The 243,793-nt window shown below is 39.8% G+C and overlaps 2 protein-coding genes and 1 long non-coding RNA gene across 6 annotated transcripts; 1 reads left to right on the forward strand and 2 right to left on the reverse strand.

The window, feature by feature from the left end:
- The first annotated feature begins 122,525 nt into the window (after positions 1 to 122,525).
- Positions 122,526 to 243,159, forward strand: ALCAM (activated leukocyte cell adhesion molecule). Of its 4 annotated transcripts, none has more exons than XM_053935200.1 (16): positions 122,527 to 122,707; positions 199,809 to 199,909; positions 202,612 to 202,831; positions 206,813 to 206,877; positions 207,257 to 207,344; positions 208,159 to 208,341; positions 213,062 to 213,189; positions 214,796 to 214,925; positions 228,434 to 228,546; positions 229,390 to 229,525; positions 229,601 to 229,738; positions 231,180 to 231,308; positions 232,002 to 232,040; positions 232,152 to 232,269; positions 239,114 to 239,228; positions 240,596 to 240,802. In XM_053935200.1, the coding sequence occupies exons 1-15, from the start codon at positions 122,608 to 122,610 to the stop codon at positions 239,199 to 239,201; spliced, it is 1,776 nt and encodes a 591-aa protein (XP_053791175.1). In that variant the 5' UTR covers positions 122,527 to 122,607; the 3' UTR covers positions 239,202 to 239,228; positions 240,596 to 240,802. The 4 variants fall into 4 exon arrangements, with proteins under 4 accessions (XP_053791177.1, XP_053791176.1, XP_053791175.1 ...); XM_053935199.1 differs by lacking the exon at positions 240,596 to 240,802 and adding an exon at positions 240,836 to 243,159 and having other exon boundaries at positions 122,528 to 122,707; XM_053935202.1 differs by lacking the exons at positions 239,114 to 239,228; positions 240,596 to 240,802 and adding an exon at positions 234,182 to 234,301 and having other exon boundaries at positions 122,526 to 122,707.
- Positions 155,876 to 158,072, reverse strand: LOC128783989 (uncharacterized). Its single transcript, XR_008429319.1, has 3 exons — positions 157,990 to 158,072; positions 157,441 to 157,526; positions 155,876 to 156,303 (listed from the first exon to the last, which is right to left on the reverse strand). It is a non-coding gene; the product is annotated as an uncharacterized LOC128783989 (long non-coding RNA).
- On the reverse strand, positions 222,014 to 225,773 carry LOC128783988 (uncharacterized). The gene is made up of 2 exons (XM_053935203.1): positions 225,639 to 225,773; positions 222,014 to 224,171 (listed from the first exon to the last, which is right to left on the reverse strand). The coding sequence occupies exon 2, from the start codon at positions 223,991 to 223,993 to the stop codon at positions 223,037 to 223,039; it is 957 nt and encodes a 318-aa protein (XP_053791178.1). The 5' UTR covers positions 223,994 to 224,171; positions 225,639 to 225,773; the 3' UTR covers positions 222,014 to 223,036.
- Positions 243,160 to 243,793: the final 634 nt, after the last annotated feature.

Below are 243,793 nucleotides of genomic sequence, written 5' to 3' on the forward strand. Positions count from 1 at the left end.
CACAATCAAATCAGTGAAGAGTTCTCCCTAAAAATCAGAGGTAGTTAATGGCCAAAAGAATTTTAAAAATTTAAAAAAATAAGTGGAACCATACAACTTGAGGAATTAGTCATGACGCAAGGAATCTTTTACCTATAAATCAGTGTGAAACCATCTCAGTTTCAGTAAGTAGCCACACTAGTTAGGGACTGATGGTCTATAGGGATCAACATTAAAAGGCAATAGCTACCACATTGTGGTATACAAGATATTAAAGCTATTTCCCATACCCAACAGAGGAAATCAAAAAAGCATTCAGATATTAATGTCAGCCAGCATTTGTGAAATGAATAGGCTTGACCTCAGTCCCCCCTCTTTTCCAGCAAAAATTAGAAGCTGCAAAAAAGTGTCTCCTTATTTGTGACCTTGAAATCACCAGTTCTGTGAATGATTAACTTGTACAGAAGGAGAAGGAGGACAAGAGCACTGGTAAAAGGAATAAATACAGAGTTGTGCAAAACTGGCCCCTCATAACAACACCCCTTCCATAGATAAACAGTTTTTTCAAGCTCTTAGGCTGCCAATCCAGCTTTTTTATCACCTGTAAATATAGTAATGGCATGTAAGAAAACTTCCTGTAATAATTCAGGGAGAAAACATGAACTGACACTCTGGGCATTAATCACAGTATTTTATATTACCCTAGTATGAAAGTCACCACTTTTAGATACTTTCATACATCATGCTTCCCTGTTTAAGCCATTCAAAGAGGATTTGCAACAGCTCCCTCATTCCAAATCTCAGAAATTGCTACAAATGAAGTAATCAACATTGGAAACCCCCAACAGCACAATTTTAAAAGCAAGAACTCTACACTGCTGCAGGAGATTTTAGTGTGGTTTAATGTTGACAGACACCAGCCTCTCACTGAGCAACACATGCAAGAGCCAGGGAACACAAGTTTACTCTGGGAAGAGATGGGGATCACATGTTTTTAAATCTGGCCACACTGATAATTGAACACCTCCAAAATAAAATACAGCAAACTATGCTGCATTAACACCTCATTTGCATAGGGATCCTAAAGGCTGAATGCAAAGAGCACTTAGCTGAAGGCATGACTTCCCCACTGCAAGCAGTCACCCGATGCAGCAACAATCCTAATGACTCCAGGAAAATTAAATTGATGTCCATCCTTGAACAGCAAAGGCCCTAAGGCATCTCTCAGGATGCTTCAGCTGTGGCTTGGGGGCATGGAATGGCCTGAAGGTGCATCTTTCAGGCTGATGGTCAGATGAGATGCTGGGCTACATCTTAGCAGAACCCCTCTAACCCAGCCTCAGAATGACCCTTCTCAGCCCTAAAAGCTTCTTTATTGGTCAACAGTGCTTCTGAGGACACCACCCAAATGCTGAAACAGAGTTTGTCCGGCATGGAAGATGTCTGGGCATCAGAGAGCAGTATGTGTGGTGCCTATGAGCCAGTTCCAAACCATCATGCCTAAATGCTGCCTACTGGATGGCTCTAAAACCAGACTGTATTTCCCTGGGACTAAGGGAGGCGCTGTTCCTCCTGCCACTGTGCTCTCCATCCAGCTGCCTCTCCAGGGTGATGGAAGAAGTTGGGTGGCAGCTTCTGCATAGTCAGTCTCACACAGTGCTGGCCTTTCTTAGGTGCCACACATTTTGGGGAGGCAAAGGGTTATCTGCACAAAGGGTTACACCTTGCAAGCCCTGCTTGCATGCAATGCAATTGCTGACCTGCAGTGTCTTTTCTTTCCTCCCTTACTTTAACTTTGTTAGCTAAACATAGCAAGACCACACCCCCCAACGTAACCAGGGGCTGCTTACTGCATCTTGCAAGCATCTATTCAAATTCAATACCTGCATCACTTCTGACAGCTTTTCTGCAAAGACCTCTGTCTTTGCAGCCTTTTTGTCCCATTTAAGACCTGTCAGTCCCTTGTTTCTGTCTAGCCCTTCCTGGCCCTGAGTTGAAGTACATTATTAAAAATTCCTTGCAGACCTACATTAATATAAATTAAGAGGTAGAGGACATTATCCTGTGTACTATGTGAATTTTTATTCAAATAATTCTATTAGCATAATTACCTTTTTCAGAAATTAAATTAATATTATTACACTTCATGTGCTACAAATTATAAAAGCAAAATTTCACTTGCAAGGTTGCACAGTTCTCAAGCAATTAGCCACATTGCACCCAGCAAACCAAAATTAAACACATAAATTAAACCAGCGGGGGGGATAATAATGTTAGAAAGGGCATATAGACTTTTTGTGGTTTGTTCATTCTGAAGCTCCAACTAAAGATAGTTTTGACAGGAGCAGGTCAGACAAGTGGGGTTAACAGGTTTCCCCACACTTTTCTAACTTGCAGTGTAAAAATCTTACTTGACAGAACAATTATGTGGACTACTTTCACTAGGAATAATAACATAATCTAAACAAGTCATTTCCTTGTGTGCTCCATGTATAATCTTACAATCTGTCCCTAATTTTTAAATACACAGCTGTTATTGGCATTTTAATCAATAGGCACATTTGATCTGAACTCAGCATTCACACTTTTTTATGATTATTGAATGCCTGTGGTTGCATTCATGTGCAGCTACCTACACAAAAATATACAGCAATTTATAGACACACCTTTTATTCTGCAGACATTAATTTTACAGCTTCCAAAATTTATCAGCATAAAGAAATATTTCCAAGATTGCTAAAGCATTTAGATGACAGCAGTAAATTAAATAGCTTGGAGAGACATGTGAATGCTACTGAATGGTCTCTAAAGGTGTCTCGCACTCACAGAGTTTGCTGAAATTCTTCTAGACCAGCTTCAACATAGGAAATGTCCTGTGTTTGAAAAATATACATTTGTTTAACCAAACTTAGAGTTATGTCAGTCCCTCAGCTGAGGGACCCATTCTGTCCTTTGCTGTGCAAGTGCTCACCATGATGATGTGGAGGAGCACTCCTCCTCTGCTATCTGGCAGATCATGGTCGACAGGGATCAAGAGCGTTATAGCATGCTCTGCTCTCTCCATCAAAAGACAATTTTCTTTGAGGCCAGTCTTGGAGAGTGCAATGGATGGCTATAAAGTCTTCAGGAGGGACAGTTGTTTAGCCTGGAGAAGACTGAGGCAGGACCTCATCAATGTCTCTATGTATCTGAAGGCAGGGTGTCAGGAAGATGGATGCAGTGGTGCCAAGCAATGGGACAAGAGGCAAAGGGCAGAAACTGATACACAGGAGTGCACGGGAATGCACCTCCACCTGAACATGTGGATGAGCTGTTTCACTGTGCAGGTGACTGTGCATTGGAACATCTTGCCCAGAGAGGCTGTGGAGTCTCCCTCACTGGAGATACTCAAAAGTTGTCTGGACACATTTCTGAGTAGTGTGTTCTAGAGAACCCTGCTTGAGCAGGGAGGGTGGACTAGATGACATTCCGTGACCCCTTCCAACCGTAACCATTCCATGATAGGCAAGGAAAGAGTGGTGGTGGGGTAGCCCTGTGTTTTGATTGGTCAGAGATGAGTCATGGTGGCTGAATGTTTATGTGCAGGAATCAGAGGGAAGGCCAAGAAGGCAGAAATCAGGTTGGGAGTCTGTTATAGATCACCTAACCAGGATGAAGAGGCAGGAAAAATGTTCTATATGCAGCTGACACATCTGGTGAGTGAGCCAACTAAGGAAGGCATCCCACTGGACCTGCTGTTTGTGAATGGGGAAGGGCTGGTTCTTGGGGCTTCTCTTGGGCATAGTAATCACAATTTTGATTCTCTGAGAAGTAAGGAGATTGGATTTCTGAAGGGCAGCCTTTGGCCTCTCTAGAAAACACTAGTTTGCAGAGTCCCTTGGGAAGCAGTCCTGAAGGGGGAAGGGGTCCAGGAAGGCAGGACAGTCTTCAAGAAGGAAATCTTAAAGGTACAGGAGCAGGCTGTCCTCAAATGGCAAGGCTGGCTAAACAGGAAGTTTTGTCTGGAACTCAGGAAAAAAATGCATTTTAAAAGAAGGGACTCGTGCATTTTAAAAGAAATGGCAGAGAACATGGGTGGACTACAAGGATGCTATGAGATTATACCAGGAGAAAATTAGAAGGATAAAATCCCAAGTAGAACTTAATCTGGCTAGTGTTGGAGAAGACAATTTTCAAATTTCTATAAATACATTAAGAACAAAAGGAGGATGAAGGATAAGCACCATCCTTTATTGGCTGCCGGGGAAACATAGGGACAAAAGCTGAGGAACATGCTGGGGTGCTTCATGTCTCCTTTGCTTCAGTCCTACTATTAAAGACCAGTTGTTCTTCAGGAACCCAGCCCGGGCAAGCTGGGAGAGAGGGAAAGAGAACAGAATGAAGACTCCTTAATCCAAGAGGAAATGGTCAGCAATTTAACATGCCACTTAGGCACACACAAATCTATGAGACCAGGCGGCATCCACCCAAAAGTACTGAGGGTGCTGGCTGAAAAGACACTTTCTGTCATTTACCAGCAGTCCTGGCTAACTGGGGAGGTCCCAGTTCACCAGAAGTTAGTAAATGTAGTATTCATCTACAAGAAGGACTGGAAGGAAAATCTGAGGAACTACAGGGTTGTCCATATGACCTCAGTGCTGGGGAAGATCATGAAGTAGATCATCTTGACTGGCATCACATACATGTATGAGAAAATCAGGGGATAAGGCCCAGCCAGCACAGGGTTATGAAAGGAAGGTGCTCCTTGACTAATCTGATCTCCTTTTATGACAGGCTGACCCACCTGATGGGTAAGGGAAAGACTGTGGATGTTGTGTGCCTGAGCTCCAGCAAAGCCTTTGACACCAATTTGCATAGCATTCTCCTGGAGAAGCTGGCCGCTCAGGGCTTGGATGGGTGTGCTCTTCTCTGGATAAAAATTTGAAGTATTTGTCTGGCTGGGCTCAGAGAGGGGCATGAATGTGCTGCCTTCAGCTGGCAGATAGTCACAAGGATCAGTACTGGGGTCAGTCTTGTTTAATATCTTTATCAATGATCTGGACTAGGGGATTGAGCGTACCCTCAGTCAGTTTGCAGATGACACCCAGCTGGGTGGGAATGTTGACGTGCTGGAGGGCAGGAAGGCTCTGCAGAAGGATCTGGACAGGCTGGAACCATGGGCTGAGACCAATTGTATGAGGTGCAACAAGGCCGAGTGCTGCATTCTGCACTTGGGTTGCAGCAACTCCGGGCAGGGCTACAGGAGAAAGACCTGGGCATGCTGGTCAACAGCAGCTGAACATGAGCCAGTGTGTGCTCAGGTGGCCAAGAAGGCCAGAAGGCACCCTGACGTTTATCAAAAATAATGCGGCCAGCAGGACCAGGGCAATGGAGCTGGTGAAGGGTCTGGAGCACAAATCTGATGAGGAGCAGCTAAGGGAACTGTGGCTGTTTAGCCTGGAGAAAAGGAGGCTCAGGGGAGACTTTGTTGTTGTCTACAAGTACCAGAAAGGAGGTTGTAGTGAGGTGGGGGATTAATCTTTTCTCCCAGGTAACAAGTGACAACATAAGAGGAAACAGACGCAGGTTGCACCAGAAGAGATTTAGATTTGAACAAATTTTGCAGAAAGGGTTTCCAAGCACTGGAAAAGGCTGCCCAGGGAAGTGGTGGAGTCACCATGCCTGTAAATATTTTAAAGATGTGCAGAAATGGTTCTCAGGGACATAGTTTAGTGGTGGAGTTGGCAGTGTCTGGTTAATGATTGTACTTGATGATCTGAAAGGTCTTTTTTAATGTAAAAGATCCAATTATTATTATCATATACATTTTATACTGTTTTTCCCTGAAAAAAAATGGTAAAAATCCACTCTTTTTCCTGCCTGTTTCATAGTGCTTTGAAGAGGGAGCAGATGACATGCTTACCAGGAAATGTTCTGGGGTTTAGGTAGCTTTCTAACAGAAGCCAGGTTATTTGCTTTGGCCTGAAATATAGTGAATTGTTTGGAGGCAGGTTGCTTTAGGGAGCATCTGTCTCCTCATGGTGCTGCAATACCATGGTGATAGAGAAGTGATTTGCCAGTTAGGAGAGATTTCAAGAGAGAGGCCTTTGACTTGTTTTCTCCCCACTCTTCCGACTTTTAACATGCCAGAGTTTTTGTTTATTCAGGTTCTTAAGTCACACACTCTCCTTATTTTCCTTTCTCTTTGTTGGAGTGCCTGTTCTAATATCCAAGAAGGATTTGATTTAGAGGGAATCTTTTACACATTAAGTTTATTGTGAGTATTTGTCTAATCCATATTAAATGGATGGAGTTTTGTATGTATTTGCAAATGCACCTGGAAGAAGAGGAACTCCTGATAAAATAAATGCAAGTGTGTTTAAAATAGGTTAAGTATTTTTGCTAGAATTGTTTGGTGAAAGAGACAAAATTAGTTCTTTCCAGTGTCAAAACTGAGTGTAGGGAGGAAGAAAAAGGAAAAATAATCCAGAGTTTCTTTTAAGTTTCTTTAAATGACATTAAATCCAAGATTACACAAAATAATTGAAACAAATTGATCCAATCTCTTTTGCATTGCTTCTGTTTCCCAGCTTAAGAAGGTATGTCATTTAGTCATACAGGTGTAAAGCCTTCTGGGCAAAGAGAAGTAAGATTAGTGAGTAAGACTGGCCTCAGTCAGGCCACAGGGCCTGTGCAAGAGAAATGCTCAGGGAGCTCAGAATATGCCATAATTTCAAATCCCACTGAATGACTGTCACAACAAATATGAGCATTTGCAGCAACTGCACTGACTGAGTTTAGTGTTTAATCAATAATCTGCTTCTGTTTCAGGAGTGTGCCAGCAGGAAGAAGTGTGAAGAGATAATAAATTTGGCCTAAAAAGGGACTTTTGTAAAGCCAGGAGGAAAATGTTGAGTCTCATTAGTGTGGTGATTCCTGAAGTGCTGTATAAAGAGAATGGCAATAGGGCTGTAATTTGGTTCTGAGTACCCCAATTTGTTCATATCCTGAGTACATCAGCTTCCAAAAGAATTAATTTAGTCCTTTTCCCTTGTATTGGTGTACAAGGGGAATGATGTAGTTGTTGTGTCTACAGCAGTTTATCATCTACAACACTGTATTCTTCTACCCTCCATCTACCCAGTATCAGAGATGGTGATGTATTCACTTACATCTACCAGTCCCTCTCTTCAGCAGTGACACATATTTCACCTTCTCAGCAGCAGTAATACCCCCCCGACTAATACCTCCCATCAGTGTCCTTCCATGCCTGCCTTATGAAATAATAAAAAAAGAAAGAAAAGAAAGAAAGAAAGAAAATAGAAAGAACAAAGACAATAACAGTAATGTGAAATCAGAGGTGGTGCAATTTTGCTAGAAATGAATTTTTTCCAGAAAAAATGACCAGAAACACTCAAATCAGCCCTACAATTTTCACTTTTTCACAGTGTTTTATGCAGATGAAACTTGGAGACTTTTACACATGTTTACAAAGAATCCAGCAAAATACTGTGGTTTGATCTATGCATTGAAGAACATCAGTTTGAATGTACAAGGGTTTCTATTCCTCTCATTATTTGGAGAAGACCTCTTTAAAATCAGTCTGAAAACTATATATCCACTATGTTTTTTTATGATTAAAGCATTAATGGACTAGGTACCACTAGTTCAATGCAGCAGGATTTCTGTTTTCCTTTAATGTTTTTTATTTATTGGGTACAATGGAGAAAGAAAAACAGTTAATGACGGGTTATTTTCTTCTGAAATCATGCAAGGAGTCTCACCAAAACAATGAGTTCAACAATGTAACTAGTATTCAGCAGCCATAATAAGGAAATTAAGAGGGGCAAAATAATGCATACCATATACAGATGTTTCACAACACCTAGGTTTCAGGTATAAATCTTACCTTACATATAAAGAAGCTGTGATATAGGGCTTATATGATTTTCTGAGGGAATTTTTGTCAGGTGCACATATTCCTGCCTTCTATTATATTGCTTTAACCACTAGACTGTGCTAAGTTAAAGAAGATCATAGTCTACAGAGATTTAACTGGGCTTTTTCATTTTTTTTTCTTTTAATAAATAAGTGGAGGGTACATTAATGGAGTTGTTGCCCACGGCAGCTAGAACTGGAACGGGAATCAAGAGAGACTTTCAGAGTAAAGAGAGAGGTGAAATGAAAATGAAAATATTAAAACCAAAAGCCTTAGATAATCATATAGTTTTTAAAATATTGGGAGAGTTGGGGAGAAGGGGAAGGTTTTCTAAACGGTCGTCTCTAGTGGCTCCATCATCCAATGGTGGGTTATTGTCCTCAGCTTGACCCTGTTGGGGGAAGCCAGGCACACTGGGTGGGACTTGCAAATGCCTCTTGGGGTGTGACAATGTTTTTTGGACCCATAAGGATCTGCATCTTTTCTCAGAATTTTTCAAACTTGGGAATGTGACTAAGCTATAAAGATCTAAGAAGTTGGACTGAAGGTCCTGAGAAGAAAGTACAAGGTATACAAAATATAAGGAACCAACTGGCACAATCTTGTTTTAAAAAGTGCCTTCACTACGCATTCTCCTTCAGATGCTAATTTTAGAGTGGAGAATTATGATATCCTATAGTATTGCATCTGTAATTTCAAAGTAATTTGTGCTTTTATAGGAATGAAATACAATGTCTTTGACATACCCATCTTTCTTTGCCAGTTTTTGGCATCAGTTTAGATTTGGACGGGAGTGAAGTGATTAAAAGCAGCAAGTGGTCTAATCATCCTTCACTCAACCTTCTTAATGTAATTCACTACTAAGACTACATTTGAAGATCATTTGATTATTTTTCAACACTGCTGAGAAGATGGCAGAAGCATAAGTTTGTCTGAAAGAACTAGAAGAGAGTAAAACACTGCCTGTGACCTGAAAAAAAGTTGTTTTAAAAGAATTTTTGGGTGTTTTCTCAATATATAGATTCAAAGGACTTTTAAAATTAGTGTCTCCAAAACAATGAAAATCCATATTATATAAATGATGGTACTCCTTTATTAGCTACTTATTGTTCCTGTAATTAACTAAGAGCAACTAATCACACTGGTGCATCTTTTGAATAATTGACTGATTGAGGTAATGACTAGCTTTCAAATATATTTGTCACCAATTTGTAATTCACATAGGTAGAAATGTGCAGTCAAGTTGATGGCTGCTTGGAATCTGAAGTAAGAGAACAATCCTCTGTTCATGTCCGTGTCACACTGCTGCGATGAAGCAGCTTTTTAAGTGCTCCTCTAGGGAGTTTGCACATTTGCCACTTTGTCATTAGTACACTCAACAATCTTCCCTCACAGGAGATTGACTAAGGTGTGGTTGGCATCCTAAAAGGGGGAAGATACTCCTCTGTTTATCTGGCGTTTTATTCATATGCTCTCTGAATTCCCCTCTGGTAAAAGATACCAAGTTAACAGCCTGAGAAACTAGAGTTTGTGTTTGTCCAAAGATGATGGGAAAAACAGAAGTTATCTGTTGTATTCTATAGTTGGCTTTAACCTTGAATATTTGACAGCAGACTGCTAACTTTGCTAGAAAACAGAGTTCCAAGGCAAAAAACCCTTCACAAATTTTATCAAATAATTTTAGCCAGAAAAATAGAGAGAAATGCAGCCAAATTAAATACTGTTTACAATATTGCTTGACTATCAGAGTTTGCTTTTTCTTTTTATCAAAATGTTAGAAGAGAATGAGAAAAGAAAAAAATAACTGGCATGAAAGACATAGAAGCATATTCATGTTCAGGTGAAATTAGGGTCCTCACCAGCACTGAGTGTTCATAAGCCTCAACATAACTAACCCAGAAAGACAACTCCTCCAGGAGCTGACTCAAATTTCAGGTGCCCCAGCAAAGGCATCGCTGCTTCCACTGATTGTTCAGAAGGCCCATGTAGACAGGCCAGCTAAATTAGACATGTCTCAACTGTCTGAAATTCAATGGTGTCACCCCTAAAACCATGCCACTCTGCTCAAATTAATTATTGTAGGCTAATAGAAAAAAAAAGGGGGGGAGGGAGGGCAGTCTCACTAAAATTGAAAAAGTATCTCTATTCAGATCCTTTTTTTTTGGAAGAGGGTGGGGGAGGAAGGCAGGAAGGAAGACAGGAGGCAGGAAGGCAAGGAAGGCAAGGAAGGCAGGAAGGCAGGGAGGCAGGAAGGAAGGAAGGAAGGCAGGCAGGAAGGCAGGAAGGAAGGCAGGAAGGCAGGAAGGAAAGAAGTTGCGGAAGGAAGGAAGTTGCGGAAGGAAGGAAGGAAGTTGCGGAAGGAAGTTGCGGATGGAAGTTGCGGAAGTTGCGGAAGGAAGTTGCGGAAGTTGCGGAAGGAAGTTGCGGAAGGAAGTTGCGGAAGGAAGTTGCGGAAGGAAGTTGCGGAAGTTGCGGAAGGAAAAGGAAGGATGGAAGGAAGTTGCGGAAGGAAGTTGCGGAAGGAAGGAAGGAAGGAAGTTGCGGAAGGAAGGAAGGAAGGAAGTTGCGGAAGGAAGGAAGATGCAGAAGGAAGGAAGTTGCGGAAGGAAGTTGCGGAAGGAAGTTGCGGAAGGAAGGAAGGAAGTTGCGGAAGGAAGTTGCGGAAGGAAGTTGCGGAAGTTGCAGAAGGAAGGAAGGAAGGAAGGAAGTTGCGGAAGGAAGGAAGGAAGTTGCGGAAGGAAGGAAGTTGCGAAAGGAAGGAAGGAAGTTGCGGAAGGAAGGAAGGAAGTTGCAGAAGGAAGGAAGTTGCGGAAGGAAGGAAGGAAGTTGCGGAAGGAAGGAAGGAAGTTGCGGAAGGAAGGAAGTTGCGGAAGGAAGTTCGGAAGGAAGTTCGGAAGGAAGTTCGGAAGGAAGGAAGTTCGGAAGGAAGTTCGGAAGGAAGTTCGGAAGGAAGGAAGTTCGGAAGGAAGGAAGGAAGTTCGGAAGGAAGTTCGGAAGGAAGTTCGGAAGGAAGGAAGTTCGGAAGTTCGGAAGGAAGTTCGGAAGGAAGTTTGGAAGGAAGTTCGGAAGGAAGGAAGTTCGGAAGGAAGGAAGTTCGGAAGGAAGTTCGGAAGGAAGGAAGTTCGGAAGGAAGGAAGGAAGTTCGGAAGGAAGTTCGGAAGGAAGTTCGGAAGGAAGTTTGGAAGGAAGGAAGTTCGGGAGGGAGGGAGGGAGGGAGGGAGGGAGGGAGGGAGGGAGGGAGGGAGGGAGGGAGGACGGAAGGAAGGACGGAAGGACGGAAGGACGGGAGGGAGGGAGGGAGGGAGGGAGGGAGGGAGGGAGGAAGGAAGGAAGGAAGGAAGGAAGGAAGGAAGGAAGTTGCGGAAGGAAGGAAGTTGCGGAAGGAAGTTGCGGAAGGAAGTTGCGGAAGGAAGGAAGTTGCGGAAGGAAGTTGCGGAAGGAAGTTGCGGAAGGAAGTTGCGGAAGGAAGTTGCGGAAGGAAGGAAGGAAGTTGCGGAAGGAAGTTGCGGAAGGAAGTTGCGGAAGGAAGGAAGGAAGTTGCGGAAGGAAGTTGCGGAAGGAAGTTGCGGAAGGAAGTTGCGGAAGGAAGTTGCGGAAGGAAGTTGCGGAAGGAAGTTGCGGAAGGAAGTTGCGGAAGGAAGGAAGGAAGTTGCGGAAGGAAGGAAGGAAGTTGCGGAAGGAAGGAAGGAAGTTGCGGAAGGAAGGAAGGAAGTTGCGGAAGGAAGTTGCGGAAGGAAGTTGCGGAAGGAAGTTGCGGAAGGAAGTTGCGGAAGGAAGTTGCGGAAGGAAGGAAGTTGCGGAAGGAAGGAAGTTGCGGAAGGAAGGAAGTTGCGGAAGGAAGGAAGTTGCGGAAGGAAGGAAGTTGCGGAAGGAAGGAAGGAAGTTGCGGAAGGAAGGAAGGAAGGAAGGAAGGAAGGAAGGAAGGAAGGAAGGAAGGAAGGAAGGAAGGAAGGAAGGAAGGAAGGAAGGAAGGAAGGAAGGAAGGAAGGAAGGAAGGAAGGAAGGAAGGAAGGAAGGAAGGAAGGAAGGAAGGAAGGAAGGAAGGAAGGAAGGAAGGAAGGAAGGAAGGAAGGAAGGAAGGAAGGAAGGAAGGAAGGAAGGAAGGAAGGAAGGAAGGAAGGAAGGAAGGAAGGAAGGAAGGAAGGAAGGAAGGAAGGAAGGAAGGAAGGAAGGAAGGAAGGAAGGAAGGAAGGAAGTTGCGGAAGGAAGTTGCGGAAGGAAGTTGCGGAAGGAAGTTGCGGAAGGAAGTTGCGGAAGGAAGGAAGGAAGGAAGGAAGGAAGGAAGGAAGGAAGGAAGGAAGGAAGGAAGTTGCGGAAGGAAGGAAGGAAGTTGCGGAAGGAAGGAAGGAAGTTGCGGAAGTTGCGGAAGTTGCGGAAGTTGCGGAAGTTGCGGAAGTTGCGGAAGTTGCGGAAGTAAGGAAGGAAGGAAGGAAGGAAGGAAGGAAGGAAGGAAGGAAGGAAGGAAGGAAGGAAGGAAGGAAGTAAGTTGCGGAAGGAAGGAAGTTGCGGAAGGAAGGAAGTTGCGGAAGGAAGGAAGTTGCGGAAGGAAGGAAGGAAGGAAGTTGCGGAAGGAAGGAAGTTGCGGAAGGAAGGAAGGAAGGAAGGAAGGAAGTTGCGGAAGGAAGGAAGGAAGGAAGGAAGGAAGGAAGTTGCGGAAGGAAGGAAGTTGCGGAAGGAAGGAAGTTGCGGAAGGAAGGAAGTTGCGGAAGGAAGGAAGTTGCGGAAGGAAGGAAGTTGCGGAAGGAAGGAAGGAAGTTGCGGAAGGAAGTTGCGGAAGGAAGGAAGTTGCGGAAGGAAGTTGCGGAAGGAAGTTGCGGAAGGAAGTTGCGGAAGGAAGGAAGGAAGGAAGTTGCGGAAGGAAGGAAGTTGCGGAAGGAAGGAAGTTGCGGAAGGAAGTTGCGGAAGGAAGGAAGGAAGGAAGGAAGGAAGGAAGGAAGGAAGGAAGGAAGGAAGTTGCGGAAGGAAGGAAGTTGCGGAAGGAAGTTGCGGAAGGAAGTTGCGGAAGGAAGTTGCGGAAGGAAGTTGCGGAAGGAAGGAAGGAAGTTGCGGAAGGAAGGAAGTTGCGGAAGGAAGGAAGTTGCGGAAGGAAGTTGCGGAAGGAAGTTGCGGAAGGAAGTTGCGGAAGGAAGTTGCGGAAGGAAGTTGCGGAAGGAAGTTGCGGAAGGAAGTTGCGGAAGGAAGGAAGGAAGTTGCGGAAGGAAGGAAGGAAGTTGCGGAAGGAAGGAAGTTGCGGAAGGAAGTTGCGGAAGGAAGTTGCGGAAGGAAGTTGCGGAAGGAAGGAAGTTGCGGAAGGAAGGAAGTTGCGGAAGGAAGGAAGTTGCGGAAGGAAGGAAGTTGCGGAAGGAAGTTGCGGAAGGAAGTTGCGGAAGGAAGTTGCGGAAGGAAGTTGCGGAAGGAAGTTGCGGAAGGAAGTTGCGGAAGGAAGGAAGGAAGTTGCGGAAGGAAGTTGCGGAAGGAAGGAAGGAAGTTGCGGAAGGAAGGAAGTTGCGGAAGGAAGGAAGGAAGTTGCGGAAGGAAGGAAGGAAGGAAGGAAGTTGCGGAAGGAAGGAAGTTGCGGAAGGAAGGAAGTTGCGGAAGGAAGGAAGTTGCGGAAGGAAGGAAGGAAGTTGCGGAAGGAAGGAAGGAAGGAAGGAAGTTGCGGAAGGAAGTTGCGGAAGGAAGTTGCGGAAGGAAGGAAGGAAGGAAGGAAGGAAGGAAGGAAGGAAGGAAGGAAGGAAGGAAGGAAGGAAGGAAGGAAGGAAGGAAGGAAGGAAGGAAGGAAGGAAGGAAGGAAGGAAGGAAGGAAGGAAGGAAGGAAGGAAGGAAGGAAGGAAGGAAGGAAGGAAGGAAGGAAGGAAGGAAGGAAGGAAGGAAGGAAGGAAGGAAGGAAGGAAGGAAGGAAGGAAGGAAGGAAGGAAGGAAGGAAGGAAGGAAGGAAGGAAGGAAGGAAGGAAGGAAGGAAGGAAGGAAGGAAGGAAGGAAGGAAGGAAGGAAGGAAGGAAGGAAGGAAGGAAGGAAGGAAGGAAGGAAGGAAGGAAGGAAGGAAGGAAGGAAGGAAGGAAGGAAGGAAGGAAGGAAGGAAGGAAGGAAGGAAGGAAGGAAGGAAGGAAGGAAGGAAGGAAGGAAGGAAGGAAGGAAGGAAGGAAGGAAGGAAGGAAGGAAGGAAGGAAGGAAGGCCATGGATATCTTCAGGCCATTAAACCTCATGGATGAAAGAATATTTTATTGTTCAAATCATGCAACATGAAACTTCACTACAGGGCCTACCAGTGTCTGGTGGGGAAAGGATCTTGTCATAGATTTCATTTTTGGATTTGCAACTACAAAATTAGAGACTTCTCTTCTGTGGGAACAGGGAAGGGAAAGTGGGATAAATATGGGGTTATTTTTAGTCTAGAGAGAAAACCAAGCATTAACCAGGAATAACTTAAGAGGTGGTTTCCTCATTTTGGGCTATCACTCCAAATTCACAACAGAAACACTACTTGAGAAACAACTTCCAAAGCTGGATGAAGAAAAAAGGCAGTTACATCTGAGACGCAGCTAATTCTCACCACTCTTCTGACTTGAATGGTATGATTGTGAACAACTAAGAGTTGACCTTGAAACAGTATTTATATTTGCATGGAATGCTCTCATTTGGCACTGCAGATGCACAACTTGGCCAGATGTCAGGTTGGGTGGTGTGAATGTTGATTTGCTCTTCCCTGCCTACAGTTACCAGGGTGGTTCCTGTGCACAGTCTCAGGGTCATGGTCAGCACTGCAGCATGGCAGGGCTGCAGGCACAGGGCTCCTGATGAAGGCAAAAGCCAATAACCCAAAAGCTAACACAGAGGCCTGATCACCGCTGACTGGTGGGACTTGCCATCAAGAGACAGATAACTCTAACTATTCACTCACCCAGACAGGACATACTAAGCTTAGGCTTTGTATGGTCTAGACTTTGTGTGCCATTTGGCACTCCTCGAGGCAAGTGCAGTTTAGCCCTCACCACTCTTGTGCATTTTGCCTGCCTTTGTAACACTGAAATAGTACCTCTCTCAAGCCCCTGGTTTGAGCAGTCTGACTAGGTGTCAATTCTGTTTTCAAAACAGAATATCCAACTTTAAAGGATCAGAGAAAAATAATAAAACCCCATATGTCTAACCAGACAGCAATCACTGTGTTATCTGAGTGCCTCACAAATAAAGCCTGTCATACAGAACATTTGTTGCCATTTATCTCAGGAATGGTGTTTGCATATCCGTCTTGATCTCCAGATTTTGCAAATTACCTAAAGGCATTTGAGTCAAGGTACAGAGAACAAGGTGAGTAGTAATTGCAGTCATTCAGACCTCATAACACTTTTCACAACTGTCAAATAACAAAGTTAACTAATGAGATAGTCCATACCTTTGGAAAGATTCATAAAGGAAAAGGACCCTATCTTCTCTTCCTGCACTAACTGCTCAGGTAACTGCCAAAAGGCTGCAGCTGACCATCACAGAAAGTTAATTCTGTGCACGTAAGAGTACCTAAAGCAAAAAAAAACCTAATCTGCCATGGAGATAATGTATAAACTCATGAGAGAGTTTAAGAGCATGGCTGTTGGTCTAACCCAAAGTAGGATTCAACAATAACAGACCATCCTCAGTCCTGTGACAACCCTGTACCCAGAGAAAAATAATTCCACTTTTTCCTCCACATCTCTACATTGAAAATGGAGATAACAGCATTTGTTTTACTTCTTTTGACATTGTGAAGATTTTGGTTTTTAATTGCTTTCAGAAACTTGATAGAAGACACTTCTGAATTTTAATTGATCAGAAGCACTTTTTTTCAGATAATAGGACAAAAAATAATGCAAAAGCAATAGGTGGCAGAAAAGGTTTCAAGTTTGGATTAGAACTATTTAATTTGGATTAGAAGTCCGTAGGATGTAGACCACTGGGATGAGCCTTCCTGCGGGAGGTATTGCAGAAACACTTCCACTTCCAGGGTACATGCTGTCCTTGCTCAAACACTGACCTTTTTTTGTCTTTCTCCAACTCAGTTGCACCCCAAGGGGCCAGAAGTCTAAGTGTTTTTTCAAGCAATTATATGTGATTACATAGTGATGCAGAGTGCCATAAAATGAATGAGTGAAGACATTTGCAAAGAAGTGCTCTTATAATCCTTGTGATGGTGCACAATGGAACATTTTATCCACACTCAATCTTCCTATTTCCTAAATTTACATAATACATCATAGTTGTATTATAGGCAATACAATCTATTGAAGTGTGCATTAATTAGCTTGGCTTTTCTTCTAAACAGAGGTCATATAATTAATTATTAAGCAGTCAAAGGAGTCAGAGAAGTGCTTTTTATCATGTTCTGTAATCTTGATAGTGCAATATCTTCTGGGGAGGGTGCAAGGACCAGTCTTAGAGGAAGTCAACAGGCATATTACTATTCTCCAGAAGCTGCCATCGAGGTAGCTCTGGCAGCTGTGAGCCAAGGTCTAAATTAAACAAGGCCTGTATCTTCAGGGACTCTGAAAGTGTCCCATCTATTTAAAAGGGACAAGCTTCTATGATATTGATGACACTTTATATGGCAATATTGTTGAGCTCTACAAAGCAAGGACAAAGGATTGGAGGTATCATATGCAAAGGAGATACATTACATATCCTGTTGGCTTGGCTACTCAGTGAAGTAGGAAGGATAAGAAAGGAGATTAATTTATATTGCCTGATCTATCTCATATTAACTGCACAGCCACATTTTCTTGTTTGTGGTAAATGCAAGGTAATATTTTCCTGCTAATAAATTTATATTCCATCATGACCAGTGGAATCTTGTTTGTAACAATTCCCCAGATGCCTGTTCCTTAGAGGCATCCTCTCACCCCTCATGGTAAACTGCCAGGGGTTGAGACTCTTTCTGGGGATTCTTCTACACACCAAAGATACACAGGTTTCAATACATTAGCAAAAAAAAAAGTCCCACTACAAAGAGAAAATTTATGTTTTGTTCAGAAAATAAAAGAAGCAAAAAAGGACAAATCAACAACTGATTCACAATTTATGACTTGCTAAACATTTTGCTTCATACCCATAATCTGTTTACATGAATTGCTTTAGTGTAAAAGTCAGAAAGTTAATTGCTCAATTGCAGGAACCTTAGATAAAAGCTGGTTCAGTAACTATAATTCACTGCAGCCTACCAGAAGTCTGGAAATAAATAACTTTATACCAAAGTAATTCTACTGCTCTCTGATGCTTCACAAGGAGCAGAAGGGTTTTGAACCAAAAATAGCTTGTTTTATGAAAGATAATGTTCCTGATCATAATTTATTCCAATCAAAGCTTCCAAGTAGCATAATTTCTGAGCTCTTTATTTCTCTGAGTGTCCATTTCAAGAACATCCTAAAGCTTACATCAGGGTTTTCAGAAAAAAAGTGCCTGTGATGGTCTGCTCCCCAGCCAGATTCAGCAGTGATATCCTTTAAATGCCACTACTTCACTCCTGACAGTCTATGTTTTTCTACATTCCACTAGAGTCCAGGAGTCTTTAAGATAATATCCAGAAGTGATTACATCATGTCCTTCCTTTTGCTTCCCATAAAATGAAATATCATCTCTATAAACCTCTACTCCCTTTTAGGCCCTCTGGGCAGCATCTCACTCACTTCCCTTCAGATCAAGGGTCTGCAGAAGCAGTAACTCCCAACAGCCCTCTGCCCTTTGTTAGCTGCCATTGCCAAACTGAATAAGGGCTTTGTGGAAGCTGCAGAATGCATCCCACAAAAGCTATATTGCTGCATGAGGCAGCATGGAGATAGAGCCCAAGCCCAAGCAAGCTTTTTGCTCTCCCTGTTGCATGGTTAGGACCTTTTTTCTTCTCTGCCAAGAACAGCCTTTTGTGGGGACCTGTGGGATTGCTGACTGCACAGGGTGGTTTCCAGATTCCACAGCAGCCCCTCCTTGAAGCACACACTTCTCACAAAGCAAAGGCCCAAGGCCCTCTCTGTACCTGCAAGAGCTGGTAGAGGGGCCTTGGGTTACCACATTACAAAGATGTCACTCATATCCTCTTTGCCCTTGTAGCATGTTTGAATGGATTTAGACAATTGAATTGTCACCTTGAGCTGGTGCATTTTTGTCCCTTTACAAATCCCAGTCACCTCTCCCCTGGCATCAATGTGATGTGCAATAACTGTATTGCAGACCTTAAAAATAACAGTCTAGGCTTGTTCATTAATGCCTTTTATGGATATTGAACTCAGAAAATAGGTAACTCTCACTTGTACCTGGCCTTTCTCTGTGGCTTCTTTGCTTTGACAGACATGTTTCCAATATCCTATTATTTTGTATGTTTGTACTACAGTAAGTAGGCATAACTTTTCTCTATTACCTTTTCTCTAGCATTCACTGCTTTCTATACTACCATCCTGCCCCTTATTCCTCTTTTCTTCTGAGCAAACAAAGACGTTTGTTTAAAAAACAAAGAACAAGATTACTACTGAAAACTGCTGTGAATCTTTCTTCCCTTCACTGCACAGCCTCTACCTACAAACCTCAGCTATCTACCTCCCATTTGAAGAAACCTTTCAAGCCTGGATATTTTCCTTTCTCTTCCCCAACATCAGCTCTCTGGGAGCACAGAGCCACATGACTTTCCAGCACCTTCATCTTCCAGCATCCCACACCAGCCCTGTGGGTGGGATGGTTTGATGGCCTTAGACCAAGTGGAATCCACAAACAGCAAGAAGCATTGGAACAAATAATTGTCCATTAAATGCTTTCATCTTTTTAATGGACTTTGACAAGCAAAAACCCTGAAAAATGTCCCTACCAAGTCACCAGCAAGGTCTGACAAACTGTATGTGCCCCACTCAAAATCGTAAACTGACTATGAAGCCAAAGGTTTAAGAGCCAAGTCTCACCTGTCAGTGAGACTCTCACGATGCACATGATCCTTTCTTCTTGTGAAAAAGAGGTCTTTTTCTTGGACTTCTCTGAAGATGCAAAATTATCAAACAGGAAGTGAAGAGGCTTAAGAGATAGAGAGGGTTATAATTATAGAATTAGTACCGTCACCAATGTCTCCAAGAGCAATTGTACTTAGGAAAAAAGTTACTCAATGCACATATGAATCCTTGCTAACTCAAGAATATAATTTATTAGGTACCAACTGTCAATGACTACTGTCTGTTTGTTCTCAATTTTTATTTATTTCTTCTAACTCAGATAAATAAATCTTGCTTTGACCCTAATGCATGACTCAGTGTTCAGTACAAAAAGCAGGTTAGCTGCAGCAGTTGCCTTAGCTGGGAAGTATTCCCCTTTTGGAGCAGTAACTACTTGGTGTGGTGAAGATAAGAGAAATGCTATTCAAGAGTTCAAATGCTCCCAGTGAAAGTAAAATTAGTGCCGAAAACAGCCCCAAATTGAAGACCAGATGTCAAAAAGTCCCCTTCAAACCATATGAGGGGTTAGAAAAGAAGCAGAGGAAATGAGAGATAAGTGGATGACCTCTTCTTTCTGTGCTTTTTCACTGAATGATTCCAATAAACCTAAAGCTTTCTTTTTTTGAAAGTAAATAAAAAGTTACTTCAATGAAGGCCATCCCCTACAGCCACAGGATTCATTCCTTTTTAAAATTTTTTAAAAGTTACATCTTCCTTTTGCTAGACTATAAAGGTAAAGGAAATTAAAGTTACAGGGATTAAGCCTGCTGTGACATCTAGGCATTCATTCATTCGTCTCCCGGCTGAACTTCAGACATGTTGCAGGGCATGGCTCAGCATGAAATTGTGAACCCATCTGAGAAAGGGACAAACTCGTCTGCCAACTTATTTCCTGTGGGCTAGAAAGGGCATCATCAGTGCTCACAGTGACCAGAGCTGTAAATGTTAAAACCTGAGGATGTTATATTGCCCACACTTGAATGCCTTGATTGTTTGCTGAGCAGCTGAGGTTTAGCAGCCCCATCTAGATCCCATCAATCTCATTGGACTCCCATGTACATTCACTTTGAGAGTGCTGCTCATGTTAAAAATGTTAGGAAAGGAGTGGAGAAGGGATGTACAGGTTCTTGGTAGTACAGGAGGATTTCAGCTTCCCAGCAGTGACACTGGTTCTGTAGCTGAGGTGACTGGGTGGCTTTTGAGCCACCTCTTGACCACCACATGTGCTATATGTTGCCGTGAATCAAAGCAGATTAAAATCTCCTTTAATAAGCCTGGCAGTTAAATGCATGGATTTAGGAGAAGCCCCACAGTCCATATTGTGGGGACAGACATTTCCCAGAAAAGGGCAAGGCAGAAGCTAGAGAGGGAAACTGCCTGCCACAGTTCAATCTGCTTCTGAATGCACATCAAAGTCTTCAGTGGCATATGATGGAAACATAAAAAAAAGATGAGGAACCTACACTGAATAATAAGATACATGTGATAACCCAAGACTAATATAACCTAACCTACAAGATCTCATCCCTCCCAAGAATTATGTCACTTTTCCCAGTGACACGAATCACATAAGAAACCATTGCTTTTGTGAACAAGGAAATGTCATTTAAATCTAAGCATTTAGCCTGTTGAGGGGAGCTTCCTAGGGACTGGTAGAAATTAAAACGAGGGTAAAAACATTGAAAGATTTTGTTTTCATTAAAACTACAGTTGATACTGGATAGTATAAATATTCATTTCTAATTTAAAAAAATAGAAGTTTAAACAACAAACAGGACACAAAACAAGGAAGCGAACCAACCCCAGATAACATCTTTACTCATTCCCTTGTCTTTTGTCTGGGTCAAAGTGCAGAAAAGAAGGAGAAATATTTAAGCTAATAGGAGACAATTATAGCAGTCAAGCTTTTTCACACCCACCTTTCATTCCCTTCCTGATGTGTATTTGCCACCCCGACAATAGCAAGCAAGATATGCCATCCATTGTTTCATTAATGATAAAGGTGGGTGGAACAGGGGCTGCTGCCTGATCCCATGACAGAAAAATTCTCTGTCACTACAGTGTGCTGGAAACCTTATGTCTGACAACCTGTGTGGTGCCATCCCTTCCCGCAGCCTCTCCTAGATGGGGGAAGTAGGCTCCCACTAGGGCAGCACTGCAATTTGGAGAGAGAGCGAGGCTCTCTCTGGGGCTTGTGGATGTGTTTCTAAGGCCAAATCCCATCCTGCTGCCAGGCCCAAACTGCTCTCCTCCATGATGGTTTGAAGCTTTCAGCATGAGACCATTCTCTCCCAGACATAATCCAGAGTTATGAAAATACTTTAAACTCTGCAGTTCTTTGCACGATCCAGGATCCCCTGGGCTCAGCTGAACAAAATGGATGGGGATTTCCCAACTGGAACTTGCACATGCTCCAAATACAACAGGGTTTGCTGTCATTTGTAACCGTCACTAGCACACCAGTGCAATGCCTGAGCCCTGTCAACCCTTTAGCCACATCCCACTGCCTGGCCTGCAGCAAGAAGCACCTATGTGCACTGCAAGGACAGCTTTGGAGGTCTGGGAACCACTGATAGGCAGCCACATCCTCTGGTGCTGGGGCACCCAACCATTTGGGGAAGCTGTGTGCTGACCAGGCTGTACTACCGCTCAGAGCTGCCCACCTGCCAGGAACAGTCCTGCATGGCTGAGCAGAGGTTATTGAGATATATGCCATGGGAAACCTCTTGGTATTGTAAGGAAAGGCAGCAAAAATCCGTACAATAATGAATAGATGGTTTCGGCTTTGTTTTCTCAAGCTGTACATTCTCCTGCCCTATGAGCTAGAGGCAATGGAAAGTAATTGGTGACTACTAGACAGAGATTTTTAGAAATGCATATAGCTTAGAAAAGCCTAAGTACTATTGATATCTTACTCTAAAAACCCACACCCTTTGTCCCCTTGCACTGTAGAGGATTCAGACAAGCAATCCTCTTATCAGATATATTAATTCTAAAATAAGGAACACATATAGCTGTAGAATTTAATAGGGTTATTGGAATGGAAAATGGCACTTCTAGAAAATACATATCTTTGTTGTTGCCAGTCTGTAATACAAAACTGCATCTGGAACCCCTGTTTTTGTGGCAATGTCTGAAAGGAAGTTTATTTCTGCAATGATGAGAGACAAAACCATGTAGTTTTCAAGCTTCTTCATATTTTGCATGCCCTGTGCAGAGGTTGCTTTTAGAAGGCACTTCACCCATACCAGATGCTGCCACAGAACAACAGCATAATGGAAATTTTACATTCTCTGCCCCTTGCTGGACCTTTCTGGCTTCTCAGCACACAGTTCAGTAAGCAAAGATACAAACTAATAACAAAAGAGAAAATGTTTTTATTTATTTTTCCCTGATCTCTAAAGTGTCGGTGACACTCAGATCATACTTCCCAAATGAATAGTTTCAGTCTTTATGACTCATTCAATTTCAGTTTGCACACTGCATTTTATCCAGCTCGGACTCTGTCAGTATAATGCAATTCAAGATACTGGGTTTCTATTCTCCATATATGTAACATTGGCCAGAATTCAAGCCCAGAGACATAACAGAGGCTTTTGTGCAGATATTTTTGGCTGATATTAGGAACTGCTACAATAAAGAGGGATGGAAGCCATCTGCAGAAAACACACACACAGACAAAAGCAGTTTTACTGGTCAAGGAATCCAGGATCAATGCTTTGCTTCAGCTCTGGATATTATCAGAGCTATGCAGGAGCTAGAATTTCTGTCTCAGAGACAGTCCGGGATTTTTAATCTTGCCATATTAAATCAGAACAGAATGTTTATTTTCAGAATCTTCCCTATAAATGTTTCTAATAAAATTGTTACTTTTTATTTTGACATTTGTTAGTTATAATTTTTCAAAAAAAAACACTCTAAAATGGAGCCAAGAGGTGCAGTCTGATCAGCTTGTCTTTTCAAAACATTAGAGAAATAATGCTTTACAGAAAGTGAGAAGGTGGCTTCATTACTTTCCATTTTGTTCAAAGTGAAATATCATTATAATCAATATTTCCTGCAAAATGTCCCAGTTATAACAAGCTGATATTATCAAACATAAAGCCACTTCCACCAAACGTTTTTGGCCATTTTTGCTAAGAAGTACTTTTCTACACAGGAGAAATTCAGATACCTGATATCCTTTCTGTGCAATTTCTGCCTCTCTCAACCTCATTTCTTATTAAAGCCTCAGGAGGAAGCAAACTAGAAACGCTGTATGGGAGGGGAAAAAGACCTAGCAGGAGAAGCAACAGCTGACACAAAAGAAGGAAATGCCTTATTAGGGACACCACTAAAGCTAGTGAGCTGTCTCTTGCATATTCCTCACTCCCAATGAGCTGGGGTGGCAACTGCTCTCATGGAGGCATGAGCTGAGCTGATCTGGAAAGCATGAGCTAAGACAATCTAATCTGAGCTGAGTTTGTCATTTCATTCGTGGGCAGGCTATGTTCCTGGGCTCTGGAGCCAGTCTGGCTGAGCCTTGAACTTAGTTCAAATGAAATATTTAGTAGGAGAGCCAAGAGGATCATCTCTGCACCAGGCACAGACTCTGGCATTTTGCTCATCCCTGTGCTCACTGTGCTCTGCCAGCGGTGGAAACAGAGGCTATGCTGATAACACATCCTGCAGGACCTGCCCAGCCAGGATCCCAGAGACTGCCAGGGAGACCCTTCCCTGGCAAGAGGCATCAGCAGAGCTTCAAGCTCAACAAGGGCTCACTCAGCTGTCCCACAGTAATTCTGGATGGGTGAGTCCCTGCTTCTCTCTGCCCAGCATCACCAGCAGCAACGTTGAAAGGGTCAGATGTTGAGAAAATGCCGCTTAAAATTGAAATGCAGGCTCAAGTCCTCATAACAAGCATGGGAAAAATAGGCACTACGAAATGCCCTACAAAAAAGACAACATGCTGAAATGGTCCACCTACATATTTAGAACTGGAAAACTAATATAGGAAAAAAATTCAAAACATTCATTTTAGAAACAATTATTTACAGAATTATTTATGTCCTAGTGAAGCAAAAGACTTAGTCCACACTTCATGAAGGTTTATGCAGGGCTTTTCTTCTGCCACTTTGTCACCTGGGCATTTCAATGCCTCTTTTCTGCCCCAGTCTGCACAGGACAAAGTCCAGCACTTCTTTCCTTGCGCATGGTGCAAGCTCTGCCTGCCTCTGTGTCCAATCATATACATCTGGATGGAGGCTTAAGTCACAGCTGGATGGCAGTGAGTTTGTAGCTGCTTCCAGGCTTCTTTCCCCTCCCCTCTTTAAATCACACTGCATGAGGACTCCATAGTGTGGTAATGCAGTAATATTTTTACATCAGCTGCAGTGAGGTGATGCCAGCTCTGTGATGCCTCTTGCTGCAGCAGCGCTCGTCTACAGCAGCACAGCAGTGACAGTTTCATTCAGACCCTTACCATGTAATTGCTGTTTGTGTTTTGCAACTCTAGGAGTTGGTGCTGCTCTAGAGTGAACTTTGAAAAATTTAGGGCATACTTACAATTTTTTTCAACTGAAGATCCCATAATCAGGATTCCAAGGTTTGGCATTGCACTTCACAAGGGCAGTCTGACCTTAACTCTCAATTCATGCCACAAGTGTGTCAGCCTTTCAAAGCAGGGTCTCTCTGCTGCTTATTCAGCGTATGCTTTGTGCTTCTTGGTAGAACAAGAGGAGTAAGGGGTCAGCAAAATGGACAATCCAGTGCAATATTGTCTTTGGCTTTCTTTACTTTTAAATTGAACACTTCTGGTTTCTTTTAAAACAAAACATGAGGACTGTTTTCTTCCCTGTCTTGGTTTGTTTTGCAGTGTTTCAGCTCAGACTGGGACTTGGATGGTATAGTACTAATACAATTTATTAATAGGAGTTAATAATGGAAGCACAGATACTTTAGGGAATAAGATCACTACAATTAAGAATATGAGAAGCCTATACAAGAAAATGAAACCTTACATTGCCTAAACAGTTTTAATAATAACTAGTGAGTTTCCACTCATTAAGATTAAGTAATCTGCATCAGAGAGATGGTCAAAGAAAATATATTCAGAGATAAACTGAAGAAAAAACAGAGCAATGAATGGAGAATGAGGTCACACTTATTTCCAAATATACAAATAGATAAATATCAGAACAATAGATTTTCTTCTGTTCTGTTCACAAAGGTGCAGTTTCCTTATCTGAGATCATTGTGAGGCTAGTAAGAGCACAAGACAATACAAAATCTCCCAGAGAAGACAAACAGTTTGGCCAGGCTGGCTTTATTTTAGTAGAACCCTTTGTATACATACACATACACGCAATATATGTGTGTGTGGACATGTAAAACCAACGACACTTAATTTTCACTCTACTTGCTGTTCCCTTTATACAAAAATATAATTGCACAGTTAGAATAGTGGAAAACAGTAATTTTTTGCCTTCAGCCTAATGGGATATATTATGTGTGTGTGTGTATGTGTAAGGATGTTGTCTGTGTAACATGCAGAATTACTTCTTCAGCCTTGAAGTAGATTTCATGTGTCATCTTACCTGTAGTGGTGATAAGCAAGTCTATTATTTCTTTGCAAATTTAACAGTACTTACTGCTGTCAGTAATTAAACCCTAGACAGAAAGAACATCCATCTCCTGCAGGACTGAACACTCATTTCCCCCCTCTAATATATTTGCCTCTCTTACCAGCCCCAGACAAAACAAGCCTACAAGTAGGAAAAGAAATGATCCCCTTCCAAACATGCCAATCATCTACTGTGGTATGGCAAGGAGGCCTAAAACCATGTTGTTGTGGGAGATCTTTGGCAGAAAATTGTATTCCCAGGCTTTTCTTTTGGCTGACAATATTTCAGAACCTGAACCATGAGCTGGCTGGTTGGAGCTTTCGCTTTCCTTCCCATCTACTCTCCACTCCATGGTCCACCTATTCAGAATAGAAAACTCCTTGCAAGCTTTGTCCAAGTTCACTGCAGTCCTGGGTCTCCTTCCTCTTGGTTTGGAGGTCATGGTTTAGATATTGAACCTGGAATGGAAAAAAACTCCAGCAACATCACATAAGAAAGTTGCTGGTGGTGGCAGAAGGTTTTACAGCCAAGGTATTTCCATGATCTTGGGTGACTCTGCCAAGGGAGCAGAACCTTCTGCCCCAAGTAAAAAGCATGGAATTGCATAAGCATGCATGCTCAGCACTTCTAACAACTGAAGTCTAAGGTGTCTTGTTTTTGTTAAAACCTGCCCAGGCAGAAGCAGAGCCTTCTTTGCATGACATGCACTTCAGGATAGCATCATTCACTGCCTCTGAGTATGGGGGGAGAAAAAGAACACTGGGAATGGCCTAGTCATTTGGAAATCCTGTCTTCTATTCATGGCTAGTTACAGCTTCTCCTCCATGTGTAATTACCTGAAGTACCCAAGCAGTGAAGACAAGGTGACACAAGCTTTGCTATGAACTGGATAAAGTTTCCAGGACCCATGTAGTGCTGAGGTCTGGACTACCACATGTCCACTGTATTTCCTCCTGTGCCAGCTAGACCTAGTCTGTGCAAGTGCACCTGCCTGTTCTGGGGTCATTCCTTAAGTTACAACATATAAAATTCACAGAATTATGATCCCAAGTTTCCCATTTGGTTTAATGAGATGGGACAAATCATTATACCCCTTCCATGCAAAGTTTACTTTAGACATTTTTCATAGTGCATACCAAATTCATTCAAAGCCTGAAAAAGCATAACAACCACAAAGCAAACTTGTGGTACCCTTTTAAAATTATGTTTAAATCTACGCTACCATCCAGATGCTAAAGGCAGGATTATTATCCACCCTTCTGCCTCCCTCATTACACTAGCTTCCCTAACAAGAGCAGGGAAGCAAAGGAAGCTACAATACAAAACAGCATGTCAAGTTTAAAAAAAAAAAAAAAAAACAGTTATCAGGCCTTTCAGATTTTCATTATCTTTTACCACTATTAACTAAACCTCTTTCTGTGACAGATGTATTTTATCATTCAATTTCTTTAATGAAGAGTTCAAATTCACAGATTGTGCTAGTGTCAGGGACTGAAATGAGAACTTATGACTGCGTCTGTTTGACAAAAGCTAATTCATAGGAGTCATCTGTGTGGAAAAATAACTGCAATAATATTCATAAAACATATTGTCCATTAAGATACTCATGGCAAATGTAGCCTGAACAAGTTTTCACCACTGCTGTTTCCTTAGAAAGACACATCATTCTTTGAGAGGTACGTGTGGTAAGCGATGCTGAGAGCGGCAGTGCAAATGCACAGTGACTGGGTGCCAACAGTTCTACCAAAATACATTCCCCAGATAAAAGAGAAGCTGTCATCCAGAAACACACTGTCAGTATAGATACAAAAAAAACTGGTTTAATGAGGAAATCAGTGTCAATAGAAAACAGTGATAAAAAATTAGCAAAAACATAGATACAAATGTGGAAAACGTGTATTACATCATTCTGTGTTACTGAAGTAATGATATAGTCACAAGGGGAATAAAATGGTCAGAACGACCAAGAGAGGAGAATTGTGTTCAAATTTAAAATGTCAGTAGTGAAAAAGAGGCATAAAAATCTGAGCCTGAAGAGACCTACATAAATGAGTGTCTGATATTTCACACATATGCTTTTTTTCTGTAGATATCTTTATTCTTTGTGCTAATTAAAATCTTTGTTTGCATGTACTTTGTCTCCCTCTTTCTCTTTGCTACTTCATTCTATTCTGTTCTTTCTTTTCTCATCTTTTATCTTTGCAGATATCTTCTAATTAATTTTTTTCTTAAGGTCATTTTTTTCCTATCTAATACAGTAATTGCCATTTGTTCTTTTTTTCTTTCCTATCTTACCTTTTCTCTTTCTGTCTTCTCCCCCCCCCCAGTGTTTTCCAACACTTCTTTCTTCTTTTAGAGAACTCTTTTTCTGCTCTCATGTTCCCATTTTGTGGCTCCCTGCACTTACTACCTTTCTACCACACTTCACTCTCTTTCTTACCCTATCTCCTTTATTATCAAAATTCTCACATAATTCTTTTCCATAGCCCCAGAAATGCTGACCCTTGCCTCCTCTCAGACACACTCCCCTTTCTTGGCAGCCTTTTCTTCACTAAACATGTAAAATTCTCTCCAAGGCATTACTGCTTTGTCCCAGAACCTAGTCACAATTGCGAATTCCCTTTTCACCAAATTTACTCATGCTCAGACTCATGTACTTTTCCCTACTGGCTAGAGAGAGAAAAAGGTATTAAATACCCTATCTTCTCCTATTTTAATTGCAGAAATCCAGAGCCAGGTTTGGTCCTCAGAACTGAAGATTTCCATTCTGATCATCTCAGCATCTGCTACCTGGGCTACAAGCTCCAGATCTGTTAGCCAGGACATGAGGGCAATAGGCCTCTGTCTTGTCCTCAGAGACAGGTACTCATCTGATGCCACAGGAGCTGTGGATAGACAGGACTTACCCATGCTGCTGTTGCTGTTGCATCCAAGCCCTTTGAAGGCTTCATAATCTTTCACGTGCACTTCTTGGCCCAACAACTTCACAAAATAAGGATATCAGAAGTGGCAAAGTAATGAGAAGACTAAGCAATGTGTCTTGGTCCACACCAAGGGCCTATAAAAGAGCCAGGAACTGAGTGTACCTCTGCTGCTTTGCCCTGTTCTCTTTTCTCAGCCTCCCATCCTAGGCCATTCAAAACTTCCCAGCTCTCACCATGCACTCCTGACCTTTGAACACATATAATGTTTCCTGGTTTTCTCAGAAAGACATGTAGCTCTACAATCCTGAAACACACACAGACTTCTCTGCTTGTTCCTATACACCCCTCTCTTACAGTAACTCTTCCCTACCTCTTAACCTTTTTCATATTCCTCTACATTTTTTCAGTGCCACCCCAAAATCACTCACCATTTCTAGACTCCTTTTCTCATCTCCAGGTTTCTTGGACTAACTCTAACATATCGAAACAGCTCTGCCTAGTGAAGGGAGCTCAGTGTTGGGCCAAACAGAAAAACATAGCTTGTCCTAATTCTGTGAGCACTGTGACCTCAGTAAAACTGGGAGGCTTGCTGGTAATTGCCACTAACAAGGAGAAGTGACCAGACTGGATTCAAAGGACGAAGTGGAAAAAACTCACAAAAGTGGAGGTGTAGCAGCGTGAACTACTACAAGCAAAGTCCAGGGTAAAGAAGCAGAAAGGGCCTTTGCATGGTATCCGCAGATGTTTAATTCAGCCACACGGTGAGATGTTCAGAGTTCCCCCAGCACACACAGGTCTCAGCTCTCACTGCCTCTCCCTAAGGGTGCCAGGGGGTGAACCTGGTCTCTGGGCAGTACAAAGATGAGGGCCAATCAGAGAATAGGGAGGGAGTGGCTCAGGGACATGAAAACAGACATAGGAACAGCGCAGGAGCCAATGGGGTTTTAACAGTTTGAGGGAAGCTTCTTGTGTCTCCTTAACTTAGGGGATGCCCCCCAGGGTCCCCACATGGAGGAAATTTGGTTTTGAGGTTTTTTTCTACTGACTTGGGTAGGGCTCAAAGCAGCAATATCACCAGGTGCAGGAAAAATGCAATGAAATGCATCGCTGTGTAGATATCAGTAAGTGCTCTGTGTGCAGGCACCATGTGCTGAGGTCAGACCAGCTCTCCCTGGCACCAGTATGCTCTCAGAGGGACCTGTTCTTTTCAGCATGGCTTTCTGCACCATTTAAATATTCATTCTTATGTAGCACAGCACCGAGTGTGTTTTCAACCAGCTGTTTTGTAATCTAGAAGCAGCCTGTTGAATAGTCAGTGTGCAATATTTTTGTGGTTTTTTGGGACCCACCTCCTCTCACTTACTTTACACAGATATCAGGAAGTGCTCAGCTGCTGAAAATGTGTCTGAATACCAAAGACCTGGAAATTCCAAGGGAGCGATTAAGAAAATCCATGTTAGTTTCTAACACACCTTTATTACCTTGGTAATGAATTTTGATTGATTTGATGCAAGCAGGTCATTATGAGTGTTTTTAAATCAATTTACAGCTCAGAAGTACTCGTGGAGTTGGCACGATTACAGAGCATCATGGGACCAGGTGAAGCAGCTGTGCCTGATGCACCACATGGTCATGCTGATGTCTCACACTACATTTTTGGGTGGTGTCTGCTCCCTACCAGCTGGCTGCAGGAACAGTAGCATACAATCAGAAAGACCTATGTCTATTTTAAATGTGAAACTAATCATATTCTGTCGCCTTCTGATGAGAAGGCGGGCAACCTGGTATCAAGACACAGCACGGTGACCCAGCCTTGCCCGGGTCACTCGGTCCACTGACATGCTCAGACACCAATGTGGTGGATGGTCAAATGGCGTTTATTACCTTATCTCATGAGGTTAAATAGTCAAGGGGGTTTTACTACGTCAAAGGGGGACAGTGGGTCCGGCTAGGGTTAGTAAGGAGTGGAAAACTACTGGAGTTAGGAGGGGCTGCATGCTTCACAGGTGATTGATCACTTATAGCAGGATGAGGGGGGAAGGGTCTTGCTTTCCGTCACATCCCGAGATTTTCCGTTCGCCTGTCCCTATCTACGACATCTCTCCCCCCCTTTTTTACTAATGAATGAGGTAGTTATAAACATAGGCACTAAGGTGAGGTACAAAGTTATAATCTGATAAGGGAAAAGGGGTTTTGGTAAACCTGAGTAATCTTCGCAAGGGAAGTTTAGAGAACCTTTGCAACTGGCAGTGTCCTCAGTTTTTGGTTCACAGCATTTGTTGCTGGCCTATAAACAGGATGTTGGCCCGTTCTAGGCGAGCTTGAACAAATGAGACCAGCTTGTTTAGCAGGCATGGTCCGAATGTGAGGGTTAAAAGTAGTACCGCTAGCGGACCTATCAGGGTGGAAATTAGAGTGGTGAGCCATGGCGATTGATTGAACCAGGACTCGAACCAGCTCTGTTGGGTTTCCCTGTCTTTCTTTCTTTGAGCCAGTCTATCTCAGAGTTCTGCCATGGAGTCTTTAACAACTCCTGTGTGGCCCGCATAGAAGCAGCATTCCTCCTTCAAGGCGGCACACAGTCCTCCTTGCATGAACAGGAGGTCCAGTCCTCGCCTGTTCTGTACGACCACTCCCGAAAGCGAGGAGACTGATTTCTCTAGAAAGGAGATGGACTTCTCGATCCTCTGCAGGTCCTCATCAATGGTCATCTGCAGCTGAGCAAGCCCTTGGTGTCGGGTCGCGAGGGCTGAGACACCCGTGCCTGTGCCAGCTGCTCCCAGGCTGAGCAGCATTGCGATAGTCACTCCCGTTATTATTTCCCTTTTGTGGAGTCGGCCGGGCTCCTCATAGAGGTGGTATACCTCTTCGTCTGAGTGGTACAGGACCCTAGGAACAATCAGAACTTGGACACAGAAGTCAATAGCGTCATTGAACTTGGCAAGGAACACGCAAGGACTCACCCCAGATCTCTGACAAACCCACATCCCCGATGCAGATGGGACCGCCCACTTGTTGATCTTTCTGTTGGGCTTGACGACTTCGGTGCAGAAGTTGCCTTTCTGCTTTGCCAAGGCTGCATTGCCAAAGCATTTGCCCTGGCCTGTGACTTGACTCAGGGTGATTCCTCTATGGGGAGTGTCCCATCTGCACTGGTGGGGGGCATCGGCTGTGGAGTAACTGAAGAGGGTGTTTAGAGCAACTCCTTCGTAGAAAGGAGGTTTAACATCGTAGCAAAGCCAGCAGGAATTGGTTAGGTTTGGGTTGGATTCGTTCAAGTGTTATGAACAGTTTCCAGGTGTTCCCCAGAGATGCGGGGAGGGCCTTCCTAGTTCCCATGGCAACACTAAAAGAAAACTACTAACTCTAGCTAAGTACCGATATTGAAATGCTAATTAGCTAATTGCTCTGTTTGTTTTCTCTAAACTACCTGGGGACAACCGGCCTCCCACCCCTCCACGCTGCCACTCTGAGACTAACATGCAAATAGAAACCCCTTAGGATCATGGGAGTATTTTTAGGAGGAAAAAATGAATATAAATCAAAAACTGAACACAGTAGAGGAGTCTAGGCAAATGCCCTAGCTGAGGAAGAGGGAAACACATCCTCTGATTGACTTTTAACTGTCGCCATCACCTAAGAAGGAACAGACTATATTAGGCTCTGAGAAGCAGGGCGATAGAGAGACAAAGAGCGCTGGTGCTGCCACCACGGAAGGAGCGGGGACAGCTGTTGTTCTGGACTTCAGCAACAGACTCTGCACGCCACGCCTCCTCATCCTCGGGCCACCGGTGTGCCACAAGGAAAGGAGAAAGGACAGCTGCTGCTCGGGACTTCAGTGACAGACTCTGCACGCCTCCTTCCTTTCGGCTGCCTGGGGAAGCTACGACCGCGGGGGCGAGCTCTGCGTCGAGCCCCCTGCCCAGCTGATCTTTTTAATAAAGAGCTGAACATTTATAAAGGCATTAGCCCTGTTCATTTCACAAGGATAGAAAGGTAGCCTCTAGCATGCGGAAGATTAGGTCTGAGTCTGACTCGGCTAAGTGGCCTATTTGGAAGGCATCTGCATGGCCGGTTGGGATATCAGTGGCCTTTGTGGGTAAGGTTTTGGGATGGGTTATGTTTCTCCCTTTCAGCACGTCCTTAATAACCTTATTGGGTCCTACTGGTCGGGGTGCCAGTGGTTGGAGCCTGATAATTCACACATTCACCCACTCTTTTGGCCCTTTGAGGACTACAGTCCATGTTCTGCCTGTGGCCCAACTAGGGTGTTCTGGCTGCAGAACCGTCATGTTATAGTCTGTGCACTTCCGATATTCGGGCTGTGTATAATGGTTGCTATAGACCCCCTCCGTGATGGCGGGCTTTTTACAGAAGGTAGGTGCCCTGGTGAACTGTAAAAATCTATCGGGCTCCTGCGGTTCCCACCCTTCTCCTGATGGTCTGGCATCTGTGACAATGGTTTCACAGCCCCAGTGTCCGCAATATCCCCACCCCGGGTAGTTACAGTACTTCTTCCCCGGGTTGGAGGCTGGACACCAGTAGGATAGGTACATGTACATGACGTGTGGGTGCGGGGGTCGTATTTTTGGTCGTCCTGGAAACAGGTCGGCGATGTGGAACACGAAGGATAGGGTGCCTGCCGTGGTGATTTCTTTGAATACCTTGTCACTCAAAAGATGTTGCATGACCCACCTGAATGGCTGATGGGGGTAATAGTCTGGGTTAGCTCGCCCCCCGGCGATGAGCCCTAATAGCAAGATCACACAAAGCCACCATTGCTGTCTGGGTCTCACCGGTGTAGGACTCTTGGGTGCTGTCTGGCGTTTTGGTGGTTCGTAGTTTTCCTCTGGAACCGGGGTGTACGCGTTACGGGGACGGCCCACGAGCATGTCCTGTAAACAGAAACTCGCAATTCTCGTTAGTCTCATTCTGAAGGTCTGGCTTGATTGACTTAAGTGGGCACCACTTGATCTTGCCCTCTTTTTTAACCGCCGCATACCCCCGTCCCATGAGCACCAGTCTCCAGCCCCGTTCCCATTCGCCCAGCTCGTTTTTGATTACGCCTGCGGGCCCTCCTCTAGTGCTCGGGTGACCCAGTGTTTTCGAATAGGACTGTCTGCCTCATCTCCCCTAGGGAACTGATTCAGTGCTAGCAAAGCTGTTGCCAGTATACGCACTTGGTCCCCTGGGGGAACGGAATTGGCAAAGCCCTCTGCCTTTGCCAATACTTCTAGCTTAGCTTTCAGGGTCTGGTTTGCTCGCTCAACTATGGCTTGCCCAGTGCTGTTATTCGGGATACCTTGTACTAAGGTGATGCCCCATTTCAAGGCAAATTCTTGCACTGGTTTGGAGATGAAATTGGGACCGTTGTCAGTTTTAATTTGCTTGGGGATACCAAGCCATGCCATAGCTGTCAGCCAGTGCTGAATTGTGGCCTTAGAGTTAGCTTTGGGGTGCTGTGTGGCTATGATCGCTCCACTGTAAGTGTCCACTGTCACTGCAAGCCATGCTCGGGGCTTTAGCAGTTGACATAAGGTGAAGTCCGACTGCCAGATTTCCGAGGCCTTGAGACCTCTTGGGTTGACCCCACTGGTCCATAGGGGCGACTTCTGGCAGTGAGGGCAAGTGGCCACTACATGTTTTGCGTCCACTGTTGAGATCCCGCATCTCTTCGCCAGTGCTTTGGCTCCGATGTGGAGCGACTCGTGCAGCTGCCGAGCTTCCTGCAGTGTCCACACTCCCTTTGCTGCAGCATCCGCTTTGTCATTGCCGGTCTGGAAGAAGCCTTTGACTGGGTTGTGGCTGTTGACGTGAATGACAGACACGGTGCCCCATTGCAAGGAGAGCGCCTCTTCCAGCATTGAGGCCGCTGCTGACGTTGACACGCCTGGTCCTGACATGGCCAGGAAAAGCCTTGCCACGAATATAGAGTCCGTTACGATGTTGAGGTGTTCATCTTGGAAGAGTCCGCACGCCAAGACCACTGCTGCTACTTCCAGTTGTTGCACTGACAGTGTGGGGTCACATGTTTTGACTCAATGCCATTGCTCTCCTGCCTGCCACACTGCCGCTGCAGTAGAAGTTGTGGAGGAAGCGTCTGTGAAGACCGTCGGTCCCAGCTGCAGTCGGTCCATTACCTTTGGCGGTATGTCTATATCGACAATGGTCAGCAGCTGAGTCCAAGGTGGTCTGGTGGCATAGGAGATTTCTCCTCCGAAGCTGGTGAGAGCAAGGGCCAGGTGCTCCAATATCGCGGTTGACTCCGTGGTCGGCCGCTTGCAAAAGGGGAGGTGGATTCTTGTCGGCTCGGTTCCCAGGTGTCTCAGGGCGAGTCTCCTGCCTTTCATGATGAGGTTGGCGACGCATTCAACTCCCAGGGAAAATGCACGAGTTGGTCTTCCGAGGGCCACCCATTGGATTGGCCAGGACTTTTCGGAAGGCCCTTGGGCCAGTGCTCCCACTTCTCCCTTCTGTGTGAAGTGGATGTATAGATCGAGCGGCGCATCTGGGTTCCACCTGGCAAGCGTGCCAGTAGACATCTGATGCTCGATGAAGTCGAGGGAGCTCGCTGCTTGTGGCATCAGCCCCTTGGGATCCCAGGGGTGCTTTCCTTTCAGGAGGTCATATAGGGGGTCCATGACCTCGGGGGGAATCAGGATGATGTTGCGGAGCCACTGCAGAGATCCCACAAGGCGCTGCATGTCATGGAGCGTCTTGATGTCTCGGCGGACCTTCACTTTGGGGGGTGTCACGTAGGAGTTCGTGATCTCCACTCCCAGGAAGGTCACGCAGGGTCCTCTCTTGATCTTCGTGTCCGCAATCTCAAAGCCATTGGCCTGGAGAGTTTCCGTGATCGTGGTCACCAAGTGATCCACTTGGCTCGCTGATGGTGCAGCGACGAGGATGTCATCCATGTATTGAATGATGGTCGTAGCGGGGTAGGATTGTTGGACTGGCATCAGTGCTCTGTCCACGGTGATCTGGCATATGGTCGGGCGGTCCATGAGACCTTGCGGTAACACCTTCCATTGGAAGCGGAGGTTAGGTCGCTCGCCGTTTGGGAACACGACGGAAAAGGCGAATCGTTCCTTGTCCTCAGCGTGCAGGGGTATTGAAAAGAAGCAGTCCTTGATGTCCAGCACTGCGCATGGCTGCCCTTTGGGGATGGCTGAGTTCGTGGGCAGCAGTGTCTGAACTGGACCCATGGGTTGGATCGTCCTGTTCACTTCCCTCAGGTCGTGGATGAGGCGGTAACCCTCTCCGGACCTTTCGGGGATTACAAATACAGGGGTGTTCCACGGGCTGGTGGAGGGTTCTATGTGACCCTTCTGCAGCTCGCAGCTGACTAGTTCCAGCAAGGCTGCCATTTGAGGCTTTGACAGGGGCCACTGCTCTACCCATATGGGGTCTGACGATTTCCAGGTCAGTCTGATTGGCAGCGGTGGGTGTACGGCAGTGGCCCTCAGGATAAATTTGTGATCCTGACTCCTAACATAGCGAGGACATCCCTTCCTATCAAGGGTGGAGAGCTTTGTAGAATGTAGGGGTAGATTGCCACCATCTGTTCCAGTCCCTTTTTCGTGTGGAGTGTTATAGCCACCAACTGGGTGCTTTTCCACGCCCGGGATGGCCCTCCCACTCCGTTCACTGGGGGGACCTCTTACATTGCCAATGCTGAGGCCAAAGCGCTTGGGGAAAAACCAAGCAGTCTGATCCCGTGTCCGCCCAGAACTGAAGCCCTATGATGTGGGGATCCTGACTGCCATAAAGGCGGCATGTCCCCCACACGCTCCTTCCCTATTTTCATGGCCAAGGCCACCCAGGGGTCCCGCTCTGGGGCATCTCCTGCTGGCCATGTGGCACAGGCGCAGCTTGTGGCGGTGGTGGATACGAAGGTGCCACTGGCGGTGCTGGAAAACTCTGCAATTGTGTCGCTGGTGGGGGTGCGAAGCTGGCTGCCTCCTGTGGGGGCATGGGGTATGAGGGCCCCCCGCCCCACTGGGGGTTGACATAAATGGGCCGCTTTGCATTCGCAGCGGGAGGAGGCTGAGTGCGGCCTGTGCGCCCCCTCCCTTTCCCGTTTCCCTGAGGCTGGGACCTGCAGTCCCTAGCGAAGTGCCCCTTCTTCCCACAGCTCCAGCAGGGCCCTCTTGGGCGTGCTTGGGGTGGGGGCACCGCCGCAGACTGCTGTGCCGGCTGGGGACAGCTCACTGCGATGTGGCCTGCCTGACCACATTTGAAGCACGCCATTGCACTGGTTAGGGTGCGGACGGCCGCTTGAATGGGTGTTAGGTGTTCTTCTCTTACGACGTGCCTGATCATGTCGGCTAGGCTGGCTCCGGCTGGCAGGGAGCGCAGGATGTCCTTGGTGACGGAGTTGCATTGCTGGCACAAGCAGTCTGCCACCACAGGGCCCTTTGCCTCCGCAGGCAGGGTAGAGGAGTCTACTGCCGCCTGCAGGCGGTCTACGAACTGCGTGAAGCTTTCGCTCTCTGCCTGTCTTATGGTGGACCACAGTGGTGGCTTGGCCACAACCAGAGAGGCAGCCCGAATAGCCTCCCTAGCAGCTCGAGTGGTGGCCCTGACTTCCTCGGCCCGCATCTGTGCGGCTTGTTGCTGAGGTGTAACCATCTCGTCATGTTTCCCCAGCAGCCTGGATAGGCTCGACCCGTGCAGTGGCTGCCCCGCCCCAGAAGCCTGGGCTAGGGCTTTTGTACAATTATCTTCCCATTCCTGCTTAAACATGATAATTCCCGCGCCGCCGAGTATCATGAGACCTATTTGTTTGATATCAAAGGGGAGCAAGTCGTCATTGCCAAAAAGGCCGTCCACGAAGGTGGAGACCATTGCTGAGTTGATCCCTTTCTCTGAGATCGCTTTGACAATTGCCTGTATGTCTTTGGGGTTTACCAGATTATATATCCTTTGCTGGTTTCCCTCTGGTCCGGTGATCCTCACTGGGAAGGCTTGGACCGCGGCTGAAGGGGTCCATTCTGCACAGGCTAATTTTATTCTTCCCCAGTTGGTAAACTGGGCTGTTTCACATTGCGATTGCCTTTCGATGTGGCTTAAGGCTTTATTAGTTTTTGTTTTAAATCGCGTTAGCTCCGCTTTTTCCGTTTCTGAGTCCCAGTCGGCTTCCGTCAGCTCTCCCGAGCTGGTGGAGCTGGTGTCGCCAGACTCAGAGCCGGAAGTCGAATGCCAGTGCACTTCCGGGCTTCGGTACCTTTTTGTGCGGCTCCGGCCCCGCCCCTCCCCTCGGGGGTGGTGCCGCTCCCGCCCCCTGGGCTTGCCCTGTCGCCCGCAGGGGGAGGTCTCTCCCTTAAATGATAGCAGCGCTGAGCGCGGCTCCCAATTGGGCATGCGCTCTCTGCCGCTCTCCTCCTCCTCTTTTCCTCGCGGATGCGCACTAGCAAGAACTCGGGACCCCAGGATCTTCCCGCCGAGAGCTTCTGCACCCCGCCCATCACCTTGGTCGCCAGCACCATGTTCGGCTGGGTAGGGCGGCAGCGCCGCCCGCGTCTCCTTCTGAGCCTTGTTCTCCGTGTCTCTGGCTTCCCTCTCCAGTTCCTCCCAAAAGGACTGCGCGCGCTGCCGCGCTCCCGGCACCGGATCGCTGATCGGCGGTGAAGGGATGGATGGGGATTTCGCTGGTTTTTCGGGAGGTTCCGTGGGGGGGTTTGGGCTCGGGGAGGGGGGGAACGCGCCCGGCCCCCCCAGGTCCTCGCTCCCGGGTAAATCGCTTTCGGGGGCGGTTTGCGTTGCCACTCCTACCCCCAGCTTGGGTGTAGCTAATAAACATGTGCGTGCGGCGCCCTGTGTTTCCTGCTCCTCTAGCGCCCTGCGTAGAGCTTGTTCAACTTTTCCCCACGCCTTGAGGCTTTTGCCGCTGCCTGAGGACTTTGTATCCTCGGCTAGCGCAGCTGTGCATTTCTCCCACACCTCCGGGTGTAATATTTCCACGGGACGTTCAATCGCCCCAAGCTCTAAGAGTCTCGCAATAGCGAGATAAAAATCCTTGAACCTACATTTAATTCCCCACTGCTTATAAACTGAACTCACGACCTTCGCGATGGCTTCCATGTCCGTCGCTGGTCCGGGGACATCTCCCCCGCCGAGAATCAGTCCAGCCATTCCGGCCGCTGCTCTTGTCCAGACGATACCCGCTACCCGAGAGTTTTTCTTTTCCCTTTCCCGGGTTTCGGCAGCACTATGTCGCCTTCTGCTGAGAAGGCGGGCGACCTGGTATCAAGACACAGCACGGCGACCCGGCCTCGCCCGGGTCACTCGGTCCACTGACATGCACAGGCACCAATGTGGTGGATGGTCAAATGGCGTTTATTACCTTATCTCATGAGGTTAAATAGTCAAGGGGGTTTTACTATGTCAAAGGGGGATGGTGGGTCCAGCTAGGGTTAGTAAGGAGTGGAAAACTACTGGAGTTAGGAGGGGCTGCATGCTTCAGGGGTGATTGATCACTTATAGCAGGATGAGGGGGGAAGGGTCTTGCTTTGCGTCACATCCCGAGATTTTCCGTTCGCCTGTCCCTATCTACCACAATATTCCCACTTTTGTAATGCTGCTAGTTTCAAGCTTTGGGTAGATGCTAAGGCAGACATTTTAACTGGCTAGATAATAACAACATTTGCTTTCCTTGCTGCTTTTCTCTCCTTGGTGCTTTGATCTGTAGAGGACTAGTTTGTTTCATTTCAAATACTAACAGCTAAATAATAACCATTTTTTCTGGCTAATAAAAACCTGAGTCAACCAATTGACTTAGAATGTTGTTTCACTTGTCTTTTTTGCATTGTCTCTCTCTTTTATCTTTTTCCTGTTTTTTTTTTTTTGTTTTGTTTTGTTTTTTTGGGTTTTTTTTTTTTGTGGTTTTTTTTGGTTTTTTTTTTGTTTTGTTTTGTTTTGTTTTGTTTTTCTTTGTCGGGGGGGGAGGGGGTTTGCTTAATTCATGGGCACAAGGTTAATTACAGCTGCTCATGTCCTCTATAGAAATCTTCTTCATCTACAGTAATAGATCTGGAAAGATGAGGGTAAACAAAAAGAGAGCCCTGATGCAGTACATAAATCAGGACATTGGCAAACCAAGCAGGATTTGTTTGTTCTTTCTCGTTAGCATTCTTTCCCCACTAGTTCAGTAGGGAATTTTAGCTGACTCTTCCTTTTGAGAGGAGGCCCTCAAAGCCTTCTCTGCTGCCAAGTGTCACATTACTGTTCTAGCTTTTTCAACTCTACTTATCTAAGCTAGTTTTTAAAATGTCTCGAAGGGCTCAGCAGCCCTCAAAGTCACACCTTTCACAGGTGCTATTTTCATGTTCATTTACACCTAAATGTCATCATTAAGGAGAAGAGGAAATATTTGTTAGCTCAGGAAAAACATATGTATGTATGAAAGCAGTCTAAGTGCTAAATGGAACCTGGCCATGGGGGAATTGAAAGTGTGGAGGCATGCTGCAGCCTACACTAAAGCAAATGCATACTTTCCTTGTTTCTTTCTTACTCTTTTGTTTATGGTTATTTTACTTTGTTACTATTCCTTACTTACACTCTGGCAGCATCTAAAATCCAGATCAGGATGGAGGCAACTTCTGTGCAAGACTTTTGCAGTCAAAATAGTAGACCTACTAGTCTTCAGAAAATAACTGAAGGGAACACATGATGGTCTCTTAAACTTGTTCTGAAGAAGAGCTTTGAGTTTGAAAAAAAAAAATCTTTTTCTGACATGGTAAAATTAGAGGGTTTAATTTTGTCCAGAAATAAATGCTTTGAGGCTGGGTTTCAAAATAAGTTCATGTTGTGTAACACAACATAAAATAAAAGGGCTCAAATTCCTCTACAGTGCTTCAGTTTTAGAAAAAAGAATAGTGTCATGCCTAACTTAACAAGAAACTTTGTGTAAGTGCCCCTTTTCACTGGGGATTTTGAATTTTCAGCTCTTTAGTGCAGCATTATAAAATTAAAGATTTCAGATATAGGGATGTAAAGTTTCTGTGGTTTAGGAAGTAGAAAATACTTTGGGCTCCTGAGTGACATTTATGGGTCAGGAAAAGACTATTGCAGAGTTTTAAAGGAGTCTGATGTGTTAGAGTTACAAACAGACTGATGTGCTATCTCGTGTCTTGTTTGTGGTATTAATATTTTTCTCTGATGCATATATTTGATTGGAAGAATTTGCTGCCTTGGAGATTTCATAATTACTCAGATACAAAAATTCAGCTGAAAAAAAAAAAAAAGACATTTCTAATGTTCACTCACGTCTAGCCAGAGCTTCTCACCCGCCACAGGAATCACAGCCTCAAGAAATGTTTCACTTTTCAGTAGATAAGAGCAGAAACTCACAGTTACTGCATTTTCTTTTCAATATTTTGATTTTCTTGCTGTATTTCAGTGACTTTGAGAGTAACAGTCAGGACAAAACAAACATAAGCCACAGTTCCTTGCCATTGCTCCCTAATAAAAGGAAATGTACTACTTGCTATTGCTTGGACCTTTTGCAGTGAGATGTAATGAAGTGATATGAAGAGAAGGGGACATGCAGCTACTGAATTTACACTTGAAAGACTTTACCAAAATGCTCAATTGACATCTCTAACTTCTTTCTAAACAACATGTTTGCTGAGGCCAGTGTAGGATGTTCTCTTGACTTCAATAAGTTCTGGTGAGGGTCTTCAAAATTATTGCCTTATTATAATTCAAAATTATTGACTATCTGAGTACACCCTGTATCTAAATGCTAATAAATACAGAAATCTAATGCTGAATAAGTACAGAAAATGGATGATTGCAGTGGCTATGTGAAAACAATGAGTGAGACACTTGCAAAGATATGAAATTAAAAAGACAGAAGCCAAAAAGCAAAAGCTATGTATGATGTAGATTTTTCTTTTAAAAAAGGTCCTGTTTAAGTCTACAAAATGCTATTGTATTTTAGCTGAATTTAACAAGCAATGTGACCAAAATACTTGTTAATCTGTGTTGCTCATTTTGTCTACTGTTAACAACACCCAGAGTCTAGATCTATTTAACAGCAGACAGAATTATTGATTGGGTTTGTTCTGCATTTAACACTAATAAAAAGAAAAAAACAGCATTTAGAGTTCTTTAGCAAAATATGCAACTATTAATGAGCAAATAAAAGGTAAAAAAAAAGAAAGTGAAAACCTAGCCTAGACACATTAGAAATAAAGACACCTCCCTGTCTAAACAACTTTTGGCAGATAACACTTCTGCTTCTTGTCTTTGATGCTTTTTCTGCTGCTGCTCTTGACAGTTTAATGACAATTTGTAGTGAATCAAACAGTTCAAAAAGTACAAAAAAAATCACTTAATATAATATTTCATTTTATCCAAATTAGGATTTTTAAATTCCAATTTGAGACCTTTATAAAAGATTGGTATTCCTTCTACATAAATCAGAAAAATATTTCCAAATTAATATTTAATAGAAATTAACATTTTAAAATATTTTTAAAGGGAAAGGTTTATTTTAAATGTCAGAAATAACTGTTTAGTTTTTTTCAGTATGCTTTTTTTTTGTTATTGAAATGAAAAAAATACTTTCATATATTTTTGATGTCATAAAATGAGCCTCCCCTGTTACAAAGAAAAAAAAAAGGAAAATATTACATACCTCAGCAAAGTAGTCAAGTCAGCAATCAGCTGAGAAAAATTACAGTACTGATGGGTGTCTTCATATTCTCACGTGTAGCATGGATGTAGAGGTCATCCTTAATTACCTTCATATTCACGGCCCTGTTATCTGCAAGTTTCCTGTAGAAATTTTCAGCTGCCATTCATAGGGATTACTCCTTCTCTTCTGTCTTTACAGCTGAGATGCCTGTAGTGGTCAGATAACTGGGGGTGTGTTGGGCAAGCAAGTGGAAATATGCTCAAGTGTGAAAGACTATCAGCATTACTAAGTCCTTACAGAAAAGTCTTTAAAATTACACAGAAATCCTACATGATCAGAGGACATGTACATGCTAAATGAGGATTCATACAGAGAAACCTAAGCCTTTTTTAAAGGGCACAGCTCTGGGACCTTCAGGTTCTAAATGAGACTCTGTGGCCTTTAGGTTCTTCATGTTCCAAATGACCTGGAGTAACTGGGATGACTCTGGAGGTCAGGGTCATTGCTGCCATGCACTAGTGTAAATAAATCAAGGTCATAGTTGAATTTAAGACAAGGCAGAAAAACAGAAAAATGGTACAAAGATGCTCATTTCTATAAGCTTCCCTATTTCCTTCCTTTGCGATGGATGTGCAGTGAATACCTGTGCTGATGTCTTTACTGAATATTTAAATATGAGATTACCTATAGTGGCTAAAATGGCTGTAAGAAATAAGCAACTTTGTACCATAGAAAAGGAGTTTTCCCTTGGAGCCTCAGCAATTGCAAATAGGTTCCAGTAAGAATTCTAAATTATCTCCAAATTTTATATGTAGTGTTTTAATAGGTTTTCAAACAATTTGAATAGATGGTAATTTAAAAATAGTTCCTCTATTCTGCTGTGGCTTGGCAAGACTGAAGGAGAGATCTGGCTGCTAAAAGATGGACTTCTGGAAAAATTTGAGATAAAACACCAGGAAACAATATGTATACAAACAGCAGAATATTTGCCAGAGTTTTGTCATTCTTTCCCTACTGAGCTTGCAGTTTCTTGAAAGAAAGGAGATTATTTTCCCAGCTTATGCTTGGAGTGGATTTCTCATTGAAGTCACACTCCAGGATCTACAATCACAGAGATCAATTACACATGATGAACACCATAAGCCAAATCTCTCCTCCTGCAGAAAAAAACCTTGGGAGATAGAGAAGGTGTAAAATAATAAACGGAAAGTGAGAAAAAATACATGGTCAAGGAATAATTTCTTTTAACAATGCAGAAGCTGCCTTCACAATTCCACATAAAGGCAAACAAGGCTTCTAGGAATGAAAAAAAAAGCCTGTTTTCATCTGAAATCTTCAGTGGAAGGCAGTGTGTATTTGTTTGCATAAGAGGATGTGCCATAGGCTCTTACCAGCAACACTAGAACAAGATTGAGAATTTCTCTTTGAGTAAAATATTTATCTAAAGCATTCTATCTCAGAAGAAACTTCTTTTGTGGATCTTTTTATGTGCATTATGCATAAAATAATAATCTCCCTTCTTCTATTGTGACCTCCCCCATTTTTTCCAACATGCCAGATCAAAACTTGAGAAAATTCAGATCTCCAGTGTCCACTTGTCCCAGCTAAGCAAACTCCTCTCCCTCACATCCTGCCCATCATTCCTCTCTAGGCAGAACTGAACTGAGGCTTTCTGGTGGCTATGGCACAAATTTCAAATCAGTGGAGGGTACTTAGGAAAGGAATATCATTCAGCCTGGGGGAAAAGATGTGGCAAAGGCTGAGGTGTCTGGCCTGGCCCAGGAATTTATGCAGAAGCCCTGGATCAAACCAGCCATGTGATGGTAAGGAAGGTGTTTAGACAAACACAAGGTGGCTCCTTCTGGAAAAAATAGCATGTTAATATTATATGAAGAACACTTTCTCTTTCATAGAATTCTCTTTTTTTTTTTTTTTTTTTTTTTTTCTCTTTTCATATCCCACATGCTGCTGGCAGTAGAAGTCCCCTAAGCCTTTTGGAGATGGATAGCTTCTCACCTCAACCACTCACAGCTTCAGGGAACTTGCTCAGGGAAGTACCTGAGCTCACCTCAGTGTAAACTGAATCCACATCAGATAAATAAGTTTCTCTGCATCTTTCTTAGGGTTGCCCTTTGGAGGCTGGTATATTGGGAGGAAAAATTAAAATGAAACATTTAATATTCTCTAAAAAGTTACTAGATCACTGTTTCCACCTCGGTGCCTTATTAAAGGAAGGTTGCTTCTCTTCATCAGCATCAAGAAGCAGAGCACACTTAGACAGTAATGTTCAGAAATCTCAGGGAAGTGGATAAATTTACAGGGAGAAAATGCCAAGGGAAAGTGGTCAATTCATAACACTGGCATTCAGTGTTAGTTGGTTTAATTAACTGAATGTTCAATTACCAAAACACTTTGCCTTCTATGCTAATGCTGTTTCAAATAATAGGTAAAAAAACAACAACAAAAAAATAGTCCATCTGAGGCTAAGAAGCAAACAGAGCATAAAAATTTGTGATAGGAGATAGTAAAAAATCAGATATTTCTTAAGGAAATATTTCACACAATAACATTCATTTTCCCATAATATTATTCATAGAAGGCATAGGTGGCAGTTAAGTGTGCACCTTGTTTTTCATCATTGGTTTGGATAAACTTTGTGCTGTCATTAAACTATAATGGACTTTATCTGAGGGGTGTCTCTACATTAAATTCTAGCAAATCTCTGTCAGCCCAGTGTTAAAAGGAGATTCCTGACTTTCAACTTTAATGTGAGGCAGTTCTTCTTAGCATTTTAAAATAATACCCACTCTTTTTTTCTTCATAATATTTAAGCAGGTTGAATAATTTAACAAAGAGCATAATCCTCTAAATTCACTGAAATGAGGGTTTTGCAAAGACAAACCCTGAAGAGGTTTCAAAACTGTGTCACTAACCACATGGGCATTAAAACCAGGGTATGGGCATTAAAACCAGTGTATGGGCATGAAGTACAGCAGTGATGTGGCTGCCAAGGCACCTCACCTGTGGTTCACTGACCACAGACAAGCCACAGCAGAAGCCTCAGTGAAACCCAGCCCCAGAGTTGGTGGGACCTGTGTAAGATTAGGCCTGAGGAGTGAAACTGCAGAGACCCTAAAGCACTCCTGCCAGACTCCGAAGACCAGCACTCACTCCATGACAGCTCCTGGGGCAGTTCACTTGAGGCAGCCTGAGCTGTGCTGAGGCTTTTGGTGCTGGTACAAGCCAGGTGTAACCACAGACATCACCATGAGCACCTGAATAAAGGTCAGAAACTCCAACTTGAACATCAAGCACACACCAAAATGCTGCACTGAATGAGTACCTCCGAGCTCATATTCTGCCAGCTAATAAAATAACTAAGGGACATATGTAATTTCCTAACCATGACCCAAGCAAAAAATAAATAAATAAAAATTCCCCAAAGCCAACCCACATCCCCCAGCCTGCTTACCCAGACAGTATAATGACATGCATTCCAGCATAGCTCTGCAAATCTGTTACGCAAGGACCATGTTCCCAAAAACAGCCTCTGGCTATAGCAGTCCTGAAAATATGTTGCTGACTTTTTTATTAAAAAAAAAATAGGGAAAAAAACCTTATTTTTGTAAAAAAAAAAAAAAAAAAGTCCAGGTTTTCATTTATACAGGAATGACTTTGTTGTGTGGTATGCCCTTCAATAAAATTATAGCTTAGGTCCAGAAGTGTGTGCATGTTTTGAGGTCTTATATTGAATCTTATCTTTTCTTTATTTTAAAGGTATTCAATATTGTTAACAACCAGGAATGTAAATTACAGACATACACACTCATGTACATTGCCTACCTAATTTTACAACTCTTGTTAAATGCTTTAATTACACACAATGGGTTATAAATAATAAGATAGAAATGCATCTAAATATTTTGCAGCAACACCAGAAGCTATAAAACTCCATAGAATGTGAAAGGTCCTCACTGAAAAAATAGGTTTCAAAATTTACAAATTAAAAGTCTTTGAGCATTCAAACCCTTAGGTAGCATTGTATATTTTCCCAACTTTTAATCTACTTTGTACCACATTAACAGAATTTTAAAGGGTCTATGGTTTAAAGTCCTTGCTGTTATGCTACTGTACTCACATATTAAAAAACACAGTAGAAAGCTATTTCTTTTACCTAATTATGAAGAGAATTAAATTCTTGTACTTCCTCGTAATAACTCAGAACTTCCCCAAATGCACATATTTTTATTATTTGCTTGCACATTATTTATTTCTATCCTTGTGACCTTACTTTTTTAATAAATACATTCTAAACTTCTTCAAGAGCATGGAAAGAATATTTAACACCAAGCAAAGTAATTATACTCCGAAGGTTCTGAAATATAACTGAAGTGTATCCCTGGGGCTATTTCCTGATAATTAGGTATGGCATAAATAATAATGATTAATTATGTTTCTGCATAGTCATCTGCCTCCAATGAAATATTGTTATCCCTGATAATGCTCAATATAAAAAAAACCCCACAACTAAGTGTGTTTAAACAGAATATTTTCCTGAAACTCATGTGCAACTCAGTACACAAGCTATAAATGTCTTTGATGTTGCTCTGATACATTGTGCCACTGGAATACCAATTCTTCATTTCTGAGTGCGTTAAATAATATAGTCTGGCAACAAGTCAAAATCCAGGAGACCACAATTACACTAAATAATTTGATGAGTTTTTCTTAAATGGGTTTGGAATATCATCTTGATTTTTCTTTTGTCCAGTTTATTAAAGATGTGACAAATTTTTCACCCATTTGTTGCATCCATCTGATTACAGATCTACCAAGAAATAGTACAGGAATGTAAATGGATCAGAGCTTGAGCAACTTTTTTCATGATGATTTTGTAAGTACCAACTGTGGGTTTGGATCAAAACTGAATTTTTGTTCTTTGAAAGAAAGCCAAGGCCTTTCCTGATTATGTCCAGCACATTCCTGTAGTATTATTAATACCTTCTTGAGGCTCATCTTAAAATGCACAAGGCAGTGCCCTGCAAATGGAGTTTGGAAGTAAAAATGAAAGCTGAAGAGCAAAATTAGTAGCACTTAGCAAGTGAAAAGCCAAGGGGTAGGGGTTGCTCAGAGCTTGACCTTAAGGACCAGACTTCCAGGTGAGCACTGACCCTTCCCAGTGCAGCTTGGTCAGGCTCATCTCTGCCCAGCACCACACCTGGGCTGACCCCAGGCAGAGCACCAGCAAAGCCAGCCCTCAGAAGCCATCAGGCATCCTTGTCTGTCCTTGGAAGGGCAGTGTGGGAATTAGACAGTGACATGCTGCCTTGGATATGTTCAGTGACCCCTCCTTTGGAGAAGAGAGGTCTCCACCAGAAAGACAATGAGTGTCTTTGCTGGGAAGAACTGGTCACTGCCTGAGCTGGGCTTCTTCTGGGTCATCCAGATTGGTTGTGCTCACAAAAACACAGAAAGACCTCCAACAAGCCCAGAAAAAGAAGCAAGGGTCAATTCCACACTGGTGGCCAGTCCTCCTTTCCTTCTTTGTGTTTGCTCTTTCAGCTGTGACTAAGTTCCCACCCTTTTTGGCAGGAAGATGGGGGCAGAGTCTCATTCCAGCTGAAACCAGCACAGTTGCCATGAGCAAACGTGAAGATGACTGCTAATGCAGCGGGGTGATCCCTGGAGATCCACAGCTTCATCAGGCTGGCTGCTGATAAACAGATTCCCAAAGTTAGTGCACAGGAGGTGGGGGAGGAATGAGGAGTGCTCACTTTTAAAGCAGCAATCGTAACAAGCCACAAGGTGGAAGCAGAAAAGCCAGAGGGGATGGCATCTGTCATGGTGAGAAACAAAATGAGTGAACAGAATGCTCTGTTGCAAGAAAACAGCAGGAAATAGGGGAGCATATTCTTTAAATACTTCCATCTAAGAGGGCCTAAAGAGGGGAGATGAGGACTAAAAGTAAGTAAAATAATAAAATGGTCATAAAAGCCCCACCTGCCAAGAGTGTCAATAAAATGATGGGAGCAAAGGCAAAGGACATTTTCTTGGCAGCAAGAAGCACAGATGGTCAAATATAAAAACCATGGTTCTATATGGGATTTTCATCTTTGTTACATTTTCGATGAATGAATGCACAGGAAAAAATTGTACCTGGATTATGCTGTGTGAGCAAGCTATAGATTTGTATTCATGAATATTCTTGCCATAAAGCCATGCTAAAGTTTTTTTAAATCCTGTTCAGTTCAGTCTGAAAGATATATCGTAGAGTAGCAACGTCTTTGGTGAGATGTCTTCATGCCAGTGGAAATGGAAGCATAAAGAATTCTGAAGGGATGTATTTATTTTAAACATATTTGCATTTACCACGTGTTCATGTCAGGAGTTGGGTAAGATAATACCTAAGTTTGAAGCAAATCACAGAGTTGGAAGGCATTACTAGTCACTCTGTCATTTGCTAGGAGGCATTCCTGTATTTAATTTACAAATTTGTGCTATTGTTACAGATATAATCCCGGCTTGTGCAAATAGTCTGTGAACATGGCACAAAGTTTCTGCCAGCATTCGGTTACCAAACTTCAGCTGAACTCTGTCCACATTGTCAGTGACCAAGAACATGCTATTTTTAATCCTGCTTGAAAAATAATTTACATGGCAGATGTAACCAAGATGTATAACTGTAGCTGACTTCTGGAACTCTGCTTCTTTTTTAAGGAGCATCTTTCAGGGAGACAAGATTCCAAAGATAACGAAATAACAGCAGAATAAAGACTGGCAAAGGGACCACTGCTGCATCCTCTAAAAGTGAGGAAGAATTGGGAAATCTCTGCTGTCTTTGGGAAGTGCAGAAGGGAGTAAACCCCAGCCCCTGGGTCAGTTGGTGAGCCTAGACTTGTATCCTTACTAACTCTTTAAAAAGCATCCTGGCCAAAAGCCCATTGCATATCCTAATACTGATGCTGAATAAAACATTTGCTCAGTTTTCCTCAGATTCCTTCTCAGGAGGAAGGAGATGTTTTGAGGCTGCAAAGGCAACCATGTAAAGCACATTTCAGGACTGAGCATAGAGTGAATTAAAGTGACATATAAATACAGGAATATGAACTCAAACTATATATATATATATATATATATATATATATAGTTTCCACCATGGGCTGAATATATTTAAGCATTGTACATTAATTAAAAAGTTATGCACCTATGATCCGAAGCTGTCCCTTGAAGGCAGCTTGAGCTTTTTATTTTCAGTGCAGAAGTTTCCTAGATACATTTTTCCTTTGTTGTAGCTCTACCCAGTGGCTTGGTCAGCACATACCTCCTTCCTTCTTTGTTGTGTTGTTTTGCAACTCACTCCTATTTCAGCATGGGGCTGCTTCTCATTCTGCCTTACAACACAGGCATGTGGTAATTGGCTCCAGGAAGAAGCCAAAACATATGTTTCCCCATGGTACTAATTAATTAGTCATATGCACACTCAATACTTAATTGCTATTGTACACTCTGGCCTGTTTGACTTCTGGGAAAAAAAGTGACTTTGCACCTATCTTGATTGGAAACCTGCAAAAGTGAAAAGTGGTCGTATTTTTTTACAAATGAAAGAAACAAAATTTCACTAGTCACACTATTTATTCCTAGCATACCTCTTACTTAAAAAAAGTCCTCTGCACTCTGCTCGGTACATCTTCTAATGTAACCAAGCCTAGAAGCATAAAGTATCTGTGCTCTACTTAAAACTGCTGATATGACAAAGAAAAACCTCTTCCTCAGGACTACTACTCCTCTCCTGTAGCATAACAAGTGCTAGTCAACCACAAGTGCTCCTAAGAATGGCTACTTTTAGTGCTTCTTACCAACAACAGGCAGAGGTTTTGCCCATTAAGGGTTTTATTTTCCATCTTACAACAGTGACAACCATTTGGAGCTTTGCCCATACTTCTCTGTATGTATTTTTAGGTATTTATAACATTTCTATTGTACTTACCGCCATATTACCAAAGTCCCTTGCACTCATTAATCTCCCATATAAGTTGTTCCTTTGTTCATTTCTTAAATGACTTAGGACAAGACCACAGCCTCTTAAGCAACTCTAGCAGGAAAAAAGAAATTGAAGGTAAATTAGATATTCTTATTTTCTCATTACTTTTCCACTTTAAGTGTTCCTGAAATAGCCAGAATTATTAAAATAAACAAATAAACAAAAAAGCCACAGGACTAAATTTTACTCTAAAAATGTATAGGTGACTCAGTTAGGAGCTGCTGGAGGCAGTCCAGTGAAGTGCCATAAACAGGATTTAAGGGACTGGAGCACCCCTGCTATGAGAAAGGTTGAGAGAACTGGGACTGTCTAGCCCTGAAAAAAGAAGGTTCAGGAGAATCTCATCAGTGTCTACAAATACCTGAAAGGAGGGTGCAAAAAGGATAGAGCCAGGATCTTCTCTGCGGTGCCTAGAGACAGGACAAGAGATGTTGGGCACAAATGGAGACACATGAGGTTCTCTCTGAACATCAGGGAATACTTTTTCCCTGTGAGGGTGACTGAGCAATGGCACAGGTCACCCAGAGGAGTGATGTAGTCTCTCTCCTTGAATGGGAAGCACAGTCCTGGGCAGCAGCTTCTGGATGACTCTGTTTGAGCAGGGAGGTGGAAGCAGGGGAGCTCCAGGGGCCCCTGCCAACCACAAGCATTGTGTGATGGCATGAACTTCATAGAACCCAGGTCTGAGTGTGTCTCCAAAGACAGAATGCAGATAAATTTCCAGGACAAAACATTTGCATATCATTCTGGTCACTGTGTAAGTTTAGTCTGAGAGCAAAGTTCTCAACATTTTTTAAGTGATTCAGTGTAATAACTTTGTTAATAAACCAGCATCAAACCAAGACTTTGAAGTGCACTGGATTTGCAAATAGAAGCTTGGATAAATGGACAGAATAGCACATGAATTCAAAATAGCAAATGATCTCAAAATATGAGGATCTGGTAGCACAGCAAGATGGTTTACCAGCCAAGAGTTGTGGTGATTACCTTCCTCAGCTGTCCATTTTCTTCTCTCTCAGGTTCCAATCTTCCATGTCCACACAAACCTCAGGTGCTCTCAAGGCAGTTGCTGGGTGATCCCAGTTTCTAAACCATCATGGTGAATGGGGCTCACACTTTTCTATCAAGTTGCTATTTATACAGCTCAGAAATTGGTAGGGGGGGCAAATGAATGCCCTTGTAATGAGGGAAGAATGGCCACTGAGGTGACTTTTTTTCATACCAACAGTACTGACCTATGCCTGGGGGTCTACAGAAGACTGAATTGCTTTACAGAGTAGCATGGATTGTTTGCAGCAAAACCTGGTATCTCAAAGACCATATATTGCCCAATTCAGGGTTTACAAACTTGCATTTAATTTCACATTTGCTCAGAGTTTGCTACAGCACAGAAATAAGTAGTGACTGTGGATCAAGGTAAGATTTTATACTATTCCATACCATTGCACAACTGCATAATATGAAAATTGACGGTTTCCATGTTTTCTAAACCTCAAATTGCAAGCATAACTCAATGCCTGAGTAGCTTGAGCCAGACCTAATTCCTGTCAATCTCATATATTGTCTTTTACACCTGTGCAATGAGATGAGCAAATGGGGCACTGAAGGATGTTATTTCTCTCTCATTCCTTACAGAGATATAAATGGGTTCAACAAAGTGAAGGGCAGTGAAGGAAGGAAATGCAGAAGGAAAAGTGTTGAAGAGAAGCAAATCAATAGGTAAATGTACAGAAATTGTATTGGGAAAAGAAGGAAAAGGACTGCAATTTGAAAACAACTATGTCAAAAGCTCCTTATGAGTCAGAGGGCCAAATGAAGGCCAGCAGTGAGTGGAACACCCCAGTCTCTCCTTCACAACATGTCACAACTGTTGGTACTGGGATATACCTGAAATGAATTTTTCCATAGAAAGTTGATTACAACATTTCTGAAGCTAAGGAAAAAGAAACTGGAAACATGTTTTGTGAAATATAATCAGAAATGTTAATATCTAAAGAAGCTGTATCACAGAGAAAAATTTGTAGGAAACCTGAATGTCCAAAGTAATGGGAGAGAGAGAGTTAATAATAGGCTTAAGTGATACTGACTTAGTACAAAAATCCATCATCATCACGTTGGCCATGCTGCCCCCCTTAGTGAGCCAAGTCATAAAATCAAAGTTAAATTTTAGAAGGTGATGTGTCCTAAGAAAGTGATCTGATGAGAATTGGAAAAGCTCTGATTTCACTACACTGAAAAACTTCACTGTCTCGAATTTCATTTTATGTCTCTGGCATCAGTAGGCCAATGCATGAGATAATCAGATTGGTGACTGATGAAAGTCTGACTAATCCCATATGACCACCAATTCCTGTGGAATTTGACAGGCTTCTTTCTGGTTCAACCACTTATTGCAGATTCAGAGCTTAAACACCTTTCACACTGCAAGATGACAGCAGGACACCTATTGGCTTCAAAGGGGCCAAAATTTCATGAATGACAAATGTGCTGCTCTTAACTTGATGGAAAGAACTTGCCTGATGCCAACAAATCTCTCAGCTGGACTATGCCTGGGGTATGACTGTCCTGTGAGCACAGTCTGTGCAAACTTCTCTCTGAGAAAGCCACCAAAATGAAATGCCTGCTGGAAGACCACCACCACCATCCCAAATTTCAGTGTTGCTAAAATGGCTCATATTGCAACACTTTCCAAGGGGCTAAGGATCTGCTCAGTTTGTGAATGTCTCCTTGAGATGCTTATTATCCCAGTGCAATATAATAATGTTTTGAGGGCACTTCAGCACTGACATGAACAATAAAAATATACTCATATTCACGGAGCAAAAGATTGTAGCTGCTTATGACAGTGATGATTCAGCGCAGAATGAAAAGAGCCAGTCACCTTCCTGAGTCCATTTGCCTTGGGAGTTAATTAAGAGTCCTCAGCAGAACAAATACATGAGGAGAAATTGATATTGAGTTTAGGATTAGGAAGATATAAGTCTTTCTTACGCCCTTGCTGCATTTCTTTATTCAGGTGTCCATATCAGCAGTTAAGTGCTTGGAGGCTGCAGGTGATGGATGCTTAATACATGATTCCTTACTCTGCTGCAGGAGAGATCACAGAGGCCAAACGTTTGGTGTCTTTTACACTTACACCTCACTTTACAGAAATATAGCTCCAAATACTGCAAGGGTAACAAAGGACCAAAAAATGACTGCCTGAAGTCCTGGTTTTGGTATTTTGCAGTGTTTATTGTTTTAGTCATTCAAACTTTCAAGTTTCATTAAAATAATACTGTCTGATGTTCAGGCAGAACCCTGTCTTTATTGTTCCCCTGTTGAATCAGTCTCACAATAATTATGTGCAGAGATGCAAAGTGAAATTACTGTAGCAAAGGTGCAAATTCAACCCAGACTGAAAAGGGGCATCAATTTCAAAGTCTATAACTGAGTATATTTCGATATCAAATGCTCAGTAGGAGGTCAAGAACTTCAATATTTTGAGCACTTTATGCTTTCTCATCTTATAACTACAGTCCCGTGGTACAATACAGAAATATTGTTTTTACAAAAGCCTTCAAATTATGGTATTTGAAATGTTGCATTAACATTGAGTTAAGATTTAATAACCAGAACAAATGCATTAACTCATGAACCCTGAGGTCACAGGTTCTTCTAGAAAACACTCACATAAACTACAACTTTTTCATATATATTTGTAACAAAAAAAAATCATATTGATATTTCAAGAACGGATAAATTGGCAAAATAAACATTCCCAAATTATCTGCTAACCTCTGATGATTGTGCCAATTACCTTTTGCAGAAGTAATTAAAATAATTTACAATGGAGAAAGAATATGAAATTAATTTCCATTGCATGTTCATTGAACAGAGGCAAAGTAGTTGCCCTAGAAAAGGATATTATAAAAATGGCAAAAATGAGAATTTGTTATCATATGGAGCAATTTAAAATTTCTGGTATGTTAAAATGATCAATTAATGTTACACTTAGCATTTTTACACTTGCCTAGACTTGACAAGCAATTTGTGGTAAACTGGCACATCATTTGCTTTTGGCAGATGTCGATTGCTCTCATCATTATTTCAAAACAGAAATTATAATAATTGAAAGGAAAAAAAAGAGGAAAATTACCTTATTTCCAGTCCAAATAAAAATATATTCTTATTAACTTTATGACACTGTTGGCTGCTCTTCTCCTATGTTTATATTATTTAATCAGAAAGTTTGTCTTGCTGTTTTGGTAACTTCTGGAGGTAAAAAGTAGAACAGATACAATATTTTCTTTTGTGTTTCTGAATAAAGTATGAGCTATTTTAATGTATATTTCCCTGACTTCTTAAACATCTGATGGAATATAAACATTCCCACTGATCCTGGTAAGCCAGGCCACTATAATCACAGTGCCAAGTTGAACCAACTCAGTAAAGAATTCATAATAACCGTGGGGATTTGTCATATCACCATGGGCAGACAAATTTGACTCTTCCCATGAATGGGGATAGCAGCCAAGATATGAACCAGCTCAGAATTAGAAGCCATTTAATTAAAGGTAGCACAGTGCTGAACTCAAATTAGCAATGTTTACTAAGAGGCAGCATATATTAACTTGGGCTCAGCGTGGTGATAGAGTGCTCTGCTTCCAGCCAAGTTTACACAGGCAGTAATCTCCTAAAGCGCAATGCCATCCAGAGAAGCGAGCCAGAACAGACAAGGCTGAAAGAGTTAAAAAGAAGTTCTACTACCTCTTTGCTGATGTATCATCCTTATGGAACAAAAAAAAAACCCCCAAAACAAAAACCCCAGAAATGCAGGCTAGTGGTTACGTACAGTATTTAATATTCCATTATGGCTCCAGGTACAGCTCTTCCAAAGCAGAGCAAAGAGAATGGGTTATGGAAAGCTGAAGAAAACATCCTTTCTTTGCCCAGATGAAGTATGAAAAAATTGTGGTCTTATGCTGCTTTGATATGCATGTCTGACTATTGCCATTAAAATACCACGTATGGCTGAAATACTTAGCAAGTAGACAATTTTAATTATCTGTTAAGTGTTGTGTAAACATCAGAAACAGCCATGATATTCCCAATTTACAAAGCTGCAAATCAAAGCAACAAAAGTTATTGCCACTCTAATGCAACAGGGAACTATTTAGCTCTTCATTGCTCTTCTTGATCATTCTCTTGGTTTTATTTCCTTTCATCTTCATTGCAATTTGGTTAGGGAACAACTCTATCTAGATGACACCTCTAAGGTCCTTTAAATTTCATTCAAATAAGGAATCCAAATTTGAAGTTTTATCCAAAATTTATAACTGTTTTTTTTTCTAAGGGTCCATCTATTTCTTTCATCTAGGTAACTTTAAATATTGGGACCTCTCCAGCTGGATACTCAGGTTTTGGCACACAAGAGGTTCTCTTTAGGTGAAATGGAAAACAGTAGGAAAATACAATATGAATAAGATTACATCTGTGAAGATAATCCCATAAAAAAGAATTGTGAATATAAAAGGTGGAAGTAGAAATTACAATTTCTACTAAGGACTAAGGTAAATCAACCCAATAAAAACATTTTTATTTGGAACAATCTTGTAGCTGTGCTTTTTTAAAAATTAAAGTCAAAATTGTCCTTGGAAAATGTCCAAAAAAATAAAAATAAAAAACCTTAGCTTCCTTTATAAATTGGATACTAATTTTTTTACTATGACCTCTTACTATGAGTAAAGATGAGTAAATATAGGAGTCTTCTGTACCAGCAGAAAGGAGCTGATCAGCAGTCCCAGTAAATGTTTTTCATAATTAATTTTTATCAAAAAATGAAATAAATGGTTCAAAATAAAACTCAGGTAAATACTACTATACTATGGAATAATGAAGGGAAAGTTTGACAATTCAGGGTTTGAAGTACCACATTAAAGTTTCCCTTGCACAGAGGATGGACTGGCTTAAGGAGTGGAGTTCTGTATGCTGTCAGTAAGAATGTCTTCACTGACTTCAAATCATGTAAGATAAGCTCCTGGGAGAGAGTCTTGAGAATTTTTTAGGTTTAAAATACTGCATCTTTAAAAATATAAAGCTGCACGTGGATGCATTATTTGAGAAGTAATGCATGATCACCCTGCTAAAGACTGCCATAGGCAAAAACCATAGTTATGAGTGCATGATGTACCTCAGCTTCTGAAATGTTTAATTTCTGACTGAATAATAGTGAAGCCATAGTATTCTAAAACATGGTTCTCTACTTAATGGGTATATAAATTGTATATATAGGGAGCATATGTAGATGGGTACCTTCCTATATATATATATATATATATATATATATGGACCTACACACATAAAAATTTCTGTGTAATACAGTCTTATACTGTAATAAAACAAAAAGGTCAGGCTAGGGAAGTACTTCTAAAGTGTTCGGCAGGAGATAACATTTAATCTTCAAGTTTTCTTTAGTATTTTATCATTCAGATTTCTGGAGTGAAATGGAAAATATGCATCAAACTTGGACCTTTAAAAATAAACCTCATCATAGAGAATTTCAGCTGTGGAATCAAATGCCTGATATTTGAACTTCCAAGGAAAAGAAAAGCAAGGATTTCACACACAGCTAGTTGCACCAAAGGAGAGCTTATAATCATTTTTATAATAATGACACAAAGGATTCAATTTTCCTATTTCAAAAACAATAGAAAGTTATTGAAATAGTAGGAAATTCAAAATTGCAGCTTCTTAGAAATGTAGAGTACAGCTGAGTATCCAAGACATAGAAAAGTCTAGCTGAGGAAGGTCAAGGTTTGGTGAGATGTAAATTCCCCTGAATTTCACCATTCAGTACTGCAAACATTATATTTTCTGCAGGACCATGATGCACATTAAAAAAAGGTAACTAATTATCAGCAGTAATAATTACAAATTTAACAAGTAACCATTATACTTCAAAAAGTTCACACTAATGTGTGAATAATTTTTGGCCTAATTAAGTATCTGATACTGCATTTATACACAAAAATGAAACATTAGTTAAGAGTGTGACAATGTTTTTGCATTAGATAAAAGGAAAAGGTAATTTGGATAACTAATTATCTGGACTGAATTTGTTGCACAGAGCTCATTAAAAAAGGAGGTAATTTTTATCCTTCCAAACATTGAGAAGCATATTTTTCCCCCACAACTCTCCCTTTCCAGTGCAGTATTCAACTGTACATCTTTTTTTCCCCACCAGAGATGAAATCAAGAAGAAACATCAGGAACTCCAGAAGCCCTGAGGGCTTTCAGGGTAGGTGTCTTTTGGGAGATGGAAGGAGTCTTGTGCAATGCCCCTGCATGGAGAATATGTCTGCTTTTGCTGGCAGAGTTCAGAGTGCCTTGTGGTGCTTCAGGCAACAGGAGTTGACAAAATCATACAGTAGACATGAATGCCTCTCAGTGATACACAAGTGGTACTTAACTGAAAACATTTAGCAAAAATCAGCTTAGGATGTAGCACGCCACAAAGAATGTCTGTTGCTACAGTGGCTTTCACCTGGTTGCTGTTTCTGTATTAATTTTCCTCCTACCTTTTCACAGGAAAAATAAAGCCAGGTGCTGTAATAATAGTAATTTATTCATGTATCCATATATCCATTTATGGTCATTTGAGCCTCAACAATGTTAGACAGTAAATTGTGGGAAGGAAAAAAAAGCCTCCCTACTCATCTGCAAATGCCTTGATTTCACAGTTTTCCATTTTTATTAATATTTGAGTGAATTTCCTTAGTCAAGATTACTACATTTTATCAAGCACAGCACTAAGTCATCTTTGCTTGAATGTCCCCCAATTACTGGCCAGTGACAGAAAATTACACCAGCCCAAAGGACAGACAATTTCTGTGATATTTTCCCATTCTTTCTTGACAATTCATTACAGAATTCCCTACACACTACACAGGCTGCATAGCTGGTTCTCCCATAGATCCATGTAGCCTGTGGAAAACATACCATCACTTTTGCTGTAGGTTTGCTGGAATGCCTAAAACTTCAGGAGAACTTATTTGAACAGAAATACAAAGTATTGTGTAAACACAGTCCTGAGGCTGCCAGACCATAGCTAACTCACGTAGCTTTGAATCAGACTGCACCTCATAGCTTCTCTGTGTGCAAGGCCTTGAGACAAACAACAGGATTTGCAACATTCCAGTGTGAAATTACTGTAAGTGTGCCACTGCTGTTTAACTCCTTGTACTCTGGTCCAAAAAACCCTTTAGCTATGCCATAGCCCTGAACCCCTGAATTTCATGTTGTTTTGTTGCTTCAATATGTGCATGTTCAAAAGTCTGCTTTAAAGCCTCTTCAAAAAGCAGACTGGAAGCTTTATATTGTTTTCAATAGGAGTTTGCAGGACCAATACTGAGAACATGTACAGGCTTAGGTACATATATTGCACAAATCCCTGAATACACACATCCCTCTTGAACCCTTGGACCAATGTCCAGTGGGAATTGTTTCTCACCTGCTTCTCAAAGGAAAGGGCACTGGAGAGCCATACTCTTCAATGCACTCAGGGCAACTCTGCTATGTAATAAATAAGTGAAAAAACCATCATTAACAACTGAAATTGAACCTTTCCATACTTGTATATGCAGATTATATCCTTTTACAAAAGTAGAAATTTTAAACTAACTTGCTCTTCCTACACCCTCCTTCCATCTCCTGATTATTCAGTACATGTCATGGGACCCAATGATGATCCTGAAATTTCTCCCTTAAACCCACATGTGGGGTTGGTTGGTGGTAGCAGTTAAGGCTGCCTGGAAACAGTCTTTAGAAATGCAGAGAACCTGGAGAGAAACAAGACTGTCCATAATATAGGACCAAGAATCTGGAGGGGGAATGACAGATGCTTCTCCTGATGGAAGGGGCTTCAAAAGCTTTTTCCATTCCCTGTAAGAAATCTAAGGTCAGGTAGGGCATAGACTGCATCCCCTATATTTTTTTTTTCACCTGAATACTGCCCTGCCCTTGTTTAGGAATATATTAGAGAGCTGTGGAATGAACAAATGAATTATCCCATTTTGGCAAATGCTCTAAATACATCCCTTTGGGTATAAGTGAGCTTTGCATCAGCCCGTATTTGCTTTCATTCTGATGCATTTGGATACACCTTTTCTATTCATATCAGTGCAACTTGACCAGAGCTTTCAAGATAAGCATAAGCTTAAATGCTTTCCATAGGGATAGGCTTTATTAAAAAACACAGTTGAACTTTTAGTGTAGATTTTTAAATGCTTTTCTCAATAATGAAATAAGCAATGTTGGAGGCATGTTACCCAATCCACTATATTTTCTTGTGCCTACATTTTAAACATATATTCCTCCACCTTTTGAACTCATCATGTCACATCTCTGTAGTTTTAAGCCAGGCTAGAGGTAATGATAGAAATGTGTTAATTGCAGTTATACTTTCTATAGCATCAAAAATATAACATCAGAATACTTTTTTTTTTTTCCCCAAATAAATGCTTCAGATCGGTATGCCTTAAAATATCCATCTGTAGCAGTGACTCCTGGTTAAGGAACTTTTCACTTGTCTTTCAAAATTAAATAAATTACTGGAAGAATCATCCTCTGAATTGTAGAATGAGTCAGCAATACCTTCAGTATTTTTGGGGCCTATTTTACAGAGGTTGCTTTTGCTTAAGCCATTAGCAACTATTACATTTATTCTCTTCATTTCACGTTGTATACAGCTGATGGGAAATGTGGGCAAAAGGCAGCCTTCAAGGCATTAACCCCTTCACTCCACAGGATGTTTTTTCTGCTTGAAAGGAATTTGATGATTTCAGCTTTCTTCTCCTTCTTGACTTTGCCTCCGTTAGGATTGCCTGCATGAACAAGGGGCTGCAGAAACTGGCCCTTATATTGTAATGTAATCACAGATTTATTCACCTCTGCAATCAGCCACTCGTCTGTGATGATCATCTCAGGGTCCTGCCAAGAGTTTCTGGAAGGCTCTGTGCTAGCTCTCTACTGATCACATAAACCACAAAAAATTACCTATATATTACTTTCCACTAATTCAGATCTGTGTTCTGAGGGAAGAGAGAATCAATCATAAGGAATCATAAAAAAACACTGCTTCTGAACATTAATAAAATAACCATGCATACCATGCTCAACAAAAACAAACACACTGAAAAACTGCAGATAGAAATAAAATTTTCTGTTAAGTTAAAAAAAAAAAAAACAAGAAAAAATAGAAAACAAGGGGGTGAAAAAGGCTGAAAAAGCAAGATTTAAAGAAGGGAAGTTGTATGTGGTTTGAAATGTGCATTTGGAAAGAAAAAAGATATCCAAAGATCAGCATCTCTGAGAACAGCCCATTTACCAATGTCTAAATAGCTAATAACTGAATGTAAAAGTGTCTCCTCAATCTAATAAAAATGTACTATTGTATTATTTACTACAGTATAAACTTTAAAACATTAACATGGAGAAGGCAAACAGAAAACCGAATGTTTACTATGTCAAAGACTAACATTCCTTCTAAAGTTTGAGTCAAATATTGCTACTAATAATACTGACAGGAATATTTCCCTGGGTGTGAGTGAAATTATTCTGAGTCAGAGTCTACAGAAGAGCCAAGTTTGGCCTTTTGTCTCTTGCTTTGTGATATCCCTTTCCACTGACTCCCTTTTGCTTTGGACAGCTGGAAAGAGCCATGGACTCTGGCATTAGCTAATGGCCAGGACCCTCAGTTCTTTGTATGAGATGCCACAAAATCTTTTTATTTCTGGTGTGTCTACCCCCCTTCAAGTGCCACTGCTGTTTTCTTGTTCAATGGCTTGTATCTGGCACTTTTAACAAATATTGCCCTCACTCTCTACACTTTAAAATGATAAATGCATCACCTGGAGGCTGTATCCACCAGTCCTGTGTAATACTTCTCTCTTAAAATGCGACATAACATTTTATAAATGGAAAATGAACATCCCACAAGGAATTCTCAAGAGGGAAGGACATGTGCAAGTGCAACCATGCAGTGAACTAATCTTTAACCACAAAATGCCAATGTACTCTTGAAAATACTGATAAACGCTGCAATGAGGCACCAGTTAAGCAACTAAATATAAATCACACAAAGCCACCAGTGGCAGACACTCCTTGTATCTGCTCAATTGTTAATAGTTTTTCTCCAAACTGGAGCAGTTTTCCATGGTGCTAATGAGAACTTTTGCTAGCACACCTTGCATACACTTGAAATCCAGCATCAGGGGAAGTATCAAAAGCTGCACCCACCCTGCTAAAGGTACCCCCTCAGACAGCAGTGCCAAGTAATGCAATGTCTGCAAGTAAGACAATGTCTGCTACAGCAGTTTTCTCCAGGTCCAAAATGTAGGACAGGCATACTCTGAGACACTGACCCTCACCAGTCTTGACTTTGACATGAGAGGATCCTTTTCCTCTGCAGTGCTGGTTTTCCATCAGCTTGTGTACCCAGAAGAAATTTTTTACCATGGTGGGCCACTGGTACAGGTTGCCTGGAGAAGCTGTGGATGCCTCATCCCTGGAAGTGTTCAAGGCCAGAATGGACAGGACTTGGAGCAACCTGGTCTGGTGTCCCCGCCCATGGCAGGGGGTTTGAAATTGAACGATCCCTTCCAACCCAAACCATTCTACAATTGTAAGTTTTTACCCTGAAAGGTAAGATGTGGTTGAGGAATGGTGCAGTGCCAGACATTGTCCTGCAAAACACTTCCTGGGTAATCAGGATACACCTCCTCAGAATTCCCCTGGCTGTAGCACAGGTGATGAAGTCTGGCTGCAACACTGGGAAGGGATGTTCCCACAGCAGCACCATGTGTTCTCTACCACACCTGAGTATAATTTGGTTCTTTCCTGAGGAGAAAACTTGCTGCAGCTGAGTACAGATTTGCTACTCAACCTATGTTTCTAACTTCACTGAAGGACAAATGTCTTGTTAGTGTGAACTAGAAACACGACAATATAATTTTCATAGATTAAGCTATGATTTTCTGCCTTAGGAGCAATTTTGGTACCAAAGAATCTAGACTGGCACTCATCCTGGAACTCCAGAAATTCCCTGCATAACAGGCTGGGCCTTCCATGCCTAGAAAAGGCCACAAAAACTCCCTTAGAAGAATTTTATAATTGCATTCACTTCTTACACTGCTAACTATGCCAGCTGGAAACTGAATTTCACATCAGTGGTCAGCAGTGCACCTCCTGAAGTGAGAAGATCTGTTTTACAGCCAGGGGCACAATATGACCTATCATTATTAAAGGCCAGAAGAGGATTCAGTTCCCCTTTGTGAGCAGTATCACTGACTATTCTTGTGAATTACTGCTTCTCAGAAAGGGAGGTAGAATACTTCCAATCATTTTTAACATCCAAAGTAAATAGCAAGCTCTCATATCCAACAAAAGTTACAACAATATTTTCATTATGAATAATTCAACCTAGTTTTCCTCAAAATAGGGGATATTAATAATTCTTAAATTCTATAAAGCCTTTCAAATTAACCCATTTTATTGCTATAAGTCCGGACTTTGAAAACCTAAGTTGTATTTTACTGTACAAGTAAGCCCTATGAGACTGCTCTTAGCATATATTATCATTTGGTGTGAGTAAATTAATATCCACTGGGCCATAATTTGTAGTAATAAATCAGATTTTACTGTGTAAGTTCAGAGGTGAATTGTATAGGGAAGTTCACACAGATTTGAAAAGTGAAGAAAGATATAAATGTATTAAAATGTAGGGCTCCTTCTTATCACTTTAAAAAAGGTCTGAAATTTGGAAAACTTGCAATAATTTCTCATTATTTCTGCAGATTGCTCATAATTGGATCCAAGAATAAAGAGGAAAAAAAGTCAAGCCAGTACTTAACTTGAAGTATTAACTACACATTGTTCTCCTGTAAGCACTCAACAGATCTTTTTGCTAAAATTATGGCAAATTAGAGCAGCAGTTCCCTTCTGAATGAACCTTCATTTCTCTGTCCTTCCCTGCTGAAGACTGTTACATTTTGAAGGCACAAATGGTTATTTATTTATTCCCCTATAAAATGCATGCATGGTCCCAAAAGCCATAATATAAACAACCTGCAGTACACACAGATGCAGTACTCATTATTACAAATTATTAGATCACTTAATCTTCTTTGCCAGTTCCTTCAACAAAAAAAAAAAAAAAAAAAAAAAAAAAAAAAAAAAAAAAAAAAAAAAAATCACAGTCCCCCTATACAAGCCTAAAATACAAGACAATAAAACTAATAGTAATAATAATGATATGTTTCCTTGGTCTTTTATTACACAGGAAACAAATGCCTCTTGAGTTGTATTGCAAGGATATACACATTGCAAGTTGATACATGGCTGAGTCAGTCAGTTCCTTACCCTGCGGATGCTGAGCTTGGGTAGAAAACGTTCACTTGCTTTTTAGGATCAGGAAAGAACTATAGGAATGAAAAGGGGGCACATTGCTCCTGTTTTGAGTCCCTCCCTTTAAGGTGAGAGAACTATCTCTTGGACCTTTGACTCAAAAGTCCTCTCTACCAACAGCAGGATTTGGTGGGATTTCTTTCCTTTGCCCAAATAATTGAGCCTTGTCTGGAAATTGAAACAGGGCAGCATCAACCTACAGGCTGATGCCAGATCCCACTTGGGATGCTCACCTTGTCCTGGCTTTGTATCTTGCTTTATCCTGTTCCTCAAACTCAGCTTCTGCTCCAGAGATCTGTTCATTCACCTGATATTTCCCATTGTTTTTTTCTGTGTCAAGGACTGTTTTCCTTCCATTTCAGTCAATGAGAGTAAGCAGCTGATTACAAAGGGAATTTCTGAGCAAGAAAAGGCAAAAGTAAAGGCATGCTCTGCATTCATAATCATTCAAACCATGATATAAGTAACATAGTAAAATAAAAAATCTCATTCTCCTCGAAAGCAATTATGATCAGAGGTGGTGTAAAAAGAATATGAATTCTGCATGCCCTCAGAAATCCTTACATTGGTGATGAAATTAGATCTTCTAAGATCTCTTGAAGTGAAATTACATTATTTACTTAGGCTACCAGTCAGCTGGACCTGAGTCAGGTGAGCTCTCCTTAATTTTTCAGGTCTTAACACTGACTGGAAGTAACAAATTCCTGGTAGGTGTAGATAGTATACCCCAACCCTTTTTCTCAGTCTGGATGTCTGAGAATTGCTTGCATAAAAGGGACAACTGTTCAAAATAAAAAGAAAGTACACATCTTCATGTCTCAGAAAACTCTACTGCAGCATTATGTGGTGACATTAGAACCTATATCAGCTAAAACCCAATTGATTCTTGGGTTGGGTATCTTTAGGAAGAAAAAAGAGATATGAAAATAGAAAACTGTGCCGTCCTTCATTGGTAAAAACTCTGTGGGGCCCTGAGTTTTTCCCAGTATTAACACCAAGTATAACTAGATTAGAGTCATAAAGTTGGCTGTGATTTGTTTTGGTTGTAGCAATAAGAGTACACACATGCACAGCACTCCAGAGCAGCAGTAACCATGATTTCATTATTTTATTGTTTCATAGCATTATTTATTACCATATCTGAGGGAGTCCAAGTGAAGACCAGTGTCTAGTATGGCAACACAAACCTTCAGGTTCTTACAGTATGAGAAATGTGGGTGGTGTCTCTGAGTCTTTGGACTTAAATTCTATGAGACGATCCTGTGCAACAGTGACATCCGTGGCACCTTCAACAAACATTCTTAGAAAGTGTCTCTAATTAGTCACCTTCTCTTATCTTTATTTTACTTTGAAATGGAGTAAACTTCAGGATTGAGCACAATCTATTTTCTGTCCCCATTGTGGTGCAAAATCACATGAAAGAAAAGGTAAAACAATTTTTGGAAGCCAGAAATGGAGACGTTGGATCAGACTAATCAAACCACAGTAAGGTAGGTGGCTTGATCTTCAGGAAAGAGTTGTGATATAGGCTCTCCTTCTACCTCCTTTGTCAGGCAAAGGTAAAACCAGCTCATCAAATAAGCTGAAATTCTTAACCTGTTCTTTCACTCCCACTCTTCCAGTACTTGCATCAAGCAATTATACAGAGATTCTAACACAGGCTATGTAACATATTCTGGGAACATACAGTAAAAGAACCTTATTAGCTATCTCCATTAGCTGAAATGAGCAGGAGCAAAATAGCTAGTAAGCTGAATTTTAGGTGTAGGGCATTACACATCCCACAGAGATAACAGAGAAAATTCACGCCTCTTTTAAAAGCTGTCAGAGTGTAGGCTGGGAAAGATAATACTGCCCTGGGTTGCATTAAGATCAGGTACTGTGCAAACAGAAAAGGTGGAAACTCAAGCAAAACTACAAAAGCTCAATTTATGATGCTAAATTTTGCCACAGGGTCAGATTCCCATGTTCCTGGGTAGCTGAAGAATCCCAGAAGACAGACAGACAGGCATAGAACAGTTCATTGCAGGCGTCTGCAAACTTCCCACAGAAATCTGCACTGAACAGGGAGATCTTGGCCCTTGCATGCCTCTTGATTTCTTGCACCTGTTCCTCATTTCTAGGAACAAGCAGTTACAGTCACGAAGGACCAATCACATGGAAGCCATTCATCCCTTCTCCATTTACCTTCTAAGAGTCACACTGAAATCCACAGGTGCCACCAGTTTCTCTCTGGATTTGAAAACAATGGAAATAAGGAATTAAAAGTGGAGACAGCAGAGTGAAACTTTCCTGAACATAAGAGCTGAAAATGAAATGTTGAAAACTGCAAGATTTCAAGAACAGACATTTTGGTTTCTGTGTTTGACTGAGAAACGGAGACAAAGCAGAGAGAAGGATGCATTGGACTGATGGTCCTAGAGACAAACCTTGGCAAGGAGAGAAGTCCTTTGCCGAGTTTGGTCTGTAACTATTGTTTATCTAGCCATTGATGGGAAAAATCATGGAATTATTTGGGTTGAAAGGATGTTTTAAATATTACCTAGTTCCGATTCCCCTGTAATGAGCAGGGACAGGTTTCACTAGAGTAGGTTGCTCAAAATGTCAGCCAACCTGGCCTTGAACATTCCCAGTGATAGGGCATCCCAGACTTCTCTGGATAACCTGTGCCAGTACCCTCATCACCCTCATAGTAAAGAATTTCTTCTGAATATCTAATCTACACCAACCCTCTTTTAGTTTAAATCAAGTGCTATGCTTCACACATGGGCATCTCATTCCCCATGAGTAAGCAAAAGGAATTTGGCAATCTGGACAGGACTGCCACCCCTGACAAGCCTACTGAACCACAAAACAACTTCCCCCAGGGATTCTCAGGTATTTTAAATTTGTCTAAATTGAATTGACAATGCCAGCTGCACCATTCAAAACTGCAAAAAAAAAGCCTTACAGTGTCCAGCCTTCTACCAGCATTGCAGACATGGCTTGTTCAGAAATGAATTTGAGTTGAGAGTGAATTTCAGAACAGATTTTTCCTACATGGGAAATCTAAAACTTAATTAGTTAATAAGATGCCAGTACTTTATTGCTAAAGGAAAACAAGGAGGGAAGGGGTGCTGTCCATATTCCTTCTTGCATAGGGGGAACTGGTAGTCTAGAGACACGAGACAAGCATGGGTACTTTTGATTTTTTGCTACAGCAGCAAGTCCTTGCATACTCCTTCAAGAAACAGCTTGTCTAAAATTCTATTTGACAAACGTATTCTCAAAAGTGGTCTCAGAGATTTGTTTCATCTTCATTAGGAGTTCAACCATTTTTAATAACAGATTTTGAGGGCGGGTGAAAAAGGAGGGATTCTCTTGCTGACAACTATTGTTGAAAATGAATTTTAATTTGTGTTTGTGTGTGTGGAGCCAACTCAACATGGACCAAACAGCATCTGAAACAGTTAGGAAGAAATTAAATCTCTCCATTAAGAGACCTGTACTTGTGATTTAGAAAAATACCCATTTTGACCACCTAGTATATAAAGACAGGTACCACATGGCAGCTACTAGTGTCACATTCTTGACCTAACAACTCAGGTGGAGAAAAAAACAGAACATGTTTTTTTCCCTAGACACAAATTGGCTGTAGTCTTACATACTTCTGGTTATATAAAATAGAGGCATTTTATTCTTATCTTGTTTGTAGGACCAGATCCTCATCCCTAGCACACTTTACAGTTGCTAGGAGATTTTTTGACTGTATAAAGCCAGGGCTGATGACCTGACACTGTGTGTCCCTGAATTCTCTTTCCCAAGATACAGAGAGAACTCTGACGCTCTGGGACAGCAAGTCATGAATCTGGGATCCAGCTATTCCTGGCCTTTAGGCCTTTAAAGCAGACCACAGATTAGACAAATTTGTTCCAGGAGTCAAAATATAGAAGGTATAGAAAGGTGACAGAAATTTACTCTTGTCTGCCTAACTGAAAGAGTAAGAACACTCCACAAACATGTGAAAAAAAATATGTATATGGCAAATATGGATTTATTTTAGACTGCAAAGTCTACTGGCACTTTTATTATGTCTGTGGAAGACTTTGACATATCTCAATGGAGATGGTGACTATACAAACATTGAGGACAATTTTGGTCTAGATTAGTTTTCACATATCTTGGAAGAGCACCATACAAAGGATGCAGAGACAGGGTTGACCTAACTCCAGAACCAAGTTGCATTCAGTCTTTTGGGTGGTTAGGCTTATTTTCTCATGTACAGCACAAGATCTCACTTTTGAAGGGAAGTTACTGTATGTTCAGCTGACTCTCTGACAACCCTTGCCAGAAGGACCAGTTTTACTGATACCAGTTCCTAAAGGCATGGTACTGGTCTTTCACTTCATTAAATTGAAGGCATTGTTTGAAGAAATTGAGCTTAATTAACTTTTGATAAAGCACTACAACACACTACTAAATCAGAATCTGGTATCTATTATTTGGAAATAAATAGAATTTCTCCTTGTTTTCAGGGAGAGGAAAATACTTTATTTTCCTTAGCTGATAATTCCAATTAAAAAGTCTACAAATCACATCAGATTAATTAAGTTTTATGTGGAAGTACAAGTGTATATATTTTACTTATTAATGTATTTCATTTGCACAACTCCAGTTATAAATATTGATCTGTTTGGACCATTAACTGAAGTGCAGCTTTAAAAATGGAATGATCAAATTCAATAAAACCTAAATTTAAGAATAGCAATTTTTGTCTTTTAATACAGCAACCATCAGCTTAGCAGAACCCAGCTGGATTGAAGAAGAAACAGCTATGAGGCTGTCTCCCACAGCAGCCTCTGAAATAGGGATCACAATTGTATTCTTCAGCTGTTAAGAAGAATCATGGCTTCTTCTGCTAGTTTACTAGTGGCAAATTGGCTTAAAAGAGTCACCATAAATATATAACGTAGGGTAGCTAGTGCCAAATGTGTTTATTAGGCTAAATGAGAGTATTAACCTTAAATGCAATGGGATTTCCTGTCCACATCCAAAGTCACTGGTGTGAATGGTACTTGCTGTTACGACTCTGCATTCTGTGTCATCTGAGACTTGCAGGCACTGCACTAAGGCCATGGTCAATCAAACCCTTAAAGATCACAAGGGCACTGAAAGATTAATCATTATCTCTCTGTTATTCTTTTGCAAGGAAGGTAGGAATCTCAGGGGTAAGAGAAGCATGCACAATGAGAAGGGGAAGGAATAAATAAATTATAGTTTTCTAGCCAAAGGTAAATCCATCTGTGCATGTTGGATTTATCACCATCAGAGAACAGTGCCTACATGATCTAGAACACACAGAATGCAGAGCAATAGCAGAGCTAAAGGTGAAACTAAGAAAGAAATAGGAGTTTGTCCAAGCTCTGGCTGCAGAAGAGGTGATATTGATGGTAATGGTTGCCAAAGAAGACTCAAGAGCTTTGTTTGTGTTTATGGATGACTCTCATAGAGCACTTTCCAGCTCACATGTGACTGGGTGAAGAAATAAGGTAGGGCTGAAAACAACCCACACTGTCCCTACTACGTCTGGTACATAAGGGGTACTGGGGAGCACCCTCCAGTTAGGACTCACACGTCAGGCTGGTTCCAACTCTGCTTCTGAAATAGCTGAACATTCTATTTTACTCAGGCTGGGATGAGAAAACCAGATGAGTTTCAGCTCAGTTTGACCTAGCATTCAGCAGATACCAAGTGGAGGCTCACAAAGTTTCCTCCTTGCTGAGCTACTGTCCTCTTAAAACAATCCAATGCAAGTAAATGCTATTTAAATCGATTGTGTGCATTTACAGACAAATTTGGTTTAAAATTTATTATGTGTAGTGGCTCACCATGTCGAGAGAGAACAGAACATACATTTTAAAAAACAAGCAGGCTTTCTTAAAATAATCAAACATTCAATAAAAGAGGTTTGTTGCTGCCATCTTTATTTGTTAGGATGGGGAATGGACTATTTTACTCTTCTTCTTGCAAGCTAAGCAATGTTGAATAACCATGGGAATGATACAGGGATTTGCTTTATTAAGTTTAATAATAATTTCAATTGTCTTTGAATTTATTTTAATCTTGATTTAAATGGATAATGCAGTGTATTCATCTCTGCAGTTCTTGAATTGCCCACTTGAATAAGAAAATACACTTCAGAATATGCTTATTAAAGAGCATAATGGCTTTGAGGGATTTTCAAAAGCAAAGAGACATTATAATCTTCTCTCACTGTAGTAGTTGCATATTTCAGATGTAGACAACGTTTCCTTTACAATTATTGATTATTATGGCTGCCAGATGCAATTAAAGATCAGTTTGTGCTCTTCCTATGGCTCCCTTCAAGCACTCACCCTGTAAGTCATTACTGAAATAGCTAGATTAGAAAATACTAATGGCTAGCACATGTATGATCTTTACTCCCCAAAACCCTAAAATAACTTGCAAAAGAGAGGCATTATTGACCTGTTGTTCTGAGGAGGAGAAGTGAAGGGTGGAGGCATTCAGGCAAATGCATTTGCCTGTTTGAGGTAATTTCACTTGTAGGAATTGTGCATGGAGAGTACAAAGCCTTTTCAAAGGCATTTCACCACATAGTGAAAGGACTTTCTAAAAGTTTTCAACAAGCTTCCTCTTAAAGGGCTTTTAATAAATATTTTCAAAAATGCTCAAAAAAGAAAAGGAGGGAAGAGTGAGAGGACAAATTTGTCAATTATCCAGCAGAGTGGAAAGGAAAGGATGCTGTAAAAGCACACAGAAATATGGCACCGTAGTGGGGAATAACATGAAAGCCAAAATGCAGTGTCAGTAAATATGCAGTGATGCTCCAGAGACACAATTTAACCTGATATGTGCAAGGACAGGCTCTGAACTATCTGTCCTGCATCCAGAGAGCTCCCAGTCACAGCAGCTGATTCCATAAAAACATCAGTTGGCCCAAGAAAAACACAAGGGGATGCTTGGAAATACCAGGAAACAAATAGAGATTCAGGCTGCAAATGTAATTATTTCTTTTTATAAACCCATGGTGTGCCCATACCTCAATACTGCCTGCAGTTCTGACTTTCTGGCCAGAAAAGCTGTACAAGGGTGAGAGAACATTCTGATAAGGTATCACATAGACAAGAAAAATGTCCAAAGTAGAAATAACTAGATTAAGACTCTTTTGCAGAGAAAAGAGAGAACCAAGGGTAGATGTGACGCAAATTAATAGAAATGTCAATAACATTGAGAAGATCATTAGGAAATTATTTGATTTTTCACAGCTCAAGAAATAGGGGCAAAAAATGACATTATCAGGTGACAGGCTGAAAACAAACAAACAAAAGAAGGCATTTTTACAAGCAGCAAAATTAAATGGAAAAAACTTCTTGCCCAAGATTATTCCAAATAATGTTTATTCTTTCCAATAATGTTTATTCATTTCAAACAGCAACAGGGTCAATTCATGGAAATTATTCCACCAAGGATGGTAAATCCACAAACAATGTTTCTAACCAAAGATTTCTGGAAGCAGGGAGAAGATGCCAAGGAAGCATTGATGTATACTTGCCCTGTTATTGTGACTTTTTCAATCATTCAGTACTTGACTATAGTTGAAAACCAGCTACAGGCTAGATGAATCTTACCACCCCTTAAAAAAATGCCTCAGTGGTCTGAAGAGGGCCACCACAAATCGAAAAACTTTTGCTGATACAGATAATTCTGTTGTTTATTGTGGTCAGTGGGCTTTCCCAAAGAAACCAAATGGATCCCAGAGTTTGACGCCACAGATGATACCAACATCTATTATTTCCTCTTGGGTGGAAGGATGAAATATTGGCTATGTTGAAATCAGCAGAAATTTTGGCAACTCCTGCAGTAGAAGCAGGATTTCACCCCATTCTACCTGACTCCCAAGACTCAAGTCCTCCCAATATATCAGGTTTTCTCCTAGTGACTGCCAGAATAGTCAACTTGAAAGGATAAGAAGATTTCCAAAGTGCAGAACTTTGCAGCATGCTGTGCTGGTTTTGGCTGGGGTAGGGTTAATTTTCTCCACAGTAACTGGTATAGGGCTGTGCTTTGGATTTGTGCTGAAAACAGTGTTGACTATGCAGAGATGTTATTGCTGCTTGCACAGAGTGAAGGCTTTTTCTGCTGCTTGTACCACCTCACCAGTGAGTAGGCTGGGGCTGCACAAGAGGCACACAGCCAGGACAGCTGATCCCAGCTGACCCAAGGGATATTCCATACCATATGGCACCATGATCAGCATGGAAAGCTGGGAGAAGGCAGAAAGGAGAACATTTAGAGTGTTTGCAAGTCACCACTACACGAGATGGAGCCCAGCTTTCCTGGGGATGGTTGCATGCCTGCCTGCCCATGGGAAGTGCTGAATGAATCCCTTGCTTTGCTTTGCTCGCGCACAGCTTTGCTTTTGCTATGAAGCTGTCTTTATCCCAAGCCATGGGTTTTTTCACTTTTGCTCTTCCAGTTCTCTCCTGACCCTGTGAGTGGGGCAGTGAGAGAGTGGTTGTGTGATACTCAGTTTCTGGCTGGGCTTAAACCACAACACATCTCTTCACCACAATCTGAGAGGAAGTGTTACTAAACAGGACTTTATACTAAAACAGCATACAAAAATGAATGAGCACCGTGACTCTGGAATTGGTCTGCTACAGTCAGTCTCATCAACACACTAATTCTGTTTTAACATTCAGATAGCTGACGTTGAAAGCAAGCCTGATTTTGCATCTTTAAGAGAAGCATGTAAAATGTTTTATAGGCTTTCACACTTTATTTGAAGATTATCATAAAGTGAGATTTTTTCATACCACAAAGAGTATAAACCATAAACCTTTTAAGACAGTTATCACATTTTTTTTCAGAGAATGATCTGGTCTATATTTTTATCAGAGTTGAAAGCATCAGAACTTAAGTTAGAAGTCCACAGGTTGAAATGAACTGTCCTTAATTGAACAAAGCCTCCCTTAAAAAAAAAAAAAAATTGTAGTTATATGGATTCTGCCAGCACATTTTCTTTGGCCTTTTAAAAAACATTTGAATCAAAAGATTATTTGATTTTTAAAAATGAACATGTTAGTGCATTTCAAGAAACACTTGATAAAGTATTACTCAGGGGATGAAAGATGGTGTTATGAACTAGAGAATGAGTAAACAACCTCGCGTAGCAATATACATTTACCATATTAACATTTTCTTGATTCATACAAAAACAATAAAGGTACGAAAACAGAATCACTACTAGTGAGGAAAACCTCTCTGTAAGGCAGAGCTTTTTGCACATGCCTGACACGGCCCCATTTATTAGTGAGAGCTATTTCAATACTTCTTCAGGAGCAGCAATTTGCTTAATTGTGGCTAAGCAAGGTGGCTGAAACTGCTGAGATACAGAGAGATTTTTAGCCATGACAATTCATGAGGTAAACTAATCTCGTCTTGACCAATGAATCAAATTTTTGGATTTTAAGTCTAAATCCAACAGATGAAGCTAATCAATTGAGGGTTTTAATAATAAGAAAGGGGAAATGAGATGAACCATATTATAAATATAAATTATAACTATATAGCTAAATTATTGTAACTACACAGTTGGAAAAGCAGAGACAGTTTGCACTTGTAACAAGTTAGATCTCATGAAACCATGTAATGGAATAAAAACCTTAACAAAGAATTAAAACAAAGATGGAGGACTTTAATTGAAAACTTGATCAATTAGCACAGAGGCCATAAGAAGGAGGCAACAGAGCATGAAATTTGATTAAACTGAACCATACGCCCTACTTCATTTTCAGTGATGTCGCAAAACTGATGACCTTGAAAAGAGAAGACATTAGAAGAGTATAAAATAGCAGTTATCTCAATGTTGGCTAAAATAGAGAACTGATAATAAATATTGTACAGCAAGGAAGCCTTAAATTAAAATCACATACATATTCAGAATGGAGAGATGGGTAGTCATAAATTGCAATAATTGACATGAAATCCAAATTTATTACAATGGATCTAAGCAGAGGGAAAGCAAGAAAGTGCCCTAACTCCACAAATTTGACAAACAGATCAGATCATACTCCATCTCACTGACTGCTCAGATTATTGTTTGATAGCTGGCATGATTCTATTGCATTAGGTGATCTTTTTGTAGTAGGTAAAGTAGATTAATTTCTAAAGATGCAATGAGCATCTACAGTAACACAGCACAGGAGTCACCAGTGTGATTCTTCTGTTTTGACCCAAAATAAAATCAGAAAAAAGCCACTCCTTCACCCACGTCACACTACCATAAAGCTATGAAGAGCTCCTTTTTTTTTTTAATAGGTGAAATAATAGGTGAACCTGCTATACTTTGAATACAAGATGTCTTTGTTCTTGCTGCAGATGGGTAAAGCTCTCCATTGCTCTTACAGACCCCTACAGCACAGGCCCACACAGCTATGATCCCATATTCTCATAGGATTAAATGCAAGGACTCTGACATGTTCTTATTGCCATACAGAAGCACCAACATCAGCCCCAACAACATGGGGCTTACATCTTGATCTGCATTTCAGCTTTATCCCAGCTATAAACAAACAAATGATGCCTTTCTGACCTAAATCCTGCTAAAACAAAGGTTCTCCTTTAGTATTTTTTAACAACTTGTACTGACAGGGAGACATTGTACAGCTTCAGGGCTTTATGTCATATGGCTGTGGTGTTTTGTTTCTCTACAGTGATCCTTAAAATTAGATTTACTGTCATGTGGCAGCTTAAGTGATTTTGAGGTGGATTTTTTCCAAAGTGTCATGCACTTGCAGACGTGCTATGCCAGTAAGATTTGAATGAGATCATCCCAGATAGCTTTTGAGCGTCCCACTTATTGGGAAAACAATATCAAACATATATGTATCATGTGATGGATTTGCTATCAGTGTTCTGAGAAAAAAATGCTATGAGTAGAAATTCCTTATAAGAAATTTGAAAAAGGTCTTTCTAGGTCAAAGAGGTTTTATAGCTTCCTTTACCTGTTTGTGCATACTCATAGAATATGTAGAATAAACTGATTGCAGGAGAATAATATTAGTATAATGTAATTTTCTGTTAAGATGTCAAAAAGCAAAAAAAAAAAAAACAGAACTTAATTTTATGATGGCTGAAAGTAAAAGGAATTTTTGCATGGCCTGTATCAGAAGGTACTGCACTGTACTGTCTTGGAAATAAGTAAGTCAGATAAATACAATTAAATAGGTTGTCCACATGGGTGCTTCTTGCTTTACTGACCTACCTCCCTCTGCAAAAAAAAGAAAGGGACAAGCACTGGTGTAAGACTGATTTGCAGTGGTCAGGGCTCTGGCACATCCTGTCCTGGGGGATCAGAGCAAAGCACAGAGAATGTTCACAGCTGTGATGAACATTTCATTTTTTTCCAAATAATTTGTGAGTAGTTTTGTTTTTAATCTATTCCCTTATTTTCAGCTTCCTTTTGAATGGTCCACCAATACTATTTGTGATATCTGACACCAAATGTTTTAGCCTACAAATTTCACAATCTGAACTTTTTAGATATTTCCTAACCCACTCTTCTCTATTTCTATGGGAAGTGGAGAAAAAGGTCTGCAAACACTGGGCATTTTTTTTCATACATTTACTTAAATTTTCCTTGGGCTGAGAGAGTACTAGCAGAGACCCTCATTTTCCTACAAGGCTGCTGTATTTTTTTATCTTCTTTTTCAACATGTGTACAAACTTCCCTTTCCAAAGCAATGAAAGACACCAGTAACCAGTCAAATAGTCATATAAACACTCATCTAAACAATATCAACGTGCAAGGAGAAGGAGTATTATTTATGAAAACTGATTTTTCCCCTTTTTTTTTTTTTTTTCCAATGAAGCTTACAACAATTTGCATCAGTCTGGCTTCTGGATCTCCATGACTTTTCTTTCTTCTCTCTTTTTTTTTTTTTTCCTTTCTTTCATTTCTTTCTAGTGTCTGATTCCTTTCTAAATTTTATATCATGCATGAGAGGCATAATGTATTTATTCTGAGACAGTACTAGTTTCATACATTGCACTAAATGAAGTGTACTGCTAAATACTACTTTTTTGACAGTCAAGTGACATATGAGAATAAACATGAAAATATCAGTATTAATGGGCTTCTAAGAAAGAAGTAAAATCTGTTAATGCAACCATCTTACAAAAGAAAAAAAGCCAAGGAGACCAAGACTTAATTTTCTAAAAGAAACAAAATGACCAAAACAGTTCAGTAGTTCACATTCTTGAGAATTCACAGGCGCCAGGAAGAGACCACCACTGTGTTTTAAATATCCACTGCTGCTGCATGGGCTGTAAGAACACAAATAGTCCAACAGTCAATTTTTAAAAGGCACTTTTCTCATCAAGCCCACACAACATCTGCACTGGTCAGCAATGGCTCATAGATACAGTAGATCCCAGAAAGATACAATAACAGCATATAAGAAAAACCTATAGTGAAATCTCTTTGCTATCAGGAATCACAAAATGGATAGGACATATTCAAGGCAGTTCAGCAGATGCACTGTGTCAGCACACAATGGCCACAATCATTGCCTCCACTGGCCAGGTACCTATAGAAGTTTTGCACACTCCTAGCACCAGAGTATGGAGTGTGAAGCTCCTTCTTCCCTGTGTCAGGCATGAGAAGTACCTTCCTCTGCCTTCAGACAGAACCCAGAGAGGAGGAATCACCAGTATTTCCCTCCACAGGACCATACAGCCAATTATATTATTTGTTTCTTTATGGGGAACTTGATGCATTTTTAAGGAGTGGATGGATGCCTGCTGTGGATTACACATGCTGATTCTGATATAGAAATACCATATGGATTTTTTTAAGATGCCATATGGATATTTATTAGCAGTGGTAAGCTTTGACAAATAAATTAATGTTTTTATTAAAAGCAAATAGAATTCTCTAGCCTTTTTGGGACAATAAAACTTCATGAGTCAATGGAAAACTCTTTTTCTGAGAAGTCAGAAAAAGAAGCTGAGATGATAATTCTGGGAAGGCCCATTTTAACCCAAATGATTAATTGCAAAAAGTCTTCCCACCCCGTAGTCCATGTTATTGTGCATACTGTAAAAAACACACACAATGAACACCATATTATGTTTTTTACATCTTTTGGGATATGCACCAGCCAACCAGTGATCACTATCACTGGTTGATCACTGCTTGCTCCAGCTCCAGTGGACTTGTGGGTCCTAAAAACTCAGTGCAGGATCACATGGAGCCTGATCAAAGATTCTCAGTCTCAAGTCTACGCCCTTTTTGGACCCCAGCTTGCCTTACTCAGGGGAAGGCTGTTGTAAACTCATTTTATTCTCTGCAAAACCCATAGAAGCAAACAAGTCTTAGAAGGGTTTTGATGCTGCAGCCAGAACACAGGAGTTGTAGGCAGCCTGGCCCATGGGCAGTGTCCAGGCAGCAATGCAGATGGACAGACAAACCATGTCTGCTTTACCAAGTAATGCAGGCCAGCAAGAGAAGATTTTCAGACATAAACAGCTGATGGCCAGGAACTGGTATCTGCACGAGCTGCACTTCAGAGAGCTTCAAATTACTTCTGGTCTGGCCCCATGCACTGAGCCCATTGCATCTGAAGCATGACTGGAGCATGTGTCCTGGCTTAGTTTCATCCAAAAGAAATCCACTGTGAATACTCTGAGATTTGTTCATGATGTGAAAGTTTGCTAGGTGTGGAGAATGGATAGATTAAGCCCAAAACCAGCCCAAAGTAACCCACAAATATGGATCCATCCATGAAGTCTTTAGCAGAAGGATCAGAGATCTTTCAGACAGCTCCGTGACATGAACAGATTTGGGTATTATCTCACTGACTCCAGCAGCTTGAGGACTTCCTATTTATCAAATCTGATTAGAGGAAAGAGGGTTTCCTAGACCTGGACATGTTGTTTTACAATTTGTATGGCATGGTTTGTGATATGCAATATGATTCTAGCAATACTATTTGTGATATCTGACACCAAATTAAGAACCAATATAAATTTAGAAATGGGGCTATGTTTCACTCTTTGTTTAAACTGTGTTATTGAATAGAATGGTATATTTTTGCTGTAAAATGTGATAAGCATGTAGGATCTCAGGTAAGAAACTAAAATGAAATATGGTAAATGAGGCATTTCAACTCTTAGTTTTCTGCATTTTTTTTTTCAGGTATTTCAATCCCAATTTAACTTCTACTGATGTTCAGCTTTTCTTGCCAAGTCCCCAGCAGGTTTATCAACCAACTGTTCATTGTTTTAACCAACAAATTTGTTCATTTTGCGGTTTAGTGTGGTACCACACTAACTGTTGACCTTGCAGTGTGGCTTCACTTTAACAGATAATTTACTAATCTTTTTTATTATTTCAAAATTATCAAAAATGTTTTTAAGATGCTACTTGAAACAATTAGAGTGAGTATCATTCAGGTAGATTCTCCTTTTCAAGTGGGTACAGCAAGTCTTTTGATCTTTCTCACTTATTTTTATCCTCTGTAAGGCTTTAATCCTAGTAATTATTATGAAAAATTCAAGAACTAGAGTTATGTTTGCAACTGCAGCTTTTAATTTATGATTCACCACTTTTGGAATACTAGACTTAAGATACCCTGCAGCTAATTTTCAGAGGTGCTTAATGTCCACAGCTGCTGGTGGCAGCTGCTTGATGCTAGTCTGTCTTGAGACTGGCAGAGGGATGGCATGTTAAACCACGAGATAAAATTGCCAGTGGCCCTGTGTCAACTCTGAGGTGAGGGAATTAGAGCTAAAGAGAGGGCTGCACAAGTTAGGAAATTATTATTGGTTTGTACACATGCCATTCCACAATCCCTCTCTGTGAGCAGTTCATTAATGCCACAAATATGAATGAAGCACTTCAACCTATCTTCAAAGACATCAAGCTTTCAAAATAGCTTTGGGAACCAAACAGCTTAGAAAGCACATTTCTAAGTAAGCTACGTCTCTCATTGCTCATAAAAATGTCTACACAAGGAGGTAGTTTGGAGTACCCAGCTTAAGGCTGGATTTACTGACAAGAAAATGTATCTGTGCTCTTACTCATTATTCCATACTCTCATTCTACTAATAGCACTCTTTGTGGTACTTGTGTTTTCAAAACAAATGACCAGACAAGGCCACACAAACATTTCCTTTTTCTTTCTTAGCACAGAGTTGTGTACAACACCACACCAACTGTAATTCCATACTCTAGCTTTGCATAGCAGTAACTCTGTATAGGTGAAGATCTAAGGATAAGAAAACAGCTTAATTGCTACATCCCTTTAGACCTGCATCTGAGCCAAGCAGAGTTTCTGATCCTGGCACATAGCCTGGAGGAATTTCATGAAGAGATGTCTCCTCTACTGCAATTAAGACCTGACAACAGAAATGCTTTGCAGGCAGTCATCCACTGTTACTTGGAATGAGAGAACCAAGCAAAGACTTATTGTGATGTTGTCTTAAGAATTCATACATGGTCAAAAGCTGTTTTACATTCAGAAATGTTGAATTAAAATAAGACAGTGCAAGTTTTCATTCTCACCTTGAGAGAAAAGTATAAAATTGAATCTTGTTTCACCTTTTGCTTTCATTAGGTCATATTAACACCTTATGTTTTGAAAAGTGAGAAGCATTAAGTATAATTTTTTAATTTATCAATTTTGTTATTAATTTATAAGGTTTCATATTCTTTACATAATATTCTTCAGACATTTGATTCAATATAATAATCTGCTTCAGCATTATTAAAATAAAATTGTTCAGCATTCCAAAATAAAATAGATTAGCATTTCTACTCTAACTGAGACTTTCATTGTAATTGAGAAAAAAAACACTCTTTGAAACTCCAGAATATCTTGTGGGATACTACCTTCTCACTTGCTGTGCTTCTTAACAATAAATGTAAATAAGAAATACAAGCTAGTACCTCTAGAGGATGAAAAAGAAATCTTCTAAATCTGAAGTCAGGTATTATTTCAGTACCTTCACACTTGAGAAAGAAACTGCTAGTTAGCAAAAGTCAACACATCACATATTCATGTCAGTAATCATTATATAGCTTTTCTTTCTTCTTCATTCTGTTCCAATAACATCTAAGTGCTGGATGACAATCATAACTGCAGTTTACAATTGCTTTTCATCCCAAAAGATCCTAATGTGCTTTAAAAGCCTTTATAGAAATGTAGTTTGCAGAGATTATTTAATCTACCACTACAGTTCAGACATCTAGCATGAAATTTGGCATCTGTTCAACATCCTTATCATACAGAAAACTAGAAGTGAATAGGTGAATCACAGGTCAAAACATAATCATCTACCAAAGATGAGACCAAAGTTTCAAGATTAATAATAATAATAATAATAAAATAACCAGAACACAGCAAGTTAACATCTATGTCTGAGGGAATGGTCTCTATGGAGAATGATGTGGATCTTACCAGGCTCTGGGAAATACATTACTTTCTTTGAAATGAGTCTTTATCTTTCTCCACACCCTGCCAATGATTCTGGGAAAAGTGGAAAAGTGACCAGGCTCTGGGATGCCTCTTCTCTATCATACTAGAAGAAGGACATGTAAGGACCTGTCTCACTTCACTCTTGTGAATCACCTCTATATGATCCAGAAATTAGAGGCTTCCCCACACAGTCTGACCTTTAATGAACAACAGCTATCAAGACAGTCTCTTTTTAGTATCATTCCCTTTCATTAATGCTTCGTGCTCTACCCATCATCTAACACCTGCAGTGTCCTTTCAAAGGAATCTTAAAATCCCCTGAAACTAATTCCTAAAATTTCCAGGCTGTGATCCCTGGAAGTGGTCTTATGTGTCTAGAAATGGAAGTTGGTCATTCCATTACTTCAGAACGTGGATCCAGATGCAGGACTTTGGGATCTAAGGCCTTGCTGCGTTCTCTCGCCTCTCACCCTTTTGCATTCTGCCTTTGCTGGAGTAGAATCGAAGGTGTTTAGTACAAAGGCAAATGGCTGCAGCCTGTGCATTGCACCCTCCCCTACAGCAGAGCATGAAGGCTTTACAAAGATCTTGGCAGGGTTGATAATGGTGTTACTCTTGCTACTGTGAGTCAAGAGACTGAGCTGCACTTGTGGCACACAAAATGCAGGTGGGGCCTTTCATCTCCTCTTGACAATATTAGGTTCTGGCAATTTGCATACTTGAGGCTAAATCATTATCAGATACTCCAGTCCCACCTGCATTGCCCAGGATCTTGGCTCCAGGCCACGTCTGCTGAAAGGATTCAGAGCTCAGTGCTGCTCTCACTGCATGTATGAACTGAGTCTGCACTGAGAGCAGGCTGAGCTGCGCTTAGCTCATTGCTCACTGACATACTCATACAACATAAATAGAAGAATTATTTTTAAAATTTTGTTAAAAATCACATCCACCTCAGTTCCTTTATTTGGTGATTTAATTATTTAAAGTGCCAAGACTTAAATGAACTACTGAGAAATGAGGTATAATTCTAGCTAGAACACCATTACTACACTGAAACTTAATTGCCCACATGCATTGTCATTCTGACACCTTGTTTTCATGCACACATAAATTTCCAAGGATACATGTTTTGAACTGGGTTCTTTTTCAGATTTGGTGGCTTTTCACATGCTCATTTTGATTTTCTATTTTATTTTTTGAAAACACAACCAGGAATGTTTCAGCATTGCTTTACTACAGGGAGAGGGGGCACAAAGAGAAAATGATCTCCTATGGCTTATTTTAAAAAAATAGTGTACCATTTTATGAGTTCTGGCACCATTAAGACATAAAGGTAGAAAAATTACAAGTGTCTTCATTATGTGTTTTTGTGAATGAAAGTCTTGATGTATGTAGGACCTGGCTGTAAACAGTGCTCTTTAAACATTCATTGAATAAATAAAGTTTTACATAGGAATAAAGTTTTCAACACATTTGGTTGAAAAGCCTACCAAATCAATATCAGTCTTTTCAATTATGATAAAGGTTTTAGGTTGAAGAGAAAATATACATTAAACTATAAGGATATCTGAGTTTTTCAGAAGAAAAATGTTTTCATTCTGCAGAGACTCCAGGCCGCATACTTGTCCCTCATGTTGTTTTAGAAAATCCTTTTTCTCTACCTTTCATTAATTTTTCAACAATAAGGTCCCCACATACATATTAGAAATTTAATTAAAACTTTCAGTTCAGATTCTATGAACTTTGATAATTACTGGATGCTTTTTCCATTATTAGGCTTAAGACTTTCATTTTTTTTTTCTTTTTACTTACTTTTTCTCAAAGGTGATCTGGTAATATGTTGTATATTCAAAAATATTATTTATTACACTTAACAGTGCACTTTGCTATGTCACATCTATTGTTGCAATGGATTATGTAGATTACCACCATTCTTAGTGTGCCAGTTGATAAGGCATCTAATTTAACACGTTACAACTCCTGTGTTTGCATGCAACCACTGGGATACATGTATCTTTCCCTGAAGTGATTGATTGAAAGTTGATGAAAGTTTATTGGAAATCCTGAGACTCCAGAGGCTGTTCAACTGATATCTCTGAGTCCTGAATATGGATTTAAAAATACATTATTTCTTTCAATTTGAAAAACAGGCACAGAGAATCAGATCTCCTTTTAAAATGACACAGTAAAAATGAGATACAAACTTAAGAGTTGTTGATTATAAGAAATAATTCAATTTGAGACTTTGCATATGATTGACATAGTCGATGCTTTGAAAATATTAAAAAAATCTCAAGAGACAATCTCATAATGAATCATTTATTATGTATATCTCTTAATTCTAGACAGGTTGAGTGAGCATGAAAGCCAGGGACAGAGCTTCATGCATCCCATAAACACTCCTTGCAGATATTTATACGTGTCTTCAAGCACCTCTGCATGAAATGCAGGAGCAAGGACACTTACCACATTTCCTAAAAAACTTCTGCTGCCTAGAAAGTGTTGTCTCTCTTGCATCTGAATCCTGCCATGACCCCAGAAGTTGAGCAGGCAAGAGCACAGAGAAGACCAGTAGCACACTTGCAGAGAGCAAAGGTAAAGCCAACCTTTCTTTGTGCCAGGTAGTAACAGGCATGGGGTGGGGTACAGAGCAGCCAGGCTGTAGCCCATGCACTAATTTACCTTAGGGCCAAAAGGCAAGAATATTGTACAGGGGGCTGGAACAACCACAAGTGGTGGTATGCCAGGGAATGCATATCTTTGGCTTTCTGCATCACCTGCTCTCACTAGATGTACACTTGGAGAAGTATTTCTGTTTAGCAGGGTTTTTTGGGGGTCAAAGCACCAAAAGGCAGTTTGCATATAAATACAGAATGACCTTTTCAAGAATATTTGCCCTAAAATTTCTGTCCTTGGACCAGTTATGCATTGAGCAAAGGTTTTCTTTTTCTTCTGTACATCCTTAAAAGAATTCTTTAACTATTTTTTTCAGGGTCACAGAACAAAGTTCAAATGGGTTTCATTAAACATAAAAGGGAGATTTTGTAGCCAAGTTGTCCGCACACCTCTATTTATAAGCTGGCATATGAAAAGTAAGCAGGTGCCTTTCCAGAGTGACAGGCATGATATATAGCTCTTAGAGCCATCTAATACCATCATAAACACCATGTTTTACAGGCTGCTAGATGACTTAGACAAAGAGCCACCATAATGACTCCCCTGGCTCTGTAATAGCTCCATTTACAATTAGTGTCAGGAGGTAGCAGAGTTCAGTTTTGTGTTCAGAGCAGGCACAGTTTAAGCATGACATTGGTGTACTAAACATGCCTGAGACACTTGTCTGCAGGAATTCATGCTCTCATTTTACAGTGGTGGCTACTTGGATTGTTGAAGAAGACCTGCTTGAGTAGTTTTGTTGTACCCATGTATTTTGTTTGTAAAACACAGCTTAAAATTCCAGACTGTGGCTGTCAATTTGAATATTCACCTTTTGCTATCTAAGCTGGATTGATGAGATTTAAGAGTGGATTGTTTCACCCTTATGAGTGGTAAAAGTGCCAGATCTTAGGGAAGGAATTAGATACATTTGGAGCAAAGGTCTGCAGGGAACTTGGCAGGTTTTGATACAGGGAGATGACACATTCACAGCCCACTCCTGGGGTTTTATTATTTCAGGTAGAAAAAGTATCCTGGATGATGGCAAGAACTTCTATTAAAAATGTGGTAAAATAAAGATCATAATCAATAGTAATTTTCTGCTGATAGCACCATTTTGCTTGGGTTTGGTCACAGGTACGGGATCACTGAGGACACATCACAGCAGTTTCCCTGATGGTGGGGGACACATTACCCAGCAGTACTTCCTAGTTCAGACCTGGATTTGCTGCAAACATCCAAACATAAAAAACTTTCAACAGCAGCAGTGTTCCAAACACATCTGACACAAGTGGTGCTCAAGACAGGCAAATATTTTAATGCCCCCAATCTTCAAAAGATCTAATTTTAAGAATTGCATTTTTTTTCCTGCTGTCTAGCATTGCAATGCTTGTTACTACTGTTTGTTCTTTAATTTAAGCAAGATACACTGCCCCTCTTATCTTACTTCTTCCACCTCAGAATCAGGAGAAACTCGTTTCCCAAACAAGCAGAAGCCCTTGCTGAAATACACAAAAAAGCATAAAATATTTCAGCTCACCATAAATTGCTAAAAGGAAAAGAGGAAATTGATCCTGTTTATCTTTTTTTTTTCCTTTTTATTTATTTTTTTTACCTGCTTGCTTTACCAATGGCAAAAAATTATCTAAAAATCATCTTGTCAATGTCCTTATTGTCTAAAATAAACCACAGTCACTATGAATGTCATTTAAAATAGAGGAGTATGTTGAAATATTCTAATTTGGTGGCTAAAAGATATTATCTACTGTGAAAAAAGAATGGAAAGACATGTTGAATATAATAGGCAGATCATCAAACTAAAAGAAATCTTTTTTTCACCTAAAAATCAAAATAAATAAACAAACTCAAACATTTAAAAAATAAATACAATAAGCACACAAGTGTTAGTAAAAATCTGGATCTTTCCTAGTAACACAATGGAAGACATTAAAAATAGATAGAAACAATAATGAGAACATTTCTATGTGTGTTACATGAGATTACCATCTCTGTGTGTGTACAGACTACAAGATATTTCAGGTACCTTAAGCCAAGCATTTAATCATGTGAAAGTACAAACAGCATAATTCAAAATACCATCCAGGAAGAGAGGACACCTACATTTTTAAATCACTTTTTCTCACAATTGAAGAATGGAAAGCATTACACAGAATGGGAGCAAATTGTGCCGAATTGACATTAAAATATGGTAACTGGTTATTTCACAATTCCAGAAAGCCACAGTTTGGTACTTTCTGTGACCTTGGGTTAGATTTTCTATGTACACTGCTTTAGTGACTTACAGGGGTACTTAGGCAGAGGTCAGGAAAGAAATGAGCTTCCTTTTTCCTGAGCAAACATTCACCCTGATCTTCCCTACCGGGAAGGTCCTCTCCTGTGACCTTTAGGTACACTGACTCCTGGTCTACTCATGTGCATGAGGCTACAAAGAGTTTGAGACTCTAGAACTGAGAGCACTTGTGTAAGAGGGGAAAATACAGCCACACACAAACACTGCCACTGAAGATTTGCATAAAATTATTCAGGTGCAGAAACCCTAGATCCTTTACCTAAAATAGCTCTCAGCATACTTATCTTTAGGGACTTTTCACCTTGTGGATGTAATTCCTTAATTATGTAATTCCTTAATTAATTACTTCATCTTCTGTCTGCAATCCTCCAAACCTCTTTGCAGATCTGTTACAATACAGTTACATATTCATGTGATTCAAGCTTTGTCTCAGTCAAATGTGGTTTTTATTCATGGTATGGATTATAATCACAGTTCTTTTGAAGTACGAACTCATGAACACACCTAGCCAACACAGGTAGCTGCTTAATTAAAAAAGATAAGTAGCAATAAGCTTGACGTTTCAAAGAAAGACACATTTAAATGTATACCCCTTTAAAAGTAATTCTGCCTAGCTGTGCAGATGCTGCACTACATTCAAAATTAAGGTAAGCTTTTACCTCCTTAATGGAGGTAAAAGTATTTATGCTTTTCTGCACTGACTAAGATAGAGGCAGTCCCTACATCAGTGATGAAGTCTGTATCTCAAGATTTGGGTGTGCAGTCCATGGCACACGGGAAGTATATGTCCAGTAAACAAGTTACTGAACAGGCACTCAGTGCCTGTAGAGTAAAGCTTTGACATCCAAGTCTGTGGCAACTAAGAGGCTGATCTCCCAGGTCTTCTGGAAGCACAGTTGCAAAACAAGTTGTGTATGTACCCATTTAGCTAGGAACCTTTGTGCAAAAGGAGGCCTCTGAGCAGCCATCAGCCTACATGGGCATGCAGGTGCAGATATGGAGGCATCCCGCAAGTACAAACACCAGGTGTGAAACCAAGAACTGCACAGCAATCTTTTCAGCCTGAAGTTTCAGTATGGAGAAGATGGAATGAGAAAGAGTCTTAAGATGACCAAATGAGACATCGTAGGAGCAAGAACTAATATTTAACAATATTAAATGTTCCCTTCTAGTAACCTAGTTGTGCATATTACCTTCAGCCCTGTGCTGTCCAGATGCTGGATGACTTTTAAGGAAATAATTATTTCCCCTGCATCTTTTCTTCTGCTTCTTGGTTTTGAGATTTGGAAAGATGTGATGTTGCTAGAAAGCTTAATCAAAGGAACATGTCCAACAGATATCATTGGGCTGATATTCTAATTGCTTGCTAAAGTAAATTTTTCAAGTGACATAAAAGAGTATCCTGTTTCATGTCTTGAGACTAGAAACTTCACTATTGTGACAGAAATTCTTATAAAAAATGATGCTTGTAGAGAAAGATGTGCTTACTTGAGTAGCTTTGGCAGCCAGTGTGATTTGGCTGCTATGAATCTAGTGCGAATGTCACAGATTTGGCTCCATTCCCAGCTCTTTTGTGAATTTGTCCAAAAGTTATCACTCAATTTAGTACTCTTGTTTTGTTTCCTCAGTAGTGCCATGGTTTGGACTGTCCACACATGACTTTGCAAGCTACCTAATACAGTGGGTCCCTATTACAGCTAAGAGGGAAAAAAAAAGGTAAATCCTCAGTAGGCTTTTGAACATAAGGCAGAAATCTTTAAGTTAATTCTGTATTCAGTGGGGAACCAATGGAGAACAGAGCACTAGGGAAATGAGTTTCCTATGTTTCTGAATAGACAAGTTGCTGCATTCTATCATCTTGGGCTGTTTTCAGTCTGGGTAGCTGTATTTCCAGATAATGAGGTGCAATTTCTCCAAAGCAGTTTTAAATCCTGCCGTATATGATGAAAGGTTTCAATGTTTTTCATTTACTTGCTTGTGTTCTGCAACAAAAAAAAAAAAAAAAAAACAAAAAAAAAAAACAAAAAAAAAAAAAACAGAAGCACAATAACAGGGAGTTGATTGGAAAGATATTGGGATATTGGGGACTATCAGGGGGTTCAGAAAAAAGTTACAATTCCTAAATATGGTAATACCTACAGTTTGCTAAAAGCAGCAATTTTGTAGCATTTACTTAACTGCACCTTTTTCATTAAAGAAAAAAATAGGACAGTTAAACTTTAATGCATTTTTGTCTGTGTTGACAATTCAGATGGGTCTTGGGATTTCTGTGTGTGTTTGTTTATTTATTTCTTCTTAATTGGATTATAAATGGTCACAGAGCCAATTCAGTCTCTAGAGCCTATAATTTAATGATGTTCTGAACCTCTTTCTGAAAGTTACCCACAGAGGAGCTGTACTGAGGAAGATGACACCTTCTCTTTTCATAGTGTAATTAAACTTTACCTGGCTACCAATAAATTAATTTAGAAGATCTTCCTACAATTTAAATGAAATGCGAAAATATACATCCTTTGACTAATTTTCAGGAAGCTGCATCAATATAATTTAGGAAATTAAATGTTGTCTTCAGACAGCTGATCTTAAAACCAGCCCCCTTTGCTTTATCTCTTTTTCTACCAAAATTTTTATACTTTGCATAACTCAGAAACAACCCATATTTTGCCAGTGTCTTGTAGCTAATATACCATGACACTATACTGGGCATGTCTTCACAAATGCAACAAATGCAGAGCAACATTTCTTTATTGGTGTGTTCTTATTCTTTCTTATGTTTATTCAAATACAGCCAGATTGGCACATATCAAAAATAAAAATTAATCCATCATTAAGTGCAGATAAGGTCCATGGCAAAGCAGCACAGCTGCAGCCTTGTCAGTGTTACCTCATTTTTTGAGTCCAGAGAGATATTCATGTGCTATGTCATGTGGACTAGGAGACAGAAAACAGGCCCTGGACCGTTAGTAAGAATGAAGCCTTTGGGGCTTTCACCTCTGAAGAAAGGATAATACCCCTGGAGAATACCAGCATAGAAGGAATTTCTGGTACAGTAAGTCGTACCAGATGTGACAGCACCCAAAGAAAGTGCTTTCTCCTATGAAGCCCTGCTGACACAGTCATGGTTTGGACTGCTCCTGTAAGAACATTTTCAGGGGCGGGTGTACTTTAAAAGCAAACTGTCAAAGACGGAAGGCTGTGCTACAGTAATTCAACTGAATTTAAATATGAGAGAGGAAACTTCAAAATGCCAAAAGATTTACAGCCTCATTACACTGAAAATAGCTGCAATTTTTATGTTCTTGAGTTTTGAGGAGCTTTAAAAAGTTTTCTCCTATAACTTGAGGCTTCTATGCAGTATGAGGAAAACCACATCAAAAGAATGAGTGTCTGGGTCAAGACAAAGCCATAATTCCCAAGCTGTTGGAAGGAAAAGAGATGAAGACAGAACCAGGTCAGAGACCCAACATTACAGCTCTGCAGATTTGCTTCTGGTGCTCTTTTTGGTATCCAGGGAACAGGGAGAAGAAGCCTTGTACCCACCTCCAGCAACAGGTGCTGCCCCAGCCTATCAACCACCAATCTTCAGTTCATTTAAAGCTGCAGCTGGCCTGATTTTGCAGCGTTCTGGTACAAGCAAAGCTATCAGAAGGTCATCACCACAGGACTGCTCAGAGCAGTCTGCTATTTCAGGCAACTGTTTTTGCCTATACATACATACACTCCAGAATTCACATGTTAGTGAGAAATAGTTTCCAAATACAGAAATGACAAACTGGTGGCCACCAAAACTACTGGAATGAATAACTGTTTGCTGGATGTGTTAATGCACTACCTTGCTATTCTTAACTGGTCTTATTTTTTTAATTCAACTCTAGGCAGCTTTGAAACAGAATAAAAATGAAGACAGAACATGGCTGGAAGAAAATGATCAGCATAAACTAAGTAAATAGTCAAATCAAATTGCAATCATAGGGTACAAAATAAGAGTTTTACATGAGACCAAGAAGGAAGAGAACAAGGGAGTGAAGATTCTAATTGTATTGGTTATTAAGGGTATCTGAAACCATGACAAAGGCAGAGGACAGAAAGATTAGTTTATACCTCAGAGAACATACATTTCAAACTGTACTGAAAACCCTTAAAGGTTTTCAAAAAGAAGAAGCAAGTTCTTTATTTAAAAATAATGCAGGTGACACTAAATAATTGCATGACTATAAAAGATGGGCATCCAAAGTTGTTTGCAGAGTTCAAAACTTTGCCATATGTGTCAGCTGCTTGTAACAACTGTTTAGGAGTTTTAAAATTGAGCAAATGGAAAAGCCCACGGAATATTACAGATGATGTAGATTTAGCATTTCAGAACTTCTGGATAAAACTATGATTTGTCTAGGAACCCTTCATATTTTTAATTACCCTTTTGGTCTCGTGGATGAGATCAGTATCAGTAGAATTATGGAAGTACTTATAGAGGTACAGTCACTGTGAACCAGACTTGAAGTGATTGGGAGTGACAGAAGTTAAGCCATAAACAGTCACTCCTTTATATTCAGAATATGTATTTCATGAATCACCATCTATGCTTTATTTCTAAGTCACAAAACACTGCCATATGCTTTATGTTACTTTGCAAAGCAAGCAGAATAATACTAAGTCCTGCTCCATTCCCCTTGTCCATCTCTCGCTACAGTAACGTGCAGTGATTCTTTGTCTGCTCTGTCAACCCCACATATTGCCTCTGCCTGAGACTGAAGTTTCCCCAGCCCCTTAGGAATAGCAGATGAATCTGCAGCATTAATATGACACACAGTACATCTAGATGTAAATGAAATACCAGCCTGACATGTTCCTCCAATCTCCAGATCACCTCCTAAAAAGTTCTTATATAACCTTGTGAAGTCATTTCAAAGCACTGTTAAAAATTAAAGGATGTTGGCATCCAAGCTGAAAGTAAGTGCCCTCAGAAATACACACATTTTAGAAGAAGGCCTGCTTGATTAGACCCAACCTGAGGACATTATGTTTAATCCAATGAGGGCATTTTTGCCAATTTACTTTTATAGGTGATTTGTCCTTTACCATTTAAGTTAGCAACAGTACCCACAAGTAGAAACAAATCCATTTTCATTCTGTACCTGTGGAAAGACTAAGCAGAATTTTGCAAAGGTTATGTGTTTACAGAAGACCAAACTAATGCAAGAGCCATACACACCATAACAAAGAAGACCTAAAAGGATAGATGGCTGAACTGAACAAAATGACAATGGGACAATGAAATCTCCAGCAACCAAAAGCAATACTTGAGAGAAATTTTAAAATTAGGTGCCTGAAGTTAAGCACTCACATTCATATGTAGGCAGTGATGTGAATGATTTGAGCTATGAAGGATTCAGGCAACCACTGCTTACACTGGAATCACTCATCAAAAATCAGGTCATACACTTCTCAGCCTACATATAGATTTAATGCCTAAATTAGGAAGGAAATTTTGGAAGTCTTGAGTTCTGAATCTTAAAAACACTAGAAAACTTTAACATAAACATGATATTAAGTCCTCATATATGGTAAATCAGCATAGCCCTATTGGTATAATGAAAAAGCATTGATATTTTAATGAGCTGAAGATCTGGCTTCACAGTCTGCTGTGGCATTTGTGTATCCATGTATGGATAATATCTCTATATTGGCAGGGAGAGCTGGACAGAAACAAGGGAACAGTCCCAGAAAGCAGGAGTTACGAGTTCAAGCCAAGATCTACATCCAAACTGCTGTGCTATCTTGCACACATCACTTTGTAATTCTGAGCATTTTCCCAAACAAAACTTCACTTCTACATACCTGTTTAGACTGTAAAAGTCCTATTGCTGTGTGTCACACAATGCTGAGCAGAAACAAGATTATTAGCTCAGTTTGTGCCCTCACCTGTTATTCCAAACACTATCAATATTAAATATATTTGAATTTATAAAACCAGCCCAGACTCTCTGACTTGGCTGTGTAAAATCTGGCCCTGACTCAGCAAAGAAAAAATACACTTAACAAGCCTTGAATCTGTATCTGTCTGTGTTTGCACAGACTCCATGTAATGGATGTAACTGCACATGAAATTTTACAATGACAATAAATACACATAAATCTACTAAACTGATGAGAATTCATTCAGACCTGATTAATGATGTCCTCAAGAGCAGCACCATCCTTAAAGGTGAAAAGCAACGGTTTTAAAGGACATGAAGCAACACAGAGGACCATTTCTCTTCCAAGCCCTTGAGAAATATTTCCAGCATGATTCTGCCCATCAATACAAAAGCATTGCATGGCAGCCAGAGCACCAGGAGGTAAAAAATACCTTCAGCTCCACCACAGGAGGGACAGGAACATAAACTCTGCACCATGGTAGTAAAGGTGCTATCCAGTACCTGAGCGGAGACTTACAGGAGAACCCCACACCCCTCACAGCTGACCTGGAGCACCCCCACAGTAAAGTGAGCAGCTCTGCCCTTCAGCCTCATACAGCCAGGCAGGAAATCTCCAAAGGTTCTGAACCAGACCTGGCTTTCATCCAGACAATGCAAAGGAACACAAGTTCTGATCTGCCTGTGCCCATTCATGCAGGCATGGCTAAAAAATGCCATGCACCCACAGTCAGTTTGGGAATCAGGCCTTATGGACTCCTGTACCCCATACTGTTCCTACACCAGCAGCTCTCTCTGCTAATCACATGCAAGTTCATGCTGCCAGGGTTATTTAAATGGGATGAATTGGTTCTCTGAGTATTCAATAAATATTGCCTGCTGGTATAAAAGGGATTGAAGAGCTGGAGTTCTGAAAGAGCCAAACATCCCTTTTGGCACCTTTGCTCTAATGATGCAACTGTGTCTGTCAGTCTCTGCCAGTCTCAGCTGACTGGCATTAAAGTGACGCTTTGCGCAGGAAAAAGGAAATAAACAGATTATACTCTATCTGATGCATAAAAAGTGGGATTTTATTAAAAGCCACCAAATGCAACTTCAAACAGCAGTGCATTGTATTCTGTGATTCATTTGCAAACCATTGGCCAAGCAATAAAATCTGTTGTTGTGAAGTATTTTTATTTTAAATAATATGTGAAAAAAGATTTATAATTGTGTTCTTCTGGGAGGAAAAAGGATTTCTGATAATTAGGCTACCTAGTTAATTACTAATTCTCTTCAAATATGGCTAATAGTCTGGTTTGTCAACATAGCTTAATAGAGATGGAAATTAAGTGTGTCTGATTTTGTTAGCCACAGTACTTTCAGAAATGGTAGAGGTGTTTTTCCTCCCTTTTCCCACAGAGAAACAGATGTACCATAGGTCATGGCAAGATCCTGGGCACAAGCACAGCTAAGTTTTGATGTTGAGCACTGTTAGCCTTCCTGGCTTCTCCCTGCCCTGGTCCATACCCTTGTGAGGTAATTGTAATACTAACTCCAGCAATAAATATTAATTAAGTTCAGTTTTAATATTTCTCATTATTACATAATCTCATAAAATAAAAACAAGCACAAGTAACCACTAAATTTTGACTACTTGCTATAAAAGCGACTTTATAACATGGCAGATTTTTAGCCTTTGTTCAAAAGACAGCTTTGGAGATTTTCAACATAATAAATAACTCAATTTTTTCAGTGCACAGTGTTTTTTATAGAAGACTGACCCTCAGTCAGGTCTCTTTTCTGGTTTAAAGGACAGTGCAATGGGCTAGGACCCAGGAGATTTTTGCCCTACTTTCCCCATTTTAATGTCATCCTTGAGGTGTATCACTTCTGCATGCTGTGGTCACCATCTGCAAGATTCAGGTAGAGCTAAAATATTCCTTTGTGAAGGAATGAAATTACCCCCAAATTGTCCCCTTCAAATTCCTGCAGAGAAGTTAGGTCCTATTACCTACATTGAAAAAAAAATTGAGTCAATATTTTTGTTCTAATATAATGGAAAGACTAATTACTCTCCAACATGCACATATGCATTCATTTTACCAAAAAATTAAATATAATATAAAGACCTCTTAGGTACCTTTAAGGAATCAGACAGAAGATAAAATTAAATACTGTCTAATGAATAGACTTCTTTTGTCGTTATTAGATTCCCAGAAATATCATCCTAAGCTAGTTTTCTCTTTTTATGTTCTTCTAACTCTGCACATTTAATAGGCATTAAGGATAAAATTTCACAGACCCAACTTGCAGTCCTTTGCTGAGTACCTTTATTACAGTTTAATAACTTGTTAATATTCAAGATAAATAATGGAATAACTACTGTCATGTAACCCCCTACTAACCATTACACAATTATGCTTTCTGACAAAATTTCAACTTATTACTAAAATATATAGCCCCTATGCAGGCAAAGGTAATATTTCTGACGTTACTATTTCTAATAATAATTTTAAGATAAAACCTTTTTTTTTCACTAAGAAATATTATCTTTCATTTGAACAAAACACTCTGAAGCTGCATCCACTTGTTTTGCACTGTTTTCCGTTTGTTAATGAAGAGAGTAGAGAAGTATTACACGCTTACTCTGAGGCAACTAAGTTTTGGACAGTGCTTTACGCAAAGACATAGAGAAACCAACCAAAACCCATTAGCATGGTTATGGACAGCTGGGACAGGCCTTCAGAATTCTCCATCAAAGTTAGCACTTTCATGCCAAAGACTTATTCTGCAGCAGCTTTTTGGTGGGAGATGTGTAATTCCACACTGAGTACAGTGCATGAGTTTTGTTCAAATATTACATTTGAACCTGCACGTCTAACTTCCCTTCAAATTAACACTTGAAACGTCCATCAAAACATGCTACAATTTTATGAAACTCCAGTGCAGTCCCATTACTCACTGGCATGTTTCATCTCACTCTCCATCTCCTATTTTTAATATTTCATTTTGGCAAACAAATGCAGACATTTATACATTGTGTAGTCCCATGACTGCAGTATTGCTATTGATTTCTTATGTGACAAACCAAATACATAACTCAGCAGGATCTGGGCTGGTGTAATGATTCCTGAAGAAATCCACTTTTCACTTTATTAAGAATGTTAGGGGAAATAGCCTGGTAGTTTTATACAGGATACATTAAAACTGGAAAACAAGGCTCTCTCAGCTACAGCTTTTTCTATTGTTAGGTTGTCTTCTCTTCAGGCAGAACCTGATTTGGAATTCCTTTTGGGGGGCTGCAAGAGCCCAGCTAGAATCTGGGGAATCCTCACTATTCAATTTTATCATTTTCTCTGGAGGTAAGCAGAAACTACTGAGATGCCATATCAAAACCAACCAACCAACCAACCAATCAACCAGCACATCACCATCAACAAACCAACAAAAAACCAAAAAAAACTCCAAGCCACCAAAACCTAGCATTATCACCTGCTTTCTTTCCTCCTGTCTCTGTCCTGACACATTTTTTAATATACCAGGATGCTTCTTACTTTTTCATGAGGGCAGTTATTGTTTCATTATAATCTTGCTGCTCTCCCAGCAACTTGCTTAATGTAAGCACATTTTTACTTTAGGTTCTTTGTGTTCAAGACGAAGCAAACTGTTACAGATGCTCTAAAAATGGTTAAATAAATAATTTTTAGAGTATTTTCATTATTTGTCCTGAGGCATTGTAACATCTCAGACTGCCAAAACACGAGCCAGGTCTCAAGGTTCCATTCATATCAATGAGAAATAAAATGGGATTTAACAAAGGTAAAAAGATGAGCTTGAAACCTTTCTAGTAGAACAATCATTTGGATGATAAAGAGATGTGAACTGGGAATTCCTACAAGAGATAACTGAAGAAAGGAATGCTTTATCAAAGGCAATTTTTCTTCTCCTTTATAAGAGGCTTGCAAAAACAAACTCGAGTATGCTTTAAAGTGAACATCCTATGACCAGTGATGTGAGTTTTACTGTGTTCTCATTCAATCGAAATGTCCTTCAGAAATGGCAAGATCTGGATTTTTTTAAATGTAAAGCAAGCAAGCAAACAAACAGAGCATTGGACCCAGAGTTCTTTATACAAGGACAAGAGGGTGATGTTCATCTTTAAGCAAAGAACAAAGGACAAAGGGATGGGAAGCAAACATTTACCTGTATTCCAATGAACATCGAACATGTGACACATCAAAAGCCTGAGATTTTTAAAGGAATTGTAGAATTCAGTGAGAGCTTTTAATTGGATATACTGAGAGCATTACACATTTCTTGAGAATACAATTGCGCATAAGTAATTGTTCTGAAGTGCATTGCCATGAGGGCATGACCTCTGCATGTCCAGACAGAAGGCAAGAAATACTGGCCAGGGCACCCTTTAGGATGGTGGTTTGGAAACCACACTGTGCACCTGGTGATCAGTAAAGCTCAGGGTCTGAATGGAAATACATTGCTCCACTTTCAAGAGCTTCCAGTATCATAGGACATAACACAGTACACACTAAGGAAAAAGCAAACTGAGCTCTCATGCCTCTTTCATAACTTCCAGGTGGAAAAAGGCCAGAGCCTCTTTCCTAGGGCTTTTCTTGGAACAAACACAGATGTCTGGCACAAAATGTACATTTGTGTTTGTAGTGGATGCCAAGCTGAAGCTCAGCTTTTCTTCATTTCTCTTCAGCCATTCATCATACGGTTGGTGAAGTAATTTCTCTCTCAAGAGCTCCTTTATCAGTTTAAGAACACCTGACCTCCATTCAGCCCACAGATCCAGGAGGGGACCAAAGTGCAGACAGAGATGCCTGCAGTTTACAGGCTGAGCCCCACAAAGCCCTCATGCACAATGGGCAGCTGAGCCTCCAACACCTTGGGCACAGAGCTTGGCCCCTGGCCCACAGAGCCCCAGTTTGAGTCATGCTGAGTGCAGCAGCAATGAAATCAGCACTCGAGTGGCTCCTGCTGCCTTCACAAGTGGGCGCACCCATGGTCACCTAAGTCATATGCCAAACGCTTTTGTTGTCTGAGCTGAAAACTGCAGCGGGAGAAGAAATATTTAGGGGATGACAGCACCTGAAAAAAAAAAAATGTGTGGCAGCAGCACCTACCAAAACATTTTGTTCTGCTACTTGCAGTCCTGCTGTTAAAAGACATAATTTTAACTTTCAGCAAATAATGTGAATAGAACTAAGAATTCCTGAAGCATTTCTACATTCCCAAGTGAAAGCTGCTATATTTAATTTCTTTTGACAAATTTTGCAAACAATTACAATTGCAAACAATTACCAGATCCTGAAGTCCTAAGCAAAATGCCCAAAAAATTGCATCTGCATTTTCAAAATAATTCAAAGGCTACATGATGTATTTCAATATAGCTGCAAAAAAATTACTGTATGTCTGTATCAGGCTTAACTAGAAGTTACTGTCAATCACTAAGGATTGAAATAAAAGCCTACAGACCATTTACTTGCAATAAAATGTAACAAAAAATATAATAATGCTACCTTTTACTTATCTATATTATTCACAGAACAAGAGCTGTGTTAACAATGTCAAAGAAGTAATTTGAAGAAATCTTTAATTAAAAATTCCTAAACATATAGAAAATAGTAAAATAACTGTCCTAACATTTTATTAAAACCTCCAAGTGAATTGATAGATTGAAATCCAGATAAATATCTAAGCAGACTGTAAAAACCACTGCACATTTTAATAAAGGTGTCACCAAAATAGTGTAATACTCTGCAATATTTCAACATAATACCTTGATTGCAAAATGTCTGAGCGCTTCCCACAACTCTGTGGAGAGTCAAAAGCTCACACTTCCATCCCTTCCTTCATATTAAAAATCCACCCAGATAATTTGATTTTGAATAAAATCCCAGAAATTCTTCTGAAAAGGATTGAATCATTATGTGGAATTGCAGACAGAATTGAAGAGAATTGATTTTTATGCATGGAAATTTAAATTAAGGCAGTTCATGTTTAGAGTCACAGAATAGAAGTGTGCCTTTTGAATTAACACATTGCAAAATTCAACTCTGATTAAACTCTTTCAGATTTATATAAAAGACTAGCCTAAGATGGCCTTTTGGGGGATAAAGCAAAACTGAATTTCGTCACAACATTTCACATCCTCTCATATACCAAAACCTGTGCTGGCAATTACAAAAGCAAGAATTTTGCTTGAAGATTGTTTCCTGCTTCCTATTCCTTCTGATTTTTGTGTGAGTCTTAATATTATATATACAAGAATAAAAAAATAGATGGAAATATTTTTCCTCAAAAAGCTCAGACTCTGTTTCATCATTTCAAATTCCATTTTTCAGCCTTTACTGGGTGAAAATAAAGAATTTCAGGTAAAAATATAAAACTGTGGACTACAGCAGAGGGTGACTGAATCCTTAAAACACCGCTCTATTTGGACTATGGGAAAAAAATATAAATTATCAGAGCAGAAACATCACAGAGTAGGGAAGCACTAGACTAGAGATGGCCAAGTTACATCTATCTCCCAGTCACGTTACCATTAAATAAAATATTGTCATGTTTTTATATTGCTATACTTTTCTAGAACATTGTGCTGGTTTGCAATGTAAAGTCTTGGTCAGTGAGAAAAGGGCAGGAATTTTATGGAGAATTCAATGGAATGAGGTAAATCTAAAATAGTCTCCAAGAGCTGTGTGTCAGGATGTGCTGGTGTACTTCTAGCCCATGAGAAATGGCACCATGATTATTTCTCTTGTTGTACCTTCAGACTGAAGGATAACAATTTGGGCTTTTTTCGCCTACCAAAAAAAAAAAAAAAAAAAAAGTAAAAGATAATAATACATATAATACATTAATGGAACAGTAGCACGAGCTTACCAAAACATTTAATTTATTCAAGTTTTTATTAAATACACACACAAAATAATATAGAAGTTAACACAAAGCAATGTAGAATCAGAATGTTAATATTAAAGGAAAATACAGCAAAAATATTTCCAAAGGAAAAACACAGAATGTGTTTTTCATTCAGAACATTGATTAAACTGTTTTCCCCAACAAAATATTTTTATTCATTCCCATAAATATTTGAAATAGTCCATCTCAAACTATTTTAACTATTGCTAAGAGTAAATGTACATTTGAAAGCTAAAGCAATATGCTGGCTTGCTATACTTATTTTATATAAAAGAAAGCATCCTTGCCAGCAACTTATTTCTTACTCTAACTCTTTCTGGAATGTGACTTGTCCAGCAAAACATAACAGCAGAGCTTTGAAGCAGAAGGAAAGAGAGGAGCAAAAATTACTAAAATAGCTCAAAGGCACAGAAAATATGATACAAAAGCCAATGGCACAATATGTGCACAATCCACAGGATCAACAAGGCACAGAAATATTTTCTTGTGGTGCAGGGGTGAGCTGGAAGCAATTAGGGAAAAACAGCCCCTCAGTGCTACGTACAAACGTGAAGCAACAGTCAGGACTAAAGCACAGTGAATCGACGCCTGCCACACTGCCATTTCCAAAGTGCTGCTCCAACAGTGGTTTGTGGAAGGAAGCCTAAGAGGGATGAATGTCTGCAGGAGCCTCAGGGACATGCAACTGCTCTACAGACATTAAAAATAGCAGTGAGAATTCCTGCTCTGACAACGCAGCTAGCGGAAAGGTCCTTGGCCCCAAGTAAGTTACAAACGGATACTAAAAACCTGGGAAGCCCCTTAAAGTCTCACCCTGGGCCAGCCAGGCAGATCCCACAGGCTCTTTGGCTAGAAGCTGAATGCTGTTGAGCAAAACCATGAAGAGGGATATAGTTTGGGGATAAAGCAGAAAATTAAATTGCTGAATAGAAAGCTGTGCCTGGCTTCCTTAATCCTTGCAGGTTGGGAGTAATTGCAGTGATTCCATAAAGCTCAGTCACAGAGAGTACAGTGGTTAGATGGTCAGTTCTTGGCAGGCAGTGGTTCATATTAATAATGTTCCAGGCTTTCAAAAGCAGCCTGTATGTCTAAATCAATTACTTCCTGCAGCCCTTGTGTGCGGTAAGCAAGCAATACGATCTCTTTTCTGATATAAGGAAACCAGAAGGAACTGAAATCGTTACAACAGGAATGTGAAGCGGACAGGACAAGGGTCCCATATTTCTTTTGTTTAGAGTTGTGCTTTGAATAATTTCTCCAGACTGTTTCTCTCTCTCCTTTTATGTTACTCATTGTTATCTCTTCAGATTTCAAAAAGTGAGTTAAGCACCAGAAAACGTGCAGGGTGCTGAAAAGCCACTAAAAAGGGCTCTGTAAGCCTTAAGAGTCCTACAAGGGCTTCCCTACAAGAGAACTGTTTCATGCTTTGGCCTTGCCATTTAAAAAGGTCATCAGATGATATTTGCAAAGAAAAACATGAAAACCATGCAAAATGCAAGCTTTTATTTAGAATGAAGGTTGATACTCAAACAGGTACCTAGAATAGCTGCAATGTTGAATAAAACATTCAACACTGACAGTGATTTGATAATTGACATCATTTTATCCACGAAAAATATTAAACTTGTTCTATTCATCCTCAAAATTACTTAAAGGGAGGCAATTTAATAATGAGACAGTCTCTGTGGCTAGCCCAGGACAAGACTTCCCAGGGGGTTTCCCAGGTTTTTAGGATCTGTTTGCAACTTGGGGCCAAAGATCTTTCCACTAGTCTTCTAGAAGGAAGCAAGATGTGTGCTCTCTGGGGGGTCTAAGAAGACCTATTCTTTCATTTCTGAGCAGCATATTTGCTCACCATTCCCACTGGACACACCCATGCTTGCAGTTTATCCAAGGGTATCTTTACTAAAAAGCACAGTGGATGAAATTCCAGCTCTACTGATGCTAATGGCAAAAATTCTCAAGTATTTTGATGAAACTCATCTGATATTGATTTCCTGAGTCACACTACAATTTTGGTCATTATTTGGGGAAAAAAATCAAAATCTGCATATATAATCTGCATATATAATCTGCATATATAATCTTTGTGACCAGATGGGAAAACTATTACACTACAGGAAATACATCTGTTATGGGGTGTCTATGCATGCAGTCTATAACTCAGGGCATTATAGCATAATCCTATATACTGTACAGATATATGAATTAGTACCGAAGTAATACAACTGTGGTAGCACAGGCATCTACTCAGTCGAGAGAGTTTAAAAGTAGCTCAGATTTCTGTGTGCTTTGTACAGTATGCAGTGAAACCATTTCCTCGCTGACAAAAAATATTTAAATTAAACCCCTTTTATGATATGTAAGCTTAATTATATTGCAAACATAATCTTATTTTACAGCAAAGACTCCTAATTGGATAAGAAAGACTTCTTATACTGGTTTACTTCACTCCATCTCTTCTTAGTATCTGTTCAGTACTGGCATGAGATAACCAGTTTTTTTTTAAAGCAATAGGATTTACTAAAAGTGTCTCTCAGCCCAGCATTATTTCTACTTTAAGTCAGAGACCTACAGAAAGAATTGAAAGATGAGGACATATTCCATACTTTGACAAAAAGCCATGCTAAAAGTATTGATAAAACAATAGGAGAAAAATAAATCAAGAAATATCTCCAAAGTCTAGCATATAGGGTGTTTCACTGTTCCAATACAAAATAAAAGAGAGAGTTGGTACAGAGCCCAATTATTGCCTTGAGTGCAGTATCAGTATTGCTCATGACTTCAAAGAATTTTGTGATTTTTCCGGTAAGTTCATAAAGCTCTTGTAGGCTACCTAAGAACTGATAAAGAACTTCACTTTCTGAGGCAAAAAGTGATGTCTGCATCAAAAACAGCTGTGTTAGGAGGTTCTGACAGATTCCTGTTTTCCCAAGGGTCATTTCTTGGTGAGGTACATTTGTTCCTATCACTAAAATGCTGCAGGCAGAATCCTCAGCTGGCACAGATGCTTTGTGCAGACTTGTCATGGAGCAGCCTGGGCATCCTAACCAAAATTTATGTCCTAATTTCAGGGGAACTATGCCATAAGCAGCCACTTCCCCACAGTGTGGCTCTGGAATCTTCTAGCCCAGAAGAGTGCTTAAGCTTCAGAAAGTGTCTATAAATTCAAGCAACCAGCTTGAGTGTGTGTGTTATGTAGGAGAACCCCAAAGGAGTTAGTGTCAGAGGGATCCTTTCTTGGTGTCCTGATTTTGTACCTAATCTTCTAATCTTTGATGGCACTAACTGCTGAAAATAGGAAGGACTGCTCCTTGGAGCTGCTGCTGACAAAGGACAAAATGTGGCCGTGGCACATCACAGAAACAGGGCCACCAGTGCTGACAGGAATTACAGACTCTGTAGACTCAGTAGGCAGCATTTGAACCACAAATACAAGCACTGAGCATTAAAAATGGAGTGAGGTACAAAGGGGAGGAGTTCAAAGAGGAACAGGAAAGGTGTGTAGGTTGAGGCTCAAAGATTTCTGAATATCTCTCTATGAATTGACTTATATAAAACCTCTGGAAGAGCTAAATAAGCATTCAACATCAATTTTTCTGCAGCTATGTGGTAGTGTGTTTTGTTTAAAGTTAATGTCTGCCCCCTGTTTTCCTCCTTAATCCCCTCCTCTCCCGAGCTGCCAATCTTCCCAAGGTCCTTCCTAACCCCCTCCATTTCAAGTTGTCAGTCCTCCCTTTCCCCACCCCTTTTCTCCAGAATGTTCCTTGTCAATCTTCCCTATCCCTACCCTTCCTTCCAGAGTGTTCCTTGTCTATTTTGTTATACTGGGCACCCTATTTGTTACTTTGTGTTATTCCACTCCCCTACTTCTCCTGATAGGTTTATAATAGTCCCACCTTAGACCACTCCCCAGCTTTACCCTCATTGGTTAATGTTCCTGCACCCCTCCTCCTGAGTTACTGTATAAAACTTCTGTTCACCCCCCCCACAAGTCTGGTCTTGGGGCTCCATCTTGTCCATCCAATAAATACACTCTGGTTTACCCCAAGACCCGTGTCTTCGTTATCTGTCCCTGCGCCGAACCTGCCGATAACTGGGATTGCAGAACTCACAGGGGGACGGTCGCACCCCTGCATTCGCCGCCCAGCACGCCCCACGACGGCGCGCTGCGACACAGCTATCGCCTGGAATGTCTGCATTCCCATTTTGGTTCTGACATTGATTCCCTTTGTGCCCTTGCCAAGACAATTAGCAGTACCAAGTTACACCACCTGGATTCATGCCACAGAGGTCCTTATTCTGAAACATAGAAGGGTTGCAACCTGCTTTAATATTTTCACTCATAAAAGCAAGAGATTATAAAAATAATATATATCCTTTCTGCTCTCACTTGGGTTATGAGATTTAAGGTTTTTCCAGTTCTTTGAAAACGTAGATTGACACTGAAATCAAGTATTTTTTGATAAGTTGTTTAAATGCCAAAAAGGCAGCATGATTATCAGAGATGTTCTGCAAGATGATCTACTGCCTCATCTTAATGTAGTTTTTCTTAACGAGGGGTAGATTATTGTGTATAACTGAGTGTTGGAGGAGGAAACATGGTGGGAATACTTTGGGTACATCTATATCCAGTAGATCATAAGCCAAGACAGATATTCTTCTAGAAAGCAGAGTCTTCCTCCTCGTACTGGTCCCACCACTTTGGTACCTGTCATTCCAACAACCCTGCACTTAGACCATCACCTCTACCTTTACCTCACTAATGCACTACTGTACCTGAAACAATAAGAAGGAGATACAGATTTTAGGAGATTTGAATAACATCACTTAAATTGCAATGATTCTCATGAATACCTGAGGCAGTGTAGCCTTTCTGGAGCAACATTCTCTGCTGGGGATGATGCGTACATGCAAGCAAACAAGAGAAAATGTTTCTTTTTTTCCATATAATGTACATTTGGACAGTCTAGTTACACCTAGCTTGTGTGCTTCTGAAATATTATTTTCAGATATCCACATTCAGGATAAGCCCCTGAAGTGTTAGATCAGATGGTTATTAACAAAACCCTGTGATCCCTCACACAAACTCACAACTTCTAGCACTGAGAGATGCTCAGAGAGCACCTAAATCACAGCTTTGTGAAGAAAAGCAGGAATAATGGTTTCAACAACAGCTAGATAAGTTGGCTGCCAAATGTCCTTGCCATCCCCAACCAATCCCATTGCCCAAGTTCCTCTGTCAAGGGCCTCCTCACCCATCCTTAGTACACTCAGGGAACCTTTTCGCGTGATTTTGCATGTACTTGCACTTTCATATGCACTTTAGGTTCTTTTAAAAATAGTCAGAAATTCTTTCAAGTCACAGGTCTGTGCCAAATTCAGCATGGTTGAAGACCAGAGACATAATGTAGGAGACTGGGTAAATTGATATTAAAGGATTTCAGTATTTACTACTAACTGTACAACAAGTGCATGTAACCAAAATAAGAAAGGGAAGAGCACGCCATGGTGAACGTATAGGAGATTAAGTTCTAGGCTGCAAAATCTGACTCTTAGCAGTTTTCTTCTGAAATACTTACAATTTTATGGTTTCTGTTCTCTACTTTCCCTTCTACATCTTTGCTTTTCTCACCTCAATAGTGAATTTATCAAATTTCTAGTCTGGAATAGGCCCTGCAGTACAACTTGCAAACCAAAAGGGTTTGTTTGCTTTGTCCATATGCATGAAATGCTCCATATGTAGAAATAGAGCTTGGAAGAGTCTCTGTCAATCTGACTTCAGTATTGCTCAAACTCTCTTAATATAATGTTTTAGAACTTTTTATTATTTTTGTAAAAAGAGCCTTGCTTCCCTTGTGCAATTGCCATGAGATTGCGAGACAGAGCTGCTATTACAACAGGTATCAGATTTAAAGAGCTGAACATCAATGTTATAAAGGAAAGCATTATCTCTGTGCGCAAATGTATGCATACATAGGGATATGTGGTGAGGTGTAAGTGTGTGTACATATATTTATCAGTATAGATTTCTAATTTTGCATACATGCCTCCCTCATCCTGCCGTCACAATGGCAGAATGCAATTTTGAGGCTTATTTCAAAACAAAATAAATTGCCTCCTGGCAATTCCATTTGTAAAATGTTTCAGTAAATTGTTTTGTTAAGAGTAACATTATTTTCATCTCACCTAATCATTATTTGTCTAAATAGTGTTTTCCTTTTAAAAATACATTGCTTTATACTACTAAGTTTTGCTGATTTATAAACTTCACTGCCTCTAACCGAACAATATTGCAGAGCATGCTGATTACGTGACTAGATTGGATAAGACTATGCCTGAACTTCTTTCTGAAAAAGAAGTCTGAGCTACAAGGCTGTATTGTCCTCACCATGAGTGAAAACAAGGACACAAATAGCACAGATATTACATATTTATGTAAATTTTAAAAATCTTGCTCACTTAAAATTTGTGTAAAATGGATGGATTGCTTAAAATTACCTCTCCAGTAAGACTTCTAATTTAATTTTTAAATTTATGTTTTTTTGCCTCCAAGATACCAGGAAAGCAAGACTTAGAGAAAGGGAACACTGCTCTTGAACACTTTCTGTGTTAACTGACAGGTGTTAACACCTGTTAACAGGTGTTCACTGACTATGGCACATTGCTTTCAATCCAGCAAAGGCAAACATAGTTACCATTACTTCCCTGAGTCAAACAAACATCCACGGAAGTGATCGGGACTCCATGCCCCCACTTCCCCAGAACAAGAACTAGGGCTGGATATGTGCATTACATAAATTGTGCAGGATGGGGCACTAACCCTTATTCCAAAGGCCCTTCTTTCATCCTGCAGCTACATCAAAAGTAGAATTACAAGAGAGCACAGAAAAGCACAATTCAGAAACACATGGACTCTCTTCTCAAATTCAAAGGCAGATGCAAATTACAAGCAGTGAAAAATAAGAAGTGCTGCATTCAGCTTTTTGCCCTGGAACACCATGGAGTAAACTCCTAACCACAGCAAGTGTAGCACGTAGGACTATGGTTTCATGAAAGGCTGGCTCCAGCCTTCTGCAATAATTTGTACTGAGCTCTTAGTCAGATGTGATATCTGCAGACTCTGTAAATTCCATGGATGAGGTAATCTGGGTCAAACTCTGAAGAAAAAAATCCATATTAATTTTTCTTTTCCTCTGCTGCTATTCCGTCTGTTTTACAAGATTTAGTCCCCCCATACAATTGTAAAGTATTTAAATTCCTAACAAACAGGATGTCTTGGTAAATATAGTAGAGTAATATACCTACTATGAACCTTAAAGATTATTATAATTAATGTGCTAATAGTTACATAAATAAAATTAATAATGACAATGCATATACATTTATTTAACCCAAACTGGCAGCTCTGGACTCAGTCAAGCACAAAGCAGAGCCTTCATCTCTTCTCCTGATTTTCAAAGATCATTTCATTGTACTTCATCACAAAATTTTTGGAAGCACTTTTCTTTCCTGCTCATGTTAAAAAAAAGTTTTAGTAGAACATCTGAGGGATTCATCCAAATCCTTGACTATAATATTCCTAAAAAAGCCAGATATTTCACCTAAGTCAAAGATTACATAATGCCAATCACAGTCTTTGCCTATCTAGGGTCTACTGAGGAAGCAGCAATGGAATACAGCATTTTCAGTAAATACCTTCCACATACTATCCCATTCTGCCAGTTATTCTGTGGTACACCTTTCAGCTGAACAGTGGGTGTGAGGTACCTTCCACATGAATTTACAGGCATAGTCAGAATGTTCTAAGTGTTTCTGACATGGTATGTAAGCATTTCCTTTTTTCTTTCTCTTTTTTTTTCCCCTGGGATAGCTGGAGCTGTCGTTGTCATTCATAGCATCTAGCAGCTTCCAATCTGACATAAAATCATTCTTTGCCAATACAAAATATCTGCTGGTCATGATGCATGCTGTTTCTTATCTCTGAAGATGTGAACGTATGTTTCAGATATACACAGCCATACCCTGCTAAGAATAAAGTAGTAGTAAAGAGAAGATGCATTCAGGCACTTAATACACACAGATATGAACAGTACATTGTATTATGAAATCTTTCCCACTTATGTGCTATTAACATTAACCAGAAACATAAGATATTAAAGGCTTTTATGCAAAAGGAAGATGTTGCTGCAAACGACACACTAGACACCCACACAGTTCTAGAAACATCAGTGTGATAAACAAACAGCATTGACACAGGAACAAGTATTGCACTGTATTCAGGAGTATCTGTTTTGTCAGGATGCTATTCATGTAAATATTTTATAAAAACAAGAAATACTTATATCAAAATATATGGAAAAAACATAAACACATAGTTTACAGTAAAATGTCATCCATGTGTTAAGGTGGTTCTGGGATGCCTGCTGCTGCTTATCAGACCTTTTTCAATATGACTAGGCAACTCAGGGAAGTTTTTTACATAAGATGAGTGGTAGAAGAGTGAAAGATGGAAAATCAGGGTGATAATGATGGCTAGCAGGGCAGAGGATGAAACAGCTGACAATGGAAAACCAATACAGTAGGCAGACCAGTGCAGATAGCAAATTCTTACATTGTGTGCATATATTTAATGCCTATGTGTGGTGCATGCATATATCTACAGGTGAAAGGAATAATCTCAGATTTAAGGCATCATAAGCATTAATGCTAAAATATATGTTCTTTATTTATGTAGATAGATATAGATATAGATAAAGATATTCACATTTATAAGCCTTCTATGAGCCTTCTAAGATGCATATAATTGTTTCTACCCTGGAATGCTTAAAAATAAATGAATGGCAATTGCATTTCAGTAATGTATTCTACCAGAGAAATTAAAACTGAACTTGTCCATCAGGGGAAAAAGCAAGTGTGACATTATTTACATAATGCCTCAAGTGGAAATCACCTAAACAACTTCCAAAAGTCAGAAAATTTCTCAGTGATCTACTCGCTAATACTATGTATTTGAGTTAAAATCTATTTTGTTGTTGGTAATCTGAAATTTTATTCTACCTTGTTTGGAATACCGATACAGTAACAAAGAGTTTGGAATAACAGAATGTGCAATAATTTAACTTTGAGATTATAAGTGCTATTTGGAAGTCTTGAAAAAATTGTTAACTTCTCTCAATTAGAATAAAACATAGCAACTTCTTCTTCCAGAGATTTCAGCTACAGATGCAGAAGTGATAGAGAGGTATCATCATTTCTGTCCTAAAACGTTTTTGCTGTCCTCCCTTAAAAGTGTATGTTGATTTAAAGTTCTTTTCCCTCACAAAATCTTTATGGTAGCTAGCTAGCATAGCTTTCAGATTTTATCTTGCCATATGTTTCAAGTTGTGTGCTTCAGTCTGCATCTGCTGAGTATCTGCAATGGTAGGGCTACAACATCAACTCAAAACAATTAGGACTACAGTCTTTATAATAATTACCCTCTGCAGCTGTTGAAATCAGAATCTCTAAAAAAAGGAATTTAAAAACTGTAGCTTCTCTCCCCCTCTCTCTCTCTTTCTTTATTTTTATCTAAGGCAAAAACAAGCACATCTTGATGGGACTTTCTGAATTAAAAGATAGAAGCAGATTTTTTTCAAGGTATAATATAAAGACACTCTGCTTTACAGTATGGAATAAAGTTACATCTATCTTTAACTGTGATAGGTGATTTAGAGAAAATCTCGTGGAAAAAAAGTTGTAGTACAATACGTCTTAGGCATTAGAATTCTCATTTGAAAGTGACATTGACTAAGTTCTGCTTTTCAAAAAAAATTTGCTGGTTGTCATAAACTGAAGAATTTATTAACATCTATAACCCTAACAATCCTAAGCTTGCTTCTCTTATGGTTTATGAAGGCATTGCCAACCTCTTTATCTTAATAGCTAGACAGCCAAAACAAAATCAACCTGTCTTTCCAGTAAATATATTCAAGCACCTGCATGCCGTTAGATGTGGCGTCACTACAACGATTCAGAAGCTATAAAGAAATGTATTTACAGTATCAAGGAAGAGTTTGGTCCTCTAGTTAAGGTAGAACTGCTTGTTTAGAGTAATTCATTCACAATCTGAGCACAGTAGGCATTTTTATCTGTTCTAGTAGTGTTATTTTAAAACTTCTGTAATTAAAATAGTATGCTCATAGGATTATAAGAAGGTAAGTGGCCTCAGGAAGTCAAACACAGGATCTCTGTTGAGGGCAGACCATGTTGATCACAACTTAGTCTAGCCAGGTTTTGAAATCCTTCAAAGACAAAGACAGAACATCCTTGTTTAGCAACCTCTTCCACTGCCTGACTGTTCTCTTGGGGAAGAAGTTTTTTCTTGTATCCAACTTGAACCTCTCTTGTTTAGGCTTCTGTCCACTACCTCAGTGTTCCACAAGGAACCTGGCTCCAACATCTTGATCATCTCCTCGCTTCTCCATATAAAGCTGCTATTATGTTTTCCCAGATGCTCTTTTCTCCAGATGGAACAAGTCATTGTGTAATAATGTAAAAGCAAAAAGGTTTTATATACGTATGACAATAGCAGCAGTGAGTGCATGTAGTGTTATTACTGCTGCTAAAACACAACCAAAAGTTGTTCCTTTATTAAATAGGAAAAATAATGTTTCTGCCCCAAATGATTGAAAGTGCAGATTTTCAAAGGTGTTTAAGGATTTCTTTTTCTCTTAGATTTGGAGGAAGCCAAATACCTAGATAGCTTCAGATATTCTGCCATAACACTGTAAACAAAACCACTTTATGGTCACCACAACTGGAGCCCTTAAAGGTTCAGTAAACACAGGAACTTACTGCAAGCATTTGAGCAGCCACATCTGGTCTGCTTTCAAACCTACAATGAGCATATGCAAAAATATTTTCAGATTATTAGCTAAAGAAAAATAGTGCAAGGAAAAAAAAAAAGGGAAGGCAGCAAATACAGGGACAAAGGGTGAATATGTGATGCTCAGAAGTACATTTTTACAATAAACCCAGCTATTTTCTTTTCTAATGTGTTAACAAGTTGCCAAAAAAAATCTCACTACTGTGATGGTGAGAAACTTCACTTCAAAATTTCAACTAAATCAAAAAGCAATGTCAACACTTCTGTGGCTGCACTGTGCTAAAAAAATACACAAGGTAAATTGCTCTGGAGGAGTCTTCATCCATCCATGAGAACTGAATCTCAGTTCTTCTGTTTGTCTGGAGTTCAGGAAATTAATTCTGTCCTTTGGCAATACATTAGCAATGGCTCTAAGGTTCTCTTTTCAATGAGTTCCTCAACACTGCTGAAATCCACCCCTTTCCTTTGTACCTCACAAGGTTCAAATTATTACAACAGTTGCTATAGCAACATTGGAAAACTTCTTCAAATAAAAAATAAGCTTTTTCGTTTATTTTTTTGATCTACCCAATGATTTGCTCTCATTTTACAATGATGCTGTTTTTGGTGGGGATTTATTCTATTCTCAGATATGCATCAGAAGAATCTAGAATGATCAGACAGGTATCTTCCTGCTACTTTTGTGCTATAAATTTAAGAATTAATAACTAGAAAATAATTGCAAATTATTTCCAGGTAATAAAATGCTATATCCTCATTTTATGAGCATTAATGACAATTTTAAAAATAGTGAGGTTCAATCTGCCTAGACAGACTCTAACATAACAATTCTGATACCTTATTACATAATGATTACCTCCAAATTCAGCCACCCTACACATCTGTATGTGGATAAAGTTACTAATTTTCTGCAGAACTTGCAGATTATTAAGTTATTAAACTACTTAAATTATTAAACTACTACTTGTTTAAAATTTTGGAGTATGAAAGACATGCTGAAGAGAAGCAGATGTGCTGCTACTATAAGGACTAAAAGGTAGACCATTAAACAATGTATTCTGATAGAAAAGTTTACCTGAACTGAGTTTAAAAGAAATTACAGACATTTTATTTCTCCTCTTTTAAGAAGTGCTGTGCAATTTTCTCTTTCTCTAAATACATACATCTGTATCAGTGTGAAAAATGTACTAGGATGTAATAAGCAAAAGTGTATCTATCAAACTAGTGGTTTTTCTTCTTAGCCAATTTCAGAAAAGCAATTGGAAGTGCACTAGGTCTGACCTGTGCACTAAATCCAAGGAGCATCAGCTATGACAAATGTGTACAAATACTTGCAAGAATAGAAGAACTTTATTCTACTATGCTGGTAGTCTTTCCAGGGCTCATTGTTGCTTTTTCCAGTCTTCCAAATCTTCCACAGGAGCCCATGGTTAAGGCACAGAAGTTGTGCAAGAGGTCTGCTGCACATTTCCTGTTTTAATGAATAGGTCTCCAATTCTTAAAGCAATATAGCAATCAAGTATATAAATAACTATAAGATTCTGCATTTGTTTTCAGGGACAGGATGAAGGTGATGATTATATTAAGTAAGTCTTACACTTTCAAGGTTACTCCTCCCTATTCTGCCTATGTTTTCTCTCTAACTGAATGTAGACTGGAAGCACATGGAGAATCATAAATTATGGATAACAACTTTAATTCATTGCCCTCATAACTGAGAGCCCTCAGTAATCTGCACTTACTCTCCTATGCACCAGCAAACAAGCTATAAATCTTCTGAAGGTTGTTACTAATATGCCTCTCTTTTCCAGCAATCACAAGCAATGTCTCAAAAAAAATAGTTGCCTTATTCACTCCCACAGTATTGTGAAACAGTTTGATAACCGTGGATTTAGCATTAGTGGAGAGTTCAAACACAGTTTCAATCTCAATGAAAATAGGAGGGTTTAGTTGGTTACTAGGGCACAGACTCATCTAAATCCTTTGCTTTGCTTAAACTCAAACTAATTTTTTTTCAAATAGAAATTAATAGCATATGAAAATTGGCAGGAAAATGAAACTAAAAATATTAACAAAATGAATACTAGATCAAATTCTTTGCATCCTAATTAAGCCATAATCTTGTTTAACAAGAAATTTACTTGGTTAAAACCCAGCAAAATACAGCCATTATCTGGGGAGTATGGGAGGCATGCTGAACAACCTGCACAACAAGAAAACTCCGTTGAAAGTTGCTTGTGACCTGCCAACAGCACTGCGTAAAGGAGCTCTCTCGAAAGGAAGTGAATTCCACTTGGACTGCTAGAAACAGCAACTTGCAACCAAGAGGAACATGGCTGAAGGAAACCAATTTTGGTATGCCATGTGTGTGCAGCAGCAATGGCTGCCACTAGCTGGGATACTGAGTGAAACATAACAGGAACTAAGAGTAGACTAACTCACCCATACTTACAGGATTCCATGAAGAACGTTTGCAGCCTATGGTAGGTGCATGTAGGCTAAAAGGCAATGAAGATATACTACACATTCTACAAAAAAGCGATTGTCCTGAATCAGCTAAGACTTTCTTTCACTTTGAAGACAAATGATGGACTTAACTAAGTGCATAAACAATTTTTCAGGTCAGCGGTAATTCATGCAAAAATAATGGTGTCTTTTGACAATACAGGAAAGTTTTAATATAAATAAATGACAAGTAAAAATCTCAATTTCCTATTGAGATATAAACTCCACAATAGTCTGTTTATTATGATCAGCTTGCATATGTTGCACAAGAGTGTTAAGACCCCCAAACAGGACATTGGAGTAAATTTGAATAAGAAAAATAAATTAGCTCTGAACAGAAATTATGCAAAAATTAGCTTAATAAGCAAAGTATTATGCTTAACAATTTTTTTTCCTCAAACCTACTATACTAAAATAAAATAGTTTAAATTTAGGAATAAAAAGGACCAAAAACAAGAATGTGAGTTAGCAGGCATACAATATGTGTCTGCAACTGTTTCTCACTACTCTTCAACCTCCTACCAATGATTCAGCAACTGAATCCTTTTTCCAACTTGTTAAAGTGGATTAGTTCTGAAGCTAATGTACTATTGTTCAGAAGGCAAAGGTATTTCCAAACTTATTTCCAGTCTACTAATTCCCTTATATACATATACATACAATCATGTGTAGCCACTGCTGCTGTGTTCCATGTGTTCAAACAGTAGGAGTCATCAGTAACAGCAGCTGCTCTGCATGGGGAACATGACATCCTTCTGAAAAACCAAGACCCAATTCCTTCAGCCACGAACAGCCTCAACACTCTGAACCACAATGAGTCACATAATTCCATCCATGTTTTCCCATGAATGTTCCATAACGATGACGGTACTGCCCATCTACTGATCAGAACTCAGGGCCTCCTGATGAAAAGTTCATAAAAACAAGTAATTATAATGCCTATTACATTAACTGTAGTAGTCACCCAACTACCAGTACAAGAAAAGTACCTCTGCCCCCCATGGTTTCCACATAGCTTTGTCTAGCTTCAGTTTATTTACAGTTAAATAACACATCCTATGGAATGCATAGGTAAGATCCCAAGGATATTTTCATTATTAAAAAAAAAAAAAAGACCTAATAGTAATTTATTTCATTGCACACACATGCAAATCACATTTAAGCAACATTATCTAAAACTTCAGATTTCAGCAGGACTGAGCTTCAGTAATGTCTTTGAACAAATACCTTGAGAAGGCAATCTGCTTTCACAGGAGGATAATGCACCCTAATAATACCATTTTCCAGATTATCCATGGCTTCCACAGAGGCTCCATATATACTTTGGGAAGGACATGAAGGATTCAATACCAAGAGGCACTGTATTATAAAAATTCTCAAATTCAGACTTCTTAACATTTCTCAAAGAACTGAAGTGGCCCACTTGAAGAGTTTCTCTCAAGGATAGCTTATTCTAAAGCAACACTCAGAGGAAAAACCAAGATGTTATAGATTACAGGGCACTACTAGCATTCATGGGACATTGTAGCAGTTTCTGAGTCTTTTACAGATTATTTGTTGATTCAGGAATTCAATCCCCTTCATCCCCTTCCTCAGTTTCCCAATCAAACACAATATAAATAATGATACTGACATTCTTTCTTAAAGTGCTGTTGGAACTGTGCATGATGGACTTCACAGAAGCCGCCTCTAAGTCCTATTATTCTCTCTTTTTTTTTCTTTTTTTTTAATTTAAGAGCCACTTAGCTATAAGTGAGATAGATGCCATCTCTAAGAACCTCTTAAGACCTCAGAATTTGGTTCATACAATATAAGAATTACAAGGCTGTACCATTCTCCATGTCATCAAGTAGCATTTGACAATGCAACATTAATTTAGTAGGAGCTCAATTATAGGCTCAAATCCTCCTGGTTGCCTTTTAGAGCGGGTTCATCTTTTCAAGGGGTTCATCTCTCTCAAAAGAGATATGATTTGCAAAAAAAAAGCTCACAATGCATGCAAAATTAGTTGCAGTGGTTCAAAAGAAAGTGGAAACCTGTCTGCCTAACAGCAGTGTTCACTTCAGTAATCTTCATTTATCCCTCTCTAAAACCTCAACCCCATTCTCAGAAACCTGAAATGTCATACACTGCTGCGCTGTTTCATTGAAGCAAATTTTAATTTCCTTCCCCATCTTACCCACAAAAGGACTTACAAAATGTCTACACTCTCTTCCCATTTCCAACTACTCTTTCTTTTGTTTTGACCTTTTATCTATGTGAGAAAGAAACAAGGCTGAAAGATTTATACTTAAAGAATGGGTGAGTGAATGTGGGCAAGGTGCAGAGAACTGTGATTAATGCATCCAATTTTTTTTTTGTTTTGTTTTTTTTTTTTTTTTTGTTTTTGTTTTTTTTTTTTTGTTGTTTTTTGTTTAAATAGATTTTACAACAGTCTTACAAAAGAACAGCAGGGGAAAAGTTTAGTTTGAGGATCAAATGGTTCTTCAGCATACACTTAACAAACACCCTTATACAGATGCATCTTCTTATCTTGAACTAGATATTGAATATACAATTTTGTGGTGAACAAGTGGCACAACCACTATTTTGTGTGTGTCATTATCTATTAATAAAGTGACACAAAGCCTGTTTACTTGTAGTGACTATGTAACATCTTTAGCATAGAGTGAATTTTAAAAAGTACAAAACAGAAGATAAATTCAAAAAATGGGTCAGAAGCAATTCTGTAAGGAACAAGTCCTGTTGTAGGTTAACCCTGAAAGGCAGCTCAGACCCACCCAGCCATTTGCTCATTCCCCATAATGGGGTGGGTGAGAGAATCAGAAGGGTAAGAGCAAAACAACTTTTAGGCTGAGATAAAGACAGTTTAACAGGGAAAGTAAAAGCTATGCATGCAAGCAAAGCAAGACAAGGAATTAATTCACTACATCCCATGGACAGGCAGATGTTCAGCCATCCCTAGGAAATCAGGGACCCATCATTTGTAATGGTGATTTGAGAATACAAACACTATCATTCTGAACATGGGATGAAGCAGAAACATCTTGTCTGTGAGACATGGGAGACTGTTTGACAATGAGAGAATAGGGTGAACAGCAATCTGCAAATAAAACTCTGGGTAGCAGAGTCAAGGGAATAAATTGACCTCTGAAAAAAGTTATGGACTTAAAAAGTTAGATCAAATGAAATCCAGAAAAGTAGAGAGATCTTGATAAGTCTGCCCTAAGCAAAACAGGTAGATTGTCCTTCTTGTTACTAACTGCAAGCTTTCAGAACAATAATTCCAGGAAGTTTGAACCATTTTGACTGTCATTTCTAACTAGGAACCATTACACACATCCTGACAGAATGAAAATCTGACCTTGCAATCTACAATGTGCTTGCGAATCCACCTCTTGCAGAGTGTGATCCTGAGACAGCTGATAACAATTGTCATCCAGCCTTTGAGTTGAAGACTGCTACTAAATAGATTACCAAAATATTAGTTATCCATCCTTATCAGAAATTCTCAGCACTCTGTATGAAAAAAAAAAGACCTTACAGCACTGCTTCTATAATTGCACTGATTATTTTAGCCAGTGGAAACATATGGGGCAGCTACTACAGTGAGCCTCTCTCACAAGGATGCACCAGTAATTGATATTACCTTCTAAACTGTGACTCATCACTGGTGTCTAATCCAACAACCTGTAGTTACATCTTTGCCAACATAAAACGACATAAATCACCTTCCTAAAGACATTTCTGTGGTTTATTGAAGGTAAGTACAAGTTCATTTTTATGAAAATACATCTTCTACTATAATTTCTGCAAATCAAAAGTTTTTTCAAGTTTGATTTGGTTTTTTTCTACAATTTTTTTGCTTTGACATAAAAAAAGAAATTAATACAACAGTGTAATGTATTCAACTGAGCCAGAATAATATACAAGAATAACATTTTCTTTTCCTTCAAAGCACACTTTACTCATCCTATCTAATTCATCTGTAAACTACCTGTAACAGGAGCTCTTCCTTGTTCCAGAGCAGCAAAGCTTTTTGAGAAGAGTCCAAGCACTTCAGAGATTTTGCTCTAATGCAACATACATATTATATAATGATCATAATTCATACATGGATAATTCTCTAAATCCATGTGCTAACTCTCCACATCTTCAAGTATGTTGGAAATTTTCTGCTGATTTAATTAAACTGTTTTCAATAGTTCCAATCACTGTGTTCTTTTCAAGGGCACACCTTGAAAAGGTATCACTTTCTGAGGAATGAGCATTACATACATAAAGGAGATATTCCAATAATTTTCACCTGAGTAGTGCTGCAATCCAAAGAATCTGATCTTGAAAACCTTTCAATCTTCAAGTATTTAAAAATATAATTTACAAATCTAACCTTGAAACAGGTATCCAGTTAAATGAGAGATGATCAAATACATTTTTTCCAGGGATCTGACAACACATGGCTCTGAGGAACACACCATCAACTGGTGGCCTTTTTACCCCTTGAAGCAGGCCTATTCCTGCCTTGGGTAACTAGCAGATTGGGAAAAAGCAATTCCTTTCATTTACTTAGGAATTGCTCTTCGTAATCTACAAGTGCTGATGTAGCACAACTGGGGCAGACACACTGCAATAAAGGTTGCAAGGAAGAAATTGCAATGTTGGAACACAGACAGTGGATTCATTTTAATGGTTCTGCATATGGCTACATTAAAAAAAAAAAAGCATAATTGATTTCCTGTTGACCCTCTCTTCCAAGTTAATGAATGAAAGCTGCATATGTTAAAAGTCATGCAGCATGAGAAAGTCTGCTACTACCATGAAGAGTGTAAAGAAAAACTGGTTAGTAGGGTCTGAGGCAATATCTGTCACAGAAGAAAACTGCACAGCTTTGGGATGTGCAGAATCTAGTGTCCTAGCATTGAAAACCAGTGTGAACCTGGTACTAACTCTCTATTTTAATCCTCCCTTCCCAATTCTCATTTTATTGCTGTCTCTCATTTTCTCATTTGTCATTTATTATTTGCATCTCTCAAAGAAGCAGTATTTCAAAGGATCTGAACTCTGAAGTATGGCGCACCTGCTCTACTCAACACTAACTCACCATTCTTCAACACTTGATCAAGGTTCTTTGGTTCACTCAAGACAAAAAGAGAAGAAAATTGCTCCTGCAGAAGAGGTAACAAATTTACTTTGGTCCAAGTAAGTTCTGAGCAGGCATGAAAGGTTCTGAGCTTTGTCCTCTCCATCTTCCACAGAGACCTACAGGTTTGCTCAATTTTCACTGATTTTCATCAGCCACAAGAAGATCTGAAACCAAGTGGTCTCCAGGTGGATAAGGAGCAAACTCTATTCCATATCTTGCACTCAAACTTTCTATAAAATATCCCTCACTTCTTTCCATCCTTACTTTCACTGCTGTTCTCATAATGCAAAGGAGAAAATCCCCAACATGCTCTGAATGAGTTACGTCCACTTTTCTCCCCTTGGCTAACTTTGAAAATTAAACATGAGCACACTAACTAGTACAGGCAGGAGCATTGCACTGAATTGACTACTAGTCATGCTTCTGATCTTTACATCTGTTTTTATTACCTTTCTCTAACCAACAGAAATATAAACAGAGTAGTTTCAGTTTGGGAGATTGAGGATGAAATCTCAGGAACTCTGAATCCTTTATTTTAATCACCATTGGTTTTTCAAACAGATTAGGAAACCTGTTCTTATCTCTAGAGTTCAGTATCTTGTCCAATGTCACAGGCTGCCAAGCACTTAATGATCAAATTAAGCACGAAATCCTCAAATGAAAGGCATCACAAAGTTGAAAGCTATTTGAGTGCCTACCTTATAAAATGCCATGATTTAATGTTGTGATAATGAGTGGCATCATGCAGCAGGGATAAGGAGGCTGTGGCCAGAGCAGGCCTCCATTCCTCTTGGTTGCTCTGCCAGGATGCTGTCTGCATTTGCTTTGGCAACGTGAGTAGAACTGGGTAACACAGGCCCAGATTTGGATGCTGGGGCAGATTATGACAGAGCTGACCTTGCAAGAACCCAGCCAGTCCAAGTCCCAGCCACAAGTGATATCAAGAAAACAGATGGGGAACTGCTTCCAGGTGAGGCTGGTGCCAACGCCAACTGCACTGCACTCCTTACTGAATAGCCCTGTGGAAAGGCTCCTCAGCCCAAGAAGCAACTTCACAGACCAAGACTTGGCTGAGGCCCTCTGAGAACTATGTTCTGCACCGCTTGAGACTCAGGAAAGTCCATCCTGCACACAGGCAGGCCAGCTGTGGGTAAGTGTAAGGAGTTCATCCAGCAGGGCAGAGAAGCTCAGTGACATCCTAATAAATCACACAACACTCTGCTCTTTCTTGCTCCTTCACAGCACACCAACATTGCAAACCAGGTGTTGCAGAACTGCTTGCAGGATGTTTCTGGCAGAATGCAACGTGTCTTGTCAAGGATGCTGCTTAGTACAGGAGGCCCATCAGATCCTATATTATTAAGGTATTTTCCTGTTACAGTCAGGGACTGTCAAGGACTAGAAAGCACAAAAAGTCAAAGAATTTGATTTCATGGACACTGAGAAAAGGGGAAACAGTCTAACCATTTAGCAATGCTAATAATCTCATTCTTTGTATTATAGCTATTTTACTTCAATATATGATCAGTGCTATTCTTCGCAATTGTATATTCCACTGGATACCAGAAAAAATAATTCTTTGCCCTCATAAGTGGCTTTTGTAATGAAAAAAAAACAGAGTCCTGAAATCTGAAAACTGCTTACTTTTACCTACCTCAAATCTTTATGAAAAAGGCAGAGGAAAAGGTCATTGAGCCTTCACAAAACGTGAGTAGGTGGCCAGGAAAGTTGATATATACTGGTCCAGCCTAAAGAACTGGATTGCTTTTTCTCTTTATGCACTTCTCAATCACCGTCATCTAATGTGAATCTTGTCTATTTTGTGCATAAAACCTGCTTATAATCTAAAAATTTTATTTTCTTCATATTTGTTTTTAAGGCAGATCACAAACTTTTAAAGACAACCAGCTATTCTACAAACTCTGTATTCTCATGTTCCATTTGTATTTTATGAAAATTTCATCTCAGCTGAAAGCATTCTGGGTATTTTGTATATATTACAAATGTAATGTTATTTTAATGAATGTTTGTACAGTGCTGTTCCTTTATTTATTTATGTTCACTGGACATGGGTAATAGGAAAATAAGTTTTTTTCAGGAGCCCAATTGCTATGCTGATGACTGTAATAACAACACTGGCAGGCACTTGCTAATGTTCTTCAATAGTATGATTTTTGCAGTGAGGAAATACTGAAAACGTTGATTTAAGGTATTCTTATTGTAATTTGTTGAGTTTTTTTTATTTATTCCAAATATATGGGTCTTGTTTACTTAGGTCAAAGACAGACAAATTTGCAGATACCTGCAGAAACCCCAATTAAGTAGGCTACCTTCTTTGCTACTATCTGTCACAGTTCACTTTTGTGCCAGCTCTGGTTTTTGACCATTTTCTATGTGTCCTGCATGTTCTGTTTGAAATACTTTACAACCTAGAGTTGTACTTGACCATGTACAGCTGATCCACTTCAAAAAGACTTTGCTGCCAGTTATCCTCACGTGCTGATGCTGAGCAATGCAAAATGATTCCTGACAGACATTAGTATTCATCTACCACAGCTTCTAGTGCAATCAAGCAAAATCAGTGAAAGACTCTGCTTGAATTCAACATGCTTTGGCTGACATGATTTGCAGAGTCTGGTGTTTAAAGGTATTCAAGGCACCTGAAGGGGCTAGAAGCACCTTGTGGATTTCTCAAGAGTCATAAAACATGAGCCAAGTCCCAGCTGATTCACCAAAAATTCCTGTGTCTGTAACCAGCAGTATGGTTACATATATGCTTAAGCCTTGGTGTTAGATAATGTTGAATCACATTTTAACACAAATGACAATAATCTAAACCCATGCAAGTCTCTTCTGAATTGACACCTTTACCCCAGCAGTGCCCAGCCAAACAAACAGAATCAGATTTGCAGAAATGCAAGGCTGGACATTGCATTCAATGCTTGTCTTACAAATCAAGGGCAGTTTAAACAACAGGTCTCCACTTTGCAGATTGTATTTTGAGTGCTGAGCCAAACCAGCCCTCAAACTGATTAACAGTCATCCACTCACTATTAACAACAGATTAAATTATCAGGAACATTGTGCTCTATTAAACACTATTCTCTACTATTCCTGCTAGAAATTGAATTCCAAAGTGTTTTATGTACCTGTTGTAAAAGGGAAATGATGTTTCAGATTAACAAAAACTCTTTGTTTTTTATGCACAACCATTATTAATGCACTTTCAATCCACTTTGTCACATAAATAGAAAATCTATGGTTTGATAGGATTAAGCATTTAACAATGTATTATTATTGTTATTGCTTTTCAAAAACCAGTTATTTTCTACAGATTTTTTGTACTAGTAAGTGTTTTAGCTTCTTCAAAATAAATGTTTATTTTGTACTTTAAAGCCAGGCAGTTGCTGCTTTTCCAACAGATCAGTGCCTCACTCATGTTTCCATTAACTTCCATAGGAAGAGGAGCATGGCCCAAGAAAATAATCAGTAGAAAAACAAATCTATGTTCTATCAACCTAATAGACATTAAAAGAATTAATTACAAGTCTTAGAACTGAGGATAGCCGAAATGACATAGCATATAAAGATATCTTTAATAATTATCTTAACAATTTCTAATCACATTTAAAATCCTGTAAAGTTATTAAAACACTTAGGCAATCTGAGCTTGAGATATTTTCTATTTACTCAGAATTCAAAGAGCTCCTTTCATGTGAAATGTAGAAACAGCTTTGAAGATAAGTGACAAAGGAGTGAGAGAAACCCTAAACAAATCACACTTCTGATTAAAGTATTATGTCCTTAATGTAATCTCGCACATTTCTCATATTCCTTCCAGACTTTAGGCAACACATTCAGAGCAAAACAGTCCTCAAATAATTTTTCACAATACTATCTTGAGCATAAATTGTAAAATTACCCTGTATGTTTTGTCTGCCTGAAATGTATAGTTCTATAGCTTGCCTTTTAGTTTCTGTACCAGGCCATTGGAAATTATTTACTATACTCAGAAAGACTTCCTTATCCCTCCTCCCAGTGAGAGAACATATACTATTCATTATGCTCATGCAAATGAGGCAGGAGTTAATCATCTGCTTTGAAAACAAGGTACTTGGGCATTATTTAATTCCCTAAACAAGCAAACCATGTGTTTGCATTTATACAAATTGATCTCACTATTGCCATGTTGAAAAAAAACCAAACAAACAGGTACTAAATGCAGAGTGAATTCTGGCCAATAAGCCTTTTCTTATGTTTATTCTCACTCAAAGCATTTTTAGAGTTGGCTTTTTCTGGTTTTTTTTTTTTTTTTTTTTGCCAGACACAATTTTACTCACTTCAACAAGATTGCCCATACCAATGTAGGAGATAGGATTAGGCCCTTAATTTTTAATGGAGCCCAAGTTGTTGCAAAATGAGCACATACTATTAAAAGCTCTAGAAATGGAACAAAAACAAAGTAGGAATAAAAGTTTGAACTCCGGTAAATGGTCATCTCAGTGCAATTCTATAGAGAGCCTCTCCCAAGATTTTTGAGGAAGTCTCCAGGTCTGACAGCAAGAGAAATATTAAATTTCCCTACTAATGATTACCCTACGACTTCTAAACATGCAAGAAAAAAAAACCAACCCAATAAAACAAAAAACCAACAAAAACCCAAAACACTGAATGGGAAACACTAATTTGCTTCAACAAGAAAACAAAAATATTATTGATCTTAAAAGTAGGATTGTTTTAATCTGCTTAGTAATATGCCCATAAAGAGAAATCTGCTGAGAAACTAAAGGACAACAGACCTCTGCTGAGCAGTAAGCCTAGAAAGAAAAGTATTTTAAAAACAGATTGCATGACATGCCTTACACAATATGAAAGATAATAATGTAGAAGAACAGAAGGACTTTTTGAAGTGAAGACAATAATTTAGACTTAAAGCTCTAAAAGCCAAATATTCCTTACCCCGCTTTAGAAAAAACAAGCACGATATGCAAAAAAAGTACATGGGCTGTGTTTTTCTAAATGTACTCTGTATCACTGTAATGTTTAAGTATTTTTAGTTGTTAGCCATCAAGAAAATTGTTTTGGGAACGGCACAACAGACTGGCTAAGTTTGTCTTTCATTTTCTGGAGTTTTGTGGAAGTTCCCGTCCAAGAATTCAAATCATCACATGGTAAAGTGAGATAGAGCATTTGACACTTCAGATTTCACTACTAGAAAGTCCCTCTGGAGAGACTAAACTATGTGCATTATTCATATTTCAGATTTTGGACATCAGGTTTACTTCACATGACTGTGTGGGCTACGTGTTGGTCATGCAGAACTGTTAGCTGAGAAACTTGCTGTGTGGCTTCAGCGTGCTTATTTCCCTCTCAGTGAAACAGCACTACTTACTCTGACTGAAACTGGAGGAGAATAGAGCACTGTGCATGAAAGCGCTGCTTCTGGATTACATTACTTTGATGAGGAATCTTTTTGACCTTTAGGGCAGCCGTCTTCCACAAGTGACGAAAGATCCCTCTTCACCCTGCAGTGCATTTCTTCATACAACCAGTGTTGTGAGCTTCCCTCCTTTTATCCAATCCTCTGCTTTATCAAATAAATCAGATTAAGCTGATTGTTATTGTCTTTGCTTTTTTTTTTTTTCCCCTTTTTTTCATTTTGGCTCAGAGGAGGCACCATCACGTTTCTATACACACAACAAAACGGGTATTGTCATTATTATTTCATTATTTTTTAGCTTTGGATTTGCAGTACTCGTAACCAACACGCTTCCTGAACACAGCACCAGAAAACAGCCCATGCACCGAGCGGAGGCAAAGCAGGAGTAGGTGAAGGAGGGATCGGCTTGTCCCGCATGCCCGTCAGCCCCGGCCCCTTCGCCTTCACAGCGCCGCCCCAGAGGCAGCGGCACATCCCGGGCGCCAGGGGAGGCTGCACGGGGCGGGGCGGCGGCGGGGCTGTCCGCGGGGCTCCCCCGGCCTGCGCTCCGTGTTCCGGGAGGGGCGGGGGTTCGGGGGCCGGGCCAGCCCCGCCACCGCCCGACTCCGCCTCTCCCGCCGCAGAGCTCAGTCCTGGAGCGCCGCTCGGCTGCCAGAAGGGAGCCGCCACCTGCTCCGGTGCGGAGTCGTTCCTCGCTGCGCGCCGAGAGGGAGAGCAGCCGCCCCGCCGCCCGCGCCCGGGAAGTTACCGGTGCTCCCGCCGCCGGGGGAAAGCCGCCACTGCTTCTTCCAGGCCTCGGCAAAGAGGGAAGAGCTCCCGCGGGCGCGCCGCCCCGCCCCGCTCCGCCGCCGCCTCCCGGTCCCGCCGCGGGCAGGCAGGATGATGGAGTCCCCCGCCGCTGCCGCCTGCGCCTCCTGCCGCCGCCGCCCGCTGCCGCCCCTGCTCTGCCTCCTGCTCGCAGCTCTTTGCCTGCCCCCAGGTGAGCTCCCGCCCGCAGGAAGCGGTGGCCACGGCCGCGCCGTCCCGGCCGCGTGTAACTTGGCGGAGGTGAGGCCGGAGCGCAGGTGGCGGTGCCCGCCCGCCGCTCCCCGGAGCGCCACAGCACCTACCGCGGGCTCCCTGCTCTCCGGGGGTGGCTCCCGACCGGTGGTGCCCGCCACATCCCGCTGCGCTTCTGGAAGAGAGCGGTCCTCTCCTGCCCTCCGAGGGTGCGCCGGCTGCTGCCGTCTCTCCTGTGGAAAGGCAGGAGCTGCCCGAGCGGTGAGGGGGATCGAGAGACGCTGGTCTCATCTTTTCCCGTTGGAAGCGGCCGTGGGGTCCCTCCAGGGCGTTGTCGGCGGCCGCCGGGCAGCGCTGCCCCCGCGGGAGCGACAGCCGAACCCCGGTGCGCTGCCGCTTTCACTTCCAGGCTGAGCGGCACGTCTGCGAGGCAAGCCGCCTGCATCTTCGGCGCTACAGCCGCTTCTCCCCTCCTCGCCCGTGGCCGTGCCGGCATCCCGCGGGACCGGCGGCCTCCCGCCGCTTTCCGCTGCCGGTGGGAGCTCGGGGAGCGCGGCGGGCGCGGTGCCGCCCTCAGGCAGCCTCGCTGTCGGTGCCCCCTGCTCAGGCAACCCGCTGGGGCAGCGCGAGTGTCGTTCCCGGGGGCAGCGCTGCGTGCCTGAGGCTGCTCCGACGGATCAGGGCCGCGTGGGTAACTTCGCTTCCCCTCCCCGCCCGTGAAAGCACTCCTGAGCGAGGCGCTAGGGAAGTAGGAAGGCGCAGAGAGTACTAAATATCCTAATTGTTCTGGGAATATTTTGGCTATGAGGTGTTTGTAGGCTTTGTTTTGTTAACATTGAGCGTGAAAGTGAAGTCTGAGGGAAAAGCTGTGAAGTGAGGAGTTCTGCATTCAGCGCGGGGACCGTCTCATTATTTTTGTAGAAAGAGCGTCAGCCTGTGGTAAAATTTTGTATTGCTTTAAGAAATGGCTTTGCTTCTATGCGCCTTTGCAACAACGGAGGGTTTGCAGAAGTGTTGGAACTGGTGGTGGTTTTTCATTCCTGGCCTCTGCCTGGTTGTTACGTGCTCTCTAGTTAACCGTTTACAGCCAGTATGCTTTTGGCGAAATGGAAGAGAGGAGCAGACCTCTTTCACTAGGTGCATTTATACTTGTGTTTTACAAGCTCCAAGTAGAAAACTGAAAACTAGCTGCAACACTAAAGGAAGCCTGCTGAATCTGTAATTTCAAATAGAATAGTAAAAAAGCACCAGACAGAATCAACAGCAATATTGGAACCATAAGCAGTGTGTCAGACTGTGCTGCTTGGCTTTTGCTTTGGCAAATACAGGGTATAATCACTGTTGGACATAATAAATACTAGTCCCAGTGGCAGAGCTTACAAAGAATACCGGTTGCTGTGATGCAGAGAAAGTCTTCAGGAAAGATTGTTCATTTTAGGAAATCTTGAAGGCATGTGGATTATCAGAGGGATAAGCACCTCAGCTTCTAAGAAGCAAGACTTGGCTCCTGTGGAGAGATTTAGCCAACTAAATACAAAACTATCTTGGTCATTGTGTGACTGGTTACATTTTCCATTTGAAGAAAATGTGAAACCGTAAAATATTTTATCTCAAAGGTTGTGTTGATGGAGCTCTATAAAAAAATGTCACTTGACTATCTATGATCTTAATAGGCCATCAGCAAAGCCATTTAACTTGTTCTTTCTGCTTTTCATTCCTTCTTTGCCCCATCAAGGAGAAGCTCAGGCTAACTGTAAGGAAATATGTGTGGGGAGAAACCAGCTCCACCTCAGCTTAGAAACTTTCCCTGCAGTGAAAATGCTTGGAAAGCCCAGTAGTAGATTTAAGCCTCTAGTTCTCTGTTTATTCTGAGGAATATAAAAGATACTTACATGCAAAAATACCTCTAAAAAGGTCTTGATATTGCTGTAGTTTTACTGGTTCTCCCCCCTTGCTATCTCAGCTATTTTAGATGATAGCTAGTTTGCTATCATCTAAACAAATTATAGATTACTCTATCATGGTGCTTGGCTTTTGGGAGTTCCATTTGAGCTTTGGGTATGGAAAGCAATAGATGAGCTATTAAAAGTTGATGTGCCTCAATTGTAAATATTTCTGTCAATATTTAAGATGGACTGGAGGTCCTTATGAGAAAACTTGGTTTTGTTTCTTTAAAACTTTAAAACTTTATTTTGTTTCAGAATAAACTGCCTAGGAAGATACCCATCTTAAAAAGAGAGAGGGGGTCCAAGTACACATTTGGCACTAAGAAACTGACTCTAGGTCAGACTAAGTGAGAAAATGGATTATTATCTCATACATCACTAGAGGAATGTCTGTGTGTGAAAAGAAAGTAAACTCTTAATCAAGACCTCATTATGACCTTCCCCCTCCCCCTGCTTTCTGGTGGATTATAACAACAAAGAAGCTCTTAGTCTCTCCTTTTATTGCTAGACTTGTTACATATTGCCAATATTGCCTAAGCCTAGTGAGACTGAAACATGTAATCTTATTTGTGACACTCATTGTGTTCTCACTTCTGACTGTGTTTTTTTTCCCTGGTATATATGGTGTGACTTTGAGCTAGGGAAACTGGATTTCTATATTAAGATCTGGAGTTCACATGAGTTTTCTGAAACTGAAGTCAGAAAGCATCTGCACCATGTGTGTATGCTTCAGTGTGCCATGTATTTGTGGCCTAATATACAGGTAACCAGATTCATTCCTAAGTGAGTTTTAATTGTTAGATTGATTGCTTTGGGAAGCATTTGATATATTTAGGGTTTGTTTTGTTTTGTTTTTTTTTTTTTTTTTGATGTGAAAGTCTTCCAACATAAACTATTTTTCTTGTGCTCTCCCCTCTACTGTTGTGTTTGTAGCACTGAGAAGACATAGGCCAACAACAGAAATCATCCAGGTCTGTAAATCCTTGAAATTTCAGCCAGGTGATTTTTATTGAAGAAAATATATGTTGTTATATTCATGAAATAAATATATTTGTCACAAGTCATATTTAATTTCAGGATATTTTATTTTCACTTTCTAACCTGTGTAAGAATAATCCCCTTTCTTGCAGTACCATCCATTCTCCTTCCTGAAAGTAACCTGGGTTGTTAAAATTATTTTCCCTGGGTTTATATATTATCTTCTTTGTAGTAGAATTCATTTGTTGACTTACTTCCAGCAGAATTTTTGGGGAACAGAATCTCTAAATATTTATGCAAGAAGATACATAAAGGGGAAAATAAACCAGGAGAAGTGTTTTACATAATGCAAATTACATACGCATGATCAGGCTAAAACTGTGTTCACTATTTTCTTGCAAGTATCTTACTTCTACAGTGGAGTTTATTGTCTTAAGATGTAAGAGTGCTCACTGCAGATTTCCATGGTATCATACCTGATTCCTTATGAGATCCTTCTGAGCCATATGAAAACAAGCATTTCTGTAGCAGCAATAGCTTTAATATAGCTGCTCATACGTAACACACCATTGTGGTCTTTTTTAGGTTCCTACCAGAGGATTTTCTGGAGAGTATTTTTTCGTGAAAGTGGTTTTGGACTTCTTGGGTGAAAAAAGAGCAGGTTGCTAGTAGGGAACTGATTACAGAGGAGCCCCACCTCTCTGTGTGCGTTTTGAACCTAATAACACTGGGGAGACTGAATGGGCTTATTTTCTAGGCTGTAATTTGTAATTGGATCTCCTAACACTAGATGATCAATATTCAGTCTTCCCTTCTAGTGATCGGTACTCTGTGACCATAACATGATGATCACAGATAAACTGGCCCAAGGTCTGATCTCCACTGGTTATTCCACTGCTGTTTCACACACGGGAGTTTTGTGGCTTTTTAATACTACCATGATGATTGTTGAAACTGTTTTTCCACATCTCTAATAGTTTGGTGTCATAGTATGGTCTTGGTTAGTTCTGCTAGCTCTGATAGGAGGCTAGACTATATTTTGTTTTCACCATATCTAAAACCCTATAATCTTTACACTTTCTCTTCAGTGCTATTCAAGGTTCCTCTGGGGTGGCTGGTGTGCAGCTTTTTCATCTGGTAATAGTCATTTTATTAAAAAATGTGTGTAAACTGCAAGGTCACATTTGTAAGAGAATTGAGGACCTGTTGCAATATTCTGATTTCTCTCAAGTTTCTCTGTCTTCAAGAAAAATAGTTATGCTTCCATTCACTGATGCTCAGATGAGAGACTATTAAAGAACTGTAAATGCTGTAGGGTGATAATTAGAAATTACTTAAGCAGAATGTGATTTTTTCCAGGAAAACCTGCATATTAACAACTCCCCTTGATATGAAATGGTTGAGTGTTATCTTCCAAGAAGAAATGAATCTCATCATTTAGAGAGGAGATTGCAATGCACCTTGTATTCTGACAATCCACTACTGGCAGTAATCAGATCAAGTTTCTTCCTTTTTTTTTTTTTTTTTTTTTTTCTTCTCTGGTTTTGTTTCCTTTGTCTTTCCCAGTGTTTTATTGAGGATGGCTTGAATCACAATCATTCCTACACCAGTGGATGTTAATCTACTGCTCCACAGTGTTGGCTCTTTTGAGGAATTTCTGCCTAGCTTAAGATCAAATTGCTTTTTTTTATAATGGATATAGGTCTCCAGAATGGCAAATAAATACTTGCTTATTAAAACACTGCTGCTTCTTCTGAAGTAGTATTTTTATTGTTGATGATAAATGTGCTTCTTTTGGGAGGTAAAAAATGGGAGAAAGTGATAAAAGAGCGTAGAGAGCAAGACAGAGCACCTGCAGGGTATAATTTTTAGAGGTTATCAAGGGTTAGAACAGTTCTGTAATGTTTGGGTAGAAAGCATTCAAAGTGCTTTCAACAGCAATGGAAATACTAAGCTGTTCCCTTGGTAAGAAGTAAAAAATGCAGTTGGTGATTTAATAAGTGTTTCAGCAGTTTGAATATCCATATATTTTGTTTAGGTTGTACTCTGTACAGTTAACCCCTGTTGTGAAGAAAAACTTCAAAAGCTCGAACTGCACTCATGTGTTGTGGTTTGTGCTGTGGTAGCACCATCTGTAGTATGCCCTGGCATCGTTAATCATGGGCGTTGGGCACAGCAGTTTGGGACCTGATGGAAAGCTCTCAAACAGCAGCCAAGGACAGCAGACGTCCCCAGGGCTGTAGCCCTGGCAGGCAGTGACATTTTGGCATATGTCACGGGCTCTGTGTGGTGGTTGTCCCCTTCCCTTAGCTGTCTCTTGCATACAGTGTACATGATGGGTCCCAGCTGCCCAGGCTGGAAGGTTTTAAGTTTTTATTAGAACATTGATTCTGACCACATCGGCATCTTTAAAGCTTTGAAGAGATATTGGCAGCTAATTCAATAGAGGGAGCTCCGCTACCTTACTGTTAGAAGCAGCATGTCTCAGCTTTTCCCAAACCTCTGGCTTCAGCCAGAAAGTTATATTAAAAGTCTTTGTTTCTTCACAGTGTTTTGTGGTGCTAGGCTTCGTTACTGAAAGCATCTGACTTTCATCATAGGCTTCCTGTTGCATGAAGTGGAAGGAAGGACAAATCCAAATCATGTAATAGGCAAACCCCAAAAGATGGCTCAATTAGAGATAGTTCTCTTTTGCTGCAAGGCTTTGGGTGTTTCAGATGGATACACTACAGAATCCGGTTTTTAAGTGACACTTTCTTGTCTAGGGAAGCAGCTGGTGAGATTCATGGAGAAGCCAAAAAGAATTAGAATAAATATTTCCAGGGTATTTCTAGGGATCAAATGACCAAGAGTGGTGTAGCATGGAATAGGCTACAAACAGGATAAGGAAATGGTTGTACCAGACTTACTGCTGGGGTGAGAGAAAGTTAGAACTTCCAGTAAAATGTTAGGTAGGGCATTTGTTTAAAAAAGTCTGGGTTTTTGTTCTTCCAGGATTTTTTTCTAAAGGAAAAGTGGAATATGTATGTCATTCTGTAAATGTGGTGATTGTGAAAGAAGCCAGCTTAGGTGTATGCTTTTAAATCCTTCCATGTCTCTAACACAGAAAAGCATACATACAGAAAGCTGATAACTGCTCTGTAAACTTAGGGCTTTATATTTTTCTTGAATATTTTCATTTTTTTAAATAGTATTTCTGATCAGATGATTTTGAAACTAATTATGAAGTCCCAATAAATAGCAGGACTTCTAAAAAGTATTCTTAGAGTGACCTTCAAGTAAGCTTGTAATGAACTCAGCATTATTCTTCAATGAATAATGGTGAATCCTGGACATATGCCATTTATCATTTTGCTTGCTGCAAATATTGCATTTCTTTAAACCATTTTTCTCAATTTAATTAAAGAAAATATCCATAGACATTGGAGAACAAAATAGATGTAGCTTGGGTACAGCTTGATTTAAGTGTGATGTTTTATATACAACTGATTTATTTCACTGTTTTATTGGTTTGGCTTTTTAATGTGAATTTTTGGTGGGGTGGGTTTTGGGTTTGTTTGGTTTTTTGGGTTTTTTTTTGTTTTTTTGGGGTTTTTTGGGGGGTTTGTTTGTTTGTTTGCTTGTTATTGTTAGAAAATGTAACCATTTATTTTTTGAGAACTCACGGTTGAGCTGAATAAATTTTTCATGCTAACCAGGAAGAATTCCTAAGGCTCCTGTTTTAGAGGGTTGGCACAGTTTATCTCTGGGGTGGAATGGTAAGTGTTCACTTAAGAGTCTGTAACTGGATACCTTACAGAGAATACATGGGTTGAAATACACTTAAAAATGGGCAATTGAAGGCAACTATGAGATCTCAAAATTATTTGTGAGATGCTGTTTCTTTTAATTGCAGCTTCTGAATTATTTTTCAGTTGATGAGATAGCTAGAGTATTAATCTATGCATTTATCCCTTTTGGCATGGAATTTTATTTCATGAAATGTACAAAGCAGCATGTGTTTAGCAAAGTGGATTCTGTGAGTCATCCAGATAAAATCATGGTTTGTGATTTATTCTAGTTGTTCTGGAGAGTAAAGATGAGCTCAGTGGCTTTTACCTACAAAACCACATGTGGAACAGGGAAAGGACAAATTGAATATTCAGGCAGGATTTGGGAAACTGCAGTGTAGCCATGTAACTTCAGAAGAAAGAAGAATGCCGAATCAATTTCTTCATTCTTGATAAAGCACATCAAATGTTTGCATATGGAGAGGATGATAGGGCGTATATTATTTTAAAATCCACACAGGGATACCCCAGTATGCGATTTGCTTTCTAAAACTGGGGAAGGTGGAAATTTCTGGCACTTGACAGCAAAGTAGTGCCCTGACAACTGGTGATGTAAATCCAGAAAACATTTGCATCTTACATTTGACAGCTTTAAAGGTTAGCGAGGGGTTAATTTTTCTAAATATAATTAATGACTAAGATTTTTTTGTCAAGTATCTTTAATATTACTCTTCAGTTTTCAAACTGCTGCACAACTTGCTGCTAATCTTGCACCTGGCCTACACACAGAAGCAGTAAGAAAATCAGTGTTATGAGTGTCCCAGCAGCTTCCAGTTTGAGTGAATTATATTTCTTACTGTTATTTTTCTGCAAGAACTCAGTAATGCAGAGCTTTACAGTCAGTAAAGTAATTCTAGCAATTATGGTTAATAATGGAGCCCTGTGGTTTGAAACAGTCACCAATGTATGAGTAAATAATGACAGCTGCTTTGCATTGCATAAGTTTATATTTTGCACTTTTTCCTCACGATATTTTTTGTTTTGTTAAATATTTAAAACTTTCAGAAAATTGTTTGCTCCAGTAATTTAGCTATTGACATGGTTTCTGTAACTGGACTTTTGGAGGTTGACTGTTCCGTAGTTCAGTTTGACCTGGAACATCACACTGCTGTTGAATGATGCAACATGTTCTGTTTCAGCTTTGAAGTTTAAGTCCTTGAACTTCAAGATTTAACCCCACTTAATGTGAGGTGCCTCACAGCAGCAAATTCCAAAGTGTCTATGTGAATCTTGGAGTGCACTTTCTGAAAGTTCACCTGCAGACTTGGTAAGGGTCAGATTCTGGTATTTCATCCAGACTCCCTTGTGGCTGTGGGTCATTTCTTGTCACTTTAAATACCCTGGGATGTTAAATCCAAAACTTCTGCACAGCTTCTCAGGGCAGCAGGGGGAGTAGTCTAAAACTTTTGAGATGTTGGGAAATAAGTAGTATGTTGCAAAGGTGACTACATGGATATAGAGGCAGGTTAACCATTTTTTAGTAGATTCCCAGAATATTTTGGCATCTTCTATGCATCCTAACATAATGTATTGCCTGCTCTCTAAGAAAGTTCTTTCCTTATTTCAAAAGAGCTTTAAGCCCTTGGTATCTGCAGCCAGAAGGAAGGTAAGCTTTCTGGCCTGTGTATAAAACTGTTGGTGTATCAGAGGGGCAAAAGAGATGCCTTGTGTCTGCCTGAGAGCCAAAGGGACAGGAACAGGAAAATGAGAATTGTGGTTTTTTTGGAAGTCTTGTGGGAATGGGAATGTAGCTGGGTATTGGGGCATGCTGGCAGCACTAGGCTCTGCAGAGACTGCTGGCTGTCATCACCCTGCAAAGGGGGCCTTGGAGGCCTGCTGCAACCACCAGAGCAGCACAACTCAGCCTGGGGAGCTTGGGGGTTCCTCTTGGACAGCATACAGCTGAAGAGCCAGCTGGCAGGAACTCTCCTGTAGTGGTGGTCACCTGTAGGTCCATCGTGGCTGTTAATTTCTGCTATGTAAGAGGGGAAAGATGTCTATTCCTCCCAAGCATGAGAAGTTCCCACCTTTTGCTGGGGGCATGCTTACTGTCTGACCTATTGCAAAGATGTGTCTGCTTAGTTTAGAAACACTTTTCGTCTGCTCTGAATGGTGCATGAAGCCCTCTGTGGGTCAATTTTTAATCATTATGTCCATCTGCAAGTACAGCAGTGATAAGGAAAGATGGGCTTCAGCACACCCAGTACGCTCACAATCTTTGTCTCTCCCTTGCATCAGTGGCACAGGGCATAGAGGAATGAATAAGTGTGTTTCTGTAGTGAATGCTGAATGGCTGAGTGTGAGCTGCCAGCAGCTTTATCCAGAAGGAAGGGGGTGTTGGGAGGAGTGATACTTGTATCCAGAGGAGGAGAGGCAGGTGAATAGTTTCTAGCTAGAATGCTCAGTCCATTTTTTTTTAAATGTGGGAGTAGTTTTGAAGACTGATGTTGATGGCTCAGTCCAAGAGGATGTTAATTTTTCTGGGCAGAAGTAATGCATTCAGACTGTTTTTCAAAATGATTTATTCTTATAGTTTTAATTATGGTTACTCCTGAAGGCCACATATGAGGTTCACATTGGAAGTTTTGTGTGAATATGTATAAAAATTTAGCTCTTGGTATGGTAGGATGCCTTGTTTTAGGTGTGGATTCTAATTCACAAAAGTAACATCCATAGCTTGCTTATACTTGTGTTTCAACTGTTTTCTAGTCTTCCTGTGAGGTGTCATCATCTGTAAGCAGCAACAATTGTTCTGGAAGGCTTTTCATCTAAGTGTGAGAGAGCAGAGTGCTGAGCATGTGGGGACCTTGACTCCTTTTGAGGAGACTCTCTTCATGCAATAGAGAATTCATGCTTTTTTTTTTTTTTTTGGACATACTGTACAGTACAGATTTTTTTTTCATAACCACAGAAGGAAGTTGGTGGTTCACAGACTGCAAGTTCTGTGACAGTGTGATAAACTCTACATAAAACTTGAGGGACCTTGTTATTTAAAAATAGAAACTTAAAAGGGAATATTTCAATGAAACCTTTATTTTTTTGCTAAAACTTTTCATAATGTTTGAAAGATTTTTTTAGCTGGCTTTTAAGTCACTTCTAGTTATGTTTTTTGCATTTTCTTTTCCTTCTTTAGAGCTGAACTATTACTCTGTCTTTAGGGAGGGATAGCTACTACAAAACCAGAAGTTTTATTGGGGCTTAATTCCAGGTGTGAGGTACCTAAATCTTCCATCTACTAATAAAATGCTAAGCTCTGCAGTTTTCCATTATCTTCCTCAATAGTAAATTGAAAGTTAAAAAAAAAAAAAAAAAAAAAAAAAACCAAAGTCCAGAGTTTCTTTAATTCCCTGTGGGCACGGAACATTGAGGACTGAATGTGGATTCAGGGTTGGATGTTTCTTTTTTTGTTTTTGTTTTTTGTTTTTTTTTTTTTTTTGTGTTTTTGTTTGTTGGTTGTTTTGTTGTGTTAGGTGGTTTTGGTTTTTGTTTGTTAGCGTTTTTTCTTTTTAAAAGAAGAGGAAATTGATGAGTGTTCTCTGAAAAAAGTGGCACCATATGCCAGGCTTTCAAACAATGATAGTTGTAGAAGCTGTTGTGAACTAGGACTGACAGTGGCTTAGGAGAACCACTTTCCCCTTGGACATATCAGCCCTCTGGGGTTGTTAAGTTAGGGTGGAAGTACTACAGCATGCATTTCATCTGAAAGGATTTGAATGATCTCTGTACTTTAGTGGTGAAACAATTATTTATGTTTCTTATGGCATTTGCTTGTGCTGTACTTCAAACATAATGGACACTTCACGGCCTTTGGCTGCTTGGTAATGCTTTAGTTGCAACTGCAAGGCTGGATAATTTTCTATGGTCTAATTCTGCAATGGATGCACATCATTGGTAATTTCTATTGCCCACAAGCTGTTGGTGAGTCTGGAATGCTTAATCTTGTGCAGATTATATTTGCAGATATACCAGGTGAATTGCAGGTTGAAGTGCTCTCCCAGTGTCAGGGTGGCCGAACTTTGTCATGCAAGGCTTGGAACAGGGAGATTGTCTTGAGATCAGATCTGGAATAGCACATGTCCAGGTCAGAAAGCTCAGGGAGGTCCCATTTTCATCAGGAGTAGCAATTCCTGTGAGACAGTTTCTTCCCTCTGTTGCAGAAGGGACTAGGCTGAGTGTTTTGTGACTCTGGAGGGAGCTTGACAGTGTCAGCCTGTACCACCAGCTACTGCTGCAGCTGAGGAGCATCCGTGTCTGTGATTTAGCCTTGGATTGGACCCTTGTGTGGCTCTAACTATGCCTTCTAGGTGCTGTATATTGCCACATGTGATCTCTTCTACTCATGACACACGAGTGGAGGTTTAAAATTCCATATAGTGAGTTGGAAGATAAAGCTGTTCTTTACTGCCATTTTATTTGGAGGGGAGTCTGAACCTGACTTCTCAAAATCATAGGAAAGGGAAAAAATGCAAAGTTTACTTAAATTCTTACCCACCAATTTTTATTCTTTTGGCAGCTGAAATGTAAGAGAAAATGTCTGGATTTCTGGTTTAAAGAAAGCAAAATAATATAATAGAGGTGGTTTTGATTTATAAATACCATTTGAACATCAAAAGATATTTGATAACATTTCAGGCTGAGAAATAGAAAATACTTTTTTTGCTAGCATATTGTTTGCTTAACTTCACTCTGTTATTGACATAGTATGCCTCTATGTTTTGTAGGCTTTGGAGAGTGAAGACTTTAGACGTGAAAACAATTAAAGCTGGAGTGTCTAGGATTGCAACAGCAGCACTTTGGATCTTTGACAGGGTATATTAATGTGCATACTTAAAAGTTCACTTTTCTGCCACTGTTCTGTAAGCAAATATTTATGACTGGAGCCTTTACAGATGGGAGAGAGAAATTTGCAGTCAGTAATGGTGATCGGGCCAAGGACACAGATCAGCATCTCTGTAGAGTGACAGACCCAAATTAAAGGCAAAGAACTTACTTCCAGCATGTACAACACGGTATACCCCTACAGCCTGTGTAAAGAAATACTATAGGAAAATCATGGAAAGAGGTCTGCAACAGAGACTGGGACAGGAAAGCTGGGACAGAGAGCATGGGGACAGGAGGATCTGTAGCTGGCGTGTGTGAGGCTAGCGTGTTGTGTGGGTGGGTTTTTGGAGGACAGTCGTCTGAGTCTGAGGGGAGCCCACATGCCCTGCTGCTGCAGAGACAGTGGGAAGGGATGTTGGTTGGAGAGCCTGGGGTGGGAGAGAAGGTAGGCCATGTCAGGAGGAAGGAAGCAGAGGGCCCTGGCACAGCCAATGTGTGCTGCCTCTTCCCCTTGTGTGGGTGGGGGAGGAAGCCCTCTGCACAGAAAGGGCAGCTGGATTTGGGCTTGCGAGTGAAACAAGTTGTGACAGGAGAGCAGAAAGCATTCTGGAAAGTGGTGGGGTTGAGGAAGAACCCTCGATCAGAGTATTTTGAGGGAGAGGAGCAGGGGAGAACCCAATTTCAAGATAGGCAGTGCCTGGCTGCCCCTGTCTGTATCTCCATGTATTCCCCTGGCGTTGACAATCACACCCTTTCCTTTCACCTGCGGTAATTCAGTAGGATGTCCCTCTTGGTAAAGATCCTGTTACTGCCATGTCACCCTGTTCCTCTTTTGTCAGCCACACAGTTCAGTGTTATTTCCTGTCTCAGGACTCCATCTCTGCTTCCCACAGGGACTTGGCAAAGCTGACACATTCTTGCCCTGGGCAGATGTGGCCTGTGCTCATAGGGCAACCACCTGGACTAACATAGCCTTTCTAGACAGCCTCCCTTCTCCATCTAGGGGTCAGAACAGATAAACTGAAAAGCTCTTCATACTGACAGTCTTTTTGAGGGGAGGAAAAAACCCTGAATGTTTTCTTCTAGGCATCGTAAGAGACTTGGTGCATAAGGTAATGTGCCAGGGAAAGGTGTCATGTGCTGAGCATAATCTCTGGATGACATAAATGTCTGTGTCTGTCCTGTTGGGCCATCAGATGTTCTGTGGAGTGGCTATTTAAATCTATTTAAATACTCAAATAATTTCAAAGCTGAGTGTTCTCACAGTGCATTTTTACCAATTCTGAAGAAATGTAGCATTAGTTGTTTAATAAGGGTATTGTAATAAATATAGTGTATGACCCACTGCTGCTGAAATTGCAACAGTCAGCCTTTTTCCTGGTCTAAGCCTGTTCATGATGTATCTGGAATGAGGTGGGGAGAAGCAGCCTGTGGTAGTTGACAGGTGCTGTAAGCCTAAAACAGCAGCTTTGCTTGGTGACTAAATACAGAAATTAAGCTAACACAATAGTTTTGAGTCATCATCCAGCATGTGTTTGAACACCCAGCTTTGAAATTATTTGAGTATTTAAATAGTTTCTTAAGGACCTAATTTTTAGAATAGAAATATCAGGGCCCATGCAGAGAGGGGACATGGGAGGATATAGTAAACCAAAAGAGATGGTGTAGAGACTGTTAAGATGCTGGATACTGTCTGTGAGTCACAGAATCTTTCTGCTCCTTGCAGAGCACTTTGAGCTATCATGACTTGCAGAGAAATAGTTCAGGTAGGGGATTGATCTAGTTCAGTCTTCCCAAGTCTGAAGTAAGTTTACCTCTTTGACTGACTTTTTAAAGCCTCCATTTTAAAATTGCACACACGTGATTTTCCCATCTACAAAATAGAATATATAAGAATGGATACATTTTTTTGTGCCTGTCAGCAGGGAATAGGCAGCTTACTAAGCTTTCTTGAGCAAAATTTTAAATGGATAAAATACTTCTATATAAACTGAGATTATCTCATCACAATATTTTTATGATAGTTAATTAAAATGTGAGAAAATCCTTTACAGCAGATTTGCAGTTTTGTGACTTTTATGAGACTTAACATGAGAGATCTATTTTTATAGTTATGCCTTTTTATTAGTTTCAGGATTAGGATATGTTTAAATGCATGGCTACCAAATCCTGTTATAATTACTTGTTTATTTTGCAGTGCAGACTAATTTAGTTATGGTCCCATTCATGTGTTGTTTGTGTCCCACTTTTCAATGAGGTACTGTAGTGCTTTATTGTTATTGCTATTTAAAATAAACTCCCAGAGCAGTTTTAATTTCAGCTTGTATGTTTTTAAATATTAAGTTTCAGTGAAGCATATTTTATTAGCTTGTTGTGAATAATGATCATTTAGGTTGTTCCGGCTCCTGGACATCCATTTTCATTATGCTGGAAGATTGTAAAATGTGAGCGAAGGATCACTGTGACTAACTGTAAGAGACTTAAATACTTAAAAAGTTGTCTAGACATAAATAAAATCCTGTAAAATCTTGGCTCTCACTGCATACAACTGTGATAGGAAGCAAGACCTATAGAAAATTTACTGAGATAAAGTGGGAGTTACTGAAGACCAGCATGTGCTCTGTTCCCTTTGCAGTGGACAGGCACATCAGTGGAAGATTGATCTCTAGACATGGTGCTTTCTACTTGAACTTGTGCTCAGTCTAAAGAAAGAATGGACTTCAACAATTTTTTTTTTGTCTTTCTTTAACCATGCCTACGATAGCATGATACCATGACTCTTTTAATCACAGGCTCATCTGCCATCTCAAATAACACCTAGGAGTTCTACACAGAATTTCTCAATCTAGGACCAATTCAGGCAGAAGTGAATGTGATGAGGATTCGAAGTCCTTTGCCTTGACCTATTTGTGTGAGTGACCATGGGGAGAGACTTGTGCTCTAGGCCAGCAGGTGATTATGCAGAGGAGTAAAGAAGGCTGCTCTTTTCTCCCTCTGGGTCATTAAACACAAGCTTGTGGGGTTTTGGAACAATCTAGAGAGGAAACACATCAGATAAGTATTAGATAGAATTCTCAGGGCTAACTGTCCAACAGACTTTGCTCAAAGAATATCATGCATGTTTCCCCAGTGCTTCTACAGCAGCCCAGGTGTGAGCATAGATGTGCTTAGCGAGCAGACTGCACTGTCAAAAGCGGAGCAAGGGAGGGGAGAAAGGGAGAATTGTCATCCTGCCAGGAATGCACATGCTGATGAGAGCTATGTTTATGTTAGCAAACTATTCTGATACAGCTAATTAATTAGAAGTTTTCTACCAAACTATGCCTTGGAGATACAGAAACACAGTATTATGAGATTTGCCAGATTTCTGTGATGGATCTTTTTGGGAGACTTGTGGAACAATGACTAATGATTGCTTCTGACTCCTAGATTTCCTCCCAGAAAAGTAGTAACTTAAGATAACCTTGTATCTCATTTTGTCTCAGGCCATTTACCCAGTAATAACACTAAATACACTGAAGTAGTCCACATCATTTTTTTTTTATGGCAATTTGAGTTCAGTCTTTATTCAACAGAGGGGAAAGTCGGCAGTGAGACAAACCGTTGAATAAAATACCAGTGTTTCACATACAGGCTTTCATACCAGTGCAATTGGTTGCATACTGAAAGGGAGAATCAATTATATAGCTGCTGCTTATCAGAAGTTAGCAAATAGTAAATGCAGTTTCATTTTTATAAGCAATTACCTAGCTCTGAAACTTGTTAGTAAAGGTTAGGAGCTGTAATAATTTTCATTGAATGCCTACACATTATCTCAATGTGTTTCTACATGCTGCATTTTAGGGAGATGAGGGAGAAATGTTTTTTTCTTGAAGTCTTTTAAACTGGCTTCCAAAAGATGAGGGTCAAGCCCGTCAATTTCTAAGCTCAATTTACATTCATCCCACAACAAAGATGATGGTGTGTACTTTCTCATTAGTCAAACACCTTTTTTTTCACCTGTAAGCGTAGGTTACTTTACTTTCAGCTTTGTGAGTTTAAAGAATGCGTGCATTCCTGTGTGGTTAGTTCAGCCACATCATTGTTCAGAATTTACAGATAAGTGGGAGAGTATCAAAGGATAACTTTCTTTTTTTTTGTGATTTTATTTTCCTCCAACATTCTCAACAAGGATCTGAAATTCTTTGTGTGAAGAAGTTATTTGTGCTGGTGACACGCTGTAAGTGCATTATGCCATAAAATTGACAGTCTTCCAGACCTGCTAACCGAGTGTTTGCTGTTTATATGCAGCCTTTGATGTTCTTATTTTTGGGGTACCTCCTTTATTTTTGTTCACATGTTCTATAATTGATGTTTGATTATTGATTCTTCTATGGTGGTTTTTCTGGAGGCTCATGCAGGCTTTGGTTCTGCTTTTTTGCTGGGTGGCAACATATCCTGTTAGAGTTGCATACCTCTGCATCACTTACTTCACTGAAATTTTTTTTTTTAATATTTTGTCCAATATAATCCTTGGATGTTTCTTTTCTTTTCTTTTTGTTTAAAGTTCCTAGTATCTGAAACTACAGCTATCAAAAATGGCTCAATCAAATTGCTCTCCCAGCCAGATTATGCCCAGTAGGATATTTGATTTATTTGTATTTCTTGGTTACTTTGCTCAAGATAAAATTAATTTTGGTGAAACTGGGTGTCTTGTACATTTTCTTTGTTTATTTCCCCATGAGCATGGTGAAATCTACTGAAATTGCTAAGCATTATCAGTTGAGTTTTTGCTCATTTTTAATTTAAGAAAAAACATTATTGGTCTGTGTTAATTTTATAGTTATTTAACGCAACCATTTGTTATTTCTTGTTCAAGGCTAGCTTTTGCAGACCAGTTAGTTTCTGAATAATAATGCATCACAGGCATCCTCTTTTTTCAAAGAACATTTTATTGGCATTAGTCAGGCTCTCATTAACTGCATTTTCTGTTTCAGTATTATCTTTTTATTAATTGACTTAGTTTCCTGACTGCACCTCTGTTTTTAAAAGTGGTAGATAATGTTTGAATCTCTGGCAGTGTGCAGTCATTTTAAGTTTGTAGAATTTTCTTCTTCTCTTCTTCCCAGGACCTCACTGAGAAACTCAACTGCCAGCTGCAAATTACAGCAGCAGTGAAAATGAAAGAATTTCTTAGGTACACTTGATATCTTTATTTAACTCAGAAATCTTTATTTAACTGGAAGCAATGCTAAGAATAGCACCCTCCTCTGGCCTGAGTGGCACAATTCTCCTTCAGGCCTTGATATCTATGTTTAGTGGGGCTATTCTTCTGTTGTCCAGTATCATGCATCTTCTCAAGTTGCCCCAAATTCTGCACAAATTAGGGAATCCAGATCACACGGATGATTTAACCAACTCTTTCCTGAGCCAGGTGTTGATTGCAGGGCAGGTGTCTACTGGAAGTGATTTTCTGGGGTGCTAAGTATACCTAGGGCTGTGCAAGGATCCTGGAATGAGCAGAGAACCCTAGTGTGGAAGGATGTAGCTGTGGTGATGTGCTAGGAGTTGATATATGGTGGTGCTGCTCAGCTGCATTGTCAACAAGGCAATTTTCCTTCTAGTTTTGTTGCTACCTTGTGGAACATCAGCTCAGAGGTATGTGAGCTATTCAAAAGGGGTTGGAGAGCTGCAGGACTCTTTCTCAAAGTCCTGTGTGGACAGGAGAGGGACATAAGAGTGAACTCTGCCCTTTGCATAGATGGGAGGAGAGTGAAACTGTGGTTTGTTGCCATCACCAGCTTGTCCTGGCCAGGTGGGTTTGTCCCTCTAACAAATGCTGCTGCACCTGAGGCAGTGCTGCTGCAGGGTGCCTGGGCAGTGGCTGCCTGGCTTGCTTCTGGCCAGGAATGGTCAGTGGAACTCATTCCTGTCATCCTCTAAAATGGCAGATTGAAAGAATTTAGGAGCCTGGAAGGACTCTGTTACTGCATGAAAGGAGAAATGGGATGGAGATGGAAAAGCTAAGTGAAAGGTAAAGGAAAAGAAAAGCAGAGGGAATGAGGACTGTTGCAGAATCCTTTTTGTAAATTAAAAAACCCCAGCAACAACAAAGACAAAACAAAACAAAAAAAAAAAAAAAAAAAAAAAAAGCCCTCTTACTGACATGAAATAATAAAGCCCAGGAATGGTTTCTTTGCTTTTTATTTTATATTTTGCACAGCTTATAAAAATGATATAACTATACTTCATTTATGTCTATCAATAATTGAGTCTGTAATTAAGGCTTTTATTACCAATAAACCCTTGTGATTCTGTGTGTAGTGAATATTATTAAAGCCCATTTTTCATTATAAATTACTCCTGTTGATCAGTTATTAAAGTGGTATTTTTTAATTTTAAAATAAGGACATAAAGCATTCAGTTGGCAATTTTTTTTCCTTGGGAACACAGAGTAGAAGAGACCAATACAACTAAGATGATGATCCAAACACTGCCATCTCAACTTATTTTGTCTCAATAAGAAAGCATAGAATTATTTTATTTTTCAACCTTTAATATGGGCCTTGGGCAGGGCTGACTGAATGTGTTTTAAATTCTCTGTTGCTCTATTCCAGTTCTTTGTTTTGCTTTATTCCTCAAAAGTTGTGTGAATTCAAATGCCAGGAAAATAAACTGTAGCAGAGGTATTCATAAGCTGGTGCCTGCAGATTAACATGTACTTCTGCAGATGCCTTTTTTCTTTGTGCTTTGTGTCCAGTTACTGCACTGTAGAAACATCCTACAGAAGGAATTGATAGTGGTGTGAGTGGATCACTGTATTTTCATGTAATGTGACATTTCCTTAAAATAAGGAAATAAAGATACTGCTTACTTACTTGATGTTACTGACTGCATTTTAATATTGGGAATACATGTTAGATAATGTTTTGAATTGAAACTTGATGAAGGAGAGCATACTGTGCTGTACAGCAATGGTTTTTGCACCAGCATGGGCTGTTTCTCAACATCCTGAACATTTTTCCTCCTGCCAAGTGACTTGTTTCTGAACCTGGAACTGCTGCTTTGAAAACTCTTGTCTTTAACAGCAGTTCTGTACTACAGACTTTTTGCTCTTTTCCACAGTTTGAGGAAACTGGTACCTGATTGTTTTTTTCATTTTCCTCTCCTTTCTTCTTTTTCTCCTGTCCCAGTCCCTGACAGTCTTGGCTGTTTAATTCCCACTTCAGTACACCTCTCATATTCCCCTGCCTCATCAGCCAAGGTAATGAAGAGGCACACCAGACTACTCTCAGGGTGCAGTTTCCAGCTAATTGTGTGCTCTTGAATTGTCCTCTTAAGAGAATTATTTCCAAGATGGACTATATGTCCCTTTGTAGCTGGTTTCAAAAACACCTTTGGGTGTTGAAGCACTAAGACAGCTGTCCAGTACCTTCTCTGGCTTTAATTCATTTACATGCTGTGAAAGTGGAGCATCCTGATTCACCTTCATCCTGATTCACACCTCATCACTGGGAAGGTCACTTTAGCAGCTCTTCCAATCAAGTTGTCTGTATGAGTAAAACAGATTTTTTTTTTTTCCTCAAAACAGAAATTTTTGACTAATGCTGAAGTCTCTCATGTCCCTTGGGTAGTTGCTGTAAAATGTCAGGAAGTGAAGAAAAACAGTGATTTCAGCATGTAATGTACTATTCTTTCAAAACTCCTTTAATGTCAAATTGCAGGGCTTGTTTAGTGTAGCAGTGATGTCCTTAGTGGAAGCTAGGTGATGTGTAGGTTCTGTCAACTGAAATCAAATCACCTATCCTGCTAGAGGTTTTGCTTGCTTTGTTTTAATTTCTTTTGCTCATCTTAGAAAGCATTTAAATTTTTTCAGCAGTGTGAATTTTCAAGGTGGAATAACTCATACATAGGGGTTGGTTAAGTTTCGCTATTGTGAATAGCCAGATTTCTTTGTTTTTACTATTATTAAATGTGCTAAATAAACAGGGAAGACTGATTATTCCTAATGCTGACAAACTAATTCTGTGCTGTTACAAGGTGGCAGTTCTGCCACTGACATCCCTGTGGCCCAATATCCGCTGCATTTGTATGTAACTTCTTTATTGAAACATTAAACTTGTGAAGTTTTGTACTGGTATATTTTAAACACAAAATTACCTTAAATTATACATTTTTACTCTCTTCTAGTCTGGTGTGAAATCTCCCCTCTAGGATTTTTAGTGCTTAGAGGAGAAAGCAGAATAGCCTGCCTGCTCTAATACATGCAAGAACATGTCTTGGTGGCTGTGAAAGCTTGGTGTGTTTGTGTAAGATTGATTGCTGTACTTCACTTTTGAGTTCCTGTTTTAGTTTTGCCCTTCAGAAGTTTTACTAGGATAGTTTGTAAGTGCAGTATTGTGCCTTAAGTAGGTGTGTTAGATAGTCTTAGGTGCTGTGTTCTTTATTGATGTTTGCAAATTGCACTAAATATTGTTGGGGAAAAAAAATAAAACTAAGCACAAGAGACCTTTATGAATCATTGTATGCTTTCAGAAGTGTTATGCTTAGCTTAATGCACACTTTAATTCTCCAGAAAGCACCCCAGCAAAAGACACAGTGCAACAAACTAAATCTCTTTCTCCTCTCCCCTTCAAATCTCATCTGTCACAGCACTGCAATTGTTTCTGCTGCTTTTTTAATGCCAAAAAGGTGTGAGCAGATCATGGAGCTATGGGAAAATTGCCAATTATTTTACAGGAAGTTTTGTGTTAAAAGGACAGAAGGAAGGAGGAGGATGTTGATGCAAAAAAAATGAAGTATGGAGGACAGGAGAAGATACCTAAAAAGAAAGTACATTCTTGAAACTGCTACTTACATAAATAAAAAATTATAGGCTAAAGTATATCTAAGTGTTCAACAGGAAATCTGGACCGTATAAAACTCTTCCATCAGAGTACAATTTATTAAAACTTGTATTTAGTAGGGAGTTGAGTTTATTTGTATTCTGTTTGGAGTTGATGGTGATGGGCTAAGTGGAAGGCTGTGCTTACCTGTTTAATCTTTACCTAGTTCTATGGATAGATTTTTAGATTATGTAAAGCTAAACTTAGGCTCATGGTGGATCATCAGATATGATCCACTTCAATTCTGTAATGAACTCTATCTTTGCTTTTCTATTTTAGCTCTAACCTTTGACCCTGAAATTCTGCCAAACTGTAACATTAGGCTACAGGTCATCTGAGACTACAAAGTCCTTTAAATTCAGTGTCTGAGTAACACTGTAAACAGGAGTGAGATGAGTATGTGTGTGTGATGGGAGGGAAGAAGTTTATCTATTTTGTTTTTTTGATTTGAGTGCCCTTTCTGAAACAAAATGACCTGATGCCTGTATGCTTCCAACACAAGATCAAAGCATCTTTTTGGGGATCTAGTGAAACATACTGACCTCTGAGCACTTGGCCCTGGACAAGATTCACAGATTTTTATGAGGGCAAGAATGGATTACTTAAGCTACTGCATTAGCAATGCTTGTTTGTATCAAGGCGCACAATCCTGGCTCTGCTGTCAGTCACTGGGTTTACAGTGTATCAGTAGTGCTGATGCACACACCTGTGAAATGTGGTTTGAGGAGGATGAGAAGTATTCCCTGCAGAAGGCTGGCTTTCTCTGAACCAGCATGTTGGATTTGCAGAGCTAGGTTTTGGTATTGGTGGAGTTAAAGAGGTGGCTTCTGTGAGAAGATGCAGGAACCGCGCCCCGCCCCCCCCCCCCCCCCCCCGCCTCATGTCCCATATAACCATGGAGCACATCAGTGATGGTGGCAGTACCTCTAGAATACTGTATTTAAGGAAGGGGAAGAATCTGCACAGTGAAGATTCAGCAGGAGCAAGGAGTGAGAATATGTGACAGAAACAGCTCTGCAGACACTAAAGGCAGAGAAAGAGGTGCAGGAGGTGCTCCAGGCATTGGAGCTGAGGTTCCCCTGCAGCCTGTGGTGTGACAGCTGTGCCTCTGCAGCCCACGGAGGTCCATGGTGAAGCAAAGATCCACCTGCAGTCTGTGGAGATCCCCATAGCAGAGCAGAGCCCAGAGGAGGCTGGGACCCTGTGGGAGGCCCACACTGGAGCAGGTTTGCTGGCAGGACTTGTTACCCTGTGGGGTACAGGAGCAATCTGCTCCTACAGGAACAGGAGCAATCTGTTCCTGAAGGACTGCATCCCATGGAAGGGACCCACCCTGGAGGAGTTTGTGAAGAGCCTGTGTGAAGGTCTCACATACAGAAGTTCATGAAGAACTGTCTCCTGTGGGATGGAGCAAGGGAAGAGTGTGCAGAGTCCCTTCCCTAAGGAGGAAGGAGCAACAGGAGCAACACGTGATGAGCTAGCCATTTCCCATCCCCCTGTGCCACTGTGGGGATAAGTAGAGAATTCAGAAGTAAAGTTAAGGCCAAAAAGAAGGGAAGGGCAGGGGTAAGGTGTTTTAAGATTTGTTCTTATTTTCTTATTATCCTACTCAGATTTGATTTGTAATACATTAGATTAATTTTCCTCAAATCAAGACTATTTTGCCTGTGGAGTCAACTGTTGAGTGATTTCTCCCTGTCCTCATCTCAACCCTTAACACTTCAGTTGTATTTTCTCTCTCCAGCTGGGTTGGGAAGTGACCTGCTATGCAGGGAAGGTGAGCCCACCACAACCAGCCACATAACCTGTGGGAAGGAACTGCCTGGTCTTGAGCTGTGGGCATCTGCCACAAAAACTGGGAGATGTGGGTTGCACTTCTGAGTGGTTGGAGCCCTTGAGCATGGTGTTTACCTTCCAGGGTGGGTCAGTGTGTAGAATTGCTGGAAGCTGCTCAGTCCTGTGCATGGAACAAGCCTTCCAAAGTTTTTTGACTTGAGTATCTGCAGGAGTAATTATTCAAGGAGCCTCAAGTCTTAATGAGTTGAAATTTGTAAGGTTTATAGAAGCTAAAGGCATGAACTGCTTTAAATCAAGTAACAGGTATTATGGTTCAGATGAACAATTTCTTCTATCCTTTAATCTATCTGTGGTCATGCCAGGAATACCAGTCTGAGATGATATCTCTGGGTTGATGTCTGTGGTTACGGTTCTTTCACTCAGAGGAAAAGTCTTCACAAAAAGTGATAAAAATTGTCATCTCTGTCTCTTAAAGTTGAAAAAAAAAAAAATCCCAGGGCTCCTATTAGTCGATTTTATTTGGCTTGTTTTAATTTGTCATATACCTAACCATGAAGTTTAATCTGCATGTACCTCACCAGGGTCATTGTTCTGTCTAGATTAAAATGTAAATATAAATACAGAAAAGCATCTATATTAAGAATTCAGTGACTGACTTGTTATAATTGAATTTGTATCTCAGACTGGGCATTTGTGCTTTAGCTAGTTTAATTTGCATTTGAATGAGTAAGTAGAATCTTTGAATAGGATGCTCAATTACAAAATGGTATGCAGGTACAGTCTTCCTGTCCAAGTTCTAGGTTTCTTATTAAAAAATAAGGTTTGAATTTAAAAAAAATATTGTTGGGGTTTGTTAGTTCATTTCTGTACCAAAATCAAATCTAGAATTACCAGTCTTTAATTAGGACTTTGTTTCAGGAGTGATGGAGAGTGTTCAGTACTCTTTGCACTGAACAGTAACAGTTTTGATATGCTGGTGGTCTTTTAAATCACATCTGGTAAGAGATGTGATTTAAACAGAGTTGATGCACTGACAAGCCCAAATCTGCCGAATCAAATTAGTTTAAATTTACTCCAACTGAGCAAAAGAATTATTCCTGTATATATTTCGAACATGTAGGAGAAGATCTGTAATTTAGAAGTTCATTTAATACCACTTTTATGGGGAGGAACCTTAGAGCTTGGCAACACCAGCATTAGTGCTAAGAAGTTGCAGGTGGGAGATGCAGGCAAATAAGTACTTGCTATTAAACCAGCTTATTAAATGCTGAAAAAGCTGTGGTGTGTCACTCCTAAAACATCACTTCAGAAACATTTCTGAAAGAAAGGGAGGACGAAGGACAGGAGTGGGGCGGGAGAAGGCAGAGTGTGAATTATGACCAAAGGTGCATCTGCATGTTCCCAGGCTGGTGGTGCATCCCCAGTGCTGAATGGAGAAGTGTGAGGCTATCAGGCACATCTGGTGCTCCTGGAGCCTTCTAAGGCTTCTGCCTCAAGTGCTGGGCTTACAACATGTTGTTTATAGGTCCAGTAACCTCAGCAGGGACAAGTCAGTATTTTAAGCAAGAAAATGGTAAAAACACAAGGAGGGCAGTGAGGATGCAGAGGATAAGAGGAAATCTTTGGGAGATCTATATTAAACGTATAAGAGGTTAGGGAGCTAGAAGCTCATTACAGGGGAATTTGTTTAAAAATTCAGCAGACTGGAAAATTAAGGTAGGCTCAGAGGAGTCTTGCATTTCCAGTTCAGGTGTTAACTGCTGATTTCGGGCTAAAGGGCATGACACGTTTGGGCGAAGAAAGTGCTTTATGCCCATGCTGGAATTTCCTTTGGGAAGATTTATAGTGATGTTACTAAGACAGAGATGTACATTTAAGACTGGAAGGGGCATCTTGGATCACAGAGTCCATGCCCATATAGTTGCAGATGATAATGTAAATTCCACTTATTAATTGACTGACTCCCTTTAAAAACTGTTTTCTATCATTGCTTCTTCCACTTAGAAGGGAAGAAAGCCTCACTTTGTCAGAAAGCAGTAATAATATATGTGGCAGTATTTGAACTGTAGCTTAAACACTTCAATCTCTAGTATGTTTAGATAATAGTCTCTCTTAGTCTTTCCTCATGTGATAGACTCTTTCTTCTTGCAAGTGTACAATCTTTTTACTTGTTCAAGTTAAATCAGGTCTTGAAAATACTTTTAACAGCAATGAGCTGTTGAGGTGAGGCTTCACTGTGGTTGCTGTACAGTGACATAAATACTTTATCCTCAGATATAATTTAGGTTTTTGTTTCTGTTGAGCTGTCAGACCATAGTTACTGTGTCATTATCTGTTATACCTGGGCTGGTGTACTTGAGCAGCACTCGTGAGATGTTCAGGAGAGCTTGGATTTTTATAACTTTTGTCCCATTTCTATTATTCTAATCCTAAGGCAATCCCAGATCTTCCCATGTGGTGTTCTCCTTTGTTCTAATGGCAGCATTGTAGCATCTCTCCACTCTGCTCAGCCTGCCAGTGTTCATCCTTGTCAAAATTTGCTTTGCAAATGAACACAGTGATAGAGGGAGCAGAGCTGTTGACTTGGTTATGAGCTGCAATGTGTCATTGTCTTGACTGAAGCTGTGATAATTGACATAGTGCTTTCTCCACCTCTTAATTTTAGAAGGTTAGTTTATTCATCTGGTATCAGATTCGAAGTACAGATATGGTGGGGGTTTTGGAACAAAATATTATATTAGTGGAGAAAATTACTGAACTGTCAAAATGTAGTGAATAAAGCAAGATGGATATGGATATTTGTTAAGGCATATGAAAGTGTTGGACTTTCATTCTAAAGGCTTAGTCATATCTGTTTATACATTACTTCTCTTATAGCTGTGCAGAACTGAACTAGTCCAAATGATGATGTTTATACTCTATTCATCATCAGAATTTTCTTTTTCTGTTAGTTTGTATGCATACAAGAACAGATCTGTCATCTACACCTGATTGAGAGGAGCAATCCAAACAAGGATGTCTTGGATCTTAGAATCAATACCTGACAAGTTAGGACACAGTTTATCTCACTGTCCTTGATGTTGCAGTGTCCAATGTGACCTAGACCCCTCATTGGTTTTTTTGTTTTTTTTCCCTGTTGCCTCCTGTTCATTGAAAATAGAAGAATTCACATAGATGGAGGTACAAAGTTCGGGGATGTTTTTTGAGACATAGAACATAAAGGAACTTTGAAGGTAAATGTGTAACCACCTTTTATTGCATTTCAAAAGTAGGCCATAATTTAATTGCTCTGACTGTATTATTAAAAGTAATTTTTTGTTTTAAATTACCAGTTGCATTAAGAGATGAAATTAACTGTTTTATGGAGTGTAAACTCAGTAGAAAAAGTAATGTAGTGGGAGACAAAAGAGGTAGATGAGAAAGAAAGGCATGTGAGAATAGTGAAAAATACCACAAGAAAAGTCAGCATGATGTGGTTTCCTATGTTCTCTTATCAGTGTCAGAGCTCCTGATTTCAAGCATAGATCACACCATTTTTGTCAGACAGGTAGACAGGATCTAAGTAATCTGGAAGTTTGATTCCTTGCAAACTTCTGAATTGAGTGAAGAAACCAAAACTGGTATTTCCAGTGTGTCAGTAACTGTTCGGAGAGAAGACATGGGCTTCTTTTCTCACACATCCAACTTTCCCCACCACACACTTAATAAATTGTTGCTTTGCTGATGAGTAACTAGACCCTAAGGGAGCAGAGCAGTGAAGTACTAGTGAGAGAGAGGGTGGCTGCATGACTGACAGGAAGGAGGCTGGACTGGGAGATGCCCAGTATCTGAGAGGCTGCATACTCTCTTTTTTGTTGTTGTTGGGTTTTTCCTTGGGTTTTTCAAGCATTGCAGTACCTGCTTATCTTTTAAGGAGGGGAAATATTTGAGATGGTGAAAAGACAAAAAAAGACACTGGAAGAATACAGATTCCCAACCAGCATCTTGTGAGTAGAATGATCCTTAAAGGTTTTGCTCTGATATTCTGTATATTCACCAGTAACTTTGTCCTCAGTATTACTGAAAGCAAGCAGTCATTTTTCAGAGTGCCAGTAAAGCAATGCCCTGCTATTTCTCACTTAGCTGCAGGAAAGGTTGCTCATTTAATGCAATGTGAACCAAAACAAAGAGATAGTTCAAAACAGCGTGGGTCTGCTCCATTGTAATTAGGAAATCAGAATGAATGGTTTTCTGTTTCTTAACATGCATCATCTCTTGGCACTGCCTACACAGTGTAAATGCAGTAACGAAATGAAAATGAAGGAGGGAAAAGAAATATCCTGTCCACTAATTGATTTTAATAAGGAATATACATAATTCTTTGGAATGACTCACAGCTGGACTTAGCTTCCAAAAATGGCATTGTAATGAGACTCATGCTAGCTTCAGGTTTGCCTGCCTGTAACTTAGGGCAAAATATTTGTTATCATGTATTATTTCTACTAATGGTTAGCTGACTCTGGCTGTTTTAGTGACATAATAAATTAGTGAGGAGGTTATTTCTTTGGGATTTACAACAAAAAAAAACCCAAAACACAAACCCTCAAGAAATAAAAAACCCTAACAACTAACCTAAGCCCAAGCAATGCTATAACAAGGTGGCTGTAAGGCTTCCTGCTCTGGAGTTTAATATTTGACTTTGGAGTTAGCAATCAAAACTCTTGTTTTTTCATACACTATTGTAATGTGGAAGATAAAAAAGATACGTAGAATGTCTTGCTTTTGTATTCATCTCTCCCCAGCTGAAGGAAATTGGTGGCACGATACAAAGCAGCCAAAGATGATTGGTCCTGCTGTAATCTCATCCTCTTTGCTTATGAAAGGTAGTTTCCTGCAATGGTAGACAGTGACACCCTATGCATGAAGTATTTCTCTTAAGGCAGAGGACATGTGGTCTTGAAGTGCAAAACTGGTTTATTGTGGTTTGTTTATTCAATTTAGTGGGTTTTGCTGGCTTGGTATGGTTTTCTGTTTTTTTACATAATAAAGACAAATCCAAAGATAAATCTGAAAAAATGTAAAAGTATTTTTAAAATTGATATATTGACTTTCCTGGGAAGTGGTAAATATCACTCTTTATGAGTAAAAATTATACAGCGGGATGGATGTTTTTGTTTTTCCCACTACTAGTTTAAGAAAAGTATCAGATTAGGCTATCAAGAAAAAATCCTAAATCTCTATATTTTACGTTCGGACATCAGTCTATAATATGAGCTATAATATGAAGCTAGCTGATAAATTTATTTACAATATATTTTCTTACACTGTAGTAAATATTCAAGGGATAATGGAAAGGCAGGATATATAGTGAGATCACATCTGGTTGTAAAACAAGTGTAAAATCATAGAATTGTTTGGCTTTGAAAGGACCTTAAAGGTCATCTAACCCCAACCCCTTTGCCATGGGCAGGACATCTTCCAATAGATCAGGTTACTCAGACCTCCATCCAGCCTAGCCTGGAGCACTTCCAGGGATGGGGCATCCACAGCTTCTCCAGGCAACCTGTGCCAGGACCTCAGTAAAGAACCATCACAGTAAAGAACCCAAATATTTCAGTTTGAAGCCATTCCCCCATGTCCCATCACTGCATGTCCTTGTGAAAGGTCCCTCACAGCTCTCTTGTAGAGTACTGTGAGGCTGCTGTAAGGTTTCCCCAGAGCCTTCTCTCCTCCAAGCTGAACAGGCCCAGCTCTCTCAGCCTGTCTTGGTAGGAGATTTGCTCCAGCCCTCTGATCACAGGGCTTAAAATAATCTCTGAAGTGGAGCTTAAAACACGAAGGGCTAAAACTAGACATCTTTCGTGTTTAATATGATTGCAAGATTTTTTTGAGAAGTCTTACTCGAATACTGAGATTATTAATTGTGTTGTTATGGTTGTGTGGGCAGAGACTGTTACAAGTATAAGGAGCTGTCTTACTGCCTTTCTCCTACTCCCATCTTGTGTGGGAGGAACATGGAAGGAGAGGACAGAGATACAGTGGTCAAAATGGCAGAGACCATATGTAACACTAATGGCTTAGAGATTAGCCTGCTAAAAGGAATATATCTGTGTGGTATCTATGTAGATGAAGACTTTTGGACTTCAGCTGCCTAACCCAGAAACTCAAAAAAAGTAGACTCTTCCATGAAAATGAAAGCTAATGTACTACAAATGAGACATAAAATGTGAGCAAATACGAACTAAGTGACTAAGGCGCTCAGCTCAGAATTAGCATGATTGCTGTTTTCAGTGATGTGGTTCTTTTGAGGAGTTGGAGATGTGACTCTAAATCTCCTTTGCCAGTACCTGACTTGCAGGTTAGGGAGGAAGATCTGTACAGCCATTGCATGTATATTCAGAAGGGTTCACTGCAGGGGAAGAGGAGCTTGCTTGTGTCAACTCCTAGGAAGTATCTCAGCCCCCAAAAGAAATCATTTTCATGTTGAAGAAGCATTGTCAACAAGAAAGACTGAGGAGGTCATGGCTCTCTGTGGTTTTCTGGTCTCACAGCTGGGCTTGCTATTGTGATGTGCTGACACTGCTGCAGTCAGCCAAAGAAGCTGAACCCAAGAGTTGAGGGAGAAATAAAAAGTGTATGCTTGTACCTGTACTCTGGTTGGTGGTATTTATAATGAGCCTGTAAAAAAATTGGTGAGTGTTGTTTTGGGGTTTGTTTTGTTGTGTTTTTTTTTTTGGTGGTGGTTGTTTTCTTTAGTTTGGTTTGTTTTGTTGTTGTTTTCTTTTGTGTGTGTGTTTTTGTTTTGTTTTGTTTTCTTTCATTTAGTAAATTTTGTTGAAGGGGTCTTTACTCCTAGAACTGGCTGCTGTGTGAAGAATTATTAAAGCATGAAGCAGTTACTGCCGAGCCGTAGCTCCTCTTTCAAACCTTCTGTTTGTGCCAATACACATTGTGTTCTTGTTGCTGAAATGTGGATTATGGCGGTGGTGTGCAGCATGCTTGCATGAATATGGCATGAGAAAGGAGATTTCTGCTGGGACAATGAGCCCTTTGCCTTATTTTTTTTTTTTTAAGTTGCTTTTCTCTTTGAAGAGAAAAGGGTGATCACTTACTACGCTGACGATAAATTGTGGAGGCTTTATTGCTCCTGAGTGAGCCCAAGGACCCTGTATGTTCCCATAAAGAAATGTGTTTTGACCTAAAGAATGAACATTTCATTGTAGCCAGTGTTAGATTAACAGATTGCTGTGGATTTCTGATCTATTGGTTCGGTGTCAGTGAGTATTTTTGGCTTTGCTTTATAAACAGAGCTTTTGGAAGTCTAGCCCACAGTTGTATCAGAAGAAATGCCTGTTAATGTCTTCTGTTCTCTTCTCAGTGGTTATTCAAAAGCTAATTTTTGGATGCTGTTACAAACAAATGAAGTAATGGGAGGATATTTCTTTCTCTACCATCTGAAAATTGCAAAAAACCATTTTCATAAAATCAGAAACCCCACTAAGATCTTTTTGCAGACTTCAAATTCAGGAATTTTTTAGATCACTTTTTGAAGGTCCAAAGGGGTAATCTTCAGAATATAGGTTGGATTTCTTTCACACAGTTGAGTAGCAGAAGAAATATGTTGTATAAAGGTGATGTCAGGATCAAGAGCATTAGACTGTTTTTTATCAGAAGTGTGAAGTTTTAATAGCCCTTTTAAAAGCTATTGTGAAGCACTATACATATTCTACAAAGGTTAAGTTTTATAGCTTGCTAAAAATGGTGTATGCTTAGGTTATAAATGCATTTTGAATTCTCTAATACCATCCTAGCATGATAAAATCAGAATGGATCTTTTCTGACCAATAAACAAAACAGCAGAATCTATTTCTCAGTAGGGAGTTTCTCCTCTTTTATTACAAAAGGAGACTTTTTTTTTTTTTTTAATAGAGGAAATGGCCACTGGTTTGTGGATATGTCAAGTATACTGTGTGCTATGAATTAAATCACTCCAAGCCTTAAAAATCAGTCAGTGAAAAATCATGTGGGAGGAGAAGGTTACAGGCATCCCCTGGCAGCCTTCTGGCAGACTTGTGGTGTGATCCCTCAGCATCTGTATCAGACTGGACAGGGATTGCAGTGGCCAGTTCTGTCTGATGAATGACTTTAAAATTATCTAGGCATGAAAAAAGTCACATAACATCTTGCTAACAAGGAGATGCTTGTGTATCTCTGCAGTTCCTTGAGTGTTTTCAGTCTGAGGATGTCATATCTTTGTGTGTTCTTGCAGGGGGATTCACCTAAGCATGAACTTAGGACCTTGGACAAAGAAAAGGAATTCTGACTTTTCACCAAAGCTTCTTATTTAAGTAATGAACATAAGGACTTGGTTTGTTTTTTTAACTACACACCAGTGAAACATCAGTCTGATTATAGTTACTTTTGCCATTATTTCCAGTATTTTTCTTAGCACGTATTTATACAAGATATACAAGTGAAACTGAGACTTACAAAAGAGCCTGCTGGCTTTCTTGGACAGAATGTGCTGAAAGCCAAAACAATTCCGTTGTATTTCTTTGAGGTTTTGTTTTTTCATTGGGCCTTTTTGTTTGGTTTTGGGTTTTGTTGGGTTTTTTTTTGACTTTTTTTTGTTTTGTTTTGTGGTTTTTTGTTTGTTTGTTTGTTTTCAAAAAAAGAGAGAGGTAATGCAAATAGTGGTTCTGACAGCCCTGAAGAGCATTTGTGACCTAACATGCTTTGTCCCTATTCTTCTAGTGTATCCACGTAACTACAAGTTGCTCTACTTCTCTAAGGCTATGCAGCAATATGAGGTTTAGAGTGTAAACAGTTATGAGTGATTAAAAATAAAATCTCATTTATGTGCACAATGTTTAATTTGATTAGGGAAATTTTCATTGGATATGTTCCCCTCAGAATGTCATCAGTCTTCATTTAGTAGTCATTGTTGTTGCCTGCCTTGCAGCATGTACAGCTGTGTGGCTGATGGTGACTGCAGAACTCATCTAGCCTTTCTGAAGGGCAGGATAGCAGTAAATAACAGGGATTTTTTTTTTTTTTTTTTTTTTTTTTTTTTATCTCTGAACACAGGTGTGTCTAGAATCTGGCAAATTCTGTGGCAGAGACCAAGAGATGAACATTTTCTCTTACTTTGAAGCAGCTTTTCTGGCACAAAAACCTGGCAGCTTTCATGTCCTCTATTGTCTCAAATCAGGAGGGCTGGAGCAAAATATGCCTAGTGGGGGATGTCACTTGTAACACAGAAATAGGGAAGCAAACTCTCAAATACTGCTACTGGGCTTCCAACACAGTAAAATGTTACAAAAGCTAGAGGGAAAAAGAGTATCCTAAGCAGTTTTTCAAATTAATTTTGTGAGCTGTAAATAAATTTAGGATCCTGCCACATGTTGAGAACCCTCCACAAAAACAGAAGAAAAACCACCATTTAAACAGGGTCAGACTTTCTGAAAAGGAACTCTGAATTTTTACTGTAGCTACAAATGGCTGTGAGTAACCATCTATTTGAATTGGTTGTGTGTTTCTAGCAATAGATCTTTTCTCTTTCATGGTAACCATAGTGAAATGCCATTCAACTTTACTTGACTTCACAAGAAGCTTGGCACAGAACTTTAAATGGCTAAGCCATTTTTTTAATATAATCTTAAGACTGGATAAAAATTAAAATTCCTATTTAGCAGTATGTTTTGTGATGCAGAACTTGCTCAGGAAATTCTTGTCAGCTTCTTAATGATTTGAGTTCATGCAAGTTAGCATGATGAAACTTTAAATATATCTTCATATTACTGCTTTGAACAGAGTCTGAGTTCTTTTCTATGTAATATTAGAAATGAGAATTGTTGCATAATGGGCTATTCCAAGCTGGAAGTGGGAGGGAACTTTGCTAGTTTGGAATTTTCACACGTCTGTGTTTAGTTACTATAATATTGTGTGATAGCAGTTGGCTATGCACAAGTATATAAAAGTGTATGATTTGTTAAGAAAGACAGGTAAGAAGATTTGGGTTTTTTTTTCCCCATATTATTCAAATTAAAGTAGGCTTGAAAGTTCTTACAGTTTGATAAAGCTGTGAATCTGTTTTTGTGATTCCCTTGTTAAAAAGTGTACAGTAATTAGTAGAGCTACCAAGAGAAGCACTCAAGCAAGAAAACATTAAACTGGAAGCATTAAACAGGTAAAGGCAGTAATACATGAGCTGAGTGTGGGAACATGCTAACAATTTTATATAATTCTAAAAATGAGGGGTCACAGATTAAGTTTTGGGTTGCTTAGCTCTTTTGATACTTAGGAGTTTTCAGTCTCAGCCCAGAGAAGATTTTGCATTTCCTTTTTTTTTTTTTTTAATTATGATGTAAAAACCCTATAAAATTGTCATGTACTAAAAAGTGTAGTACAGTTATTATCAATTATCTAAAAATTGGGGGGAAAAAGTCTCTTAAGCCTGTAAATCTACTCCATATTAATTTATGCCAAGTCTAGAAGTTTGATAAACCAGATTTATGGGAATACACAAAGGATAAAGTGGTCCTGCTAAGATGTTCACTGCTGCACTGACAAAGCAGCAATTTAAATTGCAAGTAAATTGTGCAGGTTTAGTTTATGGTTTATTACCAGAAAAAAAAAAAAAGTTCAGTGGGTCTACAATTCCCAATTTTTTTCTTTATTAACTCTTCCCATCCCAAGTCTGAACCAACCAGAGCTGGAGCTAATTCTTGTTCATATAAAACTCAAAGACCCAGATGGATCATACTTTTATGAGTAAAAAATCTATAAGATCATAATCTCATAATATTTTCTTTTTTTTCTGCAAATGGGATTAAAGCATTCATGTAAAGACATGGGGAAGGGGGGAAGGCTTTTAATGATTTTTAGTCTCAAAGACTAAATATTTAAGCTCTGTCATGCAGCATTTCCTCATCTTTTTTATTCACCTCATTTTGTTAGGGATTTGGTGTCTCCTACTGTGTTCCTGCTTTTCCCACCTGATCCCCATTAGGGTTATTGCTGTAATCTGTAGTCCCCCTGCCTCCCTTCTATGTCCATATCCATATTAGCCAAGGAAAAGGGCAGGGGGTAGAGCATGGAGTGTACATCCACCAGCCAAACATCCTGCTAGGAGCAAAGCCAGGGCTGGTGGAGCTGTGCCTGAATTGTGCCTGTGCTTTGCTGGAGCAAGTGTGAAGCTGCCCAAGGGTGTGTGGGAATCGGGAGCCTCTGGTCCTGTCCTGCTTTGCTCCCTGGGGCAGACATTTGAATACAAAAATATGAGCTTGTGTGTTTGCAGTGGTGACATTCAGCTTTTTTGTTGGGTTTTTTTGGCTTGTACAAACCCATCTGTATACAGTCCTATGAACATTAAAAAAAAAAAAAAGAAAAGGAAAAAGGAATAAGACAAAGTTTAAATTTCTAAAGGTGTAAACAACACAGTTTGCTCACAAACGTGCCTCTTATCTAGGGCACTTAGGAGGTTTGCAAAAGTCTCCTTGATCAACAGAATTTTCTCACTCACTAATACTTGGTTCAAAATTGAAATGAAATAAATTCTATTGGCAGCAGGAGGATTTTTGTCATGATTTCAGTCCTCCATTGCAGAAGATGCCATGTTGTTTGGATTTTTCTGCACTTCTTGTTTGTTTACAAGTTATTTTACAAATTGCAAATGCCTTCTAGCTTGTAGTGGGAGTCTAGTACCAGCATTAGAAGAATGGGAGGGGAGCAAAAAAGCTGAAGAAGCTTGATGATTTTCTGTTTTCCCTGACAGTAGCCCCACTGCTTGGACAGAAGACAACTGAAACAGTGCACTTAAATGCTGTGTGGTTTTAGCATTGTGTTAAAAGCTTTTGCACAAGAATAATTGTCCTGATCACCTATCTGGAGTTCAGGTGGTTACTTTCTGAGGCATACATCCTATTAAGCTGTAATTAGAGCACTCGAGCACTTGCACAAGTACGATGTAGTGATGACTCAGTAAGTATAACTCTGAAGTTAATTTTGTGTTCAAAGGGTATTTTAACTAAATTTCATAGCAAGGTGTATAATTAGATCTTTTGTTGGAGGAGGAAGGTTATGGTGTTAGTTCTAGGTTTACAGTACACTGAATTCAATAATTTTACATTTCAGGTAATTTTTGGTTAATGAAAAACAAAAATCTTTCGCTAGCCAGTATCTTTTTCCTTAATAACTCTCTTGTCTTTATGATACATAATTTATCAAAAACACCCACAGATATGCTCTTTTGAAATTTCAGCATGGAAATGTCAAAACTTAAATACTTTAGCATAAACAGTCTTCCATAAAATTCTTCCTCCTGATCCATGTAAATGTCATCATGAATGTTTCTCAGATGTAGTATTTGGGCTTTGCCATTGGAGGCTGTTAAGAAGTTATGGCTTTGTTGGAGAACAGTGACAACTTCATTGCTGTTCCTCGAGTGAGGATTGTGAGGAGCCTGTGTGTACTGTTAAGATTGTTGAGATTACTTACGCGGTGTGCCTTGTGTTGATTTTTAAATACTATCGCCATCTTCTTATTGGAAACCTCTAAGCAGGGTTTTTTTTCCTGATTATATGCTACAGGGATAATAAACTTTTCAGATATTAAATATAGAGCAGCTTAACACTTAGTGCGCATCTCTCTCTCATGCATCATAAAATGAGCACTGAACTTGTTTCTTGTCCAGTTTTGCTGGAGGAACTTGTGTCAGGTCAGTATAAACAGGTCAAGAGCTCAGGGTCATTCTCTACCCCAGAATAGTAAAAATATATGGAGATTTGTAGTTGTCTGTATCAAATGTACTCATTCAATTGTTTCACTATTTTTTTTTTTCTGGAAGTGCAATGGCCTCTAGGAAACAAGCCCTTAAAAAAACACTGTGTGTCACTAGGTGTTTGAAATAGAAATGAGTCCTATCTGACACATTTTCCAGGGTTGTACTGACAGAGGAAAGAGCTCTTCTCTTAACTTAGTCTCCTGACTGCAGATGTTCCCTTCAGCAGTACCTGCGTGTAATTTGCTGAAGCTGTGAACTCTTACCTGAGTGTTTTGGGATGTTATTGATTTGGCATATATGGTAGGAGAACTTCTATCAGCTATATACTTATAGAGGTTTCCTAAAGACCTTTGGTTGTGTGAATAGTTGGAATGTTTGCCTCCAGTTACTTTTAGTTTTGGAAACACTCTATGACAAAGTAGGTGGAAAGCTATGTGAGGGAATTGTGTTGCAACACCGTGTCACAGAAAAGGTGTAAGAAGGTGGTAGAGAGTTTTATTAGTCACAGAAATCTGGAAGATAATTAATAATGAACTGGAATAAAAATTGCTATATGATTAAAGGAAGAAGTAAGTGTTTACTTACTATGGAATTGGCTTACCTTTCTATGTCAAAATTGAGGAAACCAGTTAAACTTGCAATCCAGTAGAGACTAAATACCAGTATATGAGAGAAAATAAGGAAAACCTCCCCATGTAATCTCTGAATCTATACTTTTAGCAAACATACAGTGAGATCTATTTTTTTGATGGCTGAGGATTTATATATTTCTGTTTTAAGAGTGATAGCCACTCAACAGCTGTCACAAGCAGCTGTTGCCTGCCTGTTGGTTTATTCAGTGAATGATAACACTTACTGAAGGTCCAGTGCCTGCTTTAGCATGTTGCTTGTATGTGTAGCACATGTAGTACAGGCTCTTCAGGTCCAAGTTTGATCTAAAACTTCATGAGGGGACACTTGCTGTCATTTAACATTTGGAAGCCCAGGATGCTGGAGAGATCTGTGTTTACATGTGTTAAACAGTGGGTTTAAGAGTTCCTGGTTGCAGAAATGTTGATAGTACATGAGCATGAGGTTAGTATTTACAGGGTTAGTAAATATGTGAATGAAGCTCAATATTCTTGAGATGTTCCCACTGTTCTTTTTTGCTGGGTGGAAATTGTTTCTGAAGGAAAAAAAAAACTATTGTACATTTAAAGATTCTTATGAAAATTAGCCTTCCAAAAGACAACTCTCATATGTTATGTAATTAACCACTTTTGGAAACAAGGACAGACAGATTTTTGAATGTATAATTTACACTTCTGTCACAAAATCCATAATTCAGGAGATAAGGGATGGGTTGGTTTGTTCTTGATTGATTGTAATTGCAACCAGATTAAAAAAAAAAAAAACCAAAAAAAAAGGTTAAAGAAAAATTCTAATGGTAATTTTGACATGGAAAAACTAGATAGTACTAGTATGAAAATCGTGACTTTTAACAATGTAAATTGACTGAACCTTAATATTACAATTTCAGTGGTGGCATCAATCAACTTTTAACCTTCTCTTTTATTTCATGCTGATCAACCTTTTTTGAGGCTATTATATTTTCATCTCCCCTGAAAAGCTTGAAGGAGTAGTTATCTGAGGACGGAGGAGGATGTGCCAGAGCTGTCAGATCTCATGCACACCAACTTGATGGAAAAAGGGAATTTCATGATTGGCTGTGGATCTTGTTGCAAGCAGTCAAATGTGTGTAATTAGAGGACATGGGATTAGCTGCTACAATATGCTTGAGCCTCTTGTCTTACACCACTTGTGTTAGGAAGTCCTTTAAAGCTAGTTTAATGTAGATGGGAAATGGGGCTGTTTAATTACAGGAGGAAAGTTTGATCTGTCTCCCTCATAGATGGGAAGTAATTTAATAGCAGATTTAGTTGTGGTTATACTGGATAGGTATAAGGGGCTTATAACAAAATTGTAGTACAGGCAAGAATAAACATTTGTACTTGGACTGTTGACTATACTAAGAGTAGGCTAACAAAGGGCTCTGCCCATTAAAGTGGCTAATAAAACTTCATATGGCACAGTGAAAGTTCTGGGGGAAGTACCAGGGAATGACTTGCTCAGTAATTGTGGCCTTTTGTGATGCACAGTTTTTTCTTTCATTTTTATGCTTTTTTTCCTTCTTCAGAGGAGAGAGGTAGACTGTGAACACAGAAGAGGCACAGTCTGTTCATTGGCTTCTTGGTATGAATCAGATAGAATTGGCATATCTGGGAGGAGAACTGATGACATTTCTGCAGGAGACAGAGTTATTTTCATTGACTTGGGGAAAAAAGAGTCATTCCAGAGTTTCTTTCTTTCAGAACCCTTCCTGCAGCTTTTCCTTCAAAAAACCTCCCTAACAGTGAATAAACTTGTCCCAGTGCTTGCAAAGAAATGTTTTATTTTGTGTTCTATATATGGATAACATAGGAACTATGGAGTGAGGACACACTTTAGTATTCATCTCTTGATATGGAGAAATGAGTTACATGATCGATTTAGAGGAGGCCATGAAAATAGCCTTATAAGATGAAGAAGTATTGCAGTCTGGGACTGGAAATTCATACATAGAAGCAAAGATCCCTGAAATGAGAAATTTGCCATTATATCTGAGAAATGTGAATAAGAAAAAGAGCTGTTGATCATCTCTAGGTGTAAATCTTGTCCTCAAATAGGGCTGTAGTATTTAGAGTAGCTTGCTTGCTTTTTCTTAATGATGGTTAGCAGCTGTTTGCAATGCTGAATTTCAGCCCTTGGAGACTGCATAGCAACCAGTAGCACTCAGAAATACATGATAAATGATTGTGGTGTGGTTGCCTATGTGATGACCATGCATGAAGAAGGATTTATAATCATATGTTTCACTTCCAGGGAAAACAGCCCTAATAGCCAGCTGGGAAAATACAGTAAGTGATCCTGATCATCCTATCCAATGTTTATTCAGGTTGAAGACTGCTGTGTGGCAGGCAACCAGTTAAAAGTAAAACTATAAATAATTGTGTTAATCAGTGTATAATATATCTTTGTTTACCGACTTGGGTACTTGAATAGGCAGCTCTAACATAGAATTAATCAGTAACCTTCAGTGTTAACTTCACAGTGCTCTTTTATTAATCAGTTGTGATGCAGAGGCTCTGCTGGCTTGGAAAGCCAGGAACTGTGCCATGTAAACACTTTTGTTAATGTCAAGTGAAGGTTGAGATATGCTTTTTTCTTTTTTTCTTTTTTTTTTTTTTTTTTTTTTTTTTTTTGGGGCCTAGGTACAAGTTCTATATGCAATTGTAAACAATGGACAAGAAACATGGAAACGATGTCATGTAAATGCTGTGAAGTTTTTGTGCCTTAACCATTATCATAAGTCTTTTCAAGTGACTGATAATGACATGTCTATGTACCAATACAGCTATGTGTAGCTAGTGTGTACAGCTAGTAGTTGTGTGTTTCATTCAGAAGGACAATGGGAGGGCTGATTTTTGCCTTTTCTAAACACAGAAAAGCTACCTGCACATCAAGTAAGTGTGGAAGGGTTTCATCTTGGCACTGCAGATAGTAAGATAAACACAGGTACTGATGCATTTTGGATATCCGATTGTATCATAGACTCAGAATGGTTTGGGTTGGAAGGGACCTTAAAGATCTTCTCATTGCAATCCCTTGCTGTGGGCAGGGAGAACTTCCGTGAGACACACTGCTCAAAGAATCATCCCTTGAACGCTTCCAGGGATGGAAGGAGATTCTGAAGTTCTTCCACGGGTGTTCAGGAGAGCATGAAGAGGAAGGTTCTAGTTCTGGGATTTTTCAAAGAATCTCTTTGTCAAAGTTAAGCCTTGGCTCACCTACAACGTTATTCAGACCCTCAAAAATAACATAAATGTAACAAACACTGATTTTAACAGTGGCAAGTCTTGGTTATTTGTAACAGTTGTGTGAACTTGAAAGAAAACTGTACATTTCAGTCTTAATACTTCAAATTTAGTTAGATTTATGAAGATTGTATGAATGACGTACCAGTGGAAGAACTGTTTATACAAGTTTGTGTTTTTGTGAGAGCACCAAAAGAAAGAGCAGGATGAGGGCTGTAAGAACAGCCTGTCTTGCTAACAGCAGACACAGTTTGAGTAGTCTGAGACACGACTACTACCTGGACACCATTCCTAGTAGTAACATTGAAGAACATATGGTTTATGCCAAGACCAGAAGGCTTGTCCTCTGCTGAGACCTCAACATAGATGAATACTCAGAACACAGTGTCTTCTGCTGGCAACCGGATGATGACAACAAGGTTGCAGAGTATCATCTATATGATTTTTTTCTTCCTGTGATCTCATGAGGGAAAAACAAACATATTTCAAACAAACAAGGAAAAATGGCCAGCAAACAGCAACCTGTCCCAAGATTTATGAAGACTGAAGTAAGCAACGCTTTGAAGCAAAGGACAATGCCATAACAAGTGTTACCTCAACTGTTTATGTGAGAATGATAATACAGGATATTTCATTGGAATCAGTGTGGCACACAAGGTATGTTGGCCAAACCATTTGGACACACAGGCTTATGTGGGATTGTGAGAGTGTGGGTCAATGAAATCTTTGAGAAAATAGATCAGGTTGAATTAACTTGGAGATATGCTAAATAAATACCACATCCCCTTTCCACAGAGCTCTCTTACAAAAATTTTCTGATTATATTTGCCAAGGGCAGTCTCTCCCAGAAGGTTCAACTCAAGACTTGCTACTGTTCATCTTGACCTTGTTGGTTAGAATATGGTGGTTAACATGTATTGCCAAGTCAACATGTTCATCTGCAGGCAGAAGAAAGGTAATACAATGCTGTTTGAAAAGAGACTATCTCATACCTCCCTTCTGCCTTCTCAAACTCCTGAAGCCTTGAGGTCATATGCACAATAACCCTGACCCACATCCAAGGAGAATCAGCCAGATGAATTAATTTATCCAAAGGGGAAGAAATTAAATTAAGTATGGGCTGCCTTATAGTCCTTATCTCTGTTAAATGAGAAAATTGTAAGTACTGAAGAACCTTGAGGCTGATGGCTGTGTATCAACTCCAAAGATACTTTCAGGTCAAAGTAATTAGGGCTCAGCTGATGGATGGACACATACACAGCTCACCATGTTTACATAAGCTCTGTTTCCATAGGACACCAGGCTCCATACATGACAGTGTTTATTGTAGATGAGCAAAACCTATTGTGGCTTTCATCCAGCAGGGTGATAGATGGGGATTCTTCACAGAAGGAGAATGAGAAATAACTGCTAGGACTGACAAAATGCCAGACCATGAACTGAAACAGTGAATAGGTGGTATTGCAAAATCAGTGCAACTCACCTACAGGATAATATAGAGGGGTCATCTGTCTTTGTCCTAGCAGACAGTCATCTACATCAGATACAGCTGAATATGTTAAATGGAAGCCTCATGCAAAAAAAAGTATGAAGCATGACACTGCTGAAAAAGACTGATGTTACTTCTTCTGCCTGACAGTTAGGTTGGGCTGCTTGGTCTCTCTCACACAAAAAACTGCTGTCTAGACATGGGGGTGGGAGGAAGCCTTTTGCTAATAGTAAAAGTGGTTATAGAGTACTTTAACTGTGAGAGAAATAGTTCCTTTAGCATTTCTCATTCAAAAGTGCTGTTTATTAAAAAGAAGAATTGGGCAATTTTTATATTTGTTCTTGGAAGTTTAACATGACCAACAAAACTACCATATATCCAAATTCAGGCAGAGGATTCCCTCTGCCAATATTTGTGTCCTCAAGTGTATAGTTTTCCAATACTGGCTGAAATGCTGCAAAATAGACATTTTTATTAATCACACGCATCTGCTTGCTTTAGATAAACTAAGTAAAAAGAGCTAAAATAATGATGAGAGTATTTTTCAGCTCAAGCTTTTTTTTCCTGTACTTTGCCATAAGCTTCAATACAGAACTATTTCTTAGCCTGGAAGTTCATATTACATTATCTTTCTAATAGTTAGAATAATCTCCAGAGATTGAAAGGCTTATTACTGCCATAAATCCGGGTACAGTGACCACTGGTATCAAATGCAACTCTGTATCTAAATTCTTACTGTCCCAAGTTTATGACTGAGCAAAGTAGGCAAACCAAATCATTTGAGTATTAAGAGACTTCAAAGTCTAGAGTCAGTTTAAATGCATTTTTTCACAAAATCCATCATGTATACCAGACTTAATACCTTAAAATTATAAAATTGATATTGAAATGGACTTAGAATTACTTTTTTTGTTAACACTTACACTAATGGGCCAGCTAGGGGTAATATTTTCCCAATCTGTGTAGCTCATGAACAAGTAGAAAATGGTGGTGAAATCAATGACTGAATCAACCATGAAATGATGGCACTCAAGATTGTGAGGGGATTTCAAGTTACCTGGAAAGTTTTTCATGCTGATACTTTCCTTCCCTCCTTTGAGCATTTTGCCTGTTAGTTAGCAAAAATGTAGGTAGATCAGAACTGAGCTTCATTTTGAGTTGGCAGTACTGGGGATGTGGGAGCAGCAGCAGGCTGCAAAGGAGGGATTCAGAATTGTTGCCATGGCACACAGTTAGGAAAGCCAAGGCTCACCTGGAGCTGAAAGTGGAAAAGGACATTGAGGACCACAAGGCAATCTTCTGCCACTGGCTGGGCAGTAAAAGAATAAGCAAGGAAAGTGCTGGCCTGCTGCTGAACAGGACAGGTTGAGTGACTGTGTACACAGATAAGAACTCCTCAGGCAGCCCAAGTCAGCAGAACCTTCTTTCCCTGAGTTTTCACTGGGATCTCCCTGGGGTCTCAGTAGATGAACTGCCCACAAGCCGGCAGTGTGCCCTTGAAGCAGCCAACAGATACTGTCTGGGGCTGCATTAACAGGAGGAGAACACCAGGTCAAGTGAAGCAGCTACTCCCTTGAACTGGTATTCCTAGAACACATTGGGAATACTGCTCCTGATTTTGGGCCTGTAGATAAAAGACAGATGTGGGTAAACTGGAACAGTTGTGGTGAGGAGCCTGCCATAGAGAAGAGGCTTTTATGATTCTATGATCTGCCCACATAAAGCCTTGAGGAGTCTTATTCAATCTTATGACTGACTCTGGTTTGAGCAGAGGAGCTGGGCTAGAGACCTCTTGGGATCCTGTTTAACTTGAATTGCTCTGGGATGATTCTGTGAAATAGGTCACTCTCTGGATTATTGTCTTTCATTTGCTTCCCTTCTTCAGTCATAGTCTTGATATTGGATATGCCTGAAGATTCCTTGAAATGTATTGTAAGAGAAAAAAAAAGATCTTTTGACACCCTGGTTAGAGGGCTTGTCCAACAGTGAATTGTGTTTGAAAACTAGGTATTAGTAGTGAAGTGTGATAGGCTTGGAGTTGGTCTGAACTGTCAGGTTTTCTCCCTAATGGTAGATTGTTAGCAATAGTCAATCCTAGCACAATTAATTGGTTTCCTTATTTATTTGGGAAATGTGTTGTGTTCCCCTCTGACTTTTCTCTCCTCCCATACTTTACTACAAAGGCCTTTGTCACAGCATACCTTTCTTTTTGACACTAAATAGCAGGAATCTAATACCATGTACTTGGTAGGCTGTGTGTCATCAGTATTAGATACCAGACATGCTGGTGCCAAACCAACTAACAAAATAATTTCTCAGATAACGTCAGGGGTTTTCCTGCCTTTGCTGGACCACTTTGAAGTGATGTAATAGGCTCTGCTGACTTCTTGTCATCAGGGAACACACAATGCCTGGCTTTTGTAACCAAACCTCCAAGGGTCTCTGTGCTGACCTGTAATGTGACTCTTGAATTCTCAAATACAGACAAGTCCACTTTCATAAAAAGGTAGTTTAGTATGAATGACACATGCAGAGCACTAAAACTGCCCATTCAGCATTCCCCCACCCCATCATTTCTCAATTGTGCGTTTTTCAGAGCCGTGATTTTGGCCAGGTTTCTTCAATTGTTTAATGGAGACAAAGTGGGCAACTCATGCATGCTGCATATACTTTGGTAAGACAGTTGTGTTTTGTCAGGAGAATGCTCTAAATAGTTGATCTTTGCTCAGTGTGGCCTCTATTCTATATGTGAATGTGTAGTTGTGATATTGCTCCTATCCAGCAATGAGTTCTTTGAATCTCACTCCAACAACGTTGTATGAAAACATCAATATAAGGAAAATCATAAAGGTCTTTTGATAAATTTAGTCTGCAGGGATCTTTAAAAACCTTTACTTCCACTGAAAAATAGATAATCTAAGTATTTTTATCGAAACAAGTAATTATGTTGGCAGGTATTGTGTGCTTTGGCCTTCTAAGGAGAAAAAAAAGTGTGTTGAAGTGCCTGTTTCCTTGATGGCTTTATTTTTTTTTTTTTTTTTTCCCTCTGGGTTTATGACCAGAGACTTGTGTTCTTCCACTTTATGTCTTGGGGCAACAATTATTTAGAGGGCATAGGTTAAAAGTCTGTCTACTAGAAAGCTTTACAAACTTTATTTACAAATCTGTAGTTTTTTGGTTGTTCAATTTCCACTCCTGAAACTTTTGTCATTTTGCGATCTTCCTGAGAAGCTGACGACAATTATAATTAGAAATATAATCACTAAAGACAATAATACTCATATGCCATTATTTTATACCTTATTGTTCAGGGGTATTTGAGGAAATTCTGTATTTCAGTTGCTTAATCTCACTCTTATCTGAATTCAACATCAAAATAAGGTACCAAGTGTTTTGCTTCATTGCTAAACATCTGCTCAAGCTGGATCATGATGATTTTGAGCAACTGGAGCAAGATTTCCTGAGAACTCTGCAGCGTAAATTGGAAAACTAATTTGGCACCATAAATAGATTTATTGCCACATGGGCATGTATTGTCCAGAGTCTTCCACCAGCCTTCTTTCAGAGATCTGTAGTTTATCATGAATATGTAAGCTGTGTTCTCAAGTTCCTGGCCTTTGATCTAGGCAGTATGTGATTAGTTAACTTAGGTTAACTAAGTATTCTGGGATGTAATTTTTTCATTCTGAAATGAAGTTTCACACACTCTGGGCTGAGTAATTAGGCCCGTTTAGAAAGCAATGAGTGACTTACTCTATTTGAAACAGTGTGTGAAGTTAAAGAACCTGGTAACTGCTGAAATAATGCTGAGTGGTCAGGCCCCATTATCTTCACCTTAAAAATGTCAGTCTGTGAAGTAACTTGCTTAGCACTTAACTTTTGCTAATTACTTAGAGAGTCACCATTTGCATTCCTCTTCCAGCTACTTTGGAAATGGGCAGAGCTGGGGGTGCCTGGGCTGCCGAGAGCTTCTGTCTCGTCTTGGTGCAGAGCCTGGCACTCACAAGGTCCTTCAGCTGCGCCTCCCTTCCTGCTTGCTCGTCCCACTGGTGGCAGGTCAATGACCTGAGATATCTGTCAGGATGGAGACCCTGCACATTACCACCTTGAAATGAGGGCTGATATGACTTTGAAGTGTTCCATGTTTTGTTGCCAAGTTCATTACTCTGCTGGATATGAGCTCCAGGCTCTCTAAGCTCAAATCTGCATTAAGTAGTTAATTTTTCTCTTTTTACTTTGTTCAGTTTTTGTGCTTGAAAAACAGAAATGGTAATACTCCTTTTTCTAGGTAGCTTATGTAGATGTAGCAAAAATGCCCGTAAACTCGTTAATTTAAAAAAATTCTTTACTATTTCAAAATAAAATTGTATTAAGTATATCTCAAATACATGAGGGTCCTTACGTTTGCAAATTTTTATATTGACTTCAGCTTTTTTACAGTACACTGGTACATGTTTTGCAATTAATTTCAAATGGCAAAAGGTTAAAAAGGCAATTTTTTCCCCTTTGTCAGCTACTTCATTTTCTCCAGCATAGTTGAAACCAGTGTAGCACATGTGTTACCTTGTCTACTGGATTTATAAAGCAGGATGTAATTAATTAAGATGAATCTCTCCAAAGCCAGTTTCTAGATCAGATGAAACCTCTGGCCTTGTCCTCTGCTTTGAATGTATGTGCTTTCGGTGGGTGCAACAGAGACATCCACAGAAAACTTAGTGGCTTTCATTTTGTTCAGAGTGTCTAGTTTGTTGCCTGGGGAGGGCAGAGTGCAGGAGGAAGAGGGCAGGTGGCCAGATGAGCTGTTTGGTTTTTTCTTGCCTTTTGCACTCTAATCTTGGAAACTTTATGGTGAAGAAGTACAGCCTGGGATCCTCTGAAGAGAAGAGATAGCAGGTAAATCAGTATGCTATTAAGGGCTGAAAAACAAGACAGGAAACACTGGACTCTCTGCTGAAGCACTTGATGCTTCTCTGACCTATTGCTTTTCCTTTATCTCCTCCTCAGTAGAGCTGGGAGGGTGAATACTTCCTACCAGAAACAGGCAGGATTAGTTATACTTTTGAAGTTCACCGGCAGGAGACCTTCAGGGCTTTCTGACAGCTGCTCTTGGAGCATTGATCATTCAGGTTGTCCTGCATGAGAAAAGTAATCCCTGTTGGTGAGCCAGTAAGTATGCACTCTTAATTTGCTTTTTGGAATCTCTGAGGGAGCAATCAATACACTTAAAAGTGCCCCCAAATTATTTTTTTAAGTTGCTCCATAAAGTTAGATGACTTTTAGTCCAGAGTTCTTATGACATGAGAAGACAGCTGTGTTCCAAGTCTCTGTAGATTATTATCTTCCCTCCTCTGATTTTCTTTAGCATTTCCCATGGTACTGGAATTGAAGGGCAGGGAGTGGCAGAGGTAGCCCCTGGTGTGTTGGCTCTCATTTTATGTTCAAAAGCATGTTATCTCGAGTTTGAAATAAAATGTTTAATTTTGATGACCATAAAGAATTTACTTAAAACAGTTATCTATACAACAAAAAATAAAAGCCTATTCAAACCTACTGTATTCCAGTCTGTTAGCCTTTGTGATTGTCTTCTGTTCTGTACTCAAGAGATTTGCCCAAAAGCATAGAAGAAAAAGCCAGCTCCTCTTTGTGTACCTAACCCTTCTGGGAGACACTGCTCTTATTGCTGCACCTCATCTCCTGAATTTAGAGTCTGAATATGGCAATGGAAGCAATCCAGGGTAAAGTCACACCACGAAACTTTCACAGTCTGTTATCATGTACCTTACAAAGACAGCTTTCATACTGACTACAGAAGGGATGTAAAATGTGGCTTGTAACAAGGATTTGTTTGCTCTTGGCTTACACAGTTCTCACAAAATCACTGCAAAGATTTAGGGAAGAATGAAATAAAGCTCTGGAGGTAGTACATGTCCAGAGAACTTTAATACAGTATGTTGATATAATCTGCACCAACTCTGCTCTTTTCCAACCTTGATTCTTGCATGGTAATAGAGATTATACTGCCAAGAATCCTACTCAATTGTTATTTCTTTTGCTGTAGGAAGGAAATGCAGACATAGGTCAGGATGTGTTAAATCCATTTTCATGTCATCAGTATTATTCTCTGCCATTAGAATTAGCAACATGTGGTACCACATAAGTTATCCATGGTTGTAGAGGGGACACAACAATAGTTTCTATTTGTTAGTTTTGTGATCTCAGAAAAAGAATGGCAGCATTTATCCTTCCCTGTGAAGGGCCACATACTGGTTAATAAAGTCTGTATTTACCTATAACAGTGACAGCAGTCAGTCTGTGCAGATCCATGAGAAAATGAAATCCCTGTACATGTCCTCTAGATCAGTAGATACCAGCTAATTTCCCTGTTCAGTGGAGCAGATAGGTATCCATCCAAATATCTAATACCGATATCCTGAGGAGGCAGAATAGCTGGATAGCTAGAGTTGCAGGTCCTTTCCCCCATCATCTCTCCCCAAAGAGCAAAGGATTCAAGTAATACTGGTTCACTGGCAAAGCAAACGTGCTCAGGTGTGTTAGCACAGTCTGCTGCAAAGGACGTATTACAATCAACGATGGCACGTTTAAAATTTGAAACTAGAAGTTTCTTGGCTGTGTCTCAAAGCAAGTTCCCTCAGCTCTCATTACTGTGGAAGAAAAGCTCATCCTAAGTGATTCTGACCAAAGGCTTCCTTGAAGAAATGCCAGGAAATTTTAAAAATTATGGGTATCGGAAAGTGAGTTTAGATCATCAAGAAAAGATCATGATGAAATCATAAAGAGCCAACAGCTCTGTAAAAGATAAGGAGTAGCAGCTTAAATGCTTAAGGGAGAGCATGGAGAGGATCACTGTGCTGCTTGGGATGGTAGCTAGAATACTCTCAACAAAATATTCCTAGATAAATTTTGTCTGAAAACAAAGGAGAAAAATTTTGGATTCTTCCCTTGAAACAGAAACTCTGTGTCCTTCCTGTGAGTTATTGTATCTTTCTACCTCTCTTTTTTTCCCTTGTGTTGGAGAGCACAAAGTAGGAGATAGGGTTAACAAAAATGTCCTATCTTTCTCACAGAAGCAGATGTGAAAAATCAGCTCAAAATTTCTTAATTGTTGCATTCTTAAAACTATAAACAGTTTTTTTTTTCTCTTATATATATATTTGCTTATTTTAAGGGTCAAAAAAGTTCACTAAGGAATCAGTTTGCTAGTTGCCAACAAGAAAACTGTTTCAAACCCTAGTTATTATTAGTTGAAGCTATTAAATTAACTTGAAGAAGTAGCATGAACCATTGTGTGCTTTTTTAAATCTTGGTGATTTATGGTAATGGTGATATAATTTAAAAAACATGTAGGTTTTTAATTGAGATATCTAGAGAATCTTTATATGTAGTTTGCTCAATATCAATGTCTCTATGAAATAAAGTTTCATACATTGGTGTCATTGTTACATCCTCTAAATATTTTGAATATTTTATTACCAGAGACTTGATTAAATGCCTGTGCAGTATTCTCTCTGTATGCAGTGTCTGGGAAATATCTTCTAATTTTTGAGGAAAGAAATCTATTGCTTATGATACCTGTGAAAAGTAATGCTCTCAACACTGATCTATTACATGATTTTGCAAATATTGTTTTTTTCTCTAGTTCTGTAACTTTAAAAATATTGGTAATGCTTGGAGCAAGTTAATGTCAGCATTTTTACTAGAAAACCTTTACTTTTTGTCTGCAAAAATTGTAAAATATTGAAACTGCTTATTCAGCATTTAGTCTTGCAAACCAATGACTACAAAATCATGAGTATTTGTACCCGTGTGATAGAAATGAGGATGCTTTATTTTTGCAACCATATGAATAAAATCTTGATAAATATCCGAATGCTCCTTGAGGCTCCATTGTGCTATATCATTATTTTATGTGTTGGGACTTCCTCAGGTATCCAAAGTCACTTACCTAAGGGAGGATATTGTTGCACATGTAGACCTGCAGCAGTGACCAGCATGGATTTGCTGGGTATCCCTGCTCTCTGGAGAGGACTACTGGTAGCTTTCTTTGGATTTATAAATGTTCCTGTCCAAGGCAGAGCTGGAATAATTGCAAGCTTATGCACAGAATATTTGACTGTTAGCTTCTGTTGATAACTTCCTTAAAAATACAGTTGGCTGTTTTGAATTTTTTTTCCTCAAATATTTTGAGTACAGTAATCACAGGAGTTTATCTGACCACTTGGGCAGATGTACATCTGAGTCAACTGACTAAAGAGCATCTGCTCTCAGTCAAGAGGGCATGATTCACTGTGAGGAAGACTATTCTTTGTTAGCTCCCTTGAAATGCCATTTTCCCTCATCTGAGCATAAAGGCGATGCTGAAGTGGCATAAAAAGCCACACTGAATGTAACTACAGTTAGTTGAAATAAATTTTACCTGAGTTTACTGCTTTATTAATTTTTCTTCAAGTCAGAGAATGGCTGTAGATGGTTCTGTTGGGGGTAGCAAAAATTCAGTGAGATAAATATCCTGAGTTTATGACTTTAGGACTGTGTTTTTATAAGAAATGCTTGGTAAGCTTTGAGTCAGCATACAAAAAATCAGTCAAATTTTTGAAAAGCATACTTAGCCCTGATAATACTTACCTTTAGAAGGAGAGAAGTGGGAGTTACTAAGGAGCTGAAATGGAAATTTTACAGCACGAATAGGTAAGCCAGGAGTAGTAGCGGTAGTGTATTCAGCTACATTTTTTTGGTAGGTTTTCTGTATGCTTCAGATACTGGTAGAAGCAAATTTTTACTCAGCTCATGGAATGTTCATGAATCAAAATTAATTTGTATGCTAACAAACAAAGAGGATTTTGACATTACTAAGACATATGGGCAACAACATTCAGAAAACCCTACTTAATAAACCATAGTTTGGAGAGATATACAGAAGATACTGGTCTTGATAATTGTCTAAGAAAACAAAGAATTTTTTAATGGCTTATAGTACCAAAAGTCTCTTTACAGATTAGGAAGCTTAAGATCCAAATTTTGTGATTTAATAGAGTCAGATGAAACTAAGGCTCTTAATTTTTTTCGATGTTCTTTGAATTTTTTTTTTATGTCATGTAAAAATTTTGATGGGCCATGTTAATTTTGCCAGTGTTTGGTATTGAATCCCTTTCAATTCAGTTAAAAATTTATCAGTTTCAGTTTTTTTCTATCTAACCTCTTGTTATTCAGTTGTTTCTGCTTTCTCACCTTTTATACTGTTTTTTTTCCTCAATGTTATGCTTCTTTTAGTGATACATTATGAGAGGAACCTTGACTAACAAGAAGTGCAAATTTCAGAACTGTCTAGAGTGACATTACTTAAATAGAAAATCAGCAACTTTTTTCCTCATAATTCTTTTGGTGATGTGTTTCCCTTGATTTATTGCAGTTTATGTTACAAGAAATGTTACTTCTTAACATTTCTCCATACACATGTAATGATACAGATCATGTCCTATCTGCATATGTTCTATAGAATGATTTCTTTGATGATCAGCTGCTAAGTTCTTGACTTCATGTTTTGGCTGCACAGTCTATTTCTTTTGCTTCCCAGCATCGGATGCAGACTAGTTAATCACAGCCTCAAGAGATGAAGTGCCCTCTCAGCAGCTCTCAACAGCTCAGTCTTTTGGAGACTGGTGGTCCAGGCATATCTAACAATACTGTTGTAATTCTTCCTAACAAGTAGGTGGTGATCCTGGTTTACCACTAAAAGTCTTTAATAAAATCCACAGAGGTGGCTACTGAAAGGGCAAATAGCACCTATTTTAGCAATCAGACAGGAAGCCTTCTTTCACAACTTGAAGTCACATTTCTTTCTCTTCTTTTTTTCTTAAAATACTCCTTTTAATAAAACCCACATTCAGAGGATCATTTTTCCCTGTGGTCTTAATCTGATATTGAGTTTCTTAATGGAAGCACCCTTTGAGCCTTCCAGTTTTGATTGATTGTAATTCTTCTTTGTCCAAATGCCTCTCCTCTAATTATCTGTTCTGCACAGAGAGTTAAGAGTTTCAGATCTTTTCTTATTCTTCAGGAGACAAATTTTCCTCCTTCTTCCACCTGTTCTTTTTTCAGTGTCCCAGGATTCAGCTGAAAACTTAATTTTCCCTTCAGTTAATCAAGGCTCTGTTCTGCTTCCTTTCTCATCAATATCCGGCGCATCTTAGCTGATTAGGGCATTGTTAAAACAGATTAACCTTAGCTGTAGATAAGGACCTAAAATGTTTGCTGTGGTCCTCAAGTGAGAGCCTTACAAGTTTGAAAGAACTACCTGTCCACTTCCGTTAATGGCAAGATGCTTCTTGAACAAACTTTGGGATTGAGAAAACCTTAATTTAATTGCTTAAATTCCCAGGTGTGGATCTGATCCAGCACTCACTGAAGCTGATTGATATCAGCAAGACTTAAAGTCCAACACAAATCAGGTATTCTAGTACTGTCACACAATAATTACAAAGCAGCTCAGCAGCTTCTTTCTGTCTCTAGCCGGAAAACAATATTCTGGCTTGGGTTTTACACCAGATGGCAACTGGAATACAAGGTCTGTAGGATGCTTTGATAATGTCTCTGGAACTGCATTTTTATTGTTTGTTATTTCCATGTTATTACAAAACTCTAGAGGATATTGGGTGATTTTGGAGCCACTTTTTAATCTTGCATTTGCTTTCTGTCTTGAAATTGTATTAGAAGTGATCATTTCTTGAAGGAAAAACTTAATATGAAAATCAGTCAAAATGAAAGGTTTTCTTTGAAGTCAACACCTATCTGGAATTTGAGTGTTCTTCTTACACTTCTTACCTAATTTGAAGAGGATTAGATAAAAATGTAGTATTTTACTGTAAATAGTTAAGAATTGGCTTGACAGGGCCATGCATAACCTGATCTGGACTCTCCTTTAAACAGAAGGTTGCAGTGGATGATTTCCAAACCCCCTTCAACCCAGACTTTGTTATGAATCTGTGATTCTGCAGGATGTTCAGGGGCACGATGGGTACACACCTGCCCAAAGCTGGCTATTCCTAAAGATGTATCTTTGGCTGACTTTCTGCTCGTTCTGATCTGTATTCCCACTGTCTCTAAAAGCCCATATAAAACAAAGCTATAAGTGATGAACATGAGAAAAACTGGGAGTTCTGCTTCTGTACTTGGCAAGAGCAAGCATGTTGGAGCACAGTGCTGTTAGCATTTTAGGCCTGCAGGTAATGAGCGGAAAACCAAAGGAGGACTGGGAGCATTAATGGAGTTCCTAAGATGTGACAGGATATCCCACTAAGCAGAGTAAAGAAGTAATTTATTACTTTCTTCCTTTGAAAAACTGTTTGCTTCTCCTTTTAGTGTGACATGGAAGATTTCACGTGTGTTTAACAGTAAAAAAAACCCAAAATGTATTTACACAGTTTGCCTTTATAGCACTCAGTTTTTAGAGTGCCATGAGATTACGTGGGAAGAACTGGTGTTAGTGAAAAAGCACCTGGCTTGGGTCTGTGATGAGACCCCTGTGCAGTTTTTCCCGCACAAAATGTCCTGTCATGTGTTTCTTCCAGATGGAGACGAGTCCAAGCCAGGTTAGTTTCTAGCTGGGGAAATGTGGACTGAGTTACATCCTGAACTTTTATTTTATATACATGAAGAGGGAATGCTTGGTGCTTTACACTTCTTTGCAACTGGGCAGGAAAGAAGAGAAGAGGGAGGGAAATGTGGGGATTGCAGCTATCAGCAACTTGTGTTGTGGATCCTCTTATAGTTGGGGATTTGCCTGTTGACACCTTATAAAAGCTGGGGAAAATGCTTTTAATTTACAGCACATATGTCTGTTTGACATATATCTAAGGGCCAGTGCTCTTCAACAGGCTCTGTTTGGCATGCTTTCCAAGACGAGGGGTCTAAATTCCTGGAGAAAACTGAAGAAATCCACAGACAAGGTTAAACTAAAATTTAAATACCTTATTACAAATCCTTGTTCAGAAGTTTTGATTCAAAAAATTACATTTCTAAAGGTGTAGAAGGATTTTGATTCCTTTCCTCTTAGGATATCTTCAGAGATGTCTTCAAATAACAAGAAAAAATTGTTTCTTTGACAACTTACAGCTCTGAATTTGCTGAGTTGGGGTAGATTTGGGATATTAGGTGTTTGATTTGTTGGGTTTTTTAATCTCCAAATATATAATTGTAGTTTTGATATGATGAATAGAACATTTTATAGATTTGTACGAGATTGCAGAATGTACCCATAATAACAGCATTTTGAGGGGATCTCATGTTGTGTAGAGACTTAATAATCTTAAGAAGCAGTGCAATTGGTTGTGCTTAGCCTTGGGATGCCAAGCTGGATATCTTCTCAGGGTGTGACTAAGGGGAAATTCAGGAAATTGGATTTCTCCATTATATGTCACCTTGATCACCCAAAAGCAATCCTGACTCTCTAAATTCATGTTAATATCTGTGCTGTCTTGCTCATACAGAAATATATCTCTGATTAACTTTTTTGTGAAGGACCCTAATTTATAAATGTTCTGCAATAATTTTTAACTGAAGTAAAGTATCTGTTGCTTATCAAGGTTTACTGTTCTGTAGTTTCTGCTACCTTTATTTCTTCCTCCCTATTAAAAATAATAAGGTTACTGTCCAGGAGCAGCTTTATCAGCTATACACTTTTCAGATGAAAAACATGAGGTTATGTGGTAAGTGGTGAGTGTTCAGACCTGTGGAGCAAACAGTACATCTCTTGCTGATGGCTGATCATCCTGCATCAGTGGATGCAGACTCTGCTTCCTTCCTCATGCTTCATTTTTCATCATCCTTGGTAGCAGCATCCATGGGGATTTGCTAACAGGAGAACTTACAGGGAAATGTCATTTTTGTAAACCAGACCTGTAAAAGCATGAAATAGCTGTTTCTCTTAGTGTCTGCTTTGTCTGGACTCCTCCAGAGCTGGTCTTTATTGTGCTCACAGAGCTTGTGGCTGTGAGACCAGGACTTAACAGGTTTTAAGATCTCTTGAATCTGTGAAATGTTTTGTCCCTAGGAAGGCAGCTGCCCTTGCCTCTTAGCCCCCCTCATCTCTTGCTTTTTCACCATTTAAAACAGGCCAACCAAGGTACCACAGCAATGGCATATTTGCAATTGAATTCCTGGTTTAATCGTACTAGAGAAGGTGATTTCAGTCTCTGGCCCTTTGGTAGAGATGGGTCTGCCCCTTTCTGCAGTTTCAGGCTGAGATTTGAGAAAGATCATCTTAAAGAGTGAGGTTTCCAGGTTTCTGTGTGCAGCAGGTGTGACCTGTTCTGCAGTGTCATTCCCAGCTCCATGGTCCAGCTTCTCACCTCCAAAATGCATCGCTGTCAGCTCACTGGATCCTACTTCCCACGGCTTCTTTGAGGGCAGGGAAGTGGGGAGAAGGAGTGGAAGAATAAATCTTTTGCCTTTCATTTTGTGCCTCTGCCTTGCTTGTTTTGCAAGGGTTTGTGGCAGCCTGCCTCCCTGTGCAGCACCTGGTACGAGGTGAGTCTTCAGGTGGCTTCATGCCATGGTAATAGAAGCCCTAACAATGCCAGCATTTGAAATGCAGAGAGAAATTGTGGTATCTGAGCAGTATGGAGGATTGCAAATTGTAATACCAGATAAAAATATGCTGACATCTCTAAAATCAAGCAGATTAGATGTGTGTTTTAATAGTTTCTGCACTGACTGCTTTTTGCTGTCACATAACTTTTGAACAGAAAATAGAAAGTGAAAAGGAGTAATTCTGGTATTTGCACAGAGTGATTTTGAGTATAGTGGAATAGCAAGTTCTAAGAAGGGCTGATCCCTGTGCTGTACTGGAAAAGTTACAGTCTTGCTTTCTCTTCTCAATTTTCTGACAGGCAGCGGAGCCAAATTAAATAGTGTTTAGAACATGAGGTTAATACCCAAGAGACCTGGAGTTTGTAACTATTGCGTTTGTAATACAATGTATTATGGATTTAATTTTCTAAGTAGCCATGCCTCCAAGTGACCCTTAAAAGCAGCAGTTTAAAGCTGCTTCTTCCCACACTATGTTTCATGAAAAACAAGATGAAAGCAAAATCTGTTTTGTTTTTCCAAAACAGAAAATGGTGGTTTCGTTTTCACAGTTGGGTGCCAAATGATAACAATTTTTTTTTATTCATGCAATTAAACCTGGAGGTTAGAATCTCAGAAGCACTTTATAAGTTTGTATTTCAACTTACAATACGTATAGAATTACTTAAAGCATCATTTGAAAAATTATTACTCTGTTTGTTCAGTTATTTATTCCCCAGATATATAAGGCTGGCGTGTCATAAAACCCCACAGAAGGCTCACAAAGGTGTTGCTATCAGACTAATTTCAGATTTTTCTGTGGAAATTGCTGTATTTTTATACTAACTGTGCATTGAGAGGGGTTGTTTTGCAATGCCTGTAGAAACTGGATTAAATAGCATGTTTTGTGGTTACTTCAGAGGCAGCTACTCTCGTAGTAACTATCCTTGGAGTGGAAATGCAGGTCAGCCAAGGGAGCACATATGCTGTAATCCAGTAACAAAGTGTTTGGTAAAACTCAACGTGCCTTGGTGGGCTTCCTGAGCTGTTCTGCCTTAAACCTGATTGTGTTGGCCTGTTTGGACAAAAGTCAGCAAAATCTCTTAGATCTCTTTGAGTTTGTTAGCCTGAAAGGGACTTAACAGAGAGAGTCCTTTCAGTTGCTTGGGTAAGACTGAAGGCAGGAGAAACCTTTGGGCAAAATTGTGGTGTTTTTGTCAAGGTTTCTTTTGCTCCCAAAGGATGTGGGCATTAACAGATTGTTTACTGTGTAAGTTTGAAACCCAGCTTGTTTTAGTTTTGATCTTCAGATCTTTTGGACTGCTGTCCAGCTTCCATCTACCTACTTGGGCAACTGGATTAGATACGGATGTGCTTAAATCAAGGAAGGAAACAGCCACAGGAAGGCAGTTATTGCTTTGAATTGCCACCCTATTTAGGCTTTATGGTGCCTTGAGTTACTGAAACTCTAATGATATAGAAAATACAGTAATTGTTTTGTGTTAATGAAATATAAGTATTTGCCCTTAAATCAGAACAGCTTGTCATCATTTGTTATGTCCCTTCAGCATTGTTATGTCCCTCAGCAAGAAGAGTTTAAAACTACATATTTAATGAAAACCTGAACTACATATCACTAGTCAGGTGTTGAATCATTTAACTATACTCACAAAATCTTTTTTTTTTTTTTACACAATGTAATATTATCTCATCACAAAATACTATAGAGCTGGTTAAAGGTTTGAAAGCAATTTGCCTGATGCACAAAGTTTAATTTTTTGGTGGCAGAACAGGAGTACAAGTGTCCTTGTTCTTTATTCAGAGCTTTAGCCAAAAGACCTTTCTTTCTCTAATACTCATAGGTTGGTTGTGGCTTGCTATTGATACTTTGTTACTCTAGATATAGAACATACAATTTTCCTAGCAGTAAATTATTCAAATTAAGGTATTTGGTTTATATAAAGTCTTGCACCCTGCTTTGCATGAAAACTGACTGGTGTGTTTAAGAGAATAAATTTAGATGCAGCATGAAAGATAATGCTGTGTTGGTTGACTGGCTTGAGCGGGGAGGGAAGCAAGGACATCAAGATTTAAAATAATTAGCTTTCAGTGTTTTTTTTCTGGTGGCTATAACAAAAATTTCCACTGTGATTTAAAAAATATACATATGACATTAAAAATGTAGAGCCAGATCTTATTTGCTCTAGTATGAACCTAGAATAACTTGTAAAATTCAGTGATCTGTGCAGCTGCAGCTGAAATCAGAACCCAAGCCACAGCTATTGTGCTTCATCTTCTCTTCAAGCACTTAAAGGGAACTTGAAGGCTGAAATCTCCAGAAATTGTAATTAATTCACTAACTTGGAAGGGGGCGGGGGGCAGGGCATGGTGGTTCGTTTTTGTTTTTTTTTTTTTAATTTGATTTTTCAGTAATATATGAGTACGAGATTGAAAAGAAGATTTAGTGAAATCTGTCTACATTTATAGTGTGAATGAGCATAGACATAAACAGGTGTGTAGATACGCTACATGCAACCTGCTTTCTGTTTCCAGAAACCTGAAATGTACAATCTCTATCTAAGTTGGTAATGGAAATAGTTTTATACACTTGTTGAAAAGCAACTGCTATCACAGTAGAATAAAAACTCTGTTTAAGATGGCATGTCCTGTGTAAACAATGAAAATAAGAAATGCTGCATTCTGTGTTCAGTGGAAGACAAACCACATGTTAAGGTGATAGACCATAATTCTAAGGAAAGAATTATTACAAAGAATGGGTTTTTTTCTTAGTGTAAAATACTAATGCATAAAGTGTAGAGATTTTAAAAAAACCCAACAATTTACCTAGAATCAAACAGCTGTAGGACCTGCTTAAATGTGTTCTTCACAAAAATTACAATGTAAAGTTAGGTAGAAAAGAAAACTCAGTGTCATCCTGAATGTATGGCTTCTTTGAATAGAACAGAGCCAAAAGGCTGCTTGTTAAAATATGATTCACTTCTCTTCAGCGGCTGTTTCCACAAGACAAGAATAGAATTGTTTCTTTGATAGATAATAGAAGTAATACAGAAGAGGCAAGAAAGCAGGTGTGTCAGCACATAGCAAATGTCCTTCTGAAAACAGCTAAGTCCAAGGTTTAATCTATCATTAGGATTTATGCTTTGATTAACCTGCTCAGTGAAATCTGGTGAAAAGTACAGAGTAAGGAGTTTTTTAGTAATTATTCCTAAGCGCGTGTTTCTGTTATGATAAGTGACTAAGCATAGCAATTCTGGCTGTGGTGGAAAACAGGGAAAAGTCTGTCCTTTATTTGCATCTGACTGCAGCAGCTGGCATAGGTGTATCCAGCTAGTTTAGGTGTGCCAAAACCGGGTGGGATAACTATTATTTTACTAAATAGACGCTCTCTGTTTTTGGAGGGCTCTATTGATTGCCAAAAGGTTTGATTTTTTTTCTCTTTAATGTATAAATTTAACAAGCTTGGTGATTTTTGAAAAATAAACACATGAATTCAAAGATGCATTCATTGTCTGTAAGACAGTTCAGCTTTCCTCGTGTTAGAGAGTCTTGAACAGGCTGAGGTTTATAAGCAGTGTAGGTGTATACTGATACTATTTTTTGTTTCAGTGATAAATTCATGTTTAAGATGAAATAGATGATAAAGTACCTCATGAGGCATCTTCAGTGCCCTGAAATACCATTTGAACCAGTTTCATTGTCCAGCTCTAATAGTGTGATATATGGAAGCTCTCTAAGCATAGAAAGTATGGGGTTTTGTTTTACAGAATTTTGATGGCATTGAATATTACTTTCACTTAAAACCTGTAATTTTAAAAGATGGAGGTGTGAAGACTTGGGAGGAGAAAGTTAAATGCTGACATTGAGAGAGCTTTTCTGTCCCCTCTCTCCCTCCCCTCTGCTGGAAAGGGAAACCAAGGTTGAACAAGCCATGCCAAATTGCATAAACTTGGTTTATAACATTGGAGGGTGAGGCGACAATAACAAATACAGATTTCAGAAGCACGTCTGGTCTGTGGTGTAAACTGCCCTAGGTAATCCAACTGGGATGGAGGGGAGAGAAGACAATGTGCAAAGCATGCTTAGAGACCAATATGCTAGAACTGTTGTTAGTTAAATGCAGCTGATTTTATTTCCTGGTGCCACCACTTTGACTCTTAACTGGCAACACGTCCATGCTTTTGCAGAGTGGTATTTTTGGCACAGTTAGATGTTGTTGTGTGAAGGGTGTAGCTATTTAAGATGTTGTAACCTGCTCTGTAGCATGTATTTGTAGTGGTCAACCCTCCAAGACTGTGGTACCCAGCAAATCCACCTGCAGCTGTGTTCTTTTAACTTCTTGGAGCTGCAGGTAGATAACTTCAAATACCAAGAGTGCACAGGTTGTGTAGCTTGGGCCTTGGCATATTACCTCCAAAGCAAATGAACAAAACTAAGTAGCTGAAGCTCCTAATCATGAAGCAGGAGAAATTCTGCATTGCTGTTTAAGCTGCACTTTAATTTATCTGACATCATCCAGGCCAGCAGTTGGAGTTTTTGTTAAATCTTCATCATTTGCCCACAGTAGCTTGGTTTTGTCTATTTTTCTTCTGAATATTCCTTCTGGATTGATTGTTCTTATCACTTGTGTGCTCTCAAGTGGTGTTTTAAAAGTCCTTATTTTCTTTGCCATGTCAAAGAAAACTAAAAGCAGAATCACTGCATCTGCCTCTGCTAGCAGATTGACACTTTGTGCTTCAGGTTCCCATAGTTTGTAAGGAAAAGTACTTTAACACTTCAAATTCAAATGTAAATATTTTCTTACTCAAGAACATTGTCAGTAAGAGTGGAAAAATTATCCTCAGAGATTTCTGAGGTAGAATATGAGCAAATCAAACATACTTAATCTTTTTTTGGAAGGGATTGTAAGTTTTTTTAGGTCTGCTTTAGCTCAGAATGGTTTGAGGTGGGCTCCATCCCCATCTTTCTTTCAGAGCTTTGCAGAACTAAGGAGAGAAGGGAAAGGTTCTTAAGACACTGACAGGGAAATGGGCAGCTCTAAGTCCACAGCTTTGAGTGCCTGCTGTGGGCAGGGCTAAGGAAAAAAGCATCACCATTATTTCGTTGCTCATTTTTAGCAGAGCCCCAGCTCCCTGGTGGAGATTTAAATAGTAGCTCATAAAGATTAGGAGTTGATATTTTTCACCTGTAGCTTTTCCATAACACAAACAGCCAGAATTGTATCGACAATTAAAATGAGATACTGCTCAGCTACAAGCTCTCTGTGCTTTTGTCTTGTATTTACTAGCTGATGTAACTCTGTGTTTGGTTTGCTGGGTTTATATGGAGAGGTATGTCTTGGTGTGCACTGGTACAAAATGAGTGTTTTCTTACAACTTTTCTCTCTGTCAAGACTCTAAAGCAAAAAAAAAAAAAAGGAAACAATATTGAATGAAGCCCCAACGCTGTACACTGGTGATGTTTAGGTGTACTAGTAATAATGTGCCTCTCAGTCCACTCTCCTGAAACATCCCTTAGTTCATTTTAATGTCTCTCTTCATTCTTATTAATACCCTTTGCTGTTCTCTATTCTGCTGCCACATTGTATTACACGTACTTATACATGAAATCCGTTCTGCTCTTCTGTCACCTCTGGCTCTTTTGCAGCACAAGGATTGTCCCTACATGTCCTCTTCCTTTTTTGCTGACACTTGCTTCAGAATTTTGTCCCTCATAAATTAGGAAGTTTTTTTTTTTTTCCTAGCATAGCATTTAATCAGGATTTCTATCTCATTTTCAAAATACTCTGAACTGTTCATTGTTGTGATCTCAGCACCATTTTCCTCATATTTTTTGTATTAATACAGTTGCAAAACTATCTTGACAGCTTTTAATTTTTTTTTTTCAGAGAATGTTGCACAATGTCAGGTTTTATACTTTTAATAGGTGTACCTAAATTACATAATGTGTTATCTTCTAGTGGGCTCTAATGTTCTTTCACAGAAATGGATTAAAGTCTGTGGTGTCTCAAATTGGACTTGTTTTACCCCAACAGTTTTAGAAGATACCTAAGCAGAAATCGTTACATTTATCAAGACCTAGATTTATTACAATCTCTAAACTAATTTACAGTGTGTTTCATGAGCTTTAAAATGTGAATGAATTTAAAAGCTATGCTTTTTAACTGTTAAAAAATAGTCAGTTCAAGCTTTGCAGTCACAAGTCAGTAATGTTGAATAAGAATAAAGATTTTAAGCCATTTTAACATGAAGTGTGTTCTTTTCACAATTCCCTACATTATCTTAATAAAATGAATGAGCTTTCATTAAGAAAAAATGTAAAAAGTACAAGATTAAAGTTGATGAGCTAAATCAAGGTGTCCTGCTTGGTTGATTTAAATCCGTGATTAAAATCAGTGATTCGATTTAAATCAATCCACTGTTCTTTCAGGCAGTCTGAAATGAACTGTTCTTCATTTCCTGCCTAATTATAATTGCTTCTGTAAGATTAGTTAGGACTGTGCTTTGATACAGAAAATCTGCTGCATCCTCTGAATTGCCTGAATTTTGGTTTTGGGGGATGAGGACTTTTTTTTCCTCTTGTTTTCCTGCTTTTCAAATAATAGTTTTAATGAAGTGAGACTTCCTAGAACAGTATACCTCTATCCCTTAATGGCTGGAGATAGAAAACCAGGTCTACAACTACAGCTCACCTTGTTAGGATAATTTCAGCTGATGACTTGCTCAGATAGCAGGGAAGGGCTTGATGCTCCTTGTGTCCTCCTGCCATCTCTCCATTATCCTGGAACTTGTGTTCCCAGGTGCCTGCTACCGCAGAGCCTGGTCTGTTCAGCCCGGGCAGGTCACCCTCAGCCGCAGAAATGACTGAATAGAAAGGTGTGGAGATGAAACCAAGGAAATGAGGGGCAGTAGACCTAATAATGGCTATTTTTCCCATGGCTTCATGGTCATCAGTGTGTCCACAAAGTTGGTGGAAGGTCCTGTGGAAACTTGTCTCCTCTGTGCAAACTTCTTCACAGGGTGGATGCTCTGATAACCTGTCAATTTAAGCTTATTTTGCAGGTTTTTTTCTCACCTGCCAACAATCTTTTATTTCTTTATTAATTTATTTTCCCCTCTTCTCTCTTCACGACACTTTTGATATGAAGTACTTATTACATTCCTGTGAAACTTGAGTGGAAATTTTCAGCTTCTTAACTCATATTGCTGTGGGGGTGCCTGTGAGCAAGAGTCACACAAGCTTCATTTTCCTTTGCTGTAAAGAAAAGCCTGTAACACAGCTGTAAGGAAGGTTTATCATACTAAAACCTGTAGTCCAGGGTTCTTTAGGCCCACAGAAGCAACCTATGATAAACTACTTTGTACTCTGAAGTGTAACTAAATAGCAATTTCTGTTTGTAGCTATAGCATCCCTCCTGAAAAATGAAGTGATTTCATCCTGGTGTGAAATCCAGGACAAAAGCAGACTATTATACCACATGGCCTATAAGCAGATCTGTTCAGAAAAGATCTTACTTGTTGATTTAATTACTTTGGTTGTTCTGGAAGACAAGTCATAGAAAGGATGGTCTTTTGTAGCAAAGCCTTGGAAAACCAGCTCAGAGTATTCTTCCTGTCAAATGCTGCCTGCCTGGTCTTTGCCAGTCATGAGAACTTTGTGCTGCACCTTCCCCTATAGAAGAAAATTGGTTTCAATAAGGCTATTTTCCTTTGATTTTCTTTCTTAGTGTACACAGTTGTTTAAGAAAAAGATTACCATATACTCTGGATCTTTGGCATGCCCTAATATGTTGAGATACAGGGGAGACACAGTGACAACTATGAAAAAATAATTTATTAGTGATGTGCAGAGAAGATTGCTTGGAAAAAATACTGCTGCCAGCTCTGAAAGCTGAAGAATTTACCTTTATGGTGAAAATGAAAAATGTGTAAAAGCTTGCTTGTACTTCAAACAAGAAAATAATGCTTTATTAACTAGAATATAATTTAAAACATGTTATGGGAATTTACATTTTTCTAAAGAAGGAGCTGCCAAATCAAATTAATTTTGAATTCAGGAAAACTCTTGTTGAGGGATTCAGACAAGCCATATGGTACTCTCTTGCAAGCCTCAAGGCAAGGGAAAATATTGTGTGGGCTTTTATCACATTGTAGTCATTTTGAGAAGAAAAAATGTTTAATATTTTTATGCATACAATTTATATTGCAATTTAACGAGACAGAAATTACATGTACCTAAGATAAATCTAGATAATGAAAACCTACTCAGATGCATTCAACTTGATTTAAGGTGCCTTGTTTTGATTTTAGAGCACTTAATATATTGAGGGTTTTGTTTTTCTTAATGGCTATGATGGATATTTATCTTATGTTGGACTAATTTCAATACTGTAGCAGCCAGTTTCAGGTGTTTATATGGACTGTCTAGAGAGGAAAAATAATTCATGCAGCAGCTCTTGGTGCACAGAAGGTGAGTTCAGGTGTGAAGCTTCTCCTAGGGACTTTCTGGTATTTCACCCTCAAAGCAGAGGCATGATTCTTATTAAACAGTATTTCAGGATAATGCTGGGTGTTTAAAATGAAACACTTACAACTCTGCAGCCTGGTGGTCTGTCACCCAGTTTAAAGCTGCTTTGTGCCAACTGTTTGTCACTGCTTCTCCCCATCCCAGCTCTGCCACAGCTGGCAGTTCTCCACACTGCTTGTCTGGGAACATTTTTTGTGCTGCTGTAAAACAAAGGTAAAAGCAGTTATGTCCGGGAATAAGTGCTTTGAGATTTTCTGGTGAGTACAGGGATCTGTAAATGGAGAGTTTAGGTTTTCTATTGACTGTTTTTAACAGGTACTTTTAAAGTACCTGAGCCCTGCTTGCAAAGGTCCAGGTTCACAGCCCTTTGGTGCAAAAGCTGTGGGCTCCTGTTCAAAGGTCTCCATGCTGCTTTCCAGAAGGGGGAATGAATGGGGACCAGGTGGTGAGCAGGGGCTGCACTGGTACTCCCAACACCTGTATTTGGTCTCAAAACCCAGCCCTTCACTCATCTTCACCCCATCCCTGGAAGTGTTCAAAGCCAGGCTAGACAGGGCTTTGAGCAACCTGGTCTGGGGGAAGGTGACTCTGCCCATGGCATGGGGGTTGGAACTAGAAGATCTTGAAGGTCCCTTCCATCCCAAACCATTCTGTGGTTCTGTGGCTTAGTTTAGGCTGTGAGCACCTGTTTTTCAGGGTGAATTTGCATATCAAATGCATTTATGAAAAATATATTTTAAAAAGTTCAGCTAATGAGCCTAAAAAGCTGATTTGTACCTGTGAGAAGCTAAAGGCAGCTATTCTTTTGCTGGAGGGTGACATGGGTTGATCTAGGAGTTTGTTTCGGTGTGTGGTGGGGCTGGGTTGGGGTAGATTGTTTGTTTGTTTTTCATGGCCTAATTAAGACCAACCTGACATACCATAAATTCCCACTGTGCACACAACCCATCCACATGTGTCATGGCATCCCTCCCTTTGGTCAGACAGGCTGACATTCTGCAAAGACCCTCTTCTGTTACAAAAGGCAACTTCTAAAGAATAAAACTTCACAAAGTCACTTTTATCTTCACTGTGCGACACTTGTTTCCCATTAATTTAGAGAAAAAAGGCTTGTTGTCAGTATTGGGGCATTAAAAACATACATCATCCTGTGAGCTGTTCAGACGTGGTCAAAGCTCACATAAATAATTCTCTAGCCTTGGTATTTTAGGAAGGGCACCAGATGGTGCTCCAGAAAGAAGGGGAAAAAAAAAGGATTCCAGAACTATAAACTAGTTTTCAGGTTGTCTTTAGAATTATTATGTATAGGAGCAATTAAAAAAATATTTATGCTAGTTAGTGCATGTTTTTACAGAAGCTGGAGATGATTAAAGATGTTCTGCATCCTCACAGAAGGCAAAGAAAGTTTTTTTCTTTGGGGGTCAGATTCTTTGACCCACTGAGCCATCCTACCACTCCTCCAGATGGTCAGAGATGGCTTGAAGTAGCTGTAAGATTGTTTTTGCCTTGCAGGAATGTTTTCTGCCAGGTACCCAGCATGGTTTTATTCTTCTTGGTACAGACTGGTGGACTGGGAGGGTTGTAGGTAATGGGTGCTCTAGGAGTCCCCTTGGGCATGATGGCTTTATCTCCACAGCACAGCAGGACAGCTTGCAATGACTGACTGACTCAGGGATGCTTTCAGCTGAGCAAGAGCTGAAGCAGTCCCTCACAAACCCCCTGTGAATGCTGTTCCTCTGCAGGAAACACAGCAGTGCTCTTAGGAGAGAAGTAAGGTACCTCTCACTTTACAGTACTGCAGCATAAAGGTGCACATGAAGGCTCTGCTCTTCAGGACAGGATTTGCTTCAGCCAAGAGTTGCAGTAGCTTGTGTGCTTTGCCCACACATGGCCTACATAGCAAGCACCCCTTCTTCACTGTATGCAAAATGGTCATTCTCTGAGTATATAATTAGTGTCAAAAAATGGATAACTGCCACTGTACAGGTAAAAGCTGCTGCTACAAATCAAAATAACAACTCAGGAGACCCATCCTCTATGTTCCTGCTCAGGGGCAAGTGGTAATATGGGCAGCAGCACCAGCACCTAGACAGGGAAATTGGTAATTGTGGCCGACATGTGTAGGTCAAAATAAGATGTTCAAATGTACTTAAAAGTGCAGTTGGGCATTAAGGCAGTTTACAGGAGCATGATGCACTGTAGCAGCTGTTATGCTGACTAAAACATGACTGCCTTCTCTGTAGAGTTTCTGACAGGTATATAAAGGAAGCAGTGACTTTCACACCAGGATTGGTGTTTACAGAGAGTTTCAGTGCCAGCATAAGTGTAGCCACTCTGCACTGGAAGCCGTGCATCTGAGGTGGGCTACTCTGCAGGAACTGTTGTTTGCTTGGCCATTCAGATCAAAATCTGAAATTACAAGTACCAGAGACTGTGCAGTTGCTATCATTTCTGATACTGCTGTTCAGTGTACTGGACTGTGTTGACGTGAGGTGTGTGCAGAAAACACATTCCCTAAAGCCAGCCTAGTGTATTACCCAGGCAGTCAAAGTTTCTCTCTTCCTGCAAACCACATAGCAGGTTTTATGGGTGGCATAGGCACAAACCTGGAGGTGAGGGGTTCCATTGAGCTGGGGTTATGCTCTGGAAGTAATAGTGACTCTACAGGGATCATAAGGTGGTCTACATAAGATTGGTCTGGGCGGGATCCCTGAGAAATCATTTGATTGTGTCTCCGTAATATCTTACAAATGGGGTCCTGGAAGGTTCTCTAGAAAGCATGTACAACTTTTCTCACCCACTCAGTGTCATGGAAGGATAATACTGTCCTTCATCTGTACCTTCTGAAGTTGCATCTTCTGTAAAGCTTTGGCCTTTTTGTTTGTTTGTTTGGGTTCTTTGTTTTGAGGTGATTAGCACATGGTTTTCACCACAGGTAAATGAAGCTCATTCACTGAAAAAATTATTCTGTACACATTATACACATTACAGGTTATTATTTATATTAGGTCACAGGTTATTATTTTCTTTGTCATGAAGTCTAGCTGATTTCTTTGGGAATAACTGCTAAAGCCAGCAAGCAGCAGGTCTGCTAAGTGTGACTTCAGTAAGGCAAGTGTGGCAGGACGTCATTTGTTAATTAGCTGTGGAGCCTACAGCCTTGATGAAGGGCAGGGAGGAAAACGACTTTTCTGTGATACATACACAGTATTGGATGTGCAATTTTGCATGCCCATCATGGCAGAGTGTCAGTGCCTTGTGCCCTTCTGTGAGTCCCCTATCAAACTTACATTCACCGAATATTTTACTTCTTACTTACTGGAGTGTATAGGAATACAGCTGAATCTTTTGCAAGTGTTTCAGAGCACTGATAAAGAGAAACAAGAAATTATGGCTTCTCCCCACGGGGTCTTCTCTGCTTGTTGGGAACACTGTTGCAGAGGTGAGTATGGACAGCAGATAGTGAGCCTATGGCAGAAGCTGGGGTTACCTTAGGGTAGTTTTGCATGAGTAAAGAAAGGTCCAAGTGGGTGTGCAGATAATGGAGAGAGGTACGTTTGCAGATCTGGAACAGTCAATAGGAGAGATCTGGCCTTTTCCTGTGTTTTAGGATTCCTTGACAGAGCAGATCATGATTTGAAGTAGAGGGGCAACAGGCATGATTAAAAAAATTTACATTGCTAGAACCTGTCGGGCACTAATTTTCACCTTGGAAAAACCTTAGATGGGTGGAAAGAAAGTAAGTGCCTGTTCCTTCTGACTGTGGGTAGAAAGGACACAACTCACAGGAGGAAAGTGGTTAGAAGAGGAGGAAAGTTGTTTGCTGTTGAGTTGACTTTGCATAGGAGAACTTTGGTGGCATTAATTTAACTGCATAATTTTTTTCTAATTTTTTGTGTTACTTGCCTTTTTACCCCTAATTCCTAATTTTTTGTCCATTGCATTTATTTACTTTTAACTAGGGTGATCTTTTTCTTTAACTAGAGTGATATTTTTCTTCCCTCATACTTTGCAATATTATTTGCTTTATGGTACTTTGATTTTGCTCTTGAGTCTCCTTCAAGCTTAAATAAGTATACAAAATATATACATGTTTTGGAAAGTTCATATTTTGTAAAATATAAATTGTTACAAAGCTTTCACTAGAAAGAAGTTCAGTATACTCTATACTGTCAATATCAAGTCATGAAGAAACAAGAGGGACAAATTTTTTTTTTAATATGCTGTCTGTTGACTTTTTTAATAGGAAAAAAGGGATTCATGGAAGAACACAATGGTGATTTTTAGGCAATTGTTTTTAAGCTGTAGGTTTTATTTGACTTAGAAGACACTTTTAAGTCCCTTCAAATTATTGGATACATACCAGCATTGCTGACTAGCATAAAGAGAAAATAAAAAACAATTTGAGTAGTTTTAACAAACAGAGAAGTGCTTTAGAAGTGCAAGTGAGAAGCATATCAGAAGTATGCTTCAGGAGCAGCCAGGGGCTAACCTCAGAAACAGTGAGAAGTTTCAGCAAGCCACAAAGGCTTTGTTGATCCCATTTTGCCTAATTAGATATACCCTTTAAAGTAAAAATTCTTTGCAGTATTGACTCAGAAACTGTTCTCAGAGTCACATTTGCTTCTCATCTCTTGGCAGATAGCTTGTATCATCAGACTTTAGTAAGCTATAACTCACTTCCCTGGCAGATGTGCCTGATCACTCATAAAAAATCACACCATATGTCGGTAACTATTTTGATAAACTATTCTCAAATTTTTACTGTGTTAAAAAAAAAAAAAAAAAAACTTGATCATAATTCCTTTAGTCATGGCTACATCTTGAGCAGAAGTATTTGTAAGAAGATACGATAGCGATTTTATTTCTTCCTCTGAATTATGAGAACTATTCTAAGCAATGTTTTGTAAAATATTGCACAAAAGTAAATCATTAACTGTGGTCTTTCAGTTGCAGCATTGGCTGTGGGAAAGAACTTTTTTCCTACTGTATGGTGCTCATAAAAGCCATAGCTGGGTTTTCTGATGTTGACCCCAATTTGTCAATGTTGGGCATGTTTTTTGATGTGGCTCTGCCTGGATCATGTGGAAATGTTTTCTTTGTTAGCTTTATACTAATTCAAGCATTTATTAGGTAGTTGTGTGTTCCTTAAGTCTAATTTGTAAATATTTGCTTGGAATTACACTGCATTTTTTTCCTATTTACAGCAACATTGCTATATATGTAACTTCTTTTAAATCCGTAAGATTTACTCAAAGGACTTGAAAATTTAAATCCACAAATATGACTGATTTGGGATTAGCACTGAATCCAGAAACAGGTTAGATAATTCTGAACCAAAAGCTAGGACTTCCATAAAATAATGTGATTAGAAGGCCACTGATATCACAGGTGATCTTTTGGAGTGGTGGTTTGGGAAAATAAGCTTAGGTCTTTCTCTTTGGAAGGAAAATTGTGCTGTACCAAAGCCCATGTGCTACAAAGGTGTTGATGGCTTTCATGGGTTTTCCTTGCAGTTCTTTAGGAGATTTTGCAGCCTTCCTGATTTAAAAGGGAGAGGATTAAAAAGTGGAGCTTTTCTGGTCCCATTTCAGATCTGTTGGACCTAGCAGTTTCCTTTGTCTTAACAGAGCTGGGCATTGGAGCGAGGCTGAGGTGGTACAGTAGGAAGCTTGATGTGCTGACACAAGTAGTTCATTTTGCAGTCACATTTTGCATCAGTTACTGAGCTTTGAACTGCTCATTTAGTCTCCAGCTTTGCAGAGGCTAATGCTAGGAACAGCTCTTTTATGTCATTTGAAAGCTGTGCTGACTTGAAAGCAGTATCTGTTTTACTTTAAATGACAATGATAATGCATTTTGTGATGGCCATTCAACTTTTAAAGGAGTATGACTATGTGCAAATTTCTTTTGAATACCTATCAAAAATTCTGGAAACTTTTGGTGATTATGATCTGGAAAATGTCATGGTTATTGCTTTATATGTAATATTTGAAGTTACTAAGCTGACAAAAGATTATTAGTCATCATTATTTAGATGCAATTTAGGTGTTTGGGTACATTCAAAATGAAAAGCTTTTTTCTGTATGTTCTCCAGTGTAGTGCTTTAGCAATGAGGATGATAGAAGATGTTCAGAGAAATGCTCAGTGTGAACCTCCCTAGGGTAAAGCTTGCAGTAATGATAATCCCTGTAAACTACGCACTGTAGTATCCACTACAAAACCATCTGCTCTTGAAAGCACATAACTTTCTAAGACCTCTGCCTTGCAGAGAAATTTCCCTCAATCCTCCTGAAAGCTTCTGCTAAAATAGTTTCAAATCAGGCTACATGCAAATCATACAGAAAAGGAGTGTAGAGATGGAAAGCTGTTTTCTGGTTTGGGAAGTGGGAAAAATAGTGACCAAAATACTGAAACAGCTGGATATTTTGCGATCTTGGAACAGAGGTAGCTCTCGGTAAAATGAAAAAATAGTGCAGTAGTCTGGTTTGTGAATAGACACACAACACTCAGAACTCTATGTGGTCACCATGTAGGACTTTGAAAACTGTAGTTAAAATGCTCCATGGGATTTTGGACCTAAACTTATGGAGGCTCAGCCTGGAGCTCACACTTAAGGTTACGTAGAAAGCCAAACAATATGCATGTGTAGGAAAACTGTCCATCCTTGCCATTCAAGACTGGCTGAACTATAGAGGAAAGAGCCAGTGAGAAGCATGCAATGGCCTCAGTCCTCTTGAAGAAGTGGGCTGAGGATTCCTTCATTGATTTAGATGGTAGAGCCCGTGTAGGCTTGGTCAGATGGGACAAGTTATCTCAGCTAGTTTCTTTCTAATTATAGCTCATTTCTTTGTAGTGATAAGGAAAACACTTGTTTTATATAGTATTAGAAAGGCATTATTGTTATATTCATAAGAAAGATGATTTCTGAAGAGCTGATGTGTTTCCTTCAGGATTTTTTTCCTCATTCATGGAGAAAAACTGTGTTTTAAACACACTTAATGCTTGTGTAGGGTAATGATAGCTGAATTCTGCTGTCATTTAATGCCTACTCTCTGATGCTTTTAGTATATCTTTAGCTTTAAATACCCTGCTGGTTTCATGGCGTGTACTGTCCAGTGCCTGAATGTTGTCAGGTGCCAAGGCCCATTTCTCTAGCCTGCTCAAGTACTTGCCAAAATCAGTGTTAAGCACACAAGTGCTCCTGTATGTGTGGGTTTGGCTGCTTGTGTCACTGGAGTTAAGGAAGTGTTTATCTGACAAGCTTGTCAAAAGCAGCTCAACATCTTCCAGAGTCACAACCATGTTTTCAGCTGGATCTTCTCCCTTTCTTCTTCCCCTTCTCCCCCCCCAAAAATCCCCAAAACAAACCAAAAATAGTCCCAAATATGCAAGTTAACTTCACAGCTTCAAGGAACTGAAGTTAGCAGTGTGTATTTGGAAGGGTAATTGCTGTCTGTTCCATCAGTGCTTATAAGTTGAAAAAGATTTTTTTTTTCCTTTGGTGTTAAAATTGCCTGTGTTCTAATATTATTCAGGGTTAAAACTAATTGAAGGATTACTGTGATAAAGCATAAGAAACCCTTCAGCAAGTTCTGTTATGTTGCTTTAAAAGTGTTTGGTGCATTAAATGCTAATTTATATGTTTATGTACAATTAGTTTCCCTCTTGGATACTTTTGATTCTTTGTAACTAATGCTCCTTTTGACAAGCTAGTTGCTCTTACGTGGGTTTATTTCACTGTTTGAACAGGTAGAGATAAGAAAATATACTGTTTATATAACCTGTATCAGATAACATATCAACAAACACATGCACCTTTGTTTTTAATCATATTTGTATGGTGAAAATAATTGCTGTTTGAATTTTCTTGGAAGTGTTTGCCCTAGTTCCCTATTTTCATGTCCAGCATACAAATGATCATACCCACCTAGTTGAAATAAGAGATGTCTTACATGTGGGTTTTGATAACATGAGCCTTTTTTCTGCTTGCTTTAACCAGTATTTTGACATCCTGAAGTGTATCTTGTATTTCTGTGCTATGTCAGAAAATTAATGATCACTGTGTGAGCTGTGCACAGGATTGCCTGTTGTAGCTCATGTGAAGAGGCTTGTTCTCAGCAGAGCAGGCTGGATCACAAGGACAAGCTTGTTGAGAAAATGGCAGCTGGACCTCTGTTACAGAGATGTGCAGATTCAAGGCTGGGTGATATTTGGCTCCCTGGCTGTTGTGGCTCAGGAAAAAAAAAATGTATTTATGGGTTTTGTTGTGTTTTTCAACTGATTTTATCAGGCACAGTGGTGAAATAAAAGGTGCATGACATGTTCGCTGCATACAGTCTTCTTCTGCTATTGTGAGAGTTTTGAAAACCGACTAAATGACTTGCTGGAAAAGCAACTTTGCCAGGCAATGAAAAGAGAGGGAGGAGGAGTAGTTAAAAGTTGAGCCCTACCTGAGGAGTCCATGCAGCACAGAAAGCAGCTCTGGAGAGAAGACCATTTGGTAGACACGGGGTTGAACAGGAACCAGTGATGTACCCTTGCACAAAGATGGCTAATGAGATTCTGAGCTGCATTAGGGGAAGTACTGCCATCAGGCTTGGGAGTGGGGGGTGATCCTTCCCCTCTGCTCAGTGCTAGTGAGGCCACAGCTGGAGCAGTATATCCCTTTCTGAGCCCTGTAGTATGAGAGAGATGAGCATACTGGAGAGAGTCCAGGGAAAGGCCACTGCATCACCTCCCCTATAGAAAAAAGCTGAGAGAGCTGGGGCTGCTCAGCCTGGAGAGGGGAAGGCTCAGGAGAGTCTTCCCAGTGTGTACAAATACCTGAAGGGAGGGTACAAAGAAAACGTAGACAGGATCTTCTCACTGATACCCAGTGACAAGACAAGATGCAGTGGGCACAATCTGAAGCACAATGTGTTACTCTGAACATCAGGAAACACTTTTTTCCTGTGAGGGTGACTGAGCACTGGCACAGGCTGCCCAGGGAGGCTGTGGTGTCGTCTTCCTTGGAGATGTGCAAAAGCCATCTGGATGGGGTCCTGGACGACTGTAGGTCAGGGCTGTAGATTGCCCTGATTGAGCAGGGTGGTTGGACCAGTTGCTTCCAGACTTCCCTTGCAATATCAATCAGTCTGTGATTTTGTAAACTCTCTTAATTCTTTTTTCTCCAAATAGTGTTTTTAATTAAATGAAAAATACTTTCCCATGGCTTTAAGGCATTATCAAGTATCAACAGTTGGGACAGTAAACACCTGCTGTCAAGTCTTGTCACATCCAAAGCAGGAGATTTTTCTTCTAATACATTTTTGTATTGTCCCAACACCCAGCGGTCATTCATATACAGCTTTGTCTTTAAAAAAAAGACAAAAAAAAAAAAAACTTTTAATGAAAGCATGTTCAATGAGGAGTGATTAAGCTGGTGAAGGATGTAGAGAATGGGTCCTGTGATGAGTGACTGAGGGAGCTGAGTTGTTTAGTCTGGAAACTAGGAGACTTATCACTCTCCACAGCCACCTAAAAGGAAATTGTACTGAGATGGGAGTTGAGAAATGGCCTTAGGTTGCAGCAGGGGACATTTAGATTGGCTGTTAGGAAAAATATCTTTACCAAAAGGTTTATCATGCCCTGTAATGGGCTGCCCACGAAAGTAGTTGAGTCACCATTCCTGGAGGTCTTTAAAAGAATTAGGGACATAGTTGAGTGGTGAGCCTGGCAGCATTAGGTTTACAGTTGGACTCAATGATCTGTAGGGTCTTTTCCAACCTAAATGGTTCTGTGATTCTAAAAGGTGCCATCCTAATCTTAAGAACATGTAATGGTTTTGTGAAACACTGATGTTTCCTAAAAAATCATTTAGGTCAGTACAGCCATTTATGCTGGTACGTAAGAGAGTACCCAGTAGGACCTACGTGTATGCCTAAATAGCTGAAATCCCTTTAGGAAGTGGAGGGCAGAAAGAAAAATACCTAACAACTTAATAAAATATTTATTTCATGAGGCAAAGCTTTATAACCTCCCAGATTATATTTGGTACAGGCTAGTCTGGGCTACCTGGAGAAAAGATGGGAGGGCTAATGCCTGGAAGTAAAGATTTGGAGTGTTTATCCTAATGTAGAGTTTCCAAAATAGTTAACTGCACTTTCTGAGGCAGGTCCTAAATAGACATAATAGCTCTTGAGTTTGGACACTGCCATTGCAGAAGCTGCTAATTGACCTCCCCTGCTTCATGCTGCCAATTGCTGCAAAGAACCCTAGCAGACAATGTGTTCTGCTGTTCTCTAGTAATGAGACTTTGCTCCTTGAGTCCAGAAAGTGTAATAAAAAGCAGCACTGCTGAACCTGTCAGGACAGAAGCATCAGCAGTAAAAAATTAAGTGCAAAGGAAAATACAGGACACCTTTGTAGATGTGAAACACCATTTAAATCAGTAGATGCCAAGGTACTGAGGGAGGTTCGGCTCCCCAGACTTCTACTGCTCTGGAAGTAAGCCCTGCTGTGCATGCCAGTGCAGAACGGTCCTGGGCAGTACCTGTGCTAGTCAGCTCTCAGATACAGGCTTGTAGTCTCACATGGAGCTTGCATCTAGAGGGTGTTTGAACAGCTCTTCTTCTGTTTTACATTTGTCCCAAAAATACTATTCCTAAGCACTTAGAAGGTGTGTTTGTGGCAAGAAGTTGTTTCAGTATTGCGAACAGGAGGTAGAGGTGGAAAACATGGCTGCTTTTGTTATTTCCTTGGAGAAACATCAGCTTCCTAATCTCTTTTTTCTTTTAACTCACCTTCTATGCATTTCTCCTATATGATCCTGTTGATTTAAAAATAATAATTGGTCTAAAGTATGATCTGCCTCATACTTTTGGTGAGGATCTAAAATAACAACAGCACCTTCTCTGCATTTAAGCTTCTGTTCAAGATTTTTTTGTTTTGTCCCTTGAAGATGTGGGTACTGTTTGGTTCTTGCTTTGTGAAACACAGGCAGAGAGCAGGACAAGGAAGGGTGCATTTAGCACTGCCACGGGACATGGAAAGTACTCCAGTTAAAAGCATCAATAACTATGTCATCTCAATTTACCAATGTCCTGTTGGGATCTTTCTCTGAGCCATCAAACCTCATGAAGCTGCTGCTTTCTTTACATGTTCTATCCCATGTGGAAAGGTCTCATCTGGCTCAGAGTTTCTTCAGCACTGGATCAAAGAGAGGGAAATGAAATAAATCTCAGCCTTCTCAAGCCTCTTTTGTATGTAAAGAAATGGAAGGAAAGTGATATAGGTGTAGTTCAGACCTAGCAGGTAGGGCTGCTCTTGGTATATGTGAGACAAAATCCTGCCTCTGAATTAGTGGTGTTATTCACAGCACTAGCTCAGTTTTAGAAGACAACATCTGAAAATCACGTAGGGAAGCTGGCTGAGCTCTTAATTGGCTACAGAAAGGTGCACCAGAAATAGAGCAAGGCAGGACATGATGTCCGGTGACGTAGTGTCATTCCCTGTGGCCACCTTTGCTCCCTTCTGCAGAGTTAATGAGAAATGAGGTCCCTGACATTGACCCTGCACTGTGTTAGGGCATGGGCAATTTGTTATGTGTTTGTAGATCCCGCTTTCATTTTCGTTTTTGTAGAATGAGCTGGAAATTATGTAAAGAGGCCTGATAATATGATGATTGATGGTAAGCACTGCTATATCATTAAGCAATAATTTTCTTCTCTTCTTCATCCCACCATTTTACGAATATGCCCAATAGCAACAGAGAGAGGAATTTCCAATTCTGTTGAAGTGTTTTTTTGTTTTTTTTCTTAAATGCGTAGGTTGGTATGGTCATTTTGTGGAGATTACTGCAGTTACTGTGGTGAAAGTCTGAAGTTATTCAATTAATTTACACTCCTTCCATGTGCTAGACCTGTTGCTACAGAAATGGGAAGAGAATATTTTGCAGGAGGACTTCTTGTATTCTTGCAAGGACTGTTTCAAAGTAAAGGACTGTGTCTTTCTAGTTCTATGTTAACAAGCTCATAGAAAACAGTGTGATTTTAGTATAGGTAGAATTTATGGCAAGTCATGAATTTGTCCATTTTAAGAAATGCCTTTCAGCTGAAAGAGTTCTAAAATCAGAGGTCAGTCTTTCCCTTTATCAGGCTGTTCATCAATTACCTACTCTTAATGCTGTAGAGTTTGTCCAGAAACATTTTCCTTCATCCTCATGAGGCTGTTTGTTGAGTCTTCAGTAGTGTATACTTGCTACTTTAGCAGTTCTGCAGGGGCTAAATGGATGTCTAGAAGACAGCAGCATTTCAGATCCTAGGGGGTCATTTTGTTTTCCTCTAATGACAGGGAGTATTTCCCCTAATACCAAAGAGTATCTCGTATCAGAGGAGCAGTTTTTGGTTTTCCACATGATGCCAAATACCATTACGGATTTCAAATTACTAAATGGCACTTAGCTGGAATTCGAACAGGTACTAACCAGTTTACTAATTGAATATATATTTGCAAGTCTGTTGTAATTTTGCTCCCATGGGAGAGAACCAAAAAAGGACAAAAAGGACAGCTTTTTCTAGCTCTAGCAAAAAAATGAAAATTAGGATTGCCCCCCTCCTGATGATCAGAATGAAGATGAGTGCAAGAAAGGGCCAAGGAAACAATTTCTCCCAGCTTTGAATTTTACTTCCAATTATAGCTTGATATTGTAAAACATTGCTTCTGTTTCCATGAAATTGAAGTTATCTGATCTCTTTAAAAATTTTAGTTTAAGTTTAAAAGATTGCTCTTACTCAGCACCACCTAGTGGAATGACTGCTATTGTCATTTAGGAAGCAGATGGTCTCCATGAACCATAGAAAATTAGAGCATCCAGTGCTTACAGTGTGAATAATGCATCCAAAGCATGTTTGCGACTAATTAAGTAACAGAATCAGAAGGATTACCAGTGCTTTAGTTGAAAGGGAGCTGAGTGAAGGGAAGAAAGTTTAAGATAAATGCAGGTAGTGGTACCTGTTATCTCCTGTGCTCCTTTAGTACATTAAGCTCCAGCCTGCTTTTCTGCCTTAACTATGTGGTGCCATCCAGGTTGTAGCTTCTCTAAGAAAAGATTTTGCAATACTGTTTCTTTGTGCAATATCATACAGCACAAGCCCCACAGCCTCATTTGTCACTCTGATACACATGATAAATGCAAGCTGATGTTAACAGTGAGCTCTGGAGTCTTCACCCAAGAAAAATCCTCTGGGATCTTTCTAGTTTAAATTGCAGGCAAGGAATTCAGTGTTTGGCTCTTTGAAAAGGCATGATTTTTTTAAAACAAAAATCCCTTGGAAAAACCTCTCTATTGAGTGCAGCTATGCACTTTATATAATTGTCAGGTCCTCCAGGCAGAGGCTTTAGGACTTGGGAAAAGCAAAGGAGTCTGTGGCTCAGGTCTTAGGGGGTGCATGTTTCTTTTTCTAGCTATAGAAAGGAAGGGCTGAATCTCTCGAAAAATTAATGTTTCTAGAAGGAATGGATGATTCTCCTCAGAAACACCTGGCTACATCCCCAGCATCTTATTTCACTCTCTTAAATACAGTTCGTTTAGCATCAATCGCTTAAGCTATAGTTGAAAATGAAGAGACAGCAAAGGTGGAGATCCTGAATCTCTGGGCAAAGAATGTGACAGAAGTTGCAGATGTGTGGCTGAGAGCAAGCAGCCAGCATGCTCTCTGGGCAAGCATTAGAGGCAAAAATCTCTCTCCAGTGCAAGCAGCAGCAAACAAGAGGCAGCTAAGGAAAGGAGGAGCAAAGTTGCATTGTAGCAAATGCACCAAGTTGTAATATCTTCCCCTTTAAGCTTTCTTGCATTTCAGCACTCATCACTTTAGGGTCTGTTGTTTTTGTTCAATTCACATGTTTTGGACAATGAAAATAAGTGGGTCAGTTTTATTCTGTAAATTCATATGCATTAGCACAATAACATTGTGCTGAGGTTTCTGAAAAAGCTGTTCTTAAATAATTCATTGAAGCATTTCACTTAATTTTTCCAAAATCTAAATGTGCAGACTAGTTTTTCTTGGTTTTGTTTTTTTTTTTTTTCCCAGGTTTTAGGGAACATATTTTAATATCATCATTGCCTTTTCTGTCATCATTTCCTATGTTTTAAATGTTATGCAGCAGTCAGAGTATCATTTCTTTACTGGGTTCCTCACAATATTGTATTGCAATATAACTTCTCCAGGCTGTTTTTTCAGATGAAGAAAATAAAGGTTTAGGGATTTTCCCTTTGTACATTTTAAGTTTGTGACAGTCCTGATTGTAGTGTAGATGTTCATCTGATTGAGCAGGTCATGTGCAGTCCTGTTTGGAAATCCACTTGGCTCCCATTGACTCTGGCAGGAAACATGAGTCTAAAAAGTCATAACATTCACTTAACAAATTTAGTGACGGGAATTCTGTTTTGTTATAGGTTTGAGGATAAATCCTACATGCTGGAAAATAGCCATTTGCAAAGGAGCTGCTGTTACAATAGGTGTGAACCAAATATTAGCTAGCATATGGGAATTCATGAAAACACTCAAAATTGTTTTCTCTGTTTCTCCTCTAGCTCTGGGATTGTACACAGTAAATGCAATATATGGAGACACTATTACTATGCCTTGTCCTCTAGAAGTACCAGATGGTCTTATGTTTGGAAAATGGAAATATGTAAGTATATATTATCTTTATATTTATTAGAGCTGTTATTAGATGATGTGTATTTTGTGTGTGTGTGTGGAAGAGATTTTAAGATTCCAAACAATAGGATTTCTACCTCATATATGAAGCCATTTATTCCTGTGTTTGTAAGGCTGCAAGATTCCAAGCTGTATAATTTCTGCCAAGTACAGATTAGAGGTTTGAGGAATTAATCATATTGTTCAAGAGAAATAATTATTCAGGAGTTCTCTGCCAGCCTGTATTAGAGATCTGGCATGTTATCCCATGGTGTCTCACTCAATTGACAGAGCCATCACTGTACATTTGAACATTTTTGAAGTCGGCTGCTTGAAGCAGAGTGTGCTCCATCACTGGGAAAAAGCACAGTCCCTGTCTTTGGTTGATCTGACAGTCACTGGGATCTCTTTCAGGCTTTGTTTTACTCAATGCACTGCAGAGAAGAGAGCAGAGCTGACCTTGGGAGCACTGCTGGTGGTTTCACTCTGCCATTTCTGGCAGGGAACAGGGGTAAAAACATGGGTGCTTTCTAGGTCAGCCTGCAGTGGGAACACCACAGGATGAGCTTCTCCTGTATATGATCGCTATCCCAGGTTACAAGGAGGATCAGCATATCAAAGTAAAGGAAACCTGGAAGCATATCTGGATAAAAATGCTGGGATACCAAACCCCTTCTGCTTTTCAGACTGTTTTGAGATAAATGGTTTTCCTGCCTCTGTGATTCATCTAAATTTCCTCTTCTCAAACCAAATGTACTTGCAATAATAGATAATTTCTAGTGGATTTAAAATTATGTACTTCTCTCTCTCTTTTTGCAAATGGCATCTACCAGCCTGTTTTTGCAGAAGAATGATCTGCCAGTGGTGGGGGCAGTCCTGTTCTCCCCTAGCTCCTTCCTTTTATCTTCAGGTTTGCAGCTTTTGCAGCCCACATCCACTCAATAGTTCTTTTCCTGCAAACACTTTTCAGGAAATGAAGTCAGAAGTTGGGAAGAATGTTTCCCCAAAAAGGGACAGTAAAACTGTTTCATGAGCATTCAGAAGACGGAGTGCCTACATTTTGCAGTATCTTTTTCAGTCTACTGACTTTTCTTGAGAAGACATAAGTCCATCTCTCTGAAGATGCAAGGATATTCTAAAAAAACTAAATGCATTATCTCTTTCCATTGCATTTGGATTGTCTGTGTTGGACGAGCAACAAGTGGAGATGTTGCAGCTTCTTCTAAATGGAAAGGGACACGAAACCTAACATACAAAGAAGCCTCTCTAAGTTGCTATTGTATGAAAATGTTGACAGCCCACACAACCAAGGGAAAGTGATACCTTTTCTCCCAGGGCAGCTCACAGCATGGCAACAGAGAGAGCTGGATTAAGTTATTGGTCAAGTGATTATTTCATTGGAAGAAGGATGAACTCTGTTTTCTTCTCTACTGCCTTGTGAGGAGCAATTTGAGTTCTTGGTAGGAACCTGGAGGCACTGGGAGACTTGCACCATGGCAGTTGTTGCTCACTTCAATGTCTACCTGTGTGTGCTTGCAGCTGGGGGGGCTACAGGAGTTAGGAGCTCATTTGCACTTGACAGCCAACTTCTTGTCAGGAGTATCGAGTCAAGACAGTGTTTTTTGTGTGACAAACATTAGACAAATCCAAGACTTAAAAGTAGAAGAGGGAGAAAGACTGTAAGGGAATTTAAATTTCACAGCCAGCTGAGGCCTCCTGCTCCCTGCCCAGCTATGACACCACTCATCTCGTCACAGCATCGTAATGCCTTTGTGGGCTCTGCAGTCCAGCTGAGGTGTTGTGCTGAGAACACTACTAACATCAGTGCTGCAAGGTATAAGGGATAAAAGAGAATCAAAACCTTCTCCAGCAGCCAGCACAATACTGAACATAAAGATAGAATCAGCATTTCACCTCTCTTTATTTAAAGGCAGACAGTGTCTGTCCCTGTTCTGAGCATGTGCTTGTGTAAGGAGGAAGGAATCAAATCCTGTAGAACTGCACCTGTAACTTTGTCCCTCATAAAAATGATACTTTTTTTAATATGAGGGATTTGTGCAAGGCTGTCAACTTTGTATTCCTTCTTAGGATGGCAACTGCATAAGGAGGATGTCTAGAAACCAATACTTTGCAGATTAACAATATTGGATGGTATGTAAATTCCCACCTACAATCTCTTAGGTCCTTTAAAGACAAAGGCAAAAGAAAAAGCTAAGAACTAATTTAGAATAAAATAGACAGTTATGCCTGATTAAATCCTGCATTTGAAATGAAGTCTAAGTATCCCAAATAAACAATGGGAATATGTAAAACAATAATGAAAAAAAGGAAATTGGAGCTGTTGAGACTAGCTCACACATGCTTCTATTTCAAATACCTTTTCATACAGACAGTGGCAACTGCTGCCAAAACCACCAGCTTTTATCAGAGAAAGCCCTTTGCTATCCTGAGATTGAGCCAAAGGATTGAAATAATTTTTACTGATGATACTCTCAATGTGTACTGTGTCAATCTTAAACTAGCTCTTATTACACTGAATTTCTTCTATGTACAGCAGAAATTAATCAGGAAAAAAAAAGCCATCTGATAGATTGCAGATTTTTTTTTAATTATAGGTTTGTACCAATTGCAAATGTTCAGGTACCTTTAAATGAGTCTTTATGCAAAATAGAGATGTTTATGCTTTTATTATAGGAAATGCCAAATGGATCTCCAGTATTTATTGCCTTCAGATCATCAACAAAAAAAAATGTGCAGTATGATGATGTACCAGACTACAAAGACAGGTTGAGTCTCTCAGAAAACTATACATTATCCATCAAGAATGCAAGAATCAGTGATGAAAAGAGATTTGTATGTATGTTAGTTACAGAAGATGATGTTTCCGAAGAGCCGACGATAGTCAAAGTTTTCAGTAAGTAAATCTAGTTGTTACTACCATTAACATTCATCAGCATCTGAATCATAAATTACAGAAAGTTTTGTTTAAGGCAGGATCAAAGCCAAGAAAGTAAGTTTGGCTCAATAAATTACTAAGACTAGCAAATTTCTGCAGCTTTCAAAAATGTAATCTACTGGTGGCATTTATGTAACAGGACTGCCTGCACTTGTAGTTTATTCATGATAAGTGCTGGCTCAAAGAGATTTTTAGTCTTTGATAATGACTCACTTATGTGATGTCATTTGTCCTTGGAAATGAAAAATGTAAAATTAGCATTGATTATTTTCCATTTTTTCTCCAAGCAAATTTTTCTGCAGGAGGGAAGCATTAAGCGTGTGCGGTCTGTAGGATTATTTCAGGGAGGGGGTTGAAGTGGCTCTGAGCTGCTACTGTGCAGTAGCACAAACTGTGAGGGAGAGAGCAAGAGGCTGGAAAATGATCCACCAGCCCCAAATGCTTGTTTTGTCCCCTGCTGAATGGTAAGAAGGAGGAGTATCTGTCTGCCATTCTTTCCTAGAGCACAGCAAGGTTCATTAGTGTTTGCTATCACTACAGCTCAATGGCAAGGCTGGTCTGCAGTGCAAACCCCAGGCCTGTGAGGCACAGCCCAGCTCAGAGCTCACACAGGAGCAGGGACAAGCCTGGTCCCTTCCTGGTACTGATTCAGAGCAGGAGTGTAATCCATCAAACCTTGAGTCAGCCGGGGGGGGGCATCCATTGTGGCTTTTTAGGGACAGAGGGCTGTGACTGCAGTGTCTTATCTTCCTTAGCTTCATGTTTTTATATGGCTTTTGGCCTTTGTTGCTCTTCAGGCACAGATTTATACAGTCGGAGTAAGTCTGTTGTGGGAACATGCTGACTGCAGGTATGGGTAGTTTCAAAGAGATCACACTGTGCTCAAAAAACACAAATTCATGTTTTGGAAGGGCAGCCTTTTGCTTCTCTCAGGTAGAAGGTGTCAGGGAGTCCTCAATGATATCTATACTGTCAGTCACATAAATGACTTTAAAGCTAGATTAGGAGCAAATAGTAATTCCCTCAATTCACTTTCAATTTGACTGCAAGAACAATAGAATTAATGACAACAGGGAGGAGTGTGCTCAGAGCACGCATAGTAAACACTGTGCTTTAAAGGAAATGATAAAGAATTATCATGTTTACTTATTTCACAGTAGTAAATATGTAGATGAGGCAGTGGTATATGGTAAAATGAAACACTAACTGCTTGAATTATTGTGTACTCTACTAAGCATTAACACAATGCTAACTCAGCCATGGAGCACAGCGTGTCTGGTTTATTCTGTGCATTAATTCTAATAGAGAAAGCTCCTATTTACTAAGAAAGATAAGAAGGGAGGATGCCACGCATGTAATATAGCCAACTTAGCACTGCAAGAGAAATTATCTTTGTGTTTTTTCATTTTGCACTCACAACTTTATTTACGGTTCTCTTAACTTTTCTTTGCATTTAATTTTCTTGAGTCTGGTTTTTAAGTTCTCATTTTTAGTTGCTCGCTTGTTTGCTTTAATTGCAGAAGAATTAAGAGTAGCTGGCAAGCTTCATTTATTTAATAAGGGAAGTTTCTAAGTCATGGAGCCACAGGTACAGAGCAAGGCTGCTGCAGTGTGACCCTCATAAACCAGAATCTCATGCACCTGAAACTCAGCTGCATTCCAGAAGCCATGACTGATGATGGGTTTTGCTGGAGTGTGTTCCATCCTCAGCTGTGCTACCTGGTTATCTCAGGACTAAGGAGCTAAAATGGCTCACTGTGCAGGTACCACCTGCTAGTCTCTCTCACTGACTACTCAAACAAGCACTACCAGCTTTCCAGATGGATCCTGTCAGCAACTTTTTTGTGGAATTAAACAGCCAGTTTCCAAAGCAGGGCAGCCCAGCAGACAGGAGCTGCTGTCCTGCTGCACTGGCATTTGGCTTTTCTAGGCAGTGAACTCTTTTTTCCTCTATTATGAGGCCTATATAGAGTTGCAAAGTACTCTGGCAAGCTCTTAAGCTGAGAGATAAGCAGTGTGCTGAAGTTGCAAACCCACCAAAGTGGAGTTTCCTGCCAAGTTTAAATTTTTTTCCTCGCTTCAGATGCTGAGCTGGTAAATGCCAAGTGAGCGTTCTACAGTGAATTACCTTGGCGCACGTGCAGCGGCTGCGGGGATATGACAGTAGGTGCTTCCTCTCAGAGGCTGCTTGCAGGGAGCAGGTGGCAGTGTCTCAACTGGAACACCTGCTCAGTCACAGGGCACTCAAAATGGGGAGAGCCCCACACAGCAGCTGCAGAGCAAGGGGGCTTCCCTTCCCCTCAAAGGATCACTGCAGGGCAGGGGCATCCAACACACCAAAACCAGGGTCTTCTCTAACCTGTCCTAGAGGAGATGAAAGACAAAAAGAAGCAAAGCTGAGGTGGGGGAAGATGTCATGGCTTGATCAGCTGGTGACTGGAACAGGCAGGCAACAACCCTTGTTTATGGGACCCAAAAATCTGACCCAGAAGGTCTGTTAATGGTTTTGTAAAACCACATTTTCTTGAATTGAAAATGTTTTGTCCTTGATAGGTTCTTATATGGAAAAGATCCACCTTTTTCCTTTAAAGCTAACTAAAGAGAAATAATATATTTCCTTAAAAAAAAAAATCTTTATTAGCGCTTTGAAGAAAATATGACAGTCTTAGTGTATAGCTTTGACTGTGTCTTTTGTTTGGTTTTGTTTTTTGCCACAAGCAGTTATTTGAATAATGTCAGATGAATAGCTTCTTTTATTCACTTTCATTTCCCTTTTGGCCTGATTTTGTTCCATCCTGGGGTGGTCATTCAAGTGAAGAGTATTTGTGCATTTGCATGTAAACACGCACAAAAATAAGATGGATTACTGGGAAAACACACAGGCTTGCTACCTCCATGACAACAGGAGCTCCGCATCTGCACATCAGTCACTTCAGCAGTGTGTGTTGGCAAGACAGTGGTGAAGTTCACCTAGGGCTGGGATTACCAACATACGCACAGTATTTCATAGGAAGCTTGATTTGGGAAAAGGGTTGTGTAAGCTGGCATGGTTAAGAATGTTTCAGTCTGTAAAAGTATGCTTGTTTAAGCAGTACAGATAGGGTGTAGAGCTTTTCCTTGACTGTATAGACATTGATTTATTTTTTTTCCCTTCACTCTTCTCCTCTTCTTTTAAAATTGTGGGGGAAACTGTCTCTTTTGGAGATGAAAATTTGCATTCCGGGCTTCAAGCCAAACTGTTTTAACAGACAAGTTAGTCCTTAGGAAGTAGTCTTTTATGATGGAAACACTGATAGATCCTCCACTTTGGCAAGCTAAGAGATCCATCTACCATAATAAAAGTAAGTAAGAAGACTAACTGGCACTGGAAAAAAGTTGTTTTTTTTTTTAAGAGAGTCCTAACTAACACAGAATCAGTTAAAATAATTACACTTTTCTCTGTAATCTGGATTTCTTAAATGTAATAATCCCAGTTAGGAAAAATAAACATTAGAAGAATGATTAGGTTGAACTTGTTCCTTTATAATGTTGACAGCTCAGCTACAGTAATATCTGCAGGAAAGCTGCTTTTTTGTTGCTACAGTTGCTGTACAACTGGCTCCCTCTCCAGCATGTGCATCCTATAAATCAATAGATCAGATCAGGTTCTCTCCTCCTGGGTAGTATACTAGTCTGTCTGGCTAAAAGATGTATTGTCTGAGTACCTGGAATTCATTATGGAAGATGTGAAGTGAGAGTTTGTTCTTGTTTTTTTTTTGCTAATACTGAAATAGAAATACCTCACCCTTTCTTCTTTTAATGGAAAAATGTAGGTAAGACTGTATCAGGCTAGATTATTCTGTCTCATTTCAAAAGTCCACATGTTTTTAGTATTTTTTTGTTTTTCAAACAGCTGTTTGTGCTCCCTTCACCAGTACTTTTATCCTATTTATGTTTTAGAACAACCCTCTCAACCAGAAATCTTACATCAAGCAAACCTCTTAGAAACAGAAAAACTACAAATGGTAAGAGCAGCATTCTCCCTCACAGTTATGTTCCCAACAGCTGCCTGAAGTCCCTTTACAGTGCAGACAGAGGTGATGGCTCAGAGGGGTGAATGAAAGCCTGTGAGTCTATAGCCAGGCTGAGCACAGAGCTGTAGTGGTCTGGCCACTACTCTATTTACTCCTGCCTGATCTGCAAACAAGGGCCACCCTGATCTTAAACCCACCACCCTCTTCCAAACTGTACCTCACTGATTTGATATGCCTTATTTAAGAAAAGCAGTTGAGGTTAAGCATTTGAACTTCCTAAAACTTTTGACCCAAAAAGGCATAAGTAAAAGCAGAATTCTGTTAGAGCCTAGGGGAGAAAGCAAGTGGCTAATTCCTGCCTGTTTTGCAGCTCGGGGAGTGCGTTTCAAGGGACAGTTATCCCGAGGGCAATGTCACATGGTACAAAAATGGGAGAGTGCTGCAGCCCCTGGATGACGGTATGTTCTGGTGTCCCTGGATCCACACATGGGTGTATGCATTAAGTGTTTATAAGGGTTGCTCTGCCTTATTCTAATGTATTCTTCCTTTGAGAAAAACTGCTCATATGGAAAGATACAGCTGGAAGGAGATGTTCAGGCCTTTCAGAGTACCGAAGCTACACATAATCTTTCCCTTTTAGTTACGGTTTTAAATACACATCATGGGGAGGAGAATTGCCTTTATTAATGCTATCACAAAGCTATTTTTGAGCTTATGTAACTAATAGAAACCTGTATCTAATTTCCAACTTCTTATAAGGTATTAACTGGCTCAGTTTCATACCTGTCCAATATTGTCTTTTGGACCACACAGACCATCATCTTATACAACTATTTATTTTCCAGGATATGTAAGAACAACTATTTTTTTCCTTCTTTTCAGCTTTGACAGATCATTAAGGCTACAATATTTTTCCTATAAATTAGAGGAGACTTAAAAAATAAATTTTATCCTAATTTTTTTGCCATCATTTTTGAGGCTTTCTTTCTGTCTTACAAATTGGGCTGATATGTATTAAAAACCCCACCAGTTTGCAATTAGCTTTTTTTTTTTTTTGTATTTGATTTAAAATATTAGGTAGGTTAGGAGTTGTTGTAGGTAAAATGCTCCTGGTATACTTCAGTGGTAGTGCTAGAGGAAAAGTGTAAAATTTCTTGGGTAACATTTCATGTATGTTTGCAGCCTGGTCTCAAATGCAGAACAGGCAACCACATACAGGAAAAAGGTTTCAAATTCTGTCTGTGTGACACTGAAACATTATTTCCTTTTCAGTTGTGGTCATAAATTTGCAAAAGATTGTGGACAGAACAACTGGACTCTTCACCATGACGTCGTCTCTTCAGTACATGCCAACAAAGGAAGATGTAAATGCCAAGTTCTCTTGCATTGTGACGTACTATGGACCATCTGGCCAGAAAACAATGCAGTCTGAAGCAGTTGTCTTCGATGTTCACTGTAAGTTATCAAAAAGCATCTTTTGCTGTACAAAGTCTACCTCCAGGGCAGGGGAAAGCAAAATCAGAAACAGTTTACAAAATTAGAGAGTGCTTGGCTATTGAAATGGTTTCTTCAAAACTTATTTGCATCAAGAAGGTCTGAGTACATTGCCAAGGTGATTTTTATTATCTTCAGATTTACCTGAGATTTCATTTTTCCTAGCAATGCAATACTGAATATCAAGATTTCATTGACAAGAGAGAAGTGATAGCCATATGAAGCTACAGTGAAATAGGCTTCTGAGAATTTTAAGATAAGTTATAGTGGTTGATAAAAGTGATTCTGTGCCCCCTGAAATATGCAGTAAATACACAATACAGTTTTTAATAAACTCAAATATTTTTCATCTTTTCAGAGTCAGCATCGAGCAATTAATGCTGGCTGTCTACCTTTCACAAAGCTGGTGAAACCTTACAGCTGTAAGATGTTGTGTTTTACATTTAAAATGTATAATTTGAATATTGGTAGACTTTTAAGTAAAGAATTTGTGCAAATAATTGCTTCTAACTGAACTGAATTCTAAAGCAGCTTCCTTACTGTGTTACTGACGGCTGTAGAAATCATAATGTTCCTTTGAATAAACAAAACAGGCTTTTGGCAAGGAAAGATCAGAGGAGGTGGCAGCACTTAGAGACCAGGGGAAGAGACGTTTCAAAGTCATGTAAAATGACACTTCTGAAGGACTGTAGAAGGCAGCAGGTCACAGCAGGATGTAGAGGAACAGCAGACAGACAATATGTCCAGTCGAGTGTTACCTCTCTGCACACTTCTAATACCACTTCATCTCATAAAAGATGAGTCCCTGTTTTGGGAATGATAGGGTCTAAGTATACAGTCCAGCATCTGTGCCTTAGCAATGTGTTGTATGACAACTGTGTAATCCAGCTGCAAACAAAGAAAATAAGGTATTCAGTCTCTTCAAGTAGTGTGAGTGCACCACTGCCTTGAAAACAAAAGCCATGGGCTGGAAGTGCCATGTGTGTTCTGCCTAGACAATTGTTGCTTTTCCTCTGCAGATAGAGTTTGTTGAGGGTAGGGGATCAGTTTTGACCTTGATCAAATAAAACCAAACCTTGGAGCAGCTGGTCTTTGGTTTCATCTGAAGTCAGAGTTGTCTTTTTACCAGCTGTTTCTCCAGAGCGACAACCAGCACAACTAAAGGAGAGGAAAACCTCTGGGACAGCTGTTACCCATGGGAATACCATAGGCACTTCCAGCCTGCAGACACCTATCCCATCACTTTAAAGCTAGAAGCATTTCTTATTTTTTTGGTTTTGCTTTATAAAGCTGGGTACCAAATTTCACCATGTTTTTTTCTGTCATTTGTGGAGCCCCATGACCATGACCTGCTGTGCATGGCAGATGTTCCCAGGAAAGAAATGTAATGACTAGAAAGCATTTGTTGCTATTACTTGCCAAGAGATGCTGTGCTGTCCTCATTTCCCCTCTGCTTTCTTGAATTAGGGCCACTTCACCTGTTGAGGGTAAGGCTGTTCCAGATTTCTATGCTGTGTGTACTACATGCACTTGCAAGTAAGAACTAGCCAATATGAAGGGAAAAGAAGGCTGCATAGCTCTGGGATGGTCACTGGCCATGTGTAGTGTTCCCTCTGTATAAAGATTTAATGTCTGATAAACTAGCTCTTCTAGTCCTGGTCTAGTAGCACACAATTTAAATAATTCCAGCAGTGTGTTGCTAATTAGCAAATACTGGGAGGCAGGCACATTCTTCAGTACTGATGAGGCCTCAGGTATGAGCTTTGGATTTAGAGTGTGGAGTTACCCAGTTCTCTGAGTATTTTCATCTGCTGTAACTTCAGTTCCTTACTCTACATAAATGCATCTCCAAATGAATTTGTGAAATTCTTCATTAATAGATGTCCAAGCTTCAAGAGGTGCATTTCATGTGTGCTAATGACCTGTCAGATTTGGTTTTGCTTTTTTAGTTTATTTCAGTGTTCTTAATTAGTTTCTCAATAATTGTGGTTTTTTTAATGAGTCAAATATAATGCAGATTAAAAAATGGCAGACTGCAACTCTTAAGAAATGGAAGTCTTTCAGCCTTTTTTAATTTTAGATTGACCATCAAAACTGTGATATTTTGTGTCTCTAAAGCAATAGAACAAAATCATAAAGACCTGCTGCTCATTCCTTGCAACTTACCCATTTCTCCTAAAGAAATGGGGAGAACATGATTAAAATTATACCTTCAGAAGATTTTTTTAAAGATCTATCTATTCATTCAGGATCTAAGAAATGTCTGATTGTTTGTTTGTTTGTTTATTTTATCTTTTGAGTTGAGTTAGTGCAGTCTTTAGTACTCAAGTGTTTAATAGCTAGTTCTTATCCTGGAAGGAGCCAGGCACTGTAACCTTGTATGAGAAGAAGAGTGAATTAGCTCTTGCTGTGTTGGATGTTACTTGTATTAGGATAATTTAGCTCAGCTAGTAGCAGTTACGTGCTTGCTTTTGCAGCTGCAAGCAAGGAAGCTACTGAAAGCAAGGAGTACTAGGAGAGAAGTCTTGGAGCTGGACACTTAGATAGTATCTCAGATATTTAATTATCTAGACTCCAGTTATGTAGGGTTCTGCTCAGCATTAATCAGTGTAAAAAGATAATGTTTGTCAGGCAGGCTTCCCAGTCATGTCCTGTTGTTAGGTGTCTGTCTTGTTATGGATAAACTGCTTTACATAACAGATTAGAATCAAGGACACTACACACTCAAGCTGCTTCCAACATTGGTGTTTTCCTGGAAATGGCACAGTGGCTGGGACAGCTCTGGGATAGCAGCATTCATTTACTAAAAGGCTGCCTTTTGGTGCTGGCTCCTGGAATTTTGCTGTTGTAGAAAGCAGAATCTTAGATTTGCAAAGGCAACAGGTGAGATGGGCCAAGTCAGGCATGTGTGCCACTGATGTGCTTTCACCAGGCTGCTCCTGTAGCAGAGGAGTATATTATTCATACCAAGCATCATTATGCATGGCACTGGACACCATCTGCCTGTTCTTAGGCTGCATCTTCCTCAGAAGAATGACCTCTTCATCTTAGGCAGCAGTTAAAGTAGGCTTTACTTCTGTATGTTTGGGGTTTTTCTCTGGTTTAGCAAATTAAATTAAAATTTGCTCCTGGTTGATTACAGTAGATAGAAGGGTAGGATATTTCTAGAGAAAAGACTGGTGGTTTGCAAGAATGTAACTTTTGTTTAACTGTGTCCATTTTTAATCCATTTCTGTTTATCTCTGTGGCAAAAAAAACCTGTTCTAAGTTAAAGTCTTTCTCTTTAATAATTCCTCCCATTTCAGTCTCAAGACAAAGCCTAAGCAATTCCAGGATATATCTAGACATTCTTTATGATAACTTTACCTTAACATAAACTTGACAGAAGGAAAGATGTGTTGCAGCAGCCCCTGAAACTGAGTTTTTTGGCCCAGCAGCTACCAAGAGGGGCATGCATGGCATTCCTGGCCAGCTATCTCATTGCATCTGTTGTATTCCACACCAGCAGCGATGCTGGACTTCCTTTTTCCAAGCAGACAAAGTTGTACTTCTGCTCTGAAGGTGCTGAAGTAGAAGCTTGTTTGGCCATGTGTTGTGGTTCCATGGGAAGGGAGCCGAGGCTCTGAAGGAGGGAGGCTGTGGCAGGCTGGAATCCAGCACCTGTCCTGTCCTGGGGAGGGTGAGGGACTGGGCTGGGTCAGGGCTCTCAGTGCAGCTCCTGGCACTGAGAAATCCCACCACAGGACACAGACATGAGGAATGCCTGAAGCGTTAGGAGGGCTGTAGAGCACATGCTTCGCTAAACACACAAAATCACCTGTCAGCCAGGGCTTTCTCTGCAGGGGAGACTTTTTTAGTGTCTAATGAGGTGCACTGTGCTATATCTTAATGCAAGACTGGCATCTTTGGTGGAATTTCATTCATCCTTTGACATTAAAATAGTGAGAGCTATCTGCCCATATTATTTTAATTTTGTTCATTTTACTTTGTTTTTTTTAAATTATGTTTAGGCCTCTACTTAGAAAGAATAACATCTGCTAAAGAATACTCTACTTTAAAAAAAATATGAAAGTAAAATGTAAGTTATAGTTCAACTTCAGTTAACATGATAGAAGTATGTTACATTTACTGTTCTGTTGACTATGTTAAGGGTCCTATTATTTATCTTTCTGAAAGCCTGTAGTGATCAGCATATAGAATAGGCTGAGCATAGTTGCTTAGTTCATATTTATTTCTTTTTAATAAGCCAGAAGGCTGTTATCTAGTACTAATACATGGCGTTGAGAGCTTCAGTTGTTTTTCTGATTGCTGCAGTCCTCCAAATAGGGAATTTCACAGAGGACAAGTTAATCCCTCATAATGAAATCACACCATGAAATGGTTCATACTAATCAGGATTTCTTTTGCTTTAAAACACATGACATAGTTGTAATCATTGCTGTTTCATTTACAGGTATTTTGGAGAAGAAGAATTAATTTTATGTTGTATGAGTTCTTTGCACTTAATTGGCAAGAATATAGAAAGTGTGATTAACTTCAAGTTCTTTTATAAAAAGATCTACATATGCAAATATTTTCAGCTGCAGGATGATAAAATTGCATTTTCTTGGGCAATTAATATCATATGCATAGTGTTGCTGTATGATTACACTGAAGATATTAAATATGTACGTTTTCACAGACCCAACAGAGAAGGTGACTATTCAAGTGCTGCCACAAAGTAGTACCATTAAAGAGGGCGATAACATCACTCTGAAGTGCTCAGGAAATGGCAACCCTCCTCCACAAGAGTTCCTGTTTTACATTCCAGTAAGTCCTGCCCTGCTGTCACTGCCTAGTGAAATATTCTGTATCATTCCTTCCTGCAGACATTGATACATGTCAGTGTCTACGTGGTTTTGAAGAAAGGAATTTGATGCAACAAACACTGAAGATAGACATTGACTATTATATCATGCTCTGAGAACACCTCATCTCAGTTGGCAAAATATTTTTAAGAAAAACTCTCCTTCCCCCCAGTCCACCCAAATTTTTCAGGAGTTTACACCTACTAAAGATTACATGGCTTTATTTCATCATCAGGTATTTTAATAAACTGTTTTGATTACAGCAGTTTAGCATCATGAAGAAAACCATCTCATCTGTTTTCATAACACAGATCCAGCAGTGAAAGTGCAGCAAATTAATTCAGCTATTTTTTGGACTTTCACAGATTAATCTTTGTGCAATTTCTTTTTTTCATTTAATTGTTTGTGGCATAACAACAGAAAAAATAATGTGTGTGACAGCACAGAAGAACAAATCTGTAAAATGCTTAAGACACAGACTGAGAAAAATAAAGGCTTTGTTACCATTAGTCTTCTTAGTACTGGTGAAATCCACAGACAGATGTGGCTTTATATTCTAAGACTCCTGGTCCTTGTTCCCATGTCCTGCTTCCCATTCCTGTTTTATATGCCTTATTTGTTCCTGCTGTAGCTCTGAGCAGAGCTGCTCTTGCAAGAAGCCAAAAGAAGTGGTATCTTTTCAGATATTTCAAACCGAGCATGTCACCCTCTGAACATAATCATCATCTTCTCTGGACTCCTGGCATGTTTGAATTGCTGGAGAGAGCAAGGGGAGCTAGGAGCTGAAGTCCTTATCTCAGAACAGCCATTTAGATTCAGTGAGTCATCCTAGAAACTCACTAAATGCCAGTGAAAAAGTGTCTGGTATCTCCCCTTGCTCCACTAGCACAGTGAGTGAGCTAAACACCCGAGTTTGTCTTATCTTCAGGCTCCCTGCTGCCTGATACTGGTCCTTTCTCTCAAGGAGAGCTGCAGTGGGTGATCTCTTTTAAAGGCTCACAGGTATTATAAATCTCTTTCTGGATTCAGAGATAGGGATTAAGGTATCATTTTATGCTGGTTTCAAAGCTGATGTAAGTCAGTAATCGGGGGAAACTGGGGAACTGGACAGCCATAAAGCAACCTTTGCTGGCTAATTCAAAACACTGATGTGCTTGTGCTGCTCAAAAATGTGCAATGCAGTACAATTCAGTTCATGATTTGTCCTAAACTGAATATATCAGAATCAGATTTAGAAACACAGTTTGTTTTGTTTTCTTGATTTCTGCAATATGTTAGTAGACTGGCTTTTTCTGCTAAACTTTCAAATTTTGTATTGTAACATCCTCTTAAAATGAGTTAGTCATTCAATTAAAAGAGTTAGCTATTAATTGTAGTTGTTTTTAAATATAATGTTATCATGCAGGAAGTAAATGTTAGTTTAACTAATAGGTAATTACATTTCAATTATGCCGTGTCTATACGTGCTTTGGAGTATTTCACCATCCTTATAATTAAAAAAATCCTCAACAAAAATTGGTAGGCTTAGCAGGCCCAGGTACAGTAATTGTCTTGTTTTCCACTTGCAGGGAGAAACAGAAGGTATAAGAAGCTCAGATACTTACGTAATGACTGATGTGAGACGAAATGCAACAGGAGAATACAAGTGCTCTCTGACTGACAAAAGCATGATGGACTCGACCACCATCACTGTGCACTGTAAGTCATTGCATTTTGCACTCCTAGGTAGGACACAAACTGATCTTGGTCCTCCTGGGATGGTTTCTCTGCTTTGTGTATGCAGCTTAGTGCAGTTACTTACAGGTGAAGTGTTGGTTTGAAGGCATGTCCAGTCATTCCTATTTATTCTAATGTATTTCTGTTTAAAAATCTTGACTTTCTCAATTCATTGGCTAGATAGGTTCACTTCATGTAACTTTGGATAGTATATGGTTCTATTACACTGTCACATAGGGTGAGAATTTTGTTATTTTATCTTTTGCTCATGTGAACATATATAGGACAAATACTCTCTTTCAGCTGTGCTTAGAATGTACACAAACATGGGAGCTAATCCACAGGAATATCACTGAAGGTCATTCTTCATACTCAAGTTCCCATTCCCTCAATGAGGTTAACATGTAAGGAGCCTAGAAAAGAAACTTAGGAAGTTGTAATGCTCACGTAGGAAAAGTTGGTTTTTTTTACTTTTCCCAGGATCGTGAGAGCTACAGAGCTCAGTAAATTTTCTATAGCTTGATATTGTTTAGTCACACTATCAGCAACACTTCTAAAGCAGACATTGAACTGGTTGAACCATTGAAGCAGTAGTTGCTTTTAATCTCTTTATGCAGAAGACAAGAGCAAGAACTCTTTCAAAGTCTGCTATACTATCACAGGCTGTTAACTAAAACTCAAGCCAGGGGTAGAAGTTTTCCTCTAAAAACATTGGTTGTCTGTAGTCTTTTACAGTATCATCAACAATTGACAGGTTCAGAGGAATCTGAAGGATAGTGAAGTTTAAGGCTTCCACTGTAGTTATACTTTACATTAAAACAAACTTCATGTTTCTGTACTCGGTTTTGAATTTTTTTTTCTTGGAAGAGGTACAATGCATGCATAATATATTGGTGATTAATGATTAATTACACTACACATGATTAATTACACTATTATATTTAATATTTTGCCTCTAATAAGATCATCCATTGTTACCCTGCCCACCTGTTTTGTTTGCCAAGAGTTGGGCATGTAAAACATGAAAAGGGTTCTGTGCTGCTGCCTGTTCATTGCAGGATAGCAAAGGTAGCTTTGCTCCGGTATAACCAACCCTTTAATTTCTCTCCAAGTGGATTGCATGTCTACTTTTACTTTCATAAATAATTACTCTAAAAAATGGCTTCCTCAGCTCCAAGTTGCTTTTAACAGGCCAGTTTTCCTGTCTCTTATATTTTGTCTGCATACTCAAAGAGCTTTACTATGCCAGAGGAACATGTAATTTCTAGACATGAGTCTTCCCAGTGCTAGCAGCTAATGCAGCTACTCAGAACTCAGAGCTGCACTGAGCACCCTACTACTTCACTTTACTCAGGGTTCATTTTGTTTTGTTTTGTTTTTCCAAAGCACCTCTATCTGCAATAAAGCCTTTTTTTTTCAAATGAGGTGCAGTGGCCTGGTATAGTTCTGTAATTCCTGAATGTCCAGACCATGCCCCCATCTTTAAGGTACTTCAGTATTTTGTCTGATGCTGGTCTAAAGCATTTCTGCAGCATGTGGTTTGCCTTTCAGATACTAATTACTAATGCCTATCAAATCCTACTTTTTCTCCCTCTTTTGCTTTATTGTTCACCTTTTATATGGATGAATATTCCTCTCTGTGCTGGTACACTAAAAAAACCTTGATAGGAGTCAGGGCTTTTTCATTTCTTCACAGCCAATCTCAGCATTTTAGATTTTTTAAATTTTCTTTTTAAAAAACCCAACCACAAGTACAGAATCACAGAATAATGAGGTTGGAAGAGACTTCTAAGATCATCAAGTCCAACCTATGCCTTAACACCTCAACTAGACTATAGCACCAAGTGCCATGTCCAGTCTTTTTTTAAACACATCCAGAGATGGTAATTCTACCATCTCCCTGGGAAGACAATTCCAGTACTTTATTATTCTTTCAGTGAAATTTTTTTTCCTAATCTTTAAACTATACCTTCCCTCACGTAGCTTGAGACTGTGTCCTCCTGTTCTGTGGGTTGCTGCCTGGTGGAAGAGACCGACCCCCACCTGTCTACAACCTCCCTTCAGGAAGTTGTAGAGAGCAATAAGGTCACCTCTAAGCCTCCTCTTCTCCAGGTTAAACAAACCCAGCTCCTTCAAAAGTTCCTCATAGGGCTTGTGTTCCAAGCCCCTCACCAGCCTCTTTGCCCTCCTCTGGACGCGCTCAAGCATCTCAATATCCTTCCTAAACTGAGGGGCCCAGAACTGGACACAGTCCTCAAGATGTGGTCTTACCAGCGCCGAGTACAGGGGAAGAATGACCTCCCTACTCCTGCTGGTCACACAATTCCTAATGCAGGCCAGGATGCCATTGGTCTTCTTGGCCACCAAGGCACATTGCTGGCTCATACCCAACCGGCTGTCGACCAGCACCCCCAGGTCCCTTTCCGCCTGAACACTGTCCAGCCACACCGTCCCCAGCTTGTAACACTGTAGGGGATTTTTGTGGCCAAAATGTAGAACTTGGCACTTAGACTTATTAAACTTCGTGCTGTTGGATGAAGTCTGCCCATCCGTCCAACCGATCTAAGTATCTCTGCAGAGCCCTCCTTCCTTCCAATAGATCAACACAAGCTCCCAGCTTAGTGTCGTCTGCAAATTTACTAATGAAGGACTCAATGCCCTCATCCATGTCATCTATAAAAATATTAAATAGACCTGGTCCCAGTACAGAGCCCTGAGGGACACCACTGGTGACTGACCGCCAGCTGGATGCAACACCATTCACCATCACTCTCTGGGCCTGGCCATCCAGCCAGTTCCTAACCTAGCGAAGAGTGCTCCTGTCCAAGCTGTGGGCTGCCAGCTTTTCCAGGAGTATGCTATGGGAGACAGTATCAAAGGCCTTGCTGAAGTCTAAATAGACAACATCCACAGCCTTTCCTGCATCTACCAGATGAGTTACCTGGTCATAGAAGGAGACCAGGTTGGTCAGACATGACCTACCCTTTGTAAACCCATGTTGACTGGGTCTGATACCCTGGCCATCCTGTAAGTGCTGTGTGATAGCACTCAGTATGAACTGTTCCATTATCTTACCTGGTACTGAGGTCAGGCTAACTGGCCTGTAATTACCAGGATCCTCCTTCCTACCGTTTTTGTAAACGGGTGTCACATTGGCCAGTTTCCAATCATCTGGAACCTCACCAGTGAGCCACTATTCCTGATAAATGATGGAGAGCGGCTTCGCAAGCTCATACGCCAGCTTCCTCATCACCCTAGGGTGGATCCCATCTGGTCCCATTGATTTATAAATATCCAAGTATCCCAGGAGTTCTCTGACTGCCTCCTCTTGGATAACAAGAGGACCATTCTGCTCCCTGGCATCACTTACCAACCCCTGCGGACAGTTGTCTTGAGGACAAGCTGTCTTACCACTAAAGACTGAGGCAAAGAAGGCATTAAGCATTTCCGCCTTTTCCTCATCTTTAGTTACTAGGTTGCCTGCCTCATCCAATAAGGAACCGAGGTTGGTTATACGCTTCCTTTTACCATTAATATAAGTGTAAAAACTTTTTTTATTATTTTTAACAGAAGTTGCCAAGTTAAGTTAAAACTGAGCTTTAGCCTCCCTGATTTTTTTTTCTACATGCCCTAGCAGCTCCCTTAAATACTTCCTGAGAAATCAGTCCCTCCTTAAAAAATATGATACATCTTTTTTTTTATTTCTAAGTTCCTTCAAAACCTCATTGCTCATCCAGACTGGGCGTTTGCCTTGTCAACTCGTCTTTCAGCACACAGGGACAGTCTGTTCTTGTGCCCTCAAGATTTCTGCTTTGAAGCACACCCATCTCTCCTGAACTCCTTTGTTTTCAAGGGCTGTTTCCCAAGGAACTCTCTGAATAAGTCTCTTAAATAGGCCAAAGTCTGCCCTCCGGAAGTCCAGTGTAGAGATCTTATTGATATTCCTCCTTATTTCACCAATTATCGAGAATTCTATAATTTCATTATCACTGTGCCCCAAGTGGCCTCCAACCTCCACATCACCCACCAGTCCGTCTCTATTTGTGAACAATAGGTCTAACATAGTCCCTCCCCTGGTGGGCTTGCCCACCAATTGTGACAAAAAGTTATCCTCCACACACTCTAAAAACTTTCTAGATTGCTGTTTTTCTGCTGTATTAAGTTCCCAGCAGATATCTGGTAGGTTGAAGTCACCTACAAGAACAAGGACTGATGATCCTAAAACACTGTTCAGTTGCTTATAGAATAAGTTGTCCACCTTTTCATCCTGGTTGGGTGGATGATAGCAGACTCCCAGTAGGATGTCAGCCTTGTTGGCCTTCCCCTTAATTTTTACCCATAGAGACTCAACTTCATCATCATTAGTTTCAATACCTATGACATCCAAACCCCTCCTAATATAAAGGGCCACCCCTCCACCTCTTCTCCCTTTTCTGTCTCTTCTGAAGAGCTTGTAGCCATCCAGTGCAGTGCTCCAACTATGTGAGTCATCCCACCACGCTTCTGTGATGGCAACTACATCATAGTTCTGCTGTTGCACCATGGCTTCCAGCTCTTCCTGTTTGTTACACATGCTGTGTGCATTGGTATACATGCACCTCAGCTGGGCTACTGATTTCTCCCCTAACACAGTCTTACCATCCTTGGGTCTGCTTCCAGACAGCCCAGCTGCATCCCCTTCCCCCTTCAAACCTAGTTTAAAGCCCTCTCAATAAGGTCTGCCAGTTCATGAGCTAAAAATCTCCTGCCCTTAACAGAGAGATGCACAACAAAAAGCAGGCAATATAATAATATTAGTTTAAATTTAGGAAACTCTTTATATTAATTTGTTACATTTCAACTGTAGTGTCTTTTCCCAAACCAATTTTATTGTGCATTATAATGGCACTGTTTTCTTTTGGTATCTAGGTAGGGAAAGCTTCTTGCTGGTATGAAATAGAATATCATACCATAATCCTCTTTTTTTTTTTTTTTTTTTTTTTTTTTTTTTTTTTTTTTTTTGTAGAGAATAGCAAGCTCCCTTTTTCCAAGTTGATTGTAAATTATGAGACTCACGGAAGGCTGAAAATTGACATTAAAGCACCAGAGTTACCTGTAATGCTTAGGGAAATAATTTATGAAGGAAATTGAGGGGGGATGAAAGATTCCCTTCCTTATCCATAAAGGACAGACTGTATAACCTGAGCTCATGCCCTTCAGAGCAGGATCTGTGCAGCCAGGTCCCAGTTTAAAGTCCAGCAGAACTGAGTGCTCGTGGTTGGCATGATTTGTCCCTCTACAGATGCAGCAATAGAACAGGATTGATGTTGTGGGTTTGCAGTTTTTCACACGAGGCTGTAAATTCTCTGCCAGCTCTGTACCTTCAGTGAGTTTGCCCAGGGTCAGATGAGCAAAATTGGCAGGCAGAGGACCAGGGCAAAAGCTGTTTACAGCCACTTACAGAGCTGTAGAAGCACACCCTGAGTGAGGCAAGGAAAGCACCCAGCAGTAGAGAACAGGTATATCTTCCCTGAGCTATAAAGAAGCAGCTCTTTCAACCCACAGTGCCCTTTCATTATCTGTTGCTGTGGGGATTGGAGCAGTTTGGTCTAGTGTTGGTGTTCCTGCCCATGGCACAGGACTTGGAAGCAGAGGATCTTTTAGGTCTCTCCCAGCCCAAACATTCTATGATTCTGTAATTGTTTCTGCACATAAAACCTAGTGTGGAGTAAGTAGGTCTGTGGAACTTCCTCTTTGTGATGTTTTCCTTTCTGCTAAAATGTGTTCTGCAAGCCATCCAGTAAATTAAAAGTCTTAGGAGTATGGCATTTGTATTTCTCTATAGATATTTTTATAGCCTTGTCTTGACTTGTCTCGTCTTTCTGTAAAGCCCTTGAAAATACAGGGGAAATCACCTTTTGAATGTTGCATGGAAAAAATCTATTCTCAAGATATTAGGAGAAGTTTCCAGTTGTCTGCTAGTTTATTTATGGAGTTCAGACAACAAACAAGTGCCTGCATAGTTTTCCCAATTGCAGCACAGTATTCCATCAGAGGCCTTCTTTAAATGCTGGGAGTCTGTCCTAGATGTGCCACAGCTTCCAAACTGAAATGTGTGCTCCAGTCTTGCCCACATTAATTCCATACCTCCCTCACATGATGTGGTGATACATGCAGAATGCGCTATTTGTCTCTTCCCTGGTCTACTTGGTATGCAAAGACAGCACTGAAATCAATGCAAGACTTCAAATGAGACCACATTAAGAGCTAGCATATATTGAAAATGGTGCCTGATGAAGAGCTTGTTTCTGAAGAACATTCCAAAGCCAAATATGAAATGTACAGAAAATTCTCACAGAAAAAGTTTTTCTTTCAATGGACACAAAATTTAATTTTGATAGTCTTCTATATGCAAGAAATGTTTTCTCCTCATACTTCTACCAAAGAGAGATTCTTTGAGGTAGATTCTAAGTAGAGAGGTAAAGGTAACTGCATCACATTTCTTTGTTGACCTTACAGTTAAACTGGCAGAAAATTAAGCTAAATCATGTTGCTCATTTAGAGCTCCTAGAGGGGATCCTATGTTAAACAGTAGCTGTATTCTGTCTTGCCTCATAAGTCATAAAATACTGCTCTGAGTTATGTAGCTCACCTCATACACTGTACATTTTCCTGAACTGCTATAGCAACCAAGACCAATGTGGGAGGGATTGTAGTCCCAGTTACACCACACAAAGGGGCCAGCAGGGCACAGTCAGACTATCCTGGAGGAAAACTGGGCTGAAGGATTGATCTGGGCTTGGTGTCACTCCTGCCTGAGATGAAGGCAAAAACTTCTATGAATATTTGCTTCCTATGGTAAATATGAGAGGAATGCCTTCTGAACAGTCTTTGGTGATCTCTTAGGTTTGAGGTGCTATCTTGCTTCAAAGAGCAAAAGGGTTAAGCACATGTAGAAGGAAATTCTTGAGGGGAAAAAAAAAATCGTAGCTTTTTTTTAGGTGCCCCTCTGCCCTGGTAGAATGTGTTTATGAGTAACACAAAGCAAGAAGAAACACATCCCATACAGTATCTGAATATATACTGCTCACTAGAGGAGTCTTGTTACTTTATTTCTTTAATTTTTTTCTTCTGGAAGCCACAGTTTCAGGAGAGAGGATAGGAAATCCCCATAGGAATACAGAAACAAGATGCCATTTTATCTCATCAGAATTTTTTGACTCATTCACAGATGAAAGTACAGTTCTTGTGACCTCTCAGAAAAGAAACTGGACTTGTAACACAGATAGTAATGCTGCAGACCCATAGTACAGGCTGAACCCTGCTGCTTTTCGTTCTTTTCTCTCTCCGACTTCCTTGTTTTCGCCCGGTTACACTTTCCCGGGGCGCTGGCCAGGTGCTTCCGGGAGCAGCCGGAGAGAGAGGCAACAAACACCTTTGTGGGTTCATTTAATACGGACAGAGCTGTTTAGAGAGTGCGATCAAGACCGGGATAAAGAGACTCAAGTGATCGGACACTTGTTGTGCAGTCCAAAGTAGGTTGTATTTGCCCGATCGCCGCACGTACAAGTGACAATGATCAGGGGTCCAGACACAGGTTTTATAGGGGAAAATAAGAGATAAGGTGAAAGCAATAGAACAATGCCCAGTGTGAATACATTATAGGTAAAATCCAATGGGAATAACTCTAGGGGGAAGGATGAATACACGTAAAAATACAGAATAGAAACTCCAGCTTTAGGTTTAGGAAACAGAAACTCCCATCTCAAATTCACAAAGCCCTTTTGCTCCGTTTGCATAGCTGCCCACTGCAACATCTCCCTCTTTTTTGTTTAATAAAATGAACAGAGCTTTGGGGGAAGGAGAAACTGCAGCTATCAAACTGCAGTGTTGTTTTGTTTTCCATCTTCCCAACATTCTCCTCCCGTGGTGGCAGCAGCAGCTACAACAGGTGCAGAGGCTGCAAACTTGGAGGAAGCAATGCTAGAAATTATTCGCTTGAGAATCCCAAATGATAGCAAAACTAAAAAAATTCCAACTACAAAATAACAAATGTCCTTTAGAAGGGACAACACCCACCCAAAAAGATCCCAGCCCTTAAACATGCCCTTGAATCAGTCCTCATTCTCCTGCTTCATGCTGCCAATGAGGTTTCTCATTTCCTGGATGGAGGATTGAACACTTTGGCCTTTTGATGACAAATTAAAGCAACACAATCCCTCAAATTCTTTGCATCCATGCCCATGTGCCAACAGCAGGAAATCGATAGCTGCCCTGTTTTGCAGGGTGGCTTTCCTGGTAATTTCCTCGTCTGCAAGCAGGTCACTCAAGGCTGCTGATGTTAAACTTGCCTGCTTCGTCACCCAGCATTCCAAATTGCCTAATTCACTCAATGCTTTGGCTGCCGCTACCCATGGTAGGAACACAGAGACGGCAACCCTTTTCGATTTTGCCCAATGGTAAATTTCAGCGTCACAATGTTCATCAAATTGACTTGCACTCCGTTTAGTAATTTTTGTTTCACTTTTCGTTTGCCCAATTGGAATTTGAGTCATGTTGGGGGAAGCAAGGGAAAGGTGCCCCAGAGTGCATGGACCTCCAACAAGACAAGAAGGGATTCCTGGATATGCTCTATCCCCACAGATGAAAAACATTCCTTTTTCCAGCTTGCGGGGATAGAAATCCATGGTGCTAGGGACCTCTAAAACAGCAACAGCTGTGCACCATTGGCTTGCTCTGAATTCCATCTTGTATTGTCTGACCTGTGCATATAGTTTTATTTCTTTATCTGGTGAAAAATTAAATTGAACGCAAAATTCAGCTTTTGTGGAGCCCAGTAGTTCTAATTCCTGGGGCTCCCCATCAGCAGCGGGCAAGTCTAGAACAAACTTTTGCCACAGGAGCAGGGGATTCTGAACAGGTATTTTAACACGTTCTACAACATCCTTGTGCTTGTAGAACTCTGCCCAAATATTCGGGGGATTGTTTTCATTTAATTCAGTTTGCAAATGGATCAAAGACTTTGGAAATTCTTGCCCCTTGCTTGGAATCCCTACCAGGCATGTGGACATTGGATTTTCTGCTGAGGCAGTGGCTAAACACAGCCACTTGTTTCAAAGCTTGGGCAAGGGTGACTCACACATTTTTCCGTGGCTGAGGGACGATCCATGCGTCCCCTGTGGACAGGTAGAAGGTCATTTTCTGGAGCCAAACGAGGAGCAGGAACATAGAAATTGATATCCTGCTAGTCTGAAAGAAAAATGAAACCATACAACAGGGTAAACTAACTATAAAAATTCTGCCAGTATAAAGGAAAAACAGGAATTAGGGTTCTCTTCCTCCCTTGCGGCGTTTTCTGTTTGACGCAACTGCGTCATCTGTGGGGTCTCCAACAACCCCCTGACTCACCCCATTTGTATCATCACACAGAGTAGGTCTGCGCTCCCCAATTAGTTTTTTTGCTGGTTGGAGAATTCTCCCCCCACTCCTTCCCCCCATGAGGAGGCACTGTCCCCTGAAAGGGGCACTGGCTGATGAAATGGCCTTCCTCATTGCAGTAATAACACCTGCGTTTGGGAGGAGGAGAACTCGATGTTGGAGTTTCTGGGGTTGCTGATGTTGGAGCAACCACTTTTCCCTGAGGACTTTCCACCAAGTCTTCTGCCATCAGTGTGGCTTTTCTTATGCACTCCTCGATGAGCCGATCCAGCGTAGGTGGAGGAGACGCTGGAAGAGCCATGATGACTCGCTGACAGGCGTCATTTGCATTTGTGGTGACAATTTCAAACATGATTTCATCTCGTGCTTCTTGCCCTTCCACCTTTTTCTCGAGCGTGTCTCTCACTCGATCAAAAAAATCCATGAATGGCTCTGAAACAGATTGCTTGAGAGCGATATAAGGTATTATAGGTTCTTTTGAGGGCATACTAAGAAATGCCCGTTCTGCTGCATCTTTTGTGAGGTCTAACACTGGTTTTGGAATCCCTGCTGCTTGCTTTTGGGCTTGATTCCAGTCCCCTGCACCCACAAGATGTTCGAGGGTGATCTCATCCTCCTCTATATCTGTTGCATAATCGGGACTCTGCAAAATTTCTGGAAGAAGGTCTCCTGCAAACCTTTTCCAAGTTCTTTCCCACATTCTGTATTCTGATGGAGGGAGCAAGCAACTGAACAAGCACTCTAAATCAGTGGGAACTAAGGTGTTAGAATTGAAAGTTGCTTTTAACATGCTCTTAAAGAATTTGCTTTTTTGCCCAAATTCACGTTTTGTTTTGCAGAGCTCCTTTATGCTTTCGTATGAAAGTGGTTCCCATCTGGGGTTTTGCCCTCTCAGGTTGTACAACACTGGCGCGAGAAACAAGGAGTTTGAATCCTTGCCTGCTTTCTGTTTCCCAGCTTCGGCTTCCCCACCTTTCCCGTCGCCATGGGAACCAGAGGCCGGAGCTTGGGAAACAGGAGGAGGGGGGGCAGGGTCCGGAGGCTCAGGGGTGGAGGTTTGTGTGGGAGTGGCTGAGGTTGGTGATGCCATGTGGAGCGGGGCGGGATCAGGTGGTGCAACCTCGAGGGGTGGAGCTGAAGGAACCACCTGGAGGGGTGGTGCTGTGGGCGGAGGCCTGCAATAGCACTTGGGAGGGGTTTCGTCTGCCGCAAGAGAGGAGGAGGAGGGGTCAGGACAAAGGGAAGGAGGGTCAGGGACTGGTGGGGGGGGGGGGGTACCTGGGAAGAAGGAGTTCCCGCCGCGCTTCTTTGTCCATCTTGTGATGAGACAAAGACCCCCGCCACATGGCCGCCGCCATTTTATGGCGGTTCATCCCGTGGGGGTTGAGGGAAGGGGTTAGAAGGGGTACAGCATTTTTGGGAACACCCGCAACTCTGAAAAGAAGCAGAAGAAGGTTTAGGAACAGAAGTTTCAACAGAGCAATTAGCATTTTCAGACCGTGAGGGTTGGGGAGACGGGGGAAATAAAGCAGATGGACTCTTTTCAGTTTCCCGCGTTTCCCGACTGTCTGCACCCTCTTTAACAATGTCATAAACTAACAAAAAGATCCTCATGAAACCCTTTTTCACTGAAGGATCCCCCTTCTTGGTGCCTTCTGTTAAAACTGTGCCAACCCCCTTCCAAAAGACTTTCTGCCTCACATCCTGAGCTGAGATGTTTGGAAACTTTAAAGTCAACCACTTTATGAACTTTTTCACAAAACTTTTAGAAAAACTTTCTCCTGACTCTGTCAGGGTTACTTTTACTTGGTAATAAATCTCTTTCTGCTGTTTGGACAACTTCCCACCCATGTTGCCCACCAGCAAGCCTCACCCGCCTGCTGCTGAAAAAACAAAGAAAAAAAACTAAAAAAGTCTAAAACCTGACGGCAGCACCTCGCACGCAGCGCGCTTGCGTGCCCTTTCCCTCTGCAGGAACGGGGGTACCTCCACCCAGATCCACTAACTGGGGCCCTCCCGCGTTAGTATTGAATCTTACCGATCCGTCGACCCTTAGAAAACAAAAAACAACAGTGGTTCCCGGTCTGAAGTCGTCTTTTGGGGTGTGCAGAAGCTGTGTCTTCACTCCGCTGGAAACCCGGATCCCGGCAGGAGCCAGAAGAGTTTCTCAGCGGCGATAGTGCTGCAGGGCTGAGCGGAAGGAGCGGAAGCCCTCTCGGACTCGCCGTAGTCCAAAAGGCTTTTCCCGCCGGGCAGACTCTGGCGCTGACGGCTCTATGGTGGCGGCGTCAGGGGCCGTGTCTCCCACAGTGACGGTGGTGGAAATCAGCGTCTGGAAAAGCCCCAAACCGGAGCGCTATCTGCTGTGTTTTAAAAACAGCTGCCGCATCAAAGCCACGCATTTGGGCGCCACTTGTTGCTTTTCGTTCTTTTCTTTCTCCGACTTCCTTGTTTTCACCCGGTTACGCTTTCCCGGGGCACTGGCCAGGCGCTTCCGGGAGCAGCCGGAGAGAGAGGCAACAAACACCTTTGTGGGTTCGTTTGATACGGACAGAGCTGTTTAGAGAGCGCGATCAAGACCGGGATAAAGAGACTCAAGTGATCGGACACTTGTTGTGCAGTCCATAGTAGGTTGTATTTGCCCGATCGCCGCACGTACAAGTGACAATGATCAGGGGTCCAGACACAGGTTTTATAGGGGAAAATAAGAGATAAGGTGAAAGCAATAGAACAATGCCCAGTGTGAATACATTATAGGTAAAATCCAATGGGAATAACTCTACAGGGAAGGATGAATACACATAAAAATACAGAATAGAAACTCCAGCTTTAGGTTTAGGAAACAGAAACTCCCATCTCAAATTCACAAAGCCCTTTTGCTCCATTTGCATAGCTGCACGCTGCAACAGAACCATAGTTGTTCCCTCAAGTTCTACCTTTAATTATAATGGTGTTCCCAGGGCAACCACTGAATGAAGCTAGTAGTGAAATTCACTGCTTTGTTAAGAAAAACTCTGCTTAAAAGCCAAAAGGAGACTTTGCAGCCCTTTTCCAGCAAGTACTATATTTGAGATGAAGTCATGTGTGCTTCTGACTGCATGTGTTTGTGTATGTGCACATCTGTGATAGTCATTCAATCAGGCAGCTTGGCTTACAAGCAAGGCACTGTCAGAAGGGAGGCAAAATAAAGATTGGCAAGCTCTGCTTTTCTTTCACTGTAAGATTATTTTTTTTAAAAAATGACCAGCCTGCCAAATCCTTAAACTAAGAAAAAGCCAGAGCAGTGTTTCCTGATGTTTCTGTTATTGGCTCTCACCCTGCCTTGTGTTGAACACAGCCGTCACTGACTGCAATTTCCCTTGAGCTTAAATATGTCAGGCAGAGCTTGGACTCTTTTTTGAGGTACAAAAGTGGCATTTTAAGTTACAAATGAGAATAAATAAAGGGCTTCATATGCAGTTCCCCAACCTTGTAATTTAGACTTCTCACCCCTTCAGTCAGTATCATGTCTCATACACCCTCTTTGACCTTCTTCATCCCTTCAGATTCTGAGGGTAAAAATCTTCTAGTTTTATCACACAAAAGAAAGGTAGCCCTTGACCTGCCTTTTTCTCCATAATTACCATTTAGGATAACCTGTCCCCACCTGCACTAGTCCTCCCCTGAAGATGCATTTCTACCTGGCCCATAGCAAACTACCCTCACAGCATTCTGTGCTTCTCTTTCCGAGATGCACATACTGTTATGTAAAGTACTTCTTCAGCTTCTTGTGCCTACTGTGTCATTCTTTCACCAGAACAAGGTGAAAAAAATGTATCCATTTGTCTAGTGATTAGTGAGGTTTTGCTTTTCTTTTTAGGTATAATTACAGCAAAAATATGAATGTTCTGCAATGCCTGTTTTAGAATAATTCTCTTATCTCCCTTCCTTGTAAAATTGACTTGAATTTTATTGAAGAAATGAAATCTTGAATTTAATGAGTGCAATTAGTCACATTTTCTTTTCTTGATAAGCCTCTGAAATGGGCCAGGCATTCTGAGATTAACTTTTTACAAATGTTCTTTCTATCCCAGATCTGGATTTGCAGCTTACTCCTAGTGGAGAAGTCACAAAACAGATTGGAGAGGCCCTGCCTGTGTCATGCACAATTTCTTCTAGTAGAAATGCAACTGTGTTTTGGATAAAGGTCAGTAATTCATCTATTTCACACTCCATCTGGGTGTTCACCTCTTCATATTACTGCTGCTACTTCAGTGTTCTGGAAGGAAGGAAGGAAGTTGTTCATTGGGCTTTTTAAAGAATGTTAAAATGGGTCTTACGCATGTGGTTAAAATGAGATCTACTCACATTGGTGGCTGAAAATCAGTTGCTGTAATTTTCAGCTCAGCTTCCAAATGCAGAGAATTAAGGCATATTGTAACACAAATACAACTTCTGTGAAATAGTCTATACAAGGCCCTTTGAGAATAAGGTTCTTCTAAGAAGAAAAGCCGATTTGGGGGAATTTTGGTGCATTTTGTTAGAGGTGTGCTTGGTCTTGGTTCTGATAAACATAACAAAAGGGCAAGGGTTGAAAGGTTGGATGGTGAAAATAGTAGCTATTGAAGAAGGTGGCTTTATACAAAACATGTAATGCTGGAAACTTACAGTAATGATGCTTCATGGTTGTTTATGAGCATATGCTGATCTCACAAGCCTGCCCTAGAGGACAGTTACTTGTGTCTCAAATGTTTTATCACTCATGATCTTGACCAACCTACTAGAAAAGCTCAGAGCTAATAATTGATCCCATCTATGGTCTTGATTTAAAAACAAAATTGTTCAAGAAGAAAGAGATGGCTTCTATAAATCTCCAGCAGTTTCCACTTTTCATGCTGTGTATTCAAATATACTTATTAATGGGGAAACAGCTTAAAAAAGTGAGGCTCAAATTTTCCAAAGCATGTGAAAACTTCTGTTGATAGTAGTCATTAAGGGGTTAATGTATTGTGAGTCCATCTCTGTTGTTTCTAACTCCTGACTTTATCAGGACAATACCAGAATGCAAACAAGTCCATCATTTTCAAGTCTTCAGTATCAAGATGCTGGAAACTATGTCTGTGAAACTACTCTACAGGAGGTCGAAGGATTGAGGAAAAGACAGACACTTAAACTTATTGTGGAAGGTAAGCAAGCAGATAGTTATGATTATTAATTGTTCTTTCAAAACAAAATGGTTAACTGTATTATTGTTCTTGTAGGAAAACCTCAGATCAAAATGACCAAGAAAACCAACACAAATAAAATGTCAAAAACAATTATCTGCCACGTGGAAGGTTTCCCCAAACCAGCAGTGCAGTGGACAGTTACGGGCAGCGGAAGCATCCTAAATAAAGCAAGTATCTTTCTTATTTATTCACTAAAAACTAGTGTATAGGAAGTGCAGATTAAAATCAAGGAACGTTTTTGTGGTCGTGAGATTGAAGAAAAGTCTTTTTCATTTATCTAAGGGAAGGTTAAGAGGTAGCTGTAGCTACATGGTGCTTACATGGATGATGTTTTTATGATAAAGCCTTTTTGAATAGAGCAGGTGAAGGCAGAGGAGATCCACTGGCTACAAGCTGAAGCTGAAAGGAAAAAGAAAAGGTTACAAATAAAATATGCATTTTTTAAATGAAGGTACTTAGTTGTTTTCTCTGGGTAATGTGCTGATTTTGCCATTGCATAAAGAATTTGCAAATAATGATGCATTTGTAGAACTTACATTAGAAAGCAAATGGGTACTTGATGTAGGCATTAACTGAGTGAAATGTAATGAAATTTGGCGTGTGTGAATCAGAAGTTATATTCAGTATAGTTCCTTATGTGCTTTGCAGCTTTTATCCTAATATTTATGTTTTTTGTATGTTTCTCACTGGAAACAGCACAATTATGCATTCATCCTGAGGGATAAATAAGAACTCATATATAGCAGGGAAAATACCTGGAAAATATGCAAACTGAAGTATTTTCATATGGATTACCAAATCCCATGAAAAGCATTGCCAGATTTTGTCTTAGCAGGAAAAATAAATGAGACCTCTCTACAGTCAGTGGCTGAAGGACAATGTACAGTGATCCTGTAGATTCCATTACATTCCATTAGGTTTTTCTTTGAGCCTACAGAAATTATGTGTAGCTGACAAAATTTGTCTGTTTACTTGTAGGTATAGGACAGCAATTTTCTTGAAGCTATATAAATGATTGCAAATAATTTTCTCTAGGTGTTGCATTAATCCAAGAATGATGTGCAGCAAATTCAAGGAACAACACATCAATATTACAGTACAGATATAATAGGTGCTACTAGACACATGTAGCTAGGCAAAATAATGCTTAATGTGGAAATAGCTTGGAAAGCTGGAAACTGGAAAACTTGGAACAATTCTTCCCCTTATAATGACATAAATGAAAAACAGCAAGATGGAAAAATTATACCTTAGAAATTTGAATTTTTTTAAAGAATTTTTTCACTTGGAATATTTTTTAAAAACTTGAATTAAAAGCAAATACAGAATGTTGTTAACTTTCTCAAAAAAAAAACAACCTTTTTTATCATTGGTCTTACAGTGCACACTATACTATCTATAACTGGATATTTTGGCCAACTTTTTCTTTCAAATATTCACATTATCATTAAATAAAACAATGTAGTATTTTTCTTGCTATTGTTTGGAAAACTGAAATATTAGTTGAAAGTTATTTCCCTCTGAACATTTTCAATGTGTAATGCAAGTGATGCATGTATTGTTCTTTGGTTTTTAAAAGATACTAATCTTCATTTTTCATCTTTTCAGACAGAGGAGACAAAATATGTTAATGGGAAATTTTCCAGTAAAATTGTAATTGCTCCTGAGGAAAATGTAACTTTAACATGCATTGCAGAAAATGAGCTAGAAAGGACTGTGACCTCCATGAACGTCTCTGCTAGTGAGTGTCCTCTAAAATAATTTCCTTAAAGTTACAGTTTCTCATAAAGTACCCATACATCACACTCAAATGAAGAGTAGGTCTGCATAGTAATGTTAATACTAAGATACTTAACCTTTTGTCTTAAATCAAGCAATTGTAAATCCACTCTGGATCAGTAGTACATATAATTTATTGATAGCTTTCTACAATAACTGATTTAGTCTTCATGACTTTCTTGGCTAGCTACAAAAGTAAACAATATTACAAAATAATAGTACAACATAATAATACAAAATACTGCAAAGTAATACTTCATTTACTAGACAGAGTTATTTATTTATTACAAAATTAACTATATCTCTTAGTCCCTAAATTACAGTTTATTATTATTGGTATGACTTGACTCACAACAGAAATCAGCCATACTGGGCTTTAATCATATATCATGATGAAAGGTAGTGAGAAGCTTTGGAAAGGTAGCACAGAAATTCTCGGTCAGAAATATTTCTGACTTGAATATTACAGATTTAGAGTAAGATTCTTCTAATGGGTATAGTATAGTTACAAAGGAAAGGCTTCTATTTAAAGATGAGATTATATATCTTGTTTGGAATACACTGTTCCAGTTTCTGTCATTGCTGTAAATAGGTAATTAAAGGTGATTTTTAGGTCTGTGTTGTCTTTAATTCAATTTTAACATTTTCATTTCAGTAAGTATTCCAGAATATGATGAGCCAGAGGATAGAACTGGTATGTACGGTTTCCTCACTCTTTTTCTGTTTCTGGTGAAAATTCTTTAGAAATGTTATAATGCTTTACTTTATCATAGGTCATCTCATTAACTTTTCTTCTTTGCTTCAGATGACAATAGTGAAAAGGTTAATGACCAGACAAAGCTAATAGTGGGAATTGTGCTTGGTCTTCTGCTGGTTGCTCTGATTGCAGGTGTTGTCTACTGGCTCTATGTGAAGAAATCAAAGTAAGAATTTTTTGAAAACTTTATACTAAGCTGGAAAAGAGCAGTGATAAGAAGATATGTCTGTTTACTTGTTTTCCTTCCTCTGCAGCATTCCAGTTTTCTGAGGTGGGGAAAAGCTCAGTAGGTGCACTTGATAGCAAAAGAAAACTTGGTACCTCTGATTGGCTTGTACTAATGCGTAATGGGACTCATCTCCTGGAGGTGGGGTTCTAAGATTTTCATAGATCATAATAGTAATGAGGTCTTGTTTCCTGACAGCCAAGTCTGTGCTGACTCTGTGCATTTAATATAGTACTTAATTGTGGAACTTGACGTGTGGAAGTCTGTGTGGCTGTACTGGTGCTAGAAACTGCCTTCATTTAGAAACTGGCTACCTTGTTTCCTTTAAAAATGGAATAACATACAGAATAAGACTCAACCATCTGAGGGAGAAGAGAGATCCTTAATTGTTTTGTTCACATGTACTTTGAGATTTCTGAAATAAAATTGGTAAAAATAGAGCTTCCGTTGCTGAAGTATCTAGGAGCTCTCATCCCAGTCCAGGTTTTAGACATCATAGGCATAGAACAGCATTTCCCATTTTCAAGTTTCTTCCTTGTCACAAAGGCTCACTTCAGAAAATAAATGGGAAGGTGTCAAGAAGTGACTGTGTTTCTCCATCCTTTTGAAGCTGGCTATTACTGTGTGCCCCACTTGGTCTTTCCCCCCATACCTTTGTCTCCAGGGAGAACTGAGGGCAGTCAGAAGCAGGCTTGCTTTCTGACAGCTCTCAGAGCTGCTTCTGAGCAGGGGAGGTTAAGTGGCTGTGCATAACATGCTCCAATCAGTACAGGTGTAGAAGCAGTCTTAAAGTTCAGTTGGTTTTAGTATGATCTTCCATTAAAATTGAATCAAATGAAATCTAAAATATACCAGTGGGATTTTACTATGAACAAATGTGTTTTCACTGATGTGAAAGTACAACAAGGAATTCTCCATCTGCTAAGAAATGCTCTTTTTTTGGATAATACATAAAGACTTTGACTCAACCATAACCGATCAGGTTTTTGAAGTTTTCCAAATATAGAATTGTTATAAATTACCCATGCACAGAACCATACTCAGATACTATAGAGAGTTTTTTGGTTTTTTTCCAAAGCTTATGCTTTTTTGGGGAAAAAATTAAAAGTAACAACATAGTGCTCTTCCTCCCACACTTTGCTACTGTTGCAATAATGTCTAGAATAATTTTGTCATGCCTTTTCTAATGTATGAATGTGGAGCCATGAAACTGTGGTACACTGCTTTGGGTTTCTTTGGATGAGGTGGTTTGAGTATAACAAGGGCAGAGAAGGTAAAATATCTCTTCTTGCACCATTGAGTAGTGTGGGGAGAGCTGACAGGAATCGTAGAATATAGCATGAGATGAATTTATGAATTACAGCAATTTTTTCTGCTTCAAAGATAGGATATGGCATAATCTAAATGGACACCACTTCTTTTCCTCATGTTCCGCTTCTATTCCTAAAGCTTAGAGGAAAAATTAGAGCTAGGATTGATTAGACAGGCTCACTGGAAAAAAAAATGCCTTTATAGTTAAACAATAATCTCTGTATTTGACATATGGTTGCTGGCTTCCAAACCCCTTAATTGATGCATCATCATTGACAATCTCCTGTTCTCTGTATATTTTTAAATTGATATGTTGTTATCCTCCCTGCTTCCTGCACACCATACTCGCAGGAGCAAGCAGAATGTCAGTACCTATTCTGGCAAAGTTTTCATTATGAATCATAGCCTAGAAATCAAAGTAGACCTTGCAAAAAGCAACTAACACCTCTGGACGCAACCCCCCCATCTCCATCCAGGCCAGCAGGTAGTAGTTATTTTTTGAACCCACCCTTGACCAGTAACCTAATCTCTATCCCCAAAGTGACGCCAAATGAAAGTCCGAGAAGGCAGCAGCACAGAACTTTCCAAGTCTGCCGAGGCAAGAAAAACATTACTTTTTTTGTTATTGGTGTTGTGGTTTGTATAATCTTCTATTGTCTTGTCATCCACACTAAGTAGGAATTATACTTATAGCCTTGGAATATATTCACAATAAATCACTTGTACAGTTACTCACTGCCTCAGCTTCACTTAATGGAAAAGCTGATTATTGCCACATATTATTTTCAGTGTGAATATTGTCCCATAAATCAGAAACTCATCTGTATTCCACATCCTGCAACCAGCCTCCTCTTGAATAAAGAGTTGAGCCTACCTACCCCAGCATGCCTTGTTTCTCCTTCATCTGAGCAGAAGGCCAAACAGTTGTTCTCTGCAGATTTCTCCTTTTTCCAAAAAAGGATGCTGTAAACTAATCTGTACCAAACAGACTATAATTTAGCACTTCATAATCTTTCTAGAATTTTTGTGTCAAGCGTCATTTGAGATTGCAGGACACCCATGTTAGGTAAATGCTTCATATATGAAATTTTCATCTTGCCAGAAACAGCTGAGGGTACATCAGAAATGAAAGATTCAGAAAGGAAATAGTGCACTCAGTACCCTGTCCCCTGCTCTCTAGTCATGGAAGATGGCATGTAGTTGGATCTTGGCCCCATTTTTATCCCTGGAGTTGGGAGGTGCCCAAATCTCAAGTCACATGACGCTAGATCAAGGTTAAAGTGGTTCAACATCCAGTGAAGGACACTTCAGCTGGGCCAGCTGAATCACAATAGCAGTCTTAAAGTTGTTCACATTCAGAGCACATCAAACTCTTGGCATGTTTCTTAGGTGACAGTAATGACAAAGGTTACTGGCATCTCTGAAACTGAGCACTTGAAGCATAACAGTTCTGTTTTTCTGATACTTTATAGCAAACAAGCATATGAGCTAGATGTGGTGGGCCAAATATGTAAGAAACTCACTATGTTTTCAACAAGACTCAGCATTTGTATTTGTTTTCACTCAGTTCCCTTTCAGAGAAAAGACATAGTTACCAAACATCTCTGAAAGTGTCAGCTCATAACACAAATCTAATAAAAAAATAATACAAATTAAAAATGATCAACCATTTCTTGATGACTGGAATATTTTTCTAATATCTCTCTGTTTTTTCCTACTGATGGACATGTGAAAATAATCGGAGGAAGTGGAAGGTGAGATAGTAAATAAGGAGGTTGCAGCTAGTCCAGATTGGGATGTATAAAACCATTAGCTCCTAGAAAATTATCTACAACAGTGCAGTTGAGTGTAGCTTTAATGAAATCCATGGCTCTTGCTTCAGCACCCAGAGCTACACAGATTTATATAATCTTACCTGTCATTATCAAAAGGTTGGGTAACAAGGACAAACAGCACTGCATACTTTCTCCCTTAAATAGTGTTGAGGACAAGGCCTAGACTTGTGAGATTAAAAGATATCAGACCCTACAGCAATCTTTGGGTCACCTATATGCAGTCTGTATTTACACTACAGCAGGCAAAACAGTTATCATGGAAAATGGTCTTCATATTACAATGCTATGAACAGTATCTGAACAAGAGCCATGAAAATAGTGGCCTCACAGCACACACACTCCAAAGAATACTAAAAATCTCACATTGGTACTACTTACAGAGAGATTTTGATTCGGGTTCCCTGAGGATAATTATTTTCCTGAAGAGCGAGCATAGATAAATATTACATACAAGTCATAATTTTAGCAAGAGCTCAGAATGTTCCATGATTTACAAATTAATTTAAGGGGGAAAAAAAAAAGAGTTGAGTGAGTAAACTCATATTTATACAACCAACTTCTTGCTCTTCCAAACAACACTATTAAAGGTGTGGGCTTTTTTTCTGTAGCTGCAGCTAATGACAGTGTGAGAGTGCTCCAGGTCTGGGTAAAGAGGGCTGTCTTCCCTTTTGGGTAAATCCTTGGGATTATTTCTGTAAGTTCAGACTCTATTGCCCAGCTACTCAGATATTATGAGGACAATCTGGAGTTGCAGATGGAGCAAGCTGACAGGAGCTGATACACAAAAAAAGTAAAGAACAACTTGTTGAATGTTAAGCTGGAAAAGAACTATTTGTCCTGTGCCTGAAGTCGCCTCAGGAAGTGAGGGAACCCATGTTTTGAGACATTTCTGTTACAAACCCAAGTTTACAAACCCCATGTCTGTCGAGCCCTGGGGACTGATGCTGTGCCAGGGTGGCTGCTCCTCTGCTGTTGGTAGAGCACTGCCTGTGCACCACAGCTCCGTGCAAAATAACTCCTGGGTCTCGTAATGACACTGTTTAGATAGCACTAAAAGAGGCTGCAGCATTGTTTGTGCTGAGGTGGTGATTCTGCCTCAATAATGGTATTTGGGGAACAAAAAACAGGTCAGCAGGATCACTGAACCATCATAAATAAACAGCTGCATTTCAGACTCACGCATTGAGAACTGAAATCCATCTGATTGTCAGACATGAAAAACTGCTGCTGCTCTCATTTCAAGCAAGTGGTTTGTAATATCCTCCAAAAGAGTTCTGGAGCACCTGCCTCTTTCAAAGTTAGTGTTGCCCTTTAAATCTCCCATTTTTGCCCAGTGTGGCTTTAGGGAAAATAAAGGTGACATTTAGTTTGACTGAATATAGAGCTAAAATAGATTACTTTAAAAATCAAAACCTGATTGCATTGCAGAATCTGCTGACATTAGTCACTGAATACTTTTAACCTAATCAAAGACCAGACAGTTCTCTCTGCTGTTAAGTGTCAGGTCATATGAGATTCAGTCTGATTTGGGCACTGTAAAACTGGTGATAAGAAGCCAAAAAAAAAGGATCCCAGTGAGCCATGTCAGTAGTCTATCCAGTCTCCAGGAGCAGACATTAGCAGTTATATGAGGACAGATGTGCATGGTTCTGCTTTCTCACATCCAACTCACTTCAGCTCAGGTAATTGCCTGAGTCCAGATTCTTTCAGCTTTTCATCTCTTCCCCTACTGTCTCCAATTTTGTGAGAATTATTTATGAAAAAGACTCATTAGCCACATGACAAGCCAAATTATGTGCTCAACCTAAACCAAACACGTTTTAAATTATAAACTTTTTTAATTTTCAAGGGATTTTTTTTGAGGGGTTGTTTCTTTTTTGTTGAAATTAAAGAGATTTGTGAAAGGTTGTTAAGCTCACAGAAGGTCAGTCTCTACCAAAGCACTGAATTTTCTTCTTCATTGCATTTCATATACTTCCCTTTTATTGATGTAATGTGTTTCAGGTTTTGAATAACAAAAAAAAAAAAAAAATAGATTGTTGCTGTGCAATAGAAATTTACCACTGTAGAACAAGTTACTTTGTAATACTATCTCAGCACTTTTAAAATTAAATTTGCCTGCAATGAAGAGCAGCTCAGATCTTTGCAGTAAATGGGTTTTCAGCATGATACGTTCCTGTCAGTTACACAAATATAACAGAGGCACCCTAAACTAACAGCAAAAGATAATGCAGCTTTAAAACATTTAAACTTATGGCCCTTCAGGAAATAATCTCCTCTAAAACCAAAAATATTTTAGAGTGGTCCCTTTCAGTGTAGCCTGTGGGATTTGGGATCCAGAATCCCATCCTCCCCAGGCACTCCACCTCAAGCTGGAGAGCAGTATTTCAGCAGCACTCCCAGAGGTGGGCAGGGGTGAGGTGCATTTGCACTGCCCCAGGAGCTCTTCAGAGACGAGGACTAAGCTTCCCTGCCTCAGCAGGGTCCTTAGCCCAGGGCACACTTGGCATGCAGCCGCTCTCCTGGCCTTTGCTCAGATGTCGGATGTGCACAGGAGCACCCTTCTAGCGATAATCCCGCTGGTGCGGTCTGGTCCGCGCATTCCTGCATGGTGTCAGCGTGCCATGTCCCACTCCCCAGCCTGTGTCTTCGTTGTACCTTGCAAGTCAGCGTCACTCTGGGTCTGTACCCTGAAGCAAGGGTGAGCATATGCATCACTCTTTTGCAGCAGACCATACTTTTCTATAGGGGAAACAAATCATCTGTAGAGAAAATGCGAATACGATAATCTGCTTTGACACAAGGGATTTACTTTGTCCCATTCAAACACATTTGCCCATTTACATTTTAAAAATTGGGGCCTTCAAAATGTTATCACAGCACTGCAGGAATCTTTCACCTTGGCAGACAGTGAGGCTTTTCACAGATTAAATGAATGGCATAGTGGTTTTATTGTGCTAAGCTAAACTAAGCACTTAACTCATTAATTCATCACCACTACTTGCATTAAGGAAGACCTGCTATTTTCAATGAGGCATACCTTTTTCCCCACCCCCAAACATTTACACAATCTCATCTTTACCCAAAGCTTGTCAGTCATAGTTAACACAGACCTACAAGCCAGAGTGAGATTATTTTCAGTGGTGCCAGAATTTTCATTAATTTCTTCACATTTAAAGAGTTTCCATTTGGCACGGGCTCTGAAAGTCGTTTACTACAAATACACAAAAGATTGCTGTGTTGATTAAGATATTTTAGCTACACTTGTAACGTTTTAGTATGCCTTAAAGCAGACTCATGTTTTTTTGAAACAAGCTGCACAATTATTTTGTCAAGAAACATTAATCTCCACAACTGGTTTAACCTTACTAAATGTCTGCTAGCTCAGAATAATTCTGAATTCCTCAAGAGGTAGATCAAACACTCAGAGCCCTGCTGCAATACTTCCTGTGGTACCCATAGCAGTGGGGGATCCGGTGTCACTGGCCTATTTACAGACATATGCAAACCTGTTGCTCTGCTCAGAACAGGACTGTCAAAATTTTCTGTTCACTGTGAGGGGAGGAGGCAGTGTCATTAATATGAGTATGGAACAAATTGCTGAAGACACACAAAAATGACCTTCCTTTATATTATAGGACAGCATCAAAACATGTAGACAAAGATCTCGGAAATATAGAAGAAAACAAAAAATTAGAGGAAAACAATCATAAATCTGAAACTTAAGAGAAAATGTGTCAGTCATCATTCCAGGTAAGTGTTTTATATTACAGTATTAAAATCTCTTTGTCTACCATTTCTCTCTGGTGATCAAAGCTCTAGCTTGGTCTGATGCTCACCTTCCAGAGGTGAGGCAGTGGGGTCACTTTGTGGTGTAGTTTTAGGACAGACAGACTCAAGCTTTTGGCCAGTTAAGAATTCAGAAATGCACGTACAAATATAAAAAGAAGTCTGACATTCAGATGGAACTTAATATTTGGCTTTATGTTAATGCATGTGCTTGAGGAAATGACAATACAAATTTGTATAATGTACCACTGTGCATGTGTATGTATGTGTTTATATGAAGAGTAAGTTTAGACAGAGTTCAGAAGGTTTCAAGTTATGATTTGAAATGTTTACGGGAACTTCTTCCCTTACTGAAAGCAACAGTTTCCAAATCCTTGGTCACTTTTTTCATCATTAATGCAAAGGTCATGAAACTTCCTTCCCTTAGAACAAAACAATTGTCTTAGTCTAGATTTCAACACCTGTGCTAGTTTTATCATGGAAAGAGACACTGTGTATTACATTAGTAACAGGTTTGAAAGTTTCCTTGCTGGATCTGTATGAAGTAAACTGTTTACAAATGATCTGGCAGATGCCAAAGTTCTGTTGGGAATTACAGGAGCACTGCAGAGCACCAAGAGCACCACCCTGTGCTCACACATATATACACCACTGCTGCACCTCTCCTAGTACCCAAAGGAGGGGCTTAGACAATTTTTCTGGCTGGTTTAGCTCATTTAAAATTAACACTGTGTTAACACAAGAGTCTGGAAACTATAGAGACAAACCATAGAGAGGTTTGTTGAGCTAGTCATCAAATATTCTTAAAAATGAGAGTATTACATATTCAGGGGTGCTTGCATTGTAAGCTCCTCCACAGGAAAGCTGTAGATAACCCTGATTTTCAGTGATCTTAAGTAAATAGCACTGGATACCTTCTTGAGGTAGCAGGGGTTTAAAGCATATGGAATTATGTGAAATTATGATATTTCATATTTACATAACAAGGTTTCTTCTTTAAATGAATGCAACTGTCAATAATTTCAATATGTCAGTATTTTCTGAAATTTTCTAATACAAACCACAAGTTTTGCATTAAATATTTAGAATGTAATGGATTACATAGAGCATTTATGCAGTATATAAAGAGATGCAGCATTGCTGTAGGCACTTCACCCACTTTACCAGCAATATCACTGTTTTACTAGTTTGGAAAAGGGAATTGGGAATACTGAAATTATGTCCTAGGAAGGATTTAAAGGTGGAAAACAAGTCAATTTGGATTTTGAAAATGTTGCAGCGTAAACATCTTGTGTGCCTTTGGTGCAATCATATTCTTCGTATTCCTTCAGATCAGTAGATCTGCATAACTGAAATGAACATAAATCCATTACTTACCAGACAAGCTTACTGGATTTACTGGGAACAATACTGCAACAGCGATTCTTGTCATGAAAGAAAGCATTTACATCACTGAGCTGCAGAAGAAAGTAATTTTCATGTAGCTGTTTATTTACAGCATAGATACTGAGTAGTTATGATGGTTAACATATTTAAAAATATTTAACCGGCTTTATCTTTCATATTTTCAGAGAATACATATAGACCAATTGAAGCATGAATGTGGATTGTATTTAAACATATACAAAGAAGTGACAGCTATTCATGGTTCAAGTATTAAGCAGATCATACGACCAGGTTTTCAAAGGATTTTAGACACAATTATCTCAAGCTAAAAAACCCCACAAACTAATTTTGGCAACAGCCATGATAATAGGTCACCATGTTGTGTTCTGTTTAAAATATTTTTTGTAAATGTCTGCACTGAAGATTTCTTTTTGTTTGCCTTTATGTAAATTTTTTACGTAGCTATTTTTATACACTGTAAGGCTTTGTTCTGGGAGTTGCTGTTAATCTGATGTATAGTGTAATGGTTTTATTTCAATTGTTTTTATGACACCCTTTGAGCAGGTACATGTCTGATTCTGGTTGTAATCAGTGAAGCCTCTGCTTCGTAGCAAGTACCTAGAGCGTAAGATTGTCTTAAACGAAAATGTCAAACTCCTTTTTCATTCTTTGAAATCACAGTAAAGCAGAAGGGTGACAGCTGTGACAAAGAATGAACTAAATTGTTAATGAAAGTGAACATTTAAAAAACCATACAAAGCTAAACAAGCTAGAAAGGGAATAAAGAGTTTCCCTGAAGAGCTCTGGGTATTGAGTAAGGAACACTATGAAAAATTTCTAGCCTACATACAGCTGGTGGCTAAAAAATCCTTTTCTTCTAGAGCAAGAATGCATTTTATTGATGGTTATCAGTCATCTTTCATGTTAGCATTAGGATAAGGAACTGGAATTCTGGATTAATTTTGATTCCTTTATGTTATTCGCTGCCTTAAAGTACTGTACCTTTTCATCTTTTCAGAGATATACCAGTCAGAATTGGAAACTTTTTTAAAAAGTGGTCATATCAAAGCTGCATTTTTTTCCCACAAAAATAGAATATATATATTTTTTTGTGTGTGTGTGTTTTTGTTAACTATGCTACAGATATTGAATGCACCTTGAGATAATTTCAGTGTTTTTAACCGGTACCTAATTTATCAAACAGTACATATGATTGTAACAATGAAATGTCTATGTATCTTTAGTTACATTCATGTTTGTAACTTTATAAACATGTTTTTTGCTTGAGGGATTTTTTAAAATGATACTTGATAAGAAAAGGTTTTAGGGTGAATGGCCAATAGAAAGTTGTACTTAAGGGAGATAAGTTTCATCGTATCTGGAAAGTTAGTTTCTGGAAGAAGGTAACAGGCAGCTCTGATGGAGAGGAACATTCAGCAGAACATCAGGTTTCCATTTACAAATATCCAGGGAAAAAGTAAGTTTTTATAGACTGGTAGGCAAAAATAAATAAATAAATAAATAAATAAACGAAAAATATGGACGTTAGGAAATGTATTTTGCCACTTTTGAATTATTTAGGGGGCAGAAAACACTGTTACTTGTAAATTTGTAAAATGTTAAATGTCTGGGCAGCAGTGACTGATGTCTTAATAAAAGCTTCCTGTAGTGCATTGGCATGGATTAAATACATAAGATGTCCTATAAACTCTATGCTGTATAAAATATTAGAGGGAAATCCTGTTATATGCCTCTAAACTTTAATTTGTTACTGTTTTATTTGGCAAAAAAGAAAAAAAAATTATAATCTTGGTCAATATTTAAACCAAAGTAAAATGGGGGAAAAACCAAAGTAGTTTGTTTTGCATGGCTAAGCCATTCTGTTATCTCTGTAAATATTGTGATTTTTTTTTTCTTTTTAGAATTTTGTTTAAAAAATTCTAAAATTTTTAAACACCTGTTTTTCCAAAATAAAACGTGAACACACAAAAAATACTTTATATATAAATATATCTTTTTCTTTTGGTGCAAGAACACTGCCAAGGGATACACGTTTTTTAAAAGAAAAAACAAATTCAGTGGGCATGACTCTGAACAGGAAAAGTTGTACCAGAGTCCTGTGAAGGAGTGTGCATCTACCGCCTCTCTTTGTTTATATCACTACAAATAATTCTTAAATACAGAGAGGAATCTTCCAAAGATAGGGAAAACTCCAAAGGGAAAGCATAGGGAAGGGCTGAAAATTTTCATACCGCTGTCAAGGGAATATAGGGCAAACGAGAAGAAAAAAAAGTCCTTCAACTTTCACAGCTACAGAAAAAAGAATATAAACAACTCCTCGCCTTTTGGGATTCTGCTTGATCTCCTATGCACTTTAAATCGTCAGTCTGAGGAGCTGGGTTTTTCACTGCTCTGAGTTCACTATAGGCAAGCTTCAAGAACCAAGAGTGCAAAAGAATTAATGTTTCTATCCATGCCTAAACAACAATAAAACTGAAGTATGTCTTCACTGGCTTGTGTGAAATCTCAGTTTACAAGAACATGTGTGAGCCCAAGGGAAGGCACTTACCCAGAGCTCAAGCTGCTGCTGCCGCTGCCTGTGTTCCTGCAAATACACCCCGTGGAGTCTGGCTGGCAGGAAGGGTCATGGGGTGATGGGTGTGGGTTTGTGGGGTTTCTCCTGGCCCACAGCACCTGGGGACTACAAGCACTTTCTCAGCACAAGCTGGCACACCAAACCTTGCCAAAGCTCGTCGTGCAGGTCTCTGCTTCAGAACCAGACAAATAATTACTCTAGCAGTGAATTTGGGGGGCCCTCTTCAAATCTGAGCGAGGACACCACAAGAGTTCAACCTCAGTTTACTACACACAGGAAGAAAGACAAATCCCTGCTCACAAATGGTTTAAAAACATGAGAGGAGGCAGTAGAGGAGGGCCCATCCTTCTCCTTTACAGTCAAGAAATAATGTAATTAGTGGTGTCTGTTCATGGCTGTGCAGGAAACTGCCACTGAGCTAGGAACAAACCAGGGGGTTTCACTGCATGCTGCAAAGGCAGTATCCTGCAAAAATACCAATGGGCTTCCCAAGCAACTCTGAGTCCTCTGAAGCAGTAATATCAAAGCTATAGCTGCGCTGCAGTGG

The sequence above is a fragment of the Vidua chalybeata genome, chromosome 2 (assembly GCF_026979565.1).
Source record: "Vidua chalybeata isolate OUT-0048 chromosome 2, bVidCha1 merged haplotype, whole genome shotgun sequence".
In the NCBI taxonomy this organism is placed as follows: domain Eukaryota; kingdom Metazoa; phylum Chordata; class Aves; order Passeriformes; family Viduidae; genus Vidua; species Vidua chalybeata.

What these genes read in the sequence shown, in the direction of transcription:
- LOC128783988 (XM_053935203.1), bottom strand. Translation starts at nt 223,993, where the DNA reads ATGTCCACATGCCTGGTAGGGATTCCAAGCAAGGGGCAAGAATTTCCA.
- ALCAM (XM_053935200.1), top strand. Translation starts at nt 122,608, where the DNA reads ATGATGGAGTCCCCCGCCGCTGCCGCCTGCGCCTCCTGCCGCCGCCGC. An exon ending in CAACTGTGTTTTGGATAAAG is followed by an intron (nt 228,547 to 229,389) that starts GTCAGTAATTCA and finishes TGACTTTATCAG; the next exon opens with GACAATACCAGAATGCAAAC. An exon ending in AAGCATCCTAAATAAAGCAA is followed by an intron (nt 229,739 to 231,179) that starts GTATCTTTCTTA and finishes CTTTTCAGACAG; the next exon opens with AGGAGACAAAATATGTTAAT.